At 37.6% G+C, this 246414-nt stretch overlaps 2 protein-coding genes across 4 annotated transcripts; one reads left to right on the forward strand and one right to left on the reverse strand.

Annotated features, from left to right (window-relative positions):
* Positions 1 to 58495: 58495 nt before the first annotated feature.
* Positions 58496 to 139121, reverse strand: PIGN (phosphatidylinositol glycan anchor biosynthesis class N). Of its 2 annotated transcripts, none has more exons than XM_084888301.1 (29): positions 138951 to 139121; positions 133255 to 133507; positions 132371 to 132492; positions 131616 to 131714; positions 129743 to 129849; positions 127341 to 127465; positions 125627 to 125757; positions 124048 to 124164; positions 121679 to 121719; positions 119192 to 119251; positions 117728 to 117820; positions 116998 to 117053; positions 105035 to 105113; positions 103680 to 103862; positions 102584 to 102723; positions 99020 to 99119; positions 98825 to 98917; positions 97183 to 97274; positions 95833 to 95941; positions 93427 to 93535; positions 91010 to 91112; positions 82211 to 82313; positions 80493 to 80579; positions 77611 to 77666; positions 77272 to 77347; positions 74659 to 74732; positions 72581 to 72623; positions 70848 to 70900; positions 58496 to 58805 (listed from the first exon to the last, which is right to left on the reverse strand). In XM_084888301.1, exons 2-29 carry the CDS (start codon positions 133473 to 133475, stop codon positions 58682 to 58684), a joined length of 2796 nt encoding a protein of 931 aa, XP_084744427.1. In that variant the 5' UTR covers positions 133476 to 133507; positions 138951 to 139121; the 3' UTR covers positions 58496 to 58681. The 2 variants fall into 2 exon arrangements, with proteins under 2 accessions (XP_084744427.1, XP_084744426.1); XM_084888300.1 differs by lacking the exon at positions 138951 to 139121 and adding an exon at positions 136709 to 136842.
* Positions 139122 to 139342: 221 nt separating this feature from the next.
* RELCH (RAB11 binding and LisH domain, coiled-coil and HEAT repeat containing) lies at positions 139343 to 234767 on the forward strand. 2 transcript variants are annotated; one of them, XM_084888296.1, is made up of 29 exons: positions 139343 to 140108; positions 159201 to 159290; positions 167927 to 167998; positions 168110 to 168165; positions 168265 to 168378; positions 173961 to 174164; positions 174267 to 174358; positions 175159 to 175452; positions 177495 to 177570; positions 178995 to 179090; positions 187705 to 187817; positions 193144 to 193234; positions 195034 to 195105; positions 197810 to 197950; positions 198356 to 198520; positions 200347 to 200494; positions 203236 to 203392; positions 204027 to 204150; positions 205901 to 205949; positions 208951 to 209030; positions 211958 to 212064; positions 213185 to 213284; positions 218521 to 218603; positions 219390 to 219453; positions 221068 to 221206; positions 223718 to 223834; positions 227701 to 227789; positions 231967 to 232037; positions 233050 to 234767. In XM_084888296.1, exons 1-29 carry the CDS (start codon positions 139583 to 139585, stop codon positions 233168 to 233170), a joined length of 3651 nt encoding a protein of 1216 aa, XP_084744422.1. In that variant the 5' UTR covers positions 139343 to 139582; the 3' UTR covers positions 233171 to 234767. The 2 variants fall into 2 exon arrangements, with proteins under 2 accessions (XP_084744422.1, XP_084744423.1); XM_084888297.1 differs by lacking the exon at positions 218521 to 218603 and adding an exon at positions 219106 to 219188.
* Positions 234768 to 246414: the final 11647 nt, after the last annotated feature.

The following is a 246414-nucleotide window of genomic DNA, read 5'->3' on the forward strand; positions in this document are numbered from 1 at the left end:
CCTGAGACCCTCAGTCCATGGGCCAATGCTTTATCCACTGAGTCAGACTTGCTAGGGCAAAATTGAACTCTTAAAATTCTATCCTAGGAAGGGCTTTGCTTTTTTTTTCTTCTTCCATAAAATGAACGTTTTTCATCTCCTTATTCTGGTAAAAGAAATGAGAAAAGTTGACGATAGCACCTTTCTTTCAGAAGTCATCTCTGTCAGTTTAGAACCAGCAAAATGAAACTATCAAACAAACTCATCCATCATGATATGCCTCTTTCTGTCTCCTTTCCATCTTTTTTCAACTTCCTAAATTGCTAATCTCCCAGTCACCTTGTTTTCACTCCGTCAGATGGTGAACATATTTATAATACTTAATACTTGAAATATCTAAATATACTGGTGCTTTAGTCCTAAATATTTGCCATATGCACAGGATTTCAAAAAACTTTATTAATATAATTAAGTGCCTCAGGCTATTTCAGAAATTAGAATAGGTAAGGAAAACAAGCTTTACAAAAATCAAAACGATAACTGTTGTCTCTAGTAAAAACTTCTAGATTTTATCTAGGCACTGGGGGTTCCTATCACATTTAACCATTGGCTGCATGACCAGAGGTACAAGTTAGGTTATGCTGTGATAACAAAAAAAACAAAACCTCAGTGTAACCACAGCACCAACTCGAAATGGTCCTATCCTATTTGATGAGGAGCTGGGCATGGCAGAGTTGGGTCAATTTGCATGTTTCTCTTTTATTAGATATGATGATAGGTTCAGAATGCCTTATTTGAAATCCTTGGAGCAAGATATATTTCAGAATTCATAATTTTCAGGTTAAGGAAAGGTAATTTAGTGTATAGGAGATCTATTATTTAACCCCTCTATCAGGCTGGACCCAGACTCAAATATATTAAATATTCCAGCATCAAAAATGTATCAAATATAAATGCACACAAATATAAAAATAAAGATAATAAATAAGTTTATATGTGTTCAGATCTGATTTTTTTCCCCCCAAACAAGTTTGCTGTAAGCTTATAATAAAATAATGGGTTTCAGAACTCAGAATTTGGGAATTGTGGATAAGTCTGTGGACTTGTATTTTATTTAATATTTAAAATATTCCTATTGAGTGATCTGCAGCATACATATTAAGTAACAAAAGCAAGGTGTATAAAAGTATGTATATTATAGTATGTACCTTTATATTTGGAGGTGGAACAGTATTTGCTTATAGTTTTAAAATTTGCTTATACTTAAAGGGAAAAAGAAAAGAAGAAAAGATAAGCCAAAAACTGAAACAATGAAAGCAAGGGGAACAGGATGGAGAAAACTGATAAAAGCCAGCTTTCTAGGAATATACCTTGACTATAAAGAAAATTTAGATTTTATAAATCCTTAAGAAGCTAAACCAGCCGGGACCGGTTTGGCTCAATGGATAGAGCGTCGGCTTGGGAACTGAAGGGTCCCGGGTTCGATTCCGGTCAAGGGCATGTACCTTGGTTGCGGGCACATCCCCAGTAGGGGGTGTGCAAGAGGCAGCTGATCGATGACTCTCTCTCATCGATGTTTCTAACTCTCTATCTCTCTCCCTTTCTCGCTGTATAAAAATCAATAAAAATATATTTAAAAAAAAAAAAAAAAGAAGCTAAACCAAAATGACGCATGTGAATGGGCTAGTGGAGAACTGAACTATATAGCATAACCACACTGAGAGGGATTATTCCAATGACTACAGCATAGAATTTAAATGAACATCCTTTAGTGAAATATAACTAAGGACAAAAAGAACTATTAAAAAATGAAACTTGCCGAAACCGGTTTGGTTCAGTGGATAGAGTGTCGGTCTGCGGACTGAAGGGTCCTGGGTTTGATTCCGGCCAAGGGCATGTACCTTGGTTGCGGGCACATCCCCAGTAGGGGGTGTGCAAGGGGCAGTTGATCGATGACTCTCTCATCGATGTTTCTAACTCTCTATCTCTATCCCTTCCTCTCTGTAAAAAAATCAATAAAATATATATATTTTTTAAAAATGAAACTGCTTGCCCACCTGGTGTGGCTCATTAGTTGAGTGTCAACCCATGAACCAAGAGATCAAAGCTCGATTCCGGACAGGGCATATGCCCAGGTTTTAGGCTCAATCCCCAGTAGGGGACGTGCAGGCAACAGCCAATTGATAATGTTTCTATCTTTCTATCCTCCCTAAAAAGCAATAAAAACATATTTTCTTAAAAAAAAAAAAAAAGAAAGAAACATTGTTGGTGGTAGTGTGACAATTGTTATTCTGAGACTGTCATCTGTGTATTTTGAGGTAAAGCAAATGAGTAAATAAGATGTTTTGAACTGGGAACCAGATTTTCAGCATCACAAAATGTGACACGGATGTATCATTAAAAAAGTTAGAGAAAAAAACCTTAGTACCTGAATTTGAGTTAGAAGTATCAGTATGAACTCAATAATCCAATGGAAAGGGAGTATACCAAAGTAAAGAAAAAATGAGAAGGGAAACCAATACTTAAAAAATAATTGACATATCAGTGCTCGCTTTAGCAGCACATATACTAACATTGGAATGATACAGAGAAGATTAGCATGGCCCCTGCACAAGGATGACACGCAAATTCATGAAGTGTTCCATATTAAAAAAAATAAATAACATATCAATCAATTATTTATATATGTATTTCCTTCTTCTCTCCATTGATAAGACCTAGAACAAATTTCCTTCTTCTCTCCATTGATAAGACTCAGAAGCAATGAGCAGTGAAAAGTGATGACATTATAGTTTCTAAAAGGAACAGGGAGTCTTAGAGATAAGGTTGATTCCAGGTCTGGGGCAGGAAATGTAATATAATATAAGCCTGGAACTCTTCTCATCCAAAAAGACAAGTCAACCACTGGTTTTCTATCAAAATAAGTCAAGGGCCAACTTGAAAAATTTCCCAGTGGCCAAAATGGGACAATTTCAGCAAGAAAAAGCTGTGAGACATTTACTCTTACCCTTTGTGACGGCATGGATGGACCTGGAAATTATTATACTGAGTGAAATAAGCCAGTCAGAGAAAGACAAATGCCGTATGATCTCACTTATATGTAGAATCCAATGAGCAAAATAAACTGACTAACATAATAGAACCAGAGGCATGGAGCATTGGAAACAGACTGAGGGATGTCAGAGAAGAGGGGATGGGAGGGACTGAATAAAAGAAGTTGAAGAGATTAGCCAAAGAACATATATGCATAGCTCGTGGACACAGACAACAGTGTGGTGAAAGCCAAGGGAGGGAGAAGGGACGAGGCACAGGCTGAGAGGAGGGAGGCAAAAAAGAGAGGTAAAGGGGGACATCTATAATAGTGTCAACAATGAAAATAAATTTAAAAAATGACAACAATGGATTGAAAGCAATGAGATGTGTTTAAATCTATGAAACAAACTCACTCGTCACTTTGAGAGGATGCTATTGTTAGCATGAAAACTTTCAAACCTATAAAGAATTATTATGAGTTTATTTGAGCCAAACAGTCAACAATTGCAAGGAAGCAGAATCTCAATGGATTGGGATAATGCTCTAGAGAATGGCGGTTTTTCACTTATTTTTATACATTACAATCAAAGGAGAAGACATAGGTAGGTTACATGAAATCCATTGGTGATAGATTAGAGAGGTGGGAGAAAGAAAGGGGAGTTGATGGAAACCTCGGGGATTGGATAAAAAGTAAAATGATAGACACATACTTCTATTACTTAGATGGATACAGAATAGTTAACAGTCAACAATTAACATGATAACAATATCAGTGAAGTAATTTGTGGAATCTGTCCTGGGTGCTCCCCCCCCACCCCCCCAGACCATTTGGTTGTGCCCTGAGGGGTCCAGAAAAAACAGGAAGTTACAAATTACCCTGACATTCCAAGGATATGTTATCATAGATGCAAAAAGGCAACAGGCCTGGTTAAGGTAAAGGTTGACCTTGTCTGGGAAGATACTGGTCTAGGGCATGACTACCCACTATAACTGCTTTTAGTTTAAGTTTTCTTTTTTAAAAAAATATTCTATTGATTTTTTACAGAGAGGAAGGGAGAAGGATAGAGTTAGAAACATCGATCAGCTGCCTCTTGCACACTCCCCACTGCGAATGTGCCTGCAACCAAGGTACATGCCCTTGACCAGAATCGAACCTGGGACCTTTTAGTCCGCAGGCTGATGCTCTATCCACTGAGCCAAACCGATTGCAGCTAAAGTTTTAATTTCTGACCATCTTTGTGGTTACTGTAAACCACATTCTTTGTGGTTTGAAGCGCAGGAAACTGAAGTCAGAGACCACCAAGACATGTTAAAGTAATGAGCAGGACTCATTATGGAGGTAGAGAAATCAGAATTGAAGGAGTGGGGAAAGGAGAAAGGACCCAGCTGGGCTGCCTCCATAGTTGGCGATGGAGAGAAGCAACATGTGGCTGGTCTGGGAAGTTTTTTTGAGGGGAGGAACAGGAAGGGATGGACTCAGGGCACTTTGGCACAAGCTGATTGGTGGTTCAGTGTCCTGGGGATGTCTCTGTGGCAGATGCCAGTAATGTCATAACTCTGCCCACCAGTTGCGGGGAGGGAGAATCTCACAGTTACTTTAGGTCTTTGAGTTTGCAAGACTGCCATGCAGCCCTTCCCTGAGCTTGTCAGATTAGGGTGTGGCCCCTTTCATCCACACTATCACCAACTTATTATTTTTGAAAACTGGTAAATAAAGGGAAAGAATCAAGATTTACTCTACTTTTCCTAAACAATCTAAATCTGGGTTTCCAAATAATTGATGAGGAGATATTTCTCTGTATAGAAAAAACTATCAAGCTAATAAATAAAGAAGGAATGGTAGAATTAAAATCCCTAATTAAATAATGTGTCTAGCCATTGATCATCAGTGGCTGCTAGCATTACAAAAGGAGAGATAATTGGATATTATGTTGTGATAGAAGTCACAAAATAGAATTTGAATGCAATCAAAGCTCCAAATTTCATTATCAATTTACAGCAAGTACAGAAGGCGAAGAATGACATCCTGGGGATGTAATAGTCCTTTGAAAGTCTTGTGTATTGAGCAAGTCTTTGTGTGTGTGTGTGTTAATTCTCACCCAAGGATATTTTTCCATTGATTTTTAGAGAAAGTAGAAGGGAGAGAGACAGAGAAACATCAATGTGAGACACATCCATTGGTTGCCTCCAGCACATGCTGACGAGGATCAAACCTGCAACCAAGTGGCCAGGATAGAAACTGGGACTTTTCCGTCCTTGGCCTGATGGTCTACTCACTGAGCCAAACCGGCTAAGGCTTGAGCATATCTTTTTATTCTGAAGTTTTGACACCTGGAGCCTTACGGATCCTGAGAGACAGCCCCTCCCGGGGCTAACCAATTCTTAGAAAGAGTGAAGAACTCACCTCGGAGCATACTTTCATATGCAAAATAACCAATCCCAAGTCAATACCTCCTGTTCCTTCTCCTCAGGGCTCTCACAGGCCAAGCCAGCATTCCCCTGCTTTACCTACCCCAGGGCCAGATACAAGATTACTAGAGCCAGTCCTTTATGCCCCAGAGCCTGTGAATTATTCAAACTAACCAATCCTAAATTTGCTGACCTACCTTGTCTTATCCTTTTACAGAAACCAAAATAAAGGTTCATATTTTCCTCAGCTCCTTCTGCCTCCTGATTTACCCTCACATTCACGCTGTGTCTCCCCAGCACCCATGGCTTCCCCTGCTCCCTCCTCTCAGGAACTGTGAGTAACAAACTACCTTTGCACTGGCAGTTGTCTTCTGATCTGTTGACCTCATCATACCTGAGCAATAAAAATACCTACAGGTTTTAGACCATATGCAGACCAGGGTTTGGGAAATTATCGCCCACCAGCCAAATCCAGCCCTCCACCTGTTTCTGTATGGCCTGGGAGCCAAGAATAATTTTTACATTGCAGTCAGTTTGCTTTTTGCTTTTTTAAATCAAAAGAAGAATCCTATTTTGTGACACATGAAAATTATATGAAATTCATATTTTAGTGTCCATAAATAAAGTGTTACTGGCACACAGCCATGTTCATTAGCTTAATAATTTTCCACGTGGCCAGTGTGTCTCAGTGGTTGAGCATCAACCTATGTAATCAGGAAGTTACAGTTCGATTCCTGGTCAGGACACATGAAGTATGGTAGCAATCATCTCAGGTAGAAACTTTGTTTGCTAAAACAATTGAAAGTTATTTTGATTTTCTGAATTTATGTATGCTATCCCAATACTCCATTGATGATGGTTTGAATATCCCATTGATTGTGATCTCACTGGTTACTGAAGCACATTTTTCTGGGAACCAAGACAGCTCAATTATCCTAAATTGTCTCAGTAGCTACAGATAACAAGTTTCAGTTGACTCAGTGGTCCAGGAATCTGGACAGCACAATTATTCTAAATTGCCTTGGTAGTTCCAGATAATGTGTTTCTGTCGATTCAGTGATTTGTAGATACTTTATTTTTTTTAAATATATTTTATTGATTTTTTACAGAGAGAAAGGGAGAGGGAGAGAGAGTTAGAAACATCAATGAGAGAGAAGCATCCATCAGCTGCCTCCTGCACACCTCCTTCTGGGGATGTGCCTGCAACCAAGGTACATGCCCTTGACCGGAATCAAACCTGGGACCTTTCAGTCCATAAGCTGATGCTCTATCACTGAGCCAAACCAGTTAGGGCTCGTAGATACTTTAGATAACTAACTTGCTCAAGTTCGCTTCTGTCGTGAAACAGATTCCTCATTCCAGATCCAAAGATGTAATTGATACTTCTGTGATATTCTGCCAGATGTGGCAAGCTGTTCGGGGCTGTGAGGTCTGGAGCACTTTTGCTCCCTTGTATGCTGCCGGGTTTTAATAAATGACTCCATAATTCGACTTTTTGAGGCGTCCTTTGTAAGATGGGGGTTACACTACAACACACATGCCTGGGTTGCAAGCTCAATCCTCAATGTAGGTGTGCAGGAGGCAGCCAATCAATGATTCTTTCTCCTCATTGATGTTTCAATCTCTCTCTCCCTTCCTCTCTGCAATCAATAAAAAACATTTTTTTAAATAATAATTTTCTAACCCCTGGTCTCAAGGATGGACACTGAGCCATGAGCTCCTGGGCACTGGTGTCAGGCTCTGCGCAGTGACGTCACAGCGCACAGTCCCGCACAGTCCCACGGGCAGCTCTTCCTTCTGCTGGGCTCCCGGTTAATGCAGCCCCTCCACTGGGAGTCTCTCGAAGAAGCCGCTCTCTGGCTTGGGAACTGCTTGACAGGTTTTGTTTTTTACATCTAATGACCCAATTTCCTCCTTTTCACTTCCATTGATGTCCTTGAAACATTCAGATTTTAAAACACCTTGACTGTGGGAAATCTCTACAAGACAAATGACAAGTAAATTGCAAGGGAATTGACCTCAATACAAAAATAAATAAATAAATAAATAAATAAATAAATAAATAAATATAAAAATAAATAGCAAGGAAATAAAATGAGGAGGGAGAACCTTTAGTTAAAAGCGCCATAAGAAACACATCACCTGTTGCAATGTGTGAACTGTGTTTAACTCTGAATTTAAACCAATTCTTAAAAATATTATGAGACTGTCAAGACCGGTTTGGCTCAATGGATAGAGCATTGGCTTGGGGACTGAAGGGACCCGGGTTCGATTCCGGTCAAGGGCATGTACCTTGGTTGCGGGCATATCCCCAGTAGGGGGTGTGCAAGAGGCAGCTGATCGATGACTCTCTCTCATCGATGTTTCTAACTCTCTATCTCTCTCCCTTCTTCTCTGTACAAAATCAATAAAATATATTTTAAAAAAATTATGAGACTAATGAAAAAATTTGAACACTGACTGGAAAGCTGATATTTAATATTATGAAGTTACTAATCATATTTTTTAGGTGTGATTATGGAATTGTAGGTATAGTTTTAAAAAGAGACTTTATCTTGTAGTGATTCATACTGAATTGTTTATGGTTTAAATGACAGGCTGCCTGTCATTTAATTTGCAATAATCTGGAGTGGAGAGTGAAGTGTAAAAATAGAAAAAAAAGATAAGATTGGTTTAAAGTAATAGGTGTTGAAGCAGGGTTCTGAATACACAGGGGTTTTTATGTAGACTGTTCTGTTTAATTGTGAAGTACTTGAAAAAAATTGTAATAAAAATCAAAAACATCTTTGAAGATTGTGTAAATGCTCACTTCCCTTTTTTAGAAAAGGTAAGTCCGTTCAGAAGGACTAAACAGCATGTCCAATTGATAATACATTAGCCAAAATCCACCCTCAGGTGTGTCTGACCACCCAAACTCCCTGTCCTTCAAAGTCAAGAGACACTACCCCTGGAGGCTGTTCCCTCCCTGCTCATCCACAAGCAGATCACTTCTTCCTCTGACCCCAGAGCACAAGCCAGGAGCCAGGGGGACCCATGTACCTGTGGCAATAGCAGCCTCCTGCTGGCATCCTATTACTTGGTTTCTCTGGGTTTATACCTCACCCCTGGCCTCCAACTCTCCCCAGCAGCACAACTTCCCTGACTTTTAAAAGATTTCCCCTTTATACACCTTGCAGGAAGTACACCAGGAACTTACTTTTTTTTTTTTTTAATTTTTAAAAATATATTTTTATTTATTTCAGAGAGGAAGGGAAAGCGAGACAGACAGAAACATCAATGATAAGAGACAACCACTGATCGGCTGTCTCCTGCACACCCCCTTAGAGGACCAATCCACAACTCAGGCATGTGCCTTGACTGGAATCAAACCTGAGACTCTTTAGTCTACAGGTTGATGCTCTATCAGGAACTTACTTTTGAAGCTTTCTCTTTTCCTGTAGCTTTCAGTGAAATACGACCTTGCACTCTAGCGTACGCACCATATGAAACACTCACACCACTTTTCCCTGCATTTTGGACTCCAAAATGCCAGGTCTTGGTTTGACCCCCCTTCTTATACATTAGACCAGTGTTTTTCAACCTTTTTTGGGCAAAGGCACACTTGTTTCATGAAAAAAATCACGAGGCACACCACCATTAGAAAATGTCAAAAAATTTAACTCTGTGCTTATATTGACTATATATAAAGTAATTCTCTTGAATAGGAATCAAATAAACACAAAGAAAGTATTTTATAATTACTTTATTATGAAATATTAAGTAAACAAAATAGTGAAAAATTATAAAATTCTTGTCTTGTCTGCACCTACGGCACACCAGGCAACATCTCGCGGCACACTAGTGTGCCGGGGAACAGCGGTTGAAAAACGCTGCATTAGACTTCTCTCTAAATTACTTTTGATTGCTTGCAAAGATCACATCTAATATTAATAATTATCAAAACAAAAACCCCCACAATGTCTCCCACTTATATTCAGGCTTGGAAAGGCACCACGTGCTTTAGAATATTATCCCCATTAATCCTTACAATAGTCATCAAAGGAGGAAGATTTACCAGCACTGAGGAAGTTCAAAGAGAGATTATGGTGGGCCCAATTAACCCAAGCCTTGACAAAGGGTTTACTAGTCTGGACACTAATATGAGTCTTTAAACATCATTTTGTCCTGTCATCTGTGACTCCGGAGATCATCCTCAAAGGGGAGAAAAAAAACCAAAATACTACAAACATCAGTAATCTGCTCTCTCCAATGTCCTCCTAACAACCACCATCACACAGCACCGGTAAGTCTTTTTCTGAATCCAACGTTCTTTACTGAGGATGCATGGAATTTGTTTTAGCATTACAGGATAGGTTCAACTGTTTAGAAACCAATATTCAGAGTGCACAAACCCTCCCTGAATTGTCCCTATATGGAACAGAATTTACAACAAGGAAAAAAACTCACCCCACCCCTCCTAATTCTTCTTGCCCTTTCCTCCAAATAGTAGGCGTTTGCTACTATTTTTCTTTACTCAGACATCAAATTTCCACCTGTGCACATGGACTGTAAATGCCTCAAGCCCCCACGGGCAGAGGGAGAGCTGCTCTCTCCTGTAAGAATTCCACCTGGCACAGACTAAATTTAGGAAGTTATCAACGGCTTGAAAGGGTTAGGCCCTCACCATGAGGGAGCTCTCAGATTCAATTTCCTCCTTATGGGCTTTCAGCCGTTTCCTAGTTCTAGTGCATGAATCCCTGGGCCTGGAGAAAAACATGTGCTGTGTGGGTTTCGGAAAGAAAAGCAGGTTTGGGCTTCAAATCAGCATTTAAGAGCCAGTGTTCTCCTTCCCCTTTAGACATCGGACAGAGCTATGATCTTAAGTGATTCTAATCCTTCCAGGTAGACTGTCTTCATTCCTCACTTGACGTCAAATATGACAGCACCAGGTGTCACATTCATAAGACCCTCAGCCCCTATCACATTCCCATTTCAAAATTGAAAGGCATGAGTGAGCCTTTGAAAAGTGCCATATTTTTCTTTCTTTGATGTACCAGTGCTATTCCAAATAATTCACTCAATAAATCTGTTATTTCTGTATGAGTTCAGTCGCTATGCCTTTAAGAAGTTTATCTCTCTTACCTGTAAGTGCCCCTGTTCCTGCATTTATCCTCTGAAATGCATCTGCTCCGTCTTTCCAGACTAAACCCCACTCCTGACCCATTCTTTGGTTCACACGCCTTAAGCACAAATGTATCTTTAAGCCTCCACCACTTAGTAGCAAGTTGCTTTTGCATATGTTTATTGCCAATATCTCACTTAGTCTTGTTAACTAGATTGGAAAATCTCCAAGGCAGGAATAGTTTTGTCTATTATTTTATCCTCTATGCAGAGCTTAGCTCTCAATAAATGCACAGTAACTCACAGCAATTAATTATTTGGGTAAATGTCAAATGGTTTGAGATGGTCGTTTAATAATAATCACCTGCAGTGACAGCACTACTAATCTCATCGGAGTCCTTGGCTATCTTCTTCCAGACAATACTTATGAATTTTGCATAAGATTGCTGTTGTCTTGGCATTACTGTTTTATGAGATTTATAATCTTGCAAACCATTTGTCTCTGAAACAATGTGGAAGATAAAAGTAATTTCAAGTAATACATTGAAAATGTCCTGCTTGTTGATATGTTAGTACAAACATCCTATAAAATGAGGAGAGACATGTATTGGAAATATTTTAAGCTGGCAGCAAGATTGGACATAGAAGGAAGTACCACAGAGCCATGTGCAAACATTTAACTAATTTACAATGAGCCAGTTTTCTCAGGATCCAACTGAAGATTGGGACCCAAGAAAGAGCAAAGCCTGCTTTCCTTCCTCTCAGATTCCCTGGGAGACAGGGCTTAAGGCCAGTCACCAGTCAAGAATAACTCCTCCTCAACCACACTTCATGCTATATAATAATCCATTAGGGCAAGTGAGATATACTAATTTTCAGTACAAAATATAGCCAAAACAAGGATGGTGGAGAGTGGATGCCACAGATACAAAAACCTCATCACAGCAGAAACATGATTCACTTATTCATTCATTCAACAAACATTTATTACCCAGCACATGCCAGTCACAACCTTCAATACCTCACAGTCTAGGGGCAGAGATGGGCATAAACACATCACAGGGCCATGGAGCATACACCTCAATGCAGGCATTGCACAAAGTTCCAGGGGAGGCACCTTTATCCCCTAAATTAGGGGTGTCGAACTCAATCAGAGAAGGGGCTAAAATCTAAAATCCAGCCTAAATTGAGGGCCGAATGGTTTACTGAACAGTCATAAACTGACAATGTCATAAACTGACAGTGGAGTGCAGTGATGACAGCGCGGTGCGGGCCACATTGCAAGGCCTGGCGGGCTGGATTTGGCCCGCGGGCCTTGTGTTTGACACATGTGCCCTAAATCAAGCTTGGAAACTAAAAAAATGCTTTAACATGAAGTATTTATTTCCCCAGAAGCTTATCCCCACCTCAGCCCCACCCCCAACCTGGAGTTAAAATTCTACAATTTAGCGTTGCCCAAAGTGTGCTCATGGACCACTAGTTTTGAAGGAGGAGGATGGCAGTTATCTGGAGGAAAAAGAAAAAGGAGAGGGAAATGCCTGGTCACTGAAGTCTGGAGACTGCTGACTTAATTAATGGAGAATTTCATGGATCCCTTAAAATGTTAATGTGAGTTATGAATCACGAGGAGAAGATACAGTATGCAGTATTTCCCAGAGTTAGCTAAATACAGATTTCTTGTTGTCAATGAACAGTTTTCTCATTGGACGTACTCAGCAATACTGCTCTAAGGCTTTCCCGAGGCCCATTCCTCTCCATGCCCCCTCCCAGAAATAAGACATCAGGCTTCAGAGAAGCATGATATGGAGGAGAACATCACGAGAAAGCTGGTTTCTTTGGAAAAGATAGCACTGCTCGGAAAGTAGAAGGCAGCAGGAAAAGAGAAAGAAAATACGAGATGGACTGACACCACAGAAGAGGCCATAGGATCATCAGCCTACTACGGTATAAGAGCTGAGCAGGCTGCTGGGGACTGGACATTGTGGCCATCACTCATTCACAGGGTCGCCAGGAGTCAGAGCTCACTCAATGGCATGGAACACTCATGCACATATTCAAAATACGTTCGTTGATCTCAGTGACCAAATATTAAGGTCCTACAGAAGGGTATGCATTCATTTTAAAGATCGAGAAATGAGGATTGGTAGATTTAAAAAAAAAAAAAAATGACTTCTTCCTAGTTCAGATATGTGTAGCCAAACTACTTTTCCCAACTCCCAAGATCAGACTCTCTCTACTGCCCTTAGGGTGCCCTACTTTAGGTTTACAAATTGGAACACAAGCTGGGTTTCCTGTTTTTCCAGCAGGACTCAGAAATATGTTGATGTGGCTTAAAAAGCACACACCACAACTCAGAGGCTTGGGTGCACTACCTTCAGGTAGGTTAAAGCAGCCTCTGCAAAACTTGGGGTTGTGGATGTGAGTTCTCACCCTGGCTGCATCTTGGCATCACGTGAGGAGCTTCAATAACCACTCCCCAAAGTCCAAGCCTGCCCAGCGAAAAAGTCAGATTCTCCAGAAGTGAAGCCTGATGACTACTTTTTTAAAAAAAACTTCCTGGGAATCGTAATCTACAAGCAGGATTGAGAAGCACCGTCCTAATAGTTCCAGCTGAAAGTCACCAGCTGGTATCCTTGCCTTGTTTTTGTTTGTTTGTTTGTTTGACCTGGAGATTCTGAGCTCTTCCGTTATTGAAATGTTAGTACAAATGTCCTATAAAATGAGACGTGTTTTAGAAATATTCCAGTTGGCCACAAGATTTGATATAGAAAGCAGTGCCATCGGGCCCCGCGCAAGGATGCACCTGACTTACATGAATCAATACTCTTGGTCCCCAAGTGAAGATTAACGGGGGTTCCAAAGAGCCCCTCAGAGTGGGTACAAGGCTCAGGGCGAGTCACCAGCCAAGAAAACCTCTCCTTCCATGAGATCCCGTCACTCTGGGAAGTTTCCTGTGCCTAGAGGAAAGGCAAGCAGTCTTCTGAGATTTACAGTGGCTGGTCCTGTGAGCGTCTGTGTTCTGTTTATTTTTTTTTATTTTTAATTTTTTTTAATTTTTATTTATTTATTTATTTTTTTAAATATATTTTTATTGATTTTGTACAGAGAGGAAGAGAGAGGGATAGAGAGTTAGAAACATCGATGAGAGAGAAACATCCATCAGCTGCCTCCTGCACACCCCCCACTGGGAATGTACCCGCAACCAAGGTACATGCCCTTGACCGGAATCGAACCCGGGACCCTTCAGTCCCCAAGCCGATGCTCTATCCATTGAGCCAAACCAGTCTCGGCTGTGTTCTGTTTATTTTTTTCTCTGTAGCTGAGGTTATAAAACAAAAGCTACTAGTTCTTTTGTGTGAGAGAAGTTTTTTTTTTCTTTTTCTATCCTACAAAAGGAAGATCATTAAGTAGTTCATTGGTCACATTCTGTATTTGTGGCTACTACCTCTTTCACCTTTTATTTTTTCCTCCCCTCTAAAACACTTTCATAAATTAATTGCTTATAAAGATCTTTCATTTTGTTTGAACGCTTTGGATAACTAGTTTAGTTAGACCGGGGGGAAAAAAGTGAACAAATTACATTACAAAGTTAAAGCTTTTTGAATCAAGAAAGTTTTTCAATAAATTAAAAAAAAAAGATTTTGTTATTATAAGAATGTAAAATTATTTGTTCAAGTAAAAAATATATGACTAATGTCCTTTAAAAGGTTTCACTCTTGCCCTAGCTAGTTTTGCTCAGTAGAGTGTCAGCCTGTGGATTGAAGGGTCCTGGGTTCAATTCTGTCAAGTCAAGGGCACATACCTCCATTGCAGGATCGATTCCCAGTCCTGGTTGGGGCATTTGTTGAGACAATCAATCGATGTGTCTCTCTCACATCAATGTTTCTCTACTCTAACCTTCCACTAACCTCCCTTCCAACCTCCCTTCCATTCTCTCTTAAAAAGGAAAAAAAATAATCAGTGGAAAAAATATCCTCAGGTGAGGATTAACAACAAAAATAAATAAAAGAGTTCCCTCTTGTTAACTGTTTATAATTCTACATATCAATCATATACATGTGAAATCCTATATCTATACCCATTTTTTTAAATTAAAGTGAAATTCATATAACATAAAATTAGTCAATTTGAAGTGCATAAGTCAGTGGCATTTAGGACATTTGCAATGTTGGCAACCATCAATTCTACCTAGTTCCAGAACTAGATGGGGTTTTCATCACCCCAAAAGGCCTTATACCTACCCATTAAGCAGTCACTCCCTAGTCATCCCCTTCCCTAGGCCCAGGCAACCACAAGTCTGCTTTCTGTATCTATGGACTTATCTGTTCTGGCCATTTTTAAAAATATATATATATTTTATTGATTTTTTACAGAGAGGAAGAGAGAGGGATAGAGAGTTAGAAACATTGATGAGAGAGAATCGATCAGCTGCCTCTTGCACACCCCGTACTGGGGATGTGACCCCAACCAAGGTACATGCTCCTGACCAGAATTGAACCCGGGACCTTTCAGTCCGCAGGCCGACGCTCTATCCACTGAGCCAAATTGGTTTTGGCCTGGCCATTTCATATAAATGGAATCATATACTATGTGAGGTTACTGAGGTTAACACATTATAGTTTGTGAATCTTTCACTCGTTTCTACAGCTGAATAATATTTCATTATACAGATACATCACCTTTCATTTGTCCATTCATCTGTGATGAACATTTGGGTGTTCCCACCTGGCTACTGTGAATGGTGCTGCTATAAACATTCTTGTACAAGTAGTTGTTGAAGTACTTGTTTTCAGTTTTTTTAGTATATACTCAGAAATGGACTTTCTGGGTCATATGGCAATTCTATATTTAATTTTCTCAGGAATAACCAAATTGTTTTCCATAGTGGTTGCAACATCCCCATTAGTTAGCTTTAAGACTTCAAATTAACAGTAAATTAAGTGATTAGTATATATCTTATAGACCTGAAAGCACTAGTTTTACTATATATTCTTGCCATCATTTAGCAGTTAGAATAGATGTACAAATGTACTACCTTAAGATTTAAAAGGTGTATTTGATTGTAGAAAGATATGTATGCAAGATGACAGATGTACTGTATTTGTTTTGTTTTAAATAAAAAGTGTCTGGTTGTGCCATAAAATGAAAGAAGGTAATAGAAGAAAATGATAGAAGAAAATTTGAGGTTATACAAAAATAGAAAGAAAAAGTAAAAGAACCTGAGCTTATAGTGAACTTGAAATGAGCAAAGAAATATGTTAACCATTTCTGCAAGGTTGGCTCAGTGATAATTGATTTTTTTATTTATTCAAAAGGTGAAAAGAAGTTTGTGCTCCCTTTACTACAAATTGCTACATAGATTGTAATAGAAAAGAGTAAAGTAATAAATTGGGTCTCTTTCTGTTAAATAAATTGATCATTGAATATATAGAATGTTCTTAACAAAAACAAAGAAAAAAGGGAAGAGTTAAAAGGCATTATTTTTTTAAATATGTTTTTATTGATTTCAGAGAGAGAGAAGGAGAGGGAGCGATAGAAACATTGATGAGAGAGAAACGTTGATCATCTTCTTGGACACACCCTATTGGGGATTAAGCCAACAGTCTAGGCCTGTGTCCTAATCAGGAATCCAATGGGTGACCTTCTAGTGCATGGGATGATGCTCAACCAATTGAGTCACACTGGTGGGCAAAAGGTATTACTGCCCAGATATCATTGGTTCTCTTTCTTACTAACATGCTCTATAACTTGTTGTTTGAGTCACACTTAAATATATATATAATTTTATTATAAAAATAATATATATATATACATATATATTATTTTTATTGTTGACATCACTACAGATGTCCCCCATTTTGCTCCCATTTGCCCCCTCTACCCAGACCCTGTTCTCCCCTTCCCACATTGTTATCTGTGTCCATGTGCTATGCATATATGTTTTTTGGCTATTCTCTTCATCTTTAATCAATTTTAACAAACACCTTCAGTTTTAAAGTATGGAGGTTGTGCACCAAAAAAGTATGAATAAAAAAAAGGAGGTGGTGCCCTGGCTGTTGGTTGTGGCTCAGTTGGTTAAGCATTATCCCATGCATTGAGAGGTCACTGGTTCAATTTTCAGGTTGCAACTTAATCCCCAGTAGTGGGTGTGCAGGAGATAACTAATCCATGTTTTTCTCTCTCATCAATATTTCTCTCTCTCCCTTTCCATTCCTCTCTCTCTAAAATCAATAAAAACATATATTTTTAAAAAGCAGGTGTTTATATTTGCTTATTTATCCCAATTCAGTGTTTCTTTCTTTTTTCAACTGAAAATTAAAAATTTCAGATTAAACAAAAAATAAAATAGTTTCAAAGAATCATTCTTATGTATTGCTGTGTTTCCTTTAAATATTACCTGAAACCACTTTTTATCTTTAGGCATCTATGGCTAATGCTCATATCATGTCCCCTCTCATAACTCTTTTTGATATTTCCTTTATCAAATTCAGAGCTTAAAATCTAAATTCCAAAACTGTAGAGATATACCTACATTATCTGTGGAATTTCCCAGATGTCCACTGGGTATCCCAGATGCCCACTGCATGCCCCCTACTGGGGATCAAGCCCACAACATGGACATGTTCCCTGATCAGGAATTGAACTGGTAACCTCTTGGTGCAGAGGATGATGCTCAATCCACTGAGCCACACCAGACATGCTCCATATAAATACCTTTGCCAATTGATGATGATCAGAAAACACATTATGGGGTAAATTAAAGACCCTAGAGATCTGACAAAGCCCTCACTGTTGATAAGGTAGTCTTACCTTCAAGATAAGCAATGAGGAAATCCTTACAAATTGATTGCTTGTAGTCCCTCAATAGAGGGTTCTACTTTTTTCATTCTGATGTTTGTTTTATTATATATATATATATATATATATATATATATATATATATATATATATATACACATTTGATTTTTTACAGAGAGGAAGAGAGAGGGATAGAGAGTTAGAAACATCAACGAGAGAGAATCATCGATCAGCTGCCTCTTGCACACTCCCTACTGGGGATGTGACCGCAACCAAGGTACATGCCCTTGACCGGAATCGAACCCGGGACCTTTCAGTCCCCAGGCCAACGCTCTATCCACTGAGCCAAACCGGTTTCGGCTGCATTCTGATGTTGTTGGTTATTATAATAAATAAGCCCTTGAATCTTGTCCTCAAGCATTTTCTGTACATCAACCTAAAGGTTCCTGAGACAAGAATAGATGAGAAATTGAGTCCTCTAGAAAAGCAAAAAAACAAACATCCAAGGAGTTGAGCAAAGAACTGAGGCAGTGAGCAGTAAAACCGTGAGGACTAGACTCAGGGGTACATGCTTCCCACTGTAAGATGACACCTTCATCACATTCTGTGAGACCCTCCATCAGGATTCCCAGAACTTTCCCCTCCAAAAGTAAACAACATCATGGAAATAAACTGCTTAGTCTTAGATCAACAAAACATAACTAAATGAATGGAATGAACTGATTTAATTGTGGCCAGCGTTCTATTGATATTTTACGGGCACAGGTGAGGAAAACTTTTCTTCTTAATTCAGCTCTGACCTTCAATTTAATAGGTCACACTTGTTAAACTGGTATGATACATTGTTCCAACTGAACCCTCAGGTTCGGGGGTGGGGGAAATCCTATGACTGAGTAGAATGTAAATTAATAAACCATGAGGGAAAACTTAAGAATAATGATTCTATAAAAAGTATAAAATAAAACAATGTCAATAATGGTAAAATATGATTCAAAGTGCCTTTCTAAGCTCCTGCTCTCCCTGTAACCATGGTATTATTTGCATAGGTTCATTGAATGTGTTCTTAAAAAAAAAAAAAAATGTGTTCTTTCTCCAACCAGAATGCAATTAGATAAGTCGAATCAAACCTATACCAGGATCATGCCAGAGATCTCATCTAATTAGGTAAGACAGTCCAAGGACTCCGCCTTCACATGGGGAGCAAGGCCTTCAGTGTCTTCTCACGAACAGCTCTCAACCTGCCCTGTGGCTATGGAAGCCCGGCCTCACAGGCAGGCCTTGGACGCGGACAAACAAGGGCTCACCCGGGAAAGATGAGACCCTGCTATACTGAGATGGTCCATGTCACATCTGGGTCCCAGGGTGACCAGATCTTTGGAAAACACTATTTCTTGGTGTCTGTGAGGGTGTTTCCAGATGAGACTGGACTGAGTAAAGCCACCGTTGGCCACGTGGGTGGGCCTCATCCAATCTGTCGGGGGGCCTGGATTTTTCCTTCCCCTTTCTGACTGAGCTGGGACATCTAAGAAGATATAGAATTTATACCTCTAGGCGGGGCTTTACAAGGTCTCCAGATAGAAGTAACTCTTAAGCCTTAATATCATGTTGTTATGATTTGTTTTTTCTTTGAATCTACAAAAGGGTCTTTACATATTAACCATCTCTTACTGCTATGAAAATAAAACTCATCAAATAAAATAAAACATCATTTTAATGATACTGAGTCAGAAAATCACTGAGCATCTTGAGTGTCTGAATCCGCACCTGAGGGGCAGGAACTTAGACAAAGAAGAGACTCCTGAAGCAAAACTGCTACTTTGCTCTCCCTCCATCGTGATTAAGGCTATGAAAGACCACAATCAGGAAAAGAAAAAGAATTTGCACCCTGAGATAAACCAAAAATAACAGGGTCGCTCTGTCTACGTCTGGTCCACAAGAATGATCACATTCACTTCTACCAGGCTTTTCCCTCAATACCTTTAACTGTTGGGTCTAAGTATTGTTTTGGGTTCTCCACATGCTCACCCAGTGCCTCCTGCATGCCCCCCTACTGAGGATTGAGTCCACAACCCGGGCATATGCCCTGACTGGCAATCAAACCATAATCTCCAGGTTCATAGGTTGATGCTCAATCACTGAGTCACACTGGCCAGGCTCATTTCTTTTTCCTAAATGCTTTTGTCTGTTGGTTTATCAAAAACTCGAAAATCGCCACGCTCTACTAACTAGGCACTCCCATGGCAGAGGCCTCCTCTGTAGTTCAGAGCATTTGCTCACGAGGGTACATGGCCATGTGATCAGGAGGAGGGGCTGCCTGGCTGCTCCCTCCTCCCCTCCCAGAGGCACCAGAGCCACAGGCTAGAAGGTCGCTGCAAATCTGCACATAGGTCACCTCAGTTGAGGGCTAATCCGCTATTAGGTAGGTGGTTTGCAGGGAAGGTCTATCCAAAAGAAGGTGTGTGTGTGTGTGTCTGTGTGTGTGTGTGTGTGTGTGTGTGTGTGTTTGTTACCAAATGCAAGAGGACTCTTGGTGCACTTTGCTTCGGGTTGCTATGTGTCTCATTGAGCGGCATCTGTAAACTCCGCCCTGTGCAGCCTTCATCCCATGGCATTCCATAAGGTTGTCCCAGTTCTGCTCAGGAAGCCCAGCCCCCGGCCCCCTGGAATGTGCTAAAGCAGAAAAGGAAAAAAACCGCGCTGCTATTCTTGGTCTGCTCCATGGCGAGAAGCTTCAGATTTCTCTATGAAATGAGAGATTCAATTGTGTGAGGTCACCAGGTCATAATGTCCCAGAGAACACTGCTCGGTGGAGCCAAACATCCTTTTCGGGGTCCTTAAACTTTAATAGCATCAGTCAGCTGTGGCCAGCCCCTGTGAGCACACAATCCCAAAATGAGCCTCTGTGTGCTGTCTATTACAGAGGAGCTCCAGCCTACCTGGGTGCAGTTTTAGACCATCAAAGGTGACATTGAATGCTGCCTCCTCAATTTCAATCACAGCCTTAACCACCCTGTGATTTAGCCAATAGCAGCTGTGTGGCTCTTTGGGAACAAAAGGCCTCCTCCGCAGGGCTGGAGGAAATGTTTACGGCGCAGCAGGAAGCAGAGCGGCACACACAGTCAAAAGCAGGCAATGCGAAGCATTTGCTTCCTTGCTGGCCTATCATGGGATTGCTGTGTCCCTCGCACCTCACCGTCAGAAATTTGTGTACAGAGCTTCTTTTCTAGTTTACAGAATTTACTTATAATGACAACCGTCCTCTTGACACGTAACAGCAACCTCAATGAAAGTGAAATAAGTACCAAAGGTAGGGAAAAGCATGTCTTTCAAATGGCTACCAACCAATGCCTCCAACAAGGACGACTCTCAAATACGTAATGTTGAGTGAAAAAGGCAGACTATACAGTAGAGGGCAAATGTGGGCCCACATTTGCCCTCTACTGTATAGAAATGCTGGGATCCAGCCAAGGTGCCCCTTCTCCACATGCTCACCCAGTCCAACAGTATTTTTTCTCCTTGTGACAAATACTTTGCAGGGTGGTTGCCATCAAGTTGATGGGTATTGTTTGGCATCTCCCTGCACCCATGTCCCTCTTACCATTTCCATTTAGAAATAAATGCCCAGCCTGGTGCAGTCTGGCCTGCAGGCCACTCACTGTTTCTGACTCTGCAGCGGCTCCTGGAGAGTAGCCCACCCACATTGCTGTCTGTTTTATTCAAAGCATTTTCCTTCATTAATCTTAATATCCCTGTGCTAATTGGTGCCCCCGTCATGAGTCACTGAGCGTGATGGGACCTGAAGCAGAAGAGGAATGCAAAACCCTAGGGCTGAGTCTGATTCTTAGGAGGAATCGGGCCTCCGCTCACATCCCTGGTGCTTCCCCCGTCAATCCCGCCACCCCAGGGCAGTGACTCATGGGCTCCGATTAGATTTGCGTTCTCAGTGATTGAGTTTCCATTTACGCATAAATAACGTACGAGGATGCTATCAGCCCATTAGGCATCGGGATTGGGATGCTTAAGCAGAAAAGAGATAAATTTGAAGATGTCCTTTGCCAAACTTAGAAGCAAAGCTATATTGCAGGAAAAGCCCCATTTATGATTTCAACTCTGGTGCAGTGACATTTTTAAAAGCGAGCAGAATGCCCGACCGGTGTGGCTCAGAGGTTGAGCGTTAATCTATAAACCAGGAGGTTACAGTTCAATTCCCTAACAGGGCACATGCCTGAGTTGTGGGCTCGATCCCCAGTAGGGGGAGTGCAGGAGGTAACTGATCAATGATCTCTGTCATCATTGATGTTTCAGTGTCTCCTTCGCCTTCCTCTCTGAAATCAATTCAAAATATATTATTTTTTATTTATTTATTTATTTTTATATTTTTGTATGCCTTATAATTTTTTTTTTAAATGATTGACATTTCTTTTTTTTCTTTTTTTTTTTATAATATATTTTATTGATTTTGTACAGAGAGGAAGGGAGAGAGATAGAGAGTTAGAAACATCGACGAGAGAGAATCATCGATCAGCTGCCTCCTGCACACCCCCCACTGGGGATATGCCCGCAACCAAGGTACATGCCCTTGACCGGAATCAAACCCGGGACCCTTCAGTCCCCAAGCCAACACTCTATCCATTGAGCCAAACCGGTCTCGGCTCAATTCAAAATATATTAAAAAAATAAAATAAAATAAAAGGGAACAGAAATTTTTTCCCCATAAGTTCCCTTCTATTGGCAAGATCCCCTGCAACGTCTCTGAGACCTGAGGAAAATAACCGTGTGTGTTGTTTTTGTCCCCGGACCACAGCCAGCAGCAAAGGAAGCGGCCTCTGCGCTCCCCAGACCAGGCCATAGTCTCCAAAGCCCGGGGTGTGCCTTCAGCGTGCCAGCCCTGGGCGTGAGTCTCAGGATGATCTTTCCTTCTCCAAATAACTGTCCTTCTCTGTGCTCAGTCAGGGGTTTTCCCTCATAAAGCCCCAGGTTAAAATCCGAACAGGAAGGAAATGCTACTCACTTTTATCCACTTCCTAGTAAGTATAATGGCTTTCTGTCCATGTTCATTCTGGTCACAGGCTATGCAGGGCCAAGCAGACTAAGCTTTATTTCTATCAGAGTTTTATATTTGCAAACATGACTTAGATTATTTTAGTTTGTTAGTCCTTCTCGCACCTTTGAAAGTCAGAGCAGAATGATATTCCCATCTCATAGGTGACAAAAAAGAAAGGCAAGGTCACTTAGCAAATGCATGGCCGAAAAAAAGCATTTTAGAGCCTTGGGCTTGAATTTCCAACTCATGTCATCATGTCTTAAGTTTTTATTTTTTTATTTTTTTATTTTTATTTTTTTTATTTTTAAAAATATATTTTATTGATTTTTTACAGAGAGGAAGGGAGAGAGATAGTTAGAAACATTGACCAGCTGCCTCTTGCACACCCCCCATCGGGGATGTGCCCGCAACCAACATACATGCCCCCGACCGGAATCGAACCTGGGACCCTTCAGTCCACAGACCGACGCTCTACCACTGAGCCAAACCGGTTTCGGCTCATGTCTTAAGTTTTATCAAATATAATTCCATCTCCATTATTTCCTCGTCAGCCACCCCGAAGCATGGTTGGCATGTCACTCACCAGGGTTCCCTGGATGCCAGAAGGATGGTGGTCTTACCAGAGGCTTCTGCATGTTGGTTAAAGTTCCCTCAAGATAAACCACCTGCAACGATTCAACTTGACTAGTTCCATGGTGATCGGTTCTATCTCTGGCATTCCAGAGACGGGGTTTCATTAAATTCAGCCAGGCCCTCGAAGGCCCTGTGTATTAGTTCTCCTTCAGTGCCAGAAGCCAGTTCTCCTTACATTAACCCAAGAAAACGTGAGGACTCGTGACAGTGACTCTCCCTGCTGTCTGTGGTTAATTATGCTAGACATGGAGCATTTGCTTGGACACACATGAATATGTATTTCAACTAGAGCCGTGGTCGGCAAACTGTGGTTTGAGAGCCACATGTGGTTCTTTGGCCCCTTGAGTGTGGCTCTTCCACAAAATACCACGGCCTGGAGCAAGTCTATTTTGAAGAAGTGACTTTAGAAGAAGTTTAAGTTTAAAAAATTTGGCTGTCAAAAGAAATTTCAATCGTTGTACTCTTTATATTTGGCTCTGTTGACTAATGAGTTTGCTGACCACTGCACTATAGGATGCCTGCTGAGTTTCCCCCCAAACATCCTCTCCTTGCAAAGTTCCACAAAGGCTGCCACGTGGGAAAATAATAACATCGTCAGTGGCTTTAAACAGAAACTGGCCGCTCTGGGGAAGAAGGCGCTTACTCCACTCCACCTGGAGAAGGCAATGCCTCCAACAGCGAGGCGCCTCTTTCTCCGGCAGAGAAGGGCCCCACACAGCTGTGTGGAGAGAGAGAGAGACAGAAATTCTATCATCTCAGAAGCAGCCTGGAGAGCTCATCTGACTCCCAGGTCCTTTTTTTAACTTGTCACTTGGTTCCAAGACATTACCTGCCGCTATTCCGGTGGCTAATCGGGGTGCTTTCTGCTTTACAACAAATGAACTAAAACTCATGAGTCGGTTTCATTTCCTTTACAGTCTGCTCATTACTAAGAAGCATCAGCCCTCAAGCTCGTTAAAAATCAAAGCGTGGGATGCTTATCACCTGGGAGAAGTCAGTTCCCTGTAAGAGAGCTCATCTGCACGCTCTCCCAGCCGCCAGGGGTTTTCCTCATCTCTACCAAGGAGATGCGGCGAGTTTCCGCTCCTCAGCCAGAGGCAGGGGACAGGCAGGATTGTCATTCTTGGACCCGTAAGTCGTCGAAGCTGCATGTTCTCCCCAGTCTCGGTAGAAGCTGCGCTCCATCCAACTTCCCTGAGACTGCCTCTTAAACATTTCTCCACCTTTGAATAGTTCATTTTAAAGCAGTTGTTGGAATGCAGACTGCATTCCCACTGTCCACCGCCAAAACAGTGCCAGCCCTGGGTTCCCCAATTGTTATTCTTACAATTAGACAGTGCTGGCCCACTGCCACGTCATGAGAACCATTATGGGGCAGAAAGACAAATAAATATTCAAGCTTTTAGAGACTCTACATGCTTAGAGGAATTAAATGCAGGCAGGGTTTTTGGGCAATTGATATCAAGAGAGAGGTATCTGCCTGGACCGGTTTGGCTCCGTGGATAGAGCGTCGGCCTGCAGACTGAAAGGTCCCAGGTTCGATTCCGGTCAAGGGCATGTACCTTGGTTGCGGGCACATCCCCAGTGGGGGGTGTGCAAGAGGCAGCTGGTCGATGTTTCTCTCTCATCGACTTTTCTAACTCTCTGTCTCTCCCAATTCCTCTCTGTGTAAAATCAATTAAAAAAAAAAAAAAAGAGAGAGAGAGAGAGAGAGAGAGAGAGAGAGGTATCTGATCTGCCTACAGATCAAATGGCTTAACTGGCCAAAATGATCTTCACTCACACCACCTAGAAATATTTACCCTCTACGGTCAACATATTGTACGAAACAGTGACCTGGCACATATGCCCGAGGGCCCCAAGGTGAGATTCTGCCCACAGCTCACCTGGGTTGGCCCAATGCTTTGTGGTGCCCCTGGGAGGCCTGTGAGAGCGGCTCTGAGGTCCTCTTGCCTTTCTTCCCACCTGGGAGGCTGTCATGAGGCAGTCTCTCTTCATCTCCCAGAGTCGGAAGAGGTGTGAGGTGTCCCTCCAGAACCAAGCTGCAGACTATTAGTCTGCTTAGCTACCTTCTCAGATTGGCTCCTCAGCTCCAGGGCATCCATACACAACAGATACAAGGGTAAGCACTTGGGATGCAAGGGTGGGCAAAGAGTGCATGCCTTAATGGACCATGTGACTAGTCAAATGTGTAAGACAGACATTAATCACACAGTTAAGACATAAGTATAAAATGCAACTGTAGTAAGCAAAAAGGTACATGGCGCCATGAGGATTTGTCCCAGTCAGGGAAATCAGAGAAGCATCCCCTGAGAAAATGAGACTTGAGCTGAGAGCTAAGGATAGCAAAGTCAAAGAGGGCAGCATGTGCCAAGGCCCTGTGGCAGGTGGCGGCAGGGAGCCTGAGGGACTGAAGAAAGCCTGTGTGGTCGGAGTGCAGAGTAAGGACAGCACGGGTGAGATGAGGCAGGAGAGGGGGGTGAGGAGCAAACTACACAGGGCCTTTCAACCCTCAATAAAGAGTTTTGAACATGCTGTAAGAAAAGTGAGGGAACATAAACTTGGGGGATGGGTGGTGGGTGATGTGATTTGATTTGGGTTTCAAACAGACTGCAGTGTGGAGAATGGGCTAGAATGGGGATGGGGAAGGCACAGGAAGGCGAAGGAGAGGGCTGACAGAAGATAGGTTCAAGACTTGGGAAATTTGGTGGAGTGGGAGGGAAGGGGCATATCTGAGGGCTAGTTAGGAGGTAAGTTTGGTAGGATGTGACTGAAGCATGCTGGGCAGGTCTGAGCATTTTGGGTGGGAGGGTGGAAATTAGTAACTAGAGCATGGAAAACTCTGAGCTCTGGGTCAGAAGAGGGACCCAAGTAGCATACGAAGAGCATAGGAAGAATGGATGTTTCCTGTTTTAGAGTAAGATTGGCTTTGAAAAGATTTTGTAATGACAGAATTTTGTCTTTGTTGCTATTTCCACAACCTTCTACTGCCCAATCCCTCTGCATTCAGAAGGTGTCTGCTCTCATGTCTCATGGGCTGCGGATTCTGTAATTAGAAAAAAACACATGGCCCAACCTACCACCTTTATTTTCAGTTGAGGTTCAGGGGTGAAGATCCAACCCAAGATTGTTGATGCTGTTCTGAATAAACAATAAATTTATTCCCCTAATGTGTTTTCTATTGAACACTAGTCCCATGAGACATTATTCAAATGTTAGCTGAAATAAACTTGTCAGACACCATATAGTTTTGGATATTCATGATGCTTATTAGCATATTGGAGGTTTAGAGAAGTCCTGCAGCAAGGAAACTTCTAAATCTAGTTTACCAGAAGTGAACTTCCTTATCCTAGCGTGTTCTAAGGTACAGGCCTTAGGAAACCCATCTTCTGACCTATATTATTATTATTTCTATATTCCAACTACATTATGGGCTGGAGAAGTTTCTTGGGCCTGTTCTTTTTTGGAATTCTCCCTGGATTCTTAGTCTCCAGGGTCTCAAGCTGCACTCTGGTTTCTACTTCAGAATCCTACCCAGGTTTATCTCATTCCCTCAAAGTGCTCCAGGCTCCACAGCCACCCAATTGCTCTTCACTGGCTTTCAGATCATCAGTCCAACAAATACCAGCTATATAATAGGAGAAAAAAGAAAGCTGCATAGACTAATTCACACTAACATGTGAATGACTAATAGCTTGTGCTATCTTTTTCCTCCTCTTCCTCCCTCCAGCCTCCCCCACCCCCACGACAAAGACACATCTAATCCCAAACAGTGCCTCATCAATGAACCAATACATTTAGGGCACATTAGGGAAAGAGATTTTAGGCCAAAAGAGCCACCATTTAGAGCAGACCAGGTCTGGTACATAATCTCTAAATGATTTCTCCTCTCAAAAATCTTTACTTCATGTACTCTTGAAATCATAGGATCCATACAATTCCCAAGTTTATTCATTATTTAGTCACCCACTGTCTCAGCAATACCAATCTGTACCAAATAACTATTCATATTCTTCACGGTCATTGTCCCTGGTGAGGATGGCCACAAGAAACAAGGCCTGTTGCAAGATTGCTTTTGAATCAGGCATTCGTAAACACATTTTTTTGTGATGTTAATTCTATGAAAGTCCTTAAATCCCTACAGAAAGATCAAAATGATATTCATGTAGTCATTATACAATATAACACCAAAGGCACCATCTTCTTGTCCAAAGTCTTTTTTTTATCAGGGACCAGTATTGTCATCATCACCTGTTCTAGTATTTTGGTGGCGAGATTCATCTCGCAAAAATCCCCTCGCTCTCTTGCTTAACACATCCCTGGATCTTTTCACGTCGTTTAGCCTTTATTTTTTCATTCCTTAAGCCTGTCATGAATGTGGCCCAACGTAATCAGCTTATCTAGGTTTCTCAGGGCTTCCTTTTGGTTCAGCTGGACTAAAGGAAAGCTACACGGTGCTTGCTGAGTGCAGGCTGCATCTATTGCTGCACAGACTTCTTCGACATGCTCTTGACAGCGGCGGGGGTGGGACAAGGGTTGCAGAGTGCTATGGTACAAGGCCACTTAGAAGCACCTTTCCACGCTGAGCCAATGGCCTTACTTCTGGGAAGTGACATTCTTCAACCTCTGGTTGTAGGAAACTTCACCCCCCAGCAGGTTGTCTGGAGCCCCTATTGGTTTTAGTAATACTGTTTCCTTCTTTGTATCTTAGACAATATTCCTTAACTTCTCCTTTTCATGCGGTTCTTTGTGCCTACAAGCTTTTCTGACTTCTCAACCAATGCCCACCTGAGTCTCTCACTGCAGTCTTTGATGCTCTGAAAGTCATGCCCATTGCCTCTAAGATCTTCCTCCCGGGCAATCAACTCTCTCTCTCTCTCTCTCTCTCTCTCTCTCTCTCTCTCTCTCTCTCACACACACACACACACACACACACACACACACACACACACACTCACCGTCTCAGACCCCACTTTAGGAAACCCTCTTAAAAATATTGCTGCTATCTGGAATAATTTAAGCAGAACAAAATGATCTGAAGCCTGACAGTGTTCCTGGAAATAGAAGATCCTATTATTGCCAACAGTCTGAAATCTTCAAGTGCTCAAATTTTTCGAGCCACTTGCCAAACATCTAAAATGATGCAAGTCTCTGTCATTTCAAGTTCTTGATGGGAGGGGTTACCTCGGCCCATGTCCAAAAGAACGGGAAAATGCCAGCACAACACTGAAAAGCATCTGTATTGCTTAGATAGTGAAGGGGAGAACAGATTAATGAATTCCACCTATCAATCATCCACACTGACGATTCTACAGCTCTTCCCCAGAATAGCACTGCCATAACTTCTCTGGGGTTGGGCTCAACAGGACACACAGAGTGACATCAGTTGTTGTCAGGTGGGGACTAGACTCAATCAGGGTGATCTCCTTGTATGTAAGGTATAAATGCTTATCCCTGAAACTAATAATATATTGTATGTCAATTGAAATTGAAAAATAAATTACAAAGCCACTGTTCTCAAAACTGCCTGGTATTAACACAAGAACAGACATATAGACCAATGGAACAGAACAGAGAATCCAGAGATCAACCCAAGCTACTATGCTCAATTAACATTTTACAAAGGAGGGAAGAGCATACAATGGAGTCAAGACAGTCTCTTCAATAAACGATGTTGGGAAAATTGGACAGATACATTAAAAAAATGAAACTAGCCAAAACCGGTTTGACTCAGTGGATAGAGCATCGGCCTGAAAGGTACCAGGTTCGATTCTGGTCAAAGGCATGTACCTTGGTTGCGGGCACATCCCCAGTGGGGGGTGTGCAGGAGGCAGCTGATCGATGTTTTTAGCTATCTATCCCTCTCTATTCCTCTCTGTAAAAAAATCAATAAAATATATTTTAAAAAAATGAAACTAGACAACCAACTTACACCATACACAAAAACAAACTCAAAATGGATAAGGGACTTAAACAGTAAGAGGGGAAACCATAAAAATCTTAGAAGAATACATAGGCAGCAAAATAGCAGACATATATCATAGCAATATCTTTACCAATCCAGCTCCCAGGACAATGGAAAGCAAGGAGAAAATAAACAAATGGGACTACATCAAAATAAAAAGCTTCTGCATAGCAAAAGAAACCATCAACAATACAACAAAAAAGCCCACTGTACGGGAGAACATATTTGACAATGTTATCTCACATAAGGTTTTAATCTCCAAAATTTAGAAGGAACTCATACAACTTAACAAAAGGAAGATAAACAATCCAATAAAAAAAAAAATAGGCAAAGGACCTAAATAGACATTTTTTAAAAGAGGACACACAGAGGCCAAGAGACATATGAAAACATGCTCAAAGTCACTAATCATCCAAGAGATGCAAATCAAAATGACAATGAGATTCAGAATGATAATCATCAACAAATCAACAAACAAGTGCTGCCAAGGATTCAGAGAAAAAGGAACCCTTTTGCACGGCTGTTGGGGTGCAGCCACTGTGGAGAACAGTATGGAGTTTCCTCAAAAAAATTAAAAATGGAACTTCCATTTGACCCAGTAATCCCACTTTTAGGAATATATCCCAAGAAAACAGAAACATCAATCAGATATGCACCCCTATGTTCATAGCAGCACAATTTACAATAGCTAAGATTTGGAAACAGCCTAAATGCCCATCACCAGGTGAGTAGATTAGAAAACTGGTACATCTACACAATGAAATACTACACTGCTATAAAAAAGAAGGAATTCTTACCATTCGCAGCAGCATGGATGGACCTGGAGAGCATTATGCTAGGTGAAATAAGCCAGTCAGAGAACAATAAATATCATATGATCTCACTCATTTGTGGAATATAATGAACAACATAAACTGATGGAAAAAAAAATAGAACCAGAGACATAGAAGCATCAAACAGACTGTCCAATCTCTAAGGGAAGGTGGGGAGTGAAGGAGTAAGAGATCAACCAAAGGACTTGTGTGCCTCCATATGAGCATAACCAAGGGACACAGACAGTAGAGGGTTGAGGACATGTGCTGGGGGGGTGGGAGTTGCTGGGGAGAGTTCCATGAGGGGAAAAGGAAACTCATGTAATACTTCTAACAATTAAGAATTTAAATTAAAATAAATAAAGAAGTTAAATAAAATAAGCTTTTAACATAAGGATGTTACCTCCTTAGCCCATGCTATTTTGAAATTTGAAAAGCATCTTTCCAAATGCTCATCCAGTGTAATCGAAAGCAGTATTGTTGAGTTAATTCACTCACTGGGAACAATCTAATTTCCAAGACTTCCTGGGCCTGCCCCATGCGCTGAATGGAACCGACACTTGCACAAATAGCAGCCAAGGGCCTATGACCTACTTGGTGCTGTCTGGACTTCAAAGTTACCCAGAGCTTTGGCATCCACCCCAAAAGTAATTTTCCCAAACAAAGACCAAGGAACTTCCCCCAAATGATTGAACTCCAGATGGAAAAATAAATACTGAAAATAAGAAAGGGAAAAATATATGTAGTCCCCAACCCCAAAGAGGATTTCTAAAAAATTAGTGCCAAGTATTCAGTTAAAAACCAAGCAAACAAGAATGTTAGGGAAAGACACAGAAGAGTGTTTATAAGTTCTGTTGAAAGAATGAGAACGCTGAAAAGGCCTCTTTGTGCAACTACTTTGCCAATATTTCTTGTAGATTTTATTAGTCTGCCTTTAACACACATGAGAATTAGGAACGAGATGTAGACCTAAACATTTTTTCCTCCAATTTATTGTTCTTTGGTGGATGGTGGTGACCTAACAGATAGGAATGAGCGATGCTCAATGCCAGCTGGAGCCCCCAAGAGGCACCAACAGGTGGCAAAGCTCCAGGGACATCTTGGTTGATCAGCAGTCCACAACACTCACTAATTGCATCATGTGACACGGACACACCTTGTGTTCCTAGAAAGAGGTACACGGCAATAACAAACAACTTAGAAAAGGGTATGCTTCCTTGAAAATGAATAATAATGAACTCTTTTGAGGTTGAGCCAATAAAGCGAGGGACTAAAACTGGAATATTTGTAAACCCAGAGATACTGTCTTTCTGATTCTAGTTTAATGCCCCTTAACTGGTGCCCCATCCTTGTGGCCTCGACGAGCAGGGATAAGGTGGAGTATGTTATTATAGATTGATGCCATGTGGTGTGAGGAGGAGAAACTCCCCGAGGGGAAACTATTTTTAGTTAAAAAGGATCTAGCCCAAATGGGACCATTGAGTCTACTGTCCTTTTTAAAATTTTTTAGGTACAGAAACCCAGCAATTGGCCTCTGGGCAAAGCTAAAGCTAGCCTCCCAATCACTGTTATTTACTTATAATTTTCTACAATTCGTTCTGTTGAGAGTCAGTTTACTTGCTGGGCTGCCCTGACAGTAGTATTTCACTACTTCTCTGTGCCGCCTGGATGTCAAACAAACTTGACAGTGATCTACAATCCATGAAGAACCTGAGAACAGCCAGCAACCCTGGGAAATGTCCAGTATTAGAATGGAGATATCTCCCGCAGTATCAGCTGGAGATACTTAGGTAAAATTCACTCTCAGGGAAGAAAGGACATCAATCCCTCTTCTAAGCACAGATATAGATGGAAGAATAAGGAGACAAAGGTGCAGAAGCTCTCTCGAGGTGTCTCCAGGTTAAAGGGAAAAATCCCAGAGAGGTTATAGGATATAGAAAGGAGTGAGTTAAGGGCAGCCCAGACAAATTTTATGTTTCCTCACTACTTTGTAAAGGCCAAAACTGACTCTGAATGCCACAACCTCCAGAAGACATGGCGCTCTGTAAGTTATGTTCAAGACTCCACTGTGCTCTCTCGCCCTGTTGAGTAGATGACATCATCGACAAGTCATTTTCAATAATGTCAGGAGTTTCAGGGACATGTAGAGATAGCCATGGAATTTAGAAGAGACTAAAAGGTAGCCTCCTGGGATCCACTCCCAGTTTTATCACTGACTCATAGAGTAACTTTATTACTCCCACTAGAGGCCTGGTGCACAAAATTTGTGTGTGTCGGGGAGGGAGGGCGGGGCTAAGGGTGGGGAGGGAATCATCCCTCAGCCGAGCCTGCACCCTCTCCAATCTGGCACATCCTTCTCACAATCCAGGACTGCTGGCTCCCAACCACTCACCTGCCTGCCTGTCTGATTGTCCCTAATTGCTTCTGCCTGCCAACCTGATCACTCCCAAACCACTCCCCTGCCAACCTAATTGATGCCTAACTACTCCTCTGCTGGCCCGATTGCCCCTAATTGCCCTTCCCTGCTGACCTGGTCACCCCTAAATGCCCTCCCCTGCTTGCCTGGTCACTCCCAACTGCCCTTCCCTGCTGGCCATCTTGTTCCACATGGGGACGGCTATCTTTGACCACATGGGGCAGCCATCTTATGTGTTGGAGTGATGGTCAATTTGCATATTACCTCTTTATTAGATTATTAGATAGGATGGTTATTAGGGTGAGTTTATGAAGGTGATACAACACTTGAGATTGGGAGGTCAATCCAGCACCTCTCCTTGCTTAGTATCTAAATTAAATGTAAACTTTCTTAGGACACAAGTAATGAAAAAGGCAGACAGGAAGCATATAAAAACCTAAGAGAAACAGGTTGGAAATTTTTATAAATTTCCCTCTTCAATTTTTAAAATTTATTGAGGTGAAAATTAATTTTTATATTATATGACTTTTACTTCAATAAATTTAAAAGTGAACAATTCAGTGATGTTTAGTAGATTCACAATGCTGTACAACCACCCCCTCCACCTGGTTCCAAAACATTCCCAATCCTCTAGAGCAGTGGCAGGCAAACTCATTAGTCAACAGAGCCAAATATCAACAGTACAATGATTAGAATTTCTTTTGAGAGCCAAATTTTTAAAACTTAAACTTCTTCTCACATCACTTCTTCAAAATAGACTGGCCCAGGCCATGGTATTTTGTGGAAGAGCCACACTCAAGGGTCCAAAGAGCTGCATGTGGTACAAGAGCCGCAGTTTGCCAACCACTGCTCTAGAGTAAATCCCATGCCCAGTAGCAGTCACTCTCTGGTCCCTGGCAACCACCAATCTTCATTCTGCATCTATGGCTTTATCTATTCTGGATATTTTGTGTAAGTGGAATTATAAAATAGTGATTTCATTCTCTGTCTGGCTTCTTTCACTTATCATAATGTGTTTTTTTAAATTTATTTTTATTTTTTTTATTTAGTTTTGTCCATGTAGTAGCATGTGTGACTATTTTACTTCTATTTATGGCTGAGTAACATTCCATTGTCTGTACATACCACTCTGTTTACCCATTCATCTGTTGATGGAAATTTTGGCTGTTTCTCTCTTTGTGCTCCCTTTTGAAAAATTCTATGCCTCCCGCCCTGCCTCATATACACTCCAGGTGTTAATTACAATATAACATCCTAGAACCCTTATTCCAACCCTAAGCAGTATTGTTCTTTTTCATTTTGTGTGTGTGATTTAAAAATTATCTCTAGCACATGTCCAAATAAGAAGCTCAAATTCTCTATTGCAGATCAGGAAACAGATACAGTAGCAATTTTGACACTGAAAAAAGATACAGTATCTGACAGTTTTATTAGTAGCTCTGTATCTCAACAACCTGACATTAAAATCTCTGAGCTCTTCTCTCAACATCGAGGGGGAAGAAGGCAAGTGATAGAAGGATTCCATATGCACAGTGTTACATGTTTTCATGGGACAGAGCATAAGTAGCAAATAGCAGAATCCATTGGTTCTAAAATCAGCATTTATATTCCATGAGGATGAAATAAAAGAGATCATTAAGAAAGATATCTAGAGCACACTAAAGTGGCTGAAGGCCAGCAAGATTTAAAACAGTGATTTTCAAAGTGAGTTCCAGTGCCTGCCACACCAGCAGAAGGGTCACCTGGAACCTGTTAAAAATGTATATTCTCAGCCCCCATCCCAAAATGACTGAATCAGAAAACTAGGGGGTGGAGCCCAGTCAAAACTGTTGTAGCAATTTCTCCAGATGATTTGATGCAGCTAACATTTGAGAACACTGATTTAAAATGAGTGTGTTGCTCTTGATTTGATACCTGGGTTCTTAAAGTAATGATGTGTGATGCATATGCCGGTTTGGCTCAGTGGATAAAGCGTCGGTCTGCGGACTGAAAGGTCCCAGGTTCGATTCCGGTTAAGAAGGGCAATGTACATTGGTTTCGGGCACATCCCTAGTAGGGGGTGTGCAGGAGGCAGCTGGTCGATGTTTCTCTCTCATTGACGTTCCTAGCTCTCTATCCCTCTCCCTTCCTCTCTGTGGAAAATCAATAAAATATATTTTTTAAAAAATTAAAAAAATAAAGTACTGATGTGTGATATTTATTCTACTGAAAGACATTCTTTTTATCAGAAGTATTTAAAAAGTGGGCCTATAGAACTTGCCAAAATGATTAATTGTGTTGACTTCTTGTTATCCAGGACTAAAGTATTTTCATGAAGATTTTTGGAAAAGCAACTGTAATCTACACATTGTGAGAAGGAAAGGAGCCAAATAATCTATTTAGTTTTTATTTATTTATTTATTTATTTATTTATTTATTTATTTAGGAGCCAAATAATTTAATGGGGCTAGAAAAGGGCTTTTCAGCTGGGACAGTTGCCATTTGGAGGGCTGACCAGAAGTATTTGCATATTAATTACAGCCATTATGTCACTGGTCCAGCATTTGTGGGAAGAGAAAGAAGTTCAGAGGTACATATCTTGGGCCAGAGAAAGGAACTTGTTATTGTTCCATGTAAAAAAATAAAAATAAAAATTATAGCAGGACTTTGTTTTGGCTTTTGTTTGTCTTTGTTTAATGTATTGTTTTATTTTTTTATTGATATTTAGAGAGAGTGGAAGAGAGAAGGAAAGAGAGAAACATCTATGTGAGAGCATACCATTGACTGGCTGCCTCCTGCATGCTCCCTACTAGGGACTCAGCTGCAGCCCAGGCATGTGTCCTGACTGGGAATGGAATTGGCAACCCTTTGGTGCACAGGAAGATGCCCAATCAATTGAGCTACACCAGCCATTTTAAAATGTATTGATTTTAAAAGATGTTTTTATAAGTAACATTTTGGAGAAATTTAGGAAAATATCAAAAAAGGGTAAAGGGTCTCAAACATATGGTGATGGAAGGAAATTTGACTTTGGGTGAAAAACACACAATGTAACATACAGACGATATGTCATAAATTGTACATTTGAAAGCTATATGATTTTATTAACCAATGTCACCTTAATAAATTTAACTTAAAAAAAAAAGTACATTTGCATCATTACCCAGTACACACATACACACAATTCTGAAACAGAAGTTTCACTAAACAATACCTCCACCTCCTCATGCAATGCATTTTGATATATTTCTCTTTCATTCAATTCCATTTCATTATTTTTAAAAAGCTGGTCACCCCTCAGCCAGCATGGCTCAGTGGTTGAACATTGACCTATGAACCCAGAGGTCATGGTTTGATTCCAAGTCAAGGGTTCATGCCCGGGTTGCAGGCTCCATCCCCAGTGTGGGGTGTGCAGGAGGCAGCTAATCAATGATTATCATCATTGATGTTTCTCTCTCTCCCTCTGCCTTCTTCTCTGAAAGCAATACAAAAAATTTAAAAATACAAATACAAATAAAAATCTGGTCACTCACTAAGGTGCTTCTATTGCCCACTAATTGGTTGTGATTTTCAACTTGAAAAAAACAGGTCTACACTATTTATTATTTTTTTCTTTAAACATATTTTTATTGATTTCAGAGAGGAAGGGAGAGGGAGAGAAAAAAACACACAAAACACCGGTGTTGAGAGAGAATCATTGATTGGTTGCCTCCTGCACACCCTACCCTGGGGATGGATCCTGCAACCCAGGACTGTACCCTGACTGGAAATTGAACCGTGACCTCCTGGTTTGTAAGTCGACTCCCAACCACTGAACCATGCTGGCCAGGTTATAATATTCTTATTAAAACACTGGGAGTTAAGTAGAGTTTTGTGTGCTGGCCTGGGACTCTAACCATCATTAACAACAGTGTCCCACTGCAAACATGTATTCTTATTTTTAAACAACTGAATTAGAATCCAATTTGGGGAACTCAATCTATCTGTAAGCTGGGGACTGCTAAAGTCTAAACCAGGAACATTTTTACATTAGGAGTTCATTTAGGCGAAAACAAGGAAAAGCTGACCGCCTTCCAGAAGTCTTCCAGCAGTAATTCTAATGAACTCATCTGCTTGGAAACAGCTTATCAGGAAGTAGTCAACCTTAGCATTTATGCAACTTCTTCCTCCTTTGAAAAAGGACTTAATTTGAATTTCCTAAGACAGCACAGAGGCAATTCATTTTCCCCTGAACACATGGATTGGAAGTTAATGTATTTGCTAAAAAAAAAAAAAAAAATATTATCCTGTAGTGGCCTGAAGGGTTTTATGAGATCTACCGGGTTTGCTCCTATAGTTCCAGTTCTACCTTAGGCAAAACCTTTTCCATCCTGACTAGTCCTGCTGGAGAGAACGAGTCAGGCAGTTTGGGAAATATTCCCCCATCACCCAAGCTTCTTCAAAGCTGCATTTAGGAACTTTCAGAATATCATTAAAAATAACAGAGACTGGCCTTATATTTAGGTGCTCTGTTAAAAGCCTTTTTACTCTTTTTTTTATGTACATTTGAACAATAATCTAATCCAATGAACTCTAAACCATATGTGTATCAGTAGTTAAACTGGGGCCTCTTATAGAGGCAAGAAATTAACTGTTTTATGAAATTATTTCAGAAAGCATTGGGGTTTGAAAGTACATGAGTGTATCTCACCAATTTTCATCACTTTTAAAGTATATTCTATTATCATTTACATATTCTATTATCATTTACTGTTTTCTTTTTTTTAAATATATATTTTATTGATTTTTTTTACAGAGAGGAAGGGAGAGGGATAGAGAGTTAGAAACATCGATGAGAGAGGAACATCGACCAGCTGCCTTCTGCACACCCCCTACTGGGAATGTGCCCGCAACCAATGCACATGCCCTTGACCGGAATCGAACCTGGGACCTTTCAGTCCGCAGACCGACGCTCTATCCACTGAGCCAAACCGGTTTCCGCTATCATTTACTGTTTTCTAACCCTCAAAAATAAAAGCTAGATAGCCTTTCAAGATATTACACAGCTAAATGGTGCAGACTCCTGCTTCTGGACCAGCTGATGGATACTCCAGGAGGCTCCAAGCAAAGCCCAAGGCCTCTCCTCAAGGAGTCATATGTCCAAATGTACCCAAACTATGTTTATCCTATGTCTTCTGTCCGGAACCCCTTTGTGAGAAGGCAGTAAATGTCCTATATGGGACATGGGTGGTAGAAAGAAAAGGTTTCAAGTGTCTGAAATCCCCCTTATTACATCATCAGTCCATTAGCCTTTTAGGCTGTGATCTTGAGCAAGTTTCTTAATCTCCTAGGTAACCTCCAGTTTCCTCATCTACAAAGTGGATATCATTGTACCCACCCATGATGGGGACCCAGAGAGATCATTTAGCTGATATGTGAGAAGTACTTAGTATCGTGTCAGGCACATGGCAAGCTGCTCAAAAAGTATTACTTCTTTTCCTTTTCTTTATTTTTCTAGAGTCTCATTTTAAAAGAAAAAATTCAAAAAATATACTGTTATAGCTTCCAGTTCAACATGAGCACTGAGCACTGGTATTTGCTCTCCCTCCCTTGCTCTGCCCCTTTCACCCACCACCCCTGACAGCGCCATGACAGTGAAGAGAGCAGGAGCAGGACAACCAGCAGGCACAGTGGAGGAAAGACCAGCTCTGACTGACTACAGCCTCGCTAGGCTACAGGACCAAAAAAAGGGAAACAAGCAAATTTGGACTTTAAGGAAAGAGCTCTTCAAAGAAGTCATGATCTTGGACAAGCCCAAAGAGACAATAACCCTAGTACATGTCATAAAAATAGCTGATTGATTTTTAAACTTTAAGAATTCACTTCTGGAAGATTTCAATATAATTATAGAAAAAAATATTATGTTATCAATCTTGACTTGAGGTTGTATATACATTAAGAGTGAGTGTTTTGTAGCTAGACTGCCTGGATTTAAATCCCAGCAGCTGGATCTTATCCAGATGACTGTTAAGCCAAGACTAGAGGGAGTGTGATGTGTGCAGACCCAGAGGAATGCATCCCAGGCAGTGGGAACGGCAAGGAAACCGAGGCAGGACAAGCCAGGTGTGTTTGAGGAACAGGTTTGCCCCTCAATAGAGAGAGTAATGTGATATAAGGTCAGAGGGCATGCAGTTGTGGCCATAAAATAATATTAATATCAAAATTCAACAGGGATAAATGAATAGACAATGATTTTGATAAGTCATGAAGTAGCATAGTATTTAAAGGTGTTCAAGTGGCTACCAGAAGAAGGAAAGAGAACTGCTCGAAGTGGCTGACTCTAAGAAACTGGCCTGGAGGTAATGGCACACTCTATTATTAAATCTTCCACACAGAAACAAAAAGCCCATGTGCAAGAAGGAAAAGAGAACATGTGCATTTAATTGTACTTTGATAAAAGGGAAATAAAATGAAAAACTCTCCAAGTGGAAAAATAATGTATTTGACTGCCACAAGAGAAATCATAATAATATTTGCATGATTTTACACCCCTGAAGTAATTCAATAGTAAGTATGTCCCAAGTGGACTCTTCTCACCTTTGAGATTTTGCATTTCCCTGAAAAAGCCTTTCCATGCTCCTGCTCTTTGCTTGGGGAATGGGTTATGCAAATTAATTAACGCTTCTAACTCCATGATTGCCAAGGTTTCTGTTCTAAAACAGTTGGATTCTCCAGTCTCCCAGAAGCCACAGATTGGAGACAGTGCTGCTGACCAGACACCCACGAAGAAGGGGATAAAGAGGAGCAACTTAAGAGCAAAAGACTGAGAAGACAGGTCTTTGGACCCAGGATGCCTGTGAGACCAGAAGGAAAGTAGTATCTCTGATTAGCAAGGAGTCATCTTCACACAAACCTGGGACACTTATGAAATCATGAATGCTTCCAGAGGCTGCTTGTCACATGTGTCACTGTCATTCTTTGATAGAATACACAAAAAGCAGATGAGTTAATATGCTAGCAATTAATCAGAAGCTGACTTTCAAGTTAACTAGGACCTAAGCTAGATTTCCCTTCTTTGATTCAAATCTGAAGACATATTTGCCCAACAAGCAAGGGAAAGATAAATAGTCAGAGTTGTACTAATTAATGAAGATCAGATGGAGATCTGGTTAGAACAGGAGAAGTAGGTTTATGCAATGATGTTGTCAATGTTCCAGTTCTTAAGTGGTGGGTTCACAGGAGTTTTTATTATTATGCTTCATTATTTACATATACAATATTTTTGTATATGTCAGATATTACTAGTACTTAAAAAAACATTTTCTTGATTTTTAGAAAGAGAGGAAGGGAGAGGGAGAGAGAGAGAAGCATAAACGTGAGAGCAAAACATCCATTAGCTGCCTCCTGCATGCCCCTTACCAGGGATTGTGCCCACAACCCAGGCATATGTCCTGATAAGGAATTGAAATGACAACCTTTTGGTGCATAGGACAACACTCAATCAATTGATCTACACTGGCCAGGGCACTAATGCATTTTTTTTTTAATATATTTTATTGATTTTTCACAGAGAGGAAGAGAGAGGGACAGAGAGTTAGAAACATCGATGAGAGAGAATCATCGATCAGCTGCCTCTTGCACACCCCCCACTGGGGATGCGCCCACAACCAAGGTACATGCCCTTGACCGGAATCGAACCTGGGACCCTTCAGTCCGCAGGCCGACACTCTATCCACTGAGCCAAACCGGTTCCGGCACTAATGCATTTTTTAAAGAAAAAAGTATAAGTTGCCTGAGAGATATCTACTGCATTATCTTACAACATCACTCCATTTCTTAACACCAAGTTATATATTCATTTTTTTACCCATTTGTCAAATTCTACCACATTTTAGTGCTCCAAGAAATCCTGTGTAGAAGTATAATATAAATTCTAATGTTCTCATAAATAAAGTAACCCTAAACAAACAAGAAATCCTATATAGATTATAGTGGAAGAATGGGAATTAGAATCAAAGCAACTCAAGTTTAATCTTGTGGCCTCTAAAACTCTCAAGTTTCAGTTGTTGATTTTCATTGTTACAGCTACTTCTTTCCTCATTTCAGTTGATCACATGCATTGCCTTGATTGTGTCAACAGTTATAGTGTTCCACAGAGAGGCACCATCATCCTATAGCTCTAGTTTGGAGAGTGGTATGTACTGTGGTCAGAACCGATCTCACAGAAACAATCATTTCAGACACAAAGTATGTTGTAACTCCTTTTCCATGACAATGGTACTTGCTCCCATGCAAAACCCTAGATCCAGGACTTCAGCATGGGTGCCCCCTGGACCTCAGTTTACCTAGCTAGGAGAGTTTGATGTGGATGCTTAGGCTGGCTGACATTCAAAGATATGACTTGAGTGTTCAGAAGATCGTCAGTGAGGGAAGTTTTACTAAGTCTAGATGGTGAATAAGTCTATAGTACAATAAAATATGCATTGAAACTCAGGTGGCCACAGTCCTTGTTGTAGGCTGACTCCAAAGTTAGACATCAACAATTGCTCCCAACCTGAGTCCATTTCTCTCCTTCAATCTGAGTTGACCCTATAATTTGCCTTAACCTACAGAATACAGTGGGATTCAAGTAGTGATAGCTATGAACCTAACCCATAGATGTCTGGTAGCTTCTGCTTTTACTGTCTCAAAACCTTGAACCTCCAGAAAAAGAGTCCCAGCTACTCAGGTGGAGAGACTACATGGGAAGAGGTAAGGAGGGAGGGGAAGAGAGAAAAAATGAATGTTGGTCAGGTTCCAGCTCTGGAAACTACAAGTCCAAAGTCAAGTGTGTCAGCAGGGCTGGAGTCTTCTGGAGCTTCTGAGAGAGCATCTATTCCTTGCTTCTTCCAGCTTCTTGTGGTTTCCAGAAAACCTTGATGTTCCCCTGTCTCACAGCTACATCACTCCCATCTGTTTCTGTTGTCACATGGCATCCCCCTGTATGTGTCTACTAGTCCTCTCTTTTCTCACAAGGACACCAGTAATTTTGGATTAGGGCCCCCTCTACTCCAGCATGACCCCATCTTAACTAATTACATCTGCAAAGACCCTTTTTCAAATAACGTGACATTCTGAGGTTCTGGGTAGATGTGAATTTGGAGAGATAATATTTAACCCCTTGCAGAAACCATCTGCATGCTCTTACCCAAGTCAAGCTTCCAGACCACGACAGCTGCCTAGGAGGCTCCAGGAGCGATGAGTGGGACAACCCAAATGACCTTTTCTGCTGCCTGCCCAAATTGCAGAATGAAAACCAAATGAAATGTTTTTTTAAGCCACTAAATTTTGAGATGGTGTGTTAATGGTAGAGGTAACCAGAACAGTTCTGTTGAAGCATTAGAGGCAATTCAACTAATCAACGTGAATTACTAATAAAATGCTGTTAACATATAAATAAAATGACTAGTAAAGAGATGAAAACATTGCGGTTTTTGGAAAAAGCTATTGTAACTTTCTTTTCTTTTTTTTAAAATATATTTTATTGATTTTTCACAGATAGGAAGAGAGAGGGATAGAGAGTCAGAAACATCGATGAGAGAGAATCATCAATCAGCTGCCTCCTGCACACCCCCTACTGGGGATGTGCCCACAACCAAGGTACATGCCCTTGACCGGAATCGAACCTGGGACCTCTCAGTCCACAGGCCAACGCTCTATCCACTGAGCCAAACCGGTTTCGGCTGGAAAAAGCTATTGTAACTTTCATGAGATGTTCTACACATGATTTCATTACATTGTTTTGCTTCACCCAAGGGTTTCTGAGAGGTGACTTCCTGTTTAAAATGAGAAGGAAAAAGGGGGAGGTGTTCTATGCCTCAAAATGACCATGAATTGCTGAATAACATGGAAAGAATGTGAAATGCTCTGAACCAGAGAAGAGAGTTTTATTTCTTGCGAAGGACAGTGGGTTTTATTATATTTGAAGGGAATTGATTGCTATAGCTGGCATTCTAGTCATAAAGATTAGAAGGTGAACAGACAAAGGTGTGAAAAAAATGAGATCTGACTCTGACCTCAATAATTCAGCTCTCATCTCAACAAGTTCAAGTCTCCATCTTCTGGAAGCTTTGCATCATTCTAGATGAAGAAAGATATGCTGCCAATTTTCCATAACAACCACCAAAATCTAGGCAGGATGTGAAACAGCAAGTGTTAGTCCTTTGTGACCCCAGAAGCATCAACGTCTGTTATAAAACTGTGGAGTAAGAGGCTATAACTTGAGGGGGGAAAATCCTCCAAAATGGATGGTGACTTTGTCCACTGGGAAAATAATTACAAATCTTCATTCACAGACAAGGACAGAGTAGACTTAAATTTAAGTAAAAAGATAGGGGTCCTTCCTGGAGACTATTATGCTAAGAGAAATAAGCCAGAGAAAGACAAACATCACATAATCTCACTTATAAGTAGAATCTAAAGAACAAAATAAACTGATGAAGAAAATAGGCCCAAAGCTATGGATACATGGAACAGAATGACAGACCTTAATCAGGAAAAAGGGCTGGGGAGTGAGGGGAGGTTAGGAAGAGATTAACCATAGAACATATATCCATATATGCATAACCCATGGACACAGACAATAGCTTGGGGAAGGCCTGGGGTGAGGTAGGGGTAGATGGAGGGGGAGAAAAAGGGAGAAAATGGGAGACATCTGTAATACTGTCAACAAAAAATAAAATCCTATATAATAAAACCCTAATATGCAAATCAACTGAAAGGTAGAATGACTAGTTGTTATGAACTGACTACCAGGGGGCAGACTCTCAATGCAGGAGCTTCCGCCTGGTGGTCAGTGCACTCCCACAGGGGGAGCAGCTCAGCCAGAAGCTGGGTTCATAACTGGCGAGTGCAGCAGCAGTGGCAGGAGCCTCAATGGCAGTAGCTTCTGTGGCAGCATTAAGGAGCAGTGAGCCAAGCGGTAGGGAGCAGCAAGCAAGCGGATGGTAAGGAGCGAGGGTCCTGGACTGTGAGAGGGATGTCCTGACTGCAAGAGGGCACAGGCAGAGCTGAGGGACTCCCCCCCAACACCCACCCCCCTCGCATGAATTTTGTGCACCGGGCCTCTAGTTATAAAATAAAAAGATAGAGGTCATTTTCACTTAGCAACTCTGAGCATTAGGAAAGCTCCCTGAGCCATTTGGCATTTCAAGTTTCTCATTCAGAAAAGGGGGCTAACAATAGCCTACTTTTTTCAGAAGGTCATTGTGGAAAACATGAAAGTTTAAATGTGAAAGCACTTTGAACACTTCAAAAATACATCTCAGAGGGAAGGCAGGGGAGGGTGGGTGGGAAGAGATCAACCAAAGAACTTATATCCATATATGCATAACCCATGGACACAGACTATAGGGTGGAGAAGGCCTGAGGCAGGAATGGGCTAGAAGGGGTCAATGGAGGAAAACAGGGGACAACAATAAAGATTAAGAAAAAATATATAACAAAGATGAGGTTTTGTCATTACTCTTCAACTTATATTTAAGCACCTTCATAGGGAAAATATTTTCTGGAGTGCCAATGTCAGACAGATATGGCTGATGAAAAGGAATCACCAAAGAAACATGTGGAACAGTGGTGGTGATGGCAGCCACAACTCATGCATCCACTTCCCACTTTCCTGTCCAGAATCCTAGGACTTCCTTTATAAGGCACTTCCTCTATTCCTACTCTCATGGATTTACAACAATGATAATGACTTGCCATATGTGAGCTTCCAGTTAAAGTCCTCCAGGAAAATCATTCTCCTGGAATCTCCCCACCAGGTTCACCTGTCACCTTCTACTCACTGTCAAGCCAAACACAGACCATTGCCAAAATGATGCTGGTGTCGGAGCACGTGTTTTCTCTTTCAGGTCTGATTACCAGCCAGTATGGCATCTTCCAAGATGATGAGAAGAGAAAAAAACTGAATCTATTGTTGTGCACAACCATAAAGTCTCTTGATGTTTGGATTTCCAAGCAAATCTAAAAGAAACTAATGAAGTACTGCTAACTATGAGCGAGACAACTTGCAAAAGTTAAGTCATACTTTCTAACATTGATAATATTATTTCCCCATTTATAAATATAATAGGTGAAGGTCAAGTCCTCAGTAATTTGCAGTAGAGCCAGAACATGTACCTGGGTGGTTTGACTCCAGAAGTCAAGCTCTTGCTCTTACACAGCACCGTGCTTGGAGCCTTTATATAATAGGTGTAGAATTGATGGTGAAGTTATGTGTTCCTTCCAAACTTGGCTTGTTGGCAGCTATTCTACCACCTGGGTGAGCACACAAGCTGTGGCTTGTCTGTTCTTTTGGTGGGAATTTAGTCATCCAGGTTTCCCTTCGTTTGCCTGTGATATACATGAGTTACTTTCTCCCCTTCCCCCTTTGTTTTGGGTAACAAAATGCATACTATTAGTCCTTCTCTATTCAATCTAATTATTTCTTCAGTGATGGTTACAAGGTAAGTCTAAATCCCTAAGTATGACATTTAAGACTCTCATGAGTGATCCTCTCCTAATTCCTGTCTCATCACCCCTCATCTCTCCTCATTTGCTTGAAGCACTAGGCAAACAATATTCAGGTCACAACCTATGGGTCCCATGTCTTGCAGAATAATGTTCCCATCTAGGATTAATTCTTGTCACTATTTAAAACAACTATTCATAGAAATTAAGCAGTTACCTGGAATAAAAATTTCCTAGGCCAACTAAAATTTTAAGCTGCTTGGCTTTGGGCCAAAAATGCTAACTCAATATAAGAATACCGATCATCTTGCTTGATTATCAGTTCTGATTACCATTAATGCACAGCTTTTCCCATCAAATTGAGAAGGAAAGTAAATCTTGGTAAATGCAAATTTATTTATAATGATACAAATCTTTTTGAAAACAACATGGGATGGGGGAGGGGATAAAACATAAAAGTGCCCCTTGGTGATAGAAAGCTTAGGAACCAAATTGACCTGCTGTCATCTTTATTCTAGCTCATTCTTTCATATTGAAATTCTTCATGTTTTTGACAATTCATATAAAAGCTTCTTCCTCCATGAATTCTTTCCCTATATTATCAATGAGAAATAATCTCTCCTTGCTTTTTGATTTTTTTGGCATGGAGTAGATAGTATACCATTCTTACTTGTGTATTTTCTTGGCTCTAAATGCTATTAATTATAATCTGCCTCATTATTCTATATACCACAAAGGAAGAAAAACATTACCAACAAAATTATGGCATACCATTTTGATTTCAACATGTGGAAAACTAAGAAGAAAATGTGTGTTACAATTTGATGGACATAGTATTATGAGTAGTTTGCATTTCATTTCCCTTGTTAAGAGGGAGCTACTATCCCTTGTTCATTTCTATTTCCCCAGGACCTTATCCTGTGCATTACATGTGGTATATATTTAATCTGTGTTTGTTACATGAAATTGTTAGCTTAGAATTGTTCTAAAAGACTCCCAAAGCTGGGTGACACTAAGGCTCTTAGTGAAAATACTTGGTCTGTTTCTGCCTATTGCATGCATTTATAGATCAGTCTAGTCTATAAATTCAACAATGAAGAAAGCATTGATCCTTGCCTATATATCAGTTAAAAGTAAACATCTTCACTAAAATATTATTTGTTAGACTCCAGCAAGCCTTTTATTCAGATAATTTGGGGTGCTATACAGAGAATTTGCGAGCCTTGAGCCATTTACTTTTGAAAATTAGGCCAAGGAAGGAAGAGCATAGAGGAGTTAGGGAGAGAAAGAAAAGTCTGTTCAAAACTGACATCTGTTGTCTTTGTCCTTGGAAGATGCCATATTCTTCATGAACCAATGGCTGGATAGGTGGATGATGTAGCAGTCAACTATTGCTATACCAATGCTCATAACAAATTACAGCAACACCTCAGTGCCATATAATAATACGTGCTCCATTTGGTCCACATGGTTTGTCTGGGTGTTCTGCTCACCTGGGTGGACTTACCCATGTATCTGGAAGGCAGCTGAGAGTTGGCAGGTCTAGGCTGGGCTCAGCTGGGGCAGCTAGACAATGGTGGCTCTGCTCCATGGGCCCTCATCCTCTTCCTGGGACCAGAAACACACCAGGCTCCTCAGGACCTAGGCTCAGAATCACACACTGCCGCTTTGCTGCAGTCTACTGGCCAGAGCAAGTCATATATGCAAAGTAGACTCAAGAGACAGGGGAATATACTCTCTCTCTTTCAAAGAAGACTTGCAAAGTCACATGGCAAATGGCTAATTACAATAAGGGGTGAGGAAAGAATCAATAATGCAATTCTACCCTGTATACCTGGTAGTAATAATGATGTCTACACATAAATACTGATTTAGAGTTTACAAATTATGCTCACAAATAGTTTCTCATTTGATTTCACTCCAGACCAAAAGGGCAGAGCCAATATAATTAATCCTTACTTTACTGACAAAAAATAGGGAAACTTAGAGAACTTAAGTGACTTGTCCAACAAATATAATGTTAAGTGATTGAGGTAGAATTCAATCAGAATGATCAAGTATATTAAATGCACTATTGAGCGATGCAGCTAGAACTCAAAGCCACACAATAACCCTTTGTGGAAATAACAGTAGGCACCTGGTTGGAGTGTTTTCGGAAAAGGGCTAGGTCAATTCAGAGAAACAACAGCATTAGGCTTTATCTTCAGGAACAACCAACCACACCCAAGATTTCTGGGAAGTATGATCTGCTGGTTTCTACACGACATACATAAATGAGAATTGCTGCTTGTTTTTACGTAAACACATTAGTTTATGAAGAGATTGGGCTAAGAGAACAAGAAGGATGAGAACCCAAATTGGTGGCGGCACTGAGAAGCCAACAGCATCACACACTGATGAACGGCTTATGGGTTTTCTGTCTCCAACTGATTGAAAAAACAAACAAACTGGTTTGGGGTGATGAACTGTAACATGTTGGAAATAATTGGTTTAGTAAGGAAAAGGGTGTTAATTTAGAAATATCAATACTGCCACCCTCTTGGGGGATTAGAAAGACACAGAACAACATCAGAGCTGCCCAGGATGTGACAGTTCATTGTTTCATTTATCACCATAGATGCCTCACAGTCATGCCACTCCGCACAAGGGGGCTTTTGTGTTTCTGCCAGAGAACACTGGACCTTGCTACTCACTCACTGCTGTTTATATACAGAGGAAGAAAGCATGAGTCAAGGTCACCTGATGAAGTAAAGGGTGGGGGTAGAAAACAGGAACCTAATGGAAACTTCCAGTGACTTTCCAATAACTCTCCCCATAATATTTAGTCAGCTTTGCCTTCAGTGGAAACCTTCCCTGAGGCTTCCCCACCTACTCTCACCCACGGTTGTTGCTACACTCTTCTTTTGTTGGTTTATGTCAATTGCAATTAATTATTTATTTATGTGACTACAATCCATGTTGTATCTTACCTAGACTGTAAACCTTTGGAGGGGAGATCAGTAACATTCTGGTTCATTTTCCATTCCCTTGGACCTAGAGCAGTGCTTGCCACATAATAATTACTCATTGGCCAAAACCGGTTTGGCTCAGTGGATAGAGCGTCGGACTGCGGACTGAAGGGTCCCGGGTTTGATTCCGATCAAGGGCATGTACCTTGGTTGCGAGCACATCCCCAGTAGGGGGTGTGCAAGAGGCAGCTGATTGATGATTCTCTCTCATCGATGTTTCTAACTCTCTATTTCTCTCTCTTCCTCTCTGTAAAAAATCAATAAAATATATATATTAAAAAAAAATAATTACTCATTGGTCAAATGAGAGATTGATTCCCCTGAACCAATTTTTACCATGTGTACTTCCCTCCAGCACATTTTCTGTGACCCTGAATGGAGGGGTAGAGGAGGAAGCCTAGGGAACATGCTCTTGATTAACTGTCTACCCCCCCCTTCCAACACTTCTTCTTGACAGTAAAACTAAAACCCTTAGCATAATGCATAAGGCACTGGTGGTCATGCCCCTTTCTATCTCTCTTTCCTGTCTCTTGACTTCTCACCACCAAGCTCCAGAGGCACTGCCCTTCATTTTCTTCTTTTGTATTGAATATATGGTAACCCTGTCTACCCTGGGGCCCTTGCACGCATCACCCCTTCAGCCCTGAATTGTCTGTGCACCCCCATGTCCCCTTTAAAATGACTCATCTCCCAGCTGCAAATCAATCATCACCTCAGGGAAGCTTTCCTGATTCCCCAGACTAGGTCAGGCATCCACCCATCACAGAATCACAGACCACTGCTCTTTTTGGTAGCACAAACCACAGCTGTTATTTTCATTTGTTTGCATGACTATTTAATTACTATGTTCCCCTTGGACTATAAGCTCCATGAGGGAGGAACTGAAATGACTTTTGCTTACCACCTAATATGCAGAGTTTTTGCTCACCATCGAACACCCAGTGCTTAGCACTGTGCTTGGCACTTGGTCAGACTAAATAAATAGTATTAAGTGGGTTAGTCAATAAAAGACACACGCGCGCGCGTACACACACACACACACACACACACACATCTTTCTTCCTTAGGAATAAGAACTTAGAGGCAATAGATCTGGTTCTAAGAATAACTTTCTATTGGTTATACCAATACATTTGAATTCAAATGACCTAAGTTTTAGCCAAGAAACAAGTCCCAAACAATTGTCCATAGTTTCTTTGCTAATACATGGCAAGAATTTTAATTCAGTCCATCCAGTGTGGCTCAGTGGTTGAGCATCAACCTGTGAACCAGGAGGTCATGATTCAATTCCTGGTAAGGGCACTTACCCAAGTTGCCTGTTTGATCCCCAATAGGGAGTGTGCAGGAAGCAGAAGATCAATGATTCTCTCTCATCATTGATGTTTCTCTCTCCCCTCTCCTCCCTTCTCTTAAATAAAACCAGGTTTCTTTAAAAAACAAAAAGAATTTTAATTCACCACAGGGTTCCCCTGAGGGAGCTTTTGATTTAAAAAAAAAAAAAAAGATACAGAAATATCTTTTCTCCTTAGTAATGGTAGCTTCAAGCTATCACTTCTTATATTCAAGCCAATCATTAGTGAGCCTTCTCTTTATAACTTCGACATTTATCACAGTTTATCACTTGTATTTTAAACACTCCCCCACACCTTCCCCCTACATATGGCCACAGCTTGTTTGCAAAGACTGCTGTTCATGCTTTCAAACAAAACTGTTCCCATATGCCTGTGATTCATTTCCGTATTCTGTCTTCCTGCCTTGCTTCATTTGTTTTAGAATTGGAGTTTAATTCTGAAGTTGTTGCTGTGACAGGAAGTGAGTGGGGAGAGGAAGAATTAGACGAGAGGGACCACAGAGCTGGGGGATGAATGAGACGGATGTAGTTTATTAAACCCACAGCTGGGGTCAAAGACTGTTAGATTGGAAACGCCCTTTAAAGGAATACCAAGTTCCCACTGGATCCCTTCCTTCCATTTTAAAGTAGCGGGGCTGGGAACCCTGGAGATGGAGAGAAGGCCTCCCTTTCTGGAATGCACGAGAGTCCCATCACAACTGAAGCCAACATTTGGTTCGGTGGCTCACCAGAGTGACATTTGGAAAAGGGGAAGCATCCTGTCTCCAGAGAATATGAATGAAATCAAGGAATGAGTTCAGTGATTGCTTATTACAATTCAGTGCATGACCTTTTAATGGAATAAATGTTTGTACATATAAAACTAACTTGGGATGCTGGGTTCATTTATTCTTCAGCAAATATTCTTCCATTATGTGCCATAGCCCTTTCTAGCCACCGGAGACACAACGGTGAAAAAAAAAAAAAAAAAACCCTCAGCCATTCCTATTCTCACAGGGAGGATAGACAACTGAACAGCCAAGCAAGAAAATATATGTCAGAAGTTAATGTGCACCATGGAGGAAGGGTTGCAGAATTTACCAGGCGACCGGAAAATACACGAGTACCCGGAGATTCAGAAAAAAACCCTTTATTTAAAGCAGCGCTGCTGGCTCAGGGGATTCGAAGATCCAAAGCCTGAACAACTTATACATGAGATTACTTTGCCTCCTTACTTCCGGGCTTTTGCAGCCCTACCTAAGTTAGTCAGAATGGGGAAGTAAGATTACAGCTAAAGGCCTGGCCTGGGCGACAGAGGACTAGGACATACAAGTGAGTGAGGTTGGAGGGTTGGTATTCTCAGAAGTGGTCAAAGAAGGTCTCATCTGTCAGGTGAAGGAATAAGCCATGTGGCTATGGGAGGGAGGGGAGAGCAATGCAAGCAGATGGAATAGCAAGAGACAGGACATAGCTAGTATGCTTGAGGAACATCAAGAAAGCTACTGTTACTACAGTGGCATGTCAGAGGTAAAGTCAGACAAGTAGGCTCTGTAGTCTGAGAATGGTGGGTGTTACTCTATATGAGATGGGGACCACCGAAGGGTTTCTGAAAAAGAACTAATGTGATTTGACTTATATTTTTAAAGGGTCCCTCTGGCTGCAAGACCTCAGGGAGTGGGGCAAGGCCTGACGCAGAGACCAGTTGGACAGGAAGCTATTGTTGCAGTCCAAGCAAGAGACGACGGGGCTCTGAAGCAGGGTTGCTGTAGAGGAAATGGTAAACGTATTGTTTTCCAGGGGCTGCTGTTAACAAATCACCACAAACTTGGTGCTAAAAGTGTTATCGGTGGGGAGTCCTCTGAGTCCCTACCTGTTGCTGGCAGAAGAGGTCTCTTGAGGTGCCGCAGAAATAGGCCATCAGGGGAGGAAGAAGAGTCATGGAAAGCTTATTGATGAGGCAACATTAAGAGGTTTCCCTTCCAAGGTTCCATCTCCCTCCATCCACCACTGAAAAAGTCCCTTTTGTCTTCGCAGGCTAGGATTACAGCCTCTGCCCAGAGTTTCCACTCCATGTTTGCACATTCAGTGTAGCATCTGGCTAATCTGGCTTAGCTCAGTTTGTGTTCCCAGCTGTAGTCCACTGAGTGTGGGGTCTGCATGACGATGTGCCTGTTTAAGGCTGCGTGGCTGTGGAGGTGCACAGTGAGTGCAGGTAAGTGAGCACAAGAGGAGAGAGAGAGAGAGAGAGAGAGAGAGAGAGAGAGAGAGAGAGAGAGAGAGAGAGAGAGAGAGAGAGAGAGAATTCTTTGTCTCTGGAGATTTTAACTAGGAGCATACCAATTAAGCCTTCAGGATTTTTTGGGCTTGCCGTGGCCCTATCTCCCTCCTCACCCCCAGCCTATGATCTTTGTTCCCCAGGCTAGACTGATAGGCAAGCACCTTTCTATCAATACATCACTGCGATGTGCCCATCTTCCCCTTTGTTGGAACCCTTTGCTCAGTAAAACAAGAGGTCTGAGCAGCCAATGTGAACAAGACCCAGGATGATCAATGGTACCGGCACAAGAGCAGAGAAAAACCACCAAACCTTCCCAGTTGGAGAGGAATCTACTTTTAAAATGTCTATTATTACGTCAAAATGTACCCAATGTACTCCCTTCACACAGAGAATCCCAATAGCCTCCATCATTCTGGGGCTGTTACTGCCACTGTCCAAAGACATTCCAGTAGGAATTTGCTTTGGAGACTTGACAGGCCCATCAGAAGTTGCCAGAGAGGTAAGAAGGAGGCGACACCCTTGTCATCACAGACCAGTGTGGAGCCATAACTACTGCAAATGTGCAGACAGTGTGGCCTGAGAAGGATTTTCCCCGAGGGATGAGGGATGAGCTTTTAAAAAGACAGTAAGGCCATAGTTATTTCTATTTAAATCCACTCTCACCCTCCCAACAGCACATAGTACATTTCCAATAGCATCCCTTAGTCTGTGCTCCTCAGGCTGTTGCTCCCACGAGTCTACAATCTACAGGGATCCTGCTGAATGGCTGGGAGAACCACTTCCAATTCTTGCCCCATTTCTACTAATGACAATGATGGTGATGACAATACCTGACAAGGTGCCACCTGCTTTTATGGACCTGGTCCTCCTGGGGCATCTCACTGCCAATGGTAACAGCAGAGATTCAAAGTAGCATCAATACAACAAAGGGATTCGATGGACTTGATTCTCCTTCTAAGGTGTTGCAAACCTGAAAGCATAAATCAACCATTTTTGGACAGGTTTAGACCATAGACCATCTGCTCTAAAAAAAAAAAAAAAAAAAAAAAAAAAAAACCAGAAGAAATGAAAGGACTTTGCAAATATTTTAAAGAAAATGCAATTATTTAGGTGGTAGTAGCAGGCAAAAAATAGCCTTGACAAAGCTTGAGGAATTTTCTGCTTAAAAGTTTCAGAACAAGCTTATACTCTTCCTTGGCTATATCATGATTCTAATTATTCTAACTGAAAAGCATTGTGCAATAAAGGATAAGAGTTTAGAGCCATTTTGACAATATGAAAACCTACAAAGTCACTGGCGTTTCCAAAGTAAGTGATGCCACTGTTCCTTTTATTATAGAATAGCTGTTTGATTTTGTTCTCTTAGCTCCTCAGAATATGGAGCGAACAAGGCCAAGCTTTGGGGTTTGCTTCCCAACTAAGGAAGTTACCCTCAGAAGGAGAAAGGAGAATCATCTTCATTGATAGCAACATACCCCATCCCCCCAACAGCAAGTCAATGTGCCCGTATTTGGGACCAGGAGGTGAGTACCATGGTCTCTCCATGTGCAAACTGCACCAACATATAACTCTAGATGGTCTCCAGAGGCAAAGGCCATGGGGAGGTCAAGCACCACCCAGACAGGGGCAGCCACTGGTGGGGCCACGTGGGGCCGCTGGTAACCTTGCAAAGATCACTCCCGTGAGCTTTCTACAGGTCTTTCTCCCGTGCAGTCACACACTTTTGATTGGGACAGGAAGGGGAAGGAAGTAGCACTGGAGGAAGGAGAGGAACCTCCATTTTTCTGATAACTCTTGACCATTTTTCATTTTTTTCAGACCCTTTTGGGTAAACTGGTCCAGGGAACCCACTGGATGCCCCTCTCTCTTCTCATGCTCTCACTAACTCCTCTGTCCACCTGCAGAGCCTGAGGAGAGGGCGATTGTAAATCCAGAGTGGGATCTCTAACCACTGTAGGTCCCTTAATCCAACCTCAGAGGGGACAGTCAAGAGCTCAATGAAGGGAGTTACAGAAAGAGGGAGGGGGGAAGGATGGTAAATGCAGGAAAGAAAGTGATTTTTCTTGAAGGAAAATGTATCGCTCTGTTGACAGCCAGTTCAACTGGCTCAATTTGCAAAAGTTGAATTTGATGAGGTGGGGAATGGAGTGTAGCAGTACTGGTGACTGCTGCACCTCAAGATATTTTCAAGAGCAAGGCCAGAGCTTCAAATTGCCAGTCACAAAAGCTGGGGGCTGGGGATAGGGGAAGACCAACCAGAAATGGGGAGAGAGATCAGAGGCCTTTGCAGGAAAAGGCACTGACCGGCCTTTAGTTAAACAGCCAGTGCAGCAACAGGAGTCACACTGTTCACTGCCCTGGGCCCAATGCCTGAAGCCAGCTCTGTCTCTGAGTCAGCAGCCTCCTGGAGGAGCAGGTCTACTGGACAAATGAAAGGGACCAGGGGCCCATCACACAAGCTCTCAAATGCAGAGACCCAGGGGATGGCTAACAGGCCCTCACCTCATTATTCTTCCATCTCAGGTCCCTGAGAGTTTGGCCAGCCTCCGAGGTCCTGGAAGCATTAGGATAGCAGCTGCCGCCAGCAGACTGACACAAGATAAGATCTTATAAAGCAGAATGTCAGTTAACATTATACAAGACTCACAGCTTAACAAAGGAAGGCTTCACTCCAGGCCCAGAGAATGTTCCTGTGAGAGTGCCAGACCCTGTCACGGGCCTGCGGTGGCACGTCTGTCTGATCTATGCCAAGTCTGGATCAACGCTGGGAGGACTCGTGTGCAGGGCTGCTGTGGGAAAGTTCCTCTGAACGAGGCCAGGGATGTTGCAGTGGAGGGGAGGGTGGTTCTTCTCATCAAGCCCCTCAGGGCAACATTAAAAGACAATCAGACTGAACACCAGCTTTCAGCTTTCTCGTTTCAAGTCCTGACACGTAGATACCAAAAATACTGAAGGGAAAACAGTAAGGACCTTTTTACTACTTCCAGGAAAATAGGGCAAGAATGTTCCAGAAAAAGCCAAATCATCAGCAATGCAGACATGAAAGAGTAATGAACTACCTTTAGTTTTATGTGCAAATATTTTTATATTCACAGAACAGGGTGAATTGAACTAGGGTACTCAAATTCGTGAACTAGGGTACTCAAATTCGTGACCTAGTAATGATGAGCTAGTCATCCCATCAGAACATAGCTGATGATTCTGAACATCCCCAAATGTGTGCTTCCTAAGACATTATTGGTCCTGGTCAGGTAGCTCAGCTGGTTAGAGCGTATCCTGACACACCAAAGTTTTGGGTTTGATTCCGGTCAGGGCACATATAAGGAACAATTGATAAAAGCATAGATGAGTGGAATAACAAATCAATGCTTGTTGTCTCTCTCTCTCTCTCTCTCTCTCTCTCTCTCTCTCTGAAAAAATCAATGAAAAAAAAAAAGGACTACTCAAGAAGTTATCACAAATTGGGTGGCTTAAAACAATGGAAATGTATCCTCTCACAGTCCCAGGCCAGAAGTCCCAAGTCAAGGAATTGGCCGGGCCGTGATCCCTCCGAAGGCTCTCAGGGAGGATGCTTCCTCCTCTTCCAGCTTCTGGTGGCTCCATGTTCCTTGGCTTGTGGCAGCATCACTCCCATCTCTGCCTTCATCATCACATGGCCGTTTCTGCCTCTGTATATTCTCCTCTTCCCTTTCTCATTAGGACACTTGTCACTGGATTTATGACCCATCTGGATAATCCAGGACAATCTTATCTCAAGGCCCTTAATTATACGTGCAATGAATTTTTTTTTTTCCAAATAAGGTCACATTCACAGGTTCTGGGGTTAGAATGTGGACATATCTTTTTGGGGGTGTACCATTCAAGCCACTATACTAAGTGTACTCTGGGCATCTAGGCCTTCAAAAAGTGTACAAGTGCTTAAAAACAGAGAGCCAATATTCACTTTTTTTCAAAAAGAAGGAGACCCTTCTCCTTTCGCTTTATGTGCCATTTGGAAGCAGCTGACATCATGCCTAAAATGAATGTTAAGGATCTGGTGCCAGCCCCATGCCATTTGTATACACTTAGGCAACTTCAAAAGTATATTTTCCTAGTTATACCATTTACACTTGGTTACCAGCACACAACTGAAAAAGTCTAGTTTTCACATCAGCTGCTTAGGCACAGTGACTACATTTTCAGAAGCAAAAATCCACAAATGCTCTTGTGTTGATTCCAGAATAGAATGTTAGGGATAATCAAAAATTTTTTAAGCCTCCTACTCGTGGTGGGGATCTTGGGCAAGTTATTTATAATCATCCTGTGTTTTAGTTTTCCCATCTGTAAAATGGTATATTCTCCTTCACAGGTTACAGGGATTAAATAGGTTAATACTTATAAAGCAGTTAGATCAATGCCTGGCACAAATTCTAACAGGGCTGCTGAGGATGTACTGAAGGTCCCCGCAGGAACGACCAGATGAGAATAGACATAATTTAGAGAGAGGCAGGGAAACTTGCTAGTACATTTTAAAGTTTTCCCATAGTAAGGGTCAAAATGAAAACAGTTTTCCAGCTCTCAGGAAAACAAGATTCAATTAAGCATACAACAGCCTCTTTTCAAAACATTTCCATTTTCCATGATAAATGGAAATTTAAGTGCAAAATTATTATATGGGGACATTTCTGAAGTGTTTACCAGTTGGAAGGGAGACTCTGAGGTACGTAGGGTCTGGGATCAAGCAAGTGGGCATTTTTGGCATCCTGCTATCTCAATGCATATACGAACTTAAATCCCTAAGTACTATAATACCATAAATACACCTGTTTAACTTTGACTCGGTGTTTCTCAAATATATTTGATCAGAGAACCCTTTTTATTATGTCATCTATTTGGTAGGTTATGGACAGGTTGCAGTTACCTTCCTAAGACCTTAGGGTGTCCTCCAAGATTTAGTCTCGGTGCATGGGACACAGCATGGCTTTTTTTGTGGTTCAATATTTTCCTAACTGGATACCACCACTTATTTCTTACAGCAATTCTTAATTTAAAGAGTGTTATTCAGTGAATATGTAAGTCTTGATTTGGAAATCTGGTACTCATAGTCAAAATGAAAATGTAAATGCCTTAAACAGAAATACATTTTACTTATCTCTTCTTTATTTTTCTTTTATTTAATACAAAAATAAGCATTTCAAAAAACAGTTTAAGATATTGATAAACTGAGCAACAGAAAAGGCCCATCTAATAAATTCAGGGGATTCTGAGGGGTCCAGACAGTGCAGCAAGGCAAGCCCCCGGCTGTAGGCGTGGGCTCCTGCTTTGTAAACTCACTCTGAGTCAAAACAATATGAAGACAAAGGTATACTGTGAAAAGCAAAATAAAGCACCAAGCACCTTTTATAATGTTGTAATAAGATATTCATTAATTCCTCTGAAAATCTGGGAAAAGGAAAAGGCAAAAATGATATAAAAAGAGTTAAGTGTTTATAAAGTCCGTTTTCTCTGACTTGTGGAAAAACTGATTAAAAATCTTTTGAGACAATGAGGAAGTTTGTGGTTCTCTGCCAATGTCATTGCCACTGACAGGCCTCAGTGGTCCACCTAGATTTTACAGTGCAAACTGAGACATGAGGTCATACAATGACAAAAATACCCCTTTCTTTTCTTTTATACTGTAATGCTTTTGCTGGTATACCATGAAGAACTATCATAAATAAATTATAATTATACTTCATCATAAACAGACATTAAGAAAGTGCATACTGCCAAGCTGATTTTTGAATCTTCTAAATTGTATTCGTTCACTAACCTGTCAATCTGAAAACTTTATTTGCAGAGGGCTTCTTCCCCATTAATGTGAGTTAGAAATGCTATAACTTAATTCAAAAGCAATTATTTTTTAAAAATGGGACTCAGGCCGAGACCAGTTTGGCTCAACGGATAGAACATCGGCTTGGGGACTGAAAGGTCCCGGGTTCGATTCCAGTCAAGGGCATGTACATTGGTTGCGGGCACATCCCCGGTAGGGGGTGTGCAGAAGGCAGCTGATCGATGATTCTAACTCTCTATCCCTCTCTCTTCCTCTCTGTAAGAAAAAGAAAGAAAAAAAAATATATATACATATACATATATATATATATATATATATATATATATATATATATATATATGAAACACTGTCATGTTAAAAAAATAAAACATAAAAAAATAAAAATGGGACTCAGACCAGTGAAACTTAGTACTAGCCAAAATCTACTGACATACCATGGACAAAAGGCCAACTCTACAGTGACATGCAAAGGTCCCTTGATGAAAAAGCCAAATAAAAATTACTCTCAAAATATTCGGTCCATAAGAATTAGTTTACAAATAGAAATTTAAATTTAATTAGAGGAATTTAGGCCTTTGGGCTAGAATCTCACAAACAGAAAGAGAAGCAATTTTAACTCTGATTCGTATAATATTGTCAGAAAGTTTAACCGTGAATTTAAAGAATTCTATTGAAACAATGCATGGGGTAAAAGTTATGGTGTTAACAAATACTAAATCTATAACTAAAAACAACTCCTTCTGTGTTCCCCCCAATGGATAAGACACAAACACCAAACATTTTCTACTTTTCTATCTCCAGGAATTCCATGAGAATCCAGAAATTAAAAAAGAAGAAGAAGAAGAAGAAGAAGAAGAAGAAGAAGAAGAAGGAGGAGGAGGAGGAGGAGGAGGAGGAGGAGGAGGAGGAGGAGGAGGAGGAGGAGGAGGAGGAGGAGAAGAAAACAAAAAAAAGAAAAAAGTGAAGGTCAAACCTGTATCTAGATAGCTGACTTTGAAAACCCTAGAAACAGCAGTAAGATGCTTAAGATAACATTGCTATATTCTGAAGAAAAATTACAAACATCTGCAAACATTGTTTTTAAGGGAATTTTTGGTAAATTTAAATAACACACCCTGATAGTTTTCCTGGTGTTACTGTTTAGTAGTTTGAATGATTTGCAAAACCAGTTCTGATAAATATTGATGGTGCCACCTGGAGATTTTGATCAGGTTCAGCCCTTGCACTGATTCGAGAAGCGATGGGGAGGCCCGCCCAGGAGTGCTTCTCCTCTGCTGATACGGGGAGCCGTAAGGTTGGGGACCAGATGGTTACAGGTGCTCTGAACTGTCAGAAAGAAGAGCTGCCAGCTCAAGGGAAAACAGGAACCTGAAGAATGCTTTACTGGGCTTTCCACAGACATCACTATTTAAATTTAACACATTCAGAAACTAAAGAAAATGGAAGCTCCTTTATTCCAGACAACCTGTAGGTTCAGAATTCCATGTGTAATTTTCTTTATAGGAGCAGAATGTACCACACATCAAAAACCATCTTCCTTCTGAATCCTTGATAAGCTTTTAATTTCAAAAGAGAATGAGAAACAGGACCCAGATGCAGAAGGATGCTTCGGTGATGTCATATGAGATGGCTTTTAGGTTGGCCATACACTCTGAGTTTCTTTGTGGTGAGCAGCTGGGCCAGGCCGTTGAGAAACACCAGAACGATGCTCATGCACATGACAATCACGTAGTGGCTGATGCTGCAGAAGAGACAAAGGTGTCACAGGCAGAGAGAACACACACGAGGAAAAGCATAAGATTCTTCTAAGTAATGTTTGTCTATACAGAATTACAAAGGATGCCAATGACTTTGAAACAGATATCAAAATGTTAAGAAACAAATCTGAAATAGAAATAGTGATGAACACAAGTAATATTTTGAGATGTCTCCAACAACTGAAGCATGTTATAAAAATGTCTGACTGGTATTAGCATTGACTGACTGTGTCTTTGTTACCAGTAGAAACTGAATTTCAAAATCTAGCTTTTAGAAAAATAAAGATAATGTTCCCTAATTCTTGGACCCTCTGAATAATATCCACAAACTCCCCAACATGTCCCTGGGTTAGGTATCCTGACACTCAGGGCATGCCAGTCTACGCTCTGACATAAGTTACAGGTACTCTGACAAAACTACCAGCCACAGAGAAGGAAAAATGTTACCCAAACTCAAAGTCTGTGAAGTGAAAGTTTTAGTCAAGGAATCTAAACAAAGAAGAAAACAAAAACCCACATCTATTAATCTCAGCGTCAAAGCTAGTGTCTCCCTGACTTTCAGAAAAAGAATAATGAATACTCTTAAAATTACTCAGTCCCATTTCTTGTCTATCAGCAACAGTCAATTCTCAGTTTGTCTTTTAAACACAGAAATTGTACTGCCTACACAGAACATGGTTTGATGATAAATTTAGAAGTATGGGAAGAAATTTAGGATATAGATCTGACAAACATACAATAGAACAGAGACTCCCCCTCCCTTCCCCGGCACTGATATGCGTGTAGATTGGCACGTTATTTCTTTACAGAGCCTACCAGATTTGCATTTAACTATCTACCTTTATAACAGATTCATGTTTCACATCTTCAACAGGAGATGTTTGGGCAGGCCTATAAGAGGCTGGTTTGCCATAACTGGTTTGGCTCAGTGGATAGAGTGTCGGCCTGTAGACTCAAGAGTCCCAGGTTTGATTCTGGTCAAGGGCATGTACCTTGGTTGCGGGCACATACCTGGTGGGAATGTGCAGGAGGCAGCTGATCGATGTTTCTAACTCTATCCCTCTCCCTTCCTCTCTGTAAAAAATCAATAAAATATATTAAAAGAGAAAAAAAGAGGTTGGCTTGATGGAGGGAGGGCATGGTTTCTGCCCTATCCTGGCTTCTACCCCCAGCAAATAGGTCCTCTGGGTGCTGGTGACGGAGCCTCTTCCAGGAATGGCTCTCACGTTTAGCCTCAGAGAACTTGTCTTGGCCCAGTTGAGTAAAACAGGATGATTACTTTCAGGGACAAGGAGATGAAGGGGAAAAGGGAAAGGAGGCTGACAGGTCTCCCTCCTACCTTTTTTGATAACTCCACTTCACTAGGTGGAGTTATCAAATGTCAATCCCTGGGCTCGGCCAAACCAGGCACAGCTTCGCATGTTGTTAGGTGGTTGCCCACAGGCAAGGCCCCCCACGGCCAGGAAAGAGGAACTCTTACTCTGAGCAGATTTTATTTTTATTTTTTGGTGATGTTACAGCTTTTAAGCAAGAGCTTCCAACTGGAAAGTTTTACAGTTTGGCAAGATTGCCTTTGGAAGGACACTGGTTAAGACATTCTCATTTGGAATGTTTCTCTAGGTTTTTCTTATAAAGTAAACTTGCAGTTGAAAGGAAAGGTTAACTAACTAAAAGCAGAAATTAGAACTAGTTCTGTTAAAATTGGGGTCTGGTCTAGGGTAGGTTACTGACCTAAAAAGTAAACAATAAAATCAGATCCTTAATTACTAAAGAAATATTAACATTTAGTAGAACTTCTGAAACTTTTCACTGTAAAAAACACACATGATAGGATATTGGATTTGTTACCTCTGCCCTAGAACGCCATGGGGACAGGGGTGATGGTCTTTCTTTCATCCCCCACTGCATCTCTGAGATCCAATACAAGGTCTTGTGGGCCTTTGATTACTATCCTATCTAATAAAAGAGTAATATGCAAATTGACCATACCTTCACTATACCCACAAAGCCATGCTCACCAGCCAATCAGGAGTGAATATGCAAATAAATCCAGCCAAGATGGCTGAGGCCACGGAGAGCAGGAGGGAGGCTTGGGTTTTCCTGGCAACAGAGGAAGCTAAGCTTTCTGCCTGCCCTTGCTGGCCCAGGCCTCCGCTTAAGGTTACAAAGTTTCAATTATAGAAGGTAAATAAATTCCAACAGAAATGGCTGTTTCCATCTGCTTCAGGCTACAAAGTTTCAATTGTAGAAGATAAATCCCAGATCCCCTTGGGTCACTGGGGGGCATGGTTGGCCTGCAAACCACCTCAGGCCCCTCACCCAGGCCGCCCATGCCCCAAGGGAATCCCCACCCTGATCCGGGACACCCTTCAGGGTAAACCAACTGGCCCCCACCCATGCACCAAGCCTCTATCCTATCTAATAAAAGAGTAATATGCAGATTGACCATCACTCCAAGATCAAGACAGCTGCCCCCATGTGGTCAAAGATTCTGTCCCCATGTGAACACAAGATGGCCACCACAAGATGGATGGCAGGGGAGGGCAGTTGGGAGGGATCAGGCCTACAGGGGAGGGCAGTTAGGGGCAAATAGGCTGGCAGGGGAGCAGTTAAGAATCAATCAGGCTGGCAGGGGAGTGGTTAGGGGGTGATCAGGCTGGCAGGCCCCGTGCACAAATTTCATGCACCGGGCCTCTAGTTTATTAAATAAGCTATTAAAGCAAGTAATTTGTGCCATACCCAGTTTGGCTCAATGGATAGAGTGTTGGCCTATGGAATGAGATGTCCCAGGTTCGATTCCAGTCAAGGGCACAAGCCCGTGTTGCAGGCTTGATCCCCAATAGGGGGTGTGCAGGAGGCAGCCAATCAATGATTATCATCACTGATGTTTCTATCTCTCCCCCCCTCTCCCTTCCTCTCTGAAATAAATAAAAAATGTATTTAAAAAAGCAAGTAATTTTTAATCAGAAAAACTTATTTTACATTACCCAAGCAGGTGAAATATGGACTGAAATCAGACTCCCTAAAATAGAAATCATAAACATGTGACCAAAAAGGGGGATACATGCTAACTTGACCAGCTCAGGGAAGGCCTGTGTGGCAGCCTTGCAAACTCAGAGACCTAAAGTAATCACAAAGGATGGCCTAAAATTAAAAAATTTTTAAAACTGAAAAACTGTTTATGTCCTAGGCTGGTATCTTCCCTGACAAAGGTCTTAATCGAGCCTGTCTATTGTCTTTTTTGCATCTATGATAACATATTGTTGCAATGTCAAAGTAATTTTCTTTATTTCAGACCCCTCAAAGCACAGGCATTCCTCTGTGGAATCTCCTCACTGTTACTGAGCTAATTGTTGACTATTAACCATACTGCACTCACCTAAGTAAAAGAAGTATGTGTCTATTGTTTTACTTTTTATCCAATCCCAGTGGTTTTCCCTACTTTGCTTTCTCCCCAATCTATCGCCAAGGGATTTCATATAGCCCACTTACATCTCCTCTTTTGACTGTAATGTATAAAACAAGGTGCAAAACTGCCATTTTCCAGAGCATTATCTCAATCCGTTGAGATTCTGCTTCCTGGCATTTGTCAACAGTTTAGCTCAAATAAACTCACAATTCCCCCCCCCCCCCCCACACACACAAATTTGAATGTTTCTTACATTAGCAGAATCCAAACCCATTCCTTGACCATAAACCAAATTCCACTTTTCTCATCAGATCACTCATCTCCTTACAGTGGCCTGAAATGACTAACTCCTGGCTCATTTAAGCTAATGTTATTGGCAGGGAACAGTTGTAAAACTCATTATCTTCATGCAATCGAGCCATAAGGCATTCAGCTCCTGATATTTCCCATCAATCAAGTCTGTGCCATCTCAACAAGAGAGTTAAAGGAGTACCAAATTTCAACTCGAAATGAGTTCGGCTGTTCCCACTCTCCCCCATAACTATTTTGACATCATTTAAATCAATGATTTTCAAGATGTACATGTGTGATGGTAGAGATAGGGAGTCGGAGTGGCATATGGAATCACCCGGCAGGCCTTTTCAACCTGTACAGTAGTGATAAAAGGTTGGCTGTATTCTCCCCAGTCAGTATACTGGGCAGGTCACATCTGCCAGATGTACTGGGTAAGTAAAAGATTGAGAATTATTGATTTTAATAAAGCTTGGTATTCATTGTAAGAGTAGAGATATTTTATGGTACTTAGTAATTACATTTAGGATGCTTTTAACATATTATCGAGTACAGTCAGAAATTTTCATTATATCTAAAGAGGAAAGATATTTTAGCTGTCATTTGTATGTTAATAAGGTATAACAATAGTGAGTGTAGAAAACAAAGTCCAAATCGACACCACTATCAAATGAGACTATAATTCACTCCCTATCAAATACACTTAGAACATAAATTTAAATATGTTTTATGAAAATTACCTCAAAGGCATTTTCCCTCTCTCAGTGCACCATATAAAAGGTTATTCTCTGTAAAGTTTATGACCTGCTATGAAAGAGACAGTGTAAAAGATCAGAAGAAAAAAATTATAGCTGTCACAGCCCGGCACAGGTTTATGGCTGGGCAGCACATTTTTCACACGGCAGTTGACAGCAGCCCTGGTACCTTAGCTTCTCCCCAGACACTGAACTCACAGCCCAATTCTGTTGATCATATTGACTGCAGTCACCCTTTCAAGAACCTCAATTTTATTCTGCTCTGAAGATGCATTTGAAACCTATTGGACTACCCCATAAACAGATATACTGTCTCATGCCCCTGTACTCGGCCTTTATTTTTAAAGAAACTATTTATGAACCCAAAACTAATATCAATAGCTGCGGAATCTTTCAAACCTATTTGAAAACCGGCTGAGATCACCACACTGACACTAAACATTCCAGATACAAGTGAGACTACGTTAATGGGGGTGGCTAGCTCCCATTCCTCTCCAAAATGCTGGGACACACTCACACCATTTCTGTATTTAGAAAGCAATACAGTAGCAAGGGGAGTAGGACAACATTCCTCTGCTGTGAATAAGAGGCGTGCAATGGCTGATGTTATGAACAGTATCACTGGTTCAAAGGAGCTAGGAAATGAAATTTATTGCAAAGGGAGGCAATGTAGGAGCGCAGTTCAGATTACCTGGTTTCCACTAAGGGAACTCCAATAAGTTTAATAATATCTGCACCGTGACAAGAAGCATCTCAGCTTTTCAAGCAGATATTCAGACATTATAGGAATAATTAGAAAATGAGAACTTTTTAAAAGCAACACTCCCACAAATAAAGAGCAGGAAAAGTAGAATAATGAAGTTTTTTTGTTTGTTTTTTTAACGTTTTTATTGATTTCAGAGAGGCAGGGAGAGGGAGAGAGAGAAACATCAATGATGAGAGAGAACATTGATCGGCTGCCTCGTGCATGCCCCACACTGAGATTGAGCCCACAACCATGGCATGTGCTCTGACTGGGAATCAAACCATGACCTTCTGAGCCATGCTCAACCATGCTCAAACCATGCTCAACCACTGAACCACACTGACTGGGCAGAAAAATGAAATGTTGATATGTGAACCCTATTATATAATACTATAATTCTGAGTCTTAAAACATACTTCCCCCCATTAGCGAAGCTGTTCCTTAGCACTCAGATGCTTACGAAGATGCATGAATCACTCTTAACCACAGACCTGTACCTGGTGGCTCAATGCAACAGTATATGCCATGTCTGCTATATGGGAAACAAAGGGAAAGTTCTAGAATTCTAACTTACCAACAAGAGCAGCAGCAACAGCAAAAACCTCACCGTGCAGCATCAACTGGGACAATCCCCTTTGGAAAATCCATTTCACTAAAAGATTTCATTTTGTTTTCCCACCCCTAACCTTTCACTCTCTACCCTGTGTTCTGTAATCACCTTCCTTTAAGTGGGCATCTTTTGGGACAGAACAGTAAGAAATAGGGAAAACAAAAGCAGAGCAGGACAGGGAGAAATTTCAGCGGAATGGCCAGAAAAGTGCATGGGGAATTTGTGCTGGCTGGTTCAATGACTCAGCCTGGTGAGCAGAACTGAGCTCTGGAATCCTCTATTAAATCTGCCTCCAAGAAGCCCCCCAGAGCAAGCATCCCATATAACTTATGGGCATTAGACCTGTGAAGATGAAGCATTGAGACTGAGATAAACTGAGGCTTCACATAACGCATTAACCAGCTGTGCCTTTATCACCTTCTGATCCACTTTGGATTTTTAATGTTGTGTCATGAATACTCCAGGACAATAGCATAAACCAGGGCTGTTCCAGATGAACCCAGACATATGATCATAGTAGGTGTAGGTCAGCTCCCATAGTAAAAAACCACAAATGTTTCTACAGCAGTTCTTACCCTGTCTAGCATTAATTACATAGGATTTTAATAAGTGTCATAACTCAGTTAAGTACTGACACGCGAGTTCACATCTTTTTCTCGTGGCTCGTACTGCAGAGAGGGCTGTCGCAGCTTTCTCAGCCTTCGGTGCTAATGCTCATGCTGTTCCCCTCAGTTTGAATGATGCTCACGGTTTGTTTTATGCCTCCGCAGCCTTGCTTTTCACTATTATTTCCTCTCTGATGAACACTTTATTCCCACAATAGTTGTATAAAGGAGCGAAAGGCATAGGGCCAGAGGTACTATACAAGTACCAAGAAGAACATCATAGTAGATGTTATGTGCAAGTTTTGCAATGGTTCAAAGCCTCGGTTAAAGATGATCAAGCAAACACAGGTAACAAATATAAAAATAACTAAACTGAACTACCTCAAAATTAAAAACTCCTGTGCATCAAAGGACACAATTAACAGAGGAAAAAGGCAACCTACAGAATAGGAGAAAATATTTGTAAATCATATATCTGACAAGCAGTAAATATGCAGAATACTAGTATATAAAAAAATACTACAACTCAACAATGAAAAGCCAAAACCCATTTAAAAATGGGCAAAGTAGTTGAATAGATATTTCCCCAAAGAAGACATACAAATGGCCAACAAGTATATGAGAAATGCTCAACATGTTTAATTATTAGGGAAATGCAAATCAAAACTACAATGAGCTATACCTCTTACCCATCAGGATGACAACATCAAAACAAAACAAAAATAGAAGCAGAAAAGGTTTGGTGAGAATGTGGAGAAATTGGAACTTTTGTGTATTGTTGGTAGGAATGTAAAACGGTATGACTCTCATGGAAAACATTATGGCGGTTTCTCAAAAAATTAAGAACAGAATTACCATATGATCCAGCAATCCCACTTCTGGGTACAAATATTTGATAGAACTGAAAGAAGGGACTCAGACAGGTAATGCTTACCCATGTTCACAGCAGCATTATTTACAATAGCCAAAGGGTAGAAGCAACCTAAGTATCCACTGATAAATGAAAGGATAAACAAAATTATATATATATATATTAAACCCTAATATGCAAATAGAGTGAACAGTGGAACAGAACTGTGCACTGACCACTAGGGGGTGTATTGGCCGCAGAAGGATGGTGGAGCAGGTGAGCAGGGTGCCAGACCAAGGCGGGACACTGGCTACTGTCATCGGGGCGAGCCTCTGGCGATGACTGAAAATTCTTTGCTCCCACATGCTACAGTCCCACCTGGCACTCACACCTACTGATGGCGCTGGCCCCACTCTCATCCAATACTGGCACCGGAGCCACCACATGCACCCACTGCCAGTGTCTGGTGCGGACCCTGAATGCTTAGTGCCATCAGTGAGTGCGAGTGCCGGCTGCTGGCCAGTATTGCCCCTCAGGGCTTCTCTACCTCCCCCAACTCCTGAGGGGTGATGGAGGCCAGCAGCTGCCTCTCACACCCACTGCCAGTGCCAACACCACTCACACCTGCAGCTGGTGCCAGAACTGCCACTCACACTCACTGTCAGTGCCTGGCATCAGCTGATGCGAGTGGTGGCTGCTGGCCCAAATTGCCCCTGAGGGCTTTTCCACCTCCCCCTGCTCCTGAGGGGCAATTGGGGCAGCTGCTGCCACTTGCACCCTCTGCTGGCAATAGCCCCAAATGCTTTGCACCATCAGTGGGTGTGAGCTAGGCCGGCACTGTCAGCCCGTGGGAGCAGTGATGGCAGGAGCGGGCCATCAGCAGACAGAGGACTGGGGGCCACAGTGGGAAAGGCCAGGCAGGGGCACAGAGATGGGCCCAGACTTGCTCCTTTGCCCACCACAGCCTTGTAGCCTCACAGCCCACAGTTCCTTTCAAGGTGCACAAATTCATACACTGGGCCCCTAGTACATACATACAATGTAATGTTATCCAGGATTCAAAAAGAAAGAAATCCTAACACATGCTACAACATGGCTGAACATTAAGAACATTATGCTAAGTGAAAGTAGCCAGTGACACAAGGACAAATATTGTGTGATTCCACTTAGATAAGGTACCTAGAATAGCATAATTCATAGAGACAGAAAAGAGAATGGTGGTTGCCTGGGGCTGGGTCAAATAAAGTGTTTCAGTTTTGCAAGATAAAATAGTTCTAGAGGTTGGTTGCACAATGTGAATATACTTAATACTAAAATATACACTTAAAAATGGTTAAGATGGTAAATCTTTATATATATATATATATATATATATATATATATATATATATATATATTACTACTAGAGGCTCGGTGTATGAAAATTCATGCACTGGGGATGGGGCCCTCAGCTCAGCCTGTGCCCTCTTTAAAAGAAAAAAAATTAAAAAAAAAAAAAAATATATATATATATATATATATATATATATATATATATATATATATATATTTTTTTTTTTTTTTTGATTTTTTTACACAGAGGAAGAGAGAGGAATAGAAAGTTAGAAACACCAATGAGAGAGAATCATTAATCAGCTGCCACTTGCACACCCCCAACAAGGGATGTGCCCACAACCAAGGTACATGCCCTTGATAGGAATTGAACCTGTGACCTTTCAGTCCACAGGCCAATGTTCTATTCACTGAGCCAAGCCAGTTTTGGCGAGCCTGTGCCCTCTTGCAGTCCAGTAGCCCTCAGGGGATGTCTGAGGCAACCAGCCGGCCCCACCCCCCTCATCGTCCCACTACTACTGCCACTAGTGGCCTCCCTCTGCAGGAGGTGACTGGGAGGGCCAATCTGGGGATGGTGAGCAGCCAGCCCCATTCCCCATCGCCCCTCCACCATGGCTGGTCAACCCCCATTGCCATTCCCTCCCTCTGCCTGCTGGCATGTGCCTTGGCTGGCCTGGTGCTGCCTGCTTGCTGGTCCCGCCCCCTGCCAACCAGTCATTCTGTCGATTTGCATATTATATTTTTATTATATAGGATACTTTTTTGGTGTTTTTCAAAAAGAATTTTTGTGAGTTTATTTGACCCAAACATTACCATAATTAAAAACAAAAATCTTGGGGGCGGGGGGAGGCAATGGAAAGATATGTACACATATAATATCTTAATAAAAAAATGAAAAGAAAATCTAGGAAAACGAAAGTGAAAGTTAGTGAAGGCCTGCCAGAATAGGAAGTAACCCTGTAGGAACCAGGAAAAAGCCATGCCCGGTGGTACAGAGTGACTTCCAGGGAATGGAAAGAGAACTGAAGACTGGCTGCTAAGGCTGTGACACCAGGCACCCATAGGGCAACGCTGTAATCACCCTGGCAGTGCTAACTCAGCCAGTGCCTCCACTTCCAGACATAGTTCCTTCCCTTCCTCCCCTACCTCACCCTGGAGTAAACTTGTTTAACAAAGGCAGTCAAGATTCCTAACTCCTAGGCAATGAAAGTTACTTCCAAAATACCAAAGTTCATGTAGAACCAAATAACATGGCTCCTCACTTATAGGCCAGTAGAATGTACACTGTCGCTTTGTATGCAAGGGAGTCCAATTTAAGGCTCTCAAAGGCTGTTTTCTAGAAACTTCTTAAAAATGTTGGTTTCTGAAATCCAAGTAAATTATCACACTTCACAAACACAAACATTAAGCTTTTTCACCTCGATAGCTTTGCCTTTTTCCATTCTGTCTGCCTAAAATACTCTTTGCAAACCTCCGACTCCACTAATTGAAATTATATCCTCCACTGAAGGCCCAGCTTAAATGCAGACCTTGCACAGCTTTTTCAGTCACTGAAGCCTGAAGTGGCCTTGGCCTCCCTTCGGTATTCACACGGCCCTTACCCAGTGCTGCCTGCATTGTAATTATCATGCTCCAGAGCCTGTGCTAAACCACAATCTCCCTGAATGTAGGGCCAGGTGCTTCCCGGCTGGAACGACCCTCACCCTCACCCTTGTCTCAAGTTATGCATTAGGACCCTCCACTCAGTGCCTTAATTCCCCACATCCTGTTGAATGAGTCTCTCTTTCCAATCACAGAGCATCACTAAGCCTCGAGGCCGGCATTTTCATTCACTTTTGGGTCATTGCCGATGCCCGAGAATACTTTACACATTGTGAGTATCCACTATGTGATGTTTTTTCTGAAGAAACCAGAGGCTTGATGCACAAAATTCATGCAAGAGTAGGCCTTCCTTCCCTTGGCTGCCAGCACTGGCTGCCTTCTGGCACTTGGGACCCGGGCTTCCCTTGCAGCCTTGGCTTCATCTGGAAGGTCGTCTGGAAGGACAGCCATCTAATTAGCATATTACACTATTATTATAGACTATTGGCCTGGTGTATGAAATTTGTGCATGGGGGAGAGGGGTCCCCTCAGCCCAGTCTGCACCCTTTCCAATCTGGGACCCATTTGGGAACACCCCTCTCACAATCCTAGATTGCTGGCTTCTAATCGCTCACTTATCTGCCTGTCTGGTAGCCCCTAACTGGCCCCCCCGCCAGCCTGGTCACTCCCAAATCCCTCCCCCGCTGCTTGCCTGGTTACCCCCAACTCCCCTCACCCTGCCAGTCTAGTTGCCCCTCACGACCCCCCTCTACGGGCCTGGTGGCCCCACACAGCCTGCTTGTTCAGTCATTGGTCATCCCTCACTAACCCCCCTCCTGGCCTGGTCATAGGCAGCCATTTTGTGAGGGTGTGAGGGCTAATTTGCATATTACCTCTTTATTATATAGGATGATCTATATATTAAATGCATATACAATGCAAAAGAATAAAACAGCTATGTCATATTATTGTGTAATCCTAATCTTTTGGAGTCAGTTTCATCCTCTGTAAAATGGAAATAATTATATTTTCTTTGAATTACTGTCATGAGAATTAATAAAATAATATACCTACAACTCAAAATACACTGTGGGCAATAAATGACATTTTAATACTAATTATTATACCAATTTGATACCTTCCTCAATAATTCTTTTTTTAAAAAAATGTATTTTATTGATTTTTTTACAGAGAGGAAGGGAGAGAGATAGAGAGCTAGAAACGTCGATGAGAGAGAAACATCAACCAGCTGCCTCTTGCACACCCCCTACCGGGGATGTGCCCGCAACCAATGTACATGCCCTTGACCGGAATCGAACCTGGGACCTTTCAGTCCGCAGACCGATGCTCTACCACTGAGCCAAACTGGTTTCGGCACCTTCCTCAATAATTCTTAACTTTTCTCAGTCCCTGTTAACCTAGCTTCTCTTCAAGTGTGATAAGTGTTTCTGTAGCAAAATAACCCATCCTCCAATTAAAACTGCCACATAAAATTCACATTGTAACCTAAACAGTTTCATTTTTCTAAAGAGAAATGGAATGATGATGAGATCACAGATTGTGGTGTAATCTTTAAATACTCAGATTCAGGCTGTGTCCCTGCACTTTCCCAATGTCCTATCCTTCTCTCCACACTTAACACCTATACACATGTCATCTCAAGAGAACATTTGCTAATATGTTAGTGCCAAGAATTTGAGAGATATGTTTCACTTAAAGAGGCTTAAAATAACTGTTGCTTGCTATGCTTATCTCAAAAATCAATTTGACATCTTCCATACATACGAAGATATCAATTTACTTTTTCCACTCAACTGCTAAGAATTTCTGTGTGAATATATACTATACCTTGTTCCAATATCAAGCCAGCTGCCATAATCCTTGACCAAGAAGAAAAAATGCTGTAAAATAAAACAAAAGATGGTTCCATAAAAAACAAAGGCTGTTTAAATTTAGTCAGAAAAACAATATTGTTTTAGGATTATGTGTTTCAGATTTCTGACCATTCAGAACTACTATATGACTGGAATCAATAAGAATTTGTCTCTTATTGAAATGTTTGCTTTGACTAAAACATGCTATCATCTAAAATCCAGAAATAGCATTACCATTCAATCAAATGAATGCAAAAGTGAATTTTGTTAATAGCCTGCGAAGTAAGCAGAACCTAGACACAAATCATTTTCTAAGTTAAATTAAACAATTTGACTCTTTATATAAAATTTGAAATCAGAATTTAAATTCCCTTCTGTTAATATGTCTTGCCTATTGCCACTTTGTGAGTAAAACTGAAGGCTAATTTATTCTAACGTTATGTTTGGTCAATTTCAGACAGATAGAGGTATAACTCATTTTATTGCACTTTGTTTTATTGTGCTTCAAAAATAATGTGTGTGCGCTTTTTAAAAATAAATTAAAGACACAAGGGTCTCCCCCAGCAAAAAGATTATGTCTTACTTTATCATGATGTAGCTTTATTGAGTTGGTCTGGAACTGAGGCTGAAATATCTGTGAGGTATGCCTGTACTGAAAATCCAGATCAATACCACACAAAGATGCTCTCATCTAAATCAAGTGACTAGGAATCTAATGTGAGAAGTTACTGTAATTGCTGTCTCTAATCACTTATAGCATAGGATTAACATAGCAAAGACTTAACCATATCCAAAGAGAGGACTGTCTCTTGCCTAGCTCCTGAGAGATATTTCTGGGCCCTTGGACTGTCATGCATGGGCCCTTGGTCACTGAAGGGTCATGTAGATTAAAGGTCAGCCATGGGAACATCCTGGACACAGGCTCTGGTGGCAATGATGCTGGAAAAAGGATGCTGTCCTGACTGAAGAGTGAGGATGACAGAGCTCTGTGCCTGGACACCTGGACCCTCCTGGCCTCTGCCCTCTGTGTCTCTTCTTTGGGCAGATTGTAATCTGCATCCTTTCCCCGCAATAAACCACAGCTGTGAATATAGCCGTCTTCAGTGTGTCTGTGAGTCCATCTAGTGAATCATCCAACCTGAGGGGACCCCTGGGTTGGGAACCCCTAAACTTGAAGGTAAAATAGGTTCTTTTTGTTAACCCACTACGTAAAAAGTCCCACCTACATGCTCCTCACTCTGAATTCATTTATTAGCGCTACCATTTTGACAACGTCTTCCCACTTGAAAAGCTCCACTTCCTCTTTCCTTCCACTTCTCTCTTCCTCCTTTTCCCTTTCTTTTTCAATCAGAGAAAATGGTTAAATAATCAACATTTCAAGCAGAAAAATAATATACTGCCTAAACCTGAAGTTAGCTTTTCTATTAACTTCCTATGGAAGTTCTTTCAGATATAATGCACCATAGAAGACCAGGTATAACATGAGAAATTCAAAACAAGAAAAGAAAAATAAATAAAGAGGATTTTTCACACTTTAACAAGTAGTCTTACTGTATAAGTCATATAGAAAGAAATTTACATGTGTAAATTATTCCAGCACTTATAACTCAATATCTAAAGATTCCATGTATAGAAATGAATTCATATTTATCTTGATTAAACTAGCTTCTCAATCTTATTTATACTGAATATCCAAGAATGTCTTACCAAAGCCATAATGTCTGATATGACGAGAACCATGAGAAAAAGACTGAAGAAAAAAAAAAAAAGAGAGAGAGAGAAAAATTACACATAATACAACCGGCACATTTTTAAAGCACATTAAAATAAAAATGAGAATAGTCAAATAACCCAATGTTCTGTTAGTATTTTTGTTTCTGAAAATATTACTTTTGACAAAAGCTCTTTTCATATTATTACAACTATCCCATGGTAATGAGCTAAACTTCAAAAATGTTATTTAACACTTTGAATATCTATTTCGATAGCATGAAAGGACATGAATTATGACTTTTTTATTTTAGATAATTGTAGATTCACATGCAATTGCAAGAATAATACAGAAGAATCCTATATGCCCTTTGCCCAGTTTCCTCCAATGGTAACATTTTACAAAAACATAGTACAGTATCACACCCAGGAGATTGACATTGATACTGTCAAGATACAGAATGCTTCCATCACCACACTTCCCTCATGATCCTCTTTTACAGCCACACCTATCCTCCTCTCAGCCCTGCCCAACCTCTAACCCTTGGGAACCAATAATGTGTTCCTTGTTTCTATAATTTTGCCATTTCAAGATGCTGTATAAATGAAATCATTTGAGAAACAATGATGTGAGAGCAGAACATCGATTGGCTGCCTCTCACATGCATCCCAACCAGGGATGAATCCACAACTTGGGCATGTGGGCTCTGACTGGGAATTGAACTGACAACCTTTCAAATGCATAGGACGATGCTCCAACCAACTGAGCCACACTGGCCAGGGCAAAAGAGAAGACATTTATAAAGCCTCAACTTTGTCACCTTTGCCTCAGTTTTTCCCTTTGTGTTGAGTTTTTCACTGCATTAGTCTCAGGATAGAGTTAATACACACATGTGCATACAGGAGTGCATGTGTACACACAAATAAACACAAAAATATACGTATGCTTACATACACTCATTTTGATGAGCCTTCTATTTCTCACTCCATATGCCTCCAGCTCTTTATATTTAAACATTAATTAAAATCTCTCCTAAAAAACTTATCAATTAATAAATGCAAGAAAGTACCTATTAGTTATCAGTTTTTATTCCATCTAAGTAATTATCTTTTATGTGATATTGACAAGGTTTAAATGCTTTCAGACGAGATCGGGCGCGTTCAGGGTGGTATGGCCGTAGACAAGGTTTAAATGCTTTCAATGTTAAGTTTATGTAAATATCCTATAAATATACAAAATAAAACTAGAAACCAGAGTTCTATTTTTAAGCAGTGAAAAAAATGTTTCTTTTTTTATTATGGCACATGCATAATATTTGCTAAACCCAGTTCTAGCTTAAACTCATAAAAAAGAACATGCAAATTTATTCTAATATTAGTTACTTATTTCAGCACTGAATATACTAGTTTAATTCAAGAATAACAGAACTGCTAAAAAGCTTCATATTTATCTCAAGTGTCTTTCAGTCCAGTGCTGATTCATTGGTTAAAAAAGCAAATAATAGAGTTGACAGCTCTTCCAGAGGCTTGATTGCTGAAGACTGATTGCTCCAGAAATTCCCCCAAACTCAGAAAGAGTACTTTCCATTCTGTTTGTCAAATATGTAAAAATCAAAACTAAGAAACTATGTATATTATTGACATTCAGAAGTTAATTTCAAGCCATGCAAAATGAAATTATATTAATACATATTTAAGAAATAATCCCCAAAATAGAATGATATCCATTGTTTGTTTTGTAGGCACAGTTATATCTATAACATATAAGTTATTCACCACAAAAATTTAACATTTATGTTTTACTGTTTTGTAAGGAGGCTCTTTATTAGCTTTAATAATATTCTAATAACATTTCATTGTTAAGAAAGCTTATTTGTCTACCAGAGGCTCTAATCAACTGATTTCCTCTAATGAAACTAAACTCTGACCTAAAGGATGAAGTATCTTTTTTCATTTTTATAATAAACAATCTATGTCACAGTGTCTTTAACAGTAATCATACCAAATATCCTCAAATGTTTACCCTCATTTCCAAAAAGTGGGCAAATCCAATAGTTCTTAAATATTCGCCTTACCTTTTTGATGATAACTGGGTAGTTAATTGAACGGCTTCAAAAGCACACATCACCAGAACAAAGGGGATAAAAATCTGTTTAAAAGAACAACAAATGATGCCATGAACAGCCGAAGCATTTGAAAAGCTTTTTGAAATAAATGTTATTCCTGTTTATAGAAATATTTCAGTTTCTCAAATGACTTTTGTCTATATTAGTGAAGAGCGAATGCTGAAACAAAACCAATGACACACAGAACAGTAATGAAGCTGACTTTAAAATCTACATCAATAGCACATGTAGTATAAAAAATAATATCACCACATTCCAAATAAAATCTATTACAAATTTTGTTCCACATAACTACTTATATTAAGGACCATGTTCAAACACTTGCAAGAGGTTGTGAAAGGCACAGAATGGCCAAATCAAATAAATTTTGAAATCTGATAATTGGATTCACTGATCCCTGAACCCATCTGGTTATTTGATATAACTCCATAAACATAATTCAGCTGCTTTACCATTGCTTTGGTTGTTTTATATTAATACTAATTTATTTATGTTTATAAAATTCATATGTACTGTAAAGAACTGTAAAACAATGAGAAAGGCATAATAAAATTTATAGAGGTTGAAAATCCATAATCCAGAGTTAACACATAATATTTTGAGATGCTGTTTTCCAATGACCAATTTACAAAAAATAGATATTACTTGATATTTTTAAGAAGAGGAGAGTGAGGAGATATGGAAAATAAATGTTCAAGACTGCCTAAGATTCCTTTTCAAGTGAAGGGTATGTGACTACAACGGAGTTCAGGAGGACTTTCGCTCCCAGCCACATCCACAGAGACTCTTCAAGTGCATTTTGTCAGTAAAGCTCACTGAATGAGGACAGAGGTTAAAGGTCTATCATTTTAATGAAAACTTTTGCTTTTATTTTTATTTTTTTAAATTAAAGGCATATCGTCTTTAAAAGACTGAGAAAAGAACAACCACCATTATAAAAAATGTAAATAAAGATTAAGGAAGCACATGTTCTAAAATAATTCACTAGAGAATGGGACATGAGATAATGAACATCTTTTTAACATTTCTTAAAGTTACATTTATATTAGTGCAATAATAACAACAAAAATAGTATATTAATCCTATTAAGAGATACATACTATTAATGATTATTATTTTTGTGATCTGAGTAGAAGGCAATCAGATTTTTGATAGATTTTAGTCACTTTATCTAAACAAATATACATATATAATTGTCCCTCTGTATCTACAGAGTCAATCAACTATGGATTGAAAATATCTGGGGAGAAAAATTACATTATTGCTAATATGTACTATTAGAGGCCCAGTGCATGGATTCATGAACTAGTGGGGTCCCTCAGCCTGGCCAGCATCTTCTTGCAATCCAAGAACCCCCAGGGTATGTTGGATAGCCAGTTTCAGCCGGATCCCTATAGGCTTGATTCAGACAGGAGGGGGCCCAAGTCCCACAGGCCCGATCCAGACAGGAGAGAGCCTGACCCCATAGGTCCGATCCAGATAGGAGGGAGTCCAATCCCTGCAGGCCCAAACCAGACAGGAGGGAGCCTGATCCTGTGCATTGAGCATCTGTCCCCTGGTGGTAGTGCACATCATAGCGACCGGTCAACTGGTCGTTCAATCGCTTAGGCTTTTATATATATAGATGTAGTTAGGCCTAATAATGGTTGCATCTGTACTGAAAATGTATAGACTTTTTTTCTGTCATTATTCCCTAAACAAAACATTATGATAACAAATTACATAGCACTTACATTATATTAGCTATTATAAATAATCTAGAGATGATTAAAGTAATCACAGAGGATATGTGTAGGTTACATGTATGCAAATGCCACACCATATTACATAAAAGATTGAAGCGTCCATAGATTTTGGTATCTGCAGGGTGGGTGAGGGGTCCTGGAACCAAACCCTCTCAGATTCCAAGGGAGGACTGTACTAATTATGTAAAATGTGCCAGGCACTATTGTAGAGAGAATAAGACAAGCATAATGACCCTAGAGATGAAGGGAAAGTACACTAATTAAATTTCACTGAAGAGAATGAACCCCTGATGAGCTGAGAATTAGTCATTATATTGGTATCCTTAGCACCCAGCTGGTGCCTGGCATGTTACTGAATGTAAGCAGTCAATGATATATTTGTTGGATGAATGAATCAATTGTAGGTCATAGATTTGGAAAAAATATTAATATAATCAACAGTCTCAAGGCTGGGGAACATGGATCTGGGAACCCTTAAATCTTGAGGAGCAAAGCAGTTTTTATCTGTACTGTACTTCCCCACAGGCTTTGATCACCTTTGATAGCACTTCCTGGGACTAACATTGAATTTCTACTCTTTTGAAGTTTAGTGAGCTTAAGAGTGAAACAAAAAGATCAGTTATATTTTGGAGTAAAGACTAGAGGGTCCCACCTCTTATTCTGCAGTGTCTGAGACAGTATCTTCTTTCCATGCTATTTAAATTTGTCACAATGACTATATATAACCTTAATGTCACATAATTGTTATATAATCTTAATGTCACAATGAGTTCACCGTATTAATTAATTAGTATCTTAAGAAAACAAAAAAACCAACCTTCCACAACATCAGGGCTCCCATCATAAATGGACTAAACACAGTCAGAAAGCAGTAGACAGAGGCAAGATCAAAGCTAAAGAACCAACATAAAGAAAAACGATTTTAGAATTTACACTGTAACTTTAAAATAATGTCTGCTGAAAAGCATGTTTAAGTGAATTTTCTCAAAATTTCTACTTACTAAAAACACAAACATACAAGGAACATTATGAAGCCACTAAAATGAATGAGGTATATATCTCCACAATATATCCTTCAGTATAAAAAGCAATTACAAAAATCACAATTGTTTTACTTTTTTGGATATATATATATATAGTTTTAATTTAAAATTACCTGTTAATAGAAGCTATATTCCCAGTTCCAAAAAATGCTACCACTAAGAAGAAAACCTAAAAAGAGTTAAGGAAATGCCAAAACAAGACAGAATTTATACAACTTTCTTTTTCATTTAGAAAAGATATGCCTCTTCTACTATGAGGGCAATTTGCTTTCTCATTTGTACACTTGATCATAGATTGTTGTAAATGAATGTACCATCTGTCTTCTTAGGAAAGAACCAGATTGTAGAAGCAGGGTACTAAGTACAATGAGGCCTGGGAGGTCATCCTCACTTATCACTAGTAATCTTGGGAAGGTTACTGTTTTCCTCTTCTCTAGCATACACAAACTGGATTATTGTGCCTACAGTTGGCCACTAATGGTTTTTTCAAAAGGAGAATGTAGACCTAGTGCATGTGATAGACATTTTCAGCTAAAATACTGTCTCAATTCATAGATGCTTGCTGTGTGCCCACTACACAAATAAATATCATGTTTTAAAATAATTAAATAGAGAATGAGATATGGGAAAATGTTAACTATCTTTTTGATATTTCTTAAATTTACATTTGTATTAGTGCTGAAATAAAAAGTAGATATTGCCCTGGACAGTGTGGCTCAGTTGGTTAGTGTCATCTCATGCACAGGAAGGTCACATGTTCAATTCCTAGTCAGGGTACATGCCTAGGTTGTGGGTTTGATCCCTGGTTGAGGTACATATGAAGGCAGCTGATCAATATATCTTCACATCAATGTTTCCCTCTGGTGATATGAGCTTTAAAAGTACCAATGGATCCATCCAGTCTACCAACCAACTAACCGACCAGCATTGTCTTGTGTTTATCAGAGGCACAAACACTATAAATATGAATGAAAGAGTCTCCAAGCGACCAGATGGTGACTAAGACTAAGCTGCTATGTAGAAGTATATGAGGGAAATTTTAAGATAAATAGTAGAAAAATAAATGACAGTTACAAATCAGTCAATAGATGTGATAAAAAGCTTAGGGTTTATTAAAATAAAGACTATTCAGTGAAATATGAAACAGGAAATATAGATTGGTGGCATATTAATAAAAATCTGTGGACCTTATTATTGTGGAGACAATGAAGAATTAGAACAAACATTTTAGATAAATGATAAAGAAATACCAGTGACAGTGTGCTATCCGGATCAGACAGAAATAATTAGAGGCAGAAGTCCATGTTAAGGACAGGAAAGTCTGAAATGGCTCAGTGGGAGTGGAAATGGAGAATGGAGTGGGACCTCAGAACTGAACAAGAAGCAGTTAAATCTGAAATAAGTTTGATGGCGTGAGTGGTTGAGAGTATGGCAATGCCATTAAATGCAATGAGGCCTGCAGGAGATCAACTTTGGAAAGGAATGGGCAGTTGTCAGCCAGTTTGGGACACAGATCTGGTGATGTCTAGCAGAATGTTGGAAATATGGCCTTTGAGGTCAGGAGAGAGGTCAAGACTGAAAAAGTAGATCTCAGAGTTATGTTCACAGAAGCGTTGCTCAAAGCTATGGGAGAGGATGACATTTTTCAGGTACAGCAAGAGGAGAAGGCTAACAACAGAGCCTGGAGAAAATCATGGTTCAAGATCAGACAAAGGAAGACTAAGTTTAAGTGAAGGAAAGCAGAGATTATACAGAAAGCTAAGAAGAGACCCTGTCCTGGAAGTCAAGGGAAAAGAAGAGAGAAGCCCATGGAGCTGAATGGTGCAAAGTGATGATGTAAAGCTGAACAGATTAGACTGCCATCAGGAAGCCCTGCCAACACTGAGAGGACAACTTCAGTAGACACCTGACACATACTCATAGAGCTAACATGTGCCACACACTGCATGCCAGGCTTGAGGGTATAGTACATAAAGGGGAGGAAATAGTAGCAGCAACTATAGATTTTTCTTTCAAGGAGCTTGGAAGCAAACAGAAAAAAACAAAATGAAGCCCTAGCTTGTTTGGTTCAGTGAATAGAGCATTGGCCTGCAGATTTGATTCTGGTCAAAGGCATATGACTGGTTGTGGCTCGATTCTCCAGTAGAGTGCAGAAGGCAGCCTAGCCATATTCTCTCTCATCATTGATGCTTCTATCTCTTCCTTTCCCTTTCTCTCTGAACGAATAAAAATATATTTTAAGACAAAAAAACAAAATGAAGTTATAATTTAGGGGGATGCAGGATTCAATGAAAGAAGTGTTTTACTTGTCTGTGCTGAGTGTAAAACCTGAAAAAAAAAAAAAAGAGAGAGAGAGAAGGCAAGATTGAGAGTGAAAGCAAGAGGTAGAGGAGAGCATGGGCACATTGGCTTTCTGGGTCCAGCCTGGCGCCATGGTAAGTTCAAAGGAAACACCTCCCTATGAATTTCTCGAAGCTGGTCAGCCTGCCTTCCCAAAGTGAGACTATTCTGCCATACCGTCTTTCAAACTTTGAATTTCACACAAGATTTCCTCTGATGTGATACAAAAATCTTGTGAGATACATTTTACATGAGTCTAGTATAGGATACACATAAATGATGCAAACCAAATTCATAATACAGTTTCTTCTAGGTGAGGAAATTAGATTGGAGTTGGGAGTTAAGACTTTAACTTTAGGTGTAAAGTTTTAATTTTTTTAAAAATGTGACATATGTGGCAAAATATTAACTGTTGATATATGGATAGTAGAAATACACACATATTTATTTATTTATGTCAGCCTTTATGCTTTTTTATAGTTTCAAAAAATTTTTTAACAAAGTGAACTATGAGAAAATTATGGTTGAGAGGAGAGTTAAATGCTCTCCATGGTAATACAATACCACCAATGGTGACAGGCAGGCCTTCCAAATTCTCTTACTCCATTAAATGGGGGTTGCAGCAACTGAAAACAAAAGCCCAAATGAAGGATACAAGGAAATAGGCCCTACGGATGTCATCCATACAGAGTTGTCGAAACTGGGTTATATCCGTGTTGTAGGAGAAATAGATACTGGTGACCTTGGAGAAATAAGAAACACATGAATGCTCAGTAACAGTTCTCTTACTTCTACCCCCAAAGGCAAAATGACAGTCTAAGTTACAACTGCTAGAAAGATAACTTGTACCAACAACAACAAAAAATCAACAATAAATCATTTTTCTATAGCTTAATTACACCTCAATAAAGTCTGCCAGAAAAATAAAACATGTTGATAATAATGGACTGAACAGAATTGTAGTATTGCTATATGTGTAATAAAAGTGAGAATTAGCTTTTTCTTATCCTATATATATGCTTCACTTTTAAATCCCTGTATAATTCTTCATTTTTTTCTAAGACCTGATTTTTTAGTGTCCTGATCTTCTCAAACCTAGGTACGGTATGATACTAAAAAGCATGATAAAATTAAATATCTGTTTCTTTGTTCTTCTCTTAATTCTACTTGTAGAGATATCATTTTTCTTTATAAGAAAGACAAAATACTTTCTGTCTTTGGTAAAATAGAAAGTCACTCAATTCCAAGAAGATAGGTGCATTCTTGCTTAATCCCTCACACTTCCCAAAAAATCATAAGTTTAAAGAGAGATTTTCCCTATCCCTCACACTACATGTAATTGCCAATAAGTTCTTAGGATGCTTTAATAATCTTCCTAGAAAAAGGAAGTAAAAAATAGAACATAAAAAAAATGACACAATAAACCTCACTTTAAAATTTAATGTTACAAATGTTAATATTTAATATTTACTTATTAGAGTTTTTAATATTTAATATTAAGGACAGCCAGACCATTTACTTAAATTTGAACAAAATGTATTATTTTAATATTCCAGGACTGAAAGTTAAACAGTAACTATTTAATATATTTCAATAAAGTTTCTTTTTTATTGAAATTAATTATTCTAAATTACCAATTTCTCTCTATAAATTCAAGTGGAACTAGTTAAGAACAGATGAATTATGAAAAAGTTGTTCTGCAATAATTATTTTACCTGACCTCTGTAAAACTGTAAATATTATATCACTAATTTCTCATAATTACCTCATAATTGCCTTCTAAAGTGAAGGCAAGAGACATCAATTTAATGCTCTACCTCAGGATAATAAAGGTGTCCTTAAAATCTGATTGGCTTTTAGGAAATTCAATGTATACTGTGAGGAAGATTTGGTCTGAGACCATAATCACTAAGGTGACAGAATAAGCATTTTGTATTAGGATGACTAGAAGGAGAAAAACAAGAGGGAACATAAATGACCTTTCTGATCAAATTAATTAATTGATTTGTGACAACATAAATATTCTTCCAGGTAAAATAAATTGAAAGAAAAATTAGGTGTAAAGATAGAGGAAAATGGGATAACATCCCTTCTCTTCCATTCCTCCCCCTATATTAATGTTTTTCACATCAGTGATTCTCTTTAAAAAGTCCATCTTCTATAAGGTCTATAAAACAATGGTATGCTTTTCTGTTATAAGTAAAAAATTTCCTTATAAATTAATTAACTTAATTTTAACTTAATTACTAATGACTTAAATAGCATAAAATTTTAAGTAGAAAGAAGGTTTAATGAAATAACATTGCAATTTTCTTATAGAATAGAGTATTTTAATATTCTCAGATAAATGCAACAATGATTTTGACAACCTACCTTCTGTTTCCAGGAAACACCAGATTGTTGCAGGGTTTCTTGTTCCATATGTATCCAGACAAACATCAAACATGACAACACTAATGGGAAGAGAGCCTCATACCTAAGAGGTGGGTGGGAAGGGGGTGAAAGTGGGAGGGTAGAAATGAAAAGACAAAAATATTACACAAATTAAAATGCAAATTTATATTGAGAAGTATTTTTCAAAATTAAAACAATCTTAATGTTTCTAAGGCACAATATCACAAAAATTTTAATTTTCCAGAAGAAGTAGAAAAGTAACATTTAAATATTAACTTTAACACCATCTGTTTTTGAAATATATTAAATCTTGAGATTATGACATGTTTAAAATAGTAGAGATATTTAAAAATAAATTATAAAGTAAATGACCGACACACACACACACAAAAAACAACAACAACAACAACAACAATATATACAAAGATAAAAAAAGACAATTTCCAAGTTGAAATTATTAATACCTGGTATACAGAGAAAAAGAGCAAGAGAAATGTTCCAAATTAAAAAAAAAAAAAAAAAAGCTGCCATATAAGAACATAACTCTCAAAAACGACAAAAAGAGGCAATAAATACACAAAACTAAGTTTGATCTTATTGATAACTGATATGGAAATCAAAACAATAGGGAGATACCGTATTCACTTATATTTACCTAAAATTTAAAAAAGTAATGTTGACAAGAGAGTAATGAAAAAAAAAATAGCATCTTCTCTGTATAGGAATAAAACACTTTTTGGAAGGCAATCTCACACTATGCATCAAGAGTCTCAAAAATATTCATATACTCTAACCCCGTAATTTTCATCCAGTATGTCACAGCACACTGATGTGCTATAAGAATTTTTAAAACATCAATCCCTGACTATTTAGTCAGAGGCACTGGCCTCTTTTTTTCTTAGATTCTCTGCCATAAATACCACCTATCACTTCAAGAAATTCCCTGAGAACATAATCAGACACATGCACTACAATACACATATGAAGAAGTTTATTGTAATATTGTTTACTGAAGGGAAAAACAGAAAACAACCTACTCTCCACAGGTGAGCATGGTTCATCTCTAGGCTGGAACACGAGGTGGATGAAGGAGAAATGTTCATGAGATAACCCAGTGACGGAAGCCTTTTCCAATCCTTTTGGGCCTTAGTTTGGGATAACCTTTGCAATACCCTAAACCTCTACAACAGCACTAATTATACTCTTTTAATCATGTTTCTTGATGTGTCCTCCCTGATAGTTTGTACCTTTGTGTCAGTCTCGTCACCCCTGCAGGCCCAGGTCACAGGTTTTGTTGAGTGAGTTACTTACCTAACTGGAAATTACAAAACAAAATCAAATAAACCAACCCAAACATAAAAACCCTTTATTTCTCTTTCAACTTTTTCAACTCTTGAACTCTATTCCTTCCACGTGGTATTATTTTCTAAACATGAGAAAGCAAAATAAATAATATGCTTTAAACTCTACCACAGATCTTAAAACTAAAGCACTGAAGACTGGGCAAAAGGAACACTTGGGTTTGAGGAAGCACACACAATAATTTGGTATAGAAAGCTGCCTGAGGATGATGAGATAATATACACATCTTCAACTTTTTGGATTTTTTTTCTTTTTGCTTTTCCGGTTGGGTGTTTTTTTGCTTCTTTGTATTCCAAATCTTTGACTTGATTCTTGTGATCCTCTAGTCTGCTTTTAGGTCTCTGTAAAATATGTTTTATTTCAGTCAGTGGATGCTTAATTTCTAGTTGATCCTTTTTCATATCCTTGAGGGTCTCGTTAAATTTATTGGCTTTTCTAGGAAATTCTTGAAAAACCTTAAGAAAATATCACTAGTTGACGACAATTTCAAAACTGCAACTGAAAGACAGAGCAGACATCGTCCAGAACCACCAGAAAGCTGGATGAGTGGAAATTCTACAACTAGAAGGAAAGATAAAAGGACACTGAGATTCAGGAGCTGTGGAGGACAGAGGTGCAAAGACCTGTGCATGCAAAAAGGGTGGATGGCTGAATATGTGACTGGCTTACACACGGCAAGTGCAGAGAAGGCGGACAGCAAGCACATGGCTAACTTTCTCTTCGGGAGGCAAACAAAACCTCCCAATTGCACTGAAATCCAGCTCCAGGTGAGACTTTAGGTGCACAGATCCATTAAGGGAGAAACTGTCTGGCAGTGGGAAAAACTCAAGAGCAGCTTTCTCTTAGAGGTGCATGCAGCCATTGCTGTGGGACACTGAGACACAGGGCCTTCTTAAAGTAGGGTTGATGGGAAACCAAGGCTGTCTGCTCTAACCCGAGACTTTGCCCCAACCAAGCTGAGCACAGCAGCTCTCCAGAGTGGAGACACTGCTGAGCCTCATAGCCAAATGGCCTGGAGGACAACTCCCTCCAGTGATACCAACAACAATCAAGACTTAACTACTAGACTGCACACACACAGCCCACAAAGGGGTGCACCAAGAGTGTCCACCTCAGGTAACTGGGGAGGCTGAGGCATTGAGCCCTGCTAGGATACCTAATACACAAAGATACTCCATCAACTGAGGGAAGCAGCTAAAATGTGGAGACAAAGAGGCAGGCCACAAATGAAGGAAATGAAGGAAAGCAAAAGACTGGATATAGAGTTCAAAACCACAGTTATAAGGTTTTTCAAGAATTTTCTAGAAAAGCCAATAAATTTAACAAAACCCTCAAGGATATGAAAAAGGATCAACTAGAAATTAAGTATACACTGACTGAAATAAAACATATTATACAGAGACCTAAAAGCAGACTAAAGGATCACAAGAATTAAGTCAAAAATTTGGAATACAAAAAAGCAAAAAACAAAACAAAACAACAACAAAAAACAAAACAAAACAAAACAAAACAAAACAAAAAACCCACCCAAACCTAAAGCAAAAAGAAAAAAGAATCCAAAAAATTGAAGGTAGTATAAGAAGCCTCTGGGACAACTTCAAGCATACCAACATCAGAATTATGGGGGTCCTAGAAGAAGAGAGAGAGAGCAAGATACTGGATACCTATTTGCAGAAATAGTGACCAAAAACTTCCCTCACCTGGTGAAAGAAATAGACTTACAAGTCCAGGAAGTGCACAGAACCCCAAACAAAAAGAATCCAAAGAGAACCACACCAAGACACATCATAATTAAAATGCCAAGAGCAAAAAAAGAGAGAGAATATTAAAAGCAGCAATAGAAAAACAGTTAGTTACTTATATATATATAGCACCCATATGATTACCAGTTGATTCCTCAACAGAAACTATGCAGGCCACACAGGAATGGCAAGAAATATTCAAAATGATGAATAGCAAGAAACTACAACCAAGATTACTCTACCCAGCAAAGCTATCATGCAGAATTGAAGGTCAGATAAAGAGCTTCACAGACAAGAAATAGCTAAAGGAGTTCATAACCACCAAACCAGAATTATATGAAATGCTGAAATATATTTTTTAAGAAGAGAAAGAAGAAGAAAAAGATAAAGATAAAAATTTTGAATAACAAATTCATATCGATCAACAAGTGAATCTAAAAACCAAGGGAATAAAAAATCTGGTGAACAGTATTAACTGGTGAATATAATAGAATCAGGGGCATAAAAAAGAAGTGGACTGACAATTCTTGGGGGAAAAGGGGAGTAGGGGTGCGGGAAGAGACTGAACAAAAAGCATGCACTTATGAATGAGGACAGTGGGGAGGGGGTAAGAGCAGAGGGTCGGGTAGGGAACTGGTGAAGGGGAGTTATGAGGAGAAAAAAGAGAAACAACTGTAATAATCTGAACAATATTTATTAAATTAAAAAAGAAAAGAAAATATCACTAGTTTAACAAGCACAGAAAGTTAAAAAAGCTACACCATTTCTGACCTGTTAGAATAGTATTTAATATTCTAATTTTAAAATAAAATTACTAAATTTTGGGAAGAATATGATGAAATAGAACCGCTTCCCCCATAGGCTGTTGGTGTTATTATAAATTGGCATTGTTCTTAAGTAAAAAGCAAACAACAGTTCGTAGTCTCTGGCCCACCTATGCTACAGATTTATTTACTTACAAAAACTATAAACTATGATTACTTTCTTCTGTAAAATGTAGATGAATAAATATTCCTATGGGACTTTCTTTTTCTTTCTTTTTGGTTAATCTTTACCTGAGGATACTTTTTGACTGAATTTTTTTTTTTTTTTTTTTTTTTTTTTTTTAAGAGTGTGTGGAAGGGTTTGGGAGACATTGAGAGAGACACACCAATTGGTTGCCTCCCACATGTGCCCCTGGCCGGAGTTTAAACCTGCAACTGAGGTACATGCCCTTGACCAAAATTGAACCGAGAACTCTTCAGTCTGTAGTCCGATGGCTCTATCCACTAAGCCAAACTGGCTAGGGATTCATTTCTTTAGATAATCAATATTTTGTATGAAAGCTGCATATCTGAATTAATATACTGAAACACCAGTAAAATGTCATCATAATGTACATAATAAAATCATACTAACTTGGGATCTGCTAGTTTGATCTCTGCAAATCGGACAGGGCTGAAAGGCATTTACTTTCTTTTATTGTGTGCTAAGGGATCAAATAAACAAATTTCAGAGGGAAATTTTAACCAACTCAAGGAAATTATTTTCAAGTATTACAATAGCTTCTATTTGCATAAAAATAATTAAATATTTGCTACAAAATAAATCTTTATTAATAAAATCAAGGATGCATTTTAAGTTAGAATTTAGGATTACTATTGCTGTCTTTCTTTAAAGTAATAAAACTGAATTTTAAAAAATATTCTATAATTCTGACTATTCACAAATATCCATAGAGAACCCTCCAGGATGCCTTCACAATAATGTGAAAAGATGACAATGTGAACTATGTTTTGCAAATCTGACTTGACATTGAAAATATTCTAAGTGAAATTATTAGACTGTGCTGCTTCAGGCTACATCTGTTGAATGTTTTTGCAAAGGTAAATGTACTTTCCAATGTTAAAAAATATATATTTTTTAATACATTCATTAGTTAGGCCACACTTATTAGGTGTAAATTTTTACTTTTTAGATTTTCTTAAAATAAATTAAATGTACTTAGGATAATCTATTTTGGTATCTTTCATGAGTATTAAATTGATGATTTAAAACACTATAATTATTATCCCTAATATTATTTACATAGCTAACTTAACTCTACATTATGAAATACCTTTTAACTCAAAAAATCAACTTTAATTCTCCTTTCTTAACTTCTAAACCAGCAATCCAGATCTATGTTTAGATTTATTTGCAGTTTTTAATTTACTACACATTCCTTTAAATGTGTAGTGCTTTAGAACTCAGAGGTCCAAAAAAGAAAAGGGCTTATTGATTATTGAGTGACTGTGTAGACACAAGTTCCTGGATCCTGTCAAACATTACTTCCTAATGCAACCTCTGGGTGTAATCTCTCTTTTTTTTTTTCTAATATATTTTATTGATATTTTACAGAGAGAAGAGAGAAGGATAGAGAGTTAGAAACATCGATGAGAGAGAATCATCAATCAGCTGCCTCTTGCACACCCCCTACTGGGGATGCGCCTACAACCAAGGTATGTACCCTTGACTGGAATTGAACCCGAGACCCTTCAGTCTGTAGGCTGTCGCTTTATCTACTGAGCCAAACCGGTTTCGGCTGGGTGTAATCTCTTAATGAAAGTTGTGTCACCCTAAAATGATGGAATAGAACAGAAATTGTTTTATATTCTGACTAGAGGATCTGTGCACGAAATTCGTGCACAGATATGCCTGTTATAATGAGCACATTTCTCATCCTTGTAAATGCAACCAAAAAGGGGGCGGGGGAGGGGTGTCCCTCAGCCCAGCCTGCACCTTCTCCAATCTGGGACCACTCAAGGGATGTCTGACTGCTCGTTTAGGCCCAATTCTGGTAGGATTGGGTCTAAACAGGCAGTCAGACATGCCTCTCACAATCCAGGACTGCTGGCTCCCAACTGCTCACCTGCCTGCCTTCTTGATCATCCCCTAATTACTCCCCTGCCAGCCAAATTGATGTCTAACTGCTCCCCTGCCAGCCTGTTTGCCACAAAATTTTCCTCCTCTGCTGGCCTGGTAACCCCCAACTGCCCTACCCTGAAGATTTGATCACCCCCAACTGCCCTCCCTTGCAGGCCTGGTCCCTCCCAACTACCTTCCCCTGCTTGCCTGATCACCCACAACTGCCCTCCCTTGCAAGCCTGGTCCCTCCCAACTGCCCTCTCCTGCTGGCTATCTTGTGGTAGCCATCTTGTGTACATATAGGGGCAGGATCTTTGACCACATGGCGGCAGCCATATTGTGTGTTGGAGTGATGGTCAGTCTGCATATTACTCTTTTATTAGATAGGATAGAGGCCTGGTGCATGGGTGGGGGCCAGCTGGTTTGCCCTGAAGGGTGGGGATTCCCTTGGGACATGGGTGGCCTGGGCGAGGGGCCTGTGGTGGTTTGCAGGCCAGACATGCCCCCTGGCAATCCAAGCGGAGGCCCTGATATCTGGGATTTACCTTCTACAATTGAAACTTTGTAGCCTGGAGCAGAGCCAAGCCTCCTGCTGCTCCATGGCTGCCGCCATTTTTCTTGGGATTTATCTTCTATAATTGAAACTTTGTAGCCTTAAGCAGAAGCCTGGGCTGGCCAGGGTGTGCGGAAAGCTTTGCTTCCTCCATTGCCAGGGGCAACCCTAGCCTGCTCTTTCCAGCTCTGTGGCTGCTGCCATTTCTGTTTGGATTTGTTTACCTTCTATAATTGAAACTTTGTAGCCTTGAGTGGAGGACTAGGCCAGCAAGAGCAGGCAGAAAGCTTGGCTTCTTCGATTATCTGGGAAACCCAAGCCTCCCTCCTGCTCTCTGTGGCTGAGCCATCTTGGTTGGGTTTATTTGCATACTTGCTCTGATTGGCTGGTGGGCGTGGATTGTGGGTGTAGCGGTATGATGGTTAATTTGCATGTTACTCTTTTATTAGGTAGGCTTTTTATCTAGACCAAAAAAAAAATGCATATTCCAATTCACATATACATTATACATTGATAGATTCTGATTATAACTAAATTATTTATTCTACTAGAAGTCCAGTACACAGATTCATGCACATTGAAAGAAGATTAATTAGAAGAGGTATTTTATTTTATATTCAACATATGCGTGAAATAATTTGGTTTTTTACTTTTTCTGTGTGATTTATTTCACTTAGCACAATATCCCTAAAATTCATTCATATTGTCACAAATGGCAATTTTTAATCTTTTTTATGAATAAATAGTATTCCATTGTGTAAAAAAAAAAAAAAAAAAAGAAGAAGAGGTATTTTAGAGGCCTGGGAGGGACTACAGGAGGGCTCCAGGGCGTGTCCGGCCCATCTCGCCCAGTCCAATTGACTGGACCACAGCAGCAAGCTAACCTACCAGTCGATCTGCTCCCTGGTGGTCAGTGCGCATCATAGCGAATGGCTGAATGAATGGTTGGACACTTAGCATATTAGGCTTTTATATAGAGAGATAATTTCACCAGTAAAGAGAAAAATGACGAAGAGTTTTAAGGTTTCATTATGTTTGTCACTCTTGAGTAAGAATATGTTGATAGACTTCAAGCTTTCTTCCAGAGTTCAAAGTCCTACGTCTGAAGGCAAGCCCATCTGAAGATCTTATTAGATAACTTGTGAAAATGTCTATATGTTGATTATACATATTACATCTTTATTACTGTGCCCAGACCTGTTTGTGCAGAGAGAAATGAAAAGATAGGAGGTGTGCGGGCCTTGGTCAGAGGAAGTCTAGCCCCCAGTGGATCATCTGCTATCTGGGGAATAGAAGAACTCCTGGGATCTAGGTCACTTAGGATGTTAAGGTCTACTTTGAGAACATCTCTCTAAAACTGAACTAGGATACCTAAATTTCCCTCAAAATGAACTCAAGTCTTGGACCCAAAATGCCTTTATAAAATCATCTAATATGGGAAGAATCCATTGACAGCACAATGGTAAATCCCTAGGTTTAGTCTAATTGAGACCAGATCCTATATTTGAGCCAAACTAGGAGTGGTGATTATTTGGCTTGTCTATTCTACTTGGTGTTTATTATAATGAGCACATTTCTCATCCTCGTAAGGATTTAAGTACAGATGAAATAAAATTCAAAAGCAGGTGAATAATTTTTTTCTTCTAAGTAGATGAGAAGATACATGTCACTGTTTTCACTGAGTTCAAGAGAACACTTCAGGACCTACCACAAATTAGACTGCTAGTATTTCTTTCTTCCGTAAAAAAAAAAAAAAAAAAAAAAAAAAATCAGTCTTAAATAAAAATGCATTCTTTAACTTTTGGGAAAATATTCTAAAAGTCTTCTGAATCAAAAGGACTATTTGGACTGTGATATATATAAGAGTAAAAATAAAATATTAAATTCAAAGAAGAATGAATAAATCAAAGCCTAAGTTAAAGTACATGAAAGAAATGCAGCCAAAAGTAAAATTCTTCTCAGTCATTGTTTGAGACTTAAAATACCTCCATAATCAATTGGAATTTTCTAATATTAAAATAAAACATTTTAGCCACTTCAGAAAATAAACGGAAATATAAGAAAAAGAAAATTAAAGGTTATGGTTCAAGTCATATACAGTTCTTATTACAGAAAATACTTATAATTAATTCCTCAAGATTTATACATTGTTCATTTTTAGAGATTAAATGTTCATAGAGAAATGCCAACATTGAAAACTTGCTACTCTAAGTGAAAATTTAAAAATGTTTGTACCCTGTGCTTAGGAGGAGGTATGTTGACATCGAGGAGACAAGTATGCTAAACAATCGCTCCAAGAGGTTCCTGGGACTCAGCAGGGGCACCACGAAGGAGGTGGCTGCAATGAAACACACAGGGACGTGTCAGCAAGAGACACATAACATGTGAGTTTAGAAACACTAAATAATCTATAATCACATATAACCCTATTGTTTGTGTGACCTTTACAATGAGGCTATATTTGCCCTGATTATTTCTGTGAGAAATTTGAAACTTAATATTTTTAATTAAAATTATATCTTATTATTTTAACCAACTTCATTCTTGTGAAGGCCTAATCAATTGAGATTTTCTCAATTTATAGTCAGCTTCACTCACTGTAATATAAACCCCTAAATGAATTACTTATGTTCTATTATCTATAAATAATAAAATATATTATTCAAGATTCAGCAACTCTTCTCCCAATTAGGCATTTAGTGCAAAAGACCACTTACTCCTCCTCCAATTTTTCCCACTGCAAAATATTCATTGAGAGTTGTAGTGTGCTCTTTTGGAAATTAGATAGGAGAAAGGACTTTACCATGCATGAGAGAAATAATCTTTCCCCACAGCATAAGAAAGCAATTACTTCAAAGGGAAGAGAGATAAAAAAGAGAGGGGGAATGGAAATGTACATAACTTTGCAATCCCTCTAGTTAGGATGGCAATATGCCTGGAGTTCAATACTCCAGAGCATGGAGACAGATGACCTGCGGTAGAACCCAGGCAGAAACACTTATTAAGTCTTAACCATTGGGCATGTGAGCAGCATTTCTATCTGTCAAGTAGGGATAACATAAAAAATCGTGAGGTTTGAATACAATTCACCTGTAAAATGCTCCCTGAGCATAGTGCCTCGAGTACAGTAGGTGCTTAATAACTGTTAGCTGCTACTGTTACCACTAGTCAATATGTACTGAGTTAAATGTAAATATAAGCACATTCAAAGTCAAGTCACTGCAAAATTTAAGACCATACAAGTTATATTTATAACTAGAGGTCTGGTGCACAAAATTCATGCACCAGGGGGAGAGGTGGTGAGGGGTATGTCCCTCAGCCCACCCTGCACCCTCTCCAATTTGGGACATCCCTCTCACAATCCAGGACTGCTGGCTCCCAACTGCTCGCCTGCCTGATTGCCCCTAACCACTTCTGTCTTCCAGCCAGATCACCCCCTAACCATGCCCCTGCCAGTATGATCAATGCCTGCTCCCCTGCCAGCCAGATTGCCCCTAACTGCCCTCCCCTGCTGGCCTGGTTGCCTCTCACTGTCCTCCCCTGCTGGGCTGGTCGCCCCTAACAGCCATCCCCTGCTGGCCCTGTCACCCCTAACTTTCTTCCCTTGCCATCCTGGTTGCCCCTAACTGCCCTCCCCTATAGGCCTGGTTGTCCCCAACTGCCCTTTTCTGCTGGCCTGGTCACCTCTAACTGCCCTCCCCTGCAGGCCTAATTGCCCCCAACTGCCCTCCCCTGCAGGCCACCTGTGATGACCATCTTGTGTCCACATGGGGGTGTCCTACTTGTATGTTGGAGTGATGGTCAATTTGCATATTACCTCTTTATTATATAGGATACTTTTGGACAAATAGCTTCTAATTTTTTTCAGATGTGTGGTTCTAATAAGGTTATCATCACCAGATACATATTTTAAGAAGGGATTCTTAAGAGTGCTGAGAGCCTTTTGGTAAATGCTGGAGGGTTAGAGCTAGAAAATCATTTTGTAGCCATCATGACAAGACTATATTAGGAAAGACTTATGAATGGATGCTAAATCTAAGAAGAAATTTTGATGCAAGGATAATTGATGGTCTCAGAGTGTCACAATTGCCTTATTATTCATAAGGGAGGGGGAAAACAGAAAAGATACTGTTTTCTCTTCTAGCTGCATTTAGATTTTTATCAGAAGTGAATAAATATACAGCCTGATTATCATGTCATAAATAGTCTATCAAGTAATTCTTATTAATACATGAATGTTCATAAAAGTTCTAATTTTCTTTGTTAAATGCTATCAAGTGATAAAAATAATAGCTGGTTATTATTATTGTCCTGCAACAAAATGTCTTTTTTTTTTTTTTTTTAATATATTTTATTGATTTCTTACAGAGAGGAAGGGAGAGAGATAGAGAGCTAGAAACGTCAATGAGAGAGAAACATCGACCAGCTGCCTCTTGCACACCCCCTACTGGGGATGTGCCCGCAACCAATGTACATGCCCTTGACCGGAATCGAACCTGGGACATTTCAGTCCGCAGACCGACGCTCTACCACTGAGCCAAACCGGCTTCGGCACAAAATGTGTTTTAATAATATAATAATATAGATGCAAATTGACAAGTTTAAACTATGATGATGTAAAGTTACCTCATTTGGTTTGACTGACCTCTTACCTAATATTATCCAGCTAACCACCTGATTAGTAAGAGGAAGTCCTTGTTTCTTAAGTAGGCTATTATGTGTGCTATACACAGCCCACATGGAAAGCACTGTGCTCAGCATCTGAAAACAAATACAACACAAGGAAATAGAGAGAAGGTGGTGAGAGACTAATTTATATAAAAACACTTCACAAAGCGCTTGAACAAGTGAAATCTGGCAAAACTGCTCGTGAAATTAGACCAGGTCACCTTCTTGTGGCCAGAGCTGAGTTAGAGTTCTTGCACTAAGCAAAGGTCATTTTTAACAAGCATGAGATGAGGCATTTTACACCTGCAAGAGTATCTGGGCAAACATTATCACACTCTTTCTACCTAGAAGTATTCATTATTAACCTTGAAGTTTTTCGAAATCATGGAAATGCAGAGGTTGAAGTGCATAGACTTTAGTGTAGGTGGCCGTGTCTCCCACCTCTGGCTCTCACACATAGTCATATCCATTTATTCATTCAATATGTACTTGTGGCCTGAGTATTCACTTAGTACTGGGACTACAAGGACTACAATATTCTTCAGGGAATATACATAAACTAGTTGGTAAACTACAGCTTAGAGGCCTGGGGCCTGTGCTTAGAAATACTATATTATTGGATCACAATCACGTGTTTCCTATAGCTAGCTCCCTTTGCACTGCAGAGGTAGAGATGAAAATTTAAAACAGACTCTACATGATCCTAAAGCCTAAAATCTTTACAATCTGGTTCTTTAGAGAAATGTTTTCTGATCCCTGAACTAGTGGACCAATTGCCACATTAAGAAGTTATCAACTAAGTTATGACTGTGGACAAAGTAAAATCTCTTAGAGATCAGATTAGCTACCTCACCACCAAATCCTAGATCTATATTTAAGTTACTCTTATATTTTTAGTGAAGAAAGAACAAAAGTGTTATCAATGAAGCTATGACACAATCCTAGGATCCTTTCAATTATAAGACATTTTTTCATGTCAGATACGTACCTTGGAATCAATGAAAAATATGGCACAGTTTAGGAAGTGATGCAAATTAATAAAGTTAATATAAAGAGGAATTTTACAAAAGATTTACCTTATACTTAGGAAAGAGTTATGAATGGATGCTAAATCTAGAGAGAAATTTTGATGAGAAAGGATTTCTAACAAAGTCTGTTAGAATTTTCGTTTGATAGTCTTAACTCCTCTAGAGTGAGATTCAGAAACATTCACTACTGCCAAAGTACTTAATATTACTAGTGTATTCTGTCAAAGCTGCTACCAGCTTTACAGAAAAGCCAGTCAGTACACCATTTAAAATGAAAAACACCAATGGTAGATAGGAACCTTGACAAAATGTTCCTTCTCTGTTGTTCTTCAAGAATGACATCTTTGAAGTGCTGCATATATTTTTATTTCAGAGTGTTCTTGGAAATACTTTCCATTATCCCAGCTTTGTTCTGAGTACATTTTTTGAGTAGACTCATATAAGTGTTTTTGGTCAGAGTTCTAAATGTAGATTTTAATTTTTTTATTGTTTAAAAGAAAAAAATGTGGTTTTCACTATCTACAGAAATGCTTCATTTTACAGAATGATATTATAATCTCTAATTTTCACAACACTATTAGATATTATCTCTACAGATTGAAAACAGACTAAAGTTCTATTATTGAAAAGCACACATGTAGTAAGCAACATAACTGACAATTAACTCAATTTTGAAATATCAAGTTCATAGTTCTTTTTTTTTTATTTTTTATTTTTAAATATATTTTATTGATTTTGTACAGAGAGGAAGGGAGAGAGATACAGAGAAACATCAATGAGAGAGAGTCATAGATCAGCTGCCTCTTGCACACCCCCTACTGGGGATATGCCTGCAACCAAGGTACATGCCCTTAACCGGAATCGAACCCAGGACCCTTCAGTCCCCAAGCAGACACTCTATCCATTGAGCCAAACCGGTTTTGGCTCATAGTTCTTTATACCACACCAGTGCCACCAACCAAAGTGAAGTTTATTTTCTCCTAGGACATCCTCTGAGGCCTTAAATTGGCTATTGTTCATATAAGCATACTCAGAGGCTGCCTTCGCTTCAATGAGGACAACACAGAATCTCAGTCTAGAGGAGACCCTTTCAGGTCAACATTTTGGTCAGTAGAGATGCCTCTTATGCCTCCTTAACCCGCTCTTGGGCATCTCTGACCTGCCTTCTGTTGGCCTCTTTGCTATTTCACAACTTTTAGAAAATATATTTCCATGTGATATCTTAAACAGAAAACTCTCTTCTTAGCTAGTAGGTATTAGATAACTTATGATGACATCTTAAGAGCAATGTAATTAAACACAACTGTAGATACATTTTGGTATATCATTAGTAATAAGACAGTGTGACAATCTATAACTAACCTGGAATAGGTGTAACAATAGCTGGTCATTTAAAAAACTATCTTTTGTCTTTATGAGAGATGTTACAACAAACAGGGACAGCAGAAGGACCAGCAGGCCTGCACCCATTCTGTTTGAAAACACAATTCACAATTTTAAAATTTCTTAAGATGCTGACTGAACACAGAGCATATAAAAACATTAGACATTCTACAATAATGGAAAATGCCTGAGTCTTTTGGTTTAATCAAAATAAAGTAGCAAAATAGATACACATACTTAAAAATATTGTTTAGTTAACTTTCCCTCAATTAAAAAAGACAAACTCTCATCTATTAAAGATTAGGTTAAAATGCTAAAAATATTATTTATACAGAGTTCTAAAGAAAGTAGCAAAGATAATTACATAATTAGAAAAGAGAGGAAATGTTAATGAAATAATGATTATTTAGTTTGTCAAGCAAATGCATAAATATACACACACACCCAATAGATTACTTGATAATAATTTAAAAGTAAAGTTAAAAGCAAAGGTAACCAATTATTTTATGGATTTATTTAGGATATATTGAAAAGAAATAAATATAATAGTAGCATGGAGAATTCAAGAAAGCTATATAGAATTTTCTAACAGTCAAAGTGATTAAAATGAGAAAGTTGTCAAAGTATAGTTTCTTTCCATGGAGATCTTTACATTCAGATTAGAATAGGAATTTAATTTTTTTTTAAGACAAAGTGTGGACATGTTCACAGGCAAAGACAGAGATGAGTGACATCAATGGCTTTTAAACATTTTTTAAAAAAATATATTTTATTGATTTTTTACAGAGAGGAAGGGAGAGAGATAGAGAGCTAGAAACGTCGATGAAAGAGAAACATCAACCAGCTGCCTCTTGCACACCCCCTACTGGGGATGTGCCCGCAACCAATGTACATGCCCTTGACGGGAATCGAACCTGGGACCTTTCAGTCCGCAGACCGAAGCTCTACCACTGAGCCAAACCGGCTTCAGCTAAACCTTTTTGTTTTGACAACAGAAGACTTTTTCATTGAAAGCTTTTCCAGTATACAAAGATACAGAAAGCTTCTGGAATCTTGAGGGAGTGGAGTGGGAATCGGGGGGAGTAGTATTTTAAGTTATCACTGTTTGGTACACTGTCATTCTTGTGAAGGCCTAGAGGCAGGCCAGGGAGCTTTAATGGCTCCTAGAGTCTAGGCAAAAAATTATGACAAATGGTTTGATATTAATATTTTAACTTCTAGTTTGTTTGTGTAATTTTAAACTCATGATCAAGATTACATTCATATTTCATAGTGTTAAGAAAAATAGTTGTATTGGAAAGAAAGTAAGTTAAAAAAAATTGTTCATACACTAGAAAGATATCTGGCTTTCGTCCTACCACAGGCATCAGTGGGAACACCGCCAGGAGCAAACAGAAGAAAATCCAACTCATTGAGATGTTCTAAAACAAATTAAAAAAAAAAGTTATTTTTAGGAAAATATGGTAGAGAAAACAGTCTTCAATGTTTCACAAACCATATGGCTATGAATCAAAGAGAAAATTCAAAACCTTATATCTGTTTTCTTTACAAAGTAATGGAGTTACTGTCTGTGAAGGATCAGTTATATAATTGGTAGTATATAGGTATAATATGAGTATTATCTCATAATTCTCACAATAAGCTGGGAGATAGGTTATATTATTCACAGAGTTTCAGATGAGGAAACTGACCTCAGAAATGTTGAAGAATAAGTAGTATTAGCTTATGATTAGTAAATGAAACAAACAGGATCTTAAGCTGGGCCTGAAATTTCAAGGCAAGTGCTTCTTTCAATTTACATTATAGTGAATATGGATTGTATCTGTAAGCAATTTGGCCAACAATCATAATCAAATGATTGAGCCCAGGAAAGAAATAAGAAAAAAAAAACACCTTTGTAATTAGATTATGACAAAAATGATCAAGATTCCCATTGAGGAATTTTACTAGTTCTCAGAGGGTAAAAAGAAGATATTTCTTCTTGCTGCCTCCATCAAAAAGTAGCAAAATGGCTCTCACAGGTTTGGCTAAGTGGATAGAGCAGACGAAAGGTCCCAGGTTCCATTCCAGTCAAGGGCACATGCCTGGGTTGTGAACTTGATCTCCAGTAGGGGGGGTGCAGGAGGCAGCCAACCAATGATTCCCTCTTATCATTGATGTTTCTATCTCTCTCTCCCTCTCCCTTCCTCTCTGAAATCATAAAAATATATATTTTAAAAAGTATCATTTTAGCCTTTGGTTTGGCTCCATGGATAGAGCGTCAGCCTGTGGACCAAAGGGTACTGGGTTCCATTCTGGTCAAGAGTATGTACTTAGATTGCAGGTTCCTCCCTGGCCTGGGCCATGTTTCTATCAGGTTGATATTTATGTCTTTTCCTCTCTCTTCCACTCTCTCTCTAAAAAAATAAAATAAAATAAAATAAAAAATCAATGGAAAAATAGGGTGAGGATTACCAAAAAAGTATCAAAATGGAAATGAGCGTATTTCTTGTAGAAACACATTATAATTCTCTATCTAGTTGAAAAAACAATAATTATATTTTAAAATAATCCATCATGAACATATGCTTCTCCAGAAAAGAATGAAGGTGGCACAGGGCTGGGAGGGAGGTGACAGCTATGATCCAAGTTCAGAGAACGACCCTCTAGCCACTGCACTGGGCAGTTCTTCGGCTGCTCCATCATTCAGATACTTGTGGCTAAAGCAATCTAGCAAGCACTTCATATTGTAGAAGGACACAGCTTCTCTGCTCCTTGTGTCTTCAGTCACCATTTGACAGGCTTATTTTGATATGAAAATCTATGCAATCACTGAAACCTTAAAGCAACCTCCATCCTCTAGTCAAAAGGACCAGACTCTTCATGTAGGAATATGTCTCACTCTTTTCTTTAAAAATGAACAGTTCCCCAAGTTAAACACATGTCGAACCAGTAACTATTAACTGTCCAGTATCAAAAAGAGTATGTATACCTTTGCTCGCATCCATAGCTGAGTGGTAAATGGCCAACCCGCAAATACAATAAGTCCAGCAGTAAGCATATAGCGGTAGAAAAAACTGAGAACCTAGTAACACATTCCAAAGAAGAAATAAAAAGTGAGGTCATTTTAAAGGAGTTACATAAATGTGAAAGAGGTAACTATGCTGTAATGTGGTAAATTACTTACTAATACTTCAATTCCCAGGGCAAAGGCTAACAGGGATCCAACAAAATGACGAGGAGGGAAGGCACACAGTGATGTGACAAGGTCTTGAATAACTTGGTATCTGTTTAGCAAGATTTTTAAAAAAAAGATTATGTTGAATTGAAAATGAGGCCATATTTAGTAAAAAAATCAAAACTTTGTGCAAAACTATGAATCAGGAAATATGTAATTCACAGATTATTTTAAAATGAAGAGAATCTCTAATAGGTTTATTTTAATGGCTTTACTGACCTAAATCTTTTTTTTGAAACCTAGAAGTATTTTAGTAAAAATTGTAATTTCTGGATTAATTTGATAATGATCATAAAAAATTGATTGTTTTTAAAAATATTAATGACAATAAGTGAGTCTTATTTGATCATAGTTTAACCATACCCATCCTATATAATAAAGATGTAATATGCAAATGGTTGTTATGCCATGAAGTGTAATGACCGACCACGTAACGACAGGATCATGGATCAGCAGGAGGGTGGGACAGCGAGCTACAAGAGGGTGGTGGAGAGCTACAAGAGGGGGCAGGGCAGCAAGCTATGAGGGGAGGTAGTTACAGGAGCACAGGCCAGCGGGCGGAGAGCTACTGGAGGACGTCAGCGAGCTACTGGGATTTGTGTGTAGGGCTTCTAGTTTATAATAATAAAAGTGAAAAATGCTAATTAGAGTGGGTAGCCGAACGAACTTCCGAACATTCTGGATGACCTTCCAGACAAAGCAAGGGCTGCTTGGACCAAGGCAAGCTGCCGTGGCTGTGAGGGCCGGTCCCCTTGCTCAAATTTCATGCTTCGGGCCTCTAGTCTATATAATAAAAACCTAAGTGACCATTGCAGTGGAATACCCAGAATGACTGGCTGCTATGATGTGCACTGACCACCAGGGGGCAGACACTCAATGCAGGAACTGCCCCCTGGTGGTCAGTATGCTCCCACAGGGGGAGCAATGCTTAGCCAGAAGCTGGGCTCAAGTGCAGCAGCGGTGGCAGGAGCCTCTCCCGCCTCTGTGGCAGTGGTAAGGAGCAGCGAGCAGGTGAGTGGTAAAGAGCGAAGGATCCCAGATTGAGAGAGGGATGCCTGCCTGCAGCCTTAGGACCAATCCCCCTGCAGGCAGACATCCCCTGAGGGGTCCTGGATTGTGAGAGGGCTGCAGTGCATGAATTTCATTCACTGGGTCTCTAGAGTTTATATAATTACAGATACAATATCAGAAATAAAATACAGTGAACCCAAGTGAATAAAAACTGGAAAATAATTTTTAATTCACTAAGGTTAATCTTATTTTGAAATCTCAACTGTCTTAATGAAATAAAGGTAGGTTTTTCTTATCTAGTTAGAGTAAATCTTATTGTACTTTTTACTGAGCTAAATAACCTTATCCAAACCCATTTTAAGATGTCACTAATTATATAGTAATTATAATTAAATATTAATTCATAGCCATTTAAAATGTATTACATACTTGAGTACTTTTTGATATTTAATTACTGGAAATTTTTTTTTTTTAGCATTTGTAGTGCATTATTAAGTAATTACAAAATGTCAGTATAACTTGATTTATGACCTTTTTGCTGATTTAAAACAAGAGCTACCTCATGTCATCAAAACTATTAAGATGCCAAGTAGGAAAAAAATAAGCTAACACCAGGCAAAAGATGAATGCTTCTTTTGTTCATAACAGTGAATAAGCACAGAGAGATAAGAGATGATTTTGTAAAATAATTTGGAAGATTTTTTCTAGTGTCAGTTACCCTTTAAAAAAGTTTAGAACAAAAAGTTTTACCCTTGCAAAATCCCTTGGGGTTTGGGAGTAGAGCAGAATTTTCTGGAAGGTTAAAACCTTTCATTCTAAAAATTTTAAAACAGAGTAAATGACATCAGAAAAAAAAAAATCTAAGTTACATATGTATTTCCAGCAACCCCATTTCCTTCAAATGAAGTAGTAACAGTATATTCTTTTGTCAGTGTCATTTTGCCTTATATTTTAAAACTAGTGGCCCTGCACACGGATCTGTGTGTAAGTAGCTCGCTGCCGATTGACCCAGCTGGCCACCTGCCCACCTCTGCTGGTAGCTCTCCACTGCTCATAGCTCACTGCACCGCCCTTTTGTAGCTCTCCACCACTTGTAGATTGGTTATGACATTATGGCATAATGGATAATTAGCATATTCCTCTCTTATTATATAGGATATTGACATTTTAAACTTAATTTTTATTGACTATTGACTTAAGATAGAGAGAAAAGGAGAGGGAGGGAGGGAGGGAGGGAGAGAGAGAGAGAGAGAAGAGAGAGAGAGAGAGAGAGAGAGAGAGAGAGAGAGAGAGAGAGAGAGAGAGAGAGAGAGAGAAACATCGATCAGTTGCCTCCTGTATGTGCCTCTGACTAGGGATAAAATGCTCAACCTGGGTATGTGCCCATTTGGAAAACGAACCCGAGACCTTTCAATGCACAGGACAACACTCCAACCAACCGAGCCACACTGGTCAGGGCTAATTTTTATATTTTTAATATTTTAATATATTTAATACTAAATGTTTTCAAAGGATGGAAGGGGTGGTCAATGCTGGAGTTAACAAAAATTAAAACAAAATATGCATTGTGTTAAGACAGACATGCTGGCTAACCCTGAAAATACTCTTATTCTGGGCTCTCACTCCCTGCTCGGCTTGTGGGGTCTGGTTTGCTCTGAGGATGCTTAGATGTTTGATAATAAGTTTAAATTCTAGGTTATTGTGCATATACTGTATAGATGTCAATAATATCTGAGTCTGTGAACATAAACCAGAATATCGTATTAGTGGTTTTATTTTAAAGGACTTGAAACTTGCCTGAACACTGATGTTTTCTACAATGTAAGAACCCATTTAAGTACAACTTGTGAGGAGGCATTTTAGAACCACAGCACATGTGAATAAATCCACTAATCTTGTATGCACACTTTAATAGATTTGATTTAATTACAAAGTTTCATTGATGCAGGTTGACTTTATAGCTAAGAAAGGAGGGGCAAAATTCATGTGAAAAAAGTAGATTTTTTAATGAAACATGAAGAGATACTAGAAACTGAGATATACAAGACAAATTAAAAATATGGGTTACTCTAGTACTTATAATACAGTCAACATAGTTCAGTCATTTTATTTTTACTCCATATTTTTTTCATAAAAGATACATAAAGAAGGCAACAAGGACAATACTTCCCTAAAGCAATAAAGATGAAGTAAACATAAATAAATAAATAAATAAATAAATAAATAAGGCCCTAGCCAGGTAGCTCAGTTGGCTGGAGAATTGTCCCAATACGCCAAGGTTCGATCCCTGGTCAGAGCACAAGAAAGAATCAACCAGTGAATGTATAAATAAATGGAACAACAATGTTTCTCTCTCTCTCCCTTTGGAGATTTTGGAGGGTTTGGAGATTTGAGAGTATTATAAATATGGTTGATGACTATGCTACAGAAATCGAATGCATTTTAAATACAGATTTATCTGACAGTAAAGTGAAAAAGAAGACAGCAAGATATGTTACTTACTCCTTTAGAACCGCATACCATATAGGCACTGGCAACAAGCAATACACGTAATAAGTCCAGGGACAGGCTTGAATCAGCAGGAAAAATGTCATTAAAATGCCAATAGCCACAAAACTACACAGCAGGAGATGGCTTGGTTTCTGAAAATCAAACAAAATATTCAAACACTTCCAAACTCATGCTAACTGATTGATAGGTTTTTAAGAGCTTTTATAAAGTGAAGAATAAGTATTTCTTTCAATAGTTTACAACTAGATGATTAATATAAGAAATGCATTTTTCTGTCATTGGAGAAGCACATTACAGAAGAAAAAGCTGTTTAGCATGGAATGGGTGAATAAGGCAATTCTCAATTTAAAAGTGACTTTGTTCCTAATGTTTGTTTGCAAATAAGTCACTTAGAACTTGGAACATATTTCTCCTTACTAATAATTTAATAAATGCTGACTGAGTTCTGTAACTAGCTCACAAAAGCCCATTTAATCCACAATAAACTGGGGGACCTAATCTTACTTGGAACAATGGCCCTATCCAAATTCCAACTTGACATGCTGTCCACACTTAACTCTCCATTGTCCATCCACAGTTTGTTCATTCAGACATTTCTCCCTTCCAATCACCAGGCAAACAAGGAGTTCTTCAATGTAAGTCACCAGGGATGGCCCATGGGTGTTATCACTTGCTCACTATATGACTATGAGTATGAGCAAAGTACAAAACTTTTCCAAGACTTAATTCCACCCCACCTATAAAATGGGAATAATTCCATATCTACTTATCAAGATTGGTAATGCTTAAATAAGATTATTTAAAGAACTTAAACAAAATGCCCAGTTTGTCAACTCGATCCCCAGTGTGGGCACATGTAGAAGGCAGCCAGTCAATGATTCTCTCTCACCATTTATGTTCTATCTCTCTCCCTCTACCTTCCTCTCTGAAATCAATAAAAAATATATTTAAAAAATAAATAAAAGAAGAGTTTAGTACAACTTGCACAATGTATGAACTCATTACAGTTGAGTTTATTCAGTTTCTTTGCTCAGTCTTTGTGATTTTACACCAACATCTAAATTATCATGATATTTTCTAAACATACCTTAACTTCTTTACTAACACTTCTGGTAAGACTGGAATGAGTCTTGATAATCAACAAAGAAACATAAGATGCCCATCCCACAAAACCAAGCAGAACACTGATGCCCAAAAAGAATCTGTCATAAGTGTGATAATAGGACAATCCTTCCAATGAGAGATGAATCAGCTCCATGCAAAGGATGACCTAGGGAGAAAGAAAAATGTAACTTGCCACATGGGATGAATAAAAAACCTGTTTTAAAGGAAGAAAACTTACTAAAATCAGAGTAACTATAGATAATAATAATAATAATAATAATAAAAGATTTTAATTGTTCATGGATCTTCTTGTAAAGTACAAGAAAAATCCTATATAATAAAAAGAGAATATGCTAATTGACCATCAGCCCTCACAAGATGGTGGCACCCAAAGCCACAAGATGGCAGCATACAGTCACCTCAAACCGCCCCCTTCCCCAGGGAACACCTGCCACTGGAGTCCCCCAGTCCCTTCCAGGCTGGGCTGAGACACCCCCCCCCCCCATCCCCATGCACAAATTTCATGCATCAGGCACTAGTTCTTGAATAAAATTAATTTTTAAATACTGATAAGAAAGTGCATCTTAAACTACAACATGTGTAGAGATTTAAAATGTCTCATTTTGTGGAAATTATTTTCAGTTAGCAGATTAAAGAAAGAAATAAAGGCTCTCTAATATAGGTCCCAAATAATGAACATGCCCACCTGTCATTTTTGACATTCTCATATTAGATTACCAAAATCAGTCATAAAACATCATTAAAATATGCGGAATATTTCAGAGAAAAATAGCTTATTTTCAAACCATCACAAAAATAAACATTACGCCGAAACCGGTTTGGCTCAGTGGATAGAGCATCAGCCTGCGGACTCAAGGGTCCCAGGTTCGATTCCGGTCAAGAGCATGTACCTTAGTTGTGGGCACATCCCCAGTAGGGGTTGTGCAAGAGGCAGCTGATTGATGATTCTCTCTCATCAATGTTTCTAACTCTCTCTCTCTCTCTTTCTCTCTGTAAAAAAAACAAAACAAAAACAAACAAACAAACAAAAAAAAACAATAAAATATATATTTTTAAAAATAAGCATTAGATATGCAAGTATTACATAGGCAATTTTAGAAAATGAATATAGAATTCTTTCCTACTTTAAAACTATATGACCATTTAACAAAGAGAAAGTTAATGAAAAGCAAGGGCAGGCAGAAGCCACAGCCATCTTGGTTGGGTTTATTTGCATATTCACTCCTGATTGGCTGGTGGGCATGGCTTGTGGGTATAGCAGAGGTATGGTCAATTTGCATATTACTATTTTATTAGATAGAAGACCTGCATACTTACTGCTTCATCATAATTTTCCTGTTTTATATAAGATCTCACTTTTCTTAAAATGTCAAGCTGTTTATAATCAGAAAGCAAACTGCAAGAGAAAAAAAAGGTTAGGTTTAAAATGTTTCTTCATTTCAATTATATTTTTTCTTTTCCTTTTCATTTTTTGCTTCAATGAAAATTAAAGGATGGTAAAAATTGAGAAAATAAAAAAAGGAAGAAATTAACCTTGAGCTAAATTGTATTATTATAGATTATCTGAACTCCTCCAAGAAATACTTATAGTTAAATTTGGTTTAAAAATATTTTTGGTTTTCAATTGCCAAACTACACTTATGACAGTCAGATAATATATCATTTTGAAAAAGTGTAATACTCCAGCTAACAAAGAAATTCTGACTAAATGAGAATAATTAATGGCACAGCAATGTGAATCCCATCACTCAGCCCCCCAGTGCTTATGGCAGAAACAACAGACAAGGCAGAGTCATCCTGGTGTTTTGTGCTTGAGTCAGAAAGCCCAAGAACTGTCTATCAAAGAGCCCCAGGCACAGCCTAACCAACAATCAAATTTAGTAAACACTTTGAACCTATTTGCCATTCTTTTCCTATACCATATATCTTTTTGATATTTTTCTACTAGTGGCCTGGTGCACAAATTCATGCACATTGAAAGGAAATTAATTAGAAGAAATATTCTAATATCACTATTTGCCCTTTATCTATAATCAAAGTGTCAATCACATTCATGATAGATTGAAACACATGTGTGCAATTGGTGCCAGCAAGAGCTTTATAAGTATTGCACATGTGAGACTCAACTTAGCCTTTTACAGCTATAGAATGGACTTGCTTAATTAGACCTGCTTTCTGATTTAGCTAAACTTTTTCCAGTCCAGTGAGGCACCCCAAACTTCTCTTTCAGGTAATCGTCAGCAACACAGCAGGAAATATCAACACAAAACAGATTATTGTAGATTATACAGGGAGAACAAACGGTAAAATACATCACATATTTAACTGCAACAGTGTTTGATTATATTCTGTGCAGTGAGAAAACCTGAAGTCATTTTTAAGTTCCACCATTTTTTACTTCTTTTCAGTAAGGTCAAGTTTCTAAGCTTTCTAAATCTCCGTTTTCTGGAAAATAGGATTCCACCGAGTCTCCCATCTACCTATTCCAGGACTTCTGTGAGGATCAAATGAGATGAGGCATAGGAAAATGGTTAAAGTGTAAAATATTTGTCCATGGCTATAAAGCAAGTCAGGTTCCTGGGCTGAAGAGGCTAGTCGCTAGGGAAAGGAAGCCAGGAGTTGATGTGTGATGTCATTTACCCAGCAACCATAGCCACGGTCTCCAGGCTGAGCTGGCTGGGGGCTGCATTTTGCACCATAGGGTCTCGGCAGTGTCAGCTGCAACTTGGTGGCTGTTGCTCTGGGGTGGTGGCAGAAACTGTGTCCCACTTGGGGAAGCTGAGTCTTGCTTTGTGGCACCAGGTCCGCTATGCCATTTCTCTGTAAATGGCCAGTGCACATCATGGCAGCTCCTGCATTGAGCATCTGCCCCCAGTGGTCAGTGAACATCATAATGACTGGTCAGATGGTCAAACACTTAGCATATTAGCCTTTTATGTATATAGATTTCAATAGTTGCTAAATTAAATATTGGCACTTCCATATGGTATGCCATAATATGATCACATATCTTACTTCTATTTGGTTCTGACAGTCTCTGAAGAGATAAGATTTAGAATTGTAGGAATTAAATCTTTGAAGAAATGCTATTGACTTGGGTGGGGGTCACAGACTTCTTTCAGAATCTGAAACTCTGCCTAGAAAATGCACATAATCTGAAATCTTACATATAACATCTGAAAATTCATAAACACCAGAAGCTCATTTACAAACTCTCTAGAAATCTCTAGAAATGTATACCTACACCCAGGCTCCCAGAACTTTCCACTCTGGGGAACCTCCCTGCTGTTTCAGACTGCAGGACAATTCACCACCCCTGGACTTTGGAGGAAAAAGATACCAGGGAGCAGAAACACATGAAAGAAAAGTTACTTCAAAATATTGCCAAGACCTAGTTCTCTGTTATTCAGACACAACACATTTTGGGATATTTTCCCAAAAGTCTTAGAAATGGAATTACTGGGTCAGAGGGCACATGCACTCTTTGAAGGCCCCACCTAAGTAGAATTTTCCAAATCTGATAAAACCCTTCTAAATACTCTCCCTCCCGTTGCTCTGATCCACTCGGCCTCCTGTCATACTGAGTGTATCTTCTAACTTACATGAAATTGATGTGGGCAACTCACTGCCTACTTCATCAGTTCTAAACTCTCTGGACTTTTTTTTTGTGTTTTTTTTTTATTAATATATTTTATTGATTTTTTTTTTTTTACAGAGAGGAACGGAGAGGGATAGACAGCCAGAAATATCAATGAGAGAGAAACATCAATCAGCTGCCTCCTGCACACGTCCTACTAGGGATGTGCCCGCAACCAAGGTACATGCCCTTGACCGGAATCGAACCTGGGACCCTTCAGTCCGCAGGCCAACACTCTATCCACTGAGCCAAACCGATTTCGGCCCATCTTCTATTCTTAATTTCCCAAATGTACACCATCAGGAATAAAGTGGTTAAACTTTTCATTTGTCACCAATCTTGTATTAACATCTGAGTTCTTGTTCATAAAGATCCTCTTTTTTCTGCTTTCCAAAATCCAATCTTTAGCATCCTTTATGATCCACTCCAAACCTTACCTCACACCATTAGCACTTTACTGTGGTCTAATGAGCAATTTATTTCTCTTCAATTAAATTTTAACATCCGTGTGAGCCATTAATTATTTACATTAATATCCACAATAATACTTAGCAAAGTGCTAAGCACATAAAATGAATCAATAAATATTAATTGATTAAAATACAATCAAAAGATTGCAGGCCTAAAAAAGGAAGAGAAATAAGAGAGTAATATACCCTGCCCTTCTTAAAACACCTAATGATTTGCTAAATTAAAGAATAAAAAGAAAGTTGGTCTAGAACTAAATTACTTCAGAGTCCTAAAAAAGAATGATGGGAAAAAATAAAACATTTTAAAAGAGAAATATTGCCGAAACCGGTTTGGCTCAGTGGATAGAGCGTCGGCCTGTGGACTCAACTGTGCCGGGTTCGATTCCAGTCAAGGGCATGTGCCTTGGTTGCGGCCACATCCCCAGTTGGGGGTGTGAGAGAGGCAGCTGATCGATGTTTCTGACTTTCTATCCCTCTCCCTTCCTCTCTATAAAAAATCAATAAAATATATATTTAAAAAAAATAAAAAATAAAAGAGAAATATTTATGTTACATTAATGAATTCCATTACATTGTATTAAATATGAATTTCTTAGGTAAAGCAACCAGGGTCGAGTTAATTTATATTTCTCCTAAATGCACTATTTATAAACCTTGGGACATGTCAAAGGTTAGGGATATGTCTGGAATTCATCAAAATGTTCTCTACCAACCTCACTGTGCATTATGACAAAGATTCTTATGAAAATCTTATCCCCCAATATAATTTTCTTTTAGTTTTCCATAAGTTGAGAAGGGGTACAAAATAAATCTTGGTATTGTATATTTTAAGCATAAAGAAGTTTTGTGAAAAATATAAAGTCCAGAACATAAGGTACAATATATTAACATTTATGTAAAAAAGGCAAAACAAGTAACAGCAGCAGCATAAGGGGAGTTGTCAGAGGAATATCATCTATAAATTAAAATGAATAAAGGAATCTGCATGTGTCAACATGGATAAATCTTGGAAATCATATAGAATGGAAAAAAAATTGTATTATATATGAAGTACCAATTAAAAATCGGTAGATTTTTATGCTGAAACCGGTTTGGCTCAGTGGTAGAGCGTTGGTCTGCAGACTGAAAGGTCCCAGGTTCAATTCCGGTCAGGGGCATATATATTGGTTATGGGCACATCCCCGGTGAGGAGTGTGCAGGAGGTGGCTGGTCAGTGTTTCTCTCTCATCGACGTTTCTGGCTCTCTATCTCTCTCCCTTCCTCTCTGTAAAAAATCAATAAAATATATTTAAAAATCGGTAGATTTTTTAAAATAGGGATTCAATTATATTACATCATTTATTATCTTAAGAAAAAAGAGAATCCAAAGAAACTCAGTCAAATGTTACCATTTGTTAAACATGGATTGTGGGTACAAAGATTTTTGCTCTATTCTCCAATTTCTTAAACATGTTTGAAGTACTTCAAAATTAAAATTTAAAATGTTAGCACCCTGGCAGGATTGCTAAGTGGTTAGAGTGTCAGGCCATGCACTAAAGGGTTTCGGGTTTGATCCCAGTCAAGGGCACATATGTCAGTTGCGAGTTCACTCCCTGCCCCTGGTCAGGGTGTGTGCATGAGGCAATCAGTTGATGTGTCTCTCTCACATCTCTCTCTCTCTCTCTCTCTCTCTCTCTCTCTCTCTCTCTCTCTCTCTCTCTCTCTCTCTCTCTCTCTCTCTCTTCCTTCCTCCCTCTCTCCCTTCCACTTTCTCTGAAAAGCAATGGAAAAAATAATCTTAGGTGAGGATTAACAAAAATAAAAATAGGGTTATTCAAAAATCTTATTGATTGATTAGGATATTTAGGATGAAGTATTGTTTGGAGGACAAAATTCCTTAAATGTTGTTTTTTAAACTATTATATCTTTTAAGATTTTTTTATTGCAAAAATAATTGTTGCATGTAAACATAATATTTTAAAGACACCTAGTAAGAACCAGAATATTTTTTATAATATCTTATATTAAAGAAAAAAATATTTCAAGAAGATAAAAACAGAGAAAGCAGGATAAAAAATTATTTCTGGAATACTTTGCATTCTTTAGAATGACTAATAATATAGAATCATGTCATTTTTCATGTCATTACTGAGTACCGGTAAATGGATGTTTTTCTATATTTGTATGTATATGACGTGTAAAAGTTACTTTATAAAGTTTTAGGGCACTTTTAAGATAGAAAACTATATTTCTTTTTTTCTTAAATATATTTTATTGATTTTTTACAGAGAGGAAGAGAGAGATAGAGAGAGAGAAACATCGATGAGAGAGAATCATTGATCAGCTGCCTCTTGCATATCCCCTACTGGGGATGTACTCGCAACCAAGTTAGATGCCCTTGACCGGAATCGAACCTGGGACCTTTCAGTCCGCAGGCTGACGCTCTATCCACTGAGTCAAACCGGTTTCGGCAGAAAATTATATTTCTAACAAATAATTAGTACATTGGATGGATGAAATGGTAGAAAGTTTGACATTAAAACCAGTATTTAAATTTGGCCTATGGGAGGAACTTTAAATCATGATAGCCTAAAAGAAACAAATACATTAAAAAGAATCAAAGTATGCAAAAACCGGTTTGGCTCAGTGGATAGAGCTTTGGCCTGCAGACTGAAGGGTCCCAGGTTCGATTCCTGTCAAGGGCATGTATATTGGTTGCGGGCACATTCCCGGTAGGGCGTGTGCAGGAGGCCGATGTTTCTCATCAATGTCTATCCCTTCCTCTCTGTAAAAAATCAATAAAGTATATTTAAAAAATAAAAAATAAATAAAAAGAATCAAAGTATTTTTTGCCATTTTAGTAAAATATACACTTAAATACTGTGTTAACATTTAAGTTCTCTGAATTTACATAGTGAGTTTTAAATAAATGATAAAATGTTTTTGCTTTAATTGGCAAGGTACAATAATCTCCTTCCCATTTTCATTTTTTTCTAAAATATTTCTTAAGAGACACTAATTGTTCTTTCTTAATTTCATGATTTTTTTTCTTTAAAATTTTTTCTTGTCTTCCTTTAACCTCTTCAGTATGTACACACTTAAATATAAAGTGTTTTTCCTCATTTTTAAAATGCTTTCACAATGGAGGCAAACCTTTCATTCTTCTTCCAGTCATGTAGCTCCACCTTCTGGTCAACCTTTGGAATAACACTGGGATCCAATGGACCTAATTTAGTTTTGAGTTTCTTTTTTCAACAGTTCTACATGCGTGAATGGCTATTTTATTATTTTATTTTCCCCCCCAGGACTTTAAAATATCAAAAATAAAATGTAGTTACTTTTTAAGCGGTAGGATAAAATAGGATATACAATTACCATACTTGTAAAATGGACCCTTTTATAAGTCTAAGATATGTTATAGGATTTAGCACTCTTAATTTTCCTTTTTGTTGAAACATTTGCTATTTTATTACTATATAAATTATTATATTATTCATCAAGTATTAATGCTGGAAAAGACTAACTAAGACAATGGAGGAATGGTGGATAGATACCATTGAACTAAAATACAATGATGCTGGTGAAATGGATCATGTAAGTAAGATCTCAAAATTATGGATTTTCAGATATCAATATCCTAATTTACTAAAATTTATGAATCAGTGACTAAACATTATATTTATAAGAATAAAAATAAAAGATGGCCGAAACTGGTTTTGCTCAGTGGATAGAGCGTCAGTCAGTGGACTGAAAGGTTCCAGGTTTGATTCCGGTCAAGGGCATGTACATTGGTTGCGGGCACCACCCCGGTGGGGGGTGTGCAGGAGGCAGTTGGTCAATGTTTCTCTCTCATTGATGTTTCTAGCTCTCTATCTCTCTCCCTTCCTCTCTGTGAAAAATCAATAAAATATATTTTTTTAAAAATAAAAAAATAAAAGATGGTTCTTATTCAAAAAGAAAGTACCTCATCACACTATTGTTTGTAACAGGAACCTACCTACGTAAGCTATCCGATTTGCAAAAAGAATGTATGATGCCCTGGCCAGTTGCTGGGGATCTTGTCCCAGCATTACAAAGCATTCAGCATTCTGGAGAAAGGGGCTGATGATTCAAGAAGGAGTACAAAGATGAAAGATAATTTTGAAAGGCATTGGGGGTCACAGGATCTTCAGCTAAAGGAACTGAAAACTCCCTGGTCTAAGGACCTTGTGCTATTTATTTAACACAATTTGTCCTAAGGCAAGGTGGAGATATACACTTTAAAAGGTAAGGTTTAAAAGGGTTTACAAAAGCATTGTCAGTTTGGGGAATAGCCTACAGCTCTTCAGGTGTTTGACTAACAGGAGGTAGTAAAATGCCCTGAGCTATCTGGCAGCAGACAATCCTATTTAGGTTTGGGGTAAGTGCCCTTTAGCAGTTCCAACAGGTAAACTACATTTAACTCAACCCTTGTTGAGCTCCCCAAGCTTCACTAACCTTTTGGTGAAACTCTTGTAATTATGACATGCGGAATTGGTTCCCAGCAGCTAGTGTGTTCAGTAATTAGAGTGTCTGCTCAAGTACCCAGCCCTGGTTGGGTATGTGCTCCAGGGATGTGACCAATTGATGTATCTCTCTTTTCTCTCCAACTCCTCCCCCCATCAAAAAAAAAAAGAGGAATATCCTCAGGTAAGAATTAACAACAACAAAAAGATACATGACACAGTATTCTTTCATCTTTTATGATATTTATGTGCCGATATTTACCTGATATAGTTTCTAAGTGGACAATGCTGACAATAAAAGAGTAACACGCTAATTGACTGAATCTTTGAGATGCCTACCAATCAGAAGTTTGCAAATTAACCCAACAAAAATGGTGGGTTAATTTGCATACATAGGCGCTAGTAGCCAGGGGCGGGGTAGGCATTCCGCACCACCCCAGCTGCTCTAGGCCTCTGGGCAGCATGGGAAGGCAGAAAAGCAGCTCCAGCCAGAGAGAAGGCAGTGCTGGCAGCCAGGGGAAGGAAGGCCCATTCTTGCACGAATCTTCATGCATCAGGCCACTAGTATATAATAGTCACTAGAAGAAAACAGATGGAGTAGAAATAAATAAAAAAAATCACTAGACTAGAGAAAAATAAAGAGTCCATTGAACTCAGATGGTAAATGGTGATAACTGTTTTTCCTGGTATATTGAACTTCCTTAACAGGGAAAAAAAAGATACTACTCAAGAACGGAAATGAAATATCCAGGAATAAAATAATGAGAAATGTATATTGTGGGAGAAACTAAAATTTTACTTAAGGGCATAACAGAAGATATAAACAAATACATGTTGGATAGTAATGTTCAATATTATAAAAGTTGTAATTACCTCCAAATTACTTCTGAAATATTGTATAATAACCAAAGAATTCTTTATATAACTTAAGATGATGATTCTAAAATTTATATGAAAAAATAAATGATTTTATGATTCATGCCAATGATTCAAATATATAGTTTCTTTTAAAAATGTTTTATCACTGCAATATATGCATATTATTTTAAAAAAAATAAAAAGTAGTAAAGGAGGGCATAATGACAACCAATAAATCCCTGTCCAACCTCTTCATCTCTCAAGTCCCCAAATCAGACACACACTCTTCAAAGGTCTGTTTTTAGTTATTCTGGTAACTACCTTCATTTTTCTCAGTAATATGCTTTTATTTTTTTTAATCCTCACCTGAGCTATATTTGTGTTGTTGTTTTTTAAAAATTGATTTGAGAGAGAGAGGAGAGAGAAACATTGATTGATTGTCTCCTGTATGCATCTTTCCAGGGATCAAACCACCATTTTGATGCATGGGATGATGCTCCAATCACTGAGCCACCAGCCAAGGCCTTCATAATATGCTTTTATTACTATTTCTTGACTTGATGACCTGACATACTTTCTGTTGACTCTACGTTGACTAGTTGTTCCTACTGTCTCCTCCCTCTTCAACATGGTCATATGACTATTTTTGCCTCCTCTATTGGCTAGCACTGGTCACTTTATTTATTTTTATTGATTTCAGAGAGGAAGGAAGAGGAAGTGAGAGATAAAAATATCAATGATGAGAGAGAATCATTGATCAGCTGCTTCTTGTACACCCCCTACAGGAGACTGAGCCTGCAACCCGGGCACGTGCTCTTGACTGGAATCGAACCCAGGACCCTTCAGTCCATAGGCCAATAATCTATCCACTGAACAAAACCAGCTAGGACTATGCTGGTCACTTTATTAATGTGTCTTATTCTCTAACCTTTCCTGACTCCACATTCTATTTTATGAAGACAACAGAATCACTACCATTCTATTTACATTTCTTTCCCCTTCAACCTGCCAACCTGTAACTCCATACATTGTCAAGGTTGGTAACATTTGCATTATATTCTGTAATCTTAAGTTTTCCTTACTTTGTCTAAGGTTTGACTTTAAAAACTAAAAACCAATATTTACATTTCAATTATTTAAATACTGTTCACTGAGTAGCAAAATTTTATATTATAATTAGATTTCCTTGATCCATATGTCAATGTTCAAATGACTTCCCTTTCTGATACTCTCTGCAACTGTTCAAAGTCATGTCACATCTTAGGTTGCTTCATAATTAAAGCATGTTTTTTTGTACACTTTGAAATGTACATCCTGAAGTTTCCAGTTGTCATTGTTTTGGAGGATGAAGAAATGTATGCCTTCTGTGTAAGTCACTGTGTTTCTCCCCCAGCTCCTTAATCAATCCATATATTATTATACTTAAAATCCATTTCACTTCCTATTCTAATCTGGAGGACTTACCTCCCATTTGGACTGTTCTTGTACAGGTTAGCATTCCCTAAAATTTTAGTTGTATTACCCCTTTTTTAAAAAAGCATTCTGTACTTTTTCTCATTTCGCAAAGTTTATGCTGATTTTTATTTTGTGGATATAATAGTTTCTCAGATATTGCTAAGGATTTTAATATTTTTAAGTTCTTTTCTGTTCCTTAAATAATCTATTTGCTCAAGAGTCTACTCTTGACCTAGCCGGTTTGGCTCAATGGATTAGAGCAGTGGTCGACAAACTCATTAGTCAACAGAGCGGCAAACAGCGGCTCGTGAGCCGCATGTGGCTTGCGGACCACTGGATTAGAGCATCAGCCCTGGGACTGACGGGTCTCAGGTTCAATTCTGGTCAAGGGCAAATACCTCATACCTCGGTTGCAGGCTCAATCCTTGGCCCCAGTCCCCCAGGACAGGACATATATGGGAGGCAACCAATCAATGTTTCCCTCTCACATCAATGTTTCCCTTCTCTCTTTCTCTTCTTTCCTTCCCCTCTCTCTAAAAGGCAATGGAAAAATATCCTCAGGTGAGGATTAACAACAACAAGAAAGTCTATTATTCATATTATTTTAGGTTTTTCTGATTATATTGCAGGCTTTCAACAAATGGTGATTTTCAAGTCTTCAGGCAGAGCCAGTAGTTTTGCTCCAGGGTGGGTGAGCCAGTGAGTGGGAATCAGCTCCTGCTGAGCCCAGAGATGACACAAAGCGAGCAGTGGCTCTGTAGGCAGATGTTTAGCATAAAAGCAGAGCAAGTCCATGGTGAGTCAGCAAGCCAAGTAAAAAAAGGTGGGTAGTGTGCACTTGAACCTCTTAAAGAACAGTGCTTCCCTGCCAATCTTTCTAAAGTGGCTGGGCTAAGGTAACTCTCAGTTATTTAGTTCAATGCCTTATTTTCTTCATATCAGAAATGGATAATATAGTTCTTGTTCATTTATTTGTTTATTTTGTTAGGATCTGACTATACCACTGCATTATAAACAGATGCATATGATACATATATATGATATAATATGGAGCAAATTCCAAGAGATAAAGACTCGGCTTTATAAGCATATGTAATACTCATAATCAGGGATAGTCCTTAAAGGTAAAGCCACTTTGATATATATTTAAAATATTTAGGGTAATTAATTGCATATGATCATAACTTCAAGTCATGATTATGCTTTGTTTTTGTCAAATGCCACCCCCCCGCCCCACACACACACACACACAATCAGGCATAAAGTCACATTATTCACAGGGCAATGCAATATTTAAGCATTTCTAGTTTATGAATATCATACTCATGTTACATAAGTTGTTAAATATAATTCCAATAAGTCATTCAATCATATCCCTAACATCCATATTTCAAACAACTTCTGTTTATTTTGGTCAAGATCAAAATTCTTCCTAATTATATGCAAATTTGTTAATTAAAAACGAACTTCACAGAGGTTGAACAAACCTGCCCAAAGCCAGATTTTTGACTAAACTCTCCCCATTCCAGGTTCAAGGAAAATATGTCTTTCTGGGATCTAAGATAGCAAAATCTGCTGTCCACTAACGTTTGCTCTCCTCTTTGCACCAATAGTTGTCAATGTTTCCCAGAATTACATCATTGGCATTTTCTTTTCACTTTCTACCCTCTGCCTAGAGCTCCTACATGTATAACAGTTTCCACCACCATCTTTACGCTGATGCTTTCAAAATCTTCACAATCAACTCTCATCTCTATTTTTTAAAAATATATATATATTTTATTGATTTTTTACAGAGAGGAAGGGAGAGAGATAGAGAGCTAGAAACGTCGATGAGAGAGAAACATCGACCAGCTGCCTCTTGCACACTGAGTAATGTGTGGAGATGTGCCCGCAACCAATGTACCTGCCCTTGACCGGAATCGAACCTGGGACCTTTCAGTCCGCAGACCAACGCTCTACCACTGAGCCAAACCGGCTTCGGCTCATTTCTATCTTGAGATCCACATACCTATTTCTAAGCAATTCATTGATGACTTCAATTTTAAATTGAACATTCATCCCTGCCTCTCAAACCAGCTCTTCTTTCTTCCTATAAGCCATAATGGTACCAGTACCTTCCCAGTCAGCCAAGCCAAGAGTCACCCTACCTTCCCAGTTAAGCACAGTTGAATTTATCTCCTTATTTCCCATATCTCTCTGCACCCTCTACCAGTCATACAAAAATATTTACTTAGTATCTGGCTCATTACTTACAAAAACAATAGATGAGACTTTCATTTCGGAATTTGCACTAATGTGCACAAAAACCACAAAGTTTCTAAGTAATTTATTTTGTCAGCATTTAAACTCATTGAAAAATTATTTCCTATAAACTAATAAATATAAAATACTTACTTAAATGGTGTAAACAAAAATGGTAAAGTAACTTCTTTTTTCTGAGTCATTTTTACCTGGGAACCATATGAAAATATTTTATTTTATTATAAATGAGAAAAAATCAACTAATTTCATTTTTTAATATAAACATCTATTAAAATGAGTCTTCAGGGATTGTTAACTACTTTGAAGATAAATGGAATTTTGTGCTACTATATTATTTCATAAATATTTAAAGAAAAATTTAACATCATTCTATCACAATAGACTGAGAATTAAGAATATCAAGTGTGCAAAAGAACATTCAATAATGTATTCTACTTGAACTCTTAGAAAACAATAAGGCAAGCTGCACTGTTTTAAGAATAACAGAAAGTTTCAATTAAATGGTGACCTCTTTAAGTTCTTAATGCATTTAATAATGTACACGAATGACTAGAAATGTTACAATCACTAATGCTACCTCTCTGGGGGCAAATTCAATTAATAAAGACTTGGTTTGTAGTTTTTATAAGCATATATGATAGTCTTACAATTAGAAAACCCTTAAAGATAGTTCTACACTCTCACACTCATTCATGGATGCTGCACCTCAGAAATGTGCAACTCGGATGCTAGACAAATACACAAAATTTAAAGATAATAACTTATAGACAATCATTTCTTAAAATACAATTCAGATATCTTCAGTTAATATATTCAATTTAGAAATTGTAGCAGTGTCCATTTTTTGTGTGTCTAATTTTACCTTGAACTGTTCAAGAATCTGTTTTGCATTTGTATACACGCTCTCTGCTTTGAAGACATCAGTGTTGTTAAGATAATTCACAGGAAGGATTCCCTATAAATAATAAATACTGGTTTAATATTAGTATTAACAAAGCTCAGGCAATTATTATAAAACAAAATAGATTTACAAAGGAAACAATGAAGACAAGGCATATGGACAAATAAATTACTGGAATAATAAAACAAATCTTACTTTAAACCATAACTGAAACATGTTCTATTATTTTCCTTGCAAAGTAAATATAATAAATAAAGCAAAAGAGATGAATTAAATAAGTTAAAAAAAAAAAACTAATTACCCCTTTAATGGAAAAATTACCATGTGGTAGGCAGTGAATTAAGTACTTTGCACATGCAAAATATCCCAATAGTGGGCCACCATTAATATACTTAAAAAGAAAATAAAGACATAGTAAGAAGTATGAGAGTATATTGTGCATATAAGAGTAAGGATTATTCTGTGAAACTTTTGTTTCACTTACATAAAAATACACATACACACACACACACACACACACACACACACACACTACAATAGAACTCACATTACTCAGCATTCTAAATTAGATTTGTTTGTTTTTTGGCTTTTCAGGATCCACTTCCCACTCTTAGCAGGATTACCATTCTATAATATGTGGAGAGATCTCCCCCACTGGATACAGTGTAATGGGTCTCCAGTGGGGCTCTGCCTCCCTCACTGAAGGAAAGACTCCAGGCTAGATGACTCAAATAGTTAGTACAGGAATTTGACTCAAGGGTCAAGGAACAAAAAGTATGACAGGGGTAATACTCCTCTATCCCAGTATAGACTCTGGTTTGGTTCTTCTAATTCTCCAGAGCTCTCTTGGTTCCTAGTCATTTCTGAGCCTGGTCTTTGAATACCCCTTTGAATCAACAAACCACTAATATATTTTAAATACATTTCCTTTAAATGGATTCAGTTTCTGTTACTTGCAAACAAAAAGTATTTATCTGTTTTCATCATTTAAAACTAAATTACAAATATAGGCCCTGGCCGGGTATCTCAGTTGGCTAAAGCATCATCCCAATATGCCAAGGTTGTAGGTTCGATCCCCGGTCAAGGCACATACAGAAATCAACCAATGAATGTATAAATAAGTGGAACAACAAATCAATGTGTTTTTCTCTTTCTCTTGCAAATCAATAAATAAAATATTTTTAAAACTAAATTACAAATATAAGTTTATATACATTTTAAGAAAATAAAAATTATAAGATAAATTATTAGGCTTATATTCCATGTTGTAGATTATAATACATACACACGTAAAAGATATTACATATTTAGGAAGAAATAGGAAAATATAGTGTAATCAAAGATTATTCAGAAACATATAGAAAGTAAATTTTACTGTACAATATATTTTTTAATTCTGAGAGTTAAGAAAATTTTGTCCCTTACCACTGAATTGAGGGGAAAAGGAACTCCAATAAGAGAAGCCATCAATGGTGCAATATCAGCCTACGAACAGAAAAAGTTCAATTTTAAGAAGTCTACAGATATCAAGAAAAATAATTTAAGGCAACTATTCTGTAATATAATCTGCATGTTTGTTATAATCTATTATCTTCAAACATTTATTTACTACATAGTAGATATTTATCTCTAAAAATGACATTTGCTAGAAGTACATGACTTCATGAAAAAATAAATTAGAAAAGAAACCATTAAAAGCTCCAAATGTTAAACATATTAATAAGCAAAAAGTTTCTTATCTTAGTAACTAGAAATTGGCCACTTTATATAATAGATTTTCAGTATTATGAAAGGCTGCCTTAACTAGACAAAAAAATAAATAGCAATATGAATTAAAGAAAGAATGTAACAGAAGGTTTGGCCAACCAAAAGTAAAACAAACCTCTTAAAAATAAGAGGTTCTTTAGATACCCCCTTACTCTCCTCACCCCCCCGCAAAAAAAACCACAAAAACAAAAACAAAAAAAAAACAAAAACAAGTTTTGGATAGCTCCTTTCAAGTAGTGTCCCAGAAATTGTTCATGCTTTGTCTCCATCTCATCTCCCCATCACTCCTAACTTGGCCTTTTATCATTCCATAGACAACTCTCCCTAAAAGAGCTAGTAACCTCCATTTTTTCCAAATCTTATTGCCTGCTTTTATATTAGTCCTTATAATTTTTTAGGCAGTAAAGTGCTTCGGTGTCAGAATGCCCAATTTCAAATCCTTGCTTGTAAATTCTAAGACTGTGGGCAGGTCATTTAACCTCTCTGATGCCTGTTATCAGTTAAAAAATAAATGAAAGTTTCTCCCTTACAGAGTTGCAGCATGGTTTAATGAGATTAAATTTATGAAGTATCTGGCATAAAATAATCTTGCAGTAACTGGTGGCTACAAAGGCTGTGGTAATTATTATAATTAACAGACCTCTCAGCAGCACTGCGTAGACCACTGCGTTCTTGGCCTCTGTATCACACTCAGCTGAGTATCTTCCATCTCACCATAGCTTATTTCGCTAGTCCCCCATCTAAAGTAGCAGTTTGGTCCCAAGTTCTCAATCCTTCTCACTTTCACCTGGACTCTCTTTACTAAGTACCACCTCATGTAAAACAGAAAAACTCCAACGGCCTCCCAATCGCCTTCTCCCCTTCCCCGGGAATCCACCAAAAGCCTCCTCTCATCTGTTCTCCATGCTGCAGCCTGAGAAATCCTCACACAAAGAAGCAGATCATGTCACTCTCCAGCATTCAAACACTTCATGCATGGACTTTCCGAAACCACAGAAAGCAAAGGCGTGGATACGGGTGGACTACTGTACATCAGTTCTATATCATGGCTTCACGGGCCTCTTTTGTAGTATTTACCACAGCTATAACTTTACACTTATTTGTATAATTATTAGAGTAGTGTCTGCTTTTACTTACAATATCCCTAACACATTGTTTAATGATAACGTTTGTACAATGTTTAAACAATACTCCAGACACATAACAATGTTGATGGAAGAAATGAATAGAGAAATTCTCATCTAATATAGACCCGAAGTAGGATTACTAAGAGCAATAGTTGAACCCATATTCAGTTTTTTTTTATTATAACCCAGCCTGGCTAGAAGAAAAACATGTTCTTGTTCTATGGTCTTCAAGTTATCCTTTCCCTTTCGACAGTTATTTTTATTGCAAATAAATAAACTGCTATTATGATTATAAACATTTTCATTTATTTGGACAATACATGTCCATCTGGAGAGAAGAGAGCATTCTTAACATGTTGAAGAATAGGTTTCTGCAACCACAGGCCTGAAAAGAAGATCCTAAACATTGGTTTATCCACCACAGTAAGGAATGTCAGCTTGAGAGCTGACCTGGAGAAGGTCAGATCTTTCTGCCACTTTGGAGGCCATGTATCAGTGGTGCATGCTTTCTATAAACAGCAAAGATGGCTATGTACGTAGCATATATTCAGCAATGAAAATTCTGTACTTCCCATTTACAGATTATGTTACTAATCTAAAATATGTGTTAATAAAAAAGAAATAGTAACTAGCATACTACTGGAAAGAAACCTATGATGAGGTTTTATTAGATCTATGTTCAAAGCAACTAAATGAGGCAACCATGAAAAGAAATCATAAAAATTTAATAGGTATGCAAATTTCAAATTTACATATAATTCTTTAATTAGCCAGTGTAACACGGAGGGAGTCTTCTCCTTTTAGTTTTACTTGAGGCTTTTTATATTTTGTCAAGAGAAAGATTAGTTGGGTTAAAATATTTGCACTGAAAGGATTTTCCTTGGTAATTAAAATGTTTTAAAAGATCATTTATTATCATTATTATTATTAATACATGGTTTTGCAGGGGCTTTTTTTTGGTCTAATCTTCTTACAGAAGATACAGTAAATTAGAAGATGATTAAGTTAAGATGAATACCTGATTGATATCTTGCCTCTTCCAGTACTCCAATTGCCATCCTGAAAGACAGACACCATTAGACACAAAAGCTGATGTTAAGATGAAAAAAAGAATGGATTATTTCATTATTATGAGTAATCAATGCTTGATGAAAAACAAAAGTATTACAAAAGTCTATTTTAAGGCAGCATGAACCAAAAGGATGCTTAAAAAGGCAGAACTGTATAATTTTAAAAGAAAAACTGAAAAGTAAACATTTGGTATTTCTTATAATAATTTATTAAACTTCATATGGAGATAACGGTTTCAAAATTTCAAAAGGCTAAGGAAGGAATGATGGAACTAAGAGGCACAATTATAACAATTTTTAGCATGCCTACAACAAATTATAATCCTGTTCCAGAAGTTTATTAAGGCATTGGTAGTCTGTTAGTTAATGTAAGTTTTCCTTTTTTTTCCGTAATAGCAGTTGCTTGCAAAATACTTAAAATTGTAGCTATGATGTACCATTAATCCCAAATTTTAAAGTAGTATAAGTTACTATTAAAACTGCCTTCAAAGATAACCTCATTCCTCTATCTTTCTATGTGTAAATTCAGAAATTTCAATATGCAGTAACCGAAATGATTGAGACTATGTCTTAATGGCATTATGATATACATATTACCAAAAGGGTTCTAATATATTTTTATGATGAAATTTCCTTTAATAAGCTAATAAAGTTTAAAATATGTTTCTTCTTCTACTAGTCAGCTACTAAAACTTCATATTAATCACCTGATAAAGAAAAAAGAATATTCCCTGTCTCTGTAACTTGTGATACTACATTTTTTGTGCAATGCTTCTTGAAGCCATGTGATTCTAATACATTAATTCACTAAGAAATCAAATGCCAAAGTACAGTTCTATCTCCTAAATACAAACATACTATTTAACTTAGCTTCTATTTAGACTCAATCTAATCCAGTTACCACAGAGCACAGGATATAAAATAACACAACTGCACTGAAAAACAGTTTGGCATTCTGCAAATAATTAAACGTAGAGTTTCATATGACCCATTTATTCAATTTCTATATATTCAGCAAAGAAAAATTAAAACACATGTCCACACAAAAACTTTCACACAAATCTTTATGGCAGCATTATCATAAAAGTAAAAAATGTGAAAACAACGTAAATGTCTGGAAGATGAGTATGTAAATAAAATATGATATATGCAGCAATAGAATATTATTCAGCTATACAAAATATACTACTAATACATGCTATAACATAGATACCTTGAAAACATTATGCCATGTGGAAGAAGCCAGGTGCAAAAAACTATATAGTGAATGATTCCATTAATATGAAATGTCCAGAATAGGCAAATCCATAGACACAAAGTAGATCAATGGTTGCCAGGTGATGGAGAGAGAGAGAAAGAAGGAGTGACAGCTAACGGGTTTTGCTTGGGGGAAAGTTTATGAAATATTTTGTAATTAGATAGTAGAGGTGATTGCATGATCTTATTAATATACTCAAAAGAGTAAATTGTACAATTTTAAAATGTGAATTTTATGGTATGAGAATGATATCTCAATAAAAAATAAATTAAAAAAAAAGAAAGCATCTAAGGAAATTTAATATACAAAGAAAAAAGAGTTTTCCATGGTAAAAATACCTGAACATAGCTTGAGTCTGAATCCCTGGAGAAGATTTTAAAAGCAAAACTTCTAGGTCTCACTCAGTTTCATGGAAGCAAAATATCTACTTACAAGGTCTGGAAATCTGTATTTTTTTTTAAAATCTATATTTTCTACAAAATACAGCTTTGGATGAGTTGATACAACAAATCCAGAGTAAGACATTTGAGAGGAAGTTGTTTTGTCCAATTAGTAAGAACTTTGGAACGCTGAATAAAACCTTACCTGACAAAATAAGCAGAGCTCCAGGAAAAAGGCATTCCTTTTCTTCATGGATTGAGAAGCAAGGGAGGCTTGGGTAACACAGAGGGACTTCAAAAGTACTAGAGACAAGGTACTGTTTCACAACAGTACCAGTTGTGAAAGATCAATTATGACTTGTTATTTATCTGACTGACAGTCTTTACAGATTAGATTTGACTCAAGGTTTAATCTATATGCCAGTATAATAAGGCATGTGGGAAAAACGGCAATAGTATAATTTGTGCTTAAACTCTCATAAGGCAAATGAGTAAGACTGTGTATTTCAAGCTGAATATTGTAAACCATATAATATGAACATATATAAGTAGTACATAGAAATATCGATAGCACAAGATAAAAAAGAAAACTATACTTGAAAGTGATTTTAAAAAATTACACTTTGGTTTTATTTTAAAATGTCCTATTTATAAAAGCAATAAAGATACATTTTTATACCTTTCAAAAGCTCATCATTAAACTGTTGATCTGATGCTTTTTGGGGATAATTGATTCCAGCTCCCCAAGCAACGAAAGGAGTAAAGGTCTCTGAATGGTGACCAGCCCCATGGAAACCTACAACGAGGACATGAGACCAGCATATATGAACTAATTTATACCTAAATATTTATTTTTTAACTACTTAAAATTAACCCATCTATAGTTAATTTTAGTCACCACACTCCCAAACTAACTCTGTATAGCAATTAGTTTAAAAATATTACCAAAGCAAGTCAGAGCATCAATAACAAAAAGACATAAACAAATGAACAAACAAAAAAGGGCAGAATGCCTGTTGAGTGATTCTGGTTGAAAGAAGAATATAACAGTAAAGCTTGGAGGAGACGCCACTCGAGTGGCTCTGAAGGCAGAAAGAACAAGGAAAGCTCTGCCTTTGGGGAGTAACGAGCCAGGTTTGGGGCAAGTAGCTGAGTCCAGAGCTGTTCTCAAGAGCATGGCAAAGTCTCTAGATATTTTTCTTCCAGGCGACTCTGGCTGGTGCAGCCAAAAGCCCTTCATAAAGTGGAACCAGCTCGCTAGAAGTCCATATTGTGATTTGGGGACCTGAACATCCATTGCCTCATTTTGTTCTCTGTGCACACACTGTGTTCACCTTGAGAATCTCACAGGGAGGACAGGTTCATGTAGAGTGGATTTTCAGTAGTCCAAAGTCCCTCAGTAGTACTACCTTAACCTTGCCACCTATGCTATCATGTACAGTTAATCCTATGGTACATTTTGTTTTCTCCTCCCTACTTTTCTCTAATTTCTCATTTTGAGAATATATTACTTCTATAGTTAGAAGATTCATTATATAAGATCAGAATTTTTTACACTTACACTTCAAGCATACATTTATATGCTAGACACGTTGCACACATTAAGACATAATGTCCTCAACATTATATCTGCAAGCTCCATTTACCACTACCTCAATCATCTATACTAATAAAAGGGTAATGTGCAAATTAGACTGGGTCGACCGGCCATCTTCCAGATGTCTGACTTCCTTCCAGACAAAGCCATGGTGGTGGGAGCTGAGGCAGAAGCAGTTAGGGGAGATCAGGCTGGCAGGGGAGGGCAGTTGGGGGCGAGATCAGGCCAGCAAGGGAGGGCAGTTGGGGACAACCAGGCCAGCAGGGGAGGGAAGTTGGGGGCAAGATCAGGCAGGCAGAGGAGGGAAGTTGGGGGTGAGATCAGGCTGGCAGGGGAGAGCAGTTGGGGTAATCAGGCAAGCTGGCAGAGGCAGGTAGGGGCGTCAGGCAGGCAGGCAGAGAGGTTAGGTGTGATCACTCTGGCAGGGGGGCAAGGTAGGGCCTGCAGACCAACGGGTTCTGGGTTCGATTCCAGGCCATCAGGGGGGATCAGGCTGGCAGACAGAGGGGTTAGTGGTGATTAGGCAGGCAGGCAAGTGGTTAGGAGCCAGTCATCCCAGATTGTGAGAGGGTGCAGGCTGGACTGAGGAATCACCCTCTGTGCACGATTTTTTTTGCACAGGGCCTCTAGTAGAATATAAGTCAATTAAAGACAGACTAACCCCAGTCTGTCATTCCATGGTCAGAGGTAAAGACAAATGCCGTTTTCTCATCATTTCCATAAAACTCTTGAAGCAGGGACACAATTTCTTTAATCCCCTTGTCAACTAGTTTAATATTGTCCTTATATTCCCTGTTTAAAAAGACACAAAAGAAGAAATTAAATTAATTTGGAAAAATCAAATTTATTTAACATGAACTCATCACATTCAAAGTTAGTAACTCCTGAAATACTTTAGATTTAATCTTTAACAGTTTAAAATCAGAACACTTCAGATTGTTAAAAATAACGTTTTTTTCTGTTTAAGAAGCAAAAGAATATGAAATACTGTCAAAAATTATTTAAGAGGAGAGTACTGATTAGCAAATACATTGCAATGAATGTTTTTTAAGTTTCAAATTCAATAATGCTTTTCAAGTTCATGTCTCTCATAATGCAAACTATATTGTCCTTGTGACAATAGGTAAGCATAACTGCTTCAAATGTAGTATTTTTTCCTTTCCTAGTCTGTGATATAAAATGTTATAATATATTGTAAAATTATATCATACCATATCAAATATGTTTTGAACAAATTATACATATGCTTTCATACATGTACACTTAAAAATAGGTAGACTGGTAAGGCTGGTTTGGTATGAACTATTAGTTAAAACAGTGTAGATGTGAAAAAAGGGGATCAATGAGATATTTATTATGGACAGCTAACCAATAGGCTTTACAGTTAGACTAATCTAAAACAAATTTGAAATAAAGCATAAAAATATAACATGGGGCCTGCCTGGTTTGGTTCAATGGAAAAAACGTTGGCCTGTGGACCAACGGGTTCTGGGTTCGATTCCAGTCAGGGGTACATGCCCGGGTTGCAGGCTCGATCCCTAGGAGGAGGCGTGCAGGAGGCAGCCAATCAATGATTGTCTGTCATCATTGACGTTTCTATCTCTCTCCCTCTCCCTTCCTCTCTGAAATAAATAAGAATATATTTTTAAAAAAATAACATGGATTCTTCCTTTTTCCTATGGTCTACAAAAGTAGTGAAAAAAAAATTGCTGGTCTAGTTAAGGAGTGCTACTGAAATATAGTATATAAAACTTTATACAATTATTTGCTATCTATAATACTGATTAAATGGAGTATGTAAGGAATAGCTAATTACATCTTTTTGTGATATATTAACACCATAAAAATGCTTTGATTTCAGCCAAAACCAGTTTGGTTCAGCAGTAGAGTGTCGGTCTGCGGACTGAAAGGTCCCAGGTTCGATTCCGGTCAAGGGCATGTATGTTGGTTGCGGGCACATCCCCGGTAGGGGGTGTGCAAGAAGCAGCTGGTCGATGTTTCTCTCATCGACGTTTCTAGCTCTCTATCTCTCTCCCTTCCCCTCTGTAAGTAAATAAATAAATAAAAATGCCTTGATTTCAATATTTACTGAATTTCTAAAATACATAATTTTTTTCTCTGCCTTGAAACATGAAGAATGCAGGATATATTTTATTTATATTAATGTGCAGTCCGGCACAGCACATGAGATTTTAGCTTCTATAGTATATCAATCTATAGCTCATATAGTTGACTTACTCTACGTTAGAGTTATTTAAAATATATCTTTTGTGATAATCACAAATATATATATATATATATATACTACTTTAAAAGTTCAAACAAAATGGTTGTTATCCACAAAAACAATAAATTAAACACAGCATTAAAATTACCTTGATGTGGGTCGATGAGCATGTCCATTTGTATCTATTCCTAATAGATGTAAGAAAAAAACTACTTTATCTTCATTTAGTTTAGAAAACAAAGATTGGTTGTTTCTGGCAGCATGAAAGAATTCCTATATGTAACAAATCAGTTAAAAATTTTAGTTCATTTATTTTATTTATAAAATAATTCTGATAAGAACATTTAATTAAATTTATACATAATTATAAAATTATCTTATTTTGTTTAAATTTGTCCTCAGGCCTACCACTACAAGATCTTTGCTGTCATTTGAGACATCTATGTTCAAATAGGAAACAAGCTATTTTTTTGTAGCCAAGAAAAAAAGGTTATAGAAAGGAGATGTGATTTCATAAAAATCTCATAATACTGAATAAAACTGGGTAGCTCAGTTGGTTGGAGTGTCACCCCGATATGCCAAGGTTGCGGGTTTGATCCCAATCAGAACACATACAAGAAGCAACCAATGAATGCATAAATAAGTGGAACAAATTAATCTCTCTCTCTCTCTCTCTCTCTCTCTCTCTCTCTCTCTCTCTCTTTCTCTCTCTCAAATCAATAAATAAAAAATATAAAGAAGATTGAAGAAATATTTTGACAAGAACCAAAAATAAAACTGTACTAGTGGCTTTAAGGGAACACAGAAGAGGGTTATCATTTAAATGGAATGGAAAGTGAGGTGAAGCAAAGAGAAGTCAGGGAAAATTAATAGAGGAGATGATGTATTAAACTGAGTTTTAAAACACAAAAAGATTCAATGTGGATGAACTTAATTCCTGTGAAGTAAATATAAAGACAAATGCAAACACATATTTAAAAGTATATTTATAAACAAATGAACAAAAATAACTACATCTGGAGAAGTACACCATGTCAGTTCAAAAGACATCACTGGTAAAAAGAAGAAGCATTAGGGATCAATCAATGAAAGCTTCATACAACAGATAAATTATAATTTGAAGATGAGAAACAATGGATTGATCGAAAGGAGAGAGCTAATAGTCACCATTTCCCACAATTTTTGATGAATTTTAATTGAACTCCTGGTGATAATTGTCCCTATCAAAGAGTCAAAAAAAATTCTTATTTCTTACAAAAACGCATAAATATTTTATTATGATTAATTTGCTAATTTGGTTTTACTTATCTAATTTTCCTTTAAAGTAAATTTTAAGTAAAATGTTTTTAAAAAAACATATACTTCATCTATAATAATAAAAGGGTAATATGCTAATTAGACCAGTCCGGACGAAGCTGGGGCCAGAGGAAAGCTGCCCAGGTCCCAGGTGCCTGGTGGTGGCTGGAGGGAAGCCGCTTGGGTCCTGGGTGCCTGCTGGCAGCCAGAGGAGGGAAGCTTGGGTCCCAGGTGCCTGCAGGCAGCCAGAGGGAAGCCCAGGTCCTGGGTGATGGAGGGAAGCCGGTGTTGGCAGCTAGGGAAAGAAAGGCCTATCTTGCACAAATTTTCATGCATCAGGCCTCTAGTGTTATTATAATTGCACTAGAGGTCCAGTGCACGAATTCATGCATGGGTGGGGTCGGGCAGGCCTGACCTCAATTGGAGCAGATCAGGGCTGGGCCTCTCAGGAGGAGGAGACAGCAGGAGGTTGATCAGCCAGCCTGCCCCGATTGGGGTCTGATCAGGGCTGGGCTGGCTTGGGGAGGGGCTGCAGGAGGTTGGCCAGCCAGCCCCACCCTTATTGGGGTGGGGGATGCAATCAGGGTTGGCCAGCCAGGGGGAGGGGCTGTGGGCCGATCAGAGTGTTGGGGGCCCATCAGGTGTGGGACTGCCAGTGGGGAGGGACTGCAGGAGGTTGGCCAATCAGCTCCACTCCCTATTGGGGAGGGGTGGTGATCAAGGGGCAGGACTGGTCAGGGAGAGCGGCTTTGGGCCAATTAGGGAGGAGCTACGGGAGGTTGGCTGTCTGGCCCTGTCCCCTGATCAGGCCAGTTCGCTGGCCACAGGGGGCATTATATCAACCAGTCATCAGTCGTTCTGGTCATTATGGACCCTGAGAGAGATTACATTTAAACAGCATTTTTCAAGAAACTTCCACACAGCTCATAGGCTGCCACATTGTAAGAAACTGGTAAAGGTTTACACCTCAGATAATTCAGCAGACTAGGAATAAAATACAGATTAACTGAATTCCAATGTAGGGCTCATTTTACTAGCTGAAGCATGTAGATTAGAAAGGTTATCTTTTTAAAATTATGTTTAAACTTCTATTAACTGGTTATTGTAGAATGTTAATTTCTTAAAATCCAGTCTTTTAAAAATAGTGTGCTAGAGTATAAGACTTTTACGTTCATACAAATACAAGATGTATTTACTGACAAATCTGTTTCTAGTAGTTTAAGTAGAAATAGGTGTCCTGTCAATAGCACGCACCTTAATGTTATCAAAGACCCACGTATCCAGTTTTGTTGCATCCTTGGCACCAAAATCCTCATTGTCAGCATCATAACAATATGTAAAAACATGGTTTCCTGAAGCATCTGAAAAGGAAATTGGGGGAAAAAAATTTTAAGCAATCTTTCAAACTGTTAGAAATATGAAGTAGTCATTTAAAGATTTTTGTGAGTAACCAAAATTTTTCACAAGGCATTTTAGATTATGATGGGAAAGAGAAAGATGGGAGGAATAGTTAATGTTTATTTTATATACTATGGACCATGCTTTGTCCTTTAATACATGCTGTTACTTGGTTCTCACAAGATATTCCAATTTTACATATACAATACATGTAAGTTAACTTATTTGCCAAAGAGACAACACTAATACACAAAAATAAACACCAAAGTTTGTCTCCCTATGGGATTAAATTATTAAAAAATTGTTTTGGTTAGAATGTTATAATCTAAAATAGATGAATTCACTTAGTTTACAAAACTACCGAAAGCAAGAAGAAATGCAAATAGTCACTCCTCTTATTTAAAGATTATGTGTAAATTTCTCAATATTGGGGAATAGATATTGCTTATTGCTAAATAGTTTGACGGGGTAAGCAAATATATTAATCTTATACATTTGCAATATTTTATAAAGAATCCAATCAACTTAGTGAGTTTCGGAGTTAGATAGGCTCTTATAGATTAGAAGAAAGAGATAAAACGAAGTAATGACAATCTCTTACAATGTCAGTTTAGTCCTATTGACACTACTGCTATTCTACTGCTTAGCCATTCTAATTCCCACATTCTAAGTAAAGATCTGAGTTTGGTTTGTTGGTTACTATAAGAAAAGGAAAATTCCCATTGAACTGTCTCCAATTCAGGCATTGACCCTATCCTATCAATTGTAGCCAGAAGTAGGAAGGTAAGTTAAATATGCCACCTGTCCTCCCCAAAGCTAAACTGCTGTTTAAACAAGTGACTATAAAAATGGCAAGCAGTTTGAGGTTTTTTGGCCTGTCTTACATAATAACATTATATGAATGACATACATAAAATTCTGAATATGTATTTTGCTTTTAAGACATAATAATCTTAAATTATTTCATCTAATTACACCCATGACTAAGTATAATGTTACAAAACTTTTTCATTAAGTGAAATGACCATTCTGCTCCCACTAAAAGGCATTAAATGACATAAAGTTGAAAAAAAATCCAGTGATTTTAGAAAGCAATGTAAATTTTATAATCAAAGATGTTCTAATACTTGAGATTCATACACAGAAAACAGAAACTAATTCAAATGGCAAGATCTTGAATATATGAAAATAGGAATCATAAACATAAATTTTAATGTTTAAATCTTTATGTGACTATCAATTTCTTTAAATTTTTTTTTTTTTACCAATTTCTTAATAATTCATCAATGTAAAATGAACCAGACATCAGCATTAGCATCATGAGGAGTTATATGATAAGCACTTTGCTAAAGGTTTCACATGAATTATCTAATTTAATCCTAAAAACAAACTTATGACATAAAATCATCATATTTACAAAAATCATACTGAAGTTCAGAGAAGTTATCTAACTTGTCCAAGATTATAAAGTTATTGAATGTTAGAGCCATATGTCATTCCATTGAATTCAAGAGTATATAAATGGCTAACAGTTAGAGGTTTCTTGTATTTCAACTAAAAAGAAAAAAAAATCAAATTGACATGTTTGCCCATTGCAACATGCATCCCTATTTCAGAATTATTAAATATGTTAAAACATGTATCTCGAAATCAATAAAATATTGTTAGTATCTAACAACTACTAAATTTATTAACCTATTTACTACCTGAGAAAATATAAATCTCTTACCTTTGGCAAACATACTCAAGATATCTGGACTTCCCCAGCTCCATGTGTACTTGCTTTGATTGAAAAGAGAATCAAATTCCACAGGGTTTTCCTTCCATCCTTCAGGTAATTGAGAGAAAAAGCAAATAATAACAAAACAATATACACATGGTGAGGTATTAGTATAACCTCTAAAGAACTATTCTTTAAATAATAACAATGAGCATTAATCGCACAACAAATGCAAAAGTAATAATAGATTCTGTTACATGTATCATGCTACAAATTTCTTAAAGCTTACAATAGATAATTTACTTCTTAATAAAGAATTATTTTGAACTTTTGGGAGTTAAATTCTAGGAAAATTATAGATCTATCCAATCACATTATTTTAATAGCACAGGATGATATAATACTAAAGCTTATCAGGGGTCTTCAAACTACGGCCCGCGGGCCACATGCGGCCCGCAGAGGAGTCTGATCCGGCCCGCCAGGTTTTTTGGGCAGTGAGCGCAGCCGAGGTGTTACAGTAGGAATTAGTAGGTCATATAGTCCGGCCCTCCAGCTCTCTGAGGGAACGTGATCTGGCCCCGACTTTAAAAAGTTTGAGGACCCCTGGTTCTTGATTCAATACAGTATGTGCTTAGCTAAGGCCTACTAAAATATGTCAAAAGTATCTCAAAACATCCTTCACCTTGTGTCATGATGCAGTACTAAAGAAGCAATATTTACAAAATAAATTTTTCAAAGGATGAAATTGTCTAAATAGACAATACCTTTGGTAACTGCACTAACATCTTCATAAAACCCAGCTATCATGGCTACATGACCCGGCCGAGATTCAGTTGGCACGCGAGTATGCGATATCCCCCAGCTGCCTTCGTGCATTATGATATTCCTAAAAGATATTACAGATGAATAGTTAACATAGACATAATTAAATGCTCTGTTAAGGCTTTGGAGAAATAATATTATTACAGAAGGAGTCAAACCTAAAAAAGTGAGTCAAAATTTATGAAGAAAAAAACCCTAATCCCAGCTGAGCCCAGTCCTAGCCCTCCCACCAGTGGATTCTGTAGCATAAGTGAGCCCAGGTACAAGAACAAAGACCCACCCAACCACTGTATAGAATCGTAAGACAAAATACACCAGTGTTATTTTAAGCCACAAACTATTGAAATTTAAAAAAAAAAAATTTTATTAATAAATAACATATATACAATAATATTCTCTCAATGTTAAATTTTATTAGGTGTGATGATGGTATTGTGGTTATGTAGGAGAGAGTCCTTGTTCTTAAAACATACGTATTGAAATATTTAGGGATGAAGCGTCATAGTATCTTTTCACAATTTTTTGTTCTTTTTAAAATGATTCAATTACAGCTGACATTTGGTATTATTTTATGTTAGCTTCAGGTTAGAAATTTATATAATCTACTAAATGACCCACCTAATAAGTCTAGTACCCACCTGGCACCATACATAGTTATTACAACACTATTGACTATATTTTTAACTTCTTTAATTATATAACAAAAATTGACCTAAACAGAAAGAGGAAGGCATAAAGAAATTTGGATACCTCTATTTAAAAACATTTCAATCAATTCAGATAATATTTTTTCCAGAGAAGTCTTTGTTCCAGTTGACATGCTTACCTAATAAATGGTGCTCTAGAATTTCCCTTTTCATCCAATTCATAAAGTGCATCTGCCCGCAGCCCATCAGCAACAATGAGCACTAGTCTCCTTGCTGGAGGAGGCAATGGCGTAAACTGAGGAGCCATCCCATGAACCAAAGGAGATGTAAAGTAAATGTCAAAAATGGAGGCGAAGAACACAAAATGAACGAGCAATCCCACAATAAAGAAGAGCAGCATATCCAGTGTAACTAATTAATCTTCAAGAAAAGCTGAAAGAGGAATGAAATTAAATCTGGGTAAACCTTAATGGAATTACGTATTTTCACATATCTTCATGACAACATATAGATGGAACATATATCTTAAAATATTACATAATTCAACTTGATTTTTGGTGGTTAACAATAAACATTTTTTAATAAAGAGATGATACTGAAATAAAATACATGATAAAGTACACTCAAGCAAAAATAAAAGATTCAAGTAGAATAAGGGAGGGCAGTTGGGGGTGATCAAGCCTGCAGGGGAGGGCAGTTGGGGGAAACCCAGGCCTGCAGGGGAGGGCAGTTAGGGGTGATCAGGCAGCAGGCAGAGGCAGTTAGGAGCTATCAGGCAGGCAGGGGGTGAGTGGTTAGGAACCAGCGGTCCCACATTGCGAGAGGAATGTCCCACAGGGATCGGATGTAAACTGGCAGTTGGACATCCCCCAAGGGGTTCCCCATTGGAGAGGGTGCAGGCTGGGCTGAGGAAACCACCTGCTCTGTACATGAATTTCATGCATCAGGCCACTAGTTCAATCAATAAAAATGTTCTGTGCACATATTATGTGCATAACTGTGTGTAAGGGTATTACAGAGAATACCAAGAAGACACAGTCACAGAGCTGATACTAAATAATGTGCATGAAACATTTAAATAATACTGTTAAGATAGTATGCCATTAACTGTCAAAAGCAAAGTATCCATGATGTCCGTTTCAAGGCAGCTTTTTCCCTAGTTGATTGAGACTGCTTCCAGGTGTATTCTCTGTTTAGCTCAAATCAATTTTTATAAAAATTCTCTATAGGTTTGTATGCTCTTACATTGACAGTTCATAATGAAATACTATGCAGAATTGAAATGAATTAAGTCACATTTATGATAAGGGTACATCTCACAAATATAGGCTTAATAAAAAAAAATTTTTTTAAGGCTCTGACTGCTCCTTTCTTCCTAATATCACCAAACTTCTTGAAAATACTGAATACAATCTCTTTTTACCCAATCATCTAATTCTCAAACAACTTAAATTGAGAAAGATTTCTCTAAGGTAGTGAATACTGCAAAATCCAATGGCTATTTTTTTCAGTTGTCTTTCATGGCTTACCCATTCCATTTGTCTTTATTAGCTATTCCTTCTTTTAAAAAGCTCTCATTTCTTGTCTTCTTTGAAAATTACTTCTTTGGTTTTCCTGCTATATCTCTGACCAGTGTAGAATGGGCTCTATCTGGTCAGTGAATTTTGGAGTTACTCAAAAATTGGTTATAGGCCCTTTTCTCTCCTCACTCTATAATTTATGTTTTGTTTTTTAATATATTTTATTGATTTTTTACAGAGAGGAAGAGAGAGGGATAGAGAGTTAGAAACATCGATGAGAGAGAATCATCAATCAGCTGCCTCCTGCACACCCACTACTGGGGATATGCCCGCAACCAAGGTACATGCCCTTGACCGGAATCGAATCCGGGATCTTTCAGTCCACAGGCCGATGCTCTATCCACTGAGCCAAACCGGTTTCGGCTATACTTTATGTTTAGGCATTTTTCATCATATCTTGGCTTCAGTTATCAACTATATACAAAAGTCTTAACAAATTATAACTCCAAATCCATATATGTAACTCCAAACTTGACACATCCACTTGGATATTTCAAAGAAATGCAAACTGAATATGTTTAAAACCACACCCATGATATAAATACCACCCTTCCCAACTATCCCCTTCCACCATCCACCCTACCTTCCACCAGGCCATGAGCCTTGTTTAGGTAGGAAGCCTCCAAACTCCTTAGTGTTAGTCTCAGGAGATGGCACCACCATTCACCCATATGTGTAAATCAGAGAACTAAGAGTTATTCTTTATACCCTATTCTTCTGCTATATAGCCATGTATTTCAAAATGCAAACCTGAACATCTCACCCCTTATATAAAAACCTTCAGTGTCTCTCTCCTACCCAGAACAAGACTGAAATCTTCAATATGACTAACAAGGCCTTACCTGGACTGGCCTCTGACTTTTTTTCTAGTCTTGTCTCATAGCATCTTCCCTTGCTTTATGGTACTTCACCACATTGGCCTTTCTTTTCTTATTTCTTTACATATCCTCATGTTTCTTATTGCTGTAAGACCGTCATGGATACAATTCCTCCCCCCAGAATACACTTCCATTCTACCCTCCATCCTCTCACCCCACTGCTTCTAACATCTGCTTGTACTTTCAAGCATCACTTCTTCCAGAACTGTGCAGTCTAAATCAGAAACTAAAACATTTACTGTAGTTTATAATTACATAGTTAAGTCTTTGACTATTTGGATTACTGTCTCTCTATCACTTATCCATAATTTTGTCATAGCAAGACAGGGCTGCTTCAGCACTCATCACAGTCCTAGGCACTTAGCAAGGACTCAAATGTTTACCGAATAAATTATATAGAATTATCTCTTCAAAGGTACATGTAATATGCACTATTGCCACTAGAGGCTGCCTTGCTTCTTTTTTTATTCCTCCAGAACATAACACAAAAACTGTAAAGATTCAGTACACATAAAAAAGAAAAAAGAAAAAAGAAAAAAAAAACAAAACACGAGTTTATGCTTAAGTCATTTACTATACATAAAATTGCAGTGATTCCAAAATATCATGTTTTACATACTACTTATGTTATTATGGCCCAACACATGTATATTAAGGAATATTAAGCAATATTATTATTATCTTCAAACAGAATATTTTTTTCAGTTTTACTGAAAAAGGCTCAATCATTTAGGCACCTCTCAAAATAAGTGAATAACTATTAAATTTTGAAGGACACATATCCATGTACCAATAAAAATTTATGCTAGTGGAATACTACACATTATAAAACAATAAAAAGTTAGATATCTCTAAAACTTTAAGTCAACAGCAATTTGCATTTAAAATTTTACTTATGATTATTTTAAGATTATTATATCCAAAATAATTTTTTTACACACTAAAAAGATAGCAGTGCTCACTAAAATACAAACTTCAATGATTATTCTGATTACTTAATCAAACACTAGCTGTAAAGATCTACATTAATATAAATCTTGATAAGTAAAAAAAAAAATCCCAATATATTACTAATAAACTATTGTTAAGTAGAGATCAGCAATATTTTAAATTGATAAATAAATATTTTAAATTGATAAATAAACTTCTATATTGTAGAAAAGCAAGGTACTTACAGAGAAGACTGGCCAGTTGATTTGTTATGAGTGTGGATGATCATAAAAACAAGTCCATGATTACAGGTTATAAAGTAGAATCAGGAAACTACATTTGTACAGGAAGCCAATCATAAATTCTATGTCCAACTTCTTACAACTCTCTGAGGAAACAAAATCTATGTTCAACCTATATTTTAGAAGTCAGACCCTAAATTAAAGCTATGTCCTTTGGGCCCTAATGACTTGTTTTTTCCAGTTAATATTTGTTTTATTTTTAGGTGTTTTATTTTTAAAACCCTGTCAAATATTTTCAACATATAGTAATATTACATTAATTGATAACTGACTATAACAACAACATTTATGGTATACCAAGTACCAGATATTGTGACAAACACATTCCTAATCCCGTGTACTTTCATTATCCCCTTGACAAATAGATGAATGTGAGATGAGAGAAGTAAAGTAACTTTTTTAAGGTCTCACAGCAAATTACAACTGGGATAAGAATTTTGGGCTCTTCACCTGAAAAGAACAATCCTCTTCAAGGACCTTAAGTGCAGGAAATTTCTAAAATTCCCCATTATAGAGATGGAATTGTAAATAAACTATTCATTTCTAATCATGCCCTTCCCATGACATTCTTAATCCACCCATTACTCCAGAAATTGGTTCCATTTTTCAATCTTTCTGGCAAACTCAATCACAATGAGGATCAATAATCCCTTTTGTCAAGAAATATATAACAAGCCCTAGCCAGTTTTGCTCAGTGGATAGAGCATCAGTCTGCATACCTCGGTTGCAGGCTCAATCACCCCCAGGACATGGTTGGGGTGAGAAGCAACCAATAGATGTATCTCTCTCACATAGATATTTCTCTGTGTCTCTCCCCCTTCCTTCCATTCTCTTTAAAAATCAATGGAAAAATATCCCTACAAAAAATATATTTATAACAGGATAGGGCATTAGTTATTTTTAATACTATTTTCCTAAAATGAGATTTTTTTCTGCATTTTTCTTCAATATATGTCTCAGAAAAATATTTAAAATTTGAACATTAGGACCTAATGTTCTATTTTTATTTTAATGCCAAAAAAACTTCTAGCAAAAAAAAAAAAAAGCTTCATTCAAATTAAAATTTTAGTTTACTGAGCCTGGGTAAACTGAAATTAAAGCCTACATTTAACTGTTGGCATCCCTTTACATGTAAACCAATAACGTGACCTAAGGTTACATAAGAATGCTCTATTTTAATTTTTCCATAGAACCAAAGGAGATACTTTACTGCTTGGATATAATATGTAACTTATCTGATAACATAATTACTGCTACCTATTTACTTTGGTCCTTAAAGGAAGCTATACAGAAAGAAAGGAAATCTTAAACCTGCAAAAGGAGCAATTTACGAGTGAAGAAAATAGAAGCTCTCCGGAATAGCACTCTAATACTGTTGACTAGAACGTAATATCCCCTTTACCACCTCGAACTGTAATTAAGGAATGATATAAAAGACAAATGTTGGACTTGAAACTTTTGTATGCTTCCTTTATGTGCTAACATTTGATAAAAATCAAAGCTGTCTAAACCATTTAGGTTTTAAAATAATTAAGTTTCACTATCAATACCTGAATTCCACTCTAAATGGAACAAGGTGCAAGACATAGTGAAAGAATAATGGCTTTGGACGTTAAGCTAACTGATTTTAGTTCCTTTGAATATTTATGAGTGGAGTTGACTGGACCAGGTCAATGGGACGTTTCTAGGCTTAAATTTACTTACTTTTCTGCTTGATGGGGCTGAATGTGATATTCTAAAGGGTCTCCTGTTTAGCAAATATTATGTATTAAGTTCTAAGTGTTTATTGAGCCCCCTTAACCGCTTGTTATACAAGTCCAGGCTGTCAGGATATTCACAGATCCTGGCAAATCCTTTTTCTATTTGCTCTCCGCACTCCCCCCGCCCCATCCTGCTGTCGTTTCACAGCCCTAACGTGAGACGGCGCTCCCTAGAAATGCACGCAGCCGGTGCTGCTGCTGAGCCTTCAGGGTAAGCAGGCACATGGCTGGGAAGGGAAGGATGAGAAAAGAAGCCACATTCTAACTACTGCCCCGGGGACCCCGCTACACAGGGGGGGGAAATGCCACCAGTTAGCGGCAACCAGAAAGAAAACGTGAAGCGTGCTCCAGAAGCCGCGATCTGCGGGCACGGGACCAGTTTCGGTGCCACAGCGCACCTCGGTGCCCTGGTCCCCGGATTTTACCTGAGGCTCATCCCGGTCAAGCCAGATCCGGGAACGAGGCCACCTCAGCGCGAAGGCAGGACTCCACTCTTTGGCAGAGTTCCCTCTCTGCCCACTGAAAGGACGGCCAAAGGAATGTTCCTAAGTCGCCGTCACAAACGCATCTCAGCCACGGAACGCCCCCTGTCACCTACCTGGCCAGCAACAGTTCTCGCGATAATTCCAAGACCAAGTCCTCCGTAACCCCGCCTCCTCCCTATTCCTAGCCAATCAAACATAGTGGGGGCGGGGTTTTGCATTTGAGTCCAGAGCGGCTTTGCTGGTGGGTTCCGTGAACCTACGGGGCTAGGGCGGGGCGGGCGCAGGACGGGGCGGGGAGAAGGGGAGGAGAGAACACGCTCTTTTTCTCGCGAGACTAGGGACCAGGAAGACGCCTGCAAAGCCGGGCTGCTGTTGCAGCCGCGGCAGAGGCGGTGGGTGTTGCTGCCTCCGGACCTTCTGCCTCTGAGCCGACGCCTGGTCTCCAGGTGGAGAGGCGGGACGTGGCCAGGCCCGGGCTGTGGAGGTGGGCAGTGCCCGCTGAGGGGGAGGGGGAATTCAGGCTGCGGCCTGTCATCCAGTCTGGGAGGTGCCTGCACGCCTGACAGGATAAGATGGCGGCGATGGTGCCTGGAGGTGGTGGTAGTGGTAGCGGCGGCGTGAATCCATTTCTCAGTGATTCAGACGAGGATGACGACGAGGTAGCGACGACCGAGGAGCGGCGGGCAGGACTTCGGCTGGGTTCCGGGGGCGACCTAGATCCTGGCTCTGCGGACTCGCTATCGCCCCAGGATCCCGTGGCCTTAGGGAGCAGTGCACGGCCGGTGCTCCCTGGGGAGGCGGCGGCTGCGATGGCCCTGGGGGGCAGCGGGGAGAACCCGGCCCGGTTGTCGATTGATGCGATCGCGGCTCAGCTGTTGCGCGATCAATACTTGCTGACCGCCCTGGAGCTGCACACCGAGCTGCTAGAGAGCGGCCGAGAGCTGCCTCGGCTGCGCGACTACTTCTCCAATCCGGGCAACTTCGAGAGACAGAGTGGGACCCCGCCGGGGTTGGGGGCGCCGGGGATCCCCGGAGCAGTCGGCTTTGGAGGCGCAGGAGGTCGGGAGCCGAGCATGACGTCGGGCGGGGGACAGCTCAGTAAGTGAAAGCAGCCTGCCTGGCCCGCAGGGTTGTTAGGGTTGTGGGGGAGGGTGTTTCTGGGCGGTTACGGAATATTATGGACATTTTAGACAGTTGCAGAGGGTAGGGTTTTTTTTTTCGCGGTGACTTCTCTCCCCCCCACGTCTGCCTTCATCCCTCGGCTGAACTTGCACTGGCTCCTGGCTCCCTAGTTGGGTGTCTGTATCTATAAAAGTATCCAGTGTTTCTAGTTCACTGGCTATTACAGGATTCCAGACGTCTCCCTTGCAAACTGGCTTATCGCTTTAATCATTTTTCCCTTTTCTCCAATTTCCTGAATCGCCATTACCAGGAAATAATGTTTCTTAAACTGTTCACTGTAATTTGACTGAAAGTCAAGACCAAGAAAAGAATAGGAAATATTGTTGCTCTGTCTCCACTGAAGACCCTTTGTCTTTGGAATGACTTTCTCATTAAAAAAAAAAAAAGATGGGGTTTTCAACTGCATGAAATATGGTTTCTTTCAATATACACAATTTAATTCAATTTCTATGCCTTAATTTCAGTAGTTTCCAAAATGACAGAAATCTAATGAGCAAGGTAGGCAAATTCAATCTGCAGTCTATCTCATAGTCCCATCACACCGAAGCTTTTGTAACCTGAATTAAATTAGAAATTTACTTTTTTACTTGTTAAAATTATTTTTAGCAGCACAGAGTAATCACTTACCTCACTTATCATATACTACGGTATATTTTTAATTGAATTTACTGGGGTTTCATTAGTTAATAAAAGTATATAGGTTTCAGGGGTACAATTCTATAATATTGTGTGTACACCATTCCAAGTCATGTCTCTTTCCAGTTCCACTTACTAGGTGTACCAGTTAATAATGCAGATTTTGTAACCAAAGAAAAAATGATAATTTCAAGAGAAACATTTAAAATGCTTTATTCAAAGTAATGTCCATCGCTAGCTACACATTTCCCCATCTTTCAGGTAATTTGTGGATAGCGTCCCAATAGAACTTTTGTTTTGAGGCAAACCATTTAGAGACCCAATTTTCCACTTCTTCATACATTTTGAAATGCTGCTCAGAAAGTGCGTGTGCCACTGATCAGAACAAGTGGTAATCTGAAGGAGCAAGGTCTGGTGAATACAGCGGGTGGGTTAAAACTTTCCAGGCAAGATCCTTTAACTTATCTTTAACTGGTTTTGAAGTGTGTGATGGTGCATTATCATGAAGCAAAATTACTTTGCTGTGTCTTCTGGCACATTCTGGTCATTTCACGATCAAAGCGTGATTCAAATTGATTATTTGTAGTCAGTAGCAATCAATAACAGTTTCACCTGGTTTTAGAAGCTCATAATACACCACACCTTCCTGATCCCACCAAACGCAGAGCATTGTCTTTTTTCTGAAGCAGTTTGGCCTTGCAGTCAATATTGATGGTTGACCTGGATTAACCCAGGATTTTGTGCGTTTGAAATTCTCAAAATCAATCCACTTTTCATCGCCAGTCACAATTCGATGACTTTTTGGTTTTCCATTTGTCTTTCGTTCAATTGATTCGACACCCATTTTCCTCCCTTTAAAATCTTTCCCATTGCTTGGAAATTGTTTGCTGAGCAACGTTTAATCTTTCTGCAAGTTGTTTTTGAGTTTGAAACGCATCTTTATCCAATAATGCTTGTAATTGTTGGTCTTCAAACTTTTTTGGTTGACTTGGACGTTGTCTTTCACATCGAAATAATCACTTTTAAAGCATTTAAACCAGCATTCACAGGTATCTTGAGATGGAGCATGCTCACCATAAGCTTCCCAAAGTATATGTTAACTTTTTCTTCAAAATAAAGTAATGAATTAAAAGTTCCTGCAAATGTTCTTTTTTTGGCACAAAATTCGACATTTTAAGCATAAAAATATCTATGATGTTAACACCTTCGGCAAATTTGACATGAAGTTTTGAAGCTTCTTGTCAATACAACAAATGGCATACATATCAAATCGCATATATATCAACATATGTGTAACTCCATCTATTGAACAAAATCTGCATTATTAACTGGTGCATCTTTACCCTCTCTTACCAGCTCCCATGTCCCCTTTCCCTCTGGTAATCACCATACTGTTGTCATTCTATTAGGGTTGGAATTTTTTTTCTTTAAATTTTTGTTGTTGTTGTTGTTAGTTAATCTCTTCATCTTTTTCACCCAGCTTCCCTCCCCACCCCCTGTCAGTCTGCTCCCTATGAGTCTGTTTCTATTTTATTAGTTTATTTTGTTCATTAGATTCCACATATAAGAGAAATCATATGGTACTTGTCTTTCTTTGAATGGCTTTTTAGTTTTAAAAATTGATTTCAGAGAGAGAAAAAGGGAGAGGGAGAGAGACAGAGAAACATTAGTGTGAGAGAAACTTCACTTCTGAACACACTCGAACCAGGTATTGAACCCAAAACCTTTCAGTGCACAGAGCAGCACTGAACCAATAGAGCACACAGGCCAGGGCTGAATGGCCTATTTCACTTAACATATTATAATACTCTCCAGGTTCTTCTATGCTGTCTCAAAGGATAAGATTTCTTTGTGTGTGTTTTTATGGCTGAGTGTTACTTCCATTGCGTAAATGTCCCACAGCTTTTTTATCCACTTATCTGCTGCTTTCAGATCTTAGCTATTATAAATATTGCAATGAAATAGGGGTGCAAATATTCTTTCAAACTATTGTTTTTGGTTCCTTGGGATATGGAATGGAATCACTGGATCATAAGACAGTTCCATTTTTATTTTTTGGGTTAACTCCATACTGCTTTCCACAGTGGTTGCACCAATCTACATTCCCACCAATAGTGCTTCAGAGTTCCCTTTAATCCACATCCTCCCCAACACTTGTTTGTTGATTTATTGATGATAGCCATTCTGGCAGGTGTAAGGTGATAGATATCTTATGTGATTTTAATTTACATTTTTCTGACGATTAGTGACACTGAGCATCTTTTTATATGTCTATTGGCCATCTCTATGCCTTTTTTTGGAAAAGTTTCTGTTCATGTCCTTTGCCCTTTTTTAATTGGATTGTTTGTTTTTTGGTGTCAAAGATTATAAGTTTTTTATAAATTTTAGATATTAACCTCTTATCAGATATATCATTGACGGATATGTTCTCCCACTTAGTGGGTTGTCTTCATTTTGTTGATGGTTTCCTTTGCTGTGCTAAAACCTTTCAGCTTGGCCCTGGCTGTTGTGGCTCAGTTAGTTGGAGCATAGGCCCATGAACCAAAAGATGGCTAGTTCCATTTCTGGTCAGTATACAATGGGAATTCATACAGGAAGCAACTGATCAATGTTTCTCTCTCACATTGATGTTTGTCCCTCTCTCTCACTTTTTCTCTCTCTAAAAAAAAAAAAAATTCAATAAAATTTCTTAAACTTTTTAGTTTAATGTAGTCTCACTTACTTTTTCTTTTGTTTCCCTTGTAGTATCTTAGCTAGAGGAATGCTGGTTTCACCTGAAGGAATGAGCTTTAATAAAAATGGGATTTATTTTGTTAGGATGAGCCTAGTTTTTTGTACAGTAAAGATAGTAAGTTGTTAAATGGAGAAGACAGGTAACTTCTGCTTTTCAGTGATGGATTTCTTTTAGGCACGGCATTTACCATGCCTTCAAATTTTTATAAGGCAACTAATTTACCAGGAGGCAGTCACTTATGATTATGATAATTTCACTTGTGAGCCTACAATCTTTTTGTCATCTTCCTCCTTTTTAAAAGTTTTCTGTTTCATACTACCTATCCTTTCTCAGAGCTCTCAAAGAGTACATATCTCATTGTGCTCAGTGTTCCTTTTCTAGTATCACCAGTGCTAAAATGTCATAATTACAGTCTTCCAAAGTTCTCATCTCTTTCCTTTACAAAGCAGTTCCTACCTGTTAGACTGGAATTGGATTTAGTGCTTCCTCTGGTTTCTGGGAGAGAAAATATCAACAGGATATTTACCTGTTGTATAACGGTCATTTTTCTTGCCTATGCCTTTCCAGTACTTTTTAAATTACTAATTCTTGTAGAAATTTATTCAGATATGTTCACTGCCTAGTACAGTAGTTTGAATATAATTGGTGTTCAATATTTTACATTGATTAATATATTTCTTAATTGTGTGATCAGTTAAGAATTGTAGGAATCCAGAAGATGTATTATATGATGCATGTTCATGATAATAGTGTAAACAGTCAGATATAGAAAAACCATTATCGATTATGGTAATGAAATAGCCCTTATGGAGAAAGTAAAGTTTAAATTTGACCCTCAACGATGGGTGAAATTTTGACCAAATAGTGACTTTATTATTTGGCCAAATTTAGACTTTTTATCCTGAGTGAGGGAAGGAAAAGGAAGTGAGTTAAAGAAAAGATAATATTTATTTTATATTTTTCCTTGTTTAAAACATCTTCTGGGAACATGTTTACCATTATCTGGCTCTCCACTTAATAAAGTGTTTCCATTTGGGTAGCTCTAAAAATGCTGATTGATGTTTTAAGCCACTGTTGTACTTTGGCTAAAAGGAAGCAAGATAGGGGTATTAATCAGGGAAAGCAGACCTTCTATAAAAAATTAAAATTACACTTTCTGGTTTTCAAACAAGAAAGTTAGGGGTGATGTTCAGAATGTATACTTGTTTGTTTTTTAAAAACTTTGGTTGAACGAGAACCTTTCAGAAATTGGTGTAATTTTAATTTTGTTTACTAGTATTTTTAGGTCCAAAGCTAAATTTGATTAATTTTTTTATGGCTTTTTACAGTGTCCCCTCCCATGGTTGTATGATAATCAACTGCAAAAGAATATTTAGCATGGTCTAAAAAACACACTGTGAAATCTAAATTACAAATATCAGTTGAGAAAGGGCTGATGGAGGGCAAAAGTAGGTTTGCAATTGTTAGTAAAGGAAACAGAGTTTATTCTTGTATTATTATTTAGTAATTATTGTGTTATTCATACAAACAGCTATAAATCTACTTTTGCACCATCCTTACCTTAACAGCCTATATTTTTCTTATAGATAGTTTTTACTGGCTTCACCCAATAAGTACTGTGAGAGTTAATGATGAATTATGGTTTCTAAATTATTGATACTAAAAGCATACTTATTAATATATAAATAGTGTCTTGCTATTTGGCCATATTTTGGATGCAGTGCATCTTTGATAGACTTTTTGGAGTTTGTATAAATTTTGGATTGATCTACTTCATTTAACTCCCTCATATGAGTATTTGTTTTAGTATTGCAATTTTTTTGAGATATAATTAAAGAATAATATTGTATTAGTTTTAGGTATCTCTCTATATAAAAGCCTTATATGCAAAGTGTCTCTTCGGGAGTTCCACTGACCAGGAATTCAGTTGCTCGCTATGACGTGCGCTAACTACCAGGGATGGCGCAGAACAAAGGAAGGCCCTGGCCATCAGCCAGGAAATGGAGGCTCTGACCAGCACCCGGTAGCCGGCAGCTGGCAGCCGCTAGGGACCCTAACCATGCACCAACTTTCTACACTGGGCCCCTAGTATAACATAATGATTGATATATGAGTATATTGTGAAATGATTACAATAAGTATAGTTAATGTCCATCACCATTGCTGTATTAAAATTGTATTGGGTATTCTGAATGCTTTTGCGGAGAGAAACATTAGGGACATGAGTGTGTTATTTCTTTTTAAATTTTGAAATTTTACATGAAAAAATGTTAACAGTTTTGTTTTGGGTGGTGTTTATATGATTTTGTCCATTGCACTTTTCTTTTTAAAAAGCATTAAAACAATATGAACAGTGTTTTGCAAGGAAAGTTTTGTAATGGAAATTGACTCTACTGCTTCACCATTAATTGGCACCTAATCCTGTAATATGGGCAATGTGGACAGAGTTTGGTGTTTGGGAGACATGAAATACCATCTTTTCTCTAATATATGAACACAAAGATTATATTTTGCATAATAACTTATTTCTTCATCTGTGTCTGACTTGTGTCCTACCTTTTCTGTCACCTTATATTGAATATCGGTGTCTTATATATCATCTATTAAGTAAATTTGAAAAAAAAGGATTAAAAAATGTCATTCTTTGCTGACAAACTAAATGATTACATATATACCAGTTTATTCGCAATTTCCTGTTGCCATTCGTAACCTTGAGGATCAGTTCTGTTTGGAATAAGTTAATGATTCTTAGTATAAGCTTGACACATTTCTTTTAGGATATATTTTGCATGTTTTAAGTGAACAAAACTACTTTATACCAATAGCTTTTTGTTGTTGTTGTTGCATTGTATTTGTATTTTGTAAGTATTCTGTATTTGTGTATGGAAGTAGAATTACCACCAGAAAGGACTTACTAAAGTCAAAAGTTTCTAATTTTTCTAGTCATGAGTAGAGCTCCTTATTATAAGCATTCTTTTACCGTCATGGTGAGGATTGAAGTTTGTTTGGGTTTTTTTTTTTTTTTTTTTTAAATATATTTTATTGATTTTTCACAGAGAGGAGGAAAGAGGGATAGAGAGTTAGAAACATTGATGAGAGAGAATCATCGATCAGCTGCCTCTTGCACACCCCCTACTGGGATGTGCTCGCAACCAAGGTACATGCCCTTGACCGGAATCGAACCCGGGACCTTTCAGTCCGCAGACCGACGCTCTACCACTGAGCCAAACCGGTTTCAGCTGAAGTTTGTTTTGTTTTTTCCTTTCAGGGTAGATGTGTAAGGATGGCTGACCAAAGAATGTAAGGTGGAATGATGAGATTTATGAAGGTTAAAATCTCTAGTCACATCTTATCATTGTTCTTAAAGATCAACATTTGCATTTTGTAACCTTTAATAAGTTATAATAGTAATAATGTTGGTTTTTGTTTACTAATCCTTTAAATAAGATGACCAAAGATAGCCTATATTGATAGGTGAGTTATGAATTTGTGTTCTCACTGGACCCTTCAATTTCCCTTTTCATTTCTATAATTTGTTAAAGACATACTTGTTTGTATTGAAACACTTGAACCAAGATTTATTAAAAATGCCATTTTAAAGTAAAGGCATTAAAAATTGAAAACAACCTAAATGTCCAACAGTAAGGGATTAGTTTAAATATATAATCTACATCTGCTGATCTGGAATAATCACCAAGTTATAAATTGAATAAATTAGGATGCAGCCAATATGTATATGCTTTCATTTATGTATAAAAAAGGGATAAATTTGCATATACTTGGCATGTTTTGAAAGGATACATACAGAAGAGTCTAAACAATGATTGTTGTTGCAGAGGAGGATTGCTGGTTGGGAGATGGACACAGAGACTTACTTTTTATTTGTAGGTCCTTTTTTATTTTACCACCTGTCATTTCTTAAATGGCAGGACTGGGATTCCAACCCAGATCACTGATTTCAAAGTCTGCTCTCTTTCCATTACACCACAACTACTGTTTTATGTCAGCTTTGAGACACAGGCTCCGTAAAAGTTCTCAGATCATTTTAGTATATAATCAAGCAAAGATTTTAGTAATTCATTCAGAGAACATATATCTTATTAACTCAGTCAGAATAATCAGTCATCTTAATGCAGAAGGCTAGTCAGGTAGTACAAAATTGATTATTTAAAAAATAAAGTGATGCCAGTCAGGAAGCATAAGGAAGCCAATTGATTGATGTTTCTCATATCAATGTTTCTCTGTTTCTCTCTCTCTAGGATATTGCCTCACACTAACCATGTCCTTAGGTGAGGATTAAAAAAATAATAATAAATAAAATAAACTGTAGCAACACACTAAGGCGAGGTGAATAATCTGCCTAAAGCAGTGGTCAGCAAACTGTGGCTCAAGAGCCACAAGTGGCTCTTTGGCCCCTTGAGTGTGGCTCTTCCACAAAATAACACGTGCGGGCCACACGCGTACAGTGCGATGGAAACTTTGTGGCCCATGTGCAGAAGTCAGTTTTTGGCTCTCAAAAGAAATTTCAATCGTTGTACTGTTGATATTTGACTCTGTTGACTAATGAGTTTTTCGACTGCTGGCCTAAGCATCATTTAATGTCAACAAGGTGTCTATTCTGCACAGCACTCAACATAATCCAAATCAGGAAATGCACATACTACATGTGATTCAGGCTTGTAAAACAATTTCAGCTTAGTAGGGGGATCATCTTAGGGTCAAACCTGCCCCAAAATTCATATCACAATAGCAGTGAGGATTCAGGCATCTACTAAATCACTATTTTTCTTTTTAAAAAAAAATATATTTTATTGATTTTGTACAGAGAGGAAGGGAGAGAGAGAGTTAGAAACATCGATGAGAGTCACTGATCAGCTGCCCCTTGCACATCCCCTACTGGGGATATGTCCGCAACATGCCCTTGACCGGAATCGAACCCTAGACCCTTCAGTCCCCAAGCCGACGCTCTATCCATTGAGCCACACCGGTTTGGGCCACTATTTTTCTTAAAAGTTTAAGGCATTGCTCTCTTTTTATCTTGAAGCCTTGCCTCATGGTTACATCTAAGTTTCTAATCTACTCTTGGAGCATGACTAAGTCTTGAAAAGGAGACCACACAGTGCAATCAGGGGTGTAGCCTTCTTCCAGATTTTCCTACTCATTATTTCAGAAATCCCCAGCAGTGAGAAACAATGTTCATATGTTTTTGAAACCAGCTGGTCCTGTTGTAGGTGGATAGGTTGCTCAAAGTAGTGACATCATATTTTCTGTTATTTCTAGCCATCTATCAAGTTCTCTGCCTGAGTGCTGCCTTAGTTCAAGCCTTTAGCTCCCACCTGGACCATCAGTTTTAGACTTATAACAGTGCATTTAATCTCCATTCTTATTTTTACTTGATTTTAGAAGCTATTTGTTCTGTCACTCCAACTAAAACCTTTTAAAATTTCTTCCTCCTGTTTAGTTGTTTCCTACTTGCACAACTGTGAATAGTCTGCTTTCTTTCATTACTGTGAAAATGCAGATGGTAGTGACCCCTCTTACAGGGATTGTTATCTATAAAAAGTGGCACTAAAAAGTGGTCAAAATGTTAAATATCATAACTATTGTTATTAATAATCCTCTTTATCTGACAACTATTCATATGATAAAATCATCCAGCATTACAGAAATTTAAGTGAATGGTTTATCAATGAATTTGTGTTTAAATCTTTTGGCTTTAAAGTTGAACTCATTGTGGAATCTTGTGACAAAGAAAAGATGGACTGCAGACTGGGAGACTAGAATTCTACTCCTAGCTTGCTCTCAGATTAACCTTTAACAAAAGGTTAATGTGATCTGATTGAATCACTATCTGTGTGCATGACTTAATTGGAGAGGTTTATAAGTTTATTTGAGGCAAGGACTTTTATCTTTTTACTCCCCACCGTGCGTTAGTAGGTATTTATAGAATTCATGAATACATAATTCAATTTTGCTCATCTATAAAGATGAAAGTGTTGGAATATCTCTAAGATTACTTCTCACTTGCAAGTATTTTAAATATAGGATCAGTGAAATGAGCCCAAGCATTTTAATTTAAGTGGGTAGCATTTAAAATGCTTATACAAGAGAAACCAAGATGGCGGCATAGGGTAGATACCCGAATGCAGCCTACCACAACAAATTTGAATTTAGAACTGGAAAACAGGGGAGGCATTGCCCTGAGGCACCGGACTGCTAGCTGAGAGGAGGCTCTGCCATCTGGGAAGGAGAGAGAAGGCACATTGAACCTCGAGAACTGTGTGCGTGAAAAGGCGCTGGCTTACTCCCGGCGCGCAGAGAGGAAGGGCCAGACCAAGATTGCTGCTGGCGTTCTCCCGGTGCGCTAGAGGGTGGGCCAGGCTGAATTCGCTACTGACTTACTCCCGGGCGCGCAGAGAAGGTGGACAGCTAATGCTCGGCTGACTTTCTTGTTGGAGAGGAAAACAGAATCACCCTATTGCTCTGATAGACGGCCCCAGATAGGGAGAGGTCAGACTGTCAGGCAGTGGGCAGAGATCTCTTGGAGGTGTGTGAAACCAGAGGCCATTACTACGGGACTTGGGGAGGAGCCAAAGGAAAAACAAAGCTTGTCTGCACCAACCCGAGACTCCATCCCGTCCAAGCTGAACACAGAAGCTCTCCCAGAGGCTGGCTTTTTCTAAGGAGGGACTGGCTGGAATCCAAAGCTTGTCTGCGCCTTTACCAAAGAGGTGTGCGCTCCTGCAACCAATCTTCCGAAACTCACCACAAACATGACTTTTCTAAGGCGAGACTGACAGGGAACCAAAATTGTCTGTGCCACCCTGAGACCCCGCCACATCCAAGCAGAGTACAGAAGCCCTCCCAGCTGAGACACTGCTGATCCTCACAGCCAATTGGCTTGGAGATCAACGCTTCCCAGTGATACCAACAATAAGCAAGGCTTAACAACAAGACTGCACACACAGCCCACAAAGGGCTACACCAAGACTGTCCACCGCAGGTAACTGGGAAGGCTGTGCTACTGGGCTCTACCGGAACACCTAGCACACAAAACTGTTCCATCAAATCAGGGAAACAACTAAAATGCAGACAAGAGGAAGGACACAAAGGAAGGAGATGGAGGAAAAGAAAAGATTGGACATTGAGTTCAAAATTACAGTTATAAGGTTATTCAACAATATCCTAAAAAAGGCCGATAAAATAAAAGATACCTATGAGGATATGAAAAGGGAGCAACTAGAAATAATAAGTGATCAACTAGAAATGAAGAAAACATTGTCTGAAAGAAAAAATATTACACAGAGTCCTAAAAACAGACTGGAAGATCGCAAGAATCAAGACAAAGATTTAGAACACAAAGAGAGGACACTCCTCTGCAGAAGCAAGAAGATAAGAGAATCCAGAAAGTTGAAGATAGTGTAAGAAACCTCTGGGACAATTTCAAGCGAACCAACATCAGAATTATGGGGATCCCAGAAGAAGAGAGAGAGCAAAATACCGAAAGAATACTGGAAGAAATAGTGACAGAAAACTTCCCCCACCTGGGGAAAGAATTAGACTTACAAGTCCAGCAAGCGCACAGAACCCCAAACAAAAGGAATCCAAGGAGGACCACACCAAGACACATCATAATTAAAATTCCAAGAGCAAAAGACAAAGAATATTAAAAGCAGCAAGAGAAAATTAGGTAGTTACCTATAAAGGAGCACCCATACGATTGTCAGCTGATTTCTCAACAGAAACCCAACAGAAACCATGCAGGCCAGACGGGAATGGCAAGAAATATTCAAGGTGATGAATAGCAAGAACCTACAGCCAAAAATACTCTACCCAGCAAAGCTATCACTCAGAATCGAAGGCCAGATAAAGAGCTTCACAAATAAAAAAAAGCTAAAAGAGTTCATCACCGCCAAACCAGAATTATATGAATTGCTGAAGGGAGTTATTTAGGAAGAGGAAGAAGATAAAGATAAAAATTATGAACAACAAATATGTAACTATCAACAAGTGAATCTAAAAACCAAGGGAATTGCCGAAACCGGTTTGGCTCAGTGGTAGAGCGTCGGTCTGCGGACTGAAAGGGCCCGGGTTCGATTCCAGTCAGGGGCATGTACGTTGGTTGCGGGCACATCCTGGTAGGGGGTGTGCAAGAGGCAGCTGGTCAATGTTTCTCTCTCATTGACGTTTCTAGCTCTCTATCTCTCTCCCTTCCTCTCTGTAAAAAAATCAATAAAATATATTTTAAAAAAAATAAATAAAAACCAAGGGAATTAAAAAATCTGATGAACAATATTAACTGGTGAATATAATAGAATCAGAGGTATGGAAGGGGAGTGGACTGACGATTCTCGGGGAAAAGGGGATTGAGGGTGCAGGAAGAGACTGAACAAAAACTGTGCACCTATGGATGAGGACAATGGGGGATGGGGAAAGGACAGAGGGTGGAGTGGGAACCTGGTGGAGGGGAGCAATTGAGGGGGGTGGGGAGAGGAACACATTTGTAATAATCTGAACAATAAAGATTTATTAAAAAAAATTATACACAACCTCAGTCAGGTAAATTTATTATATTTCTTTATTTTTATTTTTTTAAAATATATTTTATTGATTTTGTACAGAGAGGAAGAGAGAGAGATAGAGAGTTAGAAACATCAATGAGAGAGAGTCATCGATCAGCTGCCTCCTGCACAACCCCTCCAGGGGACATGCCCGCAACCAAGGTACATGCCCTTGACTGGAATCGAACCCGGGACCCTTCAGTCCCCAAGCCAATGCTCTATCCATTGAGCCAAACCGGTCTTGGCATATTTCTTTATTTTTATTGTCTAAAGTTTTACATATGTCTCCTTTTCCCCCAATTGACAACCCTCCCCCCAATAGCCATTCCCAGCCCTGGCAAGCCCCCACCACCCTAGTGTCTGTGTCCATTGGTTATGCTAATATGCATGCATACAAGTCCTTTGGTTGCTCTCTACCCTCCCCTACCATTTATCTCTGGATCTATTCTTGTTCATCAAATTATGTTGACCATTGTATCCCATATATGAGTGAGATTTATTATCTTTTTTATTTATTAAATTTATATACTATACATTATTATTTACCATGACATAGTTTTTTTAGGCACGATTCAATAAATGACCTTTACTGAAAGAATTAGAATATAAAAGTTAATTCCTTGATACTATATTTCTTTTATTTTATTTATTTTAAAAAAAAATATATTTTATTGATTTTTTACAGAGAGGAAGGGAGAGGGAGAGAGAGTTAGAAACGTCGATGAGAGAGAAACATCGACCAGCTGCCTCTTGCACACCCCCTACCGGGGATGTGCCCGCAACCAATGTACATGACCTTGCCTGGATACTGTATTTCTTCCTATTCTTTAGTTGTGAAATGAGTATTTTCAAGTGTTTTTAATTATAAAATACACTATCTACAGTGGGTGTCGAACTCAATCAGAGAAGGGGCCAAAATCTAAAATCCAGCCTAAATCGCGGGCCGAATGGTTTACTGAACAGTCATAAACTGACAATGTCATAAACTGACAGCGGAGTGCAGTGATGACAGCGCGGTGCGGGCCACATTGCAAGGCCTGGCGGGCTGGATTTGGCCCGCGGGCCTTGTGTTTGACACACGTGATCTACACTAATAAAAAGAAACATGCAAATTTACTGTCACTCCGCTGTGCCCGCCAGCCAATCAGGAGTGAGTATGCAAATTAACCCAACAAAGATGGCAGCAGCCATGGAGCTGGAACGAGCAGGAGGCTTGGGTTGCCCGGGCAACAGAGGAAGCCAAGCTTTCAGCCTGCTGTGGATTCTGCTCAAGGAGGGGCTGGGTGCCTGAGTCACCGGGGGACGTGAAGACGGCTGAAAATGGCTCTCAGCCCCTTACCCAGGCTGGCCACACCCTCATGGGATAAAGATCCCCTCTGGGGGGCTCGGCCAGCCTGCAAACTGCCATCAGCCTCTCACCCAGGCTGGCCAGGCACTCCAGTGGGAACCCCCACCCTGAGGGATGGGTGGTCAGCTTGAAAACAGCCCGTAATCCAGGGTGGCCACACACCCCCAGTGGGGACTCTCACCCCATGGGGGCATGGCCAGCCTGCAAACCACTACAGGCCCCTTGCCCAGGCCACCTCACACTCTAAGGTAGGGGTGTTGAACTCAATCAGAGAAGGGGCCAAAATCTAAAATCCAGCCTAAATCGCGGGCCGAATGGTTTACTGAACAGTCATAAATTGACAATGTCATAAACTGACAGCGGAGTGCAGTGATGACAGCGCGGTGCGGGCCACATTGCAAGGCCTGGCGGGCTGGATTTGATCCGCAGGCCTTGTGTTTGACACATGTGCTCTAAGGGAACCCCCACCCTGATCTGGGACACCCTTTGGGGCAAACCAGTTGACCCCACCTGTGCACCAGGCCTCTATACTAATAAAAAGGTAATATGCTAATTAGACTGGGAGACCTTCCAGGATACATGGACGTTCTGGACAAAGCCATGGTGGCAGGGCCCAGGTACAGGTGGTCAGAGGCCAAGAGGGGAGAGCAGTTGTGGGTGATCAGGCCAGGATGGGACGGCAGTTGTGGGTGATCAGGCTGGGGGGGGCGGGGAGCATGGAGGGTGATCAGGCCGGTGGGGGCGGGGGGAGGTAGGGGCAGTTGGGAGTGAGCAGACCAGCAAGGGGGCTATTTGGGGGAAAGCAGGTTGTCAGTCTGGGTCAGTTGGGGCTGATCAGGATGGGGGGGCAGTTGAGGATGAGGCCACCCGGGGGGGCAGTTGGGGGTGAGCAGGCCAGTGGGGAGGGCAGATGGGGGTGAGCAGGCCAGCAGGGGTCCCAGTTGCGGAAAAGCAGGCCGGCAGGGGGGCATTTGAGGGTGAGCAGGTTGGGGGTCAGTTGGGGACAAGCACTCTTGCAGGCAGAGTGGTTAGGGGCAATCAGGCAGGCAGGCAGGTGAGCAGTTAGGAGCCAGCAGTCCCAGATTGTGAGAGGGATGTCTGACTGCTGGTTTAGGCCCGATCCCTATAAACCATCGGTAGGACATTCTTCAAGGGGTCCCAGATTGGTGAGGGTGCAGGCCGGGCTGAGGGACACCCTTCCCTTTCTCCCCCCATGCACGAATAATACCGGGCCACTAGTTATAAAATATTGAAATTTTTGGAGAAAAGATATCAACACACATACAAAGAAATTCAGACAGCCCTAGCCAGTGGCTTAATTGGTTGGAGTGTTGTTTCATATACCAAAGGATGGCAAGTGTGATTCCTAGGTTGCGGTTCAATCCCCACTGGAGACAACTGATGGATCCCACCCCCCCTCTTAATCTTTCCCTCCCTTTTTCCCTCCCTCCCTATCTCTCTCTCTCTCTCTTAAAAAAAAAAAAAAAAAAAAAAAAAAAAAAAAAAATCAGTGAAAACATATTCTTGGTGAGGGCTGAATTTAAAAAATATTCAAATAGTATGGAGTATGTAATGAAAAATTTTAATTTTACTTCTCAATTAGTATTAATAACATATATTTACAAAAACATATAAAGCACATATAAGAATACACAACATACCTACATGGACTTTTATATATTATACACATCTAAAAAATTATTCTTTAATATTTTACTATACCTTTCTGTCAGTAACCTGGTACACAATAGTTCAACAGATGTTTTAATTGAATTAACCAGTGTTCTTTATTAGTCAGCAGCTGGTCAGTCTTCTTGATACATTTAATTTTTAAAGTGCTATTTAGTTTCCCTAAAAGATACGTTTTCAAGCATCTGAGACTAATTTTTTTAACTGATTTGAAATTTCATTCTGTCATCAGTTCTAAAGTATTAAATGTAAATATGAATTAGACTACTTACATGCATGATTTATAAAGTCAGTCTGCATATCTTATAGTCATACTGTATAATGCATTTAGTTTTTAGACTTAGTAAAACTTACGTACAGGTCTTACCAGTTTGTGGATTATGATGAAAGTCCCGGATCATTCAGTTTCTGAGTTATAAAGTAAATATTAAGAAGTTACACAATCCTGGAATTTGAAGAAATGCTGATACAGTTCTTATTAGAATATGCAGCTTCTTTCTTTCATTAACAAATATATTTTAATGATTTCAGAGAGGAAGGGAGAGGGAGAGAGAATCATTAATTGGCTGCCTCTTACATGCCTCACACGGGGGGGGGGGGGGGGGGGGAGGGGGGGGGAGGGGTCATTAAGCCTCCAACCCCCTAGGTCCACACTCAAGCACTAAGCCACACTGGTTGGGCTGTAGCTTCTTTCTTAATAAAAAAGGTTATTTTTTCCAATCTCTTTTTTTATATTAGAATATTTGGAAGGGCATTTGCTTGTCCTGAAAAAAAATGTGGCTGTATCTAAAGAAGCATACTTATTTTAGAGCTATAAAATTACCTTATATAACTCTTAAATCCAAAGTACATTTTATTTACAAAATCTGTTATGGGCTAGTACAATAAAAGTTTAAATTATTTTCTTAATAAATAATTATTTTCCTGACATAGTGAAATACAGTTCAATGAATTATGACATGAATGTTATGATATCATAGTTATTGTTATTTTAAAAGTATTGTGGCTTTTTTTTCTTCGAAAATAGAAAGTATTGGGGCCTGGAACTAAAAAAATATATATTTTTTTTCAATGGCCATATTAATGCTGTGTTTTAATAAAATTAAACTGTTTGCTTTCCTCAAGGAATTTTCCTATTGCATAGGTGATTTCTTTCAGAGTATAATGGAGGGATAATGTATGGTGATCAACTAAGTTCTAACCTATATCTTTATGTCTGATTAAAAATATTAAAATGAGGAAAAGAAAGAAATACTTAGAAAACTAACGTTGGATACTTCACATCATAAAAAATATTTATCTGAAATCAGCCAACGTCAGTACTTAACATTCCATGAATATCAGGACTAACCAAAACAGTGAGGTCTGGTATTACAAAACCAGAATATTGACTGATGTAAGTTCATCCTATTTGATGTACATGTTTAAATATACAGGTTAGAAACAAGAATAAACTAAGGAGTAGCTAAGACATGTGACTAAGAGCATAGAGTATAGAACACAAGTAGAATTTCTGGTTAGGTCAGTAATGGCCAGCTAAACTAACATATCAGGAAAATCAAGATGTTAGATATGTGGTCAAAGAATGTGAATAGAAAATTCACACAAATACCCCCAAAAGGTAGTGGCCAATATGTTTTTTAAAGAATGTGCATGTTCACCAGGAATCAAAGAGATGCCTAGATAATTAAGATATAATTGTATAGTATGTTAAATTGGTGCATTTAAAAATACTGATTGACAACAGCTATTATATGGTGCTGATGGAACTCAGATTGCTATGTATACTTATTCTGGAAATCAGTTTAAGCAATATGTATCAAGGATTCGTGCACTGGTGAGGAGTGTGGCCTGCGCAGATCGGGCCACTGTGGGAGCCCTGCTCATCCCAGTCTTCTGTGCAACTATGGACCTGCCCTCTGAGCGGCTGTCCCCTGGTCTGGCATCTTCCGTGGAGCCACAGCACTCGCCTCTCCAGGGGACCCAGTTGGGGCTGGGCCCAGGAACAGTAGCACTGAGAGGCAGTGGAATAGACCTCACTCCTGAGGCAGTGGCCACAAACCTTCGTGCATGGGTCGGGTCGGGGTGGGGGAGTCAGGCTTAAGCCGGCAGTTGGACATCCCTCTCACAATCTGGGACTGCTGGCTCCTAACCACTCACCTGCCTGATTGTTTCTAACTACTTCTACCTGCTTTCCTGATTGGTCCTAACCTCTCTGCCTGCCAGCCTGATCGCTCTTAACTGCCCTCTCCTGCCGGTCTGTTCTCTCTCCCCTAACGACTCTCCCCTGCCATCCTGATTGCCCCTAACTGCCTCTGCCTGCCTGATTGCCTCTATCACTAGCCTCTGGCAACCACTCAGCTATTTATGTTTCTATAGGTTTGCCTATTCTAGACATTTCATATGAATGGAATGGTACAATATATGGCCTTCTGTATCTGGTTTCTTTCACTTAGCATATTTTCAGGGTGTATGTTGTAGCATGTGTGAGTACTTCATTTCTTTTTGATGGCCAAATAATATTCCATTGCATGGATATACTATATTCTATTCATATGTGCATTGATAGACATCTGGTTCATTTGTTGTGAATACAGTCATGTGCTACATAATGTTTCAGTCAAGGACAGATCACATATACATAGTGGTCCAATAAGATTATAATGAAGTTGAAAATTCTTATCACCTGGTGGTGACACCATATGGTCATAATTTAAAAGCTCATTACTCATGTGTTTCTGGTGATGCTGGAATAAACAAACCTATGCTGCCAGTTATATAAAAGTGTAGTATATGCAATTATATACAGTACATGATACTTAATAATAATAAATGGCTACTATTGGTTTATGTACTATATTTTTTTTATTAAATTATTATCTGTGTACATATTTTAACATTGCTCCCCCCCCCAGAGTTTTGTGTACGTATGTACTCTATTTTTAATCATTATTTTAAAGTATATTCTTTCTACTTATGAATTAAAATTTGTTGTAAAACATTATTCCATGTTACACCAACAACAGTCTTATACATCCCATGTTTACTATGTCTCTTGATTATTTTTTTTGTACTGTATTTAATATCATTTTATTTTGTTTGGTAACATGCTGTACAGGCTTACAGCCTGGGAGCAGTTATCATCTAGATTTGTATAAGTATGCTCTGATGTTTGTACGAGGATGAAATTGCCTAATGACACATTTTTTCAGATCTAGAATTTCCTGGAAATGTTTTATAGTCTGTCTTTCTGCTAAGATTTCCTCTACTTTTGTTCATTGTGCACTTGCATTTACTTCACCTAGCATAATTATAATAGCTATTTTAAAATATTAGTCTACTAATACTAATATCTGGATTATTTTGGGATTGTTCCCTGTTAATAGTGTTTTCTCCTGAGACTGGCTCACAATTTATTAGTTCTTATGTATTAAGAAATTTTGGACTGTGTAGTGGACAATGTGTAGACTGCACATGTGTCAAACACAAGGCCCGCGGGCCAAATCCAGCCCGCCAGGCCTTGCAATGTGGCCCGCACCGCGCTGTCATCACTGCACTCTGCTGTCAGTTTATGACATTGTCAGTTTATGACTGTTCAGTAAACCATTCGGCCTGCGATTTAGGCTGGATTTTAGATTTTGGCCCCTTCTCTGATTGAGTTCGACACCCCTAGTGTAGAGACAGGATTCTGCCCTATTTTTTCGACTTTCATATTTTTTAGTAATAAATTGTCTAGTCAGACTCAATCTGCAACTCCTATGCAGCAGTTCAAAACTTTTATTTCTTCTTTTTTTGCCTTTAGATTGGTTGGTATTATGCCTTGCATGTTCATTGTTCAGGAGTTAGCCAGAGATTTGGGCAGGGAAATTTGAGTTTGTTTAATTGGTATGGGCATTTTTACCTTAGTTTATTGTTTTAATAGAATTTCTAGATCTTAGTTTTATTAACTAGAAATTATTGTAAAGAATTGATTGCCATTACCTTATTTTGGTAATTAAATAAAAATCTGTTTAATTCTTCTATTTTTCTCTTCATTACAGATAGAGCTGGGAGCATCAGTACTCTTGATTCTTTAGACTTTGCAAGATATTCAGATGATGGAAACAGGGAAACAGATGAGAGAGTGGCAGGTGAGTAAGATTGTAAAGACAGATTTGGATTTTTAGGCATTCCAGAAATAATAAAATGACTTGAGGAATTCTGTTTCTTCCACAATTTGGTATGTTAATATAATTATATAGTTATTATGCAAAATTATTTTTTATTAACTTATTGGCGCCAGGAAACATCTCAACCTGTAACTTCCTCTTCCAGTGTTGCTATGAGTTTGTGGTTATGCAATTTTCTGAGTTCTTATAACCAACAGTTTACAATCAATAGTTATGAAACTGATGTGAACAGCTTTAAGTTAGCCATAGTTTAGTACAAAGTTGGACTTTGGCTTTGTCATTCCTTTGATCCTTCAAACCAGGGCTGATATTCAGGTGTTGTATGCCAATACGACTCTAAGGATTGTTCAAATTGGTTGAAATACTTTCATGTAGGTTGTTTAATAAATTTTGTCTTGAGTTCCCCAGGTATTCTTCATCACAGCATCTCTTCAGAAACTTCTCCTGACTTTCCTATGATTCAGAAAAGAAAGGGTGAATGCTTGGTACAGCAGGGGCCTTTAGGACCTTGCCCATTCCAAGATGACCAATAACATTCTTTTTTGGTTGCTTGGTTACTTATTCTAGTTTTCTTCCCCTCCCCAACCTCCAGCAAGTTCTGCCTTCTAAGCATCACCACTGAATCTGTAGAGACTTCAGAAGATCAATTTTTATCTGTGTTCTGCCTACCTCAAGTGAGGCCAGTTGTATTCTGCTGGGGATCTACCCTGGAATTACCAGTGTAGCAGCACTGGCTCTTTAAATATTAAATGGCCTTGTAGGAATTGTGGTTTTCATAGGACATTGGTGGGGATAGCAGATTGATATCAGTTAAATATTTTGATCTTCATCATAATGGTGGGCACTCTTGGAGCAAGAGGGATGCTACATGGGACAAATGGAGCCTGTGGAGGAAATATAAAGTTTGGAACACCCATAATGTGGATTCTTCTGTTGACCAAATGTTGAATTTTTTTCTTCTATTTACTGGGTCAATTTTGTTAAACCTACCAAATGTTTACCCATCGTGGTCTTCTATAATAATAAAAGCATAATATGCTAATTAGACCGGATGTCCTTTCAGACGACCTTCTGGAGGAAGCCCAGGCTGTGAGGGAAGCCAGGGTCCCAGGTACCTGCTGGTGGCTGGAGGGAAGCCCAGGTACCGGGTGCCAGAGGGAAGACGGTCCTGGCTTCTGGGGAAAGGAAGGCCAACTCTTGCACGAATTTCATGCATTGGACCTCTAGTTACAATAAAAAATGTGAATGCTAATTTTTACATGGCACTCCATTCTAAACACTGTGCTAAATGTATATTAAACCATTGAATTATAGAATTCTCCTCCTCCTCCCCAGGAAACTTCAGTGGCAGAGCTAGGATTCAAATGCAGATAGCCCAGCAACAGAGCCCACAATTAACTGTATCTTATGCTACCTCTTAGCATGAAGGGTGAGGTTTGACCTGATTAAAAATGACATTCAAATATATGATTTTTATTCATTGCTTAAAAATGAAGATATTGAATATTTTAAAATCTCATTGTATTATCTGATTTAAAAATGATGTAACTGTTTTTGGTTCAGAAGCTAAGAGAAGATTCAGCAGTATAAGCAATAGCAATGCCATTTGAATGGAGATGTCAGTGAAAGAGTTAAATGTGGCTCCCTGTATCAAATCATGATTTGTAATAAGCATTATGAATTTTTGTTAACCCTCACCCAAGGATATTTTTCCATTGATTTCTTTTTTAGAGAGAGTGGAAGGAAGGGGGAGAGACGAGGAAAGAGAAACATCAATGTGAGAGAGACATATCGATTGTTTGCCTCCTGCAAGTGCCCTGACCAGGGCCAGGGATTGAGCCTGCAACCAAGGTATAGGCCCTTGACCAGAATCAAACTCAGGACCCTTCAGTCTGTGAGTGGACGCTCTATCCACTGAGCCAAACTGCTTAGCATTATTGACAGATGTGTCAAAAACAGTAAAGCTAGCCCTAGCTGGTGTGGCTCAGTGTGGACCAGCGTCCCAGGTTTGATTCTGGTCAAGGTTACATACCTTGGTTGCAGACTCCTAGCATCATTCTCACCATCATTTTCCTAAATTTAAAAATCTGATTCTCCCCCTCCCTCCCACCTCAAAATCTGTATAGGTGTTCCTTCAAAAAGGAAGCAGTGAACAACTGTTTATTGAGCACCTTCTCTATGTACCTCTTAAATTTTAAAGTTTTCTTAAAAATGCAACAAGGGAAATTTATAGTTTAAATATTGGGATCGCCAGTCTTTATTTTAAGCATTTTAAACATCTGCTATGTGTTCAGACTGTTATGCACTGGAAATAGAAATATGACATACATAATACCTGCCCTCAAGGAATGTGTACTGAAATATGTCTATATCTTCAATGCAGATTAATGTTAAATGCTTTGGCATTAGTGAAAAGGACCTGTGAATTGTGGAACCAATAATATTCTTGTCTCAGGTTCACAGGATCCATCTTTTAGCCTCAGTCTCTGACTTTATTTGTTCTCATATCTCTACCTGTTACTATGTTACTTCTCTAGTTCACATCTTAACTTTCATGTTGCGATCTAGAGAGCTAAAAAAACCTGTGCTTTTTAATTTGTACGAAAGACACTCCTAATGCTGGTAAGATCAGTAATGTTTCAGGTTTATTACATAAGGCAGTAAGTATTAGCATACTCATTTATTCAAAATATATTTGAATGCTTACTCTGTATTCAAGGTATTATGCTGTTCTTGGGACAACAATCATATGAAGCCTTTATAAAGCTTAAATAACCTATTAGACATCCTATCTAATAAAAGAGTAATATGCAAATTGACAGTCATTTCAACACACAAGATGGCTGCCCCCATATGGACACAAGATGGCTTCCACAAGATGGCCTGCAGGGGAGGGCAGTTGGGAGGGACCAGGCCTGCAGGGGAGGGCAGTTAGGTGTGACCAGGCCCACAGAGGAGGGAAGTTGTGGATGACTGGGCCTGCAGAGGAGAGCAGTTGCAGGGGACCAGGCCTGCAGGGGAGGGCAGTTGGGGGGAACCAGGCCTGCAGGGGAGGGAAGTTGGGGGCGACCAGGCCTGCAGGGAAGGGCAGTTTGGGGAAACCCAGGCCTGCAGGGGAGAGCAGTTGCAGGGGACCAGGACTTCAGGAGAGGGCATTTGGGGGGAACCAGGATGGTAGGGGAGGGCAATTAGGGGTGACTAGTTCAGCAGGGGAGCAGTTAGGCATCAATCATGCTGGCAGGGGAGAAGTTAGGCAGTGATCAGGCTGGCAGGTAGAAACTGTTAGGGGCAATCAGGAAGGCAGGCAGGCAAGCAGTTGGGAGCCAGCAGTCCTGGATTGTGAGAAGGATGGGGCCTAAATGGGCAATCAGACATCCCTCGAGGGGTTCCAGATTGGAGAGGGTGGAGGCTAGACTGAGGGAAACCCCCCTCATGCATGAATTTTGTGCACCGGGCTTCTATTCTAAAATAACATTCAGATTTTTGCTTGTGGGATATCTTGACCCTGTTCCCTGGGTAAGACGCAGCATCAGTAGTGCTCTCATTTCTTAGCTATTGGCCTGCAATATACATATCCAGCTTTATCAGGATTAAATAAGCCTGTTTGTCTTTATTATATACTAGTGGCCTAAACCAGTAGTCACATCCCTTCCACAATCTGAGACCGCTAGCTTCTAACCACTCACCTGCCTGCCTACCTGATTGCCCCTAACTGCCTCTGCCTGCCTGATCACCCCTAACTGCCCTCTCTTGCCGGCTTGATGTTGTCCCCAACTGCCCTCTCCTGCTGGCCTGATCTCACCCCCAACTGCCCTCCCCTGCCGGCCTGATCTTCCCCACAACTGCACTCCTCTGCTGGCCAATTTGGTTCTAATTGGTTCTATGCCAGTCATTGTTAAAAGTTCCACCTCCTATGCAGCTTTTTGCTCCTCACAGTTGACCCAGATTTGGTTTTGATTGGCCAATTTCTATATCTCTGGGCCTATCAACAGGGCCTGATCAGAAAAGCAGGGCTGATCAGCAACCCTGTGGAAGCTCGAAGAGAAATGAAGGCAGGTCTGCTGGCCAGCCTAGGAGGGAAAGAGAGAGGCAAGTGCTGGTCAAAAGCTGCCACAGACGCTACAGATCAGCCTCTGCTTCTCTCTTCAGGTCTCTTTCTGGGCCTGATTCAAAGCTCCCTCAGCAGTCACTGCTGGGTCACTGGGCCTGCAGCCACAGTAGTTAGCGCTGGGTACCCATGCCCAGCGCTGACTTCCGGATGGTCCGCCTTTCGTCGTGATTGGTCATTACACCCTGGCTCTTTATTATAGTGATTTCTCCCCTACTACAGATATTTGTACTTCCTTTTAGAAATACTTTTTTGTTTTTCTTATTTTGTACTTTACTTAAATCTTACTTATGATTTTGTGTGATTTAAAATAGGATAGATTCTCCAACAAGACTTTAAAGGCAACAAGCCTTTAATATGGTTTTAGGGTGTTGTAATTTATATGGTAAGTCATGAAAGTATGAACTAGGATAGTTGCAGAGACAACTTTAGATGAATGGTTATTTAGGGGGTTATTCAAGGGTTGGAATCAATATGACTTGGATATTTAATTAATGTGGGAGTAAGCACAAGGGTAAGTGAAGAGTAAACTCCAGGTATCCTCTTTGAACAGCTGGTAGATAGTGGTACTGTTAATTGAGAGAGACTGGAGGAAGAGAAGGGAGAACAGAATTGAAAAGGAGATGGTGAAATTCATTTAGATAGGATTGAATTAAAAACTTATGAAACATTGAAATGGGCACATCCAGGTGATAATTAGGTAGATTTTTATCTTGGGGAAAAGGTTTAAAGGTTTTGAATCTTCTGGGATTATGATTTTCATAAGTATGAATATCATCTCATTGGAGTATGTAGAGTAAGAAAAGGGCCTGAGAAACACCAACTTTGAGATGAGTAATAGCAGAATCTGTATAAGAGAATTTGGGCTGGAGGAACAGTAATGGAAATAATTTTTTTTAAGTCTTGGGGAAGGTGATTCTCTCCCCGCCACCCCACAATTTGATGACTGTAGAAAACTAAATATCTATAAACTGGAGATTGCATCTTGCTTCATTTCATTTATTTCTCACATCTACCAAGTCATGCCTAAATAGTACTATGCCTTTCTTAATTCTTTAATCCCAGGAAGGTGCTGCTGGTACTGTCAGGATTTTAATATTGTTTTAGGGAATATATTTTTATTCTAACTCATAGTCTTAAGGAATTTTTTTCTAGAAATGCTTGTGTGATAACAATATAAGTATTAAAGTTGGGGAAGTGGTATTTCATGATGAAATCAAATCACTTTATATTAAGAAGAAAGTGGCAGGTTGCTTGACTCAACCCTATTGATTTGAACTCTTCAATACTGAATAGGAATAGGAGTAAAAAAATACTTGACTAACCAATGTTATAGAAAAGGTCTTCCAAAATAATATTTTGAGTTTTGTGGCAAATGAACTAAGACTGGCAAATATTTCAAGATCATATTAGTGGTATATTAAGTTGGGGCATCAAAGAATTGATTTTTTTTCGGCTTTGAAATTTAATACTTTGCCTTTGGTGATTCCATAGTCAGTTTTATATCTCCCAAGTTATGAAAGCATGGTCTTTTAGCATTTAAATACCTCTGATTATCAGGATTGTCCAACCTTGGTTGGGAAATAACTTTTAACTAATCTTGAGTTGCTTATATTGGTTTAATCATTAATATTTTGGTAAGATTATAATATGCATTATTAGAATATACCTACATCTTTTCAGTTATTACTTTAGTTCCAATAAAATTGCATTCAGCAGTGTTGGGCTATTATAGGGTTGTGATGATGGAATGAGCAGATTGTTTGTTGGTTCCTACAGTGTTCTTTAAAAACATACACATCCTCAAACGTTTTTATAAAGAAGTATATTTGAAAAATTCTTGAAGAGTGTTTAGTTCAGTGTATCTGTTTACATGATAATTTTGAGCTTTAGGCTAATGTTTTTTAAATAGACAAATTCGTGTGTGTATATAACTGTTCAGACCTTGTTAAACTTTCTCATGTAACTAAAGTTAATTTATCGTACTATGCCTTTATAGAGATGTGCTATAACTTCAAAGATATGCCTCTTGTCTTTTAAAATTTATAGTGTATAATACTGAGAAACATGCAGCAGAGTGAATTCATTTTGATAGGCACTATCTTTTCAAAGCATTGTTAATTTTTAATGGCATTTGGCCATGTATATGTAGATGTGCATAAAATCTAAATTCTTGCCGTCTGACATGGGTTTTTATGGCTTTCTGTGCCTTGATCATTTAGTGTTTTGCTTTTGGTCACCTAAACTTCTACCAATTGAATTTGAGTTTTTCACAGTTTGTGTTTTAACCATTTTTTCCATTTATTTTTTTCATATTCTGTCTCTGGTGCAAGGCATTTCTGATCTGCAATTGTTCTGTAATATATCTTAGTAAATTGTGCTACTAAAAGCATAATAATATGTGCATTCATTTTACTTTACTGACGTATTTTTAAATCAAAATCAATTACTTAAGAGTTTTTAAATTAAAAAAAAAATAAACCTATTCTGTACTTAACCTTACTCCCTAAATGTGTGTAGTTTAACTTTAAACATAGACTCTAAGAGTTTCCAGAATTGTAAGTTTTAGGGAAAATATTTTAATTTCGCTGCACAGAAATGTTTGCAGATCAGAATTGCCAACTCCCAAATGAGAAATAGTACACATACATGTCATCTGATTTTTAGTTGTGTTTCCATGTTGTTGCAGTGAAATTCTGTGAATCAAAATAACTGGCCTCATGTACTAGATGTGAATTAGTTACATCTTAAGTTTTTAATGAAAATATGCAAACTGAGTGAATCCTGATTTTTCCATATATTTTTATAGCTTTGTTGTCTCTGGTAGCATCTCATTTGCCATATTATTTTTTCTGTTTATTAGTCAATTTGGAAAAAATTGTATATTTAAATTTGCTAGTTTTTATGCAGAACTATTTACATACTATAGTTTTTTAATATTTAGTTGTGACAAAGATGACTTAATTTTTCTAGAGGTTTACTTTACAGAAATGGCTTTGTTTATAATTTGAGCAGTGTTCATATATTTTAAAGAAAATTCCTAGTTAAGACACAGTTAAATCTTTTTCATGATGAAACATTTTAAAGAGTTTATTAAAATGTTTCCTCAGTATTGTTTATCTTATAATCAAGCTCTGGTAAAAGGAGACATTTTTGAGTTTCACTAGTGCCTCCTAACATAAACAAATACCTATTTGAGGTTATCAGAAACTTTGAAAACTCTAATTTTAGTTAATTTCCTTAGATAACTACATTTTTGTAATTGTACACAATCTTTTGCTTTAGAATAACCTTAATTAAAATTAAAAGACAAACTATTTCCACCCTTTGGCTGAAAATGAAACCTAAAATAAACCCTTAAGAATTTTTTAAAGATATATATTTAACATATCTAAACATGTTTGTAAAAGACATACACTTGTGTGTAGAAAATTTTATAGGCTTCCCAACAAAACATTTATTCCTTTAGCATCTTAATGAAGTGATATATTCATTAACAATTTTTATATTGACTTATAGCATTATTCTAGATAATGCATTAAAAATACCTTTTTTTTTTTTAGCCCTACCTGGTTTGGTTCAGTGGCTAGAGCATCAGCCTGTAGACCATAGGGTTCTGGGTTCAAGTCCAGTCAAGGACATGTGCCTCTGTTGCAGGCTCCTCCCCTTCCCCAGTCCTGGTCCAGAAACATACAGGAGGCAACCAATCGATGTGTTTCTCTCACATTGATATTTTTCTCTGTCTTTCCCTCTCTCTGAAAATCTGAAAATGGAAAAATATCCTCAGGTTAGGATTACAAAAAAAAAAAAAAAAAAAAAGATACCTTTTTTAAAATTGATTTTAGAGATAGTGGGAGAGAGATAGAGAGATAGAAACATCAATGAAAGAGAAACATCAATCATTTATCGGTGCCTCCTTCACATCCCCAACTGGAGATCAAGCTTGTAACCTGGTCATATTCCCTGACCTGGAATCAAACTGATGACCTTTGGTTCATGGGTCAATGCTCAGTCACTGAGCCAGACCAGCCGGGCCCTTTTTCTTTTTAATCCTGAGGTCTTCCTTAAGTTTATTTGCTTGGACTTCATCTAATTTTTATCTTTTCCTCTAAAATTATATAACCTGAGAATATTTCATTTTCTTATCTAGATTGACAGAAGCAGAAGCACCCACATTACTAATATTTTTATTTACTAGATAAGATTATACCATAGGCTTTATTTTTAAATAGAGCTATTCCTTGTCAGACAGCTAGAATATTTTATCAGTAGTCCCCTGAATTCTAAAACTATGGAAAACATTCACCAGTTTGCTTGCTAATCAACTCTGCTGCATGCGTTCACAAGTTTCATAAAGATTGCATGCTTTCTGTTTTCAATACAAATTGTATTTTTTTTTCATACCCATCTTTGCTTTTTATTTTTTTTATTTTTGTTTCCCTTTTCTTGGTTGGATGCCTGTGTGTGTTTATTCCAAATCCCTGTCCAGTCCTGGAGTTTGAACTACGGAAAGCCAAGGAGACCATTCAGGCCCTCCGAGCCAACCTGACAAAGGCTGCAGGTGGTGTACATAAAATTTTTTTGCGACTTTTCCTTTTTGGACAATGTAGAAGTAGCTGAGATATTTTCAAATGTTAAATAGTAAAATACTATTTATATTTTCTTCCACCAGAACATGAAGTTCCTTTACAGGAACGAAAAAATTACAAATCAAGTCCTGAAATTCAGGTGGGTGAATGACAGCTCTAAAGGTATCGTCCACATAAAATGGTAGCATAAATATTGAAGGAGGAAAACTTATGGTATTTTATCTTATTTTGCCTCCAGGAGCCAATCAAACCTCTTGAAAAGAGAGCTCTAAACTTCTTAGTCAATGAATTTTTATTGAAGAATAACTACAAGCTTACATCAATAACCTTTTCAGATGAAAATGATGACCAGGTACAGTTATTTTTTTAACAGTGAAATATTTTCTTTTTAGCTTAAAATGTACTTTTCTCTTTTATTTCTTTAATTTGTTTAAGTTATACATATAGTAAACTTCTATAAGGTTAGCTACCAAACATTTGCTTGCTTACCCAGTCTAGTATTCTATTTGACCTATAAATTTCTTCTTTTCATATAAAAGACTTCTTATTCTTTCCAGGTAACTTTTAACAACTTATAAATAGAAAATGTAATCTACTCATATTTTCATGTATTTATAGAGTGTGCTAGATTATTTTTCCCTTTAAACATTTATTTAGTAGTACAGGTTAATGTATACTTATAAAAACCTCTCAACTCTAAAATGATTAAAATGATAAATAGATAACAGCAGTTGCAAGAATATTTTGAATAAAGTGGGAATATAAATAGTATCTGTTTGAATAGGAACCACTTTTATTTATTATTTATTTATTTATTTATTTAAATCTTTATTGTTGAAAGTATTACATATGTCCCATTTTCCCTCCTAGAATAGGAACCAATTTTTAGAACCTCATTATTTTTCTTATAAAATCTTATAAGCAAAGCTTTTTTGTTATCTCTCAACTGTAATACTTTGACTTCTTAGTGCTAATAAATTAGTTTGAATCTTGCACCTTAGGAAAGTAAATACCAAAGAATTTACTTTATAGAAATCAAGAGGCCATCATTTTAATTAAGTGAATTCCATTAATCCTTAAAATATCCTGTGGATCATTTAACAAAAATAGACATTCTCAAAGGGAGATAGCAGGTTTTCCTCAGTTATTCTACATAACATTTCTATGTAATGTTATACAACAATTCTACATAACATTTTACAAGAATGTGTGAAAAAAAGGTTAATACATCATGACCAAATGGGTTATCCAAAAATGTAAGGTTGATTTAATATCCAAAAATCAGTCACAGTAATTCATTCACCATATAAAGAAAGGAAAAGAGAAGACAATTATATAATCATCGCAGAACATGCAGAAAAAGCATTTGACACAAATATTTAGTCTCCCTAAAAACTTTATTTTATTTTATTTTTTAAAATATATTTTATTGATTTTTCACAGAGAGGAAGAGAGAGAGAGATTTAGAAGAATCGATGAGAGAGAATCATCGATCAGCTGCCTCTTGCACACCCCCTACTGGGGATGTGCCCGCAACCAAGGTACATGCCCTTGCCCGGAATCGAACCCGGGACCTTTCAGTCCACAGGCCGACGCTCTATCCACTGAGCCAAACCGGTCCCGGCGCAGTCCCCCTAAAAACTTTAAAGAAATTAGGAATAGAAAGGAATTTTCTCAACCTCATAAAAACATTTGTGGAAAAGCTATCACTAATCATACTTAAATGGTGAAACATAAAGGAAAAAGCAAGGATATGTGCTTTTACTATTTCTATTGAGCGACTCTAACCAATAGAAGGCAAGACAAATTAAATGCCCTCATTTTGGAAAGGAAGAAATTGTCTTTATTCACTTTTGACAGGATTATATATACAAGAAATTCTATGGACTATCCCACAAAGATACTAAAACTAATAATTGATTATAGCAAGGTTGTAGGATACAAGATCAAATGAATTTTTTTTAATGTTATTTACAAACTATCAAGAAATAGGAAATACTTAGGGATAAATCTGATAAAGGCTTGTACACTCAAAACTATTATACATGCTGAGAATAACTAAAGCACATGTCCATACCAAGACTCCTTTATAATATTAACTAGTGGCCTGGTGCACGAAATTCGTGCACAGAAGGGGGTGTTCCCTCAACCCTTTCCAATCTGGGACCCCTTGGAGGATGTCTGACTGCTGACAGTAACACATTTCTCTACAATCTAGGACCTCTGGCTCCTAACTGCTCACCTGACTGCCTAACTGATCGCCCCTAACTGCCTCTGCCTGATCACCTCTAACTGTCTCTTCCTGCCTGCCTGCCCATGCCTAACTGCCCTCTCCTGCTGGCCTAATCTCACTCCCAGCTGCTGTCTCCTGCTGGCCTAATCTCAGCTCAATTGCCCCTGCCTGCCTGATCACCCTTAACAGCCCTCCCCTGCCAGCCTGATCTCACACCTAACTGCCTTCCCCTGCCAGCCTGATTGCCCCAACTGCCCTCCCCTTCCAGCCTGATCTCACCCCCAACTCCTGTCTCCTGCCAGCTTGATCTTAACCCCAACTGTCCCTGCCTGCTTGATCACCCCTAACACCCTCCCCTGCCAGTATGATCTCGCCCCCAACGCCCTCCGCAATGGCCTGAGCTTGCCCTTAACTTCTCTCCCCTGCTGGTCTGATCATCCGTAACTGCCTCTGCCTGCCTGATCACACCTAACGGCCCTCCCTTGCTAACCTGATCTCGCCCTCAACTACCCTCTCTGCCTCAGCCCACACCACCATGGCTTTTTCCGGAAGGAAGTCAGACATCTGGACAATGGCCAGTTGACCCGGTCTAATTAACATATTACCTTTAAGTTAGTATACATAGATTGTATAGGATAGGATTGCTTAATAGTGGGGGAGAGCCTTTTTCAGCAGGAGGAGATGCTCTTGGCAGACAAAAATACATAATCCCTATATCTGGAGTGATAGCCAGCCATATACACTATACTGCCAAACCCATCATTAAAACATTGAACTGCTTTCTTACACCTTACACCAAACAGCTGTTGCCCTTAAAACCCCTCCTCAGCCCCCACCTTAGGTTCTGCCTTCATAGTTCACCCAGATTAGGTTCTGATTGGTGAGTTTCTACGCCAGTCAGCGTCAAAAACTCTGCCTCCTAGGCAGCCATTGGCTCCTCATAGTTCACACAGATTTGGTTCTGATTGGTCAGTTTCTATGCCAGTCACCATCTCTGGGTCTGTCTCTGGGCCTGGTCAGAGAGGCGGGGCAGATAAGCAGCCCCAGAGGAGACTTGGAGAGGAGAAGTACAGTTGCTGGCCAGGCCCAGAGAGAAAGAGAGAGGCAAGGGCTGATCAACAGCTGCCATTTAGGCTATAGATCAGCCCTGCTTCTCTCTCCAGGCCTTTCTCCCGGCCTGATCCGCAGCCTCCTCCAAAGTCAGTACTGGGTCGCTGATCCCACAGCAGCAGCAGTCAGTGCTGGTTTGCCAACTGCAGGACTGACTTCCGATCAATCAGTCCAGCCTTCAGTCATTACAGACCTTGGGTTTTTATATATTAGGATAGCTTTATTTATAGTAGCTAAAATCTGGGAAACAACCAAAATATCTAAGAACAGGCGATTGGATAAAAAGTTATATCCTTATTTGGAATACTACTCACCAATAAAACGGAATGAACTACTGCTTGATACAATATTAATCAACCTGAAAATTATTAATCTGTGAAAGAAACCAGACAAGGTGTTTACTGTATATTTCTAATTATATAAAATTTTAAGAAATGTAAAGAAAACAGAATAGTATTTGCCTAGGAACAGAAGGGGTGTGAGGAATAAGAGGTAAGGATTGAAAAGGTGTCCAAGAAAACTTTGGGAGGGAACAAGTTCATTTTGTTGATTGTGGTGATCTCTTCAGGGGTGTGTACATGTCAAAATTTAGCAAATGGTACATTTTAAATTAACTTGTGAATTTATTTAACTAGTGTAGTTCATTGTATCTTAATTATACCCCAGTAAAGCTGTTTTTTTAAGAAAGACAAAGGTAGTGTTTATCAATAATAACCTGTCCTTTGACCAGTAGGCTACATTTAGTACTAATTTCAATTCATCTGAAACTAGTGCTATCTAAAGCCCTCACTCCCCATACTCTGGCCAAAATATATGACTTTTCATCCTATTTTATTTTCTACCATTATCCTATTAATGGCATCTGGAATTATCTCCCTGATAATTCTTGTCTCCCTGACTAGGCTATAAGCTCCTTGATGTTAAAATAATCTCTTGTTCATCTCTGTATTTGCATATATAACACACTCAACAAATATTTATTGATAGTTTTCTCATATTTTTATCTGCATACAATCATTGTCATACTGCTCTTTGCTTCCCTCCTGTCAGTTCTTTCATTTATGACTGGTTTACTTCCCTTTCTATTGTGCACTTTGAAACTTTGTATATTTTCAACTTCTCAGAATGTCATTTTTGCCTTCAATAAAACTTGTCTGTTCCCTGAGGACCCTGTTTCCTCTATTTTCCATGTAGATAATGGCACATTTTACAATCTAATACCTGATGCTCCCTGGCTCCTGGTAACATGGCTCTATCCTCCACTGTAGTAAATTGCCACACTCCACTGTCACATTCCAGACTTTGTCAGTCTTACTCCCACTATATCTGTTTTTACACCTTTTTATCACTTCCCTAATCTCTCCCTGTTCTTCATATCAGACCTCTCTCTTGCCTTCGGCTTTTCCTTTCTTGCTAACTCTAAATTTATAAGCACTCTCAGCTTTTTTTTTTTTTTTTTTTTTTAGTTTATTTTCTGCCTTCCTCCTCACATTATCTTTTGCCTATTAATTATAATCATATATAAACAGAAGGGCTTGCATCTTCCTGGACATATCTGCTTCCTTCAGAGCTTTGTATTTTTGCTTATTCTTCCTCTTATCTCTGAAATAATTAGTTCCCCTAAGTTTTCCTTGCCATCTGCCTCATCAATACCTAAACCTTTTCCAAGAAAGTGGACAGATCATCAACTTCCAGAAACCTTTTCTTACCCTTGCTCCAGGGCAGAAATTGACTTCTTTGAATTCTTGGTAATGCTTCAATCATATTTTGTGTAGTACTTTAGTTTCTTCTTGTGTATTTATGTCCCTTTTCTTTAACCACCAAATTCTTTGAATGTTGACAATACTTTATCTCTGATTTTAAGCAAAGGGTGGATATCTGATAAATATTGGATGAATATAGATGGACAAATGGACATTTGACTAATATGTATAATATTCATCTCATAATTTTTTAAAAGATTAAATTCTTTTAGTTCTCTCTTTTTTTTTAATTTACTTCTTATTGTTTAAAGTATTACATATGTCTCCTTTTTCCCTGTTTAGTTCTTGTTGGAAGCCAAGCATTCTGTTAATGCTTTAATATATCTTATCCTTAATAAAACCCTGAGAGGTATTAAACTCATCTTACAGATAACCTGTTCAAGTTTCTTATCATTTGTAACAATAATAATAAGTGGAGACATATGAATTTTATGCATGAGTCTGATTTTCTCCAAAGCTTCCATTTTTAATACCTATCTTATATCTGCCTCAGATTTAACCTCAATAAAAACTATTTCCATTATTTATTAAGCTCTCAAAGGATTGAGAGTATCAGTATCACATTTAGAACATTTAAATGAATGTAAATTATAAATAAGTTATAAGATAACAAGTTAATATTAAATTCTGATGTATTAGTGGACAAGAAAATGGTAGGACATTGTATTTGCATGTGATTGATTGCTCTGGAACTTTATAAAAGTCTAGCAATATAACAAAAATATGATTATGTTAGGTTTTTAAGACATTAACAATAAAGAGTAAAATAAATCTCAAAAGTGCAGAATAAAATTGCCTCAAATATTTTTTTTCTATTTTATCTTTTAGGATTTTGAATTGTGGGATGATGTAGGATTAAACATTCCAAAGCCTCCAGACTTATTGCAACTCTATCGAGATTTTGGAAATCATCAAGTGTCTGGAAAAGACCTTGTGGATGTTGCCAGTGGAGTAGAAGAAGATGAATTAGAAGCACTTACGCCAGTTTTAGGCAACCTTCCTCCACCCCTTGAAACTCCTCAGACTATAGAGGTGAGAGATACTAACTAGCCAAGTCCACAAAAAGTATTTAAACTGTGTAAAAGCTCACTATGAGATCTTGAGGTTCTTTTTTTTCTCCTGTTTTGATTTTAGAACTCCTTACTAGTACAGAAATTAGAAGATAAAATTAGTTTATTAAATAGTGAGAAATGGTCTTTGATGGAACAAATCAGAAGACTTGAAAGGTTAGTATTTAATCATCATTTCTAAAAAATTCTAACTTTGTTATTAAATAAGATTATATAAATATACAAAATAAAATTTCAGTTGTCAGACATAATTTTTCACATTATAACTATGGGCCCGGTGCAAAAATTTGTGCACGGGTTGGGTCCAGCCAGCCCACCGGGCCTGCCTGGGGGAGGGGCCACAGGCAGTTGGCCGGCCATCCCCATCCCCTGGTTGAACTCCTGGTCAAATTCCTGGTTGAACTCCCAGTTGAGGGGACAATTTTCATATTAGCCTTTTTTATATAGGATACTTTTGAAAGTCTTATAATTGCTTAGTACATTCAATATGCCCTTTTCCCAAAATAGTTATTAAACCAATGTAGTGACCTTATAATCAATCAATTATGTCTTAGAACCAAAGAATAAGATACTTTTTCCTCTTCCCCTGAGTTCTGTCAATATCAATAAAATAACTCCTTCACATTAGTGTTATACACACATCTCTCATTCATTATATCATTTAGTTCTTCTATTAATCCTGTGGTTTAGATGGAATAATCCCTATTTTGCACATGAAGAAACAGCTAAATGTTAATCCAGAGCAGTTTATAGGCCATTTTTATTCTTTTGTAAAAGTTTATAGCTTTCAGGTATATGAAGCATCAGTATACATGCTGCAGAAAAGATTAATTGGTTGCCAAATGATTTTATGTTATGTTACATTTTAATACATTAAACTCATTATGAGGTTTATTCTATTGCCAGTGTTTTTGAAAGCACAATTGTTGTCTCATTATTTCTCTTTCTTTCTACAGTGAAATGCACATTCTCAAAAATGAACACTTTGCTATCCCAGTAATTTGTGACTCTGTTCAACCTTCTTTGGATCAGTCTCTTCGCAAAGACTCTGAGGACAGTGGACAGAAACCAGTTACAAATAGTTCAGACGAGGGAAAAAACAAGGATATCTGTCCTTCTACATTAGATGAAGTTGATTCCACTATTCCTAAAGAGAATTTCCCAAACTCCTTACCGAGGAGAGAAAGAGAAGGAACACCGTCTTCTTCTTCATCAAGTAAAAACACAGTCCATTTTGATAAACCCAATAGGTTAGTATGCATCCTTTATCTTGAGATGTATCTTTCAGCTAGTTAACACTAACATACTGGAAAAGCTTCAGTTCTTATTTGAACTGCTTTTGCAGATCAGATGTATTAATTTTTACATTGGCATTAACACAGCAGAGTACATGTCACTAAAAGGGATATCACAAACTAATTACTAAGGTAAAGTATATTAAAGAGGCATAAAAGCATAAATAGGATAGGTTCTATCCTAGCTAAGTACTTAAACCCATAAATAGTATGTGTGTTACTATGTACTGCAAACACTTTACCCCATGTATTCTCCCTATTCCTCAATCATTGTCGGACTCAAAAGAAGTTTTGGTACTGCTTAGTTGCCTGTGATAAAGAGGAAATACTGTGTTTCCCCGAAAATAAGACATCCTCTGAAAATAAGACCTAGTGCATGAAAAGATAAGATATCCCCTGAAAATAAGACCTAGCGCAGCTTTGGGAGAAAAAATTAATATAAGACGCTGTCTTATTTTCGGGGAAACAGGGTAGTTTTTGCTTCTTGTCCTTTTTCCTGTGTCTGCTTCTATTACTAATAGTGTATTATTAATAGTCTCTTAATTCATTTATTTAATTTTTATTAGATTGCAGTAATTGAACTCAGATGGCAAAAGCATGATCATGATTTCTAATGAAGAAGACAAAATGTAATTTAAAAATTGTTTAGATTATAATGTGAAAAAAAATTTTAAGAAAGGACTGTTTATTGAACTCTTTTTAAAATATCAGGCACGGTTCTAAATGTTTTGTGTATGGTAACTTATTTAATCCTCACACATAGCCTATGCTGCATTGTGAGCCACAAAGTCGTGCTTCTTTCTCCTATTGAACAGAAGGATATTATACCCAGTATTGGGATATAATAGGAAAGCACAACTTATAGGTAGATAGATACTCTTTGTTTGTGAGAAGTGTTTGGTTTTTGTTGTTTTTTTTTCTTTTAAATATATTTTTATTGATTTCCGAGAGGAAGGGAAAGGGAGAGAGATAGAAACATCAATAATGAGAATCATGGATTGGCTGCCTCCTACACGCCCCCTACTGGGGATCGAGCCCACAACCAGAGCATGTGCCCTGACCAGGAATCAAGTCCTAACCTACCTTCTGGTTCATAGGTCCATGTTTAACCACTGAGCCATGCCAGCCAGGCTGATTGGTTTGTTTTTAGGCAAAGCTTTCCACTTAAGAACCACAACTTTTTGTGTACCAACTAGGTATATTATTTCTTTAGATGCTACCAAGCTTACAGAGTTAAAATAGTGTGCATTTATTTTAATATGGATAATTGATAATCATAAAAAATATGTTCTGATACTCAACAGTAATGGCAGTCATAGTAGTTCTTCAGTGTTAGTAATATTCTCATATATCTTCTTTAATATTCAAAAGTCACTCTCTGGAGAAAGGTGATTGAGCATGTAAAGTACAAATCACAGTTATAATTTTACAAATACTACTATGTATGAAGACCAGTCTTCTTTTAGAAATATAAATAGGTTAATATTTTCAATTACAAAAAAAATACTTTAAATTATACCGTGAATATTGAATGAGGTTCTTCTTCCCTTACCTTAAATTTTACTTATTTTATTCTCTAACATTAAGGTTTATTGTTGTCACCATATAAATCTGCAAAACCTAAATTCCTCTTGGCCACACACAGATGAACCTTTTATCCACTGTTTACCCTACTGGGACCATGGAGAACTGGGGAGAAAAAAGTTCTCATTTTACGGTATTTTCTCCTGCTATACTACCTCAGGTTTTATCCACTAGCATTTACGGGCTGTTCATTCACATACTATCAAACTATTTTAATATCAGCAGTTATTTCTGATTCCCCTTGGCCCCCTAGATAATTCTGCAGTGAGGTATCTTTCAAGTTATTGGTGTCTGAGAAGTTCATATAACATGTGTAGGGTAGGATTAACCCAGTAATGGAGTTATAACATGTTACTTTATCATTAAATACCAGTGGTAACAATGTCTCCTTTTCATCCAATATTTTCTTCTAGGAAGTTGTCTCCTGCTTTCCACCAAGCACTACTCTCTTTTTGTCGAATGTCAGCAGATAGTCGTTTAGGATCAGAGGTAATTTGCACCATATATTCTTTCTTTCTTTAAATATATATTTTTCATTGATTTCAGAGAAGATGGGAGAGGAATAGAGAGATAAAAACATCAATGATGAGAAAGAACCATTGATTGGCTGCCTCTTGCACACACACACACACACACATACACACACACACCCCCACTGGGGACCAAGTGCATGTTCCCTTGACAAGAATTGAACCCAGGACCCTTCAGTCCACAGACCGACGCTCTATCCACTGAGCCAAAGTAGCTAAGGCTGCACCATATATTCTTGCAGCTGTCTTAAAACATTTGGATTTTTCTTAGCATCTCATTCAAAAACAGCTGTGATAAGACTATTTCAAATGCAAATCTATTATTTAAATAATGCTATAAGAAATAGTTTCTAAAATATTTAACTTTTAAAGAAAGTACTTGAGCCGAAACAAGTTTGGTTTCCTGCGTACTAAAAGGTTCCAGGTTCAATTCCGGTCAAGGGCATGTACCTTGGTTGCCGGCACATCCCCAGTGTGTGTGTGCAGGAGGCAGCTAATCAATGTTTCTAACTCTATCCCTCTCTCTTCCTCTCTGTAAAAGATCAATAAAATATATTTTAAAAATAAATAAATAAATAAAGAAGGTAGTTGACTATTTCTATTTTTTGGATTAAAGCTTTGTTTAGTGTTAAAGTAATTTTTTGCCATCTATTTTGAATTTGTTGTGTCTAATATATGGTTATGTGCCTCTCTGGTGTAATTCAAAAAACCAATGTAACTGTACATATTGTTTATATTTTAGTTATTTTTAGATTACTCCATTATTTTTATTTCATTAATGATTGTCTTCACTGAGTTTGCTAACTTTCAGATTAGTTTTCCTCAGGTGCTTTGTAATAGGTATTGTAGACTCATCTGGAGAGGGTGTTTTCTTCTCCTATCTTTATATTTCCCCCTCCCTTTCAGGCTGTTTTATGGTTGATTCCACTTGATTTCTCCTAGGCATCTGTCCCACAGTGTCATTGAGAATACAAAAGAGCGTGGGTTGGATTCGATTCTAGCAATCCTTATTGTAAGACTGGGTTAGCTTCCTTGGGCCTCCCCTTGCATGCAGCTTCATTATACAAACTGTCTCCTTAGGCAAAGATGATAGCTTTGTAGCATCTTTTTAAGAACAAAAGAAGCTGCCCCAGTCCTTTATTATCCCTGCTTGTTCTCAGAACTGAAGCATCTTTGTCTTCATCCCTGCTTCTTACTGCTTTTTGATCCGTTCATGTTTATCTTGTTTGGGAACACAGTTGTTATTATTTACCATCATCATAAGTTATCATATTGGATGTGTGTTTGGAGCAGAGGTGGCAAAGTTTAAAGCATGAACTTCAAGTACCAGCATGCAAAGAAGTTCTCCAATGTCATCATTTATCAATTCTTTTGGTTTTCTAGGTGTCTCGGATTGCAGACAGTGAGCAAAGTGTCATGTTAATGCTGGGCCGCTGCCTGCCACACATTGTTCCTAACGTGCTATTAGCCAAGAGAGAGGTGAGACATAAAAATACTTCATCCTAGTAATCTCATCATATTGTCCATTCTTCGTCATTTTGATGTTTAGTGTTATGTTTTTATTTTGTTAAAGTCTATTACTTGCAATCATATTCTTACTTTTGTGCATGCATCTCTGCTCCTAGAGAATGGTTTTACACCTCTGTCAGGTGAGTTCAGTAAAACTGCATGGTATTCATGTTGTTTCAATTTTGCTTAAAGCATCATTAGCTTCTGCAACACTAACTATTACTGTAGGTCCATTTATGTGCCGTGAAAGCTGTTCATTTTTTATATTACCAGTTAACTAATATATCTGTGCTATTGATATGATTGCTTGGTATGTTTACAAAAATAGACACTCAGTACTGAAAATTAACAGAGACTGAAAATGTATCTCTTTTTTTAAATGTACTTATAGTAACCCATTTATTGTCTTTGTTTGATAATAACCACACTTGTCTTACGATGATATAGGATAGTTATAATATTGTGTTTTTATTATAGCTAACCTGTTATTGACAAATGCTTTAAATATCCAAAATACAGTAGGAAGTATATTTTAGTATGCATAGGCTATGCTATGAGCCATAAGTACTGTAGAAAGTTATCTTTACAGTTATATTTAGCCATGAAAAGCTATTTATAACCTCATTTAAATGACAGTAAATGATTTATTTGCAAACAAATTTATTTATTTGAATTAATAAATTTATTAAATCAATGTCCACTTTCTAAAATACTTAATTAAAAAAGGGTTAGGAAATATTTTAGAATGTACAATATAAGTTTCTTCTGTTGTCTTCTTAATGTTTACCGCTGATTTAAATCATAATTCCTGGGACCTACAGTATGATAGATACACAATGCATTGGCAAAACCCATATAGAGCTTATCTTTATCTGTTCAGCACAAGAAATTTATACTGATCCTCAAGAAAAGTTATCTGTAGAGCTTTAAAAATTTTTTATTTTTATAGGTATTTTTCATTTAAAAAACATAAATGGCTTTTCTTGCTGATGGTTTTATTTTACTTATAGTCATGAGATATTAATAAGCATGGAAGATTTTCTATGTCTTGAAGGATCAGTGTCCAATTTCAGATTGATTTGCAGTTCTGCCTGTCAAAATGCTGTTTGAGCTTTTCCTTTTTCAGCTTGTAATATAATCCATGCAATGCATTAATGTTTGCATCCTTTTTCCGTGTTTTTTTTTAATGTAATCTTTAAAATATCACAGAAACCTAATTGTTATGAGATGCAGTATAAGCTTTTTTATTTTAATATTTTCCTTTTTTATCGTAAAAATACTTTATCCCTAAAACCTGATTGTACTGCATGAAGTATTTATGAACTTGCATCATCAGTAATCAGATATATATAAATATTAATATATATAAAATATATGTGCACTTACACATGTACAAACATTTTATTTGTGGTATAATGTTTACTTTTATGATTGATTTTGAGTTTTCTGTATTTAAAAAACATGTACTTATAATTTCATGACAAATTGATCATTTATCTTTGTTATTGAATTATTTGTACCTCATTCTATTGTATCAGAAAATTTACCATTTATAGTATACTAAAGTTTTAGTCTCTCAAAATTAAATTGGTAAATAATGAAGTATAATTTGATTTGCTTTGAAGCCAATGCCAGGGCATCAAAGGACAAAAATTTTATTTCACTTTATCCTTTGATATTGGATTGCTTTTATTAATCTTTTACCTTAGTTCTTTAAATCTATATTTTCAAAAAGATTTTGTGATTGATAGATTAAAATTTTGATTTCTAAAATTTTCTCAAGTTTTATATTTTCTTATCAGTATAAGCCTCTTTATTGGTATGTAAATTCAAATAAAATATCCTTTAGTAAACTGATTGTCATAGTAATATCCTAGCTAATTAAACCTGTTTTGTTTTAAGTTTTAACTAAGTTATATGTTCACATGGTTTAACATTATTTAAATATAATAAAGATATACAACAAAAACTTTTCTTCTATCCCTGTGACACCATCCCACATGCAATAAATTTTATGAGTTTCTGATATATTCTTACCAGTTTTTTGCCCATTTTTTAAATTGGATTGTCTTTGTTTTGGAGTTGTAAGATTTTTTTTTTTTTTTTACAATTTTTGATATTAAGTCCATATCACATATATGATTTGCAAATACTTTCTGCCATCCTATAGGATGTCTTTCACATTCTTTTTTGGTATCAAGTCTAAGAATTTGTTGCCATATCTGAGGTTAAGAATATTTACCTGATTTTATGTTTTCTTCTCATAGTTTTATAGTTTTAGCTCTCATATTTAGATCATTGATCCATTTTGAGTTATTTTTTTGTAAATGAATAAGGCAGATGGTTCAACTTTATTCTTTTCTTACATTATTCAGTTATCCCACATCATTCATTGAAGAGAAAATTGTTTCCCTATTTAATGCTCATGACACCTTTGACAAAAGTCAGTTGGCTGTACATCTTTGCATTTATTTTTGGACTGTTCTGTTCCATTGGTCTTTAAGTTTATTCTTATGCCTATACTACATTTTTATTTACCATTAGAGGCCCAGTGCATGAAATTCATGCACAGGGAAGGTCCCTGGTGGCTGCTGGCCACCTGCCAGGGTTTCCCTTCATTCTGCGCTGCACCCTGTTGGTCAGTGCATGTCATAGCAAGCAATCGAACTCCCAGTGGGTCAAACTCCGAGGAAACACTTTACATATTAGGCTTTTCTATAGATAGATAACTAGATAGATAGATAGATAGTTTTGTGGTAAGTTGTGAAATTGGGAGGTATGAGTCCTCCAACTTTGTTTTCTTTTTCAATATTGTTAAGTAATTTAAGGCCCCTTGCAGTTCCACCTGAATTTGATACTCGGCTTTTATTTCTGCAGTAATGGTCACTGGAATTTCTATGTGGATTGTACTAAATCTGTAGACCACTTTGGGAGTATGGCCATTCTAACAACATTAAGTGAACATGGTATTTTTCCCCCGCTTTTTTATGTCTTTAATTACTTTTTGCAACATTTTGTAGTTTTCAGTGCACAAGTTTTTTATATATATTTTATTTATTTCAGAGAGAGGGAAAGAGAAATAGAAACATCGATGATAAGAGAGAATCATGGATCAGCTGCCTCCTGCACAACCCCTACTGGGGATGGAGCCCACAACATTGGCATGTGCCCTGATTGGGATTGAACTGTGACCTTCTTCAGAGGTCAATGCACACTGGCCGAGCATCAGCACACAAGATTTTCACTTAGTAAAATTCAATTCTAGGTATTTTATTCTTTTTCATGCTATTATAAATGGAATTGTTTTCTTAACTTCCTTTTCACCTTGCTTATTGCTGATATATAGAAACAAAATTGATAATCATATGTTGACTTGCAACTTTAATGAATTTATTAACTATAGTAGGTTCTTTTTTGGGGAGTCTGAGATTTTCCATATATAGAATCATGTTATCTGCAAATAGAGATAGTTGTACTTTCTCCTTTCCAAAAACTCTTGTTTAATTGGTGTGGACTTCCAATTCAATGTTAAATAGCAGTGTTTTGAGAAAGCCAATAGTTATAAAATGGATAAGCTTGGTCCATCTTACCTGTCTTGCGTGTGTGTGTGTGTGTGTGTGTGTGTGTGTGTGTGTGAATTTTAGAAGTAAATCACATGCTTTTTAAGCAGTATCAGCTTTAAAGTCATCTAAGTATTTCACTTAGGCCTTCTAATGGTTGAGTCCTAGGAATTCTAGATATTAATTATTCTAAGTATAGATGTTTTAGCAGCCATTAAAGTGTAGAACTTTTCCAAAGGTGAGTCTTTTCTGTGTTCTTTATTTTTTCTGTACACAAACAATCTGACAAGTTTCAACTGAAAATCTAAGTCAGTGTTATGAGGTAACCCGCAAGAGACGACCACCAGAGACAGAGAAAAAAAATTATGAGCCTTTAATAAACTGGCCAGTGACTGCAGTTGCAGCACTCTACTGCAGTAAAGGCCGAACTGCAGCGCAGACCATAGGTGTTATAGCAAACTTATACTCGGAAACAACCAGAGGGAGTTAGGACAGTTACAATGGCAACACAAAGGTTACAAAAGCTATTTTAGCCGTTTCCAAGGAGCTCAGGGCACAGGTGAAACGCCTGGGCACGCTTGGCTGGAGCATGACCCGCTGCCTGCCTCCAAACTAACCGACCCATTGTTCAGTGACCTGCTCTACCTCCCTCTGTCCTAAGGCATCTGCCTCCAGGCAGTGGAGGAGCTGTGCAATGTTTGCAGCCCAGAACATCAGTATTTGATTTTAAATTATAATTTATTATTGCTTAATTCTTACCCAAAGAATATATCGAAATTTTTTAAATAACAGCTATCTAAAATTTTTAACTGAAGCTTGAGTTGTAGGAAATAATTTTAGTAGAACAGTGAACCATAATTCATTGGATTATTGTATTCCTCTTCTAGAACTGTGGAATGTTGCTTCTTGACTGTAATACTCAAAATTTTTCTCCTTGGCATCGTAGCTAAATATAGTATTTCCTTTTATGGTTTATTCCTTTCAGACCTTGGAGTCTTTATCTTATTAACATTTCCTTGTGTGTGTTTTTTTTAATATTACATTTTGCTTGATCTCATTTCCTACTTTATTTCTCCCTCAGCATCTGATTACATTGTTGTAGTTCCTTGAAGATTCTTTGTTTTCTTCTGACTCTATAGTCTGAACATGCATTAATCTTTCTAAGACTAAGAAAGCTGAGTAAAAATATGCATGAAATCAAATCTAATGACATTTACTATCTCTAAAACTATCTATTATCATTAGAAGTTAATTTGTTTTACTTGTGAAACCGAAATAAGAATTAAAATGCTTGAAGCCTTTTTTACTTAATCTGTATAAAATTCCATGGGTAATCTAAGTTTTAAGGTGTGGAAGATTATTCATAAAGAGAACTAGCTTTGTCATTAAAATTGTAAAACTCAAAATAGTTAAAGCAGAAGTAATTTCCCTGAGTAAAGTACAAATTACTAAACTTTTTAGATTAATGAATTTTAAAAGTCTTAGAATTATCTTTTCTAAATGGTAATAAAGTGTTATAATACCTCTACATGATTACTACACTGATTTCCTCTCTAATAATCAGTCAGGGATTAATTTTATTTTTCACTTTAGTACACTTTTATTGAGTAATATCAAGTGCTAAAGCATGTTTTAAAATATTTAAGATTCCTGTTGCCTTGAAATAATGGACACAGCAACATTTTGTGTCAAGGGAAAATACCAAAGCCAGGGATTTTTGTTTTTGTTTTTACTATGGCTTTTATTAACATGTACCCTTAAATCAAATATGTTTAAGGATCTTTTCATGTGAAAAATTCTCACCCTTTATATATAATATCTAACATTGCTGTATTCTCAATACATTTCTTTTATAGTTAATCATTTAGATGTTTTTTAAACCACTATCACCTTTTCTCATGAAGGAAATTCATCTATCACTTTTTAAATCTTTTATTCATAATTATAAGGAAAAAAATTTTTAAAACCACTACACTTCTTCAATTGGAGAGGTAATACCAAAGGGAGAATATTGATTCAAATGTATAAATTTATGAATAGTGTGAAAATGGAAAATACAAATGCTTGAAAAAGATGAATTCACAATCAGTAAATATGAGACTATACTTCACAGCAGATACGTACTTACAGATTATTTCAGGAGTGATACAAATAGAAATTGTAAATCAGGGTACAATGATTCTCATCATTGATGTTACTCTCTCTCTCCCTCTCCCTTCCTCTGAAGTAAATAAAAAAAAATATATATTTTTTAAGAAAGGAATGAACTCTGTTTTACATACTCACAGCTGTAAACCTACTTTCCCCTACTCTATATGTGGAAATAATAGGAAAGTAGGAAGAAGAGTTAAGAAGAAGCAAGAAAACCCTCAGGAGAGACAAATCAGATGAGAGAAAGGACAAATAAAATTTTTTAGAGGCTTGCTTGATTTTTAGGTGTTAAAATATTTTATCCTTTCGTTAGTACTTTCTAGAATAACTACTTTTTCATCCTTAAGTGTCTACTCTCAGTGGGATATGCTGATGATGCAATGTCTTAGTTCTCTCATTAGTATCATTGGCTACTAGCAGCCTAAATAGAATACTCTAAAGATTAGCATAGCTTTGTGAATTAGTGGTCTCCTACCCTAATATTTTATAAAAGGTTGTTTCTTTTCTCATTCAAAATCATGGCTACTCCATCAAGCATCATATTAAACCTCTGATGAAAACATTACTTCACATTGTAGAATCCATATATATATATATACTTTTCCATTCTCAGTGCAAAATTATTTTTTTCAATTATTTATTTGGCTTTTCAATTACTCACTAATCTAAAACATACATGCATGATAAATAGAAAATGACAGAATAAATTCTTTAACTTCTTAGATTGATTCTTAGCTTTTCTTATCTATATCTTTGTACCTTCAATTTAAAATTTATACCAAATAATTATAATTTTTAATATGCAAATCAACTGAATGGTGGAATGACGAATCACTATGATGCGCACTGACCACCAGGGGGCAGACGCTCAGCGCTGCCCTGTGGTTGTCAGTGCACTCTCACAGGGAGAGAACTGCTCAGCCAGAAGACGGGCTCACAGCTGGCGAGTACAGCAGTGGTGGCAGAAACCTCTCCTGCCTCCGTGGCAGTACTAAGGACTGCAATAGGGCACAGGCCAGGCTGAGGGACCTCCCCCAACCCCAGGGTACAAATGTCATGCACCAGGCCTCTAGTCTATAATAATAAAAACACAATATGTAATCGACTGAACAGCACAATGACCATCCAGACAACCTTCCAGCTGACCATACTATGACACCCACTGGTGCCAGGCCAGCCAAGGCGGGTGTGATGTGATTGGTTGGGGATCTGGCTATCGCCTCATGATCACCCTGCTAAGGAAGGCCCAGGCCACCGGCCAGCAGGGCAATCAGTTGGGGGACTCCACAATCGCCCCAAAGAGAGAGGCCCAGGCCACCGAACAGCGGGCTGCCGCAGGCGGGTGGGACCTCCCTCTGCGGGGTGTGATTGATCGCCCCAAAGAGGGAGGCCCAGGCTATAACATGGTGGTGCTGTGGCGGGTGGTCAGGGCCTAATTCTTTGGGGCAATTGATCGTGAGGTTTCCAGACTGAGAGGACGCAGGCCGGGCTGAGGGACCCTCTCCCCTTCCACCCCCCAGTGCACAAATGTTATATACCAGGCCTCTAGTAATATATAAAAAGACTTTAGAAACAATGGAAAAGGACTTCTAGTCATAACTTTAAGTTTCAGTCTACACCAAAAAAAAAATTTATTTTCATTGATTTCAGAGAGGAAGGGAGAGGCAGAGATAGAAACATCAGTGATGAGAGAGAATCGTTGATTGGCTGCTTTCTGCATGCCCCGCACTGGGAATTGAGCGCACAACTCGGGCATGTGCCCTGACCAGGGATCAAACTGTGACCTCCTGGTTCATAGTTCAATGCTCAACCACTGGGCCACACTGGTTGGGCCATATCATCTGTTTCTAAAGGAGCATCTCCAAAATGGGAAGATCCTTCTCCTAAAGTGTAAACTTTTCTTGAGGGTATCATGCATTATTACAGTGATCAATTCCCATTTTAAGTCTGCTAATATTCTGGTGGAAAGGGAGACATATGGGAAAGAGAAGTGGGAGTAGTAATCATTATATCATATTGATTTCTTAAAAATTTGTAGAATATAGTTTTTATAACTTAGAGGTTTTCTCTTCAAAATATTTTATCACTTTTTGGCTTTTATTCTCATTATATTTGAAAATTCCTTCCAAAATGAGAAACAATATCTTTTGAATACAAATTAGAAGTTTATTTTAATTAAAATATGAAATAACTTTAATTTTCAAATATTTACTTGGAGAGGAGAAACCTTTGTATATTACTTAGCTATAAAATATTGAATTTACCTCTGCCATATTGCATGTGCTACAAAAAAATTATTTAAAATTTTTATTTTAACATAAAACATTTCTACTGATACTCTCTGTAGTAGTATTGAGAGTATTCAATAACTGTAGAAATGGTCTCTTTTTCTTTTCAATTAGCTACCAGTTTGGTGCTAGGGATACAAAATGATGAGTTATATGTAATATCAAGATATTATATTATACTTGTGTAAGTGGGAAGAGTTGTCTTTATTTTCTGTTATCTTCTTAAGTTTTAAAATATAGTTAACTTTTGCAAGTTTTGTTTAAAAATACTTTCAAATTTAAAATGGCTTTATCAGATTCTAGTAAGATGGAATGTTATCTAGTAGTAGACCTTTGGGAAGAGTACAGGATAAGAAAACAAGGTTAGTTGAATCTTGAGAAACTTAATTACATTGTGATCAGCACCTTCTGCACAACCAACACATAAATGTGTGTTGAATATTAACCTTACAAAATTGAAATTTTCTCTTTTGTATATTGATGTTTAGTCCACTTTAAATTTCCATTTAAGAATACTCTGGAGAAAAGAAAGAATATTCTGCACTGCATTTTCACTTCGACTTTTTGCACCTTCATGTCCTTTAGGAGTTGATCCCCCTCATACTGTGTACAGCATGCCTGCATCCTGAGCCTAAAGAGAGAGATCAGCTTCTCCACATACTTTTCAATTTGATCAAGAGGCCAGATGATGAGCAAAGGTCAGTATGACAACTTGTTTTGGATATAAATAAGATGTTGACATATTAATTTGGTATCAAAATTAGCTTTTTAATCTAAATGCCTTTTTTCTATTTTAAAAAATGGAGGAAACACTGACTCTATTCACAATGCTTTTCAGAGTTTTCACTCTTGTCATTCCAATTATTCATATTGAATTTGTACACTTTTGTGTTACTTACCTTTGGACTTCTACTTCAAATGTTTATTTGCCTTTATCTTTCACATTTGAATTCTAAGAATGCCTAAATAGTCACTCCATGCCTCTTACTACTTGCGCTTTACAAAAAATAAAATATCTAATATATGAATCATTAGGCTCTCTGTAAACAAATAACTGTGTGGTTAAAGTGATAACAGTGTTTTGTTTTGGTTTTGTTAGTCATGAGTCAGATGCCCTCAAGCAGGAATGTAGCAGAGAAATTAGTTATACTTGAATGTGGTGAGGGGCAGAGACACACATCAAGATGACTTTTCAGAAGAAAGGGGAATGGGACTTGATCAAGTAACTAGGTAGATATCTACCTCAGAAAGTAAAACCTTTAAGTACTAAGTGTGAATGTGAACAGAACATCCTAATGAGGGGGTAAGTAAGCCAAGCACCAGTTGGATAAAATTTGGCAAGTGTTTTTCTATTTTATACTTTCCTACTTTAATTTTGAAAGGATTTTGCTCATACTTTAATCCTCACCAGAGTATATGTTTATTGATTTTCAAGAGAAAAAAAGGACAGAGACAGATATCGATGTGAGAGGGAAACATCGCTCAGTTGCTTCTGGTTTGTTCCATAATCAGGGTCTGAACCCACAACCTAGTTAGTAACCTGACCAGAATCAAATGTGACCTTTTGGTGTGCAGGATGATGTTCCAACCAACTGAGCAACACTGGCCAGGGTTTTATAAGTATGTATCTCTTTCCCATTCTTTCCAAAATATGTATGAACAAGTAGAAAAACATATCCTTTGTAGAATCCAGCCAGGATTAATCTATCCAGCATTCCTCACATGCTAGTCAAATAGAAATAAAGGAAATTAAATCACTGTCTGTATCATTCACTGCAAACTGAAAATTTTTTAAGGACAATTTGATGGTGCTGTATGGGCAAATTAATATTATATTTTCTCCTTGAAGAATATTACTTCCTATCTTGGTAACTTAATAATTAAATATAATTTATTACATTGTCATTTTTAGATTTGTAAGGGCAAAGCCTCTAAATCTATAGTCCATTTTCATACTTTGCATATAAAGCTAATAACTGCCACCTGGTGGCCAAAAGTACCTTGGTTGAGATATGTTAGGAATTAGGCACCAATGTCCACATTTTAATCTTTCACCTTACAGAAAAACAATTATTTATTAAAATAGTCTAATTAACTACATATAATGCAAATAAGAAAGTTAAAAAGCAACATTTTTAAGTTAGCATAATATATTTGACAGTTGTCCCTTACTTAACAAATCTCAGGCATCTTTGATCAGATCCTAAGAAAAACTTAATTTTATACTCAATAATGGTTCTTTGGGCCAATTTTTTAAAAATATATTTTATTGATTTTTACAGAGAGGAAGAGAGAGGGATAGAGAGTTAGAAGAATCGATGAGAGAAATCATCGATCAGCTGCCTCTTGCACACCCCACTGGGGATGTGCCTGCAACCAAGGGACATGCCCTTGACCAGAATCGAACCTGGGACCTTTCAGTCCGCAGGCCGACGCTCTATCCACTGAGCTAAACCGGTTTCGGCTGGGCCAATTCTTTATAGCATCCATAATTGACACCACATTTTTAGCTTTGTCAAAAACTAGGCAAACAATCTCTGTCCTATGATTTCCACAAGTAGGAACAGCATTTATTTTTGCCATCACAGGAGATTGTTTCTAATGCTGTTAATAATCTGTAAGCCATCTGACCTTTTATTCTCAGCTATATTTCAAAACTATATTAACTTTTAGAATTCTGAATTTTCACTGTGCTAAGAAGTTTATTTTTAGGGCCTTAACATTTTTTCAACAAGTTTGTCCATCTCTAGTATAATGATGGTGCCTCAGAATTTAAAGTCATGTATACTTCTTACAAGTGTTCGAAACGCTTACATTTCACCAAAGATTATTTATTATAATTACCAAACAATTATGGAACCTATGTGTTATTTTAAGACACTAGTGGGGAGAAAGAACAATTATTGGGTATTAGAAAATTTTCATTGGGGAACAGGCAGCTCAAGTACTGTGTGTAAAGCCTGGTAATTTTTTTCCATTTTCCTTTTGTTCATTTTATTTGCCTTCCTAAACTAGAAGGAAATAAAAAGCAAAGTTGAGAAATCGGCATAGAAGACAATGAATATATATATTATATATATATATAAATATTATATACATATAACAAGTTAATATGTTAAGTATCCCTCCAACCGTCCAACTAGTCACTATGATACACACTGACCTCCAGGGGCCAGACAATACAGGAGCTACCATGATGCACACAGGCCATTTACAAAGAAATGGCACCGTAAACTTGATGCCCACAAAGCAACACTTGGCTTCTCCAAGTGGGACACAGGCCCTGCCACCATCCTATCCTGGGGCAACAGCCCACCAAATCATAGCTGACAGAGACCCCATGGCGCAAAATGAGGCCCACAGCCCAGCCCAGCCCGGAAACTGGCTGTGGGCACTGGGTAATGACATCATGTAGCAATGCCCAGCTTCCTCTCCCTAGCACCAGGCCATTTAATAATTAATGGCACTACAGACCTGGTGCCCACTAACTAACACTCAGCTTCTCCCAAGTAGAACACAGACCCCGCCACTGCCTCAGAGCGACACCTCACCAAATTGCAACCAATACTGCCAAAACTCCCTGAGGAGTCCTCAAAATGCGGACCACAGTCCAGCCCAGAAATAGTCATTGTGGGTGCTGGGTAATGACGTCACATAGTAATGCCCAACTTCCTCACCGTAGCGACTTCTTGGAAATTCTTCAGCCCAGGAACATACTTGCTTTTAACCAGGTGCAAATATTTCACTCTTGAACCAACTTTTGTGAAGCATTTTCCCGTGCCTCATCTCATTTGATCCTCACAGAAGTCCTAGAGTGGGTAGATAGGATACTCAGTAGATTCCTATTTTCATTAGCCAGAAAATGGAGATTTAGGAAGTTTAGAAATTTGACCCAATTGAAAAGAAGTAAGAAATGATGAGAAAAAATGATGAAAAAGGAAGTAAGAAATTTCTGTGGATTGAGAAAACCTGAAAAGGACTTCAGATTTTCTCACTGCACAGTATATAGTCAAACACTGGTGCAGTTAAATATTTTTTTTCTCCCTGCAAGATCTACGATAATAATCTGTTTGTGTTGATATTTATTGCTGTGTTTTTGACAATTACCTGAAAGAGAAGTTGGGGTGCTTCACTGGGCTGGAAAAAGTTTAGCTAAATCAGAAAGCAGGTCTTAATTAAGCAAGTTTATTCTATAGTTATAAAAGGCTAAGTTGAGTCGCACACTTCTATTAGAGAAAAAGGGTGAATGTGGGTATTAAAATATTTTTTCTAATTAATTTCCTTCAATGTGCATGAATCCATGCACTGGGCCACTAGTATAAATATAAGTGGGAATGAGGTTATTATAAAGTTGTGGTGAGAAGAAGTTGTAATATATAATGAAGATATACTGGCTCAACAGTTCTTTCATTTTATCCAGATGCTGTCATTAATTTCCTCAACATTGGAGTTATAGCTATTTTTGCTAAACTAAATAGAAATTTAAAATCATTCTCCTGTGTTAAATTGATGTTTTTGAGAAACAGCAGTGAGCAGTGTTTGGGCTCAATGTGCTGATTTTAAAGTTAATATGAATTAAACATTCTATTTTGGTTTTCTGAAAAGTTGGATACTTTAAACATCTATTTAAATCCCATCAGTTTTTACGTTTTGGTGTCTTAGATAATCAAAAGTGAAAAAACTGCCAATTCTTCACTTAAAGTTATTTTAAAATGGCACTTCATTCTAAAGAGAAAAATCTTATTTAAAGTTTTATACTCTTTAAGTTCAAGTTATTTATCTATTTTTCTGTAAAAAGATTACCTCATAAGAAAGTAGTTTCAAATAAACTCATTTTTATAATATAACTTTGCAGATCAGTTAATTTGGGTTCTCTGCTTCAGGGTCTCTTATAAAGCTGTAATCAAGGTATTGGCTGGAGATATAGTCATCTCAAGTCTTAACTGGGGAAGTATTTGCTTTAAAAAATATATATTTTATTGATTTTTTACAGAGAGGAAGAGAGAGGGATAGAGAGTTAGAAACATCAATGAGAGAGAATCATCGATCAGCTGCCTCTTGCACACCCCCTACTGGGGATGTGCCTTCAACCAAAGTACATGCCCTTGACCAGAATCGAACCTGGGACCTTTCAGTCTGCAGGCCGATACTCTATCCACTGAGCCAAACTGATTTCGGCAGGATTTGCTTCTAAGCTCACTCACATGATTGGCTGTTGGCAGGATTCGGTTTCTCATGGATTTTTGGACTGAGAGTCTCAGTTCCTCACTGGTTTTTGGTGAAAGGCTGCCTTCAATTCCTTGCCACAAAGGCCTCCAAAAGGCAGCATACTTCATCAAAGCATGCCAGTAAGAAGGCAACTAAGACACACACCAGATGGACACCATAGACTTTTGTAACCTAATCTCAGGAATCATATCCATCACTTTTGCCATTGTTCTTTCTATTAAAAGCAAATCCTTAAGTACAGTCTGCAACTCAAGGAAATTGGGATTACACAAAGATGTGGATGTCAGGAGATGGACATCATCAGGAGCCATGTTAGAAGCTATCTTCCGGTTATCTTTGGTGTAGTACCAAAAATTCTGATTAGATAAGTACAATTTTACTAATATGAATCCATAGTCTTTATCATAGAAATATTGTGGGAGGGGGGGGGGCTGGATAATCACTGATAGTTTTAGAGGCTAAAAACTGAAGTTCAGTAGGGGCTGAAGCATTGAACATACTAGAATACTCGCAGAATGTACATACAGAAAGTTAATTTAGAAGGTTATGAGTTTCAGCTTCACACCAATAGAGGGCCCTTCACAACATGTCTCACAGATGGTGTGTGGCCACTAGTAGGGGCACGCATCTTAAGGAACTCATTCTTGATGGAGTCTAGTCCATTGTTAGAAATGTCTATTTTGATTATACAAAATATTGTACTTCATGAGAATTTCAGAGCTGACTTGTTTTTACCGTTAGTCCTAGTTGTACTTTCTAAAGAAAAATGTTTTTATTTATTTGTGTTATTTTCAGGCAAATGATACTGACGGGTTGTGTGGCATTTGCACGTCATGTTGGACCAACGCGTGTAGAAGCTGAACTTTTACCACAGTGTTGGGAACAGGTAAATCTATTGGGTTTGCCCAAGGAGATTTGGCTTAGTGGCTAGGGCATCAGCCTGCTGCTTAAAAGGTCCCAGGTTCAATTCTGGTCAAGGGCACATGCCCTGGTAGTGGGCTTGATCCCCAGTAGGGGGCATGCAGGAGGCAGCCAATCAATGGTTCTCTCTCATCGCTGATGTTTCTATCTCTCCCTCGCCCTTCCTCTCCAAAATCAATGAAAATATATTTTAAAATAATAATAGTGTGCTTTGGAGTATTCATTCTCCCACCAAATATTTAAGAAAGACTAGTTCCAGGGCCGGGTACTGTTGTAGTGCTTTTGGATACAATGGGGAAATAAACACAAAGACATTGTTGTGATAAAGATAAGGGTAAACAGCCGAAACCGGTTTGGCTCAGTGGTAGAGCGTCGGTCTGCGGACTGAAAGGTCCCGGGTTCGATTCCGGTCAAGAGCATGTACTTTGGTTGCGGGCACATCCCCGGTGGGGGGTGTACAAGAGGCAGCCGGTCGATGTTTCTCTCTCATTGACGTTTCTAGCTCTCTATCTCTCTCCCTTCCTCTCTGTAAAAAATCAATAAAATATATTAAAAAAAAAAAAAAAAAAGATAAGGCTAAACAAATCAATGGTATAGTGTTTTGTAGTGTTACTAGAGGCCCAATGCATGAAAATTCATGCACTGGAAGGGGAGAGGATCCCTCATTCTGGCCTGCCCCCTCTCAAGTCTGGGAGCCCTCAGGAGTGGGAAGCGACCCAGCGATCAGGGGAAAGCGACGCACCCATCACACCTCTTCTGCTATGAGCACCACCATCTTTGTGAGGGTGTGAGAGTCAATTAGCATATTTCGTCTTTATTAGATAGGATAAGATATCCTATATAATAAAAGGCTAATATGCAAATCAACCAAACAGTGGGATGACCGGTCACTATAATGCGCACTGACCACAGGGGGCAGACACTCAACACAGGAACCTCCCCCTGGTGGTCAGTGTGCTCCCACAGGGTCAGTGCTGCTTAGCCAGAAGCTGGGCTCATGGCTGGTGGGCGCAGTGGTAGTGACGGAAGCCTCTTCTGCCTCAGCAATTTTTCACTTTTTAAGTTTTCACTTTTTAAGTTTAAGTTTTTAAGTACAATTCATATGCTGTATAATTTACCCATTCTACATGTACAATTCAGTGGATTTTAGTATATTCACAGAATTGTACAACTACCACCACAATAAAGGAAAAGAGGAGAGGGGAGGGCAGGAAGAGATTAACCAATGATCTTATGTGCATACTAGAGGCTCAGTGCACAGATTCATGCAACACTGGGGTCCCTCGGCCTGGCCTGCAGGGATCGGACCAAAACAGGCAGTCCAACATCCCCCAAGGGATCCTGGATTGCAAGAGAGCACAGGCCAAGGCCAAGGGACCCCATTGGTGCACGAATCTGTGCACTAGGCCTCTAGTATCTATATTATTTAGAAGCTGGGTTTTCCAAATATACCAATGTTTGTAGGGAAAGAGAAAGTTGTCCCCACCATCCTAAGGAAAGCCTAATCTTTGGCAAGCCCACAAGTAGACACCTTGGCAAATTTTCACCTTTGCTTTATCGTTTTTTTCTTTAACAGATAACACCTGTGACCTCATTTTTTAGTCTTTCTCTGATTCTCTTATTCCTGATCCAGGTATACACAGGGATTCCCAGAGTGGAAAAGAAAAGTTTTATTGTATTTTTAACAGGATTTATGGTGAAAAATAATGCTCTGTTGGAGGAAGAGAGAGTATGTTGTTTATGCTTGATGTGCTTTTTCTCTAGATTAATCACAAATACCCAGAAAGACGACTGCTTGTGGCAGAATCCTGTGGAGCTTTGGCACCTTACCTTCCTGTAAGAATTGTCATTTTCTTCTTCCAAATGTTTTTTCCTTTTAAATAATAGAGAAACCTTTTTGCAAGTGTCTTATACATTTAAATCCAAATTCTCCTTGGGCATGCTGTCCTAATAAAAGAAAAAGATGAATCAAAAAGAAAAGGGTTACATTGATATAATATAATTATTGATATAATATCGCATTGTAGAGAGGCACATTAGCCACTGATTTTGCATGAATGTAAATAAATTCAGTTGTATCAGCAGGTCTGAGGACTCTGAGGGGTCACTTGACATTCTTTCAAAGAGGTCCATCAAGAGAAAATAATTTTCATAATAATATTAAAACATATTTTGTCTTGTTCTCTATGTTGACATTTACACGGTTGGTGCAAAAGTTATAATGGGAAACAGTGCCAGTGCATTAACACTAATTAAGGCATTGACACCCAAATGTACTGGTAATGATTGTATTCCTCACCATTTTTAAAATCCACAGATACCCAAGCCAAGACTCCTGTCTTAAAGGGTCATTTTTGAAACTTGTTCTTTATAAAGTATACAACAGTGGAATTATACAATGAGCTATTTATGGAAGGAAGAGAAAGAATTTGTATAGTGATAACTCTGCATTTACTGTTAACAAACCCTTTAGTAAAGAGTGAGAAACCAATAGTCAAACAATTGTTTTCTAAAAAGTAAAATTTAATGTTTTTTTGTTAAGAAAAATATGGAAAGGAAAAAGAGTAGTCCGTAGTGTTGATCAGTAACAATATATTTTTGTTGTTAAAAATAGTTATGCAGTATAGAAAAAAATAAAATGAAAATAAAAGACCCTAGTCATCTTCTCCAGAGATATCTATCTAGTGTTAATACTTTATAATTATTACTTACAGAAAATATTTATGCTTTTACCAGCTTTATAATTTTTATATTCTTTAAAGTTTTCTTATCCAAAATTAATTATATAATATAAAGTGTTCTGTATCCCCAATAGTAAACTCTATTTATAGGTTTTTGCTAGGGTATCTGTGCATTTTAAAAATTTATCATACTGTTAATAACTCTGCATCTTGCTGCTTTCAGCATTTGCATTTTTTATTTTGACAGTGTTAAATTGACCCCAAGCAAGATAGCATAGATTCATACTCCTATCAACAGTACCTTGGAGTTATTCACCAGGAACTAGGCATAATGAAAAATTTTTTTAAAAAGAAAAGAAAAATTTTTAATGTTTATCTTATAGGAAAAAACTGTTATATTATTGTGATAAGTCATATAGATAGTTATATTTGAGTGAGTTTGAGCATTCTATTATTTATAGTTTCAAGATAAAGGTGAACAATCACATGCTTGCAAAGGATAAGGAAGCTGTTCCACACTGCTCCTAATATTAGAATGCTAAGCAGTATTAATAATAGACTTAAGTTTCCTCCATGGATCTGCACTGGCCTTATATCACATTGTAACTGGTCATGTAAAATCTCAGTGTGTTCAGTAACACCTCTTGACTTGTCCTGTGAGTTTCCTGGGGCATCCTGAAACTAAATGCCACAGTTGACCTCAGCCTAGATCAGTATGAAGCACATACCCTCTGTCCCATTGCCCATGCTGATACTAAATAAAAAGCTAAGTTTAAACCAATATTTAGATTAATATTGGGAGTGGGGACAATTTTTAGCCTAAAGGATAAATAAACAAGGCTATACCTGAAGGCATATTCACCAACCTCAATGGGACTAAAATTTGCTAAAATTCCATATATTTTTGTTTCTAAAAAGTCAAAACAAAAACTAAGTCATTTAAAAATGTCAGACTTTGCTCTGCATACCAAATCACACTGTAAATTTATGGAAATGGTCATATCTTTTATTGTTATTTTATTCTAACCATTATATGTAAAAAGAACCTGAACAAGTTTAGGTTTAAAGAATTGTTGTAAATCGATCAAGTTACAATAATGGTACAAAGAAGGGAAGGGAAGGCAAGACTTTGTATAGTGATAACTTCATTCTATCTTCAGCCATTAATTAGGCTAAACAATTAACATTTTTTAACTGTGAGGAAAAAATTATGTGAAATTAAGACACAGCAGTGGTTGGCATTATATTAAATAGTAGCATCTGAGAATAGCAATGCAATTCTTGTTAAAGTACTTTTCCAGTTTACTCTCATATTTAACTATCCTGTTTGAATTTTTTTCTGTTCTTTAAAAATAGGAACACAAGGATTTTAAAATGTTTCCACATTCCCTACGCCAGGCAAATGCTTTAATTGCCAGAGTGATTTTTGTAACGCTCCTGTTATAACTTTCAACACTTTTCTCTGAGTTGAATAGGTAGTGATAGAAGACTCATTGTCCATTTATAGCAGAGTGTTGACTTTGGTGATTTGCCAGAAATGCCTGATACAATGTGCTCTAAGGGTTTGCATTATTTAGCAAAGATATAAAATATGCTGGGAGATGAATAGTACTAAATTCAGGATAGATGCTGCTACCTTTAGAGCTGGAGATTTGAAAAAGATGAGAGAGGGTAGAGGAGAGTGATACTTTAGCTCTACTCGTAATGTTCTATCTCTTTGAAAAATGAAGACTTGAAACAAACATAGGAAAATGTTAATATATATTGAATTTGCATTTTGAATATGTGGATATCTGTCATTCTCCCTATTTTTCTGCTGCTGATGTAAGTAAATAGCAAAAACCTCTTTTTATTTTCAGAAAGAAATTCGTAGCTCCTTGGTTCTTTCAATGTTGCAACAAATGTTAATGGAAGATAAGGCAGATTTGGTAAGGGAAGCTGTGATCAAAAGCCTCGGTATCATTATGGGATACATTGATGATCCAGACAAATATCAGCAGGTGTGTTTTTCAGATTGAACCCATTTACTTTATTTTAAAATTCCAGATAATATTTCAAATCTGATTCAGATACTCTGTAATCTATAGTAGTGAGGGCAATTATGTCCACTATAACCAGCCTGGTTTCAGTTCTGCAATTCAGAAGAAAGAATGCTGTGATTCGTTTATACAGGAAACCGGCAACAAGCATGCATGTTTACCACCTCTCTCCTCAATTTATACATGGCATTTCCTTTAAAGAAAATGGGAAGGGTGGGATTATGGATGGCTTTCTTTCTTTAAATGTTCCCTAAATGTACTGCAATGTGTACTTATTACTTTTTATCGAGTTATTTTTTTAAGTTTATTCTTTTTTAAAAAAAATCTACATTTTGCCTGCTTTGTTTTTTGTTGTTGTTTTGGCAGGGTTTTGAATTGTTGCTGTCAGCCTTGGGTGATCCCTCAGAAAGAGTAGTTAGTGCAACACATCAAGTATTTTTACCAGCTTATGCTGCCTGGACTACAGAACTTGGAAATTTACAGTCTCATCTTATACCTACATTGCTGAGCAAGATTGAAAAACTTCTCAGGGTAATCATTCTCTTTGTTTATGTAGTTTATAGAAATTTAAAAGGTGTGTTCTAAAGCATCTTAATATAATCTTGGAAAGCAAAGACAGAAAGTACCACTTAGCTGAACATTCTAATAAATTACCAGTTAAAGATTCTGTTGGACTGGAGCCTGGGGAGATTTGAGGAAGTTCTGCTCTGCTAAAGCTAGAGGAGAGAAGACATGATCTGAGTTTGCTAATACGTGATTCAGAAAGCTGGCTCTTCCTATTCTTTTCTGAAGACTGAAAATATTTTAAAGGAAAAAGTCCAGTCCCAAAATGCAGAGATAACTAAAATATGAGTCTCTGGAGCTTTCTTCTTCACATAATGGCAAAATGCTTTAACTGTGTTTATTACACTGCAGTTGTTCATTTCCTCACCTTTTAAAATGAACTTTTCATTTTTTCCAAGTAATATAATTGAAAAGTTGAAATAATAGAAACTCTTTTATCTATTTTTTATACTAAAAGTTTATATTGAAGTCTAGAAAAAAAACAAGTATTTCTTTAATGCATATCATATGCTATTAAGTTATATACTTTATATGTACAATACTAGTGGCCCAGGGCGTGACATTTGTGCACATTAAAAGGGAATTAATTAGAGGGAATATTTTAATATTGCTATTTTCCCTTTCTCTATAATAGAAGTGTCAGAGATGAAAGAAAATTAATAAAATGTATATGAAAATTTCCCTCTGTCAGAGTTTGGGGCGTGCTCCGGGATCCAGAGTCAAGTCCCCGCCCACCCACGTACTCCTTGAAATCTTGCAAGACCCAGCTGGCCCCACCCCCATCAAGCCCCACAGGGTAGGGGGCGCAGCCTCAGGTCCCCTATCAAACCCTGCTGGGTGGGAGGGCGGGGGGCGCAGTCTCAGGTTCCCTGGTCCGGCCTCAGGTCCTCAGGCCCCGGTGCGAAGGCACGACGACCATTTGCATATTATCTCTTTATTATATAGGATAATATTTCATTCCCATAGCTCTTTGAATTGTATTTTGGTTTTTGTGAGGAAACTAGGTGTTTAAGTAACTTGTGTTACACAGCTGTAAAATGACAGAACAAGGATCTAATAGACATCTTTGACTTCCAACTCTTGCCCTTTCTACCCCCAAATTTTAAAGGATCTATAAAGGCTCTTACATAAAGCATTATAACTGCTATGTAGGTGAATATATAAATGTACATATAATTTAAAATCAAACTTTTTCCTGTAAATTCTGAATGAGTATTAAAGCAAAACTATAAACAACTAGAGTGAAATATTTGGTTAAATATTATATACTGAACCTCCTTACTCTTTTTTTCTTTCTGTTATCTCTTTTTTTCTTTTTGAAATTTCTTCTATGTGTTCACTTGTTTTAAAATGCTTTCAATGCTGTCAAATACAGATGTCACTGAATTTTATAGTAAGTAGGAGAGGGAAAGTAGCAAGCACTGCTGTAGGTTTATCCATTGAGCATTGAAAATGATTCCTGTGGCTCACTTTAGTTTCTTTATACAGTCTTAATGAAAAAAATAAATAAGACCCTCTTTTAAGAAAAAAAACTGTAAGAGAAAATCATACTAATAGAAATGATTAATGTTCACCCTAAAGTTTTCCATGTAAAAGATTCTGTTACTTCTATGCTTTTTCATACTTTCACATACTTAGAGAAATTATGATTAGTGGACCTCTCCATTAGATGTTATGCTATGAATCTAGTATACAGGTCCTTAAATGTTTTATTATTTGCCACAGAAAGGAAGAGCATCATAAATATGTAATTTCAAAAGACTAAAATGAGCTTTCCCCTCCTTATGTTTCAGGAAGGCGAACATGGGCTGGATGAACATAAGCTCCACATGTATCTTTCTGCCTTGCAGTCCTTGATCCCATCTCTCTTTGCATTCGTGCTGCAGAATGCCCCTTTCTCCAGCAAAGCCAAGCTTCATGGTGAAGTGCCACAGATAGAAGGTACTAAACCGAAATTGTGGAAGGGAGATGCAGGGTATTAATAGCTTCACTCCCCAAAGAATTGCTTTTGACTAAAATTTTTAAAATCACTTTATATGGCAGAATACTTACTAAAATGTATTATAAGGTTGTGTGGAATTTGCGGTCATATGTCTTCATCTTTTATGGATAAGCTTCATGGTATTATGTTATACTTTTTATTCATAATCTATAATCCTTTTATAACCTTTTTTTGGTGACTGAAATAAGTATTTTCTTTTATTAATAGAGCTGAATCAATAAAAATATCTACTTAATACTGCCAGTTTATGTTTGAGTGCCAGTTTATGAAGCTTTTGATTTCCATTTTCTTTATCTTTTTTCTTCCCCAGCTGTTTCATCTCATTTATTTTTTAAAAAAATATATTTTATTGATTTTTTACAGAGAGGAAGGAGAGAGGGATAGAGAGCTAGAAACATGGATGAGAGAGACATCGATCAGCTGCCTCCCACACACTCCCCACCGGGGATGTGCCCGCAACCAAGGTACATGCCCTTGACCGGAATCGAACCTGGGACCTTTCAGTTCGCAGTCCGACGCTCTATCCACTGAGCCAAACCGGTTTCGGCTGTTTCATCTTATTTAGGGAAAAGAAAATGTGTTACTCTTTCCTACTATGTCCTTGTAAAGAATGTAAGCATATGCAGCAGAATTCTCTCTTTTTTTTCCCCCCAAAGAAGGAATATGATCTGTTTTCAGAAATATGTGAAATTGATAGCAAAAGCCAGTATTTTCTTATCTGTGTCCAGCTAATGAGTAAGTGACCTTTGATCAATGGCACTAATTAACCCCACTGCACCTATCCTCCAGGCTAAATGGTTATAGACAGCTATTACTATTTATGAGCTCCTTCTCAGCTTTTTCAGATTTGTGAAATTATCAATGTTTCTTACTGCCTTCTGATAGACAGAAGAATGTAACATTGAGATTAGCAACAGACTCTTAAACTTTTTTATTTTTTTATTTTTTTAATTAAATTATTATCTATGTACATATCTTACCATTGCCCCCTCTTAAACTTTTTTAGAATTGAACTTTTCAGATTAACAAGAAAGTGTGGGTTACCTATATTCTTACAGATATAATGAAGTGTGTCCGACGATACAGAAAACACAACATAAAAATAGTGTATGCTATTGGAATGTCAGTTTTACTTGGAAAATTGAGAATGAATAGAGTAGATTTGAATATATTTAAGTGATATTATTGAGGATGGAAATTCAAACTTTTAAGACTAGTCTTCCTAAGGCACTCACAGCTGGCCTTTTCAGGTTCTGCCCCTCACTCAGTAAGGCAGTTCATCTGCTTAGGGACTTTCCTGTCCTTTTAATTTCCTCTTTTTCTTTCTCTCTACAGTAAGTCTTGACTATATCTGTTTTACTTTTCATTGTTCCATTATTTTCCAATAATTTGTCACTTTTTTAAGGAATAACATTCCATTGTATTATAACAGATTGTAACCAATGGTTTGAAATTATATCAAATGTCCTTTGACATGATGTAAAAATATGAAGTACAAATATTACTCACCAAGTCTAATTGATTCCTGGGTTGAGGTCCTGAAAATTAAAGCAGAGACCTCAGATAGTGAGGAATACCATGTTACTCAAACTATTTGTTTGTGTATTACAGTAGCAAATGGGAGAGTTCAGCTAGCAAGGGATAAACTTTATCTGTACGTAATGTATTGTTGGAAACCTTGCACACCATAGACAGATAACAATATCTTACTATTGCCTTTGAGCATCTTAAAAATTAAGTGTATGTCATGTTTTCTTAATTTTAATTATCATGAACCATTGGTATGTTTTGAGAAAATGCTGCACCCTTATTTGTATCTTTATTGGGTGTCAGCCTCTGTGCAGGAGTTGCTGGGCCATTAGGACTTTCTGACCAACAGTTAATGAGCTGTTGGCATGTGTTACTCACTAACCATTCAAGAAGTGTTTTCTTAATAACCTGGGATCTATTTATGATCTATAAGATCAACCCAAAAGTCCAAACTTTAAAATAGACTAGTGTATATTCATGTTTTATTTACATAATTTTAAAAGTATATACATAAGACCCTAGTTATAATATTTATAGTACATTATGCCTTATTTTACTGGTTATTGGTTTTAGTACTTTATATTAACTTAATGTTTATCAAATATTGAAATTTTTTTAAACAAAGCATTTAGTAATAGAGATTAAATACTTATGAAATCGGTTCAGCTGAAGCTTTAATATATTTTATATTATTATTCTCTGGTATTAAACAATTTTTTCCCTGCTATTAACCTATTAATTTATTACTCCCCAAAGGAAGCATCTTATCATATTTACTATTCCTTTGGCATAAACAATCTGGTGGAATTACAAGTATTTCTATCTTTTATACCAAATTTAAATCCCTATTTAGCTAAGATCTTATCACTGGTCCAATTTTAATTTAACCTAAAGTGAAATTTTACTCATTAGCAAACTAACTCATTACAATATTCATTTATAATTATTTTGTTTCATAAAGTCTTAACTTTGAGATTAAAAAGTGTGACTAAAATTTTTATCTAAAAATGATTTCATTAATTTATCTTAGTGAAGTTTATAATAAGCCAAATAAAATTAGGAGGTAGAACTTTATTTTCCTTTTGACAGAATAGCTAACTTCCCAAACTGCCATTTTCTGCATGATGTATTTTGCTTTTATTATTTGTAGTGACACGGTTCCCCCGGCCTATATCACCCCTTCAAGACGTGTCTACTATTATTGGAAGTCGTGAACAATTGGCAGTGCTACTACAACTTTATGATTACCAGCTGGAACACGAGGGTACCACAGGCTGGGAGAGTTTACTGTGGGTTGTCAATCAATTGTAAGTTCCCACCTTCAAAATCATTTGGTTAAAACTCATTCAGTTGATTGAAAGATAGCTTACTATATTTAGCTTGGCCCTTTTGTTATAGAAAATATAACAAAATATAAAAAAATAGAACAAAATCTAACTTGGCAGCATCTCTGGTAAACTTGTTTAGGAGAGGAGATTTACACCACTGGATGGGTAGTGATTTATATACAAAGATAGTGCTACTGTGTTATATCAAAAGAATCTGTCTTCTGCCTTGGTGATTAATGGTGATGATGGATTTTAAACTACATCCAGACTTCTCATTTTTGAGGCTAAAATGGATGCCACAGTAGCAAACTTCTTATGTGAAGCATTAAAATTCATTGATTTGAGTCTCAAACATTTACTCCATATTCAGAATTCTACCAGAGTTCCATATATTTTATGATAAGCAGTTAAATTTTATTTTAAGAAGTTTATAGAGTAGAATGAAAACGTTAGACCTTTTCATAGGGTCTCAAACAACTCCTTTGTTTTCCAACTTTACTGTCTATGAAAACCAAAACAGCAGAGGTTGTAAGATTGCATTGTTTCAGAAATTGGCAAGGAAACAGTAATTTATATGTATCCCCTGCCTATTTTTCTTTCCTTTCATATTCAGGTTGCCACAACTTATAGAAATAGTTGGCAAAATTAATGTTACTTCAACTGCCTGTGTCCATGAATTCTCCAGATTTTTCTGGCGCCTTTGCCGGACATTTGGCAAAATTTTTACAAACACTAAGGTAAAAACTTGTATTCCATATTTTCTTATATGCAAGATCCATAAAAATGTAATGTGTTAATTAATGCTATAAAAGAGTAAATAAGAGCATGAGCCCTTCCTGTAGTCTAAGTATCTTTTAATATCTTAGAAAATTATGATAGTAAAAAACAATTCTAGTTGGTAATATCCTTATCTTTACATCTGATTTTCAGAAGATGATTTAGCCTAAACTTAGTTTGTATCCAGATTTGGATAAAATATCTACTCACTGTTTCAGCATAGAAAGTATCAATCCTTTGAATATGCTTCTGACCTACCACAGATATTGAAAACAATTATTTGCTCAGTACACTTTAGTCAAAATCTCAGGTGATTATAGAACCAAAGCACCTTAGATAGGAAACGTTGTGGAAAGCAGCTCATAGACTAGCATGGAAACTTAAGATAAATGCTGCAGTTTTCAGCCTCTAACAAAAGTAACTTTTGTCACATTTGCTTACCCAGGTTATTTTGTAGTTTTAGTTATTAAAATGTCCATGTCCTTAGATATAAATTTCTTCTTTAATCCTGTTAATCCACTTTTCTTCATGGGATATTATTAAGCAAATTCTTTAGAGACCTAATAAAAACAAAAATATGAAGTAGCTATAATCAAATGTTAATCAAGACATTTAAAAGGTAAGAATTTTGTGCAGCTCTTTCCTATTAAATATGTCGTTTCTGAAACATTAAAGCAAAAACGGTTTGGTATAGTTGACTGGACAAAATTCAGAAAATTAGTTATGTCCCTGTTTTGTTTGTGACCTATAATAATTTATCTGGCCTTAGTCTTTTCATGTGTGAAATGAAGAATTTGCTTCAGTATCTTTTCATTTATAGAACTGTAGATTAATCTTTAAACAGGGGTCTTCATCTCAGTTTAACCTGAATGTGTGAATTAATGCTTGACCTGCCAATAAGAGGGGAAAACCAGACCTTGATGTTACTGTAGAATAAACAAGATTATTTTATATTTTTCACTAGAATCTAATTATCAAATATAATTTGATTTTACTGTTGTCAATAGTGACAAAAACTGTTTGGCATCTCCAAAGAAATAATTACTTTTTTTTTTTTTAACAAAAGCAAGTAAAAGTCTACTTTAGCGACCTGAAAACTGAAATCAGTGATAATGTTAATAATAAAATATTGAAACAATCATTAGTTCTAACTTAAAATATTTCATTGAAATTCAGTATTTGATGTTTACATTTTAATTTCAAGGAATTTTAAATAAAAGACTAATTTAAACAGATGAATATCACATGATGAGTATGTTACTTGTTGCATATCCTGAATGAATGATATGCAACAAGTAACATTCATTCCTTCTAAGTAGAGCAAATGTTTTGTTCAGTAATTTTGATCATATAATATCTATCTAAATAGCCCTTCTATCATCAGTTTCAATTTAGGAGGTGGTAATTTCAAGCTTTTAAAATTATCTTGGAAATTAGTTTAGTGAAGTAAACTAAAGGTTCTTCAGGAAACACTTGCTGACCTGAATTGATTTTATAAATACGTATTTTATCTCTTAAAGTATTATTTTTAGTAACTTGACTGTTCTTTTATCCTAAACCTGTTAAAAATGATTACATTTCTGAACACTTGAATGAATGGTCTATAAAGCAAAATAAATAAATATATAGTAGTATTAAACATCATTTATTTACTCATCAACTGATCCATGAACCTGAGACTTTTTTGGGTCTTTTCTTTGGATTGCTTAGGTAAAACCTCAGTTCCAGGAGATTCTAAGACTATCTGAAGAAAACATTGGTAAGTTTGTATTAATTTTAGAAACAATTGGATCTCTTTATTCAGAAAAAGTACTATATTTATTATATACAAATTGTATAAATGAACTATCTAGTACAATTGAAAAGGAAAATTTATAGTATGGAGCTCTTCCTTTTACAACTGTGTGACATTTATTTATTTATTTATTTATTTATTTATTTATTTATTTTAATATATTTTATTGATTTTGTACAGAGAGGAAGGGAGAGAGATAGAGAGTTAGAAACATCGATGAGAGAGAGTCATCAATCAGCTGCCTCTTGCACACCCCCTATTGGGGATATGCCCGCAACCAAGGTACATGCCCTTGACAGCAATCGAACCCGGGACCCTTCAGTCCCCAAACCGACGCTCTATCCATTGAGCCAAACCGGTCCTGGCAACAACTGTGTGACATTTAATATCCTCCTCATGAGGTGCTAGTGAAATTAATCTGATATTTTAAAGAAACCACAGGCTTAAATGGATAGCTCCAGCCCTTCTGTTGATAGTTTTCAACTCACCTTTCTTAAGAAGTCTAGTTGTAGCACTGTTGGCCTAGTAACTTGTTCATGTGTGAATCTTACATCCCTATGTATTTTTCTAGTTTTTAGGAATAAATTATGGAAAATGTTAGGGGAAAAATATGTATAGTATAGTGCTCCTTCCCTTTTTTCAAATGTACACATCAGCACTTTTCAACCTTTAAAAAAAAAAGTATTGATTTTAGAGAGGAAGGGAGAGGGAATGGGAGAAACATCAGTCAGCTGCCTCTTGCACACCCTCTTCTGGGGGTCAACTCCACAACCAAAAAATGTACCCTGACAGGGAATCAAACCAGCGACCTCTTGGTGGACCAAACAATGCTGAACCAACTGAACCACATCATCCAGGGTTTCAAACTATTTCATCTTATGGCACAAATAAATTAATTATTAAAATTCTGCAGCACATCTAAAAAAATATTGTTTTGCCAGTCTGACACACACACACACACACACACACACAAAAAAAATAAATAAATAAATAAATAAAATAGGTGTAATTTTGATTTAAGCGAGATCTCTGCTATTGTTGTGTTGGCTGTTGTCATTTTTTTTATTTGACAACCTAAGTAAAAGAAATCAGTGCCTCTGACCAAATAGTCAGGTATTGCTGTCTTAAATTTTTTTGTGGCACACTGGTTGAAAATCACTAATAGTTGGTATTATCTTTTAGTTAATTATTAATTCTGATGATAAATTAATGAAGAATATTTACACATTTTAGAAACAGCTTTTATAATTATTAGTTATCTGTAAGTGTTTAGCTGTTCACATAAGAAGTGGGTTACTAACTCCTGTGTATAGAGTACATACTTATAAATTTAACTTATGTTCCCCGCCTCAGATTTACCTCTAAACTACCATAGTCTTACTCAAGTAATGTCAATATTCCCGTAAAGAAAAATAAATTACTCTTACCAAGATAATAAATAAATCTCAAATACTAGTTGATAATGAATTTTGAACTTTCTTTTATGCTAAAATTCCTTTAGAGAAGTCAGGTAAGATACCTTTTCAACTCAGTTTGTTTCTGAAGAGAATGTAAAACCATATAAAAATAGGAAAAAATATTTTTAGTACATAAAAGTAAATATAAAGCATTCCAAACAGTGCCTAAAGGTCAATAACCAAGAGCAAGCTATCGGTGTTATAAACAATAACTGTCATATCACCTCTAGAACCTTTCTTTGAAATCATCTACAGGTGCTACATTTTAAAAACAATCTCACTTTACAGTAGTCACAAGGCATTCTCCTGTGGTTGGGTGATTCTCTATTTCCCGTCTTTAATTCGCCTGATTCCTGGCTGAAAATCCCTATGGACTAGACGCAGGGGTCCTCAAACTTTTTAAAGTGGGGGCCAGATCACGGTCCCTCAGAGAGCTGGAGGGCCGGACTATATGAACTACTAATTCCTACTGTAACACCTCGGCTGCGCTCACTGCCCAAAAAACCTGGCGGGCCGGATCAGACTCCTGCGGCCCGCGGGCCGTAGTTTGAAGACCCCTGGTAGAGGATGCAGGAGGGGCTCTGGAATAGGCCAGTACTGGATACTAGGTAGAATCTCATATCTAGAAGCAGATTAAATAATACACATCTAGGCGCCTCCTTTAAGCTGAGTGCCTTTACATTTCATTGAATACTACAGATTGAAAGCCTACAAATTTATGAAGAACTGTTTATATGAGTACTTGGGAGGTTCTTAAAGAAAACTCTTGATTTCTGATTATGGAAATGAGTATAGCATCTCATTTTGGTTATTTAAGTTTTTCCCCATCTATCAAAATGTTTATGCTAATGATATAAGTACAACCAATGGACACAAAACTCTGGGGAGGGAGGGTATGTATAGGGGGGGCAATGTTGAAATATGTACACAGATAATAATTTAATAAAAATAAATTAATTAAATAATAATAATAATAATAATAGAGGGTAACTAAATTTTTTTTTCTTAAAGAAAAAAGTACCAACTAGAGCCAGGCTGGTATGGCTCAGTGGTTGAGCATTGACCCAGGCACCAAGAGGTTGCCAGTTCGAGCCAAAACCGGTTTGGCTCAGTAGATAGAGCATCAGTCTGCGGACTGAAAGGTCTCAGGTTCGATTCCGGTCAAGGGCATGTACGTTGGTTGCGGGCACATCCACAGTAGGGAGTGTGCAAGAGGCAGCTGATTGATGATTCTCTCTCGTCGATGTTTCTACTCTCTCTTCCTCTCTGTAAAAAAAAAAATCAATAAAATAGATTTTTTTAAAAATGTTTATGCTAATGAATCTGTAAAAAGTAGTAAGTTACATTTTATAACTCTCAGTTAATATATTTTAATCAAAATTATTTTTCAAAGTAATGATATTGTAAGCCTTGTAACCAGTTGTAACTTTAAATATAATTAACATTGTGACTTTTTGCTTTGCTTTTAAAATATACTAGAATTTTAAAAATTATTTTCATAATTTTAGATTCCTCAGCTGGAAATGGGGTCCTCACTAAAGCTACCGTCCCCATTTATGCAACAGGAGTTCTTACGTGTTATATTCAGGTAAGGGCAAAATCCTTTTACTGGAAAATGTAGAAGTACTTTCTATTAGTTACTTAATATTAGTATGTCTTTTTAAATGTGTATAGGTGAAATGTTATCCATAAAGGAAAACAAAGCATTTATTCATTTTATTCGATTTATTATTTATAGTGGGAGAGCATATTTGAATAAGTCTCAGAGTAAAATCTCTATTGAATAAAAATTTAGAAATTGTGTTCTTTATACTTTGTTAGAAGTGTAAAATTGCACTTATTTAGCAGTTTCCTTCTGTTGAATTTTCAAAACAAAGGAACCACAAATTAGGTAAAGCAAACTAGAAAATGCTATAGAATACTGTACTCTCATCAGTTTTATCAAAGTATTTTTTATCAGCCCAGCCCAGATTTAAGAGGAGAGACCTAAACAAGGACATGAACCAGAAGGTGTGGTTCATTGGGTGTCACCAATATAACAGACTACTTAACATTGTTTTAAGTTAATAACACACACATGATGTGTACTAAGGCATATCAGTCATTTTTAAATGTGAAGCAAGTTCCACTAGTAAGGTGAAAATATTGACTCAGGATAAAAGCATTTTGGGAAATTAGAATGTGAGAATCAAAAAGGAAAATCTTTTCTCCTGAATTTTCTTTCATTTTTTTAATAACATTTATTTTGCTGTTTGAATTCAAAGTACAGTAATTTATATTTATTACACTCTTCTTCCAAAATAGATATGAACCATCTTATAATATTAAAATATAGTTCTACATCATCTGCATAATACCTTGCAATAGAAGCTCCAGTTCTGTTAAAGTAGCACAGTATTTTTTTTTAAATTTTTTTTCTTTTTTTCTTTTTTTTTTTTTTTTAGAGAGAGAGAGAGAGAGAGAGGAATGGAGAGGGAGAGAGAGATAGAAACATCAATGATGTGAGAGAATCATGGATCGGCTGCTTCTTGCATACAACCTGGGCATGTGCCCTGACTGGAATTGAACCCTGACTGTGACCTCCTGGTTCATAGGTTGACGCTCAACCACTGAGCCATGCCAGCTGGCCAGTATTGTTTTCAACTTTCCTTTTCTACACTAGTTCTTAGACTACCTCATAATGTGGTCTTTCTTCCTGTCCTTAAATTCATAGAGATTTAGTCTTAGCACATGCCAGGCACAATTGTACGAATACCATTCTCCTCTCTGTTTAATTTTGGAAGCTGTTTCAGCATAATAAGTGTGATGTCAATATTTTTCTCTCTCTTGTTTAACCACCACAAGTTTGTATGTTGATTTTGACCATAAATAGTGTTTTAAAGCATAATAAAGTACCAAGTATAAGGTTTGCCTCAGAGTAAGTAGGCCCTTAGTAGATTTGTTGAATAAATGAATAAGGATATATCTTTTGAGTCACTATATGAAGTCCAGATATCTGAAGAGATAACTTCTTAGTTTGTTTAAAAAAAAAAAAAAAAAAAAGTAATTGAGGTAGCTATCATAGATTGCCAGTGTTACTTGTTTTAGGAAGCACATACCAGCAGTTAATATTTTTGTTACTAAAGAAAATTTTCTGTTAGGGTAATTCACTGCCCTTTTGCTTTGGTTAACAAAAACTATTTTGAATCAAATACATAAACAGTATAGCTTGTTTTGAGTTTTTAAAAATGAGAAATAGGATTGTAGTAAATTTCAAATTAAAAAATCCATGCTCACTTAGAGTTGTAGTTCATAACTCTTATTTCACTCAACTTTTTCAGTTCATTTAACAAATTTATGTATACTTTTTGCTTGACATAGGAAAGTAAAAATGAGTGAAAACACTATTTTAATGTAGCTCTAATGCTGATTTGTCAGTCTAAACTTTTCACTAAGTAGACTGTTGTGATCTAAAACTGACATCCAACTTTATTCATGCTGGTCATTACTTTTATTGATTCTTTATCACTACCTCATTCTAAATTTGTCTACTGTGTAGAAAAAAACCAGTAGGTGATAATCTAGTCTTCCTCTGGAATCTGTTTATTGTTGATTTATTATATCCCTAATGACAAAAAAAAAATGGTATCCCTAATGACAAAAAACTTGACTTTAATTTATTATATATTTTCTGATAGAATATCAAATCCCCTTTCCTTTCAGATTCAGGTTAATTTAACATATAGTTGTGTGTGTTTTTTTAATATTCTTTGTTTAGTAGACTTGCTTTTTAAAAAAATGTGTTTATTAATACAGTGCTGTGTAAGAAAAAATACAAATATTTTCTGATTATTAAAATAATAGTTAAAGTTTTAAAAAATATAGATTATTTTTCAATCAAGGACGCAACTATTTTTTTTCAGAACACAACTATATTTCATCAAGCATGCAGTTTCTCACCACTAAGATGTTGCAAATATAATTTCTTGCAAATCGATTTTCTACTATTAGGGGGTAGCTGTTTTAGTAGTTTATATTTAAGTATTTAGAGTTAAAATTAATGGGAACTAAAATTGGAAAAATAAATTTTAATGAGAGAATATACCTTTTTATGTTCTAAACCCAGATTGTGTAATAAAACTTTCTGCATTATGAAACTAGTCTATATTTCAGCTACCCAATAAGTTAGCTGCTATCCACATGTGGCTATTAAGCTCTTGAATTGTAGCCAATACAACTAAGTCACTGAATTCCTTCTTTCACTTAATTTTTAATTTAAATTTAAATATGAATAATCACATGTGGTGGGTGGCTACCACATTGGACAGCACAGATCTAAAACTTTGAAGTAAGATAGTCTTTGTCTTCCTAGCACTATATTATAGATATGCTTAATAAATACTTTTTAATTAAAATGCTTCCAAATTAGTATATTTTCCCTTTATTTGGTAAATTTTTCTAATGAGAGATAATAAATTATGGTTTTAATTGTACTTGATTGCTTGGAAATTTATTATCAGTCTTTTTCCTCTGTAGGAAGAAGACAGGAAACTGTTAGTTGGATTCTTAGAAGATGTAATGACCCTGCTTTCATTGTCTCATGCTCCTCTTGATAGCCTGAAGGCTTCTTTTGTGGAACTGGGGTAAAAATAATAGCTTACTGTTTTTTAAAAGCCATATACAATTTTTACATTGGATTTATAGAATATATATTTTCAGTCTAAAAAGATTGATATGTACATCAATCAGCTCTCTTGGTTTTGAGACAAGATTTTTTGTATTTTGTTTTTGCATTTTTATATATTAATATTTTGGTTTTTTTGTGTGTGTTTTTTTAATATAGTTTATTGATTTTGTACAGAGAGGAGGGGAGAGAGATAGAGAGTTAGAAACATCGATGAGAGAGAGTCATCAATCAGCTGCCTCTTGCACACCCCCTACTGGGGATATGCCCGCATCCAAGGTACATGCCCTTGACCTGAATCGAACCCGGGACCTTTCAGTTCCCAAGCCGGCACTCTATCCATTGAGCCAAACCGGTTTTGGCTATCTATTAATATTTTGTAATCAATGCATTATAATAAAAATGTGGGGAAAGGGCACAGACTTATGTTTTCTTTAAGCATTTGGAGAAACAAAATCAAACACAGATTTGAAGAAAAAAATTTTTTTTTCCAAAACTGAAAAAGGAGTCCTAAGAGAAAGCTAGTCATTAGGCTCCTATTTCTGTTCCATTTTATTGCCTAGTCCCGCTCATACTCACATCACCTATTGCTAAAGCAGTGTTAACCCAGCCTTCTCTGAAAACAGGCTTATACATTTATTAGTACTATCTTGCATTGTGATAGGTTTCACAGACAGCTTGCCCTTCCGTATAGATGATTTGAGTTGATGTGATTTGATCTTACAAGAACCATATGACATAGATAGGACATGTATTGCTTCTCCAGTTTTGACATAGATAGTTAGATCTACAGAGGCTGCAAAGTGCCCATCTGACTCTCAGTCTGGCATCCTTTCTTTTTTATCTCATAGGTAAATTTTACTTTTCTTTACATTTTTAAAATTTTAACTTTTATGTTATTAAAGAGTTAAAAGTATAATTTTTGAGTATGCTGGAAGTTTGCAGTTTTATAGGCTAACTAAACTATATTTCATGTTTTCCCAATATTTTATTATTAATAATCTATAAATTAATATTTTTCAAAACACCCCATAAGGCACTGTGGCTCTTACTTTAACATTGATTTTTTTTCATTTCAGTGCAAATCCAGCCTACCATGAGTTATTGTTAACGGTTTTATGGTATGGTGTTGTCCATACTTCAGCACTTGTGAGGTGTACTGCTGCTAGGATGTTTGAGGTATGTAAACAAGTGCTTCTCTCGGTTCAGATTAGAATGATTTTCTCTAGAAGAGGGAGAAGGGAGTGTTTAAACAAAAATGGCTTTGCATAGGATGTTATGTTGTTGTGTGTCTTATGGTATTGAATAGTGTCTGGTTGTGAACTGTGTGATGGGGCAGAAATTTAGCTTTGACATATTTAAGAATGTGAATGTTATTCTTAAATGTTAGTTTCGTTTTTTGAATTTTCTTTTAAATCGTATTTTAATTTCCATTCTATGTAAATCTTTCTAACCACTCTGTTTACTGAGTTATGTGGCTACTAAAATAAACTGAAGCAATATATTTTTTAAGTTGTAAAATATAGTTGTATTCATGAGTAGCATTAAAAAGTTTATTAATGTAGTTATGGAAATATTTATTTTATTGGTTATTCTTACTTCACTATTCCCTCACATATCATATGCAGAATAGCATCCCTATAGATTATCAGCCCACAGATTTATAAGAGAGAAAAGACTGTTCATGTAATTTAACTAGATTTTCTTAAATTGCCACCTACCCAAGTTAACTATGAAAATTGAAATACCTATCTTTTGTATCCATCATAAAGAAAATATGTCATTCCCTAAAAATATACATATATCTAGAACTGGTAGTTTAGCACTAAAATTGGTTTCGAGTATTTCTTATGGCTATTGAGTCTTGCCATAGAGCCAGACTGCCTGGGTTCAGTGTCTTTCTCTGCCACTTAGTTGGAAGTTCAAACTTCTCTGTGCCTCAGTTTCCTCATCTACAAAATGAAGATGATAATAAGTATCTATCCCAAAGGATTTTTGTTAATATTAAGAATTAATACTTGTAAAACCTTTAAAACAGTGCCTGGCACATAATGAGAGCTTAGTAAATGTGTTAATCATTATTGTTTGTTTTTTAATTTATGCTAGTCACACAATAACATAGTAGTTTAGGGAGCATATTTATCCCAACTAGAGTTTCCAAATATACATGTGATTTTAAAATGTCTGAAAGCATTTATTTCCATAAGAAAAATGGAATAATTCAGTTCTTCCTGAATTTCAGAATTTTTCCACAATTTAAGATACATTGCAATTGAAGGATAGAGCTCTGATATATTTAAAATGTTTAATTTCTGAAACTTAAATATGTAAAATAGATTTGTGGAATTCAAAGAAAAGTTTATTGTTATCTGGAGGTTGAAAACTCTCTGTCCATGTTACTCCCTCAGTTATTACTCATATTTAATTTAAAAAAACCATAATCAAGTGTTCTTTGTCATAGTTAATATCAAATTAAAAATTCTGTTTTATGTCTAGTTTAAGTTCCTCCTGGGTGTAAATAATTTTTCGTTATTCAGTATGTTGAAAAAGAGTAATTACCATGAAAGAAAAGTCTCTCTTCAATCCCTTCTTTCCCCAAAAAGAAATCCCCCCCCCCCCACCTTTAAATGAAGAGCTTTTTCTTTAATATATGCTCTTCATAGGATTTTATTCTAAGACTATAAAAACTATTGCTTTTAAACCATTTGTTTCTAAAATGTATGTACGCACTGGTGAAGCAGATCATTTGAGTGGAGATAATTTAAATAAAATGAAGCATCCTCCCTTTTTATTTGTGTTTGAACTTTTTTCTACCTTATTTCCATGTGCGGCTTTTGTCAGGTTTTCACTTTCTATGTTTGCTATCAGTGTTGGTTGTAAACTATGCCTATGCTTAAGCAGTTTTCAGTGTTCTCTCAGGTTATTATGAGCTTCTGAGTCTAATTTGAGAGATTTATTATAATACTTTTTCAAATTCATTTATGATAAAAAAAAAAATTTTCACCGAGCATGCTAGTAAAAGTCATGGTTACTTTTTTGTCAATAATCCATATTTTAAACTAAATTGTATTAAAGGAATAAGTATATTTATAAAATTTGTTTTGATACTAATAGTTTATAATTTATAATTATGCCTGCTCTCCCCCCCCCCCCCCACACACACACACACACAAATAAGTTAATTTAAATTAAAAACATAAATACAGGACACCTAAAATTAAAAAAAAAAAAAAAAATTAATGTGAGATCAGAAACTAGAAGAGAAGTCAAATGATATACCAGGAACATAATAGGAGATACTTCAGTGAAATTGAACACTAAATTTAGCTCAAGTTTTCAGATGCAGAACAGAAAGGGAAAATCCAGTCAGTCATGTATTCTTTTTCTTTTTTAATATATTTTTATTGATTTCAGAAAGGAAGTCAGAGAGAGGAGAGATAGAAACATCAATAAGAGAGAATCATTGATTGGCTGCCTCCTTCACGCCCCCTACTGGGGATCAAGCCCACAGTCTGGGCATGTGCCCTTGACCAGAATCTAACATGGGACCCTTGAGTCTGACGCTCCATCCACTGAGTCAAACCAGCAAGGGCTCAGTCATTTATTCTCATCCTAAATAATATCCTATATAATAAAAGCCTAATATGCTAAGTGTCCGGTCGTCCATTCAACCAATGAAAGTGTAATATGCTAATGATATGCTAAGGCCGCTCAATCGCTTGCTATGACATACACTGGCGGCCAGGGAGCAGACAGTTGACTGGTGAACCTGTTGCTATGATGTGCACTGACCACCAGGGGGCAGATGCTTTGACTGGTCCGTAGCTTGCTGATGGAGTCCGACTGATAGGGACTAAGCGAGATGGGCTGGACACATTCTGGAGTCCTCCCGTGGTCCCTCGGGCCAACCTCCCACGTCCCTTTCCAGCCCCAATTGTGCATTGGTGGGGTCCTCAACCTGACCTGCACCCTCTTGCAATACAGGACCCCTCGGGGGATGTCAAAGAGCCGGTTTCAGCCCAATCCCACAGGCAAAGCTGAGGGACCCCACTGGTGCACCAATTCATGCACCAGCACTCTAGTTGTTAAATAAAAGGCAGTATATTATTCTTTTAAGTAGAAAATTATTATTGAAATAGATTTATAAAGTGACTTTATCATGTGACTCCCAGTGTGACATAATGGATTCCCCAAAAGATGCAGAAAGAACTGCATATAACTATTTCTTATATTAATCATAAGGAAATTAGCATGTGACCTTGGACTACAACTCACAGAAGGCATGGGCTTTAAGACAGATGTGATTGAGTCCATTTTCCAGTTCACTTCTAAAACCCTGGACAGGTTACTTAATTTCTCCGAAGCTCATTTCTTCATCTGTTAAAACATTGATAATAGCTGTACTTACCTCATCAGGTTCAAAGATCAAATGAGATATTGTATGTAAAGTGTGTAATAATTCATAGCTCTTAAATTTTGCTTTCTGGTATTCTAGCTTAACCAGGAATTAGACTTAAAAACTCCAGAGCAATGAAAAATTAACTTTCGCTAGATTAGCTTTTTTTTTTTTTTTTTTTTTTTTTTTTTAATTAATGTGTTTTGGCTGGCACAAGGTAGCAGACAGTTTAACATACATTCTACTGATTCAAATCTAAGCTACTTATTTATAAAATTATAGAGATAAGAGCTTTATTTAACAGTATTTGAACTTCTTTTTTGTATTTCTTTGTACTTGATATCATTAATGTTTAAAGTAGTAAAACAAAGTTCTTATGTCATTTTATTCCTGTCTAATTATGGACTTTTTTTTAAATAAAAATTATTTTATAATGTTGAAGTAGATTCTAAAGTGAATCAGTTGTTATATGGTAACAGATTATTGTAAAATTAAGAATCTTCACATAAAGTGAGCTCTGCTCCCTCTGATGTGTTGTGTAGGAGGAATGTGTTAAGATATGCACACAGTGTTTGTCTTTTGTTACTAAAAATTCCATGACATCTTTTTATCTTCAAGAGGACTAGTTCCACTACCAGAGAACAGATTGGTTAGCATTTAGCTTTAATTTGTGTTTACATTCTGAAATTGAGAATTAGAATTCTCTACTAAACTAATAAAATTCAGTAATTTATTTACTTGAGCCTTTAGAGAAATACAAAATAGAAAACTACTTGAACCAGTCAAATATTTTTTAATATATGTTTTTTGTGGGAACATTGGTTTACAACATTATATAAGTTTCAGGTGTGCAAAATTATAAATTGACATCTTAGGTACTACATCATGCTCACCACCAAAAGTCTAGTTTCCATCCATCACCATAAAATAAATTTTTTTTAATTTAATAATTTTTTTCCTAATATATTACAAAAGCTTATGTCCTTGGAGTACTCATAAAAATTAACCTCATGTTGAACTAACCACTTTGGCTCAGTGGATAGAGTGTCGGTCTGCGGACTGAAGGGTCCTAGGTTTGACTCTGGTCAAGGGCATGTACCTTGGTTGTAGGCACATACCCAGTAAAGAGTGTGCAGGAGGCAGCCAATCAATGTTTCTCTCTCATTGATGTTTCTAATTTTCTATCCCTCTCTCTTCCTCTCTGTAAAAAGTCAATATATATTTTAAAAAATTAACCTCATGTTTCTTGAATGCTTAGTCTTAGTCTTGCACAATATTTAGGTATATTATGTGTAATTAGTAGCATAACTGTCCTTTAAGGTAGACTACAATATCACCATTTTCAGATGAGAAAATTTGAGTTTGAAGAGATTACATTATAATATATCCAAGGCCATGTGGCTGATAAGTGGAGAGCTAGAGTCTGAACCCAGATCTTATTCCCAACATGTCATACTTTCCAGTAGGCTATATTATATCTGTCTATAAGCTATGTGATGTAAAAAGTTGGATATTTCCCTATGCGATTTAAAACTTGCTCTAGAAAAATCAGAAGCAATTTAGTGGTGGTGCTAGCCATTTGAGTTTTGTTTTAAAACGGTGCAGTTTGTACTTTATTGGTCATAATAAAATCACACCAGATTTACTTAAATAATTCTAACCATAGAACCAAATATGTATCTTCTTTTTAGCTTTGTTTTAAAGTTAAAAAAAATTGCATTAAAAATTGTATTTTAATTGAACATATAAATTGCATAGACTATTTGATCAAAAGTACAAACTCTGTTAAGTTGGTGACAAACTCTGTTCTTGTGGACTGCCAGGCTATTTAAGCTTTATTTTCCTCCTAAGCATTCTCTGCCTTTATAAAGCACTCTAGTAGCAATATTTGCTTAGCTTCTAATTTTGTTTTTGCTTTTGTGTTTTCTCTTTCTCTTGGTTATTCCTTTCCTCTCCCGTGGCATTGTGTTTGCTCTTAACATGCATCACCTGTGAATACCCCCTGCGCTGACCAATCAGCTGTTGGTGAAGGGGGTGAATGAAACTCTGGTAGCTCAGAGGGTTGTTCCTGCTCTCATTACTCTCTCCAGTGACCCTGAAATGTAAGTGTGGTCCCTGCCTTTTACATTCAGCATCCTTTTCAAACTGCGCCTGTCAAGAAGTAACCATCAGCTTTTAAAGTCATTGAAGAATATACTTATCTCTTTAAAATAACAATATTGGAGTACACTTATTGATTAAACTTTATCATTTTAAAGATATTTACATATCTATAGGTCAACTTGCATAGTAATCTTAATTTGGAGGCCATTTGTTTAAAAACACATATTAGTAGTATTAGTTCTCAATAAATATTTCCAAAACTTAAAAACATGCTGATGGACTATTTCTTCCAAGCCAAGAAGGGATGCTCTGCTAATCTCACTAATATATTGTTACCAGTAAGTATAGTGGCATGAACCAAAGGCTTAACATTTAATGCTCGAGTGGGTGACTAAACCAAGAAAGGCCAATCAGTCTGCCTGCCCATCCTCAGTCACAGCTAACCCAGTTCTCATTCCAGTTTACCAAACCATTTTTTATTGCATGTTGACTGGTTTACAGCTGACTCTACGAGGCATGAGTGAAGCGTTAGTTGACAAGCGGGTTGCTCCGGCCCTTGTTACCTTATCCAGTGATCCTGAATTGTGAGTTTCACAGACTGCGACCTTAAGTTATCCTGTCTGCCTTTTTGAGCATTCTTCTTGGTCTGCCTTTTTAAATTTTAATTTGTCATTGCTAGAGATTTAATACAGTATATTTACATTGTACTTACTTTGATATACATTTTAATAATAGTTATTCATCTCAGAGAAAGCTTCAGTTTCTTTTTCTTTCCACTCTAACAGCTCCGTTAGGATTGCCACAATTCCAGCCTTTGGCACTATTATGGAAACAGTTATTCAAAGAGAGGTAGGAAATGGTTGAAATTTATTTCTGTCTATATAGGGTTGAGGTGATGATAACACATTATCATATATACCTGGTTGGGGCTGGGACAAGGAGCATCATACCTTTCATTTTATTTCTTAGTGTGGCCAGAGGAGGATCTCAGTATTTGAAAACATGATAGTCTGCCCAATAGTATCCTATATAATAGATTTAATGTGCAAATGCTCACTACACCATGAAGCGTAACGACCAGATCACGGATCAGTAGGAGGGTGGGGCAGCGAGCTACAAGTGGGCAGCAGAGACTACAGGAGTGGGCAGGGCAGCAAGCTATGAAGGGGGGCAGGTGGTGTTGGGGGGGGGAGCTACAGGAGGGCGGCAGCGAGCTACTGGTGAGCTACTGGTGCACGAATTCGTGCACAGGGCTTCTGGTATTATCATATCCTAAGGAAATCTCTAGTCTTTCTTCTCAATTAGAAAATTAAGTATAAGCCAACTCTCAGATATTGGATATTGCAGTTTTGGATAATCCTTCAAACCACATCTAGTTCCAAAGCTTTCTGTTATCCACTAGATTCTGGATGGCCTGCATAAATTCCTGCTTGCCAGTTTGTACAGATGTAAAAACTACTTTGTCAGATAATTTTAGGAACACAAACCTATCACAAATGGAGGCTGGAGGGCACGTGTATGCTCCTGACTATGTCATTGATGTCATGCTGCAAGTCATAATAAACCGGTACCTAGTTGTAGCAAACTTCACTCTGTCTTGCCTGTTCCACACTACCACAGGCTCCTCCCTCACATTTTTTGATTTAGAAACTTATGTTTTAATTTCAACTTTGTTAGGTTTTATCTGCCACATTAACTGTGAGACAGTTCTCAAAATTAGGATCACAATTTCATTCTTTATTATGAAATTGGACATGTCTTTATATAAATAAAAAATCCTGCAGGATTAGAAGATAAATGATTTGTGGGCATATTACTTTGCCACTTAAATGCAAAATAGATTTTCCATCTAATAGACATTTACCAAAAAAGAAAAACTATTCTGTAAGATTTCTGTCATGTAGACTTTGTTATAACAAAAATTAAACATCTTTGTTATTTATGTAAAAAATGTTTTCCATTCTTCATTTATATATTTCACTGGTAAAGCACATTTAAAAAAGTACATCATTCTGCCAAGCTTGCAGTTTTGGCCAAATTTCAACATGCTCTTAAATCCTAAAATAAAAACGTCTTTTAGGGAAATGTGAGTAAGATATAAGTCATTAGTGACTCATTGCTTTCGGAAGGTGAATAATTGGGTAACTTACACTGTGATTTTTTTTAAGAATTGTAATTTAGATACAAAATATTACTTATCTCTTTTTTCTAAATATTGTGGGATCTTTTTACTTGTTTTAACCATTTTTCAGATATTATTTTTTAAAACAAAAAATGAGGAATCAGGCATAAAAAGTAAAACCTTTTCTAAGTCAAAAGACTAAATAAGTACTTAACTTCAAATTTCTACTAACATGTTGATATAAAATATTTGACTCTGATGCTGCAAGCCATGTTTAATGTATATCTTTTTACTCAATTTTTAATATTCCATAAAATGACTCTACATATCCACTTTTTAAGTTGCTAGAAAGAGTGAAAATGCAGTTGGCTTCTTTCCTGGAAGATCCTCAGTATCAAGACCAATATTCTTTGCATATAGAGATCATAAAAACATTTGGGAGAGTTGGGCCGAACGCAGAGCCAAGGTTCCGAGATGAGTGTAAGTTGCATTTTTCTACCTTTTTTCTTGAATTATAATGTCCTTTCAGAGAAGATTACCTTTGTTTTGGCTAATGGATATAGCCTAGAATGTTTCTTGAAAGCTTACTTCTATTTTTAGAAAGCCTCTTATTTATCATTATTTTATTTGCAATTTTGAATCTTTATCCAATCTGCTCTTAAGAGAAAGGGTTCTGTAGTGGCCTTATATAGTGTTTTTCCTATTTTCCTTGGCCAATGAAGATCAGTTGTAGAATTATGCACATCTGGGTTATCATATTTTTAACCATTTATCTCCATCTGAGAGGTTAAGAAGTGAATTTTTTTGCCTTTTTAAAAGTTTTATTTTTATTGTTGAAGGTATTACAGATGTCCCCTTTTTGCCCACATTGACTCCCTCCACTCTGCACCCACAAAAAATAAAAGTGAATTAATTGGTGCAGATGTCATAGCCCAGGATAGCATATATACCCTATAATGAAATGTTGAATTCTGAAGTATATTTTTGTCTCTCTCCTGAGATTTAGGACGATTCTTTTTTTAAATATATTTTATTGATTTTGTACAGAGAGGAAGGGAGAGAGATAGAGAGTTAGAAACATCGATGAGAGAGTCATCGATCAGCTGCTTCTTGCACACCCCCTACTGGGGATATGCCCACAACCAAGGTACATGCCCTTGACCTGAATCGAACCCGGGACCCTTCAGTCCCCACGCCGACGCTCTATCTATTGAGCCAAACTGGTTTCGGCTAGGACGATTCTTAATTATAGCTTTTAACTGCCTCAAGAATAGGGTTTAAAATAACTTCTATAGATTTGATTTCTGGTTAAGCAATTTCAAGAGGATATTGAAAAGTGTGATTGTTGAGTTTCTAAGAAAAACATTTAGGAAGAGATTGCCTCTGTAATTGGTCAGAGAAGGAGCAGAAGAAATAAAGAGGCTGTGTCAATAGATAAAGAAATGCAATGCAGGTAAATTTTAAAAGGTTTGAGCAGAAATGAACTAGAGAATCTTAGAGAAAGACTATTTTAGAGCCACCATTTTGGTGGTTCTGTTCATTAATTGGCCTTGGCATGCCAATGAATGAATTGGAATTTAAACATTTTCATTGGGAAATCATGAATGTTTGGAGTTTTTATCTCCTAAATTTGTTTAGAGTTCTTGTGAATTATGTTGTTACTAATTTTCACAATTCAAACACCCCCCCCCCCTAAAAATGGCCATTATTATCCTAAGAGTGTGTGTGTGTGTGTGTGTGTGTGTGTGGCGGGGGGAGGAGGGGGGGGTTTTGAATGGCCATTTACTAAGGCAAGCATAAAAGTTGTGTTTATAGTATCTGTTGAGGAAGCAGGAGGTTTTTCTAGGAGAAGAATGTGGCTTTTAATATGCACAAACTCACCAAAACCGGTTTGGCTCAATGGATAGAGCATCGACCTGCGACTGAAGGGTCCCGGGTTCGATTCCAGTCAAGAGCATGTACCTTGGTTGCAGGCACATCCCCAGTGGGGGGTGTGCAGGAGGCGGCTGATCATTGTTTCTCTCTCATCGATGTTTCTGACTCTCTGTCCCTTTCCCTTCCTTTCTGTAAAAAATCAATAATATATATATATATTTTTTTAAAGAATATGTACAAACTCAATGTGAACATGAATGAAATCAATGTAGTTGGTCAGAAGTGTGTGTTTATGAATGGTGTTTAGGTTCCCCAACCAAGCAGAGACTTGATCTTATGATCACAAACAAGAGGCCTTGTGATCAACAATTTGATAATCACAAACCCTGGAGCCATTTCTCTAAGAAGCCCTGGTGTTAGGGGGAAGTGGTATGTATTTAGAAGTCTCCTTCTTAGTCAGTAGGAGAACTCAATGCTACTGAATTTGTTATTGTTTCTTGAGCCATCACTTTTATTTTAGCAGTAGGTTGCCTATACTTTTGAAATTTTACGTGAAATGAATATTGAGATATAATGTATTGAGCCCACTGAATGATTTAAAAGCACAACAACCAGTGTTGTTTGACATTGGTCTTTGCCAAGAATTTAAGAAACTAGTTTTAGAAAGGTGTGAAATAAATTGATGTTGAAAAAGAAAACATATACTGTGTTTATCTTTTGTTTAATAGCAATGCTAATACCTGATTCTTATAAAGAAACTTATTTGTAAAGATAATGACATAAAAAGTAGGTTATTTACATTTGTTTATTTTATTTTTATTTTTCAAATTGGGAAATTGAATTGCCATGAGGCCAAATGACCTATATACATGTTCATAATTAGGTCATAATGACAATTCTATAGTCTATTTCTCCCAAATCCCAGATCACTCTATATTCTGAAATATATACTTTCTTTCCTATTAAGGGAGAGAAAGCTTTAGAACGTGGCTTATCTTTTGAAACTAACTTAGAATTAAAATGAAATTTTATAAATTAAAATGAGGAATTATTTAAAATGTATGAGTGTTGTACGTGTCTATTTGGATTAAAATGTAATACTTTTCTTTTTTTCAGTTGTTATACCACATTTGCATAAGCTAGCCTTGGTGAACAACTTACAAATTGTGGATTCTAAAAGACTGGATATTGCTACCCATCTTTTTGAAGCCTACAGTGCACTTTCCTGTTGTTGTATCCTTGAATAACACGTATCTGATTTATATTGTATAACCAATTTTACAGTGAACTATCTCTGCTATTAAAGATTAAGAAGTAGAATTTTTTTTCTTCAACTTATATAAGAATTGCAAAAAATTAAAAATTTGATTTGACTTGCCCCACTCCTTATTCTAGCTGACTCATAACTTTACATACGTCCTCTGTGCATATATACTTTTAAAAACACTGACTAAAGTTTTATTTATGTTAATCAGCTATATAACTGAGCAAGAAATGAATTATAGCTGGGGCTTTTGTTAATCAAAAGAAAGCCTTGTATGTGTTCTAGTGGGGGTTTTTCAGTGAATGTTTAACCATCTATATCCAGTGGAATACAATGAATTCCTCTTGAGAGATATCACTCATTGAAAAAGCACAATGCACTCAGGCTGATGTGGCTCAGTTGGTTGAAGCGTAGTCCTGTACTCCAAAAAGGTGGCATGTTTGATTCCCAGTTAGGACACATATACAGATTGTGTTTCTCTCTCTCTTTCTCTTTTTCTCTCTCTCTCTCTTCCTCCCCTTTCTCCTTCCCTCCCTCCTTCCCTCCCCTCCTCCACTCCCTTCCCACCTTCCTCTCTCTAAAATCAATAAAATAATAATAATAATTTGAAAAAGTCCAATGCTGGCTGATCATCTCTAGTGGAGGAAAGCTCAGAGATCACCTAACATATCAACCACTGCATTTTATAAATGATTAAAGTAAAACTTACATTAGTGACTTCTGTTTTTTTATCATTAAAAAACAAAACTATGCCCTAACAGTTTGGCTCAATGGATAGAGTGTCAGCCTGTGGATTGAAGGGTCCCAGTTTCGATTCCAGTCAAGGGCATGTGCCTTGGTTGCAGACACATCCCCAGTAGGGCTGTGAAGGAGGCAGCTGATCAATGTTTCTCGCTCATTGATGTTTCCAACTCTCTATCCCTCTCCCTTCCTCTCTGTAAAAAAATCAATAACATATATATATTTTTTTAAAAGTGAAACTGTGACTAGAACAAAGAATTTTAGCTATCCTCTTAAATGTTCTCTTTACTATTTAGGCCTCGAAAAATAAAACTGAGAATGAAGGAAAGGTAAAATGAACTCTAGCTTCTGGGTTCTCCTATTGAAAGGCAGGTGAGTTCAAGAAAGGGGAAATAAGAGATCAAAAATGGAGTGAAAGTCTGGATAGTCAAACAGAAATATAAAAGTACATGCTGGACTAGACACCATAATCAGAGAATTTGATTATGACAGAAAAGAAATGACAGTTGAGAGAGGTTTCTAGTGATTCATGGAAGAAAGTAGAAGGCAAAGGAAGAGTTTCAGGATTAAAATTTGTGGTTTCATATTGTGTGTGTTTTTTTATTGAATTTATTGAGGTGACATTAGTAATAAAATTATATAGTTATCAGTTATACAATTCTATAATATTGTACATTAACTGTATATTGAGTTTCATATTGTTACGTGACAGTTTTAAGTAATAAACAAAGTGAACAGATAATTTTAAATAAGACAAATATGTTCCAAAATGCCACTGAAACTCATTGGCATTGGATTCTTGAGTGGAATGTTTCTATTTTGTTCAGAATAAATCAAATGGAGAAAGTAGAAACTTTAAAAGCTATTTTTTGGGGAGCTACTTGTGTTTTTGGAAATTTTAAGATGAAGTTGGGTGCATGGTTGAGAGTATTTTATTTGAGAAATTGACTACAAATTATTCATCTGGTCAGTGTAAGTGATTTTTTTATAATACAGATTTTAAAGTGAGCAGAGATACCATATTTTAATAATTTTGTGCCTCAACTCTCCATTTGTTCATCTTCTATAAGTTTAATTCCACTAAAAGGAGAACTTATTATTCTTGATTTATCTTGTTGGCATTTCAACTTATTAAAGATAGAGGAAGCAAAAAGAGGAAGCGATATTCTGAATTAGCAAGGAAGAACTCTTTAGTAATGGAGAAGTGGTAGGCCCCTTATAGGAAAGTAGTAATGGCATGTCAGAGTTTGCATTTCAAAGAAAGAAAATATTGTAATGTTTATACCTACTTCCTAGACTTTGTAAAAGTAGATGTTTACTGAAGCAATAAGTCATGTATATTCTTAAATAGCAGAGGATTTCAAAAGGAATACATCTCAAGGAAAATGGGAAAGTTAAAAGATCAAAAACTTTAGCTCTTTAGTGGCAAGGTTTCTAAAGAGCACAAAAGTCTGCATAGGAGAAATATCATTGTGGTTTTAAGCATGCACAGGATATTACTAAAGTAAATACAGTAAAAAGTCTTTACACCAATATAGTAATGGGAGGAACCAACTTAACAATAGACCCTGTTCAAGTATTAAAAATGTTAGTTCTGCATGAGTCAGAGATTGTACTTATGTCAACAGGATGGTGTGGCCACTAATAAAATCACATTGTCCATATCTGTTCTGTTCCATTGCATTCTGAGCTGAAAGACCACAAGAGTATTCCTATCAATACTGACATGATATTTTAATAAGGACACAGAATAAATTTTAAGAAATTAAGAATGTTTAACCAGAGAAGAAATAGCTTGGGTATGAAAAGATAATTCAAAAATAATGTTAAAGGTTGATATTAGATCTGAAAAAGTTTAGGCACCCTATAACTAAGGTGCAGGACTAACACTAATAAGCAGAGGTCTCAGAGAGGCCGATTTTGTGTATTAGACTTTCTAATGGAGCTATCCAAAAATGCAAATTTGTTGTTGTTGTTGTTGTTGTTGTTGTTGTTAATCCTCACCCGAGGATTTTTTCCATTGATTTTCAGAGAGAATGGAAGGAAGGGATGGGGGGAGTGGGGGGAAGCACGCACAAAACATCCATGAGAGAGAGGCACATAGATTGGTTGCCTCCCACACGAGCCGAAACACTGGGCATGGGATAGGGATCGAACCTACAACTCAGGTATGTGCCTTTGATGGGGAATCAAACCCTTAAGACTTCATATAGGGACCCACGATCTAACCACTGAGCAACCAGCCAGGATGCAATGATCTCTCTTATGAAACTGAATGTTTCATAATGTCCTGTCATTGTTAGCAATGAGGGGCCTTATGACCATCATTTACAGATGAAATATAGGTGATTCCTAATATGAAATAGTACTAAATGACCTCTAAGTCTTCAATCCTTAAGAAAGATTGATCCCATGGGGAAAAGGTAAAACCTAACAGAGAGTAGAAAAAGAGGAGAGCGAATTCCCTCTTACATCCAGATAAGGCCTTCTTCAATTTCTTAATCCATGCACATATTTCTAGATCTAAGTCTCAACTACTAATCCAAAGGTCATTCAGAGTTCCACCTTGGTGGTACTTTCCCCCTATGTAGAAAATAAGGCTACATGACCATTAGTTTGCAGCCCTCTCTATGTCTATAGGGGCTTGGTTTGCAAGTCATTCATTATATATAGGAACCTTACATATAATGAACTTGAGACCGTTCAGTGTACGGGAGGATGCTCAAACCACTGGGAAACACCATCCAGGGCCAATGTTATTACTTTTTATACTCATTTTACTCATTTAAACATCCAATTAAATTACATGATTTAATGTTCACATTATTTCATATTTATATAATGCAATTTTGTAATGTTAAAATAATGAATACCACTGACAAAGAGATTTGTGGGAATAAACTCAGTTGACACTTGACAAGCAACTAATTCAACAAATGAGAATCATGCTTGCAGAAGCCTATTTACTTTAGGTGATCTGCACGCCATAGTCATTGTTTAAGAGAGCTGCTGCTTTTTGTTATTTTACTGTTCTATTGGACATAATAGTTGTGTGGGTCTTTTTTTTTAATTCCCTTAACTATGTTGTCTCAAGTCATATCAGAGGACTTAATGGTTAATCACTTTTTACCTGGTCTCAGATGTTTGCGTACTGACATGGAACATCTTTCTCCAGAGCATGAGGTAAGATACTATGATGATTAAGCCACTGTGATCATCAGTGGTGTGTTCATATGTTTTAATAGCTCCTGTACAGATTTTTGTTCCTCTATATGAGGCATGATTATAATATGCTGCACTTAGTTTTTTAAAAACTAGTTCAATGTCCTTTTATTGATTTATTTACTAATTATAAGATCTGGAGCCACTCCTTTAACATCTTTGAGCCTGTTTCATTCTCTAAAGTAGAGATTACATACTTTCCTTCACTAAATATAATCAGAATTTAATAAGATAATGTACATGAAATGCTTTTAATCCGTAAAATGCTACAGTGTCATCTCTGATCAACTTTCATTCAGTTTATCTCCCTATTTCCTTCAAAACTTTATCATTCATTTCTTGCTAGTGGCCCAGTGCACAGATTCGTGCACATTGAAAGGAAATTAATTAGAAGAAATATTTTAATATCGCTATTTACCATTTCTCTATAATAGAAGTGTCAGAGATGAATGAAAATTAGTAAAATGTACATAAAAATAATATATAAATTGATTATAAATGAACAATAACAAATGATATAACAACAAAGACATGTTATGAAAGCAACAAAAACATTATATAAAAACAACATTGATAAAAACAGTGACTGATAAATTGATTAAACTTATTCCAATATCTGCCTGCAAACTACATTAAGAGTAAAAACACTTGCAGGGTGCTTGACTAATTTCTTTTGTAATGAAGTATTTACAACTTTAACGTCACACGCTCTTCAAACTAAAGAGAAAGCAACATGTAACTGACCGTGTCCGAAAATGGGTTCAGGTAGGAATATTCCTACTCTGTCTAGAGTTTGTCCTTGTGATTTATTAATAGTCATTGCAAATGCTGGCATCACTGGAAACTGTCTTGGAATTAATTTAAATGGGAGGTCAGTATTAGACGGCTTGCTCCTTTTCAGTCGGGTCAAGTTTCTAAACTTTCTAAATCTCCGTTTTCTGGCTAATGAAAGGAAAAATAGGATCTTCCTACTCTAGGATGTCTGTGAGAATCAAATGAGTTGAGGCACGTAAAAATGCTTCACAAACATTTGGTTAAACTGTAAAATGTTTGCACCTGGCTATAAAGCAAATCGTGTTCTGGGCTGAAGAAATTCCAAGGAGGCTAGTCGCTAGGGAGAGGAAGCCGGGTGTTACTATGTGACATCATTACCTGTCACCCACAGTGACTGTTGCTGTGGGCCACATTTTGCACCATGGGGTCTTGACAGTGTCGGCTGTGATTTGGTGGGTTGTCACTCCAGGGTGGTGGTGGAACCTTTGTCCCAGTTGAGGAAAACTGAGTGTTGGTTGGTTGACACCAGATCTATGGTGCCATTTATTTTTAAATGGCCTGTAATCTGTTATGGTTGACTCTCCCTCTTAAAGGAAGCAAAACAAAATAAAAACAAAACTTCCTTCATACCTCCCCAAATCTCTTTCCTTCTCCTTAGTCTATTCACTATGTCAACTTGCTCACTGCCTGTTGGTATACCATGTTTGTTACCATCACACTAACCCAATGAACTGTTCTTCCTAAGATTTCTGGTGATCAAAGTGAAAGGACACTTTTCACATATGATAGGACTTATATAGGAGTCCACACCCTTTGCATCCATATCTTGTCAACACTTGGTATTCTTTTTTTTTTTATATATATATTTTATTGATTTTTTACAGAGAGGAGGAGAGAGGGATAGAGAGCTAGAAACATCAATGAGAGAGAAACATCGACCAGCTGCCTCTTGCACACCCCCTACCGGGGATGTGCCCACAACCAATGTACATGCCCTTGACCAGAATCGAACCTGGGACCTTTCAGTCCGCAGACTGACGCTCTACCACTGAGCCAAACCGGTTTCGGCAACACTTGGTATTCTTAAGACTCTTTAGATTTGTTTTGTTGTTTTTTAAAGATACGTTTTTATTCATTTTCAGAAAGGGGAAGGGAGAGGGAGAAGTGGATAGAAACATTAATGATGAGAGTATCATCAATTGCTGTCTCCTGCACACCCTCTATTGGGGATTGAGCCTAAAACCTGGGCATGTGCCCTTACCAGGAATTGAACTATGACCTCCTGGTTCATGAATTAATGCTCAATCACTGAGTGACACTCAAGACTTTTTAATTTGATGGGTATAAAATAAAAACAAAAACTATACCTCCTTTCTAAAATGTTTCAAAGTTGTATTTTTTTTTTTTTAAATCTTAATCCATCTAGAATTGATGTGAGGTAATGCTCCCGTTACATTTTTTCCCCTCTGTGGACAAGCAGTGGTCCCATTATTGTCTATTGAACATCTGATTAGCTGTCTAGACTGATCAGCAGTGCCACCTCCCTCATGCATAGAGTCCCCGTGTGTGTGTGTCTGTTATTAGGGAGCATTCTTTTCCATTGGTCTTATGGTCAGTTACTAAAACAATGATATACAGTCTTCATACAGTGGCCTTGTTAAAAAGTCCTGAAATCTACAAGGGCAAGTGCAGCATTGCATTGTGGCCTTTTTCTAGGACTGCTCATGATCCTTAGCTTTTTCATGTAAATTTGAGCATTATAGTAACAGTTTCTAAAAAAAAAAACACAAAAAAAAAAAACACAACTCATTCAGATTCTTATTGAAATTGAATTCATTCTAAATTAATTTGGGGAGATATCATTTTCATGATTTTAAGTCTTTTTATCTAGAAAAATGTTATAGCCTACATTTACTTAGATGTCTTTCAATGAAGTTTTATAATTTCATCTGAGAAAATGTGACACCTTATATTTATATTATAATGCTATCTTTTTTAGGATTATACATTTTTAACCCTTTGTTTTCATATAGGAATACATATAACTTTTGTATGTTTAATGTATGTCTGGCCAGCTTGAGAAACTTTAGTATCCTAATAAAATGTCTCTGGATTTTTGTGTGTATGCTTTGTATATAGAACTGTCACCTGCAAATAATATATTCTTTTTTAATACTTTATTTTTTATTTTTATCTTATTATAGGATCTGTATTGCTTTCCCTTTTTCACTTCTGATATTGTTCTTTGCTTTTTCTTTTAAATAGTTTTGATAGGATTTATTGATATTATTAATTTTATTAATATTGAACTTTTGGCTGTGTTGTTTCTTTCTCTATTCATTTTCTATTTTATTGATTTCTATTTTCATCTTTATTTTTGCTTTTTTTAGGTTTAATTTTTTTATATTTTTCTGATTTCATAAGGAGGAAGCTTGGATTTACTTTTAACTATTTTTTATGTAACTTTTTAACCTTTCTTTATTTGTAACACATGAATTTAAGGCTGCTCAGAAAACCTTCATGTAAATTTTAACATTCTTCACCTTGGCCTTCTTACTCAGTGCTCTTTTCTAAAGTCCTTATCACCTTCTAACATACAGTCTAATTGATCTGTGCTTTTGTGTTTATTGTCTCTAGAATATAGGAATATAAGCTCTTTGTAATGAGGGAATATTGTTCGTTTTATTGCTGAATTCTCTGTTTAAAAAAGTGCCAGGGACATAGTAGCTGACAAATATTTGTTGTTTAGTGACCTCGGTTCCCAAACACAGGCCAAGAATATTCTGAAAGGCCATTTGTTTCTGGCATGGTTGCTAGCAATAGGAGCAGCAGTTTCTTAGGCCCCTCCCCCCTTTCTATCACTACTGTCTCCCTGCAAAAATGATGTGAACTCTTGGACCCCCAAAGTATAGTATTCCAGACTATAGTAGCCACAGACCTACTAGGGCTCTGCTGTAAACATTAAAATAGAGCACCTTGCTTTTTGCAACCCGGAAAAAGCAAAGATATATAGGATAGAACAGCTTTTACTAAGAAAATGTGTGTGGCCAGGGTCTGCATATATGTTAAATGTATAGATGTATACACATTTTACTCTTAACATTAGATGATGGGGGAAACTAAGGAAGAATGGGAATCAGATTTAGTGAAATTCAAAATGAATTATTGTTATATGATTGAGATCTTTTAATGCTATTTCTGCACCTGATTTAGAAACTTAATGTGAATTCCTTTAACAAAGTAACTGTGAAGACTTTACATTTTTAAGTAACTTATTAGCTTATGGGAATATTAAAAAACGTTAGATTAACCATAGAATTTCACTATGTCAACTGTATTTCACTAAAGTTATTTCTTTAATCAGGTTATTTTAAGTTCCATGATAAAAGAATGTGAACAAAAAGTAGAGAATAAGACTGTCCAAGAGCCTCAAGGGTAAGACATTAATTTCTTTTTAAAGACTTCACATTAACCTTAAGTTCTGTAAATTTTATATATGTGGTAATGGTGTTTTATTTTGTGTTATTTTGTAGAAAATTAATACATTTTCAGTGATTATTTGGCAAATATGAACATTCTTAAAGTTAGCAGTTCTCAAATACTAGTCCGTAACCCACCTGCATCAGAATTACCTAGAGAATAAAATTCAGATCTCTGCCCCATTCTCTGTGCTCTCCTCTCAACATTCTCATTCAGCCTAGAGATCTGTATGTTTAAAAACTTCCATCGTTTATAAATGCTAGCTTTGGGAATCACTGGTCAAAATAACTTCTTAGAAATTTGTGACAAGACTTTGTAAGCTGTAACTTGACTCACTGGATAAAGGATTATAAACTTTTGCTTCTAATTAAGTTAATTAGAATTCAGAGATCCGGTGGAATGAAAATACAAACATAAATATGCAGGAGTGAAGTTGGGCATTGAGGAGAGATAGTAATTTGCAAATAGACTGAGTGCCCTCTTAGCTCTGGCTAATATAACCTTGAGCAGTTTATCTAAATGGACAGTTACATAAAAAACTCAAAGGTATTTTAAAGCTGACTGCCAGGAATAAGTGTTTCATCCTGTCAGGCTAGGTACAGTACACACACACACACACACACACACAATCTAATGAGTTAGGTAATAGAATTATTTTCATTTTTCAGATGAGGATTATATTACAGATGAGATTAAATAATTTACCCAGGATCACACAGCTGGCAAGTGACAGAGCCAAGATTCAGTCTCATTCCTGATTTGCTTCTAACTACTACATAATATTGCTTCCTTTAATAAAAGGATGATCCTGAAAGCTCCTGACCTCATCTGGTACATAGAAACGCCTCCCCATCCATATTAGTTTCCCTTTTGTGATACCAGTTCAGAATGTATTTACTAAAGAATGAAAAATTTGCTATTTTAGCTTTTTAATCCATTTACAGCAATTTTAAACTTTCTTCTCTAGCTCAATGTCAATTGCTGCAAGCTTAGTGAGTGAAGACACAAAGACCAAGTTTTTGAACAAAATGGGCCAATTGACGACATCAGGTGCCATGCTGGCCAATGTGTTTCAGAGGAAGAAGTAAAAGCCAGGAAGAAGTCCCCCGTAGACACTATGATGGACCTCAAGCAGACTGGTTCCTTGTACTTGAAGTACTTGCCTTTTTTATTGCTTTGTTTTATGTTCTTGAATTATAATTTTATCCTAACCTCCAAAGATATTTGCACTGCTTTTGATTATTGCTGTATACCTGTTAATTTTGGAGTTATAACTGTGGTGATAGGAAATTTGAGTTGATACTCTGTACCAAGTAAGTCCCTCTTCTATGTTCTTGTCCTTCAAAATATTTTTATATATATATATATAGTGAAGAGGGTTTTTTGTTTTTGTTTTTTTTAATTTTTGGATGGGATATTGGCAAATATCTGTATTATACACTAAGCTATTACAATGGTACTTAAAATAATGTAAATTTGAAGTCATTGTTATAAAGTAATAAAAGTGGAAATTACTTAAGTATTTAAATTATGAAAGAATAATGCAGACTTTTTATTGTTTCTTAACTGACTAGAAAGAGCCACCAGCATTACTCTGTGCCTTTTGGACTTCAGTTTGTGTGTCTGTGGGAATTGTGTGCATTCCATTCACACAGTATTTATAGCGCTGTGATGAAGTTGAATTACAGATCCTGCAGTACATGGATAATAATGAAACTTTCAACATTTCAGAGCTCTCCTGAATATTCTTTAAGTGCTATTTAAACCTCCCCAGCACTCACATGCATATAATGGACTTACCTGAGGAAAGACAACACATCAACATGGGGAGTGGTAACCAACATGGGGAGTGATAACCAAGGTGAATTTAGAAACTGCTGTGTAGTAGATTTAAATATTAAAAAACAAATGTAAGAAAGAAGAGCTAATAATTGTGAAAATTTTCCCAAATTGAAATACAGAAGAAGAAAAAAAGTGGTTCAAATCTGAAATTGAACACTTATTTATGTAAAATATTTTGTTTAAGATATTTTCTAATGATTTTAATTTTACAGACTATCTTTTCATTCTGCGTGTTATAGAAAAGTACCTTTAAGTTAAGGACATTTGGGGGCTGTTCTTTTCCCTCTAAGCTAAAATTGACATTGGCTAAATTATTATTGGTTAGTTAACACCTTGTTCCTTAAAGTCAGTGATTGTTCTTGTGTTTGATGTATATCACATAGAGTCTAAGTCAGTGTACAGGTCCCCTGGAATTTGATAGTTGTCTATAAAGTAACACAACTTGAAGTAGAAAAGAGTGGTACTGGACTTAGAAGGGGGTGATTGGTTTGAGGGGTTAATGTGAGGCCTTTTTGAAAAAATGATATTTTAATAAAGAATTCTCGTTTGAGCACAGTCAATGCACATAGGTGATTCTCATGTTTGTTGTATAAACTGGTTTCATATTACATTCATTTTCTGAGAAGCTACCTTATCACACATTCAAGCTTATAAAATCAGTTGACATAAGCAAAGCCATTTCAAAAGTTCATTCTGAAATCATTTCTTTTATCTACAGTGAAATAATTGTTAACAAACTAGTCTTTCTGAAAACTGTTGGATTCTAGGCATTCCTGAGAAATTGAAAGTGGCTACCTTTCATGTCAAATATGTTGATCTATTATAAATAAAATGTTTTGCATACTTGTTTTGTTTTTGGCTCTGTGTATTTACTTCCGTTTTTGAAACACTATGTCTTTAAGCAAAAGGAAATGAGAAAGTATATACTCATTAAAATGTACTAATATGTTATTTTAGGAATATAATCTATATGAGTTATCTATTTTAATTTACTTTTACTAAAAAAAGATTATTGCTATAAAATTATACATTTTCAGTGATGACTTAAAGAAAAATGTTTAAACTCTCATTTGCTTTGAACTGTAGCAGAATAAGTATGTTTGTTACCAGGTAAATAAATATAATGTATTTTTATTGTGATAATTTTTATTAATTTGTGAATCTATTTAGCTAATTGCTAATGGTTTTTTTTTTTAAGCTAGTAGCTAGCAAGATATATTTTATACAATATATTTTGAGTCTCCCTTATATTATAAATATCTAAATGTCAGTAGGACTTCACATTTATTTTCATATTGATTTTTATATTAAAATATGGATTCTTTAAAGATAAGACAGACACTAGTCACTGAGACTGTATTCTTCCAAACAGGCTATAAAGCTCCCATACTTAGTTTTTTAAAACAAATTAAAACAGCACAAGTTTAAGTGTGCAACTTAACAGAAAGCCATTTTCCAAATAATGAAAGGCCAATTTGAAATAATATTTTCCATTAATTTTTAGAGAGAATGGAAGGGAGGAAAATGGGGGGAAGAGAGAGAAAGAAACATCTATGTGAGAGAGACACATCAATTGTTTGCCTCCCACATATGCCCCAACAAGGGCTAGGGATTGGACCTAGCACCCAGGTATGAGCCCTTGTCTGGGAATGGAACCCGAGACCCTACAGTGCAAGGTCTGGTGCTCTAACCACTGAGCACACTGGCCAGGGCTAGATGCTTTTTCATTTCTGATTATTACTTGACAATTTTTAATGTAAATCATTTTCTTATTTTTTATATGGATTTTTTTTAAAGTAATCACCTTTCTAACAAATTATTTTGTCTTAACCATCAGACAGTATGAAAATAATAACATATTCTCTTCCTCACAGAACTTTATGAAAACTACATAATAGCAAACCTGAAAGTGTTCTAGCATTTAGAATGTATTAGGAAAGTTTAAAGTCGAATTAAAATTTTTAAATCACTGAATAGCTAAAGCATGGGTTACTGGGTAACCCGCCCCATATTTTTGTCTTCTAGTAAGTGAGTAGGTAAATGCCAGGTATGATTTACCTCGGATTGCAGGAAAGTGAAAGTAGGCGATGCAGCAGCAGCTATAGGCCATAACAGTGAAATCCTTGGAAAGGCCAGAGGGTGAAGATTCAAGAGGGAAGGCAAAGGGAAGCAGTGGTCGCCTTTGTAACGGGAGAACGCAGAGAACAGATACATTTGGAGGTAAGTTGGTAGATTTACTGGTGGGAAGATTAGGGGGTTTCCATTTGATTCCTTCTATTTTCTCATCTGTATCCTCAGCCTCTTCTCTAAGGGGTTTGTTCTTCATCTCTTATTAATTGAATCCCACTACCCCTAACACACCCCTTTCCCTGCTAACCTTTTAAGTGGAGGCTTTTTTATTTTTGTTCTCACAAACCTCTGTACCTTAGAGCCTGGAGGTAGAACAGGAGTTTTATTTGCTTTTCATTTCTACTCCCAAAGGAGTATGAAGCAAAGACATTAACTTGACAGGCATATGGAAAGTATTGGAGGTTCAAAGAGAAGAAGGTAGATCTGGTTGCCTTTGAGAATGGCAGAGTGAATTATTGAGGAAACTGTAGGATTGCCAAGCAACTTAGAAAGCCCAATTTTGAATACTAATTATGAATTTTGAGCAAGCTAATTCAAACAATTGTTTGTAATACGTTTTTTATTAATTTTTCAGAGAGAAAGGGAGAGGGAGAAAGAGAAACATCAGTGATGAGAGAGAGTCATTGATCAGCAGTCTCCTGCACACACACCCCTCCCCACCACACTGGGGATAGAGTCTACAACCTGGGCATGTACCCTGACCAGGAATTGAACCGGTGACTTCCTGGTTCATGAGTCAACACTTAACCACTGAGCCACATTGGTTGGGCTGTTTGTTCTTTTTCTCCAGCTAGGATCAGCTAATCAGGAGCAGATGTAAAGTATTCAGAGAATAAAGTGCATGTCATAGCAAGCGGTTGAGTGGCCTTAGCATATCATTAGCATATTATGCTTTGATTGGTTGAATAGACAACCGAACACTTAGCATATTAGGCTTTTATTGTATAGGATTGATATGGACATATACTAGTAGTTGGTCTTTAGCCCATTGGTGTACTACATTAATTGATTTGTGAACCAAGGCCTGGTTTTTCCAAATGCTTAAAAGTGGGAGAAAGGACAAGGATAGGATATTAAAACTACTAACAAAGGAATGATTATCATGATGGACCAAAAAATCCAAACTGGACAAAAGGAAAAAAGATATTGAAGGCAGGGGGATAGTCTGAGGGACAAGTCAAAAATATGTTTGGTGAGAATATTCAAGTAAGTGAGCTAGAAAAACACTTCTTTTGGGAGTCGAAAGGCAAATAAAACACCTGTTCTACCTCCAGGCTCTAAGGTACAGAGGTTTGTGAGAACAAAAAATAAAAAGCCTGCACTTAAAAGGTTAGCAGGGAAAGAGGAGTGTTAGGGGTAGTGGCATTCAGTTAAAGTGAGATGAAAAATAAACTTTTAGAGAAGAGGTTGAGGAAATAGATATCTGAAAAATGTTCAGAGTAACTCAAGGGTAAGAGCTCAGATCAACAAAGGTTGGGCTGAGTGAGGAAAGCAACATTGCGAAGGTGGCATTAGGCTGATACTCTCAGAGGTATGCGGCTTATTAGGCACCTGTTCTCTGCAAATCAAAATCTTGCTGATCTTAGTGGGAAAGTTTGAAGTTCCTCACAGGTGTAGGGTTTTAGTAGGTATTTATCAAGTTGAGGATACTCCCCTCCATTTCTAGTTTACCAAGAGTTTTTTGGTTTTTGTGTTTTTTGTTTGTTTTTTGATTTTGGTTTTGGTTTTTATCAGAAATGGCTGTCGGACTTTGTCAAATGCTTCTTCTATATCTACTAGAGGCCCGGTGCACAAATTCATGCATCAGTGGGGTCCCACTGCCTGGCTTGTGAGATCTAGTTGAAACTGACTCTCCAACATCCCCCAAGGGATCCTGAATTGTAAGAGGGGCAGGCCGATTGGTGCACAATCAGAGCCAAGGAGGGACGTGGGAAGTTGGCCAGCTGGGGAGAGACCCTGGGAAGGCTCCAGGGCATGTCCGGCCTGTCTTGCTCAGTCCCAATCAGCCAGCAGCAAGCTAACCTACCAGTCAGAACATCTGCCCCCTGGTGGTCAGTGCATATCATAGCAAGCGGTTGAGTTGCCTTAGCATATCATTAGCATATTATGCTTTGATTGGTTGAACTGACAACTGGACAATCCTATACAATAAAAGCATATTAGGCTTTTATTGTATAGGATTGATATGAATATATACTAGTAGTTGGTCATCTTCAGCCCTTTGTTGTACTACATTAATTGATTTGTGAATGTTGAACCAGTCTCACAGACCCAGGATGAATCCCACTTGGTATATGATTCTTTTTTATACATTGTTGTATTCCACCTTGCTATTTAGTTGAGGATTTTTGCATCTATGTTCATCATAGGTGTTGGTCTCTAGTTTTCTTGTAATGTCTTTGTCTGTTTTGGTATTAGGGTAATCTACAGAATACGTTCTCTGACCACAGTGAAATTACAAAAATAACAAAATGGTAACTAGAAAATAAAATATGTTGGAAATATAAGCAATGTGCTTCTAAAAGAAACCATATGTTAATGAAGAAATGACAATGAAAATTAGAAAACATTTTATGAAATAATAAAATTTCAAAACTTGTCAGATGAACTAAAGCCATACCTAGTGGAAGCTATACCATACATACAAGTTCAAATGCATAGATTAGAAGGAAAGGCTTAAGTCAATTATCTAATGTTCATTGCAAGAAGTTTGAGAGGAACCTCAAAGTAAGTAGAGACAGTAAATATCAGAAATTAATGGAAAACTCAATATTTAATAGAGAAGATCAAGAAAGCTGAAAATTTGATTCTAAATAATTGAAGTAATAAATGTGATTAAACCACAGTAAGACTTATTAAGAAAAAGAGAAGGCATAAATTACCAATATTAGAAATGAAAAATAAGAAACCTCTACAAACTCTATAGCATTAAATGTGTAAGATATAATAAATGACTTTATACCAAGAAAGTTAAAAGTTTAGGTAAAATGGACATATTCCTATTTAAAAAACAAAAACAAACTACTCACCAAAACTAACAGAAGACAGAAAATCTCAGTAGTTCTGTATCAAGCAAATCAAATGAACAATAAACTAGCAAATAATGTGGAGACAAACTCATGGATCAGAGAATAGACTGTGACAGCTGTCAGGAGGAAGTTGGGAGCTGGGTGAGAAGAGTGAAGGAATTAAGCAAAGAAAGAAAAAAAGAAAGATTCATGGACACTGACAACAGTGTGTTGATTGCCAGATGGAAGGGGACAGGGTAGAAGAAGATAAAGGGAGGATAAATGGTGATGGAAGGAAACTTGGCTTGGGGTGGTAAACACACAATTTAATATGTAGGTGAACTTGTAATTTAAAACCATGCTACAAAGAAACCCCAATGTCCTGATGGCTTTGTCAGTGAATTCTACCTACCCTGTTTCCCCGAAAATAAGACAGTGTCTTATATTAATTTTTTCTCCCAAAGTTGTACTAGGTCTTATTTTCAGGGGATGTCTTATCTTTCCATTCGCTAAGTCTTATTTTTGGAGGATGTCTTATTTTCGGGGAAACACAGTAGGAAAAGTCCCTCTGTATATACTGAGTGGTCAGATTATTATGATCTCTGAACACATAATAATCTGGCCACTCTGTATATCCTATATAATAAAAGGCTAATATATAAATTGTCCCCTTGACCAGGAGTTAAGATCAGCAGGAAGGCCAGCCAACTGCCCATGTCCCCTCCCCCTGGCCAGGCTAGCCGGACACCACCCAAGCACAAATTCATGCACTGAGTGGCATGAATATATATACTGAGTGGCCAGATTGTTATGCGTTCAGAGATTGTAATAATCTGGCCACTCAGCATATTTCACAATCTCGCCCTAACATCCTAACATGAAAACTTGACAGAACCCAATTCAGAAAGGAAAAGGACAGGCCCATCTCTCCCATGAACAGATGTGAAAAAGCAGACAAAACTGATCAATGGTATTATAATTAAATCTATCAAGAAAGATGAAAGGTAATGAAGAGAGTAAGGGGACTTGTGAGATTGCTGGTGATGTTCTGGGACTGGTTACATGTATGTTTTCATTTTATGTTCATTCTTCAAGCTGTACACTTTATGTAAGTTATACTTCAATGAAATATTATTTAAAACAAAATCACTCTATTTTACTCTGGACAACAGCATCAGTTGTCTATTGAGGCCAATCTGAACCTGGCCATAGAACAATACTTGTTGTACAGTTTAAAAATGCATTTATTTTGAATACCAAATTTGTAGAACTAAGAAAATTCTTGTCTGTCAAAGCAACCAAGATGAGTTTCCCTGTCTACATCTCAGAAATTTTCATATCATTTTTGGGTGTCATTGGTTATCTCTGGATGGAACTGATTTGTTAATGTTTTGCTTTTGTTTAAAAAGTATTTTAGAGGCAAGATGAGGGAAAGAGCAAAACATAAAAGGATTAGTTAATAAAAATTGTATTTATTAGTTTTTTTCACTGAAAAATTTGTAAAGTCTTATGTTCACTTAAAAATTTTGCTTTTTAATGTATTCTATTTTTTAGTGTGTGTGTGTGTGTGTGTGTGTTTAATTGATTTCAGATAGAGGAAGGTAGAGGGAGAGAGAGAGAAACATCAAGGATAAGAAAGAATCATTGATAGGCTGCCTCCTGCATGACCCTTACTGGGGACCAAGCCCAAAACATGGGCATGTGCCCTAACCTGGAATCCAACCATGATCTCCTGGTTCATGGGTCCATACTCAACCACCGAGCCATGCCAACCGGTTTATGTATTCTCTTTAGCTCTGTGCCCAGTGATAGAACTGTTCTTATATCATCCTGTGAAAAAAATGACATAAACTGATTCATTCTCATTCATATTGACATTTATAAGCATTTCCTTAATGGGGTTGTGCCTCTGTCTTAGGTGCTTAAATGAAGACTGTTCAAATGTAATATAAGCCATTCACTTGAACAAAAAATGATGGCCACATTTTTGCATTCCTTTTTAATTCTGATAACTTGAGTTTGTGCAGAAGAGGGGTCTAGTGGGGATTTCCAATGTGAAGTGCACACTTTATATAAAAATTTTAAAATAAACCTATGATTCCTGTGTTTGTATTATGCACTTTGTTTTTCTGCGTCCAAATACAATTCATTATCAGTTGAGTACTTTTAAGAAATTGGAAACTTTTAATAAATACTGTTGTTTAAAATGCATTTTACAATTAGTATATATAACCAAATTTAATTATACACGTGCTTATAAATTGGGTGGTTTTTAAATTATAAGTAACATTTAAACTAGTTTCTATAAATGATGGACAACCTCTTTAGCTACAGTATGTGCATTTTTCAGAGAGAAAAATTGTATTTGCTTTAGCATACTTCCATGTTTCTCATAATAATGTTTATTTATATAAAAAAAGAGGGCATCCTCAAGCCCATTTTAATGGATTATGTTAGTAATATAGTATTCTCCATTAATATTTATAAAATATTTTAAGTGTTAGTTCTGTAAATGCAGAAATAGTATTTAATAAGTAATTTAATTTTTTTAATTAAGCTTTTTTAAAAACTAGATTTAATATATTAACATGGGCATTTTATTTTGCAAAGTGTTTCTAAAACCAGCACACTCACCTCTGGGGCTTTCCAAGCAGAAGTCTTAAATCCCCTAATCTTTTTTTATCAAAGAAGGGGGTAATGCTGGAAATATGCCAGGAATGAGCTGTGGTGTTTCTCATGAAGTGCCACAGTGAAAGTGTAGTTCCTTTTGGCAAAAGCATCATCTCATCCAGCTTTTACTCCACTGCTTTTTTCAGAAAGCCTGTCTCGCATTCAAGATAACAATAGGCCAGATGACTATTCTTTCTTTCATCTGTACTTATAACCATTCCTTCACTTACTTCATTTAGAGTTTTAACATTTATTTACCAAGTTTACACAACTGTCAGTTCAAATGCAGAAGTACTTTTTCCTCAATGTAAATAATTTAGAAAGACTAAAAATAAAATTAGTAGTTTCTCCTGCAACTCATCTGATATTAAAAATTTGGTGCTGCATGGCCAGCATAGCTCAGTGGTTGAGCATGGACCTATGAATCAGGAGGTCATTGTTCTGTTCCAGGTCAGGGAATATGCCCGAGTTGTGGGCTCGATCCCCAGTGTGGGACGTGCAGGAGGCAGCCAATTAATGATTCTCATCACTAATGTTTCTATCTCTCCCTCATCCTTTCTCTCTGAAATCAATAATATACAGATTTTAAAATGTGGTGCTTTGTGAGGCAAGACTAACACTGCAGAGCCAGGCAGCCAGGGTCTGAATCCCAAGTCTGCTACTTACTGGACAATGACCCTCGGCAAGTTACTGACCTATGTGTCTCAGTTATCTCATCTGTAAAATGGAAACGATAATAGTATTCCTTACAAGGCCATTGTAAGGATTAAATGAACTTGTAAGTGTAAGTATAACAGTGTTTGCTATTTATTGTCTTTCCATATATTTCTATATACTTATGATTGTTGTTAAAAAAGCATAGGCTGATCATTCTATTATTTGCTTTTTTTTTTTTCCTCATTAAACTTTGTTATTTTAACGGGTCTCAAAATTCTGTGATAGATTTTTGGTCAAGTTGTTTTCATTAAGAAGTACTGATTTTTAAAACTAATAACTTAAAAACTGTCATGCACACAAAAGAACCAAATGGTCTACAAAACATTCTCTTTTCCTTCTGAATGTTTTCTGATGCATTATAATCATTAACCAGTCTTACTATTAAACTTAAATGGCCAATTGAGACAAATAGTTCTGAGTCCGTTCTTCCACCACTGAGTAAGACGGGGTGGCAGAATTTGGGAATAATATTCATTCAGCCTTCTGAGCTTTCTGGGCAGACTTGGTGAGTTTGCCAGCTCCCGCTGCCTTCTCTTCCACAGCTTTGATGACACCCACAGCAACTGTCTGCCTCATGTCACGAGCAGCAGAATGGCCCAGAGGAGGGTAGTCAGAGAAGCTCTCAACACACATGGGTTTGCCAGAAGTCATATCAACAATGGAAGCATTGCCAGATTTCAAAAACTTAGGGCCATCTTCCAGCTATTTTCCAGAAGACAAAGATCAAAAGAGATCTTCATTGATCTCCCTCAGCTCAGCAAATTTGCAAACAGTGTGAGCTGTGTGACAATCCCGAACGGGTGCATATCCAGCACTGATTTGGCCTGGGTGGCTCAGGATAATCACGTGAGCTGTGAAGCCAGCTACTTTCATTGGTGGGTCAGTTTTGCTGTCACCAACCACATCGCCATGGTAAACATCTTTGACAGACACATTCTTGACGTTGATGCCCACATTGTCTAGCTGTAGGGTGGCTCAGTGGAATCCATTTTGTTAACACCAACAATCAGCTGTTTCACACCCAGTGTGTAAGCCAGAGGGCATGCTCACAGGTCTGTCCATCCTTGGAGATGCCTGCTTCAAAATCACCAACAGCAGCAGCAGCAACAATCAGGACAGCACCGTCAGCCTGAGATGTGCCTGTCATCATGCTTTTGATGAAGTCTCTGTGTCCTGGGGCATCATTGATTGTCACATAATACTTGCAGGTCTCGAATTTCCAAAGAGAGATATCAATGGTGATACCATGCTCATGTTCACCTATTTGCTTCTTTTACTTAATATAGAGAGGTGGGCAAAACATATTTTACCTTTGTTTGATTATGTATTAATTATTGTATTATTTGTGTTATTTCATATCCTTTTTTATGATTTATCTTTTAGGTAATGATGGCTGGTAATTTAGTCTATTTTTGCCTACCCCTGAACCGTGAACATCTTTCCCAAACTACTTTATGTTTTTAAATAGCTGCATTATATTTTATATTATGATGGGCCACAATTTTTTCTACCATTTCTATATTAACAAATCTTCCCAGTTTTCTCTTAGTTGTTTTCCAAAAATGTTAAGGCAAATATCCTTATACCTGTCTTCATGGATTGATATGTTAGATTTCAAGGAATGGAATTGCTTTGCCAGAGGATATTTGCACTTTTAAATTATTTAGTCAACACCACCAGATTGCTTTCCAAAAGGCAGCAAAGCAAATGGGCAGTGCACGAATCAGGCTGCACAGTAAGGAGTCACCAAGCACAGCAAGTAGTCTGACTACAATGGCACAGCAGCAGGTGGGGGTTGGGGGGAGAAAGGGTACCCCTGGTTCTTAAAGGACACTTGAAGTGGCAGAATTTTATCTGAAGGTAGACTGATAATTTATAGGTGCATATTATAATCCCAGAGCTAAACAGGTAAAATAAGGAGGTATCTATACTAATAAAAGCTTAGGTGGTCCTCACACCTTTATGCGTGATGTCATCACAAGATGGCCACCACAAAGATGGCCACCACAAGATGGCCATATGCACAGTGGAGGCGGAGCCTGGCAGCTGCTCTGGGCAACGAGGCCTGGAGGTGAGGAGGCAAATCCCAGCATCTCCACTGCTTTGTGCAGAGGAGGCAGGTCCTGGCAGAGGAGGTGGGTCATGGCAGGGGAGGAGTTGGGGGTGATCAGGCTGATAGGGAAGGGCAGTTGGGGGCAGGCGATCAGGCTGGCAGGGGAGTAGTTAGGTGCCAATCAGGCCAGCAAAGGAGCAGTTAGGGGGTGATCAGGCTGGCAGGCAGAAGTGGTTAGGAGCAATCAGGCTGGCAGGCAGGCAGGCAAGCAGTTAGGAGCCAGCAGTCCCGGATTGTGAGAGGGATGTCCGACTGCTGGTTTAGTCCAGATACTTGTGCCAGTAGTGAGGGATTGGGCCTAAACCAGCTGTTGGACATCCCCCGAGGGGTCCCAGATTAGAGATGGTGCAGGCTGGGATGAGGGATGCCTCCCCCCATGCATAAATTTCATGCACCAGGCCTCTAGTCTATATGTATAAAAGCCTAAGCAACCATTGAACCATTCAACAGTTCAACCAGTAGCTATGATACCCACTGACCACCTGGGGGCAGATAAGATACTCCGTGCATAGGCATAGAAACATGGAACAGGCTGATGAATCTCAGAAGGAAGGGGGGAGGGGGAGGACAGGAAGAGATTAACCAAAAATCTTATATGCATACTAGAGGTCCAGGTTCCTTGGCCTGGCCTGCTGGGATCAGGCAGAAACCGGCAGTCTGACACCACCCAAGGGGTTTCAGATTGGGAGAGGGCACAGGCCAGGCCAAACGACCCCACCAGTGTAGGAATCTCTGCCCTGCATCTCTAATATAACATTGGAGAGAAAATGGGATCCTAAAATATTCTCAAATGATCCGAAAGATTAAAAAAAAAAGAGGAACAAAGATGGAACAAATAGAAACAAATAGCAAGATAGACTTAAACTTCACCATATCTGTAATCATATGACATATGAATGGTCTAAACACTCCAGTCAAAAGGTAGAAATTGTCAAACTGGATAAAATGAAAAAGCAAGACCCAATTATATGCTGTCACTTTAGAACAGACACAGAAAGCATACAATGATAGAATGAGATGTGCCCTGCATGTGCTATTCATAAGGAAAGTGAAGTGCCTATACATACAACTGAGGTCAGAGTAGACTTCAGAACCCCATTTTACCATCACGATGAAAGGGTCAGTTTATCAAGAAGACACAATCCTAAATGTTTATGCCTCTAATCAGAGCTTCAAAGCATGAGGGAAAAGCAGAACTGAAAGGGAAAATAGACTAATCCACAATTATTGTTGGAAATTTCCAGTTTTCTCAGTAGAAGACAGAAAATCAATATGTGTATTTCAACCAATTTAACTTAAATGACGTTTATAAACCACTTCACCCAATAGTAGAATTAATCGTTTTGTCACATGCACAGGGAATAAATACTAAGATACACCGTGTGCTGGGTCAAAAGAGTGAGGCACGTCCTCAAGGAATTCACAACAATGTATTCTATCGACATGGGTCAAGTATTTTCACTCAAAAAGTTATCCGTAGAAAGGCGTGGCTATACATGTGCGTCCAGCGCCGACCTAGCATGTGAGCGGAGACACACTCCTGAGGAAGGAATTACAGAGACCAGGACAGCAGGTGCCCTATCCCAGACCGCCAGCTGGTTCATTATCAGGACAGAGGCCAAGCCAGGACTGGGCGAGGGGCGGAGACAGTCATGGCTGGCCGCCTGGAGGAGACTAAGTGGCCACAAAGAGTGAAGAAGGATTTTACGAAGCGCGCTGGACGGTTCCTGTGGCGATCCTTTCCCTGTAACCCACAAAGATGCCCTTCTCCTCAATCCCGGCTGGTGGGCCGGCCACCCTGGGGAGGCCCCGCCTGGATGGGCTGAGCGCGGCGCGGGCGGGGGCCAGGCTG

Source organism: Pipistrellus hanaki (assembly GCF_964339955.1).
Source record: "Pipistrellus hanaki genome assembly, chromosome: 6".
Taxonomy (NCBI): domain Eukaryota; kingdom Metazoa; phylum Chordata; class Mammalia; order Chiroptera; family Vespertilionidae; genus Pipistrellus; species Pipistrellus hanaki.

Bases quoted from the DNA above. Each gene is read 5' to 3' on its own strand.
- PIGN (XM_084888301.1), bottom strand. From the start codon at position 133,475: ATGCTGCTCTTCTTTATTGTGGGATTGCTCGTTCATTTTGTGTTCTTC. The intron at 103,863-105,034 runs GTAAGTATGCAG...CTTTCTCCCTAG, and splicing joins AGGAAAATTATGATGAAGCA to GTCATCCTTTGCATGGAGCT. The intron at 102,724-103,679 runs GTATGTTTAGAA...TTTGATTTTCAG, and splicing joins GTGTTAGTAAAGAAGTTAAG to AAACCAAGCCATCTCCTGCT.
- RELCH (XM_084888296.1), top strand. From the start codon at position 139,583: ATGGCGGCGATGGTGCCTGGAGGTGGTGGTAGTGGTAGCGGCGGCGTG. The intron at 179,091-187,704 runs GTGAGACATAAA...CATGTCCTTTAG, and splicing joins TGCTATTAGCCAAGAGAGAG to GAGTTGATCCCCCTCATACT. The intron at 223,835-227,700 runs GTATCCTTGAAT...TGTTGTCTCAAG, and splicing joins CAGTGCACTTTCCTGTTGTT to TCATATCAGAGGACTTAATG.